A 288358-nucleotide genomic window follows, 5' to 3' on the forward strand; every position below is an offset into this window, starting at 1 on the left:
AACCCTAGCAAACTAATACACCATCATAAAAACCAAATAAGAAAAATAGGTGGGGTTACCAATTTTGTTACTCTAAGAGGAAGGAGCCAAGAGAATCAATCAACTGATCTATCCATCCATCCATCGGAGAGATTTATTTTAAGGAATTGGTTCACACAACTGTGTGCCAGCAAGTTTGAAATTTGTAGGGCAGGCTGACAGGGTGGAAGTCCAGGCAGGATTTCTACGCTACAGTCTTGAGGCAGAAATCCTTCCTCTGTGGGAAACCTCAGTTTTTGCTCTTAAAACCTTCAACTGATTGGATGACGCCTATCCACATTATGGATGGTGATCTGCTTTAACCACATCTACAAAATACCTTCACAGCAACATCTAGACTAGTGTTTGAACAAACACATGGGCACCACAGCCTAGCCATGATGACGCAACCATCACAATACTGGTACTTGAGAAGGTGGGCTTTTGGGGGCATTTTTTTTTTCTTTTCTGTACACTCTGCATCCCTCACACTGCGTGTTATAAATGTTCTGGGCATTACACAGAACACAAAATCAGAGCTACATTATGCTAAGAGTTAATCACCAAGATAACCATGGCAATAGTAATAAAATTCTGTCTAATGAAGTATAGAAACACATCTTAGAAACTTAGTTTTCTATATATGTTCACCTTATTTTATTACAAAAACACTTTTTGTAATAAAACAGGGAACTGAAGGGAGGAATGTTACCCATCACGACAATTAATAAAATGCCTCCTATCATTGACTGTTTTTAAATATGCAATAACACACATTCACAGAATTGCCAAGTTATTCTCCATAAAACTCTCTTAATAAAACTGTAACTCAGAAAGTGTTTATCAGACAAAGCAGCTTTTTTCCCAAAGAAATAATATGCAAATAGTCAGAAATTTCATCATTTACAAGGTGATAGAAACACAGATGAGGAGAGAATGATCTCAGAGAAGATAACCTCACCCTCCCAGAACTTCCCAAATACGATTTAATGGGTCAAAGTTGCAAAATGCTGGAATGAGTGGCCAAAGGACTCACATGGTCCTTCTTGGGGTTTTATGAAGTAGTAGAGGTGTTTGGAAACTCTCATAGAAATGAAAAAGCCCAGCCAGTTATCATTTCCCAAGTCGTGTTTTATACATAAAAAGTATTTTCTGATGGAGAAGGTTGCATGCAGACCCTTACTTATCGGCCTTCTCTTCAACAAAAGGCTGGTTGTACTGGTTAGATGAGGGAATAACAAGAGCATATGCATGTGGCAACCGTCTCAGAAGCTTTTCCTATTTAGGGTGTGTTTATTGTACTTTAGCATGATCTAGTGCAATCTTTGTTGCAGAAAATGAGTGACCCCTATAGACATAGGGCTGGGAAGTGCAGCTGACCCTTGAACAAGACTCAGGGGTACGGACCCCTTGCACAATCAAAAATATGCATGTAACTTTTGATTCCCCTAAAACTTAACTACTAATAACCCACCGTTGACCGAATGTCTTACTGATAATATAAACAATTAACTCCTATTTTGTGTTACATGTACTAGATACCGTATTCTTACAATAAATAAGCTAGAAAAACGTTATTAAGAAAATCATAAGGAAATTACATTTAGAATACTGCTCTGTATTTGCTGAAAAAAATCTGTGAATAAGTGGACTCACACAGTTCAAACCCATGTTGTTCAAGGGACAACATATAGTTAATGGCAGAGTTGGGTTTTTGATTTAGATAAAGACTCCGAGGAAGGGTTAGAAATATAAATTTATATGTCTTTGGTTTACAATCTCAGTATCCAAACTGACTAAAGTCTTGAAACCAAACTGTTTGAAAAGTTTTATTTGGTAGCAGAAAATATCTACAATTGGATCTTTACAAAAGAAGTTGTGCAAGAGGGAAAAATAAACTTATACATAAGATTTTGCTGTTGAAATTTGGGATGATTATCAACAATTGATTCAGATTACAACAACTCACACAAGTCCATGTCTTTCTATGTTAAGAAAGTAGAAGCTACGTTAATCCATTGACTAAACAGTTTGTTGAGACTCATAACAGACATTATAATGAACCCAAAGAAAGTTACGTCTATGGAAGAGAAGACAAACTAAATTATTTCAAGTTGTAGTAATAAACATATTTAGTCAGAGTAAAAACCAATTATCTCCACAACCCAACAATCAACTTTTCATCTTATCAAGTCCATAATGTCTACATTATTTATATACACCATGGCTTTTCATCTAAGAGCTGTATTTTAAATTACATACAGATTTACATATAACGTATCAGATGTTACTGACAATAAGTCTTACCCTAGGATAGAAGTCTCTCTCCCTGTAATCACTTGATTTGGTCATATGTACAATCCCTGCTATGGAGCTGATTGCTTATCTGACAATAAAGGACAAGACCTACGGGAATGACCCAGGACAGGATTAGGAGGGACAGGCTCACCTCGTTGTCTCTATAACTTTACTGGCTTTGTATTCATTCAAAATACTACTAACCAGTACTTTCAATGGGCCAAAGAAAGAGGCACTAAGAGTGTTTGAAAGCATCCAAGAATTATGATCAGTGTCTATAGTACAGGCATAAAGTAGCTAACATTTTAAAAAACATCAAAAATACCGTTTTCACTAAAGGGGGTAAGCAGACAACTTCCTACTAGTAGAAAAAGAAAGACAAACACTGGTGTTCAATTTCCAGTTTAAATGCATTTACGAATACGAAGATTGTGACCCCCATTAATTAAATACAAAGAGTCCAGAAGAAATTGATGCATGACCTTAAGATGCAAGTATAGCAGTATTTCTGTATCAAATTTAGTCTAGGATTAAATACAATGCTACACACACACACACACACACATACACACACACACACACACATTCATAGTACCTTTATGGAATTCTCTAAAATGCTCACAGTAGCTTATATGGTATTGATGAAAATAAAGATGAAACTGTATAAACTAGAGTGTAGATAAAAATCATCTTTTATAGCTTACTAAGTGATACCTTTTGTGGCTTAAGTAGCTTAAATTATTCAAGTTTAAATTTCAATTCTTGAAAGGAGAACTGTGCTTTGGTATTCAAACCTTCATAAGATTTTACAGTTTTTCAAAATAAGGAATAGAAAGTAAGAACATCAAACATGTGGGAGAAAAAGACTTCTGACTTTTGTCACATGATTAACCAGTGGCTTTCAACTCTCACTGGGCCAAAACTCAGCTTCTTGGAGGTGATTAGGGTTTTCAAAAGGTTCGAATCAAATTAAGTTTTGAAAACTTAATAAAAATGCACATTCTAATGTGTTAAATATCCCCCCCCTTTTTTTTAAACCATACTGGAGAATGCTTATGTATTAACTTCTACTACCAGAATAATTTATTTTTTTTAAACCTTGGAATATAACTTCAGCTATCTCTAACTAAAGAACCTCCTGAGATGTGTGTTTAAAACCTGCTATTATTTACACTTACTTATGTTTGTGTGAACCCAAATTTTCTTGATAGTATGCAAATAAGATATAAAAATAAATGGGCTGCTGAGGTTTTCCACCAACTCTATAATGTCAATTACACATTTGTGTTATTCACAAATTCTATTCCTAGTAATGGACCAAAATAAACTTAAATGTGAACCCAAAATATTTATACTGACAAAACGAACTTTTCAGGCTTTATGTGTTGGGGTTACACAAAATTTTATTCAACAAATGTTTGGAAAATAATGCTCCATAAGAAACTATCTTTTAATCTGTTAATACGATGTATAATGTGATTTCATTTGCTAAAACTGTCTAACACATTTCAGTTATTAGATTACTCTGCACAATGGGAAAAACTTCGACCAATTAGAATGCTGCAGGTCTCCAAAGAGGATAACTTGTAAAAAATTGAAAAACTGCACTAAAAGTCTATTTGCCTTAGAACTCTTCTGATAAGATTCCATTTTTGAATTAATAATATACTTATTGTCTTATAATTCTGAAAATACATTCATCTTCCACATAACACAATTTAGCATCTTCACACATCAACTGTGTTGTGTGTTTTAATGGTTTAGGCACATTTCAGTAACTTTGGATTTTATTTTGTGGTTTCACTACAAAACAGCTTGTGCACACCAAATTCAAACAATCTTTTTTTATTTAAAAATCCATCTGAAAATTCACTTCTGAGTTTTAGTTTTTGTTTAAAAAGAAGCAAACATTTAAAAGCATCAAATGTTACTAGTCTACAATTCATCTTGTTATGAACAATTTTAGTTCGTGGATTGGGGAAATAAACCCATTACATTGATTAGGCACAGTACTATGGCCAAAAGACCAGAAATCAGGGCACATCTGTGTGTTCAGGCAACAGTTAGAGGTCTGAATGGAGGGAGTCATGCCTCAGCTGTGGGTACTCTTATCTCTGCCTCCTCCAAAAACTGTTAGTAAGTCCCAAATCAATACGTAAGAGATTGTTTGTAACTTAGTTAAAAAAACAAGCAAACAAACAAATTATACCTGCTTTCTAAATTACACTGCAAAGCCAAAACAGATAAATACAACTGTAGTCTCACTATATATAATTTGTGGTTTTGATATCCGTATCACAGGACCGTATTACAGGTGAGACAGAATTATATAATTCCTCTGGTGATTTCAGACATCTGGTTGGAAGAGGTTCATGACTCTAAGATTTCACATTATAACAACACTCCAAAATTTCTCAAATTAGGGCAGTGAATATAAATCACAGTACAAAATCCTTAATTCTTTTACTGGAAAAGCAACTGGTGCTACATACAAGAATCACTTATAGAACATCTATTTTTTAAAAAAAAATGTAGATATAAAATATTAATTGCATAGGGATTTAAATATAAGGCCAAGAAGAATATTAAGTAAAGTTAAAAAAATCATAGAAAGGGCACTATGGTGTCAAAAGACAGAATTTCATTCTTAGAGTAATAAATCTGAATTACTGTCTAATTAAAAAAAAATCACAGTATGTTGCTATAACTAACAGTGAATGTTTCCTTAAGTCCAAATTGGAAACCAATATTAGGACTAACAAGAACACAACTAAAGCTCATTGTCTAAACCTGATCAGTGTATTAGCACATCAGTGCCTGGTACGTACCTGGTTATATAATCTATCTTTGCAAATAATGTAAAGTTTAATACATGTTAACAAGTGTGAGAGCACATCATCACTGCATGCCGGTAAGTGATCTGTAGGCTTACTTGATAGTGTAATTATTCAGTCTTCCCAAGGTGCAAGATCCCACCTGGCAGAATCTTCACTCAATGAACCAAAAACACTGTAATTAACAAAATATAATAAAGTTCCACCATTGAAAACTAAATGTACATGAACCAGAGAATTAGTTCCTGACACCAGTACATATATTATCCTCAGCACTATGGAACGCAGTGAATGACGAGCCCGTCTATACTGTGTAGTTTAGGCTAATGGCTATCACCTGATGTTTCAGGTAGACAGGTAAATTGTAAATCTACTTCTCATTTTAATGTTGTTAGAGTGCAGTTTAAAGAGCAATTTCCAAATCTAAAAGTAGCTTAGTTAACTTAGTATTGTTATATAGAGTAGTGTGAGGAAAAACAAGAACTCCCAAAGGAATTATGTTAAGGAACATTTGGGAATACCCAAACCAACGTTTTAAATGAAAAAGTGCATAAATACAGTAATACTACAAGTGTGTTAACTATGGAACAAATGTTTCTCTGGGAGCTAAACAATAGTATTTTCCCACATTATTTACATGTTATGGATTGTTGAGATACCACAAAGCACCATTTACAGTCTAAATTGCTTGATTATGTGTGAAAAGTCCTCTGACTTCAATTCTACTCAGTTGAGGATCTACCTAGAATAGAAGTGTCAGGTCATCTCAGACAGGATTTATGTTTACAATTCAGTTCTCGTTATTCAGAAACAGCGAAGCAATATTTTCATTTCACATTCTTGGCTGGTGTTTCAGATTCTGTGGACTGTCTCCCATCTGTCCAGGCTTCCCGAGTGCTCTTTAGAGCCAGAGTCTTCTGTTGGTCAACCACAACATAATCTACTCTCTCATCAGCTACACTGCTGCCTGAGCCACTGCTCTTTTGCTAAAAAGCAAAGAAAGAAAACCATAAAACCCCACGTATAAGAGAGTTCTTCTTGGTGAAATTTAGCCTTAAAACATAGACACTCATGCACTGTGAATAACTCTTGAAGTTCTACTGGGTCACATACATACAAAAATAACATTACTTCAATTTAACAATGTTGTTTTTCTCCTCACTGTACACTGTTTTCCCCTTAAATTTAAAATCACTGTATGTGGGGCACCTGGGTGGCGCAGTCGGTTAAGCGTCCAACTTCAGCCAGGTCACGATCTCACGGTCCATGAGTTTGAGCCCCGCGTCAGGCTCTGGGCTGATGGCTCGGAGCCTGGAGCCTGTTTCCGATTCTGTGTCTCCCTCTCTCTCTGCCCCTCCCCCGTTCATGCTCTGTCTCTCTCTGTCCCAAAAATAAATAAATGTTGAAAAAAAAAATTAAAAAAAAAAAAATAAAATCACTGTATGTTAAGAATTTAGATGAATGCTCCCGACACAGATGAAATTCTTTTTTTTTTTTTTAATTTTTTTTTTCAACGTTTTTATTTATTTTTGGGACAGAGAGAGACAGAGCATGAACGGGGGAGGGGCAGAGAGAGAGGGAGACACAGAATCGGAAACAGGCTCCAGGCTCTGAGCCATCAGCCCAGAACACAGATGAAATTCTTATAAAATAAGGATCACAGACACTTGGTTCATCTTAAGATACACAGCTTGCTTCTCCCTTTAGCTTAACCTTGACCTTTTCAAATCCTCAGAACATGTACCAGTGTTGACTTGCAGAGCCGAGAAATGTTTTTTGAAAAACAGTATTTCAAGAATGGCAAACTACATAGGATGACACGACCACTTATTCTAAAATACAAGTAGATACTAACTAACTTAAAACAAATATAATTATTGGGGCACCTGGTTGGCTCAGTTGCTTAAAGCACCAGACTTCAGCTCAGGTCATGATCTCATGGTTTGTGGGTTCGAGTCCCATGTCGGGCTCTGTGCTGACAGCTCAGAGCCTGGAGCCTGCTTCGGATTCTGTGTCTCCCTCTCTCTCTACTCCTCCCCTGCTTGTGCTCTTGTCTCTCTCTCTCTCTCTCTCTCAAAAAATAAACAAACATTAAAAAAAATTTTTTTTGAACATTTATTTTTGAGAGACAGAGTGTGAGCGGGGGAGGGGCAGAGAGACAGAGACACAGAATCTGAAGCAGGCTCCAGGCTCTGAGCTGTCAGCACAGATCCCGACGCGGGGTTCGAACCCACAGACGGTGAGATCTTGCCCAGAGCCAAAGTCAGACGCTTGACTGACTGAGCCACCCAGGCGTCCCCAAACAGAATTATTAATGCATTGCTGGGCTCTCTAGAAAGTAAGAGAAATACCCAATGTGTGAGGGAAACAGGGCATGAAGAGCTGTTCAATGTAAACTTTACAGGAACTGTGGTCTTCAGATGAATGTCAATCTCAGCAATGCAATCAGGAGGCCCGCAGTGGGAGGGTGTGTCGAATCTGAGGCTATCCTGTTAAGCTAGGGACCAATGAAACAAACTGAGGTGGTCCTATAGTTGTAGCACATTGCTTCCCAGCAGAAGAAAATGTAAATCTATTCTGAAGGAAACTGAAGTCTGCAGGATTCTCAGATAGACTCAGCAAAATTAATTTGCAAAAAAATGTATAAAACATGGAAGGAAACAAGCCATCAACAGTGTGAGCACAAACAATAAACAGATTCAGACCTCCAAGGACTTCAGATATTGAAATGATTGCATAAACAGAATAAATTATGTGTGTATAAAATCTTCAAAGGAATTAAAAAATAAAACTAAATAAAAGGAATAAAATATCATGAAAGAAATAAGCTATTCAAAACAGCTATGCATATTTGAAACAAAAGAGCAAAACTCCATGTTAGAACTAAAAATAATTGAAATTAAAAATTAAACAATGGGTTAAACAGAATAATTGAGAATTAGTGTACCTGGTGATAGAACTAAAGAAATAATCCAAGTAAGAACAAAGAGATGAATAAAGAGAAAATATGAAAAAGTGAAAAGAGGCACAGAAAATAGAATATGTTCTGACTAATCTTTAATAAGAAACCTCAAATGAGAGGATAAAAGGAAGAGTGGAAAAGCTATATATTTAAAGAGATGATTGGGACTTTGCCAGAACTGATAAAAAATACAAATCCAGAAATAAGAACAGCACAACTTCCATCAAGCATGATAGATAAAAAGAAATCTACGTCTAGCTGTCTAGACACACTGTAGTAAACCTGCAGAATACCAAAGATACAGAAAAGATGTTAACATCAGCCAGACAGAAAAGACAAATTATCTATAGAGTAACTGTAACTAGATTGACAACATACTTTTCAGTAGGAACAATGGAAGCCAGATGATAGTGAATAGTATCTTCCATGTGTCGAAAGAAGTATATTGCCAATCAAGAACTGTGAATGCAAAAAAACTCTTTTTCAAAAATGAGGGCACAATATAGACATTTCCCTCAAACAAAAATTGCAAGAATTTACTACTAACAGACCTCCACAAGAGGAACTTCTAAAGAATGTATTTCAGGAGGAAGAAAAAATGATTATGACAGGAAAGACTGAGGAACAAGATGGAATGATAAGAAAGGGAAGGTGGTAAATATGTAGGACAATGTTAAGTAAGCACTACCTATATAATAAGAATACTACTGGGGCGCCCGGGTGGCTCAGCTGGTTAAGCGTCCTGTGACTCAGGTCATGATCTCGCCGTCAGTGAGTTTGAACCTCGTGTCGCACTCTGCTGACAGCTCGGAGCCTGGAGCCTACTTCAGATTCTGTGTCTCCCTCCCTCTCTGCCCTTCCCTGCTCACACTCTGTCTCTCTCTGTCTCAAAAATAAATAAACATTAAAAAAAAAAAACCCAGAATACTACTAATGTGTAATTTGTGGTTTAACAAAAGTAAAAAACCAAAACTTTGGACAAAAATAGCATGTAAATCAAAAGGGGAATAATGTGAGCTAACACTGGAAAGAGAATGAAGACAAGATTTTGTTAAGTAGGCATTTCAACAGTAACCACTAAAAGAGGAGAATGTGTATAATTTCTATTATACACCATTAGGGATTACTCTCCATGACTTTGTTAATTGTGACTTATGAAACAATATTAAGTAATAGACTTTACTAAATTTAAATTAAACATACTAATAAAATTTCCCCAAAGGAAACATGATTCTTTGGCTTTAAGAGGTGAGCTAATTTTGTCTATAGAATGAGATTTCACTTACCTTACGTGGTGGTGTGGATTTCCCAGAATCTAAATCCAGATCTAGGTATTCTACTTGTTTGTCTCCTTTGGGCTTGACCATAGGACTGCTTCTCCCATCAAGGCTGTTACTGCCAAAAAGATTCTGAAAATGGTGATACAATGAAATCTACTATTGAACATCCACGAGACCTGTTGCTTATTTTGTCTGCCATCTACCAAAGCCAAAATATTTATTTTAAGAGGCTATGGTTTAATAAAAAAAAAAATGTCTTCTGAGAAAATTAAATCTGCTTTTAGGATTGGAGGAACATATGTGATATAACAGAACTGATTACAACTAGGCTTTAGAGTAAGCTAAACATGGTTTCAAGAGTCAAACTGGGTTCAAACTAAGACCAAAACATCAAGCTAGAGTTGGCTGCAATAGCTCCAATTGAACATTATTTAAATGATATCTTTACTCGATTATATTTTTAAACTACTGGATCCTTTCACTCCTTGCTTTCTAATTAAAATTTTTAAAACGTTCTGTATTTTAAGACTTTCACGCTAAAATTTAGCTTAGAATATGTATGTTAACTAAAGCCTACAAACAATGACTGCACTGGCAAAGTCCGCTTTGTTTCAACCTGGAATTTTTAGCTCTTAATTTCTTCTGTCTTCTCTTTAGCCTTATCCCTTCTGTCCTACTAGGAATTGTACAATACAAGGGTTACTCTCCATAAACAGATAAAGGACAGATAGAGGACAGCAATACATGACAAAAACAAAAAAGCTTAAGGCAGAAAAATGCAAAATCAACAGGATGTTAGGAACTTCAAGATCAATGCTCATAAGAAGGAAAGCATGACACGAACTGACGCCCCTACATATGACCTCTATGTGAATTACGACAGTCCTTCCCAAGGTGTGCCAACAAATGCCTTATTTCTCTGCCTTGCTGCTTTGAACCTCACCCAGAAATGTTCTGGACTTCTCATAGGAGAGACTATATATTTACTAGCAGCTAGCATTCTTTTGTCTTCTATCACAGAGATAGGAATACTCACATACTTTTGAAGAAAACCTTAACGATGTGATATACTTAAAATTATACTTGTTATGATGAACAAAACAATTTGGAAACTGCATAAACCTGAATCTGCTAATCCTTTTATATATCACTACTCCTTTTGTCTTTGCTCAAGTCACACAGAGTAAGCTGTGATTTAGGAAAAAGATAATTGCTAGAATTTGCAATATTGACTCTATTCCCTCATTTGAAGCAGGGCTGCTGACAGCCCGCATGAAACATTTTTGTGAATTAGAAAATGGTGCGTGCTCCTTCCTGTGGGGCTACCCAGCTCTGTGCCAGGGCCCACAGCTTAGTGAGCAGGACATGGTCTGAACTGCATGTACTCATGAATGCAGTACTATGCAGTCTACTCGACACATTACATACTGTGTGTAATGTGAGCAAGCAACCTGCATGCTGGAATGTGAGGGCTCTATTTGTGGGAACGCAGTTTTATTTTTGAGAGACAGAGAGAGACAGAGCGTGAGCAGGGGAGGGGCAGAGAGAGAGGGAGATACAGAATCTGAAGCAGGCTCCAGGCTCCGAGCTCTAAGCTGTCAGCACAGAGTCCCACATGGGGTTCGAACCCACAAACCATGAGATCATGACCTGAGCTGAAGTCAGACGCTTAACCGACTGAGCCACCCAGGCACCCCTGTGGGAACAGAGTTTTAAACTGAATTTACCAACTACTGGTGATAAAACACTAAAAAAAAATTTTAACAATAACATGTAAGGCACAAAAAAGGTGATGTACAAATAGCCATTCCCCTCTCCCCCCCTTTTTTTTTTAATTTATAAAGAAACTAGTTTTTTGGTTTTTTTTCTGAATGACTCTACATTTCATTCTCATATAAAAATATCAAGCAGGGGAGTGGTGTGTGTGTACAATTTTGTATTCAAATGTGACTTGTGAAAGAACCCCTACCTGGAATACCCCTAATTGGAAATGCCTACGGTTGTTCATACTATTGCAAGGCTCGTGAAAGGAACACACGAGCTCATATGATGTACACATTTACTTTCAGTAAGTTGTTCCTACAGAGAAATGTCTCAGAATTGCTGGTTAAACTGTTTTCTGTCTAGCTATTATTAGAATTGGAAATTTTTCATCTTTAAATATTGTTAAAATTTGTGTCCCTGCAAGGCAGTCCATTTGCTTTAGATCTAATTTCAACTACGAACAGCCTGTCTCTGCGTTCTAGCCTTTAACCCAGTATTTTCCCAAAACAGTTTAGAAAAACCCTAAGATTCTAGGAGTTATCATAAATGTTCTGTGAATTAAGAAAAAAGATAACAGTTGTGCTTTGTTTTTCTAAAATTCTTTTTAAAATGTGAAAAGTTATTGAAGGTATTTTTGTTGTTACTGTTGTATAACAATATTCATGTCTTTAATAGTGACGTGTGGTCACTCACATTTTAGGTGTCATATTAAGGGTTCACCTCACGAATGCCTGACTTTGGATCTTTTTATAAATTAACAGGCAGCACCACCAATTCACTGTTTCATTAAACACCGCCTGCTCCATGATCACTAGTATGAGAAATAAGTCATGCTTCAAAACGTCAATGTATAGAATTTAATCTTCATTGTAGGTATAAGCCAGGTTTGATCTGATCCTGTCTCAACTTCTCCAAGACAAATTTTTTTTACTGATCAATCCAGGCACAATGACATCTTGTGAATTTCTATGGTATACCTTTAATGCACTAACTGCAAAGAGGTGTGGAAAATAATCCTGTAACTATCACATTCTTTTCTAAGGAAGAGTTGTCCGGATTATGATCAACCTTTGCAGCTGGCAGTGTGAAGAGATGGACATGGTGGCTGGTTTTTCTATTGTGAATGGTGGGCAGATATTTTCACCCAGAACATTTTTGCTTTTTCTAACACTTAGGACCTAAGTATTTCAGAAATTCACCAGCTGGCAGGCAAAAATACCTTTCTGGCTTAATGTTTTATACCTTACGAGGTATAAAAGAACAAACAATTTCATATTTTTATTTCCTTTGACTTTTTGATTGTAATATTTTTCTCTCTAGTCTTTTCCCTTCATGATAAATCACACTTCCAAACTTTCCTATTACATGCCCTTTGCAAAATTTTTATGGTAATTTACTATTTCAGGCAAAAGGACACGCTTTAGTATCTCAGAAAAAAGTTACTTTTGTAATAAAAAGTCCATTCAGCCACCTAAAGATTAAAATTGATGATAATATGTACTCTGATGTAGCACTGAGGATTTATGTAGACTTTTCCCAGTCTATTTGCTATAATGAGAAAAAAAATAAGGTAATAAAAATAATAAAACACCACTTCTCAAGTTGAAAAACAGTAAATCCCAAAGCAGAAGCCAATTAATAAAAATTGCTGTGCCTTAAAATTAGGGAAAGTGTTATTGATATAGCTGGTTTGTATTCTAATCCAGGCTGATGTAAATATTTTACATTATCTTATTCATTCTGAGCACTGCCAAAATTTGATATTTTAAAGTGAGTTTAAGCACCAAATCAAGCTTTTCAAATCACTTAATTTTGTTTCCTGACAACACAGGGTTGTGAGGAATCTGTTTTTTCCTAAAGTACATTAAAGACGTAAAACATGTCGAGAGAAATGGACTTTGTATTTTGAATCCCTAAAGAGTATTGTTTTAAAGAAAATAAAGCTGGGGCGCCTGGGTGGCTCAGTTGGTTAGGCGACCAATTTAGGCTCAGGTCATGATCTCGCAGTTTGTGAATTCGAGCCCCGCGTTGGGCTCTGTGCTGACAGCTCAGAGCCTGGAGCCTGCTTCAGATTCTGTGTGTCCCCCTCTCTCTGCCCCTCCCCTCTTCACGCTCTGTGTCTCTCTGTCTCTCAATAATAAATAAACGTTAAAAAAAAATTAAAGAAAATAAAGCCACTAAAATGTTAATCCTTCCAAATTTTGACATCAGATTTCTGCTTCTCCTGGCAGATACTACCTGGTTGTGCCCTGATAATATCTGCCCTCCCCTCTCTCACATGAATGGGATTTTTAGTCAGGTCCGCTGTCCCTCAGAAGAAAAGCTATGGTTCCCAGCCCCTTTGTGTCTCTGTGTGTATGGCAGTTTCTGGGAACCTTCTTTATAAGGCAGTTAGTCAGGCTGTACCCTTGCTTCTTCTTCCCTTCCTCTGTTTTGTAGCTTGGGATGTGAAGTGTTGGTGCAGCAGCATCTTGTTCTAGGAGCATGTGAGCCACACCCAGAAGATGGTGGACTGGAGAGCTGGAAGGGGCAGGCATCCCTAAGGGCTTCCTAGGACAGGGCTGCCACACAACCCTGGCTAGACTCTCTCTGGACTTATTTACACGAGAAAGAGATAAATGTCTGTTACTCAGAGGTGAACCTAATCATAACCAATACACTCATCTACTAAAATACAAATAGCAGAGCAAGAATTGAATTTGATTAGAGGGAAAACATAAGCAAAATATTTTTAAAAATTAAAATGGGTTTGTATTCTTAAGTATCTGAAGTATTTTCTGGCAACTATCTAATTTCTGGGGAACGCAGGCTTGCTATGATTATAAAATTCTTGTGCCTTGTGGTAATACAGCCGATATGAAACAAGTTAGGTTTGTAACAGGTCTTTAATCATTAAGCCTTATCTAAGAGTGTATTATTGAAGATTATCAAAAGACCTCCTATAGAAGATCACTTCACTATAAGAGTACCATGAAGAGGTTCTGCAGAACTGCATTATGAAATGCTTCTAGTATATTTTCTTGAACAGTTTCAAAAATCAATTATTTCTCAAAAATAAATATAACTAGAAAGCTTTTATGATTTTTAACTCATTTTTAATCTACTTTATAAATACTGGCATTACACTTTGACCCATTATCGGCTTTAAATTTTACAATGCTATTTTTAAAAAGCATTTTAAAAAGTTGTCTTCTATCCTGTTTCCTTAAGTATATAAAGAAGGATGTAAGGGCCAGATTTAGAGACTGGAAGAAAGGTGCACGACTTGGAAGGGCTGCTCAGGAAGACAGAAGTTAAGGTGCAAATTTTACATACTGAGTCTTCGCTGGATAGGTTTGGGTTCATGGGAACATAATTCTCTTCACTGTCGTGTGAGTCACTGCTTGAAGTTGTGCTATGCACTGAATCCGGTCGGGGAGACAAGGGAAATCTAGAGGAACTAATTAAAGAGATTACCGTTACAAACCTAAACCTTGACAACAATTTCTAAAATCACTTCCAAGATAAACATGAGTGATCGTTTACATTCTTTCACCAACAGTCACTAAAGTTTACAATCATTTATTGTACACATTTATTCATTACAACTTACTGCAAACCCTCAAATGCACACCTAATATTTATAGCTATATTGTAAAAAGTAGGCCTTTGGGCATCAAATTCCTGTGTAAAACAAAATAAGTATTGCTAATGATTTGGGGGACAAGTAGAAAGTCACAGACATGAAAAGGAAGATTTAAGTTTCTATTAAATACAGCTACCTATATGTAAACATAAAACATGAACACATATTTAACGCAAGTTTATAACTTCACATATCTTTTAATTACCTATATATATTTGTTTGTTTATATCTCTGTATAAATACATAATTTAAATATATAAATTTACATTTATAATCTCTGCACCCAATGTTGGCCTTGAACTCACGACCCAGAGATTAAGAATTGCATACTCTTCTGACTGAGCCAGACAGGCACCTCTTCTATGTACATTTTAGCAAATTTTGATTAAATAACCTCTGCCAAGAAACTACCGTATTTGCCAGATCAGTAGTTCTGAGAAATTTCTAGCCTCATGAATGCTTTATACCCTTGAACATTACCAGGAACCCTGAGGAACTTTTTGTTTATATAGGTTGTATCTATTTACTGTATTACAAATAATAGAACATTTTTTTCAAAACCCAGAGTACACAAATACACATTCTATTTATTAGCTGTCTCGGGGATGTGATCATACGTTACGCGGTCCCTAGAAAACTCCAGTGTGCACTCATGAGAGAAGCAGGAGTGGAAAGGCAAATGCCATCTTAGAATCTTAATGAAAATAGTTTTCACCTCACAGAACCCCAAAAAAGGGGGGGGGCCCAGACTACACTTTGGGAACCGCTGTTTCAGGTATTTTCCATCACAGTGAACAATCAAGCTACACATTTCAAACAAAGACTTACTCTCGAGCAAAACTCCTAGTGATGGGAGATCTAACTGGGGCTTGCAGTTCTTCCCATTCTGGCAAAGGTTTTATTTCTAAAGGTGCTGGCTTGGCTGAAATGAAAGAGAGAAAAAGAGGCTTCAGTATACAGACATTTGAAAAACAAAACAAGATCCTCTATGTCTCTACTTATGTGTTATAGCCAAACACACCTAAGACCAATGGTTTCATACATGAAACGAAGTTCATGGGTGTTAAGTGATTTGCCCAAGGTTACCGAGCTAAATAATTAGTGACAAAAGCTAAATCAGATAATGTTTCACGATTGTTGATTCAAAGTCTAAAGCTCTATTACATCATGTTGCTCCTTAATTTAATATTTTATGAATATAAACTAAAGAAAGGGTAATGTGACCCAATTCCTTAACAGTTAATTGATGTACAGTTTTCATTACTTCCTTCTTTCTTTTTTTTTTAAATAATTTCATTCTCAAGTATGGAGATTTAATCTATGTAAAAACATTTCTATTCAATATTGAAGCATCAGTTGTACAGCTATACGTATGACGTACAAAAAAAGTATTAAATACAAAACTCCAATAAAATCAAAAACTGAAAACAGAATTCACTAAATCTTTTAAATTAATTCAAGCCCAGTCTGAAAACAAATAAAAGAAAGCAATAATATTTTAAGACTCACACTCAGCTGAGAGAAGGCCTAATTAAACAATTACCTTGAATTTTCAGCTTAACTTAACCAACAATATCCTTTATATCAAATTAAATAATAAACACACTAATAATATTCTTATTAGCCTGATTTATAAGTGGTCTTTGTTTATTTACCTCATTATCACAATAGGCAATTACCACGCTAGTGCATACCACAGAGCTCTCATTTTTTTCATGAGAGTGAAACATTTTTCAGAAGAACTAAAACAGTATTACGTGTTAATGCTAATTATATTTTAGGAGATTATTTAAACATATTAGGTAAATATTCCAATTACATTTCATTCTGCCACTCCAAAGAAAAGTTTTCATTTTTCTAGGTTTCCTTCTTCTAGTCTTTGTCCGTATATAGACATACTTTTACTCAACTCGTATTTTTAATCAACTATGTTATAATTACAATCAAACTATAAAATAGGTGGTCATTTTAAAGGGCAATGTCGATTCACTGCGGCTTATAAGTATTTTTGTCTGTTCAACACGAAAAACTCAGTGTGATTTTCTGAAGACTAGATTAAATTTAAATCTTGCTCATCTATACCTTTAAAATGGACCAGCACAGAATACTGTGCTAAGTGAATGTATTTCTTTAACTCCTTATGTTTCACTTTTTTGCAACCCAAAGGCTAATGGCAGTTTAGCAGTCAAATTCTAAATAATGCCATAAAATAATGAATCTATGGAAGTGATTCTGTATTTTGTCTTAGAATAGAATACATACAACACTATATATAAATAAAGGACACATTTGGAACTCACAAGTAGCTAACAAGCTTAAAGAAAACAATGCACTGATGTCTAAAAGGTTAAGAGAATAATGTAAAAGAACAAGACTGAATACCATGTATTATCAAACTTAACATGCTGCTGTTAATGGCATAACAAGTAGACTTACTACGTCTATGGAAAGACAATGGGAAGACACACATTATGGGAAGCATTCACTTTAGAAATAACATGCTAGGAAACTTTATTTACAACAGCGGTAGTATTTAAGTCTCTTCTCCTTTACTTTTTAAGAAAAAACATCACAAAATAAAGAAATTCCCAATGCCCCATCCAGCATGCGGTGCTAAAGTACATACCCTTTCTTCTTGTAGCAAAGTCACCTATGGTTTGTGAATCAGTTCGCTCTAAACCAGGGGGTTTGGGTCTTAAAATTTTAGGACTTTGACCTAATTGGTAAAAAGAAGATGCTCTTAATATAATGTTATTTTTTAATTGGAAAAATGGATTCTGTAAAAAAGCCACAGAGCCCTGAGCAGAAATGTCACACCTCAAAAGCATAAACATAAGTTTCATTGTGGAGAATATTTTAACCTTGCCACACATCACTCATGCTCAGTCCAAGGGAAAGGATGAAGCTGCATGCAACAGGGTAACAAGCAAAGTGTTATAAAAGATGGCAGGGTGTTCGTGGGGTAACCAGCCTGGTTAGTGGTTATCTTTACTTGGGGGAAGGGAGGAAAGCCATGTGCCATGTTACTCTTCTAACGTGCCTTAGAAAACCGGACTAAATAAAAAATTATAAAATACCTCCATCAGACCTCAAGTACATCTTTTCTTTGAAGTCTGATGTCTGATATGAAAGTACTGGGGCATACTTCCCAATAGCATTATTTTCTTAATTTTATTCAGGTATTTAAATAACCTTAATCTGACTATTCCTTTACCTCTTGACCAAAGCCCTTTGAGAAAAGCAGGTTGATGCCATGGTGTTTGCTAGTCCAACATTAAAACCAAGACCGACATTTGTCTCCCCTGGGCATACTGGTAGCTGCCTGGTGACATAATTTTGCAAGGATCAGAAGCTAGGTTCTGGAACTGATGACTGTCTAGCTTTGATTTAAGTATTTGAAAGCATAAATTCAGTTGCCATTATTTTCTTTTCATTTACTCTCTGCCACATGTAAGTACTGCCGAAAAGCCTTATGAAAAGTACAGAGTTAACACCCAGCAGTGGCCTCACTTATTCCCACAGGAAGCTTGGACGCTAGAGCAGCAACATCGTTTAAATCAGTTATTTGATTATTAAATCAGTTATTTGATCTCTTCTCAGTGGCACCAAATTTACTTCTTTTTTGGCAATTACAAAATTTAGTCGACATCTAATAGATGGCAAAATCAGAATTTGCCGATTAAATGACAATATCTAGTACCTGATCTACCAAAGGCTAAAAGTTTCTGAAAATATGAGTCTCTAGGTTATAAAATAGGAAGAGTTCTCTAATGAGCCAATTTTCTGAGTTAGGTAATTAATACCTTGAGTTTATTCAGAAAGGGGGCAGGCTTAGTTTAAAATGTGAGTGATAAAATTTGAGGCCATGATCCTACCCCTAATGTTGACCTATCCAGGGCCCCCAATGGCAGGTCACTTTCCTAAAACAATGGAGGATGTCAGCTTTTTATAAACTCCCCAAAATAATGTACTTCCCTTCAAAAAAAAAAAAAAAGTAAGAGGCAGAGGGTAAGGTTTACTACAGAAAAATATACTTATTTTACAGCCGAAAGGCTTTTTACAGATCAAATCCAGCTTCTTCATTTTATGGATGAGATACCCTTAAAGGATGAAAGAGGTTAAGGAAAGAGGTTGCTTGGGTCACAACATTAACTGGAGGCCAAATGAAGGCTTCCCCTAACCTCCCACTGCTGGTGTATGCTCCTGTGCTGTCCACATTGTCTATCCCTTTGGGAAGAGAAAATCCGAAGAAACCAGTGTTTAGAGGTCAGTTTTGAACTGCTAAGTTCAGTTTGAGATCTTACATCTACTTAAAGCCACACATAATTGATTCGTGAGTAATGTGACATTTAATAATTACAAATTGCTTTTCAGAGCAACTTTTGGTTTGGTGGTGTTCACTCAGTGTCTTTTGCTCTGCTCCTTTTCAGCAAGACCCATTTTCATTAGCTCTCAGCCTCCTTCCGAGTTTTCAGTGTGGTTATCTCCCAGTGGTCACCCTCAGCATCTCTCAACTTTGCACCCTCAGTTATGTTCATCTATGTTTACAGTTAAATACTCGAGGTCATGTGACTGCTAAATCCACCTGCCTGTGAACTATCCATTCTTCCATTGTCTGACAAGTCCCCATAGTGATCTTTCTAATACCTGACCCTGAAATGATCATCTCTTCTCCAAACCAATTCTACTTGTTTTTTTTTAAGTATCTCAAGGGTACTCCTTGGTTTTCTTAATAAAAAATACTGTATTGGAGAGTCTGGGTGGCTCAGTTGATTAAGCGTCCGACTTCAGCTCAGGTCATGATCTCACAGTTCGTGGGTTCGAGCTCTTTATCAGGCTCTGTGCTGACAGCTCAGAGCCTGGAGCCTGCTTCAGATTCTGTGTCTCCCTCCTTCTCTGCCCCTCCCCTGCTCTGATCTGTCTCTGTCTCTCAGCAATAAATAAGTGTTAAAGAAATAAAAAGAAAATATTGTATCAAGTGCGGTTTTAAAAGTGTATTTATAAAATTTACCTGTATTTTCCACTTCATGCAAAGCTTGAGGATGATTTTGGGGATCAAGTTGCAATGTGGAAATGTGGCAGTGAAGTGTAGTGAGTCACTTAGGCATTTTGTTAGCTTTATTTCTTTACATCCCTCCAAACTCAATTTGACATTCATGTTCCGGAAAGAAATGAACGTCATACCCAAATGAGAGCCCAGTTATTGCTTATGAGGAGAGAAAGGTGAAAACGGATCCAAGGTGTTGGTATGCCTGTCGTGGCCCTGTCTTCTCTACTGTCTACTGGCAAATATTTGAATGTTTCCCTGATTGTTGGAGAAAAGTATGAAATAAGAAGAAATAAGAATAATAAAGTAAAGGCAAAAATAAACCAACTTTGGAGATACATTGATTCTCAAATGCTGAGAGTAAGCAGAGGAACTCATTTGAGCGTTAACTTTTAAATCCAAGGCAGTTTGCAACCTGATTTTAGCTACACTAAATTTGAACAGATAAAGCAACATTATTTCTTTTGCAGACAGCCCTTCACTACTGGCGAAATTCCTACTGGACTTTAACCCTTGAGGGGGTCAATCTCTGGATCATGTGACTTGTTCCCTCATTTGGAGTACAAATTAATAAATCTTCATCTCTGGTTTAGATCTTTCCCTGGAGATCCTAACCTACACCTCTGCACAACTACCCCATATGGATATTCCACCAGCATTCACACTACATGTTCAAAACGGAATTTATCCTTTGACTCAGCACCACAAACCTGCTTTGTTTTCTCTATTAGCAGCTGCCATGGCAGATCTCTTAGGAGTCATTCTAGCTTCTACTTTCTCTCTAATCTTTATTCTGTAAGTTTTAATTTATATTTATAATGACAATAGTCTGTTTTCATTTACCTAAGAAAATAAAAAAAACTGCAAGTCTGAAGTCCATTCTTTAAACCTCCCTGTTTTTAAAGTGCATTTCACTTACCTGGTTTGTTTCCCTGAAAGTGATGAGCTCACACTGTATGGCTAAATGCCTTCCACCTATATTCTAAACGCCCTTAAAACTTGTAAAAATCACTTAAGTCCCCAAGTTGAGGGACCATGAGAGCCAGGAAAGGGATTTTGTTATGCCTTTACCCATCTAATCAAACCAAGGCTTTGAGAACCTTGGATTTGGAAAACTGAGCGAAGCACTCTCTGAGGAAGATGCTCAAAAAATGTGATTTTTATAACATTTTAGAGAATACAGGTTTTTTTTCTTTTTTCTATCATATCCTTAAATCTTAAACTGAGCTTTCTAGGGGCTAACCTGATTATGTTACTTGCCTGCATAAAACCCTTTAATGGTGTACCCAGAATAAAGCCCAGACTCATTAGCATGGATTATAACACTCTCAGGATCAGGCACCTGCAAGGCATTTGGCATTCTCTCCTCCATTCATACTTTACTCGCGTCCTCCCTTCCCATCTCATTTCCTCCCTCCCACTCGCGACTCAGCCAGTCCCATCTGTCCTCTTTTAAAGGATCTGGGTATGCCATTTATTCGGACTAAAACAATCTCTGCCATCCTCCCCTCCTCTACCATCGTTTAATTGCCATTCACCCCCTCAGACTTTCCTCAGGGGAGCTTAGATAACAGTGCCAAAAGCTTACCTCAACCACAGTCCTTTCCACGCTAATTATGATAATGTGTTTACTTTTCAACCTCCTCCACTAGACAGTGAGCTTCTTCAGGGAAGCCATTTATACCTTCCTTGTATTAGAAGACCCAAGACCCAGCAAAGACTATATCCTATAATGGCAGGCACGTAAATCTATGTGGATGAACTGCAGTTCTCTTACAGCTGGTGGTGTTTAATCTGATCAACACCATAATTTTTTTGTTGTCCTTTAAATGGAAACTAAGAGCAAATGAATGTTGTTTCAAAAGTTGGTCACCCCAAATATGGTCAAGGAAGTCACATGAGGTCACGTTTCAAATAAGCAGATGCAATCTTTTTTGGAAAGTCCATACACTATCAAGTATTATTTTAATAGGCACTGCTTACATAAATTCAGCACAAAGTAGAACATTTATTTTGTGTATAATTACAGGTTTATCTTAGCCTAAAATATTTACTCTTTTGCAGTTTTATAGATCATTTTGTTTCCATTAGGCATCTTGAAAATTAAGAAAGAAGAAAGATAATTCACAACATTATTATCCTCTGCTAAATTCCAAAAAGTAATCCGGGTAGTATCGTGAAAAACTTTTACACCTGTTTTAATAGTCTCATTGTATGAAGAGGAATATAATAATGATCCTTATATATTGGAAGGTAAAGAATTTTCAGGAAAAAAAAACCCTGCATGTAAAAGTTATGCTATAAAAATGCACTCCATTGTTCTAAAAAGTGTGTATTTATTTAAGTCATCTCTATACCTAATGTGGGACTCAAATTCATGACCCCAAAATCAAGGCTCTCATGCTGTTCTGACTGAGCCAGCAAGGCTCTCCAAAAATGTACTCCATTCTCATTTCTTTTAAATTCTAACTCTAAACCAAAAATCTGACTTGAGATTCAAACTTAATACTTGTTTATTAAAAATCTAGTTTTATTTACTAGTATCATTCATCCAACTCCCAAACATTTATTATAGTATAAAAGTAGTTTTTAAAGAGCATGTTGGGGCACCTGGGTGGCTCAGTCAGTTAAGCATCCAGCTCTTGATTTCAGCTCAGGTCATGAGATCGAGCCCCGAGTCAGGCTCCATGTTCAGCATGGAGCCTGCTTGGGATCCTCTCTCTTCCTCTCTCTGCCCCTCCCTCAGCTCATGCTCAAGTTCACTCGGTCTCTAAACAGAGTGAATAAATAAATAAATAAACAGTATGTTAATTTTTAGTTACAGTCAAAAACTTTAAAAGATCTCTTGAAAAAACATTTAGAGCCCATATGTCAACTGTGCCAAAAAGACCCATCTAGGGAAGATCCTTGGGACTCATCTTCTGGATCTGGACTGGTCTTCACCTATACTGAGGTGAAGACCTGAAGATACTCTAATCAGACTAATGTACAAAAATACCAGAAATAAATCAAAATCAATACAATAACTAATGGTCAGAACTACTGCAGAAAGCCATGGATGGACAAAGCTGAAGAAAACAAACTATAAAGATAGCATCTGAGGCTCAAATGGCTGCCGCGTCATGTTAGAAGGAGACTGGATGGAAGTAGGGGGGACCTAGATCAGTGCAGTGATTAAATATGGTAGGTTCATGTAATGATTTACTTTAAGATAAGCCACAATAAATACAGAAATTTCTAAAACTTCATAAACTTGATTTTCAAGTAAAATATAAATTTTAGTTGAAGCAATCAAAACAATTTGCTCTGCATTTACAATGACTCATATGATCTTCTATATTTAATACAATCTATGTAAATTATGCTTTTTCTCCTCTATTAATATACCCAAAACTTGGTTCAAAACAAATACTATCATGACAGAAATAGTATGGCTGAAAATATAGCTACCACAAGTTGGGTGACGGGCAAAGGGTCCATGAAAATACATTAAACATAAATGTTAAGAACATCTATGTATTTCTGAAGCTTCAGTTACTCAGAAGTATTTGAAAACATTATCTGAACTGCTAACTACAGCAGCTGACATCTATATTTGGGGTTATAAACAAGGCCAGAATGTCACTCATTTGTTGCAGACTCTTCTAAAGAAGACAATCACAGAAATTGGTTATATTGGGTGTTGAAGCAGTTATATTGGGCTTTGAAACGAATCAAGCCATATTTGATAGAATTCGGTTTGCTAATTATGAAGTTTAGTTAATAAGAGATACTAGAACAATAGATTGAGACATGCATCTGATGTCACAAAATGTGAAAGTAAAACAGACTCATCTGCTGCTATGCATGAGAAGAATTTCATGAGAAGAAGAACAAAAAAGACATTTGTTTTACAGCTTAAGTTTTTAAAGACAAACTGCTCCAAGATCTTTACTTGGGTTTTAAAATATATTTTTCTTGAATCGCTTTAACTTTCTAAAGTGAGCTGACAAACTGCCAAGTTAAATAGTCTCTCATGCTTCCTTTCTTGTATATTTATTTAAAAAGTAGAATAGTACTAACGAAAAGCAAAACCTTATTTTTTTTTAAATTACTATGATTTTAGTAATCTCTTTACTGTTTTGCTAAACCAATTCTTCTTGATTTTGCCTAAACTATATATTTTATTCTGGGTGCTTTCTCAGTTCATTTTGTATCTAAGCATAGATACCAAATAAGCAACTGGCCAATGAACTCAGGATTGTCTCTCAATAGTTCACTTAACTTTTAAGACTGAAAACAACCTCCAGAAGTAACTAAGAACCTACTTTGTTCTGTTCTACTATAAAGTCACTTCAGGTTGGTTTAGAGTACTGGGGCAATTAATCTCTAATGTACTTAGAATATACTGTACTTTCACCATATAAGTAAGGAGGTATAATTATACATATATGTAATATAAATGATACATAGCATACATGCCATATTATGATATATACATAGGATAATACATATTATAAAATGGGGTACATGAGCTGTCAGACCTAGAGAATACTAAAAGATCTTAAAACTTTTCTAACATATAAATAACGGGATCTTTTGCATATTGTATGCAAAGAAGAAAATGACTAAAAATGTCTAAATAGATTTAAAGACAAATGAGGACAAAGAGAAGCAAAAGGAAAAGTTGTCAAATAAAAAGCCTGTGATGCTCACACCCTTTCTAAGGTAACTATTCCTGACTATGGCCCTGCTGCTGGGCTGTCTGGGTGGCTGTGGGTGTTGCGCATGGTTATCTTTCCAGCTGTGAGACCAAAGGTGGGCAGCTGACCAGTGGCAGCCAGTCTATGGGCTGGCCTGCAATTAATCACATGGTCTGGTGTGAAAAGACAAATAACAGGAATCGGATTATCTATGAGCACTCTAAAGTGAGTGAATAATGATCAAGGCAATTAGCAGCAGATGTGGAAGCTGCAAGGGCACTAAAAAGGGGCCCTGAGGCAGAACCAAGGCCACAGAGGGGCACTGTAGGCCAAAGCTCTAGGAAAGCAAAAAATTGTGCAGAGGATATAGAACAGGAAACAGAAAAGAAGGAAATAATGTGAGATAGAACAAAGCAGATGCAAAGACTTCCCAGAGGACAGAAATGCAGACAGCAGGACAAAGGGACAGTCCCCTGGGAGTGCCTCTGTTTCCAGTAACTTTCTCATTTCAGCACAGGACCATCCTTACTTACTTAAAGGCAAAATAAAACAAAACTCAGTTTCTTCGTATACCCTGAGTGAGTCTCACACTCTGTTCCCCACAATTGGAACTTAATTAGAATTATTATTAATGATCTAAACCCAGGTTAATGAGAAATTTACACAAATATTACATGCTCTTAAAAAGCTATATACAGCACATGAGACTTTTCAAATGTGCTGAATTCCCCAGAAATGGTGCCAACTTATCACAGAGCCAATATACTAACTTACTTCGTTGTCAAGATTAAATCACACTAACAGCATGCTGCAGCACTGCTAGTTGTCTGGGTTTTAACCACTCAAACCCAAAACCTGGGTATGTATTACCAGTTTGAGAATTTTCTTTTATATTGAGTTCTTAGCAAACCATGCTACCTTAGAATTTTATGTTACTTAGGAGGGCCAGTGTGAAAGAACAGACTAGAAGCATTTATAATAACCCAGCAAAGGCAGAATAATTTTTAAGAAGTTGTCATATGGACTGGAAAAAATTGTGCAAGCAACCTCACTATTCTTAAACAATTTTAGCAAATGCACTAATAATCTCAAATCTGATTTGATATTCTATATTCCGGAGAAGAGGTTACAAAACAGCAGTCAAAGACCAATCTAGCCTATAGAAGTGTTTGGTTTGGTCTGCAATGTTTTTACTTGGTTGTTTTTAAATTAAACTAGCTGACCGAACTCCAAAATCAAAAGATAATACTTATATGTAAGTGTTGAAATTTTTGGCTTCTTTTGATACATTAGATGATTTGCCCATATGGGCCCGTATTATTTTCACAAGTCAACAAAGGATTATAGCCAAGGAGTTAGTTATTCCATTTAGAATGGACAAGTGCATTTCAGTTTCTCCTAATTTTCTCCTGTTGCTTGCCAAACCTTGTGAGTATTTCAGTTTGTAACCTCTGCTCTAGAGACAGGAGGCAGAAATCTCACCTGGGCCATCAACATACAACAATTATTAATCTACAAATAGCAACACCGCACATGAACAGATTGATAACTAAGGTACTATGAAATACTTCAGAATTTCTAGTCCCAATTCCATTTTGGATTTAACAACAGTTAAGTGCAGATCTAAGCTGGCAGTGCCTGGCCCTTTCACTATGCCAAGGCCCTTCTTACCTTTTCTGTCGGGCTTGAGGTTCCTATCCACGGGGGGTGGTTCACAGTCTGCAACAGGAACTGGCCTTCGGGGAGGGGTCTTTGGGCTGGACCGGAAGCCCATATGAGCTGGAGGAGGAACTTGCATTCCAAACGAAGAAAAATCAAATGTTCCCGGAGTCATTGGCACATAATTTGCTTCCTGAATTGGTTCCGTAAAACTGCTGGAATGTTGTCGTGGAGGAGAATTGGGATTCATTGGGACATAATTTTCATCCAGTTCTTCACTTGATACACTTCCCACTGTCAATATATTTTTGATTTTCTAAAACACACATACATTAAACAAAAACTATTATCAAACAGGAAAACACAGTTGTAAGTCACACCTATTCATATGGATCTGAAAGGACTTTTATTTCATGATCTCATTTAGTTTCAGGGCACTAAGTGTGAAGATCCTGACAATGAAACACACTTGATACCAAGGTCAGTTATACTTACAAAGTGGTTATGGAAGCCTTCAAGTGAACTAGATCTGTCACTTGGAAATGTTCGTGGAATATCATAGCAGTCTTGAGAACTAGCATCTAAAATAGAAAACAAACTATAAGCATTTCTTCCCATCTTTGCCATCTCTTAGGATTCTCAGAATGATCTGTTCTCTTTCTTTACACGCATGCATGCAGGTAAGCATGCACATGCGCAGATTTTTAAAAAGATGCTCACAGAACAGTATCTTGAATGGGCACATTAAACCACCAGAAAACAGACACTCACTGATATGCTAACCAATACCAGCATTTGATTATGGCAATGAATGATTGTCTAAGCCTGGGATGAGATGGGTATTTAATGACGGAGAAAAGAAATACTTCTATTTTCCCATCTTTTGCACCACGTTGGGCCTAACTTATATCTCAGTAACCTATAATTAGATTACAGAGCTACTTCAAGTAGGGAATTAAAAACTGGTATTGAATGGCCAAATAAAAGTATCCATATTAGTACTATTCACGATGCATTAAATCTTCATTTTCTTTAGGACAGGTGGATAACTACCACAAAACACAGAAACGTTAGCACATAGTTTATAGGGTATGTGCCTCTTAAACTCTGGCCTTCTATTTTTTAGGACTTTAAGAACCTCAGATTGGAACCCAGACTGAATTTTTCCCCTCTCAAAGTCTGTAATTTTTGGCAGGCTCTAGGAGATGGTATAGGACTCAGTGAAGTGGCTAGGGTAAGGGGAGAGAAGATTCAGAGCTTTAAAAATAAATAAAACCAAACAAACAACTGATTAGGACTGAGTATACTCATTGGGTACAACGTATAAATTGCTTATCGAGGAAGGAAGGAAACGGAGCCCAACAGATGTGACGCGGAAGCAGCTATGATGGCACACAAATACAGGAAAGGGATGACTCGGAGAGGCTTTGTGGCTGGTCCTTTTCCTGCTCCTCTGTCCCATTAGAGTCTACACACCCAGGATACATGGAAAGCAGGAAAGAGGGGTGCACACTTCCTTTGGCAGGAAGGTATTACTAAGGCCATACTTCTTCAGGGATGGAAAACTCCACCTCTTTCTCCCTTCCAGCAGAGCATGCACACAGGCACTCGCTGCATGTACAAACACCCTTCAAAGGATCTACTGAGACTCTGCCATCTTCCTACATGAGTGGGTGACTGCAGAGCTGAGGAAAAAAAGGACTATCATTTACCATCATTCTATGCTGAAAAGAACAAATATTCAGATAAACAGATTTTCTATCGTTAACTTCTAACACAGTAGAAGCCAGTTAGAGCTGACCTTTTCGCAATTTGTTCAAATCCACAGTGGAAATGGTATTACTACGTGATGGTGGCATCCCTGCTGTAGGGATACAGTAACTACTGTCAGTATCTGAGGCCGTGCGTGTGATACTACACGTTTCCACAGGCGATCGGTCATGAGCCGGATGTGGTTTCGGTGGCCGAGGTGGAGGAATATCTGGAATAGTGTCTAGCTTTGACGTCTGTCCCAAAGTTCCTTCTGGAAATGTTCGTGGAATCTGATAAGTATTACCAGGTGTTGGAGGAATGTCATAACTAATAGATACATGCCTCATTTGAGTCTCTACACTTGATGTCCCAGATGGGGTATTAAAAACATAGAGTTCTCCATCTGCCTCGGTACTTGATGGAGACACCTTTGGTAAAACATCGTGGGAGTAACTTCTGGGCAGGTTATAAAGGCTGGAGTCTACAGAAACAGATGCAGCACGAGACGGTGGAGAGTCATACATCATTTGCTGCTGAAAAAAGCCATTCACTCCATGTTTGCTCTGGGAGGAAGCAGGATTTTTATGAGAAGGGACGTTATCATTGCAGTCTGTTTCAGAAGAGGTGGATTTTGCAGAATCAGCATGTGTTCTAAATAAAAATTGTTAATGACAGAAAATAAAACATGGTGAAGACATAAGACTACATTTTAATAAATATATTTATAGTTTAGCAATCAAACTACATGGCTTTTTTCATTAGATTTTTTTGTGTGATCCATAAGATTTAAAGCATGAATGTTCCTTAGTTTTTATGATTATACACCAGACAATAAAACCACCACCACAAAACCACCAAAAGCATTCTCCCTAATTCCTGCCCTGTACGTGCCCACACCCCCAAATCCACCTATTAAATCCATGATCCCTGAAGCACTGGAATTAGAAAGGTACAAAACTCTGAGAAAGGTAAATGATTAAGACATAGACACAAGGAAAATCATTTCCCCTGAAGAGCATGCAGAAACCTCGTGCCAATGCAGTTTATCAAGCTGGTCCATTGCTCTTTAGCCCACCTGTGGCAAATTCGTTGTTCTGCAAGACTATAAGTCTAATGATTTCCTGGTATTGAATAAATTCAATGTGACCTACAAGGAGGTGGCAACTTGAAAGGTTTGTATATCTTCCTTTCTACTAATTTTCTTTAACAAACACTCAGCCAATACTATAAAGACGATCAAAATATAACGCACAGAGTTCGCCAACTCCAAAAAATAATTAACCTTGAGAAATCTCATTAGAGTATATTTAATGTTTTGGGTACATTTCCAGTCTTTGCTTTCTGTGGTATCACAAAATTTGGGTAAAAGCCAAAATGAAGCTAATGATACCAGCACATTGCACTTCCTTAACGGTTAACAAGATACTTAACCTCTTGTGAGTGATGTCTAAAGTCTGGTAGGAACTTGAATTTAATCTTTTAAAATGTAACTTGTGAGAGTTCTTTAAGGTCTGATATTCCCTGATCTTTTAGTAACACCTAGCACTATGTATCACATGTATTTATTCAAACTCTCCACCGCTGGTGTCACGGAACCCATACTGTAACATCCTCACTGCCATTCTCCCTCGCTGATTACTCCCTTGTTTCACTGACTGGCTCCTTCTCCCCGTGTCTCCACCCGGGAACAGCCAACAGAATCCAGTCTTCTGGATTCTGATTCTTGACCACACACACCATTTAAAAACCCTCCTTTCTCATGACTTCACATTCCACTGAATGCTGATGACTCCCATCATCTCACCAAACTCTTGAGTCCCATATTTTCAAACTGTTCAAATATATTTCTATATGGTTACCCCAGTGTTAACCCTGCATAAGCATACCAAGCCAAATTCAACTTACTTCTCAAACTGATTGTCTTTTCTGACTTGCCATGAAAAGAAATGTCTTTATCCAGATTCTCTAGGCTCAAAATGCAATCAGCGTTGACTCACTCTCTTTGATCTCCACCATCCCCCTTCAGGCACTGACTCCTTCTTTCTAACCAAGTAACTATTCCCTGCTCTGTTCCCACTGTCCCCACCCCAAGTTCAGGTCTGGGTCTCTGCTAAGATCCATACCACCGAACCCTCCTAAGAAGTCTCAGTGGACCTCCTTCCTCCAGTTTCTCCCTCTTCCAGTGAACTCAAGGGACCATACTGCGAGGCTGCTATAAGGTCAGTATTTTCAGAACATGGTTTTCGTATCACTCATCTATTTGGAGAAAATACTGTTAAAGGTCCCAGCAGGCTGTGGGAACTACAAAAAAAGCCCACAAGCAACTCCACTTACCATCCCTGGCTATACCATCCCTGGCTGAGGCTATACCATCCCTGGCTCCACCTGACATGCCCTATCTTATGCCCTACTCTCCCCCAGTGGAACCCTCTACTCTGGGCAGGCTTTCCTCTCATTTGCTTCCTCTGGACCCTCACTCTCACCTCGCCTTTCTCTCAAATGCTTTTTATGCAGATTGCTAATGACAGGGTCCTTTTCTCTCACCAACAAGTATAGTTCAAATCCTACACCTCCTTGGAAACGTTTCACCTCCCATTTTAAGAACACGTGCACTGTCCCTTCTAGGAATTTCTAATGCATCTACACATATTCTAAATTTGCACTTCATTTAATTCAAACATGTGGGTTAAGAGAAGCTAGAAGCACAAGTAATAAGTTCCCTGCTCTTGACTAGCTTATGGTTTAGCGAACAATAAACTATATATATCAAACTATTTCCAATTCTGTGATAAAAGGGAGGCATGACCAGGATGCTATGAAAACCCACAGAGGCATTTAGTTCAGGCTGGGAGTTTGGAGGAATGTTTCCTAGAGGAGTAGATGTCTGAGCTGAATCCTGAGTCCTGCCAGATGAACAAGAGTTTGCAAAGCAATTCTCTTGCCTTCACCTGCAGACACTTAATGTTCGCATGTTTTGACTTCTTCATAAGCTTTGCTTGTAAACTCAGGGTGACTGTATGTGAGGCGGCTTATGTAGTTAGTCTGTTCCTTCACAGCACCTACCAAGACAGTGGGCACATAGTGGATACTTCATAAATATCTGTCAATTAAGTGTCACTTCTGCAAAATACATAGATACAAAATCTATCTGAGCAGGGATTCTCAGCATAATTTCTACTATAACAGGAAAGCTGTAACACCAATGAGATCAATGAAAGATACCATATAACAAGAAAATGCACTGAAAACTGTGACTTAGCTATTGGCTTTTAAAAAGTTGATACTGAAAAATAATTGTGAATCTCTATAAAATAAAATCTTAGTTAGTAGCAGAGGTAACAAAGTTGCGAATGTATAATTTTAAATACTCACAGCAAACAAGCAAAAAATCAAGTTAGAATTTGAGATTATTAACTAGTGTTGATTTATAAAAAGATTTTTGTTTGTTTGTTTTTGTTTTTGTTTTTTTGCTCTTACAGGTAAAATCCCATTACAACAAATATCTAGAAACCCATCTTTGGGATGTCTGTATTCCATTATCTCAGGGAATCATTCATAACAACCTAATCTATGGTTCTTGACAAATTCTATATAAAAATTGTTGAACAAGCACTTTGTACCATCTTAGTCCGGTAACAGTCACTTTCGCCATGAAAACAATCACAACAATTTTTTGTTATAAAATAATGCTTAATATCCAATCACTCCATTTAAAAAGCATCTTTCACATCTACTATGTAATTCCCACTTTTATATTCCTCAAGTGAGGACATAAATATCCCGAACATCACTAGTTGCCACCACACTGCTGATGGCAGACACGAGTTCCCTGGTCTTCATTTTCTGGCTCCAATTCTGTTACCTCTGGCCTTCCAATTAACAGAAAATGACAAGAGTGATCAAATGAAACTACTGCACAGCTTAGAAGAGAAGAAAGAAGCAGGAAGGGAGATGATGGGGAAACCAAGGGTTTGGGGAAGGCTTTATGATACCTTTGGGCAAGCACTGAAGTCCACAGATTTGTTTCTACTTAGAAATGTATAAACTCAGAGCTTGAGGTAAGCTCTGCTTCACGGCTAGGTACGATGACTGGAAAGTTTTACGGTTTTTAGCAATATACTTGATTGATTAGATTTCATCAAATTTCACTAAAACCCAATTTATATATTCCCATAGAATTTGCTATATTGGGATTTTACCTGTATAATTAATTTCTCACACAGATCCAAAGCAACCACAACACACTCACTGCAACGGAATCGTTTTGCTTTCAAAATCTTCTAGTAGTAGGTATTCCTCTCCTTCTTCAGAAACAAAAGATGACCCTTGGCTGGTTTACAATCACATAAGAAATGGAGCAAGATCACCATTTATAAATCAGTGCAATCTGTTAAGCAAGTAATACTGTGAGTCTGTAACAAAGACTATGAAACAGGAGACAGATTTCTAAAAGAGCCTTGTAGGTACAAGTGTTCTTTGCCAAAGATAGTAGAGAATGCATTTCTTCCATAAAACTCCTGAATATCAGAAACCATTAGAAGAATATAACCTGAAATATAGTAAGCCTAAACTATAACCCTAGATAGCTGGGTTTCTGTTAAGCCTTCAAATCAGAATTTAAAAAGTTTCAAGATTCTAAGTGCGCACGCACGCACGCACACACGCACAGGTATTTACCTGGTGGGTTCAGGCTTCTTGCTTTGACAGTTGATTAGCAAGAGGTAGTCTTGAGGATCCTCCTGGATGCCAACAGTTTCCAGGTGTGGTGGAAGATTAATTAGCTGATAGGGAGGAGGTGGAGCAGCGGAGGATGTATCTACCTGGGTGGACGGCGGTGCTGTGTTGACCGCCAAAGGTAAATCGGCTGGCGCCTGGGCAGAGTTGCCAGGGGGCTTCACAAGATCTGCAACACCAAAGTAGAACTGTCATCGTCTATCCCATTTTAAGGGCTGTTTCTTAAATAAAGCTCCTTGAAAGTTTGAAGACAAACTGTTTAAACACACAGGAGCGTGATAAACCATGACGATGTCAGTTAAAACAAATTCTACCTATACAGCAACATTTGTACAAGAAATTATTGGCTCTTGTCAAAGAGATATGAAGAGTAAAGGCTCTTTCTTCCAGAGGCTATAATAAAACCATGTTAACTTTGCCTTGAACAATCTTTAGTTTTGAGGTACTGGCAACGAAGATGTTATATAATCGTAGCACCAGAGGTAGATTTTTTTCCATAATAAAAAAACAGTGTTTCCCATGCCAAGCCAACTTTCCAAGGAGGCCCATTTTATTATGTGGCATTTACAGGCACGATGATCACCTCTTCGCCCCATCCTTATTTTGCTGTTCATTCTTTTCCTTCTACTCCTCAGCAGACTAAGGAGAAATAGTTCTAATTCTGGGATTCATGTTCAGGGAAAGAGATTTTCTTTAATGCTTCTCCTCTCCCCTCAGCTCATAGCCTCATTTACCATTTATTGGGTTTCTGTAATATTTTCAGGCAAAAGGGGTCAGCAAGTGAGGGAGTAATTTATTAAGCACTTAACAATGTTCTGAGAAGACATATGAAGCTAGCTAAATTGTTTACAGTTAAGTAATCTGAAAACAAACTGAAAACCTAGAGATAAAATCCCACGTTAATCACTGACACAACCAAATAAATTTTCAAGAACCCAGAAGAAAAATTCTCTGTTAGTGTGGTTAGGAATACAAGACTAAAAATCCAGAAAAAGGTAAATACTCATATATGAATAAACAAATTTATTTACTGTCTGTTTATGTTAGAACAGAAAAGGCTGGCTTCAAACGGAGATTTTTTTTAAATAACAAAACATTATCTAAAAGACACTAAAAAGTGGTAAAGGATTTAATATGTTCAACCAAATAAAATCAAATGGGAGGTCATATGACCTGTCAATTCACCAGGAAGGAGCTACATGTCAGCTCTAGCTTCCCTAGACACTACAGGATAAGTCCACATGGTTTTGATAATGTCTTTATGTATTCAACTTTAATATCTGTATATGCACCACAGCAAAATTTATGTAGTTTATATTTTATAACTGTTCTTCCTAAGCACAGAAGCTGATATCATGGGGCGCCTGGGTGGCTCAGTCGGTTAAGCATCCAACTCTTGGTTTCAGCTCAGGTCATGATCTCATGGCTTCGTGGGATCAAGCCCTAAACTGGGCTCTGTGCTGACAGTGTGGAACCTGCTTGGAATTCTCTCTCTCTCTCTCTCTCTCTCTCTCTCTCTCTCTCTCTCCCCCGTCTCTCTCTGCCCCTCATGCATGCTCTTTCTCAAAATTAATAAACTTTTTAAAAAAGCTCATAATTATAAAGCTTGAATAAACACATTAGTATGGCTAAATATAAGTTTACCTTTATATATGGGTCCCCAAAACAAACACAAAGGATCAGAACTCCTATGCATCAGTGTGCCCCACAGGTGGTAGATGCTTAAAGTGTTTCATTCACCTAGCAGAAACTCACTAAGCACTTTCTTTCTCTCTCTTTCTTTTTTTAAATGTTTATTTAAAAAATAATAAATAAATAAATAAATAAATAAATAGTTTATTTTTGAAGGAGAGAGAGACATAGTGTGAGCAGGGGAGGGGCAGAGAGAGAGGGAGATACAGAATCTGAAGCAGGCTCCAGGTTCTGAGCTGTCAGCACAGAGCCGGATGTGGGGCTTAAACTCATGAGCTGTGAGATCGTGGCCAGAGCCAAAGTCGGACTCAGCTTAACCAACTGAGCCACCCAGGTGCCCCACTAGGCACTTTCTCTACGTCATGCTGGAAGAGATTAAGGCAAGGGGCACTCCCAAATCTTCAAGATCCATTCAACTGCAAGTGCAGTTTGGAATTTGCTCAAGCATTATGTCAGCCCTACTAGGTGCTAATTTAAGTATGAAGACTTCTTTCACTTGGAGAGTTTGGCCTGAGTACACAGAAGTTGAGCTAATTTCTAACATTTTCTCTTTGTTATGCTGCATGCAATGTCAAGTCTTCATACAAGCTCATCTAATAAAATCTATACTTCATGCCAGGAGTTAATTCCTTCTTATTTATGAAAGGTGAGAAAAGAAAATGGTGAGAACAGAAAAATATTCTTTTGGACATTTATACAACATAATGCCATAATTTCAGTGGGAACTCATAAATACCTCATTATGTCTAATAGATGTTGATTGCCAATAGTGTACATAATGTACTCTGTGAAATGTTTTACTGTTTTGACTCAGTTACAAATATATAAAGATTTAGTTAAGAGGATTTTACATCAGTGATTCAGTAAATCCTTGTGCATTGTTAAATTTAAGAGAATTATGAAAAATATTTACCTGAAATATAAAAATTTTCAGAAAAAATATTTTCTGAAGAGCTTTCAGAAAAACCTATACAACTTCAAGGAAGAAAAGGGGGTGAGGCGAGAGGTCAGAAAGCAGTTACCATATCCTATAGGCTGTATTCACAAATACATTTTACATCTTTTTGTGCCATAGACATGTGGTAAAATCGTATGATCCCATTCAATTTTTAGTTCTGACCAAAACAAAATGAAACTCAACACTGGAAACACATCACTAAATAAAACAGTCTGAAACCTAATTCTCCACTGTAACTCCTAAAGTAAGTTTTTCAGGTGGATGTTTTTAGAGATACACTTTTCCTTTAATATTTTTTCTAAACTTGATAACTACACACTAAATGAACACAGTGATTCATCTTCAGTGTGGGAAAAGAATCACCCGGCCAGGCAATCCTTTTATCTGACCCTGTTTTATTAACACAATGGGACCATCTCATTTTTAACCTTCCATTTCTTCTACCTGTGAATGACTAAAGTTTTTTATCCTCTTTAGAGATGCAAGATCCTCTCAATTTCTGGAAGAAAAAAAAAAGACTGGGATTCAAAGGTTCCTTTTTAAAAAATATATAGTATCTTGTTCACAATATGGGAAAGCTTGCATCTACTTCTAAGAGGCAAGAACTGGAGAGAACTTCCACTATGTTCACTAGCAAGCTCATGAAAGAAAAGACCTTTAAACAGCCATGAAAAGCAAGCCCAACCATTCCAAACAAGATGGCATATGAAGACTTAAAAAGGAAAGGGAACCGGGGCACCTGGGTGGTTCAGTTGGTTAAGAGTCTGACTTCGGCTCAGGTCGTGATCTGGCGTTCGTGGGTTCGAGCCCCGGGGCAGGCTCTGTGCTGACAGCTCAGAGCCTGGAGCCTGCTTCGGATTCTGTGTCTCCCTCTCTCTCTGCCCCTCCCCTGCTCGTGCTCTGTCTCTCAAAAAAATTAAATAAAACATTAAAAATTTTTTTTTAAAAAAAGGAGAGGGAACACTGCTCTGCCACTTTGGCTCAGATAATGCACTATCTTCAAAGTTTTAGTCTTTGGGGCTGTTTTACTCATATTAATTTGACTATATACTCAGCTCTGCATATTTTAATGCAAGCATTGCAGTGTGTCTTAAGTACCCTCATTTCTGGTCAAAGTTAACCAATTGGTCTGAAAAACTTCTGTTCCACTTTATAAAGACACATGATTTACCCCATTCTGCCAGACAAGTAGTTGAGCAGATCCCGTTTGTTGTTTTCTGCCTCACCTGGGTCTCTAACTTACTGCTCTTTCTAAGTAATGCTGGTATCAAGTTTCTGAGAACCAAATATCAGCTTAGGGTTTGCTTATGTGTGTAAAATCATTTCCTGTGTCTTAATTCAAAAAACATAAAGAGTATAATTAGCATTCGTTAAAGGCCTAATAAGCTGCTGGAGCAAATTCTTAACTAAATTTTACTTAGAAAGGTAACAAGTACTGGTAAGGTAAGCTTCAACCAGCTTTTGGTGAAAAGAAGTATATCATTATGTGAAGAGAACTACAAATAATAAATTGGTCCACATGACCCTGGCTTAATGCACAGTTTTATCCTGGTTGGAACCATAATGCCCTGGTGTTACTGTCCCTCATAGAAGTCGGGTGCCTACGTAATGCCTCTAAACAGTCAAAATAACATATACAGATATATTTTTTCTTTTAAATTAATTTTTTTTTTAATTTGAGAGAGAGAGAGAGAGAGAGAGAGAGAGAGCGTGTGAGTCGGGGAGAGGGACAGAAGGAGAGGGACAATCTTAAGCAGGCTCCACACTCAGCAAGGAGCCTAATATGGGGCTGGATCCCATGACCCTGGGATCATGACCTGAGATAAAATCAAGAGTCGGATGCTCAACCAACTGAGCCACCCAGGTACCCCATATATACATGCGTACATACATACATACACATATATATAAAGGCACAAGAGCTCAAGCCCAGGGAAGCAATTCTACTCTTTCTCATTGATAAGGAGAATATTTCAAAGTTAATATGACAGGTCCTCTGATTTTGTAACTACTGCCATACTGTATTTAGCATGTGGTAATAAAACTGCAGTGTTGCTCATGTCCTTGTCAGGAGACTAGATGAGATCCTTTTCTCTCAAGCTGGGCTACATTTTCTGATAGGATACTTTCTGGTTTCTACAGCAAAAATTTTACCTTTATGTTTACAAACAGGTCAACAGGCAAATACGTCAAGGTTACTCTGTTTCTATTAATTACTAATTTACGTGGTCTGTTGTAGATTTTTTTTTTGTCAAGAGATGCATTTTGATTGATCTATGTCTAATTAACTTAACAAATTAAGAGTCTATCGACAAAGATTATGCATCAATTAACATCAATCCTAAAGTAACTGTTTTCTCATTTCAGAACACATCATTTTTTACAGAAGAACATTTTGTAAAGGTAAATCTAACAAATGTATACAAATGAGAAACATCAGTAGTTGCAATTTTTAGTGAAGCAACCTGCAATTTCAATTTATTTATTCAAAAATTGAAGACCTTTAATCATAGCCCCATCTATTTAATGTGTTTCAAATAGAAATTTTTTTTTAATTTTTTTTTCAACGTTATTTATTTATTTATTTATTTATTTATTTATTGGGACAGAGAGAGACAGAGCATGAATGGGGGAGGGGCAGAGAGAGAGGGAGACACAGAATCGGAAACAGGCTCCAGGCTCTGAGCCATCAGCCCAGAGCCTGACGCGGGGCTCAAACTCACGGACTGCGAGATCGTGACCTGAGCGGAAGTCAGACGCTTAACCGACTGCGCCACCCAGGCGCCCCAGAAATTTTTTTATTTTGATGATCTCCTTAATAGGTTGTGCAAACATTCTTGGAAACTTTTTAAATAAACCCCTAGGAAGTGCTGAAAATGTCTTAATTCTTAATCCAGAGGCATCCATCCTGTCATCAGAATCACTGCGGGGATTTTAAAGATCTAGGTGCTGGAGCCCCATCCCAGGAGACTCAATGAATCAAGATCTCAAGAGCAGTAACTTGAAAATGTGTAAGAAAACAAAACAAAAACAGAATAAACTCTAGTTAAACTGGTCCTCAGGGAAATGCAAATTAAAACCACAATGAGGGGCACCTGAGTGGCTCAGTGGGTTAAGCAGCCACCTCTTGATTTCCACTCAGGTCATGATCTCAGGGTCGTGAGATCCAGTCCTCTGTTGGGCTCTGTGCACAGCGTGGAGCCCACTTAAGATTCTGTCTCTCTCCCTCTCTCTCTCAAAAATAAAAATAAATAATAAAACTACAATGAGACACCAGTACACATTCATGAGGATGGCTAAAATTAATGACTGACAAGACCAAATGGTGACGAGAATGTAGATAACTGGAAGTCTCCTACATTGCTGGTAGGAAAGCAACCAGTACATATCCTACGATGTAGCAATTCCATCCATCGCTATTTACCCATAAGAACTAAGGGTTTATGTCCATCAAAAGATATATATATAACAACACTCACAACAGCTTTATTTGTATCAAAATAGAAATAACCCAAATGTCTATCAACATTCAAACAGATCCATAATTTGTGACATACTCATAAAATGGAATGCTACACAAGATGAAGAACTCCCACTACATGCTACATGGATGAATCTCATAGACTTCTATTGGAAAAAAGAAGCCAGATTCAATGGTTTTGCTCATATAAAGTTCAGATACAGGCAATACTAATCTATGGTTATAGAATCAAAATCAAAAAAATTTTTTCTGGGTTTGTACTGGAAAGAAGGATGAAAAAAACCTTCTGGGGGCTGGACATATTATCTTTTTTTAACTCTGAGTGGCAGTTACACAGATTTATGTTTCTATATATAGATATAGATGGATGTATACAACTATATTGTACTGTATACTTAAGATCTGTACCTTCGACAGTAATGCGTCATACCTGAATAAAAGGTAAATAAAAATAAATCTAGCAGTTCTCTAATTAAGAACTGCTTTTACAGGAAAAGGGAGCATATGTATATTCTTACATTAGTTTACCTACTTTTCTAAAGGGAAGAATATCAGTGACTATTTTTAAGCCACTATTATCTGGGCACTTCAAGAAAAGCAACTCAACTGATTGATAAGAGGCAACTTTCTAATCTTGCACCCTGAAATTAGACCAGGAGCCTTTGCGCCAAGTTAGTTAGCTGTTTAGAGCCCTTAGGCTGTGTTTCCTGGCACTTGTTAAGCAGATTTAACAGCTTCCACCTTGGTGTAGAAACAAAAATAAATCTGCACATTTCCAAGAAAAACAAAAGAAATTAGTCTCTACCCTCAAATCTGCTAAATAAAAGCATTCATAGGAACCGCACACAGTTCAATGAGCTACAATTTAAAAACAGATTCAGCTTGCCAGCATTCTGAGTATTCAATAATAGCAGTGGTCACCTGGGGCAGCGGAAATAACATGGTAACGATATTTTGAGAGGTTCCTGGAATCAAAACACAGGTCAGATTTTTCCCCTTTCCTTTTGTTTTCAGCAAAAAGTAGTTATTCTCATAGGGACTGGGGATAGTTATTTTCTCAGATTGTAATACCCAAGCATAGCATATTTCTTCCCACATCTTGCTTGACACAAGTATAGGGAAAAATGATTTCGTGTCATTAGTTTTAAGCCAAGAGTAAGAGCATACTCAACTTTGAAATGGGAAGAGCACAGGGCTCAGGGGACAGATTCTAGGTAAAAACAAAAACACCTATTATTTAGTGACTGGTGGGGAGATCTATTTAGAAGCAAGAGAATATAAAGCAGGTGGTAAAGCAAATGGAAGAACAAAGACATTCTGATATTTACTTTGTCATATTAAATTGTATGACTGTGATCACAAAAGATAATAGCAGTTCTTTGCTGTTTGATTCTTTAAATGTGTAGATTTTTGTTAAGGCATCTAGCAAAGTCAGCTACTACCAATGAATAAAATGCAGTGGTTAACTTTGAAGCGTTTTTGCAGTTTTGCTACTATGCATGAAAAAATCAAAATTATAGAAAAAAATTTTTTTGTGGCTCCTAGATACTACACAATGAAGGACTATTCATCTTTCACTGATATATGACCTACTAATTTATTTACAAGTTCATAATTTATGAGACACTCAAGTCTTCAACATCATAGTAAGACATTTCTAATTGTGGCTATTTGGGAGAAAGCCAGGATGAACTTGCAAAAAATTCTATATTGTAGAACTTAAAAAAACAAATGTAGTTGCATTTAGATATAGCTCATGAACTACACTTAGAAAGCACTGGCAAATTGAAGTCCTTAGCGGCCTGTTATGTGAACAAATAAAAGTGAGTTATGATTAGTACAGCTGTTTGTGGTAACCAACTCATTATATACATCAAATTTGATTAACAATACTGGAAATTTTCTCACAACCTCTCCTTTTATTGATATTGTGAAGATAAAACATTCACAAATTAAGAGTTTCATTCAAGACAAATGTATTTAAAAAAATTTTTTTTAATGTTTATTTATTTTTGAGAGAGAGAGAGACAGACAGACAGAGACACAGCATGAGCAGGGGATGGGTCAGAGAGAGAGGGAGACACAGAATCCGAAGCATGCTCCAGGCTCTGAGCTGTCACCACACAGCCCGACATGGGACTCGAACTCACAAACCACAAGATCATGACCTGAGCCAAAGTTGGACGCTTAACCGACTGAGCCACCCAGGCGCCCCTAGACAAATGCATTTCTAATCTATTTTAAAAGGATTTGGGAGTTTGCGCCCCTCCCTATATTGGTAAATTCATGAAGCAAAAAACAGACATTGTGACTGATTATGACTACAAATACAACAAAAATGTTTCACCAAGTATAAAATAAAGTTCTCGGTACATTATCAGCTATAGTACAGAGACATTTAAAACTACCTATGCTTTTCCTGACTTTCTTAAAACTAAATTAACTGCTATCTATGCTTATTTATTTTTTCTTTAACTGGACACTTATCTAACAATATTATAATTCCTAGATTATTTTCCTGTCTCTGTTAGACTGACTATAAGCTCTATGAGGGCAAGAGCTGTATTAACACAGTCTCATAGTTTCATACTTTGATATATGTATATAATCATACTTTAATAATCATATTAAATTATATATATTATATATAATTATTAAATATATTAAATTATATATATTATATATATTTTTTTCCACACACATTATGTATCTTGCACTCATCAACTGTAATGAATTATTATTCTGAGTATGAATCCTTCCCCACTAGACGCTCAGTTCCACATCTGTAATGTTTGCCATTTGTCCCCCTAACTAGTCACCTAATAATATATAGGTTGAATGAATATCCAAAGCCTAGTAGAGTGCTGGCAAATTCAGTAATTTGGTAAATTAATGAATCAATTTCCAAAACAGATAAAATCTTCCTTCTTCCCAGAGATGACTGGGTGTTCATCAAACTTCCAGATGATGAGATGAGAGTCATTCTAAGGTGGACAAATGGACCAGACTCCACGCCTTGAAACTCACAAAGTTAACCTCAGATACTTGTGCATTTGAAATTCTTATTTGGGGTTCTCAACTCTACCCACCCCTGAAAGGGCTTCCAAAAATTAGACATATTCCTTGACTGAAGAATGTATCTCCTCTTGGAGGATATCTCATTTCCTTTGGTAATATAGTTAGGAGAATTATACAGAAAACAAAAAGAGACGGAAGAATCCCTACTACTTAGTCTTTCAGATTAACTAAATCTATACAGGCAACCGATGAAGACAGAAGTCTACTTTTATGTCCCTAAAAACAAAATCTAAATTGAAAAGAAAGTCATCACCAAAAAGCGTATACAAGGACTTAAATTATTTTAACTGAAAATCCATCACATAATGAAATTAATGTGGTATCTTAATCCAAAAATTATCATTACTGCATGGTCATTAAACAGCCATTAGAGAGCTATCTTATTTGTGACTTTAACTTTAAAATCCTCTACTGCACTCAAATATAGACCTTATATGCAAGAATGGAAAGGAGTTTAACTGGAGTTAGGAGTCATACCTCCATATGCACTTAAATGTGAACATACTTATTAGTAATTTCACAAAAACCACTAAAGCTTAATTCCACAGGTGAAACAATTTCTTGGGCTTTTAATCACTAGAACTCTGCTGAAAAGCTCTAGCTCATCAGCCACCTCCTGTCTAAACTGGATGCCTCCTTGCCTGTTTCAGTGCTGCTCCCTCTCAGGATTCTGGATTCTCTCACCAAGGGGTTTCCCCACCCCACTGGGCCAATCCCAGCCCTGGAAGGCTCCTCCTTGTGGGCTGCTGACTGGCCAGAGAGGAAACAGCATGCTGACCTGAGCTAATTAGAGATGACTGCTGTTTCACTTCAATTCAAAACTTGATGTTAATTGTTGATGCAATTTTTCCAGCCCTCACTGAAACTCCAACACTCCTAAATATAGATATTTGGAAATGCACACTGTAAATGGCAGTATAACCATGAAGATGCTAAGTTCAAAGACCTGAGGGCGCCTTTCTTTCTGATTTTTGGGTTTACAGACCTAAATTTGTGTTGGGGTCCCCTAGATATGTGTTTGTTGTCAAAGTAAGAGAAGTAGAGAAGTGGACGGGGAATAAGTGGTCAAGACAGCTATATAAGCACCTGAAGAGGAATTCTGCTTGTAAAAATCTTTAAAAAATTTTTTTGTTAATGTTTATTTATTTTTGAGAGGGAGAGGGGAACAGGGTGAGCAGGGGAAGGGCAGAGAGAGAGGGAGACAGAGAATCTTAAGCAGGCTCCAGGCTGTGAGCTATCAGCACAGAGCCCTAGCAGGGCTCAAACTCACAAACCGTGAGATCATGACCTGAGCCGAAGTTTGACACTTAACTGACTGAGCCACCCTGGTGCCCCCACGTGTAAAATTCTTTATGAGACCTTTACTCAATCATTCAGTTCTTCCCAGGACAGATACTCCAGAACTCAGTGACTCAACCAACTCTCTTTTCTCTCCTCCCACCCCCACTTTTATCATTCACAGCCCCCTGCTCTAGTCACATATGATTCTGTTCCACCTCAGGGTCCTTGCTCTCCCTTGCCCCTAAGCCTAGAGGGTTCTACATCCCTTTTTTCATTTATGTAGAAATACTACTTCCTGGGGCGCCTGGGTGGCTCAGTCAGTTAAGTGTCTGACTTCGGCTCAGGTCATGATCTTGAGGTCCATGAGTTTGAGCCCCGCGTCGGGCTCTGTGCTGACAGCTCAGAGCCTGGAGCCTGTTTCAGATTCTGTGTCTCCCACTCTCTCTGACCCTCCCCCGTTCATGCTCTGTCTCTCTCTGTCTCAAAAATAAATAAACGTTAAAAAAAAATATACTACTTCCTTCAAAAACCTACAATTTACCTGAGAAGCTTTTCTTCACTACCTGTTATCCAAACCTTGAGCCTCTTCTTCCTCCATGCTGTTTTTAGGATCTTTGTGTTAAATAAACTCATTTGTTACTTTTTTTTATCATGTTTTGTGACTGATTGTCACTTGCTTTTCATAGGTATTGATAATCCTCTTGACTATTTCATAACTTCATAATCCAATATGGTCTTCTAAATTTTTTTTAATATTTATTTTTTGAGAGACAGAGAGAGAGAGAGAGAGAGAGACAGACAGACAGACAGACACAGGAAAAGCGGGGGGTGAGGGCAGAGAAAGAGGGAGACACAGAATCTGAAGCAGGCTCCAGACTCTAAGCTGCCAGCACAGAGCCCAACGTGAAGCTTGAAACAATGAACAGTGAGATCATGATCTGTGCTGAAGTCAGATGCTTAACTGACTGAGCCATCCAAGTGCCCCATAATCCAATATAGTTTTTAAAATAACATCAGAATAATTGAGTCACATAAAAATGCTGTTTTTAAAATAGGTGAAAAATAGTCAAGTATCAGCAGTGCTATAAAGTTCAACTTAGTATTTATATAGAAACTCAGGAAATGCTCTCAAATAAGTATGTCTTCTTGTCACCTTCTTCTTCAAGACATTTATTTAGATACTGCCCCACATGGTTAAGTCTCTCTTTCTAAAACCTATGAAAAGCTTCTCCCCAAAATGATTAGAGGGTTATTAGTGATTTTTCCAAATGGTGTTAGCTATTATAAAAAAGAAAATATTATACTGAGTAACTGAAATAACAAAGACTTTTATAATAGTTCTAAAAATGCAGCAATAAAGGAGAACTCAGGTTGAATAATAAAATCTTGAGCTTACCTTCCTCCGTAGGATTAAACCCACAGATGTCACAAATGCAACGAACCCACTTATTCATCTCTTCCTCACTGTCTGCTACCAAGTAGAAAATTCGGTCAATGGTGTTGATATCAAAAATGTAGCTGTTTTCAAACTCTTTTTTGTTAAATGTCAATCCAGCATCAACTTGCTGACATAAATTTAAATCAATAATACGGATAGGCTTCTTGGCATGATCATTTTTGTAATACTCCAGGACATCTGGATCTCCAGTTAAGCGACCACTGCGTAACACAAACCATCTCCTCTTCCATGCCTAGGGATGAAACAAAAATATCCATCTAGTATTAATTTGAGAGAGATTTTTCAAGAAGATGCACATTTATCAATGCACATTTCACAAATGAATTGTTGAAAGTCACATACATGTTTTCTTTGTTTCCAGGGAATAATCTACCACTCTTTACTGATGCCTCAACTTAAAAATGTGTCTATATATACGTATTTATTTTCTATTAGATCTAATAGAATATTAGAAGATATTGATCTATATTAGATGGTATTACATAATGTAACATCAGGTCAATAAATTAAGGAAGACTGAGTTTTTACTAAATATAAAAAAACAGTGGTTTCAACAAATGGTGCTGGGAAAACTGGATATCCACATGCAAAAGAAGTTGGACTCTACATCATACAAAAATTAACTCAAAATGGATCATCAAAGACCTACACATAGGAGCTAAAATTAGAAAACTCTTAGAAGAAAACACAGGGGAAATCTTCATAACATTAGATTAGGCAATTGACAGGACATTAAGAACGCAGAAGAAACACAAAAGAAAAAAAATAGGTAAACTGGATTACATCAAAATTTAAAATGTACACATTGAAGGACTCAATCAATAGAGTGAAAAGTCAGCTCACAGAATGAGAGAAAGTATCTGCAAATAATTTGTCTCATAAAAGATTAACGTCTAGAATATATAAAGAATTCCTACAACTCAGTAACAACAAAATAACCTAGTTTAAAAATGGGCAAAGGACTTAAACAGAGTCTCCAAAGAAGATATACAAATGGCCAATAAGCACATGAAAAAATGCTCAACATCCTATCATCAGAGAAATGCAAATCAAAACCACAATGTGATACAATTTCATACACATTAAAATGTCTTTTATAAAAACCACAGAAAATAACAAGTGCTGGCCAGGATGGCAGAAATTAGAACCAGTATGGAAAACGGTATGGCAGTTCCACAAAAGATTCCAGTTGTAAATATCCAAAAGAATTGAAAACAAGGTCTCAAACAGGTATTTGCACCCCATGTTTATAGTAGCATTACTCACAACAGTCAAAAGGTAGGCGCAACCCAAGTGTCCATTGATGAATGAAGAAATGAACAAAATGTGGAATATACAAAGAACACTGTTCAGTCTTAAAAGGGAAGAAAAATCTGACACACGCTATAACATGGATGAATCTTGAGATGTTATGCTAAGTGAAAAAAGCCAGTCACAAAAGGATAAAGTATATGACTCCACTTATACGAGGACTTAATCAAAATCTAGAGACCAAATGCAGAATGGTGGTTGCCAGTAGTTGGAAGATGGGGATAACAGTGTTTAGTGGGCAGCGTTTCAGTATGGGATAATAAAGAAATTCTGGAGATAGATACTGGTGACGGTTGCACAACAAAGTGAATGTACTTCATGCCACTGAAGCTGAACACTTAAAAATGGTTAAAATGGTAAACTTTATGTTAGGTACAGCTTACCACATTAAAAAAAAGGCAAGGTTTTTCATGCCTTACTATCAAGCCATCAGTACATAAAGGGCGGGGGGCACCTGGGTGGCTCAGTCAGTTAAGTGTCTGACTTCAGCTTAGGTCATAATCTCACAGTTCGTGGGTTCGAGCCTTGCGTCCAGCTCTGGGCTGACAGCCCTCTCTCTCCCCCTCTGCCCCTCCCCCACTCATGCTCTGTCTCTCAAAAATAAATAAATGTTAAAAAAAAAAGAATACATAAAGGTACTTCTTCAAAAGACTCCTTTGTATTTTAAGCTTCTCACTCACTCTTGTGTGAGGGGAATGGAGAAAAAAGAGTTTAAAAGCTTTCCTTGTTTCTCACCTGAAAAGCAAGCAAAGAAATGGGCTGTGTCTTTCTTCCGGTGAGTCTATTTTCAAAGACCACGTGGATAAGATCTGTATTCTTATGGGTTGCAATTTTCCTCCTCCTTTCTCTTTCTCTTTTCCCTTTTCTTCCCAACAAACATATACTAGCAATCTAGATCTATACTCACCATGTACTTCCTCCACAAATTTTGGTCAATTACGGGTTTCATACTATGCCTCAACAGGCCTAAAATTCTTTTACTATTACTCTCTAAAATCTCGTTGATTAAATAATAAAAACAGAACTGAATGACTGAAACAGTGCTTCAGCAGTCTTTAAATCCAACAACTCTGCCCAGAAACAATATTAAGTCTTAATCCTCCTTGAATTTTTTTTTTTCTCTTAAAAAGATTTTTTTAATGTTTATTTATTTTTGAGAGACAGAAAGAGACAGAGCATGAGCAGGGGAGGGGCTGAGAGAGAGAGAGAGACACGCAGAATCTGAAGCAGGCTCCAGGCTCTAAGCTGTCAACACAGAGCTCGAAGTGGGGCTCGAACCCATGAACTGTGAATTCATGACCTGAGCCAAAGTCAGCCACTTAACGGACTGAGCCACCCAGACACCCCGAACGCCTTCTTAAAACCTGGACAACTGTACTTATAACTGAATTAGCTTGGGCGATAACTTTAGGTTTAACATTTTAATAGACTCTAAACTGTATCCATTCAAGGAAATGTAGCTACATTAAAAGGTAAATCAGTGAGCTAACCAGTCAATAAGTTATCTATTCTATTGTAAATACCTGTGGGGAGAACTACAAGTAGGTAATTCATGATCGCTACTCTTAAGGAGTTGACTAATCATGAAGCAAATATTTACAATACACGAAAATATTTGATAATACAGCAAACCTGTCAATGTACCTGCAGAACTATTGTTAAATGGAGAGGCATTCCTTCATGGAAAAACTGGAAGCAATCCTTCAATAAGATTTAGTAGAAATATCACAAAAGCCTAAAAATATTACGTAGTTCTTTAATGTCAACAAGGTTTTAAATTAACTTCTCAGTCCAACTATAACTCCAAGCAAAGAGGAACTAGTCGTGTCCATAAAGAGACGGCAGTGGGAAGTTCTTCTAGATGCTTTAGAGAACACTGAAAAATCCTAACATGTTAAATTCACATGACTTTAGCACTGGTTTCTGGATTACAAAAATCCATTTAGTTAGTAAGTAAGACATTTATTTACTTCAAAATAAATAAATATCATCTCTTAGTAAAGTTATGCGATACCTCTCTATCAAGCGGTAAGCCTGAAAAAGTAATAGAGAAGAAAAGAGAGACGAAATATAGTATTATGTCACTTCTTTAGGGCCATCAAGGAATCATATCTTTTAGTAAGTGATTTCTCCAGATAGTAAAGATTCTGTCTTTAAATGCAGAAATGACTTTTTAAAACTTTAATGTCTCTTGTCGAAATCTTTCTACAATGCCTCACTACATAATTCATTGAACACAATCCACCCATTCCCCAATGACTCAGACGAAGTATTACAGGCATCAATCTCTATACTGCACTTTCAGGGAAGCTCTGAGAGGCTGCTCAACTATTTGCCGCTATACTAAATAGTGCCCTACTGCTGTGCCTGCGTAGTTGATCTATAATCTTTTTAATACAGTTAGCCCTGTCAGTTGTCACTTCTCTCTTCTAATAATACAGTTAATAGGATGCCAAACTGCTTCCTGCCTCAAGAGACTTTGCGCATGCCATTTCCTGAGTCTAGTATGTTCTCTTGCCAGGCGGACTCCGACCTTTGGGCCTTCCCTTCCCAGCGACCCCCAATTTAAGTAGAGCACAGTTTTAGGGACCTTATTACCCATGTAATAAGGTACCTTACTACCTAAAGGATTATTATCATTTTGCAATTTAAATTTTCTTTGTATTATTTATTTAGTATCTAACTCCCTAGGCAGACTGTAAAATCCACAAAGATAGTGACTTGTCATTACATATTCCATGCATAACACAGCACCTGGTACCTAGAAATACTTGTACGATAAGGAGAATTTCCCCTAAGACTCTGAAGTTGTAAAATTTTGCGAATATTAGATTAGATATAAGGGCCACGCTGAACAGAAGGCGTGCTTTCAAAAACTCTTCCACTTGAGAAAAAGACCTGGATACTGAACATACACATAATAACATAAACATAACTAAGACAGCTTTACCAAAACACATGCACAAAACACCTTGGAAAAAATGACAAAAAGAAAGGAAAAGAATGTGTCCTTCTGCTACAGCTTATGGGTCACTCTTTGTCTTCTGGTTAACTGTGGCTCCCCAGCCATTTCTTTGCTTCTCTGTTGAAATGATATTGTTAAAATGTAAAAGGCCCTTGGAAACTAAAATAAATAGCCAAGACATGAGTAGCACTGGGGAACAGGAGTAGAATCAGGGAGTACTAGCTAGGCTGTACTGGCGATTACAGAGGATAAGAAATGAACCCGTACAGCAGGAAATTACAGCATTAAAACACAGAATTTAGCCAACAGCACCTGCCACTTATTTATTTATTTTTAACATGGTCCAAATGTGAATGTTTGTCTCAGTCACAAAATGAGTCACTCTTATTGAATCTGGCACAGATTAAACTGGAAAACAAAAGCAATTACATAAACTACACACTTTAATAAGGCAGATACAAAGGTTCTCTGGATTATGGTACAAAGCACAATTTAGCCACAGAATAAAGCTTGATGCTCGACAAGAGAACTGACATCAGCGCCCTTGCTAATCACAGCACAAAAGCTTCTCTATGTTTTGTCAGAGCACAAAATGGGCCCACATAAATCAGTCTTTGTTATCTGAAAATATCTGGGATTCTTAAAGTTTGCCCTATTTTTATCCTCGCTGCCTTGGTAGCCCCAGAGAAAGCTGTACATTGCCTCACCAATCCTGCAGCAGTAGCAGACAAAAGAGGACAAGTTTTCTAGAAACCTTCAAAAAAAAAAAAATACTCAAAGCAATTTTCAACAAAATTCATGTGGAAAATCATTTTCACTACTGGCATTCCATTACAAGCAGGTCTACTTAAGAGGAACTATGCAAAAATCTACTTTGTTGTCTTTCCTTACGTTGCAATAATCATTTCAAGTTGAATAAATGATGCAGTAATAAGACTTCATCAGCAGGTCTGTGTTTTAAAGTAGCTTAAAAGCACCCTACTCTGGTCCCCGGGTCTTGTCTCAGGGTTTTAAGAATAACTTTGGCTACTACATTAACATCAAAAGAGAAGAGCCTGTACAGTCCATGGATGCCAATGGAAATCTATTTAGATGAGATGACAAACTAAATGTCCATAATGCATTGCCATTTACCCATTCCCTACATTCAGTGACTGCCTACAGGATAAAGCCCAAACTCTCTGGTAGGCAGGGCACATGGGGCCCTCCACGCCTCTCTCTGTCTCCCCAACCTTACTTCTTGCCTCTCTGCCTTCCAACCACATTGGAAATCATTGCAGTTCCTCTAATGCTCTGCTTCTGTCCTGCCTCTGGCCCTGATACATGCTGCCCTGTGGCACATAATCTACTTCTAGACTCAACTCAGACCCCTTCAGGGCACCATCCCTGAGTGGACCCCTCTAAGCTCTCCATTTTCACCTTGATCCTAATTACGATGTTTGACATTCCCAAAAGTGAGTTTCCTGCGGGCTGAAGCCGTATTTTTTCACCTTTCATCTTTGTTTTCCATTGCCCAACCCCAAGGAAGTACTCAGTCTACATCTGCTGAATATGCCAATCACAGGAGGCAAGGATAAAAATACAGAATTTCTCACATTACCTATGTGTCATGGGGATAATGATATAACTATACTCTGCCCAACCACTTGTAAATGGAGAACTGTCAGGCAAGGTAGAGGTATATAAGCTATAAATTAACTTGTGTTAAAAACTCTACAGATAATAGTTATTTTTAAACTTCATTTTAAAGGAGTTGTTCTTTTAAATTAAGCATATTTCTGCATTTAAGCAAATTACGTAAATTGAATATAAGCTTGTCACATTGAAGCAAGGTCTTAAAATAGGTTTATCATATACCCTACAGAGTATCAGTCTGCCTACATTGGCTAGAAAGTACAGATGGAGTCCCATTATCTAGTGGGAAGAAGAAAAAAAAATTTCAATCTAGATTAGCCTCAAACCATCACCTGCAATAATATTAACAAATTCACAAAATATGCCTAATTTGCATAATATGGCAAGTGGGCTCAGTTTTAAAGAAATACACTGTAACTGCTGCCCTGATGTTTTCTGACTTCTCTGTGGCATAACTGACAGAGAACATGCCTGGTGTAACCCTTGCCAAGACTGCCTAGTGCCTTCCTTTACAGGAAGAACTAATTATTAAAGAAATAAGTATATGCGTGGGCAAAAAAGAAGTCAGGGTGGTCCAGTGATTCTCAACTCTAACTGCTCATAAGAAATATCTGGAGAGGGGCACCTAGGCGGCTCAGTTAGTGAAGCATCCAACTTTGGCTCAGGTCAAGATGTCAGGATTCGTGAAGCCCTGCATTGGGTTCTGTGTGGACACCTCAGAGCCTGGAGCCTACTTTGGATTCTGTATCGCCCTCTCCCTCTTCCCTCCCCCACTCTCTCTCTCTCTCTCTCAAAAATAAATAAACGTGAAAAATAAATAAAGAAAAGAAATATCTGGAGAATTTTACTTAAAAAACAAAAACAAAAACGATGCCTGGGGCCTCATCTCAGATAGATAGTAGGTCTGGGACATTAGCCCTGGCACATAGTTTTAAATGCTAAAGAGATGATTCTAATGTACCACCCAGACTGAGAACCACTGCTCCAATCAATAGACAGAATTAGGTTGCTCAACGAAATGGAATTTCAAAAACAATCAGAGATCCTTTCAAGCTTACGTCTATCTAATTCCTCATGCCTTCTACTCTTGCCAGTGAGGTTAAATATACTTCCCTCCTTGTTTTTGTTGAGTATTTATCCCACTGGTGAACGTCTGAACTCCTTTCTGTTGTTGGAAACCTAATCCATTCCTTAAGATTCTATCCTAACCTTCCCCTTTCCTCTCCACACCTTCCCTCTGGACTCTTGGCAACTCATCAGTTACTGCTCTGAAATGTCTCTTGCATTGCTACAGTTCAGTTTGGAACCATCTGTTATTTTACTACATACATTTCCAAATGTTCCAAATGTTTATGAATTATTTTCCCAACTAGACATCAAGTTCCTTGAAAGTCAAGACCATTCCAAGGGGCGCATGGGTGGCTCAGTAGGTTGGGCGTCCGACTTCGGCTCAGGTCATGATCTCGCAGTTTGTGGGTTCGAGCCCCGAGTCGGGCTCAGTGCTAATGGCTTGGAGCCTGGAGCCTGCTTTGGATTCTGTGTGTGTGTGTGTCTCTCTCACTATTCCTCCCCGCTCGTGCTCTCTCTCTCAAAAATAAAGATTTAAAACATTAAAAAAAAAAGAAAAAAAGGCAAGCCAAGACCATTCCTTAAATTATTCTGTATCAGCAATAGCACTTTACAACTTGTGAAGTCCTCAGAGCCTTGATGGGATGTTTTTAGTTTTCTGTTCATCAGAATGATTGCAGAGTCAGCAAACTTAAATGAAAAGATCTCAGGGAAAGAAAAAAAGTCTAAAGTTGTTATTAGGGGAAACTCCAAACTCCTTTCATACAACAGTCATACAAGGTTCTTTAAAGTCACACTTACCTGCCGCCTCACCTCTCTAATCTCTCACCTTCACAGACAACTTGCACCAAACACCCATGTTATGTTGTCTGGAGTCTAACACACCCTCTCCTCTCTCATCCAATGAGCTCCCACACTCATTCTTCAAGACCAAGCTCAAGACCTATTCTTTGAACCTTTCCTCAGCTTCCCCCTCATTAAGGCATCTACCTGCTACACTCTTCTGAGCTCTCAGCATACAGGTCCCAAGCAGCCCATTAGCAAGCCCATTCCCTTCAGAAAGAACTCTGATGCCTGCATTTAGGTCTCTCATCATTGCCAAAGTTTGCCTGGACCCAATAAGCTGAAGAACAGCAGTTTCTACATTGTTGAGCCAACTACCTAAGAAACATCATCACTGTACTTTTATTAACCCTACATCATCCTAGGAAACTGGGAAAGCAAGGACAGTGGAACGTTCTTATTTGCAATCTCTTAAAAGATACTTATTTCACAACTGATAGTTAAGGAAAGAAAATCATTACCATGAATTCTTTGCTATAATTCAAAATTTATGTATAATCATAGAAATGTGTAAAATTTTAGAGTTGAAGACATGTGTTTCATAAGATGAAAATGCTGTTTTTAATAAGACAGGTTTTAATCTAAACTTCTTCATAAGGTTAATGGTTAAATTAAATGACGAGACTTCTATACGGTAATAAATAGATGCAAAACACTTAAAACATGAGATAGACTTATATATATGATAAACGCCCACAAGATAACTGTCAAATAAAAAAAAAGCAACTTTCTGAATTACACATATGGTATGACTTGACATTTGTCTGAAATGATTGTGTGCTTATACATACAAACTATGTTTAGATAACAAGACTGGAAGGAGACACATTGACAGTGTTAACTGTGGTTAATTCCAGGAATAGGGATGGGAAGGTCACCCAAGTTTCATATTTTCATTTTATATACTTTTGTACAGTCTGATTTTTTCAAGGAGTTCCCATTTATTACTTATAATGTAAAAAAGTTACACATTTAAAAAGCTTATGACTAAAAATGCCTAAAAAGAAAGTCTATTACTATTTAAAAATTTAGGAACGATGTACACAAAACAAAAAGGGTTTGCGTATGTATGGAAATGTATACTCTTCTTACTCTGAAATTAGTGAATGAATTTAGCCTTTCTTTTAAATATAGAATTCCAGGATACATCTGGAAGGGCTCTTAGTCAGGAAACAGCTTAGACAAAGTATAACTAACTTTGTTTCAATGACTGGAATTTAGGGGGTTAAAAAAAAGGCAAGTTGGGAGCACTTAAAAGATTTCCCATAAAGTTTTGATGGTTATAATATTCTTAATATTTTAATTTTCTTTAAAAACCATGTCAGTAAATGGTAACATACTTAGATATTTAAATATCTAAAAATAAGCACTTTAGGAATTACTTTACCTATTAAAAATATTAAATTTCCATAATAATACAACTAAGGTAAATAAAATAAAGAAAAACAAATTAGCCATGAAACAAGGACAAAAGAAAACCATTTGCTTTAAAAGACTTGAGTTGTTTTCCAGGAAACACCATCTTTTCTCATAGAGCAAAATAAGGAAAAAACAGGCTCGGTGGAAGTTTCCACTCCACTGGCTCTATCATTATGATCATCTGTTCCAAACACACACAAGCCTAAAATTTCCTGTTTTCAAACTATTGTCACCATTTTCTAGCCTGGTGCTATCTGTGCTAACTTTAGCTTAGTAATATAAACAAAAGAATACACCAAAAATAATGCAGAACAATACCTAGATGTAGGCTAACAACTGTTCCACAAACCTTTTAAATAGTTTACATATATTGCCTGGACAAAAACAAACTGCTGGACCTGAAACAACTTCATAATAGCAAAACTAACAACAACAACAATAAAAAAAAATCAAATTCAATTCAGAAAAAAATATTATAGTACCTGGAGGAAAATCAGGGAATTTGCAATTAATTAAAAGTACATATAATTTACTTGTTGAAATCATTGCTAAACTGATGCCCACCTCAAAGCCCTGGCCTAAGTCCCACATCAAACAAACAAACGAAAGAAGCAACAGCAGAAGCTGCTGAGTGTTCAGTGTATACAAAGCAGTTTTTACACCTTTTTTGGGTCATAGATCGCTTTGAGAATCTGATAAAAGCAATGGAAACGTTTCTTAGAAAAAGGCATATAAATAACATTGTACACAGTTTTAGGGGTTCACAGGACCTCTGAGGCACATGTTAAGAATGTCTGAAATAGAACAACACTTTAATATTTCTTGCTACAAAGAACAGTTTGGTATGAGACCTTGGACCCCAACCAGGGAAATGTAGTTACTGAAGTTCCACAGGAAAGTAGGTCACCTCATAGCATTAACTCTCAATACAGCATGGTGGGGCAAGTCAAATATATTTTTACTTGTGAATGCTAGTTCAAGTATCTCATCATATTCCCAACCATCAGGGTTGAGGGGACACACTCTAAGTCTGGGGGTTTTCATGGCTTCTTTACCCTGACCAGGAGCAGGCTGAAGAGGGGCAGGATCCTGGCTGGCAGTGGGTCCAAGATAAGTTTGCAACATCCTGAGTGACTAGGGGTAGAGGCCTGGGTGACATATAGCTGAACCTGTCCTGGGAAGAAAGATCGCCAGCTTTGGGTTTCATGTGATCTCATCCTTTTCCTACTATGATGTGCCCCGAGAAGGAGCAAGGGTCATAGGAGAATGGAGTCAGGAAGTCCACTCTATCTTTTGGGAATCAGACTTCAGCCTTGCCTCTGGCCTAGACAAAAAGTAGACTGCCTTACGGCAATTATTAGTCTTGTGTTCTAACAGTGATTTGGGACAGTATTTTATATTTATTTGATATTTTGCCACACTTTGTTCAGCATGAAACTAAACACAGACTAGGTAATAAATACTTGTTAAATGTAACTGGACTTCAAGAAATATTTATGTGAGGGGCGCCTGGGTGGATCAGTCGGTTAAGCGTCTGCTCAGGTCATGATCTCATGGTTCGTGAGTTCGAGCCCTGTGTTGGGCTCTGTGCTAACAGCTCAGAGCCTGGAGCCTGCTTCGGATTGTGTCTCCCTCTCTCTCTCTGCCCCTCCCCCACTCATACTGTCTGTCTCTCTCTCACAAATAAACATTAAAAAAATTAAAAAAAAAGAGAAATATTTATGTGAAATAAAATGAGAGTGTTAAATGATAAAAAAAAAAAAAAGGAAAAGGTCGTTGGAATGTCATACGTAGTCTGGCCAGTTAGCGATTTAGAAAGGGAGCCACAGCTAGTGATATAGCAAGTATATACATATCTCTGTCTTCTGCGTATCTCCCTAAGAATCTGTGGACACAGAGATAGCACAAAATGTCCAGGCAGACTCTTATCAACCTAGCTGAAAATAGAAAAAGTAAATACAATAAAGGGCTGTGAGCATTATCATGAGCTCCAAACACATCCAGGGTCACTGAGCCATTAATTCCTTTCTAGGAATCTCATCTAAGGAAATAATGCAAAATGCAGCTAAATATGTGGGCACTGAAATATTCAACACAGTGTTGTTAATGTGAGTATATAATTGAAACAATTTAAATATTCAACTGTAGGTGGGGTGTCCAACCATCCCAGTTTTCCCATGACCATTCCTGTTTTAGAACATTGAAAGTTCCACAAGTTGGGAAACCCCTCAGTCCTGAGCAGACCAGTAAGGTAGGTCACAGAAGGGAACCGAGTAAATAAGTTAGGATACATCTCCACAAAGCAGTCTTACACAGTCATTAAAATGATGCTTTTGAAAGGCATTTTTAAGACTTTCCCCTCATGGTTTATAAAGTTTCCAAAACACTGAGAGATCTTGGCAAGGAACTAATCTTTTCCTTTGGAGTAACTGGAAACTGGTGTGAAGAAATACTGGCAACTTTCCTTTGTATCATTCTACCTGTCACCTGTGCTAGGCAGAGCTGACTGTTCCAGGGTGTCCCCAGCACCTTGTGCAAACTTCTATCAGAGCATTCTCACCTTGCATGTCAGTCAGGCCTTTCTCTAGCTGCTTTCCTCCCCAAGACCTTGTCTTATTCCCCTTTAATCCAAGTGCTTAGCACAGGGTACAACATGCCAGGACTCGGAGGCTTAAAAGGTACATATGACAACTGTTACCTGAACAAATGGACTAATGTCTCCTGGTGACCCTGAGGATGCTGTCTCTGTTGTTCACTAACTTAGTCTCCACATAAATGCATGATACACCAAAGGCAATAGTGGGCCTTCTTATTCTGTAAGAGTACAGCCATAAATCCTATCAAATCTCATCCACAAGGTTCAGTCACCAAAAAGTGAAACTAGCTTAATCAAGAAATAACTCATTATGAAACCATGCCAATGTACTTAGGAAACTACCACTTCAGACAGTGCCTACAGTATTAGGAGAACATCTACTTTGCGGAAGTAGATTTAACTATATGTATTTATATTCTCTTTCTCCCTACACATACCGATATATATTCAGAACTGTCGCATATGCGTATACGTGTGTAAAATGGTATTCCAGTGCCTGAGGGTAGAATGTAATGTCATCAGAGAGAATATGGGCAAAATGCCATGGGCTACGAAGTAATGTCAATGTACATGTTTAACTGATGAACAAGATGTGAGAATTTTAGCCAAACATTATTAAGTGGTAGGAAGTTGATATCACATCTTAAAGTCACAAAAATTTCCAGCAAAGATACAAATTCAAATTGCAGTTTGGAGCAGTGCTGTCCAACAGAACTTTCTGCAACTTGGGAAATGACTGTGCTGACCATCCCAGCAGCTACTAGCCACATGTCACCATAGGAGACTTGAAAAGTGGCTGGTGCAACTGATTTTCTTTTCTTTTCTTTTTTATTATTATTTTTTTTAGTGTTTATTTTGAAAGAGAGAGAAAGAGTGTGAGCGGGCAGGGGCAGAGAGAGGGAGACACAGAATCTGAAGCAGTCTCCAGGTTCCAAGCTGTCAGCACAGAGCCTGACACAGGGCTCGAACTCATGAACTACGAGATCATGACCTGAGCCAAAGTCAGACGCTTAACTGACTGAGCTACCCAGGTGCCCTTGATTTTCTAATTTATTTAATTTAGTCACATGGGGCTAGTAACTATTATATGGACAGTGCAGTTTTAAGGTCCATTCTTTGACTTGAGAGGCAATACCAAATGCTGAAGAGGCTGTAGCTCTAAATAATAAGACCCACAACCAATGTTTAAACCGTGTAGCGCAACTGTAAGTTATTGTGCCGGAGATGGGAACAATTATGTGAACTTATTTCCTCATTTTACTGTGTTTCACAAGCTTACTATGCCCCACAAATACATGTAATCTATGTTGTTATTATTTCTTGGAAAAGAACATGCTTGCTTCAAGAGAGATTTTTTAAAAAAGTGAATACCAATAACAATCTGGATTAAGAAATTTATCTTCCATAAAACTGACACATTTCTAAACTCTATTTCTTGTTCAGCTATCCAATCCAAAATAATTAATGCTGGAATAGGGCTTGTATTTTGAGTTCCCAGCAGAACATACAAAAAATGTTCTCATTTTCTGTTTTATGTTTCTTACTGAACATTCACAATTCACAATAAAGCAAAACACAGATACGTTGAGACTTGGGGGGCGCCTGGGTGGCGCAGTCGGTTAAGCGTCCGACTTCAGCCAGGTCACGATCTCGCGGTCCGTGAGTTCGAGCCCCGCGTCGGGCTCTGGGCTGATGGCTCGGAGCCTGGAGCCTGTTTCCGATTCTGTGTCTCCCTCTCTCTCTGCCCCTCCCCCGTTCATGCTCTGTCTCTCTCTGTCCCAAAAATAAATAAACGTTGAAAAAAAATTAAAAAAAAAATCTCCAAAGAAAAAAAAAAAAAAAAAAAAAAATCTCCAAAGAGACTTGGATCACAGCTCAAAAACAACACTTTCATATTAAGAACTAGAGGAAAAGCATTGAAGTGTTATAGAAACAAATTTCAAATTTCCATAATTACATTTATACATAATAAACCAAAGTAATGCTTAGTACAATTTTCTGCTAAACATAAAACTCACACCAAAGCTTCCAGAACCGAAGAAATGTGGCAATGAGAGTTTCCCTTAGAAAGACACTTCCAAATAGATAAGTTACGCATTCTGAAGTCACTGACTATAAAACATATCAAGTTCAAAATGCAAGGAAGAATAACCTCATGCAAAGAAGGGAACTGACTACAAAGTTGAACATGATACAGAAGTTAGGCCACAGATAAATGAAATCAAGAAGACCTTTGATGCAAACGTGGAAGACTCGGCCTAAGCACTCCTGCTGCTGCTGCTGCTGGTGACTTCGCATTCCCCTCCATGGCACTGGGGGTGGGGGTCACCGTTTCACAAAACATGATTCTTTGAGTAAAATCACTTTTTCATCCATGTAACATACAGATAATGATCTCCTCATACAAGAAAAGCTATTGATCATTGACTTCTCTTTGTTTTCAACAATTCAATGCCATCTTACCTATTTCGTGATGTGCCAGCCCTAAAATGAGCCTAGCTTTCTTTTTTTCTGTCAACTTTCTATCTCCCCCTCTACACCACTCAAGCCTTATAACCTTTGACCCACAGGAAATAGATACAATGGGTTGAAAATAACAGTGACCGTAAGGACTTCAGTATGAGGATTTAATGCTTGAGGACTAGGAGAAAAGGGCTGGGGGAAGGAGAAAACGACCACCTATTTGTGCCAGAGGAGTAACAGTGCCATTTGGCAGTCCCCAAGTCATCTTTGAACTCCAAGCAAAACTGTTAGCCAAGTTACGCAGTTCATAAAAGCTTAAAAATTATGCAGAGTATGCAGAATCATACATATATAGATACACCACAGTCAACACAAGATAACTTATCTGCTTTAAATATGTTAGAAACCCTATGAGACAATCAGAGTCATTCACAAAGTGCTGCCATCTGAGGTAACAGACGACAACTGACTGTGTCTGACTTGCCAACTTGAAAGTTCAGTAAAGTCTGTAAGAGCTAAAAATAACCACACAAACATGTTTACAGCATTTTGAAACTACAGGATCCACAGTGTCTTCTAAATATAAACCTTGAGTTTGGAGGACAAGGATTGGCTTTGGGTTTTCAGGGACGTCATCAAGACATCCCACACTTCACCACAGAAACTCACATTTCAGTATTTTATTTTCAATATGCAATTGGTGGTATTTAACTAGAGTGAAGGAGGGGCAGATTTGGAATGGGGAAGATGAGCAGGAAAGGAAAAGATGGTACCTCTTCCCCCCAGTTAATTAGAGGGCTCCAGAATACCACAAACCCCCAACTCTTTATGGTGGGACATGACCTTCTGAAAAAGGATATCCTGTCTGTATTTTTCCATTCAACCTATTCATTCTCCGATCCAATCTCTTACCCCTTCCACATTCCTGTGACTTTAGATGCTGCTGCAACACATAAATGTAGACAGGAAGTCAGGTGGAACATATACATATATGAAAAAGTCCCCACATCCCAGCTGCTACATGAAAATAGGCATGTTGAAGGCATGTTGAGCATAGGCATGTTTAATTTTTATTCTATTCCTAAAAAGTGAGGTAATTCTAAATCACTAATTATTAGGGACATACAAATCAAAGCCACAATAAGATATCACCTCACACCAGTCAGAATGGCTACTATCAAAAAAGACAAGAAGTAACAAGTGTTGGCAAGGATGTGGAGAAAAATGGAACCCTTGTGCACCACTGGTGGGAATGCAAATTGATGCAGCCACTGCATCAATATGGGAAAACAGTATGGAGGTTCCTCAAAAAAAACCAAAAACAGAAGTACCATACAATCCCACCAACAGTAATTCCAATCCTTGGTATTTACCTGAAGTAAACGAAAACACTAATTTGGAAAGATATATGTACTTCTATGTTTATCGTAGCATTATTTACAATAGTCAAAATATGGAAGCAACCTGTCCATGGACAGATGAGTGGATAAAGAAGATGTGGCATATGTACATACAGTGGAATATTTCTCAGCTATAAAAAAGAATGAAATCTTGCCATTTGTGAATGCATGGATGGACATAGAGGTATTATGCTAAGAGATACAATCCAGACAGAGAAAGACAAACACCATTTATGATTTCACTTAAATGTGAAATCTGAAAACAAAACAAACAACAACAGCAGCAACAAAGAAGAGAGAAACAGACTCATAAATACAGAGAACAAGCTGGTGGTTGCCAAAGTGGAGGGAAGCAGGCAGACAGGCAAAACGGGTGAAGGGGATTAAGAGGCACAAACTTCTAGTTAAAAATAAATAAGTCATGGGGATAAAAAGTACAGCATAGGGAATACAATCAATAATATTGTAATATATTTATTGCACTGAGCATTTTGCAATGTATATAATTCTTGAATCACTATATTGCCCATCTGAAACTAATTTAATATTATAGGTCAACTATACTTCAATTAAAAACTTAAAAATTGGGGCGCCTGGGTGGCGCAGTCGGTTAAGCGTCCGACTTCAGCCAGGTCACGATCTCGCGGTCCGTGAGTTCGAGCCCCGCGTCAGGCTCTGGGCAGATGGCTCAGAGCCTGGAGCCTGTTTCCGATTCTGTGTCTCCCTCTCTCTCTGCCCCTCCCCCGTTCATGCTCTGTCTCTCTCTGTCCCCAAAATAAATAAAAAACGTTGAAAAAAAAATTAAAAAAAAAAAAACTTAAAAATTAAAAAAAAAAATAAGCCAAACACATGGAAAATTTTCCAACTAAAAACCAACTGGGATTGGTGGGGGTGGGGTGGGTTATACTAAGACTTTTGAACATTCAAAGAAGAATTTTATTGGTGCAGAAAAAAAGTCCATTTGTTCTCTGTGAGTTATGTAAAGTTATTTAAGTTTATTTATTTTTGAGAGAAAGAAAGAGAGAGTGGGGGAGGGGCAGAAAGCAAGGGAAAGAGAAAATCCCAAGCAGGCTCTGCACTGTCAGCACGGAGCCTGGTGTTGGGCTCGAACTCACAAACTGTGAGATCATGACCTGAGCCAAAACCAAAAGTTGGATGCTTAACTGACTGAGCCACCCAGGCACCGCTGTGAAATTATTTTTGATATTAATTTTTGGATAGGATTTGTTTAAATTTTATCCTCTGCCTTTAATTCTTAGACATCTTGAAAATGTAGCAGCTATTTAAAAAATAAAGAGAAAGAAAAACCTGCAACAGACTTCACCCTATACTTTCATGTCAGAAACTTCAAGTGTCTGCACCTCTATTTTATTTTTTTTTAACATTTATTTATTTTTGAGACAGAGAGAGACAGAGCATGAACAGGGGAGGGGCAGAGAGAGAGGGAGACGCAGAATCCGAAACAGGGTCCAGGCTTTGAGCGGGCAGCACAGAGCCCGACGTGGGGCTCGAACTCACGGACTGTGAGATCATGACCTGAGCCGAAGTCGGACACTTAACTGACCGAGCCACCCAGGTGCCCCTGCACCTCTTACTTTAAAGTACTGTGGTGGGGATCGCCTGGGTGGCTCAGTCGGTTAGGTGTCTGACTTTGGCTCAGGTCATGATCTCGCGGTCTGTGAGTTCAAGCTCCACATCGGGCTCTGTGCTGACAGCTCCAAGCCTGAAGCCTGCTTCAGATTCTGTGTCTCTTCCCTCTCTGCTCCTCCCCACTCATGCTTGATCTCTTTCTCTCTCTCAAAAATAAATAAACATTAAAAGAAATTTAAAGTACTGTGGTGGGATCTTTATTTCTGGAGGTTATCCAATTTCCAAGTGAAGTGTTCTCTAGAATAAAATGGTGTAAGTCACATAGGCATTTTCTTAAATTTATTATTACTAAACTACAAGGAACAATGAATTCAACTGAAAAATTAGGGAGAAATTCTATATAATCCTACCAATATCAAAAAAACATTTTTTCCATATATTCATCTAATTCTTATTCATGTACATATATACTTTTTAGGTAGCTAGCTTTTTAAATAAGATGAATGTATTTGTGTTTTTTTATTTTGTTTATTTTGTTTTTGTTTGTTTTTTGTTTTGTTTTTTTTTAAATTTTTTTTTTTCAACGTTTATTTATTTTTGGGACAGAGAGAGACAGAGCATGAATGGGTGAGGGGCAGAGAGAGAGGGAGACACAGAATCGGAAACAGGCTCCAGGCTCCGAGCCATCAGCCCAGAGTCTGATGCGGGGCTCAAACTCACAGACTGCGAGAACGTGACCTGGCTGAAGTCGGACGCTTAACCGACTGCGCCACCCAGGCGCCCCTTGTTTTTTTTTTTTGACAGAGTGCAGTAGGTGAGGGCAGGGAGAGGGGGATGGAGGACCTGAAGCGGGCTCCACACTGTCAGCACAGACCCTGACATGGGGCTTGAACCTACCAACTGTAAGATCATGACCTGAGCCAAAGTCAGATGCTCAACCGAATGAGCCACCCAGGAGCCCCGAATGTATCTCTGGTTTCACGAGCTTCATTCTTAACTTTCAGAGGTTGAAAATTCTCAAGTTTAAAATTTGAATCCATTAATATTTCACTTATTGTGACTTTTCCCAGGTCTGTCTTATCATGCTAGAATTATGGAAATTGAAGGTGAAGCCCTGGCTAAAACGTTTTCTGAAACCCGATAAAGAAAATATATTTAATGACTGTACAAACACAAGATACTTATTTACCGTGGACTTTCTTAGCACAGCATCCTAGATACATGTTAGTAATTAAGATTTAAAAAAAAATTTTTTTGTAATGTTTATTTATTTTTGAGAGAGACAGACAGCATGAGCAGGAGAGGAGCAGAGAGAGAGGGAGACACAGAATGAGACAGGCTCCAGGCCCTAAGTTGTCAGCACAGAGCCTGATGTGGGGCTCGAGCCCACCAACTGTGACATTAAGACCTGAAGCTCAAGTCAGACGCTTAACTGACTGAGCCACCAAGGTGTCCCAAGATATTTAATTATAAACTCAAAGAATGTCCTGTTAAGTCCTGTCCAATTTACGACAGCATGCAGTTTATGCTATACACAAATAATAACCAGAACAAATGTGTATAATCCTCGACAGAAAGGCTATCACTTGCTTTACCAATAATTACTTTCTCATACTGTACAGAACGATTTGTTAAATCTAATAGATGAAGAATTTATGCCACCAAAAAGATCTTTTGATATTTCACTTATGTTAGGCGTTGTAACCTAAAGACATTCCTGGAATACATACCTCTCCCTCTTGACCATTTACATGTTTATACCTTAAAAACTAAAAGATTTATAAGATTATCTATAATGAACAAAGGATAGTTTGTTCCAAAAACCGAAGGAAAGTTGGGGAGAAACAAAGTATCTCTAGTGAAAATTTGACTGACTTTAAAAAATGAAATAAACAAAAGCACTGCTCTTTATTTTGTTGAATGATTGGCCAAGAAAAGGCAAAGCAATGAGATTTTCACTTACAGATTAAATAACCCAAGGTTGGCTGAAGTAAACAACTTTTTGGTAACTAAGATGCAATTCTTGGTGGAGCAAAGACAATGGTTAAGAAGACCAAACACAACATCTCTGGCTGTCCTCCTAGACACAGATTAAGAGGAGGGGCTTGTTGTCTCACGTAACAACTGAAGTCCCCACTCCAATCCCACATGGCATTTTAATATTTATGAGCAGTTAAAAAAAATTAAGTCATTAATAAAAAGTGTCCAGCACTGTAGCCATTAAGAATTTCTTCTGGTTCCTCTCATCCTAGTTCTTTCATCAAATGGTTCAGAAGGAAACCGAAACTTACCATTTGTTTATGCCCAGTTTCCCAGGCTCTACCTCTTTTCTTCACTGCTCTATTTTCAAAACCCGACACACACAGTGCCTGACAAAAAGGAGGGACTTAAAGTTAGGTGAACAAATGAATGAGAGTCTTCATGTGTAAGGTGAACCTTATAGGGATCATCATTATGGTCATCCATAAATAATTATTAAGTGATTTGATGGTGGAAACATGCTATGAAAGCAAAACAAACATGATGACGACTAACTAAAAAATTATCATTAAACTTGTATAAAAATGTTTACATTTTAAATGTAGAAACAAGCATATTAAGAATCACTTTAGGGGCGCCTGGGTAGCTCAGTCCGTTGAGCGTCCAACTTCGGCTCAGGTCATGATCTCATGGTTCGTGGGCTTGAGCCCCACGTCGGGCTCTGTGCTGACAGCATAGAGCCTGGAGCCTGCTTCGAATTCTGTGTCTCCCTCTCTCTCTGCTCCTCCCCCACGCATGCTCTGTCTCTCTCTCTCTCATTCAAAAAATAAATAAAATATTAAAAAAAAAAAAGAATCACTTTAAATACGTACTACTATATGAAATACAGCTAAATAGAAAAACTCTCCCCCAAGCTATCCGGGAGCAGCAAACATAGGGCTCAAGGTTAGAGTCAATGCATATGGGTATGGGTTTCTTCTCCATTCTTCTGTCTGCCCCCTAGTGGAGTCCTTATGAGCAGAGAAAACAACAACCAAAAAGCAGCACAAAAATGAAAACCAAACAAAAACAACAGAACAGAACAGAACAAAGCAGGATGCACTTACTTTGGACTCCTACAAATCAGTCACTCAAGAACACAAAGTTAATTTATGAATTCCTACTAAACACCATGATCCAAAGACAAAACTCTTGTATCAACCTAGGTAGGTTCACTATTTCCTTGAGTACCTTTGGACTTCTGATCATTGCCTTTTAAGGAAGAGTTGGCATCTCTAAATTGAATCTAGGTAGTACACGGTTTTCTCAATGTTTAAGAAGACCAAACAACTTACTGCTAGTTTTCTAAGTTGACATGATCTGGCCACTATTTTTGGTTTTCAGATATCTCAGACATGAATAGCTAAAAACAAAGTCATTTCCATAACAAAGATTCTGGAAAACTATAGATTTCTGCCGTACTTCAAGTCAAGGAACAGGTAAAGTGAAACAGACACCAGGGTTCAGTGGCGGCGTGATTGAGTGACTCCTCTCAAAAAGCATGCTTATCTCCATGGGATCTGTCTGTCTAGAGAGGAGTGTGGGTTTTGGTTATGATCTCATCATCAGCAACAACCGACTCTCCTCTCAACTGTCTGCCCATATTATACTAGAGTTTCGCACTAACATGCACACTCTTTATATATGAAGATGACAGATGTAAATAACCAATCATGTGGCACCCTCCATCCCCCTGTGACTGGTGACACACATTTGCAAGACAACCAGCCAGCATATACAAATTACACTCACTGAAGAAAACATCAGAAAATGATCTCTGAAGGGGAGATGCAAGTATTAGACACAGCTTCTGGGCTACAGTGATCTCGTGGTTCCATTTCTTAACTTCTAGAGCAATAAGAATGCATAATTCATGATAATTACAAACAAAATGATTTCTAGAGAAGCAATTCTAGATTTTCTCCCATATTTAAGTACTTGAACATGTAAGACTCCTCCTGCATTAGTAGGAATTCTGTTTCCCAGAACTATATCAAAACCAAATGAGAGGATCCATTGAAAAACATTGAGATGAAGAAAGGCACGAAAACAGTTAACTTAATGACCATTTTTAACAACCTTTAAAGAAGTGCATTAGTACGTTAATTCTGGCAGGTTCTAAAAGCAGTGAGCTTCCAGTGATTTATGACTACGTTTTACATGTATGCCGTATCAGCTTAAAACACCCTCACCAGCTCTTTCATGGAGGAAACAGAGTAGCCTAAATCAGGAGAGAGAAAATGTTCAAAGGTTTATTTTAATAAGCAAATGCTCAAGATACAGGAGTACAGGACTTAACATTGTTTTTCTGTTCTCAGACTGCTGGGAAGGCTATGAAAGGCGCGAGGAAGGAGGAGGCAGCTGACATCCATCTTCCTCGTTCGCTTATCTTTCCGCTCTGGACAACACCCTGAGCGACAGGAAGTATCAAAGAAGACAGGATACAACTCTTATGCTTTTAATGCTTTCCCCAATTTCTCTGTTGTTGCTCAGATCTCTACTAGAAAAGCAGGAAAAGGCAAATCCCAACCAGGGACCCCCAAAAGACTTATTCAAATCATCAAGGTTCATATGTCAGGAAAAAGGAGGTGGGGGGGAATTTCCCTAGTCTCTGTACTTGGATATGGATCCATGGGTTAATGTTTATCTCTTTTCTGTTTTACTACCAGATTATTTATAGACGGTAAAGCAGCTAAAATAATTGACTTTAAAAATTTACTATATTTAGGCAATGATATCACTCCTAAGTTTTAAATACACTAACATTATGATACAACCCTTAAAGCATGCTTATACATCTAATTTAATGTTTTGGAGTCTGCTCCAATTATTCATTAAAATGAACAACAAAGGGACAAAACAATGAAGAGGCAGCTGTTCAATTTGTGTATCTCATTTGCAGTATGTTGTGTATTTATAGTTAAAAAGAGCAAAATAAGCTACTCAAGACAGAATTGTTCCCATTCTCAAATAATTGTATTTTTAAAATCAGTGCAGTATCCTTAGTAGACTTAAGTTTATACAAGCAACACTAACTTTTTTGTGTGCTACAAAATTAAACTTTAGCATTCATCCAATTTGTAATCATATTTATTATCTTTTCTGCTGGTTTGTTTAGCATTTTCTTTCTCCAAGTTGGACTACATACAAGTAACTTAAGAGCAGAGATTGAGTACACTCCTGCTACCAAGCTCACAGCACAACAGATAAAACAGTAATAATATAAATAAGAGTATTTATATGAAAATAGCCTATAAAATTCATACCTACAGGAGGGCAAACATCAAATTCTACACTATCAGTTAACACAGTAATCCCCACTTGTGTCATCCACATCCCCGGTTCTGTTCTAAAGACAAACATGTCTTCATTTTGGCTTCTCTTGGTAATTTCTCCAGCTGGTTATTCTTGTTTTAATCCCCCCACCCCCACCCCGATTTGCTCTATCCCTAACCATTCTCTGCCCTTCTCTGTGTTTGGGGAAGAGGTGAATGTATTTACTCTCTTTTCCCCTGGCTTTAGCTCCTAGTTTCCAGCGGTGGCTGCCTAATTCCTAAGCACAGTGCCCCTGGGCGGTGGCTCCTCCACTGTTTCAGAGCTTGCAGGTCTTATGTACGTGTTTTAAATTAGCTTTTATTATGTCTTCCCTTGTCCCTCCAGCCCTAAGGGTGTAAGGACCCTCATCTAAACCCAGCCCACAGCACCGTAAGTAGGCCTTTATTAAAATCTGCATTTGAATCTTCTGAGCTGAATTCAGCCTCTTACCAAGACACTAAAAGATACCTCATATTTCCAAATACCATGCTTATATATAACTTATTACTTTTCAACATTATCTACCCAGCCCTGCCGATCAGCTCACTTTCCCCCTACTGCTTCTTTCCTTCTTCCTCCCAACATAGAGACACCACCAGTTCCAGTCTCTCACAGAGGGGATTTCAAGCCACATACTTTAGCAGGTTTTAGTTATCAGTCCTAGAGTGTAACTTTCTTGGAACCATCAATTTTCATCCCCTCCTTTCATCTTCCCTCTGCCCCCTCCATTGCCTAGTTATCACCTGCTATACATATCCTTTTGCACTGTCAAGGCTGATAATATTTACATGCTGTTGTATAACCACCTCACTTCTCTGTTTTTTCACTCTATAGGTTGAGTCCAAGAGTTTAAAATCAGCAAAGGGTACTTACACTATCATGATGACAGGTGTGTTGTTTCCCTACAGTCTCAAGTTGGGGCTAGGACTGCATTTGCCTCTATACTTGTCCAGTGTCAGTGTCACTACCCCGTGTTCCACAACAGAGAACGCTCCTATGGCCAAAGTCTAAAAGATTCTGTTTTTTACCTCACCAACTGTCTTTCTCAACTTCCACTTCTTATCAATTTCCTTCCTTTCGTAGGTCCACTCTCCCCCCTCCTCACCCTTCTCCTTCACCAGGACTGGGTGCTAAGAGGCCTGGTTGTGGCTTTCACCTGTGGATTTCCTACACTGCTTCCCCAGGGTGGGTCCACCAACCCCTGCACGCCATGTCTTCTTGATTTAGTCCTCATTTTGTTACACTGAAATCCTCACAAAGGGCACATGGAAGGCATTCTTAAAGGAGACAGCACAGGACAGTGGTTACTAATGTTCATAATTCACTTCTATTTGAAACAACAGTTTTAAAAATTAGTATTTGTTGGGAGGGGCGGCTGGGTGGCTCAGTTGGTTAAGCATCCAACTTCAGCTCGGTCATGATCTAATAGTTCATGAGTTCGAGTCCTAAATTGGGTTCTCTGCTGTTAGCACAGAGCCCACTTCGGATCCTCTGTGCCCCCCTCTCTCTCTGCCCCTCCCAAGTTCATGCTCACTCTCTCTCAAAAATAAACAACATTTTAAAAAAATGAGTATTTGTTATGCTACTCTATTAGAATAAAGGAAACAACTATTTATAAAAGTTCTTTCAAACATTTTTTGGGGGTTGAGCTGCAACTAAAGGTCTAACTCATGTGTATCTGATAATCTTATTATTTACCATTTAAGTTACAATAATATTAACCCATGAAAACACGGACTTCATGTTCAATTTCCCTTTTATGTACAACTGTATACTTGTTAAACAGAATTCATTCAAAATCAAAAATACTCTTCTTAGCACAAAAACATCTAAAATAATATCAACTGGTGATCTACAGGAGTGTGAAGAGGGTATTTCAGTGGCAAATGAGTAACTGTATTTAATTTACTCATTCATTCACTCCTCCAAAAATATTTACTGACTACCTGCTCTGGCTACTGGAGGAATAGCAGTAATTCAAGAAACAAAAATTCACCTACCTCAGCAAACTTCCTAGTGGAGGAAGACAAAAACAAGCAAACATGGCTGATTTTAGAGTTCTACAATTGCTATAAAGGAAAACTAAAGTTGATCTGGAATACCTAACCTTATTTAAATAATCCAAAGGGTGTATGGAACTTTATAGTACTCTCATGGAAAGTATTTTAGTACTCTAAGCCACCACTACTCTTAACACAGTCCCACCGGGCAGTGACAATTATCAAGCTCTTAGGATCAGATCCTGGGAGTGAGGACAGGCTTGAAAGGTCTGCAATCTTGTCTTCTCAAAGGTTTCCATCAGCTAATGAGATGAAGTAATCAATGCGCGGCTTCACCCTGTAATCTCCACACGAGGCCATTACTTCAGTCCCTTGACATCATCGAATACCAATCCTGGAACACTCATTGCTCTGGTCCAATATCCATAAACACAGTCAACAATTCAAGTGAAAAAGAAGGAAAAAGAAAACGTGTAATAACCTTCATTACATTTTTTTGTTTCTTTTAACATTTTCTACATTTTGTAACCAACGAAGTTTGCTCTTTCCCTACCGGAGAGAGAGCAAGGGAGCGAATGAAGAGGTATTAGAGGGGCACCTGGGTGGCTCATGTGGGTAAGTGTCCAACTGTTGGTTTCAACTCGGCTCATGATCTCACAGTTTGTGAGTTCAAGCCCCGTGTCGGTCAGGCTCTGCACTAATGCGCAGTGCTTGCTTGGGATTCTCTCCCTCTCTCTCTGCCCCTTCCCTGCTCATGCTCTCTCTCTCAAAATAAATAAAAACATTAAAATTTTTTTTTAAAAAGAGGTATTAGAGACAATGAAGAAAGTTATTAAAAAAACAAATGTTGTATGATAATAAGGCAAGTGGCTAAAGATAATAACATTACTTGGCCTCAAAAATAAATAAAGTATTATAGTTTTGTATATATGGCAGGTTTCCTGAGGGAACACACCTTGCACACATGTGTTCAATAAACATTACTTGATGCTGAAATTCACTTCTGCCAAGGAAAAATAATCGGAAAGAAATACACTCTCCTTCAAATGGGAGTAATTAAATTGGGCAGAGAGAATAACTGAGGAGGGCTCCGTAGGGAAGTAGAAATGTTAACACTGGACACGCTGGAGACACCCCCAGCCTTCCTTTTCATCTAAATTTTTCTCCTCTTCTACTGACTACTTTTCCTATTCTTGTTTCTTTTTTTTCTTTCTCTTTTTATTTTTTATTTATTTTTTTTTTTAAACACAGAAACTGTCATGAGTAACAACAGCAGCAGCATTCTTTTTTTTTTTTTTTTTTTTTCAACGTTTATTTTTTTGGGGACAGAGAGAGACAGAGCATGAACGGGGGAAGGGCAGAGAGAGGGAGACACAGAATCGGAAACAGGCTCCAGGCTCCGAGCCATCAGCCCAGAGCCTGACGCGGGGCTCGAACTCACGGACCGCGAGATCGTGACCTGGCTGAAGTCGGACGCTTAACCGACTGCGCCACCCAGGCGCCCCTTCTTTCTCTTTTTAACCATGTCTCTCATCCAGTTCATTTCCTCTTACACTTTTCATATATACATCAAAGAATTTGCTTTTGTTAAGTGTCTGTCACATTTAATGTCTTTTTCTTAACTTAAAAACAGGTATCTTTATTATTTCTTTTCATGCTTTCAAGCATTTTTTTACATTTGAGTATGGGTCATCTTGACATCTTTTTTCAGTACAGCAGGCACTGTTAAAAATAAAATAGCCCTGCATTCTTTTTGTTTGTTTGTTTGTTTGTTTTAGAGACAGAACTAGAGAGCATGAGCTGGGGACAAAGTGGGGGTAGGGGCAGGAAGAGACAGGGAGAGAGATTGAGAGCAGTTGTGGAGAGGGACAGGGGTGGGGAAGGGGGAGAGAAGAGAGAGAAAGAGAGAGAACCCCAAGCAGATTCTATGCTCAACAGAGTCCAACATGGGGCTCGATCTGAGGACCCTGGGATCACGACCCGAGCCAAAATCAAGAGTCAGATGCTCAACCAACTCAGCCACCCAGGAACCCTGGCCCTTCATTCTTGATGCAGAAAATAGAAAATGATCTTTGATATTATGGACATTCATCAGTCAAAAGCAAGGACTAGTTTTGATCCTCTAAAGACTTTCCACCACCACTACAATAAAATAATCGTTAACATTTATTGAATACTAAATACCAGGCATTGTCTGAAGCACTTTACACATTAACATAGTCCTCACCACAATTCTATGAAGTCAGCACTGTAATTACTCCGGTTTACAGATGAGAAAACAAGTCACAGAGAGATTAAGCAACTTGCCCCAGGTCATACCAGATGTAGTAAAGTCGGGATTTGAACCAGTGCAGCCTGGCCCCAGAGCCCGTGCCCTTAACCACTGTTATACTGTCTATCTATGACAGGGGGCGGCAAACATTTTTGTAAAGGGCCAGACAGTAAATACTTCAGACCTTGCAGGCTACACATGGTCTTAATCTCATTGTCTTTTTCTTCTTTGTCTCTTTAAGCAATCTTTTAAAAAATGTAAAAAACCTTCTTAGACATAATCAGGGTTATAGACTGTAGTTTGCTGACTCCTGGGCTATGATTTTATTATTTCCTGCGAGCCAGTCTACTACTTTTTATTTAGACAAATTCGGACAGAAGCAACGGTAAAAGATTCCAGACAGGTAGTCTACAATCCATAGTCCATGAATGCCCAAGAGCTATCAATTGTGGGTTGCCAATGAAACAGTAAAGAAAATACAAACATCAAATTCAAAGCATTGTAGGTGGTTTGTGGACACACACAACAGCATATAGCTTACAGACATGAGCCAGGTATGATTATTACAAATGGGAATAAAAAACAAAAATCTAAGTGAGTTTCAACAACCTCATTTCATAAGTAGAAAACTCTGGATATGTCTCTTCCTTACTTCATCTGCTGGGCAGAACTACTATTGTAATCTCCTCATTGATGTCTAAGAACAACATCTGCGTATGAAAGAAATGTCTTTTTAAAAGTCCCTCCTAAATACTAATTCATCGTTGCATTATCAAAATATTCACGATCTTCCATGTCAGAAACTAAAGAAGAGTAGCTAATTGGCTATTAGCTCAAAACCCCTGAAGAATTTGGAAATCCATAAGAATATGAATTTCTTCAGTTGGTATTCCTTCAGGTCCTCTGGCAAGGTCCTACTCACATATATATATTTTTAATGTTTGTTTTTGAAAGAGAGAGAGCACATTCGCACATGAGGGGGGGCAGGGGGAGGGAGAGGGAGAGAGGGAGGGAGAGAGGGAGGGAGAGGGATAGAGGGAGAGGGAGAGAGGGAGAGAGGGAGAGAGGGGGAGAGAGGAAGAGAGGGAGAGATGGAGGGAGGGAGGGAGGGAGGGAGAGAGAGAGAGAGAGAAAGAGAGAGAGAGAGAGGGGATCTGAAGTGGATTCTGCACTGACAGCACAGAGCCCAATGTGGGGTTTGAATCCATGAACTGTGAAATGGTGACCTGAGCTGAAGTCAGACTCTTAACTGACTGAGCCAACCAGGAGCCTCTACTCACATTAACATGTTATCACCACTTAGCACTGTCTTATGATTTCAAAATTTTCTAAAATTTTTAGCCTCCATATATTTTACCACAGCTTAATTTTCTTTTAAAAAGCAAAAGCTCTATTTCAACAATGCAGTGTTCATTTTGATAAATGCAATCAGAAAGTAGGAATTTATGCACTTTATTTTGGCTTTTGACTCTACCAAACCAGATAAATCTACAAATCCCACCTCTTAGGAAACCTAACTCCTTAGAGGTAAACATCTAGATAAACCTTGGTTCAGGGACTACTGTTAATTATTTTTGCCATTTTGGTGGAGGGAAAATAAAAACTGAAAAACAGATTCACTTCTGTCTTTCCTATCAGCTTGGGACCATCTGTTTAAAATGACTGCAACTATTTTTAGCAATTAGGCAATGGGTTACTTACAAAAACAGATGCCTGCTCTTTAAGATGATGGGTTATCAAACATATGAGCATTACTTGCACACAAGAGTCCAGTGCAAGTTACCTGCCAAGCCTAAAAATGCAGATAAAATATATATATATATATATATATATATATATATATATATATACACACACACACACACACACACTATAGAGCAACTCAGGACATGATTTCATTCCTTCTAATCGTTTCTTAGCAATTGCTAAATACACACAAATAAAATGACTGGAGAAGTCATTTTTATAAGAATTTAAAAGTATTTGCTGTAACACTACATCTTTATTCCCAATTCGGCTGTCCTTAAAAATCTGTACATTTCTGGGGTGCCTGGGTGCCTCAGTCAGTTGAGTGTCTGACTTTGGCTCAGGTCATGATCTCACGGTTCATGGGTTCGAGCCCCACATTGGGCTCTGTGCTGACAGCTCAGAGCCTGGAGCCTGCTTTGGATTCTGTGTCTCCCTCTTTCTCTGCCCCTCCCTCATGCTCTCTCAAAAAATAAACATTAAAAAAAAATTTTAAAAGTCTGTACATTTCTTCTGCTGAGAAAAGTTGCTTACTTTATAGTTAATTTTTACCCGAAGCATTTTCTTCTAAATGCAAAAAACTTGTGCCTTTCACCTTTGCTTTTTCTTTGACAACTGTGACAACTGAGAGATAATTTCAATGAATTATTTATGTAATTGTTTCTTAACACAGTACAAAGGAGAACTTTTAAAGAGAAAAATCAAAGATGGAGGTTCTCCCTACGAACCTGCCTTCTTTCGTCTGCTTTGAAATAATCACCTTGCTCCTATAAAAAGTTTCTTTAGAAGCTGGTGTACTTTGTCCTTGCCAGGTCGGATAAAGGCTTAAGTTGAATTTACACATCAGGCCTTTCCAGTAGTGGCTGGCTGAAGGAAGGAGGAGCACAGTTAAATCAGCATTCACTCCTCTTTCCCACAATCCCACCCCTCAGGCTCAGTATCCACCCTTTCTACCCCTAGGCTTACCTGAATTCGAGGTTCAATACTTGAAAGACCCCTTCCCCCCAAAAAACTAGCATCTTATGGGGCAAAAAATTCAGCTGCAGCAGGTCTTTGATTCCCCTAGAACAAGGATATTTAAACGCTTACTTAAAATGTTCTTTTTAACTAACTAAACAATGTTAGCAAACTCCGAGCTGCTCACCCAAATCTGCTCTTCTATCCTTTCACAGTGAATGAGTTGTAACTGGGTACAGGGCTGTCCCAGCTAGCAGTGACACTTAGGCTCCCTAGTAGCCACATCTGGCCAGGTGACATAATTCTCCCCAGTGGAGTGACTGGCAGGGATGTGTACCACTTCAGGGTGTGGGTCTAAGGGCACTGAACACGATGTCTTCACAATCTCCCCCCCACCCCAACTTCAATCTAGGACATGCCCATGACCTTGCCTTAACCACATAGATGGATTCTGCAATGTTGAGGGGGGAGTAACAAGGCAGAAGGAACCTGGCTCCCTGAACTTCCACAAAGGGGCATGACTGTTTCGCAAAGCCTGGAAGGCTTACTTTGTTACGTGAGCAATAAATAAAGTCCTATCTCCTTTAATTCATTATAGTTTGGGGCTCTTTGTTCCAGCAGCACAGGCTTTCTCATAATTGATGCAAACACTGTATGTAGCTCTGTTCTAAGTGCTTTACGTGAATTATCTCATTAACACGCCTCTGAGGAAAGTACTGTTATTATTCCCATTTCCCAGCTGAAGAAACAGACTTGAGGGGTGAGTGCTTTTCCAAGGGAAAAGAACAGGAAGGATGGTGCAGTGGTCAACTGCAGATCTGTATGATGCAAAGTTCAGAGGCCCAACCACACCACAGTGTTCCTTAAAAGGAAACTACTAACGATCACTGTGCAAGTATCTCACTCTGAGATTTTTCTTCCGTGTTATCTCTCATATACCTAGAGCAGAAACATTATGAGCTCAAAAAGGAGGAATAAAAATTATTTTTGGCTTGTTCATAAATGCCTTTAATTTACTATGCTAAAGATCTAAATTTGTATAAAACCCCGAAACTTCAAAGGAATCAGCAGGCCAAGTTGAAACTTCTGGTTGAAACTTTTTACTCCATTTCCAAAACTCTATCATGTTACACGCAAAGCCTAAGTCTGTACACCTCAGTTCAATGCTGTTAAGACACAGGATTAATTCAAAACAAACTTTTTTTGGCTGTGTTTAATATTGTGTTTGTTATGAAAGGGCCCATGAAACACTTACACAACACTGGGGTTTTCCTTTCAGTAATATGAGGCCACACACCTTCAACCTTCACTTCTTCCAAACTTTTTGAACTCAAACCAGAAGATTTGCCAGAAATCTATGTATTAGAGAGGTCTGACAGGGTGAAGGGACAAGGGGGACTTTGTCTTTGTATTTCACGCCTTAAAAAAACCATTTTTTTTAACAATCCATTTAATCTTCCAGAAAGCTCTTATAATTAAGTGCCAGAGTCCATTTATTTATTCATTCAATAAATATGTACTGAACACTGTTTGTTGAGTCTGTATCAGACACGGACACAGAACAGTAAGTAAAAGCAGAGTGCTAGGAGACAGAGGTAAAGCCGTGACTTTCTTGTAATGGTAATGATTTTTTACCCTAACTCAAGCTTGTGTGAAAATTCCAGAATAAATTGCCTTACATTCTAATAATTGCAAAATGCAGAGACTCTAAGAAAAGAAAACCCTTCTTTGCGCCTTTTCCTGCCTCTGTCAGAGGGGCTGTGAGCACTGTGTATTTATGCCTCCAGGATCAGCTCCTGGGCTTATAGGGGAAGCCCTGCCACTTTGTCTAGGTCGTATCCTTCCTTCCAATCCTTCACAAGGTCCGAATACACACTGAAAATTCATCCTTATCCATCTGCTTCCCAACACTGGCGCCAGCCTCACTAGGTTTTAATTAACAGGAGATGAGCGAACAGTATGAGTTCTTGGCCGGCATAAGCAAGTGTTTCGTGATTTAGATGGGCCTCCTCATTTTAGGCTGGGTGAAAAAGACCGAGGAAGAAAAGAGAGTTGGCACTCCATAGTGCCAATCATTCCTATAAAAAATAAAAGCTCTTTTGATTACCAACTGTGGAAAGACGAAGCTGTGAAAATACTACTTTCTGTGAGTATTACAGGCGTGATTTTAGAGGGGTCTTCTCTGTGGTAAGGTATGTCCCTGGCAGCGCAGCTGAAAAAATGCCCCAATCCTGCACCAGGAGTGGCCTACTTGGCTTTGCTGCAGGTGGCCCATCTGCACTCAGGGATTCTGCCCACATGCTCCTCCCTTATGCCTCACAAAAGCACGGTCTCATTTTGGCTAAGCCTTGGCTTTCCAAGGAACTGTTTAAAACTTCCAAATATGACTGCATTCAAATACTCGTTCAGGTCTTAAGAAAACACTTCAAAAATACTGCGTTCTTTCACCAAAAACTAGTTAAAAATGGCTTTGGGTTTTTAAGATCTTAAGTGGCACTCATTTTGAACACAATTGTCAGAGCTCTGTGTTCATTTGCACCTAAATTTGCAGACGGCACTGTCTATAAACAGCATCACCGTGACACTGACCAACCTGTCCCGGATGAAAGCGAAGACTGCACAGCGCAGTGAGTTCTGAACCTGGCCACAGAGATGTTGCAGGCTCTGCAAAACTAGAAATACACACAGAGTAACTCTTAACACGACACAGAAAAGCAGTGAGCACCACAAGAGATAGAAACAAGGCATTCAAGGAGGAACCAAGGTTGGGAGAAGGGGGCCCAGCTAGAAAGGGAAATAGAAACGTGGGAGGTAACAGAAAGAAGTCAGTGCCCTCATCTGCTTCAGCTGTAAATGTGCCTACTGTGTGCGAGCCACAGTCTCTAGGTCTCCAAAGTCTTTCAACGGAGTGAGGCTAAGGAGACAACCAGAGGAAGTACACAAAGACAGCAGAGACAGCAAAGTGCAGAGTGGGTGTGAGGTGTTTCTCTGAGGCTATAGCCCATAGTGGAAAGCTGTGAAGAAAAGCAGGACAGGAAATTAAGATTAGGGCCAAAGTGTGGGAAGACCTGGAGTGACAACCCAAGGGGACTGGGCCTTTATTGAGTAGGTCACGGGATCTACTGGAAATCCTTTAAAGGGGAGCAGCCTAAGAGCCACACTTACAAGGTTACCTTGCAGGATATAGAAGAGGCTGAGGCGCCGGGAGACCAGTGACAAGACAGTGGGGAAAGAACACTGGACCTACAGCCCTGGCCATGGAAATACAGCAAAGCCACATGCAAGATGGAGAAGTGGTCTGCAGGAAGCGTGGGGGAAAGGGCTATCATGCTCTACTTTAAAGATGGAAGTTCACTTCTGTACCCTCCTCGTCTACTTCTACCAGATCACTTTATGCTTAGCTCCTGAAATCTTTCCTTAAATAGTGCTTCTTCAACAGTCAGTTGCATACCAACTCTCTGCTCTATGGATCACTAGACTTCGTAAGCAGAAAGTCCTGACTCTGAATTTCTAAGGCAGTGACTCATCCTGCTTACCAGGCCCCTTCCTGTGGGTAGAGACTACCAGTTGCTCCTCTTATATTCATTTCTCTTGTCAGAGAGCCCTCTTGTTCAACTACAGACACCAACTATTTCTTATGACACTTTCCTGAGGCATTGACAATTGGTGGAAGATTCCAACCACCAGTCCATAAAGGCCCTGATAGCAACGTAATGCCTAGAAGACAACAACCCACACATCCCTTTCTGTCCATGATCATGAGCTGAACACATACTGACCCCCACCCATGATCACAGTGCTCCCTGCCTGCTCTCTCACACATATCCCCTGAACCTTTCCCTACAAACCTCTAGGTATCTATCTTATGGGCAGAGAGGTTGACTGTTAAGGCTTGAATCTGCCGGCATCCAAAATAAATTTCTCTTTTTGCTTTTCCAAACCCTCATCTCATGAGTTATTGGCTTCTCTTGCAACGTTTATCCGATTTTCTTCGCCAGTGTTGACAAGCCCAGCCAGATTCTATGCTTTCTATTTACCCAACCCCCTTCGGGATTCCCCAGAGAATGAGCAGTTGGCTGGGGCAGTGTGCCAGGGCTTACCTGTTTTCTGAGTTAGCAACTGACATAGATCATTCAGTAACACTGTTTTTCGATAGTAAGCCAGCAAACTTCTTCTATAAAGGGCTAGATAATAACTTCCTTAGGCTGTGCAGGCAATATGGTCTCTGGCACAACTATTCAACTCTTTCATTGTAGTGTGAAAGCAGCAATAGACAATTCGTGAACAGATGGGAGTGGCTGTGTTCCAACACAATTTTATTTACAATGACAGGTAGCTGGCTGATTTGACACTCAGGTCATTGTTTGCTGACCCCTGTTCTACAATAACAGAAGCTTTCACGGGGAGGCTGACTTGCTAAAGATGATGTTTTCCAGCCTCCTTTACAGCTAGCTGTGGTCATGTGACTCTGCTCTGGCTAATAGGATATGAGTGAAAATGATCTGTACAACTTCTAGATCAGCCCCCTTCTCTGGGGCTGAAAGGAGATCATGGTGAGTCATCTTTGACTGTGAAGATGGGGCAATATCCTTGGGATGGCAGAGAAACAAGATGGCAGGAATCTATCTAGTGAAGAACCGTTAACTAGTCCTGGAGGAGTACGGACCATCTGGACTATTCTAAGACAGAATAAGAAGGAAAAAGCCCCCCAAACCTCTTAGCCTATTAAGCCACCATATTCTGGCTCATCTTTTTATAAAGCTTTGCATTTTCAGGTTTAGCTCAGCATATGAGATCGTATTCTGAAGGGGAAATGACTTTGTTGCACGGCTATGGAATGATCAATCACAAACCCACACACTGGTCAGATGACTACACAAATCTGCCACCATCACAGGAACTAATACCAAGTGAAAGCTTATTCTGTGGCATGCACTAACATAAGCTCTCATTTATCCTGAAAGCAAGTATTATGATGATCATGTTTATAGACAAAGTTCAGACAGCATTAAGAAATACACCCAAAGTCATACTGCTCCAAAGTAGCTGCACAGATATACAAACTTGGGGACGTGACTCTCAAACATACACTTTTCCACAAATCAGCTCCCTTGTGTCAAGGACAAGCTACGGGAGTCAATTCTAGGGTGATATTTAGAGATAGCTCTGTGACTGCAAGTTTCAATTTCCAAACCGAAAAGCACCACTAAGATCCGCTGACAGCTCCATTTGGTTTAATTACTATTCCCCTTAAAGAGCCAAGTAAACCAAAATGACACAAGTTTAATAACGTACCCAGATTCTTTTGAAAGACTCTGAGAATGCCAGAGTGCAGATTTGATGAGACGGCCATGGGGGCTGCCAACTTGGTCCCGGCTAAGGCACCACCTCCTCATCCACTGCCCATTAGAAGTTAACCGCCTGGACACCTGCTATACCAGGCTGAACGGAGCCTGCATAGTGGTTTCAAAGTATACCAGCAGAGGGGAAGATTTTCTTCTCTCCAGGAAAGGGTGAGAAATGCCACCGACATGTGCCGTTGACCCTACTCTGCCAGGTATAGCATCCGTCTCTGCTGGGGGCCTGGCACTCATTTGGGGACCATCTGGCTCCATTTCCCCGACCACATGGCCTTTCCTGTTCTGTACAGCCTAGAGGCTCAAGGAAAGTCAAATCCACCCCGAAATTAAAGCATAGCCAATGGCACCAACTGTTCATGGTAGATGAAACCAAAATTCAGTTCCAAGAAATGTTAACCTTATTTCAAATTTGAAGGCAAGAGCTACTTCAAAACAGTGTGATTTTTAATAGGATAAGTTTTGAAAACCTCACATGTTTAATTGGCTATAAAAGGCTAATTAAAAATTAATTATTACAATTAATTGTTACCGTACTAAGGATTATGTAGTTAAAAGAAAATGTTTTGTTACAGAAATGCAGTGAAGAATAAATAAGTCTATCTTGAGTAAAGGCAAAAAAATTAACATGTTCTCAGTTACTTTTTAAACCAATTATTTAAAAATAGGAAGTAAGAACCTTACCCCCAAAACAGACTTTTTTATTTGGCACATTTTTAAGTATTTCCAGAGCCAAATGGATGCCAAATTATACAGCCATTTAAAATCTGGGGCGCCTGGGTGGCGCAGTCGGTTAAGCGTCCGACTTCAGCCAGGTCACGATCTCGCGGTCCGTGAGTTCGAGCCCCGCGTCAGGCTCTGGGCTGATGGCTCAGAGCCTGGAGCCTGTTTCCAATTCTGTGTCTCCCTCTCTCTCTGCCCCTCCCCCGTTCATGCTCTGTCTCTCTCTGTCCCAAAAAAAAAAAAAAAAAAAAAAATCATATTTTCAGGGGCACCTGGGTGGCACAGTCGATTAAGCATCTGACTCTTAATATTGGCTCAGGTCATGACCTCAAGGTTCATGAGTTTGAGCCCTGCATCAGGCTCTGTGCATGGTGCAGAACCTGCTTGGGATTCTGTCTCTGCCTCTCTGTCTGCCCCTCCCCTGCTTATTCTCTCTCTCTCTCTCTCTCTCTCTCTGTCTCTCAAATCAATCAATATATTTTTTTTAATTTTTAAAAGATAAAAAAATAAAATCTTATTTTAAAAGAATATTTTGGGATTGGAAAATGTTCTCACATATAGTGCTATGCCAAAAAAAAAAAAAAAGCCGTTTTCAAAAACGTATGTAGACATTCTTATAAAAGAATGACTATGGATCTATATAAATATACATAGAAAATTAGTCTGGAAGTAAATACCTCTACATTTTAATAGCAGTTTTTCTCTGAGTGGTAAAATTACAAGTGGTTTTTATCTCCTTCTCAGCATTTTCAATATCTTCTAGAATGTAACATAAAACTACACATTTTTAAAAGAGCTGGACTATATAAAGAATATCACAACACTAAAGGCACAGGCTTCTCCTTTCATTGTGTTCTATAAGTGGATATAGAATGTGGTCTGGGGAATAGTGCAAGTTATTTTATGTCCAAATCTCTCTATATAAACATCTCGGAAACTCATACTAAACACACCAAATCTCAATGTTCCAACAGTGGACATTTCAGGAAGAACCATAACTTACAGAGAAAGAGCCACTGGGGAGAGGGTCCAGACTCATTACAACACACAGCTATTCTCCACACTTCAGCTCCACTAAATCGACATTAAAAATGGTGTGAGGAGTGTGTGTAGCACTGAAACATCTGTGACATGTCATTAGGGAAGAATAATATTTCCAGGAATTCTAATTCACAATTACTGTTTTCAAATTGAGAAAACAACTGTCAAATTAAAAAGAAATACGCACATGTCACAATGCAGCGGTAGCTAAAATCAACTAGAAATCAGTTTCTATTTCATAATGGGAGTTACTAAAACCATAGAAAATCCCCACAAGTTGGAAACAGAAGTTAGAATAAAGTCTAAAATTGGAGAAGGGATCTCCTACCCCAAGTCACAAGGCACAACAGGATCTGGGGCAACCTATTTGTTTGTAGATAATGAAAAAAAAAAAAATCTTAACGGCTCAAGCTAACAAATCACTGCCCCAAGTTTCACTCTAATGGTCATATGATCCTCCTAGTGCTGTTCTCAGAAAGTCTCTTCTTTTGTAAAGCCAAGGGTATCACCAAAAAGGCCTAAACTAACCAAACTCCTTTACTTTTTAAACGATGGAGGCTCGGAACAAAGGAAACCAGGACTTTGAAAGAAATATTTCAGGAAAAGGTGAAGGGAGGGAGTTTCAGGAAAATGTCTGATAAAATTCCATCACGTTTCTAAAACAAAAACATAAGTCTCCCCAGCCTCAAACACAAAAGCAGAGCTGAAAATAAAAATGTGTTCTCAAATTACACTATTCCTGAGGGAAACACACTTTCACTTACTATTTCAATAAATATTTCCCCACAGGATTATTTTATTTACAGAGAAAAAAAAAGAAGACAATATAGACTGTATAATTCCCAAATGTCATATATATCCTATATAGGATATATAAAATCTTACACAAATACACAGCTTTATGGAGAAATTTTACCTGCCTTAAATAAATATTTAGTTAACTGAAGAGAAGATTTTCAACAATGAAACAACAATGGAGAGAGACGCATAACAAAACAGCATTAGTCTGTCCAGGCAGAGAACAAGCAAAATGACAGCTCAGAGAGATAGACTGTAGGGTAAGACAAAAAAAAAAAAAAAAAAAAAAAAAATTACATACACTAAATAAGATTCTGATCTATCAGCATCAGTGTGACGAAGACAGCAAACACACCTTTTATGTGGGCTGCCTAAAACGACAGCTTCCCCGTACCTCTGACTTCCATCATCCTGCTCCTGCCAGAGTCTAGGAAAGTAATATATGCCCACAGAAACACTGGTCTGGCCTGCACCCAAGTCAGTGACTTCAACTGCTCCACATTAATAACAAAAGCTGTACAGAGTGGACATGCAGGGAGAGAGGAAGAGATGAAAGGCTGATGCAGACTTCTAAGAGCAAATGTATCTTGTGGCCTAGCACTGTTGGGAAAGAACAGCTTCCTCAATAGAAAATATCGGTTATCTTTATAAAGCATGTAGTCATTCCACACAATGTTTTTAAAGCTTGCATTAAACTCTAACAAAAAAAGATTTTCACTGCAACAGACTGAAGCAAACACAAAGACTTATCATATGCCAGGAACTGTTCTGAGCCTTGTACACAGATTAACACTCGTGATCTCCCAACATGATGAAACAGGTGCTATTATCCTCAGTTTACAGATCAAGAAACTGAGGCACTAACCAGATAAGTGACCTTTCCAAGATCACAGAGCTAGTCCAGTAGAACCCAGGCTCTGCTCTGAAGGCCAAGGGTTTAACCAACACACTCGGCTATCGATTTCACACTGAATCCTGCTAGTACCAGCAGCCCTGCTTGCCTAAACCTGAGGCTGGACTTAGAAGTATTACTCCCAGGGCTACTATTTTGTTCCTGCTTTCTGGCTGCTCCCTGGATGGGAGGGGAAAGGCAGAGTGTCTCCTTCGGAAAAGATAAACATTCTCATCTATGATGTCGTATCAACATTACTATTATTACTATAATTATTATTCCCATTTTACCAATGAAAAACTGAGATTCTGAGGGTTAAGTATCTTGCTTAATGCTAGTGAGCCTAAACCTGTGTGTACACGGTCCATGCTCCTGCCATTACAGAAAGCATCCAACCTCCCCAGGCAGAAGTTCATCTCCTAACTGGGCAATTCATCCGACAACCAGAGATGCTGTCCATATTGAGCTAATCGCTTCACAAACAAACACTGCCTGAACGACTGGGAGGAACACGAAGAGTGAGGGAAGAAAGGTGTGTAAAGTTCCAACGTAACAGCAAAAAAGCCTCTCAAACCATAGAAAATTCCCAGAAAGCACATTTGGCATGCACATGCTCAGCACTATGCAGACAACTATGCATCGTAAATATAAACAACCATGTATTTCTGATGCACATAAACTAAGCTTCTGCAAATCATGTTATATTTTACATGCACAAGGACTCACTACTGAAAAGAATTCTGTGGTCAAATCCCTTTGTAAAATAATATTATAAAATATTATTTTATAATAATTATTCTCTAGTTTACTTTCTAAGTCTGTGAATACTCAAAAGCAGGTATATTCTATTTTATAAAGCTAATGAGGCATATATAACAACCCAAATTATTTTGCATAGGTTTGGGATCTAGTTCTGCCTTAAAATTGAAGCTATGGACCATTATACATTCCCAGACTCCTTCCAGCCTGTGGTTCAATAAATTGTTAAGCTGCCTATCACATCAGCATATAATTTAATTAGTGTCTACATCCTGGCTAAAAATTTCTTGAAACAAATAATAGGGTTCAAGAGACTGATGACTAAAATAAAAAAGTATCATGAGACTGTGACTCACAAAAGGTATGAGATATAAGGACTTCAGAACTGAATCTCATTTTATGGCCCAAGAACGAAAACATTTCTAAGTCTTAATGAGAATCAATGGAAGAAATAAAACTAGAACCCAGAGCGCTAATATCTAATTCAATGAGTGCCACATGGTCCAGAATTAGCTCCCTCTAATGATGTAAGATAATACGGTATTGTAAGTTCTGATTTCTGGTAAGATTCTGGTTTCTCCAACCTCTACAAAATGCCTTGCTTAATAAATATTACTAATTCTCACTATGGTGGGGGAAGGGAAGGAGGTGGGTAGCCTGATACACCACCTCTGATTCCCTTCTGATCTTTGTAAACTGTTAGGCAAATCCTACGGTCCCAGTATACAGCTGTACAAAATCAGTGCCAACCTCATACAGAGAACAGAGGGGTAGTGGGGACCGACCAGATGTCAGTGTCTTAAAAATGTCCCATGAAAGCCTTTAGGATTGGAAGGCACGACAGACCTGGAAATCAGTTAACCTGTCCAGCTTAAGATTCCTCTACTCTAAAATGAATTTGTTGCATTTCCTGATCTCTAATACTTCTTCTAGTATTAAATATTATTTTGTTTCATCTTAAATTTAAAACTTTGACCCCCAAAATAATACTTTAATCAGCCCCCCTTTCAATTTGCCTCTTTGTCTGGTGTGTTAATATGACTCTTACAAGTATACAAGTAATCCCCATGCCCATCCTTCCTCAGGCAGGGAATGGGAAAGCTTTGCTGTGTGATGGCCAGAGTCCCCATTTCCTTTCCTGGTACCACTTCTACGGAGATTAGGCCCAAGCACTTCTAGCCTTATTCCTGGCATCAGGGTTCAAGACTGGACCTGTCACACCAGCAGTACTATAGCAAGGCCACGGTCCCCCAGCAAGGCCTCTGGTTGGTATCCAGTGAGACCCTAAGCAGAAGAGGGCCCCAGTCAGAGCTGGCCAACTACAGGGTCTTCGGGCAGTGTGGTGCTGGTTTGAGGCCAGAGGCACAGGTCAGAGAGAGGCCAGGCCACTGGAAGGCCAGCCTGGAGTGCGAGCCCTGGTGTGAAACTTGAGAAGGTGATTAAGAATGGGATACTCTGACAAGGAAAGAACAGAGAGATTTAGAGACTAAAAAAATGTCTGTGAGAGAGGGGGAGGGGAGGGGGGGAGGGGAGGGAGGGAGGGAGGAAGGGGGAGGGAGAGAGAGAGAGAGAGAGGTTATGGTGGGAGTTCATCAGTCTCAAAAAAGCAAATGTTACTGTCTTCCAAGTGGGCCAAAATAATATGTATTTATTTTGTCTGTGAGCTAAATGGGACCTTACTAATTATTGTTAGGCATAAAGAGTTCTACCACTACACCTATGTCAAGGAAAAGGAAGATCAGGTCATAGCATTTTCATTTTCTTTCAAGGAAAGAACCAGAACTTACACTGTATATTTGTAAAGAGCTGTACAGATTATAGATCGCCATCGTGTGCACTTTTTGTTCCGACCCTCACAATGACAACATTTGAAGAAACTGAGGCTCGAGAGGTTCATTTACTTGTCCAAGATGCCCAAACTAGCAAATGTTATATCTTTAGGCTGGTCTGGGGCTCATCTACCACATCACCAAGACTCTTTAAGTTACTTTCTGGCAGACCCATCTTTTCACAGAAATAACATTTATTTATTATTTATTTAAAAATTTTTCAATTTTAATTTCTAGCACTGAAATAGGTTGCAGTTTGAATACCATTCAACAGTGTTTTGATAAGCTATATATCACTGTCCCTTGTAGTGCAAAGCATGTTAGCATATGATGGGTTAAATAAGCTGTGAGGCCTCATCTGGAAAATTTACCAGCACACATACTATACTATTGTTTCTGTGGGAAGTTCTGTTCCAAGTTCCAATCAACTGATTTAAAAGAGATCTTTTAACACATGAACATAGTCTAAAAATAATCACCACTGCAAACTTCAGGAATTTCTTGGATTTCATTTTTCTTTTTCATTTCATTTAAATATATGCATACATACACAGAGCCTTTTCTCACTGAGCAGCATGTATGGTATGAAAAGCTAAGCATTTCAGTATAACGGAAGAAATTTCATAAAACTCCCACATATTATGATTGTGGATTACATAAAGAAGTGGGAAAGTCCCCTTCTGCCCCAAACTGTGCCAAGACATCTGACATGTTCACGTCTGCCAGGACTCTACAGTTATTCAAGTCGGAATCCACTCTTTACATAAATAGCATACTATTATAATGATTCAAAGTTCAGAAAGGACTTCTTGCCAAAATAATGAACTTTGTGAGGTCCTTCAAAAGATGTGTTTTGAGAAAAATGTCTCCCTGCCAAGGGATTTCAAGTACTAAAAGCAGAATAGAAGGTTTTGGTTATGAATTTTTAAGAAATCACCAATATGCATGATTCAAAGTGTTTTCATTGAGAATCAAGGTGCCCAGTTTAAGAATATTAAAAACAACAACAAAAATACCCCAGCTTATATAAAGAAATAAATCAGAGCATGGTTATAATCACTGTTCTTTTAATGGAAACAGGGGACAAGAACATTAGGATAAATTCAATTGGCAAGTTCAATCAGTTTATTAAAAATGGACTTATCTACAATTTTTCAGAAACATTAACTGTGCATAAGTTCATGACTGTATTGTGCTTAAACCCAACCAAAAACAAGAAAGAACCATCTGAATCTAAATAGGACACTCTCAGCAGAAAAGTTCTGACAAAAGTCTGCTAGCTGGATTTTACCCTACCTCAAACAGCAGGTATCATGTGGCCCCAGTGCCTCAGTACCCTGCTATTTTCTCTGGTGTCCTCACTCAGGACAGTCCTTCCAGCAGAATCTTAAGAAATACAGACTCAGAATGATAGGGATCAAAACAAAAGGTGGCTTACATGCATGAGAAACTCTGAATTGCCCAATTTCAGTCCCAAAGCGTCTCAGTCTGCCGATCCTCTATAATCTTTGATGAAGTACAACATAAACCTGTTTAAAGCTGTTTGTAATCAAAAGGTACAAAGTGTGAGAACCAAATTCTCTTGGTTATTGAGAGGAGTCTTAAAATAACCACAAGCAGCTAATATTTAATTTGGAGTTCCTACCTTTATGTGAGAATTCTTAGTAAGATACAAAATACCCTTATAAAACAGAACCTACAGTAGAAATATCTCATCAGGTAGGCCATTATCATGATTATCTAGATGTAAAAAGCAAGTCATTTTGAAAAAGCCAAATTATTATTACTTTAAATATTCTTCACTGTTTATTTTTAGATATGTGCACTTAAAATAGTCTAATATGAAGCCCATACAGCTTCAAAAGCCTGTGCCAGAAATCTAGCCATATCCTAGTGAGTTGCTCTATTCTTTTCAATCTGAGAAGTATTCAATGTATATCTTTAATTCTTTTTTAGTGGTGCTAATCTTTAGTTTTTCTGTGATATGAATCATAAGCTTATGTTTTCTTATTTTGAATTGCCTACAAGGAGACACTTCTTTTTCCAAGGGTCTGTGAACAAACTAAAGCCTACAGTCCAATTTCAGTATTACTTCAAATACTTCTATTGTTTCTTTTTTATATTCACTAATTCCCCTGGGTCATAGTTTGTTCAGGTAAAAAAACAGTGGTATGTGTTGGAATGGGGGTGGGGATGAGGAAAACCAGAGGAGTAATATGTGACATGATTTCTAAGTTCCCTTCCAACTCCAAACTTCCATTATTTGCTGGTTTGTCTCAGCATTTATTTGTCTCAGACAGGAGCTCCGGCACAGCAGTTCTCAAAAGGATGGGGTGGGTCTCTACTTTGCCCCCTAGTCGCTTGGCAATGTTTAGAGACATTTTTGGTCGTCAGCTGGGGGTGGGATGTGCTACTGGCATCTAGTGGGTAGAGAGCAAGGGTGCTGCTAACTCGACATCCTACCATGCACAGGCAGCCAGCCCTACAACAGAAGCATCCAGGCCAGCACTGTCAATAGTGCAGAGGTTGAGAAGCTCTGGGGCAGAGTAACAACCCTGGGAAACTAAGTGCTGTGCCCTATCTAGAAAATTGAAGAGGCCGTTTCCTAAAATATTTACTACCTTTCATATTCCTAGACAGGCAGCTCAGGTGCTTCAATTCCTAAAAGGGAAGGAGAAAGCAATAGGGCTTATTCACAGCCCCCTTTCTTCCCCTTTGTCTCAGCCGTATCTACTGAATGCTCAGTGCTTGGAGGCAAGAGGAATAAGGTATGGTCCCTGCCTTCCAGGTGCTATCATCCAGAGAAGGGGACAGATAAATGAAAAGGGTGGTCAGTATTTGGACAGAGCAAGGTGCAATGCGACCTGCAAAAGTTCATGGTTCTTTAAAAGATCCTCCATTTATGGGGCGCCTGGGTGGCGCAGTCGGTTAAGCGTCCGACTTCAGCCAGGTCACGATCTCGCGGTCCGGGAGTTCGAGCCCCGCGTCAGGCTCTGGGCTGATGGCTCAGAGCCTGGAGCCTGTTTCCCACTCTGTGTCTCCCTCTCTCTCTGCCCCTCCCCCGTTCATGCTCTGTCTCTCTCTGTCCCCAAAATAAATAAACGTTGAAAAAAAAAAAAAAAAAAAGAATTCTAAAAGATCCTCCATTTAAACAGCAGACATTACCAAGGAGTCATCATTGGCAAGTTCTCAAATAGATCCATTCAGCAAAAAAAGTTTGGTTACATTAAGAAAATGTGTTTGCAATCTCCCAAACGATGCAAGTTGCTCCTCTGCCATGAATATCATCTCTATCCTTCTAAGGAAGTATGGAATCAAATGCCCCTTCAAGAAGACAAACAGTATTCCATCGATCTTTGAGTTTTCTGGTCCTACAAGTCATTCTGGGCTCTTGTTGTAAGGAAAGGTGAGTAAGAAAGGGCCAGAGGTCAGGGCAATGATGGCATGGTGAGAAGCATGTGCTTTCTAGGATATTCTGGGATGCATCCAAAGGAACCATATAGTTTTTCTTCCAAACCAAGACACTTTGGAGAAGGAGTTATGCCAGAATAATGGTGTAAAACAGGGTTAAGTGTTGACTAAAGTATGACAGCCACGGCAGCACTCGTGAAGCAACCCCAAGGGGACAACGGTGCCACGCAAGCCTGGTTACAGCTGCAGGTACTAAACAGAAGTACAACTTCTCTTTTCAGTCAACTAAAATTCAGTGATGGTCAAAAGGAAAGAAATTTGATGCTTATATAAAACTGACACAGAACACACTCAGGGAAATGCCAAATCTAGAAAACCTGAACATGCTGTTTACAAATCTAATGTATAAGGTTCCCACAATAGCATGCACCAGATGGAGTTAGCCTTTTCTCTGCAGTACGTGAAAAGCAAGAAAAATTGTTAAATAGCTTCTGGTCTTGAAACTTAGCTAATACATGATCTTCCAATCAGCAGAGACACATACATCTCTAGTACTTGCAGTCAATGCACACCGGGAGTTAAAAGTCACTTGACTTTACAGGTCTGGCATGTTTAATTACAAGGTCCACGGCCACTTGTGTGCAAGGCAAGACACAGCTTCATTCAGTAACTCTTTCCTATAAAGTCACACTGCCAGCAAGGTGTATGTGCTCTTAGGCATTGGAGTAGAGTCAACATGTTATATATTTAAAATCTAGAAAATCCTAGAAAACAGGACATCAAACTCTTTGGAAAACGAAAACACTAGCATGAAGAATATGGCCAATACTGTCTTTTTTCCAACCCATAAATAAGGAAGCCTCTAAAAAAATACTGTAGTCTTACAGGAGCTCACAAATTAAAAACCAAACCAAAAACATGTCTTAATGCTCTAGACACATACCTAGGGCTGAATGTAAGAGTGTACTCCCTGCAAGCGCTTCAGGGAGGCTAGAGAGGGCCCAGAAGGACCTCAGGTATGGCCAGCAGCAGCAACCACAGCAACACATCCATTCTCCTTCCCACTTTCTTTTAAAATCCTGGGGAAAATGACACAACCCTCAGAAAAGTGAGAGGGTAGAATCATCTAGCTTTCGTATTGCCTCCATGTTATAGATTTGATCAAGGAAGAGACTTAAAACTGGAAATGGTAGCCCTCCCTAAAAAAGGGAACAAAGGCCACTTCTAAATTTTAGCCTCATCTCATCTTCAGGAACCAAACAATCAGCACTGGCAAGTTCCCTAGAGTTCCAGAAAAGAAGAAAAGGGTACATACAAAAAGGGGAAATTACAGACATGGATGCTTGGTATCAACTCGAACAAAACTCTACCTTGGGTTTTCGAGTAGACAGACTATAAAGACTTGGGTATGGGAAGGGCAGCGACAGCCCATTGTATTTCCAATGTCATGTCCAATTATCTTAATATGCTTTTGGATAAGCCCGGTATTAGAGAGAAACACTGTAAACAGAATATATCTTCATTTCTTGAAAATGTCTGGATAAAAGAGAGAAATATGACATGGATGACATAATTAAGGGTGTTCACAGTTCTCTGAAACACCATCCTAAGAGAATATTAATTACTGAGCTGCTATAATCTGAAGGAATGATCTGGTGTCACTGTTTTTCTTTAACTAAACAGTTATATTAATCACATAGATGAAGTGTGAGAAATATGCTTAATAATTTTGCAGAGGACCTAAAGTTCGATTAAAGACAATATTCAGGGGCGCCTGGGTGGTTCAGTTGGTTGAGCGTCCGACTTCAGCTCAGGTCATGATCTCGTGGCCTGTGAGTTCGAGCCCGTGTCAGGCTCTGTGCTGACAGCTCGGAGCCTGGAGCCTGCTTCAGATTCTGCGTCTCCCCCTCTCTCCCCCTCCCATGCTCATACTCTGTCTCTCTCTATCTCTCAATAATAAATAAACATTAAAAAAAAGACAGTATTCAAAAGAATCTCAATGTAGAATACTGTATGGACAGGGATGAGATATTTTAATAAAGATAGATATTACGTCCTATATTTGAGTATAAACATAAATTGTACAAACAGAAATGCTGGAAACCTGGCTTAACAGTACTTTAATGTTGGGAGTCAGAAGTAACACAGCTGTTTAAAAAAACAACAACAGGAAATTCAATCCTCAGCTGCATTACTAAAATTAAATAACTAGATCAAGGGAAGAAACAGTTTATTAGGCATTACCTAAGTTAAAACCACATATAGAGAACGGAGTTAAATTCTAGAAGCAGAATTTTAAGGGTAAATTAATTATCTGAGAAAGATTAGGAAGGCCAAAAGTAGACAGATGATATCACATGAGAAACTGTTAACAAAACTGGGAAAGTCTGGCCTAAAGAATACTCTGTGGCCTTCCTCAACTATTTAAAAGGCTATAATGAGGACATCTCCTGAACAAGTCCCAGTCTGTCAATGTCCCTCTAGAATGTAAATGCAATACTCCAAGTCCAGGTGGACAATAAGAAAGCAGAGGAAGGGCACCTGGGTAGCTCAGTAGGTTAAACATCTGACTCTGGATTTTGGCTTAGGTCATGAACTCACAGTTCCTGGGATAGAACCCTGAGTCAGGCTCTGTGCTGACAGCACGGAGCCTGGTTGGGATTCACTCTCTCCCTCGCTCTCTGCCCCTCCCCCACTTGCACATGCATGTACTCTCTCCCTTTCTCTCTCTCAAAACAATAAATTAACTTTAAGAAAAAAAAAGAAGAAGAAGAAAGTAGAGGAAACACTACCTCTCCAATGCTGGATATTCTATGTACATAGCCTAAAATGGAATTAGGCTTTTTTTTTTTTTTAATTTTTTTTTTTCCAACGTTTTTATTTATTTTTGGGACAGAGAGAGACAGAGCATGAACGGGGGAGGGGCAGAGAGAGAGGGAGACACAGAATCGGAAACAGGCTCCAGGCTCTGAGCCATCAGCCCAGAGCCTGACGCGGGGCTCGAACTCACGGACCGCGAGATCGTGACCTGGCTGAAGTCGGACGTTTAACCGACTGCGCCACCCAGGCGCCCCTGGAATTAGGCTTTTTGGCAACTGCATTATACAACGGACTCATAATGAATTTAGACCCCAACTCAACCAGAGTTTTCTCTTGTGAAAGATGGCTAACAGCTGACAGTTCCAGCACTTTTCACCACTGGACATCACATTATATATTTGCTCAATGTCTGTCTCTACCCACCAGAATAGAAGCTTCATGAATGCAGGAGTTTTTTGTCTTGTTCACCACTGAATATCCAGCACCTACAAGTCTTGGCCCACAGCAGACATTCAATAAATACAAGATTGATAAATGAATGACTGTTAAACAACAAAGTTAAATGGGGATAAAAGAAAAATGGGAAGAGGGTAGCCTTTTCCTGCATGGCTCCAAGAGAACTGGCAACCGCTACAAGTTACAGAAAGGTAGGTTTCAATGCAAGAAAAACCTTCCTAATAATTACAGCTGTTTAACAACAGAACAAGCTGCTTCTTGAAGATTTTGTTCTCCATAACTGAAAACATTAAGCTAGACGTTGGATGAATAGGAAGTGTACATTTTCTGCATGCTTGAACTAACGAGGCAACCTTATGTATTTTTGAGATTCAAGGATTTTTCATAGAAATGAGTTCCATTGTATCAATAGGGATGAGAGGGATACCCCAATCAATACAGAAATCTTTTATGGCATCTGTAGTAGTTGCCATCTACCGCTCCAGATCCACCCTCCATCATGTTCCATCATGCTCTGAACCTGGAGGGCTGAACTATGAACGACTGCTTCAACCCTTGTTCTCTGGCTTTCAGTCAGCTTTGGCCAATGCGGATAATAGAGAGAGGAGCCTGAGGACAGGGGACTGATTGGCTTGCATCCCTGTTTTCAATGGATGGACATGTCCCTTGACTGGAGATCTCAACTCCTACAAGGCAGCTATTTCTACATCGCCATCTTTCTGGGGGTTTGGTAACATTCCCTCGTCTGTCCTCTTCAGGAATAGGTACTAGCCCTTGCCCACCCCATTTATGTGCCCTTATATTCTCACTATACTCAGTATTTTAAGAAGCAGTCTTTTTATTGAATGTTCTCCAAATTATGGATGTTGCCACCTGCTTCTCATCTCACCAGGCCCCTAACCAATCACTACCTAAGCAGGTCCTCATCCAGGACCTGTATGAATGCTTACAGGAATGGACAGGGAGCACGCTAGATTTTGGAGAGCTCTGTTGCTCAGCTCTCATTGTTACAGATGTCTCCTTTATATTCAGTCAACTCTGTAATTCTTATTCATCAGTTTTAGTGCTATTATACTAACACTAGGCCTTTCACTTATTTGAAGCTTTTTTTTTTAATTTTTTATTTTTTAATATTTATGAGAGAGAGAGAGAGAGAGAGAGAGAGAGAGAGAGAGAGACAGACAGATCATGAGCAGGGGAGGGGCAAAGAGAGAGGGAGACACAGAATCTGAAGCAGGCTCCAGGCTCTGAGCTGTCAGCACAGACCCCAATGCAGGGCTCAAACTCACAAACCATGAGATCATGAGCCACTCAGGCGCCCCTTGAAGCTGGTTTTTAAAAACAGCCACAACAGTGGGAAGACATGCAGCCTATACAGTTTATAGTTAGCCTTGTGCCTCAGCACAACTGCTCAAGCAGTCTGATTTCCTGTGCATTTTGAAGTAGCAGTTTCCTGGTTTAGCAAGCAGTTTGGCTTCACATCCAATCATTCCTTCAGAAACAGGAAGCAATGTCAGATTATCATGCAACAATATCAAATTTTGGACACCAAAGGCAGTTATCAGGAAATCATGTATATATTATGTTTTCTCCAGATAGGAATTTGTAAAAGAACAAACACTACAAAACTTCTTTTTCATCTTTCATTATTGAGGCTGACCTTTTGCAGGAATTACTAGAGCAATAGGATATTTTCTCCTTGCCCTGATTCTTACCTTGTAAAGAATGTACCAAGTAGGAAAAAAACTGCTTTTTCTCAGTGCCAACAGAGTGGTTTAAAATGCAAGAAAATGTTAGGAAGGGTCGGTGTTTCTTTATATGTCCTCGAGTCACAGCAAATAATTAAGTAAATAACAGATCACGTGGGAAAATTACACATAAAAACAGATGAATTTAGACAAAGGAAAATAAAGATAACTTTGTAAGTTATTATTAAATGAAGAGGAACAAGGGCACCTGGTGGCTCAGTTGGTTAAGCATCCGACTCTTAATTTTGGCTCAGGTCATGATCTCACAGTTTGTGAGATCAAGCCCCACATCGGGCTCTGTCCTGACAGCATGGAGCCTGCCTGGGATTCTCCCTCTCCCTCTCTCTCTCTCTCAAAATAAATAATTAAACATTATAAATAAATAAAGAGGAACACAGTTTTGAGAGCTGCACAAAATATAACCAAAAAACCACTAAAGGAAATCTACTCCCAAGAACAGCTGCTTATGTGTTTCATAATGAAAATATTTTGATTGTATATAGTTATAGAAATTTGGCATATCTATAGTAACTTAGAAGGGTGGGAATAGAGAAGATAAAAATGAAACTTTTATATTACAATTCCTACAATAAGGAGTTTTCAAATTGTTTAAATAATCTAAGTTTTAGATATAATCACAAAATGATGGAGTACCATCACCTACTCCAAAAACAGCACAGTCCTATTCTGGGGACAACTGTCATGGGGAAAAAAGAAACTAAGTGAACCTCAAGAGTCTAGTGCTTACTTCTTCCCTTTCTCTGATCTTTGACCACATAAAGTAATAAACACTAGAAAATAAGAAATTGTTTGCCATGCTGACAGGAACCCCTGTTTACTCTTTTTCTTCAAAATCTAGACCCACCAATAACATCTTCCTTCCTTTAAAGCCCTATGGATGTGGCTGAAAGTACTAGTTCAGAATCAAGATCCCTGCCGCACCCTAGAAGAGCATTTTGTGGACTGCCCCCTTGTCGGAAAGTAAAGACCTTCATCCAAACTTACAATTGTACTCCTGACGTAAGACTGGTCCAAATAGGGCTTCAAAAAAGATGGAAGATGTACCTTCAGACCTTGCACTTACAGGACAACTTATTGCAGTCTGTTTTATTAAGTCTTATGTAGTAACTAGAATTTACTTCTCTGGAAGAAAAAAGAAAAAAGCAAATAATTACTGACATATGTAAATAGGACAGTGAAAAGCAACTCCTCCGTGGCACTCCTGCAAAGAGGTTCTCCAAGCCTTTTCCTCATTTGACCAACATATGCTCTCACTTTATCACTCTTTCTCTTTTATTTATTTTTAATTTTATTTATTTTCAGAGAGAGAGTGAGAGACAGCATGAGCAGGGGAGGAGCATAGAGAGAGAGGGGGAGACAGAATCCCAAGCAGGCTCCTCACTGTCAGCACAGAGCCTGACGTAGGATTTGATCTCATGAACTGTTGAGATCACGACCTGAGCCGAAATCAAGAGTCTGACGCTTAACCAACAGAGCCACCCAGGTGCCCCACACTCTCTCTTTTAAACTTGGGGTTTCTAAATGTCTTTATAAACAAATATAGAATTTCCTTTCTAGAGACATTGAAAATTTACCCAGTCCTGCTACCGGATACCAGGTCCAATTCAACAAACATTTACTGAGTTCCAATTATGTACCAGACACTAAGTCACTGCATTAATAATGAGAAGATAGGTTTTTCCAAAAACATAGTTATCTTCTTTAATTCCTAAGACAGTTTTTGGCATCCCAACTAGAAATAATAACTATGAATGACAGCCTTGGTTTATGACACCCAAGTGATCTTCAATGATCTCATTCATTACGTTAAAAACTATGTATTGATTTTTGGCTATCTGCAGGGTTATTTCTGATGGCAAGAGAAATGTCCCTGGTCTGATGCATTAAGATATGAAATGAGAGACACGTATATAAATAACCAAAACACAAGTTGAAACTATGGCAGAGACGAAGAGCCGTGAGAATTTGAAGGAAAGAGATTACTTATTACTCAAGCAATTGAGGAAAAAAATTTCAGAAAGGAAGTAGCATTTGAGACATTCCTCAAACAAGGAAATAGTACAGTGAAAACCCAGCCATGAAAGGTGCGGGATGTGGAGAGAGAGAAGAAAGAGAAAGAAGCCTGGGAAAGTTACAGAGGGCTTTGAGGATTGCCAAATTTTCAATTCAAAAATAATTTAATCTACTTTGGAGAAACAAACTGTGATATATCCATGCAATAGCAAGGAATGAGGTTCTAAAATATGCCACAACGTGGAACTTTAAAAACGTTATGCCAAGCGAAAGAAGCCAGACACAAAAGACCACATATTATATAATTCCATCATATGAAATATGTAGAATAGGCAAATCCACATGGATGGATTAGTGACTGCCTAAGGCTGGTGGGGGGTTAGCTGGGGGCGCAATATGGAGAATGACTGCTAACACGTATGGGGTTTCTTTTCTGAGGTGATAAAAATGTTCTGGAATTAGATAGTGGTGATAGATACATAACCCTGTGAATATACTAAAACCCACTTAATTGTACACTACGTAAGGGTACATGTACACTTTACAGTACATGATTTATATCTCAATAAAGCTGTTACAAAAAATAAAATTAATCCATTTGAATATTTATGTTTATATAGAATTGATACCTAGTTAATGCCCTAACAGATTTTTCACCAGATATATGTATTAACTATGTATAGAGGACATCACATATGCATAGAACATAATAGCAGGTTGACATTTTTAAGCTTAAGATTCAGTGCACTAGAATATTCCTGGAAGAAATGCATCTGCTTATCTTCTTAATCCCCCAACTCAAGATTCATTTCAGGTATTAAATAAATGGTAAACACAAGTTATATGAAGCTCAGTATTTGAACATAAGGTAAAATTATTAGTATAAAGAATCAGTTTCTTTTACACGGCATCAGGTGTAATTTTCAAATGGCATTGTTTTTTGAAACCTGGGAATGCTGCATTCCATTCCATTCTATACTGGGAGTGTTGTTTTCTAAGACTGCATAAAAAAAGACAAATCACATATTTTCAGATGCTGGTTTTTGTTTTGTGTTGGTAGCTGATTTATTTGTTCTTAATTACACAAAGTGGGCCTCATATTAGTATTTAATTTAATCTGTCTCCCTGAGAAAGACTCAGAGTTTAGAAAGCTCAAGATTTCCTCTTCAGGGTCATATTTGTCATAAATTTCTGATTGTGTGCTTTGCTATACACAGTGAACTTAGAAAAACTTAAGTATAAGCAAAGCTTGACTCATCACAAGCAAAAACCTAGCTTAAGCAAAAGTTCATTTTAAGAGTAAAAGCAAATTGGGGCACGGTTAAGCTTCGACTTTGGCTCAGGTCACGATCTCATGGTTCTTGAGTTCGAACCCTGTGTTGGGCTCTGTGCTGACTGCTCGGAGCCTGGAGCCTGCTTCGGATTCTGTGTCTCCCTCTCTCTGTCTCTGCTCCTCCCCCACTCGTGTTTCTCTCTCTCTCTCTCTCTCTCTCTCTCTCTCTCTCTCTCTCAGAAATGAATAAACATTAAAACAAAATTAAAAAAAAAGAGTAAAAGCAAATGAAAGAAAAAACACGAGTGCATGTAAAACGATTAAAAGCTTACCAATTTTGCACCGTGTACTCAAATTGAAGGAAAATGCCTCATGATGTGTAGATCTGTGACCTGTGAGGTGACCTTAACTTCTAAATCTGAATATTTACCTTCTCTGTCGTAAATGAGACTATTACTTATTGTGTACCTAGTATTTGCCAGTCATCAAGAAAAGCATTCCTCTCATTTTAAATGTGAATCATTACTTTGCAATGTGATTTTCTCCTAAAACAGAAACTTTAGTTAAAAACAATCTTCCAATAAACTTGTGGAAGTGCCTCTACTTTCAATTCCTATAATGGTGAAACACTAACAAGTACTGATTAAACCAAGTTAATATGCACCCAATTTGTTTTAGTAATGCAAGATTCTTGCCAACTCTAGATAATGATCTCTTTTTGTCAACAGAAGCACTGCGTTATATACCTGTATGAGTTACCATTCTGCATTAAATGAAATAACAAAGAATAAAGGACCACAGAAGCCAACTAATGAATAATTCATAAATTGTTCTTTCTCTAAAACCGAATTACTCCTCAAATGTGGGTTTTCAATCTCCTGTAATTATGGGGACCATATTCTAGCTAGTGATTGATTTTTACATTAAAAGAAACTGCTAAAATGATGAATAGGAAACCAATAAGGCAATAAAACATGTAGTTTATTAGTAGTTATTGTAGAGAAAAAAATAACACTCTAAAACGCATTTGCAAATTTAACTCTAGATACTAATTCAGGGATAACCCTGATCATAACACGGAATTCTAGAAGCTAGATATAGTACCTGTTTTCTCCAGGTGCTGGGAGGAAACAGTCATTAACTCACTTGCCAGAAACAAGTTATATTACTTGAATTACAAACTTTCAATAAAAATCAGAGATCTATCAATAAGGAAGTTTGTGGTTCCAATATTTGAAATTAACTACCAGGTAACTTTTTAAGTTTCAGGGCAGAATAAGACTGTTTTGACAGAACTCAAGTCACAAGTCAGAAAGCTCAAGAAAGTCTTATTTTTTGCTCCACAGAGTTCTTAGTATATTTTATAAATATCTATAGAATTTTTAATCTAAATATCCAAATTTTCCACATTCCAATTCCCAGAAACTAGATTTTGTTCATCAAGTTTTTTATTAAGACACATGGGTAAATGATTTGAGGAAAGACACATACCTCACTAATACGTTTACTTATCTGAAGAAATACTGCGTTGTATGCACATGAACGTGAGTATGTTCAACGATGGCGGTGGGAAAGTGACGCGTACTTGCTATAAACTGTTCAAAAATTGCAGAAGAGCATTCAGAAAAAAACAAACAAAAATATTTGTTAATCCCAACACTTATAAATGTTACCCTTGTGGAATATACATGCTTTCAAACTAAAGTCCCGGTCATTCAGTGTATTTTTATGTCAATTTCATGATGTATCTTGCTTCACTCTTTCTATGAAAGAAGCGAGAATGAAAATAAGTGTTTTTCCCCCCTAGATTTCTCATTGCTAATAATAAAAACAGATTTAGAATTACTTAAAAACTGTAAAGGTGGGTTTGCTGCCATTAATTGCTACTCGTGAATGCCAATGGTTTCTCTAGTATTATCTAAAAATACATTTTATAATAGAGCCACATATGACAAGGAAAATGGGTCAATGAATAGAGCAATTCAAAACTCAGGAATTACTGAATTTCAGACATGGAAGTGACCTTGTGGGCTCTATGAATCCAATTCCTATTTAAATGGAAACCTGGCTGTGACCTTACCAGGATACAGTCCCTATTTTATCCACATGTGAATCCTTTGTACAAAACCCAGTATGTGCTAGGCACTCTATAAATACATTTGAAATAAACTACCATGTTTGTTGGATGAATGAAATTCATTTTAATGTAATAGTTTATAATCTCAGAAAGAAAGACTTCTGGCTCTGGTCCCTCTACAAAGAAATGACTTATTGTTCATTTATATATTAGTAATGAATAAAAGTCTGAATGGGAGATCATGCAATGGTAGTCTCCAACTAATGGAAAGGTTGTAATCCAAAAGTCTGTATACAAGTAGATTCATTTGAACTCAGAATGCATTTGCCCATTGAAACAATGTTGTAAACATAATGGTTCACTTCTCTGACCAACCCACAAAAGCTTCCTTAAGTACAAAGTTCCAACAGACTAATCACTGTGCAGAAAAATGCACCATAGGAAAATGTGTCCAGCACCATACTGTGAGAGCCATCCTCTTGATGTTGTCCAGGAGGCAGGTTCCTTCAGGATTAGAGAATTGGGGGGCAGAGTAAGAAATCAGACCAGGATAGAGTTGTCAAGAATGATACTGACAGAAATAATGGTTTACTTCCATGGCTTCCTTTCTTCACTCGTTGACCAAGCAAGCACATTCCCAGTGCCTTCCAATCATCAGGCCCTATGCTAGGCAAGGGGGGGCATACCAGAGACCAAAACTGACATGGTGTGACATGGGTTTTTTTCTACCTCGGGAGCTTACATTCTAACAGGGAAGACAGATATTGAAGGGTAAGAAATAAGAATAGGGATGAGGGGGAGAGGGGAAAGGTTTGATGAACAGAAAAGGAAAAGAATTTTAAAATATTAGATATCATTTCCCTCTCTTTCTTCCTTTACCTACATTCATTTCATCACTGGGGTGAGAAGAGATGAGGGACAGAAATAACTAAAAAGGAGATGCAGGGAGAACTTTTATTTTCATCTCCCCTACTCCCTTTTAACAAATCCCAATACCTCCTAGTGTAGGGCAGAGATGACTGGCATTGACCAGAGCTAAGGAGTGAACTAGCAAACACTAGGGCTGTACAGTAACCAAAAAGGTCTGAGAGGAGGGAAATACCATCACTCTGAAACAAAGGAGAAATTGTGCTGTGATCAGGAACAGACAAGATAAGCTGTACCTCAATCAGGAAAAAAGCTATCCTGCTCAGGGCTCATCCAAAACAGACTCTGCTCTGGACATAAAACCTTATAGACATTAAAATCTACTCCAGGGGCGCCTAGGTGGCTCAGTCGGTTGAGCATCGACTTCGGCTCACGTCATGATCTCACGGGTTCGTGAGTTCGAGCCCCGCCCCGCGTCGGGCTCTGTGCTGTCAGCTTGGAGCCTGGAGCCTGCTTCAGATTCTGTGTGTGTGTGTCTCTCTCTGCCCTCCCCCCACTCACACTCTGTCTCTCTCTCAAAAATAAATAAAACATTAAAAAAAATGTTTTTTAAAATCTACTCCAACACCTCTCCAATTTTCCCCATAATTTTCTATGACCTATTCAGGAATACTTTTATTTTCACTCCTCCTATGCCTGTGTACTCTAAAGAGGTTCTCTAGAGAGGGAAGAATTAAATAAACTATAAAAAGTTAAATTTTAATCACTCATCCTTTCTGAAGTTTAATTCGAAGGATGTTTCAAGGTGACATGATGCTCCTCTGATTTGCAAAAGACAAACAAATAGCTTAAGAGGTTGGAAGATTTCACAAGTCCGCCTGAGTAGGAAGGAAAGTGGACGATTAGCTTCCATGTGGGCAGACATAAAATAACAAGACTGATAGGGAGTCAATCTAAGTCACTCTTGAGGCACGATGGCCTTTAAATAAATAAATGTGATGTAGGGAATGGGATGTAGGGAAAACTCTAGTCCACCTGGACTGTTCACTATACGGGTATGGCCCCAACGACTACCAAAGCATTATTTAAAAAGGAATTAAAAATTTAAACACAAAATTGTACATGTCTGTGGAGTATGTGAACCTAAAATACAGGATGATGTTTCCATCACTCCACTTTATGGTAGGTTAACAGAGCGGGGTAAGATTCGGAGAATATTATTCCAAATTATGAAAGGCCACCATACATTCCTGCTTGGCCAGTTCACCTCAGTGGCTATCTTCTACCTCATTCTATTTCGATTCCTGAAGCACCTGACTCTCAACCACACCCTCCTTCTTATAAACTCTTCTAACAAGTCCCTATTCTGATCTGCTCCTACCAAGTGACCGTCATTGTGTCTTTTGCTGCTTCCTCTCTTCTGATCCACCTGACAAACTAGTGTTCTGCAAGGTCTCACCAACTCCTCTCACTCAACAGATTCTTCCAGGAAGATGGCATAAATGTCCAAAGCACCCAGGGACACTTAGGCTCTTATCATTCCTGAATCTGCAGCTCTAGCCCCAGTCCCTCTCCTGAGCCGAGGAGGGTCTCCCAATTCATGATAAATGGTAAGTACTGGATTAAGGGAAACAATGCAGAAGCGCCCACAAAAACTTCTGGTTTAAATCAGGGAGGCTGTATGTGCTCTTTCACAAAATTTCTGGGAGGACAAAGCCAGAACAGTAGAAAGAAGAGGGGTTCTGGAACAGACACAAACGAGTTTGAATTTCAGCACTGACATATACCAGCTATGTAATTTGGGGAAGTTACCTTGGAACACCAGTTTCTTTACCTGTAAAAATAAGGGCAATAATGTCTACTTTTCAAGGTTGTTTTATGGATTAGAGATAAAATTAAAAAAAAAAAAAACCACCACTCAGCACACAACAGCTGTTTAATAAACAGAGTGCTTGCTTTTATGTCTGTGGAAGCTGCTGAGATGAGAATACTGAGAAATTATGGGTTTTGTTATGACATTTTTTCCTCATACCTATTATTAGCAGACATTGTAAGTTCTGTAGGAGGGTAGTTGTTGTCCGTATTTTTTTTTTAAGTTTATTTTATTCACCTTGAGAGAGACAGCGTGCGTGCGCAAGCACAGTGGGGGAGGGGCAAAGAGAGGGAGAGAGAGAGAATCCCAAGTAGACTCCAGACTCCACACTGTCAGCACAGAGCTAGATGTGGGGCTCAACTCACAAACCCTGAGATCATGACCTGAGCCAAAAATCAATAGTTGTATGCTTAACTAAGTGAGCCACCCAGGTGCCCCTGTTGTCCTTATTTTGAATCCTTCTACCTCTACCCCCAATATGCCTGGAACTGTAGGCTTATAGGATTCTTTTAGGATGTCCAGCATCTGCACTCCCCTCCCTATCTTTGGAAAATCATTAACCCTAATACTACAAAGGCAGAAAATTCCAGATAATTGGTTTCTTAGCTACCATGCAACAAAGGGCAGGTACACAATCAGGTACACTGGTTCTACCAAATTCATTCCAGATTTTAAATCTCAAGAAATCTCAAGAAATAAGAACTGCACAAAATCTGGGTCTGTGGTTGGGGCAGCAAATGCAGCTTCCAGAGGTAGCAATGGCAGTGTTCAGTATCTAGTTGTCAACGGTGGTGGTAGCAGGAGGCACAGGCCTATGGTCATGGCCTGTGAGGCAGGGATGATGTGTTCCCCCAGTGGAGGGAGTTCCTGACTGATGTGCTTCTAAGCTAGGTCCTCAGCTTTCCAGAGACACTGTGCACTACTTAATGTCTTTAATAAACTCCTTTTCTCATGAAATTAGCCAGGGCTTTTGTTGCTTACAACTGAGAATCCTGACTGATATAACAGGTCAGGTAACATTTTATTACTTTTGGTCAAAGGCCACTGTAAGATTTATAAAGTAAACAAATGTAGTGAGAGCCTCCCAGTAAGTCAAGGAGTCAGAGTGAGCTGCTGAACAAGATGTTCTTGACCATTTCTGAAATCATTTCTTAAAAGAATAACAGGAGGAAAAAATTCACATGCTGTTTTAATAGTAGTATCTAAAACATGATTTGTTTTTTCCTATCAGACTGAGAGATGCAGAACACTAGCTATCCCCTTAAAAGCATTCAGTTACTTTAGAGTATCTTCGAAGTATTTTAAAGTATCATACTGCTCAAGAAGTCCAATCACGCCCTCTTAAAAACTTGAATTTTTACCCTGCTTAATTATTCCCAAGGAAACCACGATGTCATCCCATTAAGCTGGTTCGGTTAGTGGCATCACCCTGCGTTAGCTTGATAGAAAAATCTTAAAAATATGCATCCTTGGAGGGAAAGACCAGGTAGAAACTGAAAAATGTAATTTCTGAAACTGAAAATGAGCACTCATAGTTCTTCTTCAATTAGAATTATTTCCCCTATAATAATTTAACTTCATTCACCTTGGATAATACATTTAATTCCCCCTAATCACTATAACTAAACTGTACAGAAGTCCGTATTAAATTTTCCTTTTGGCTTATTATCAAGAACTTTTGCCACTGCACTTAAAAAAATATTTTCAGTAAGAAATCACACTGCAGAAATCACATGAAAAACAAAACTCTGGCACATGAAAAAAAATATTACTAACAGTAAGCAGCAGGATTCTGAGAAAAATCAACTTGCAAGAAAACTTTTTTTAGCATGATGGCAAGGGATTGGGAAAAAGGAACTTACAGGAAAACGGGTTTGTGTTGCCAGTTATTCATTCCCTTTTTTTTTCCTATTTTTGCAATATCCAAGTAGAATTCCTTGTCCGAACCTAATTTATTTTCCATTTTATCCTCCAAAGGTCTCACCATCTTGTGATTATAAATTACGATAATTAACCACTGACACAATGGTAATTCCATGGATGTAAGTTTTAAATCTTCAGTTCCAGGGGCGCCTGGGTGGCGCAGTCGGTTAAGCGTCCGACTTCAGCCAGGTCACGATCTTGCGGTCTGTGAGTTCGAGCCCCGCGTCAGGCTCTGGGCTGATGGCTCAGAGCCTGGAGCCTGCTTCCGATTCTGTGTCTCCCTCTCTCTCTGCCCCTCCCCCGTTCATGCTCTGTCTCTCTCTGTCCCAAAAATAAATAAACGTTGAAAAAAAAAAAATTAAAAAAAAAAATAAATCTTCAGTTCCAAAATAAAAAGTTAGAATAAAAAATGTATTTCTGATTTCAAACAATAAAAGCAAATTTAAAATAGCAAAAATAACATTAAAAAAATCAGAATCAGAAGAATGTGAACTGTTTGAAAATTTTCCCAGCTCTGAGTTCTGTTTTTCTTAAGAAAATGTATGTGCTAGCCAAATTATGGAAAGAGCCCAAATGTCCACTGACTGCTGAATAGATAAAGAAGATGTGGTGTATGTACGTACACACACACACACACACACACACACACACACACAATGGACTACTACTCAGCGATCAAAAAGAATGAAATCTTGCTATTTGCAACAACATGGATGGAACTAGAGTGTATTACGCCAAGTGAAATAAGTCAGAGAAAGACAAATATCGTATGATTTCATTCATATGTGGAATTCAAGAAACACAACAGATGAACACAGGGGAAGGGAAGGAAAAATAAGACAAAAACAGAGAGGGACGCAAACCATAAAAGACTCTTAAATACAGAGAACAAACTGAGGGTTGCTGGAGGGATGTTGGGTGGAGGGGATGGGCTAAATGGGTGGTGGGCACTAAGGAGGGCACCTGTTGGGATGAGCACCGGGTGTTATATGTGAGTGATGAATCACTGAATTCTATTCCTGAAACCATTATTACACTATATGTTAACCAACTTGGATTTAAATTTATAAATAATAAAATAAAATAAAAATAAATAAATAAAATAAGTGTATGTGCTAAAGGTGGGATGATTCCAACCCTCATTATTTCAGACTAGCACACAGGGTGGTGAATCGACTCACACAAATGCAGATTCTGTCTATAAGGCAGGATTCACGTGAAGTTAGATCATTTGCACAAGGCCACAGAGTTTTATGCAACATTCATAAAAGAGCCATTTCCTCTTCTATGCTCAAACATTATTAACCAGAGATACTAAAAACTCAAGCAGGCTGCAACCTGCCTGACCTACAGAAATGAGAACCTCTTTTAGCATACTTCAAACTAAGCATGGACTCACAAGGAAAAAGCAGGCTGCTGTTAAACTGAGGATCTTCTATGTTAGGGTCCCCAGTCTCTTGGCTCAAAGAGAACCCCTGAGATTGAAACAGGTGAGAGAGTAGAGTGACTGGAGCGTGCAGCATGGCAGGGCAGGGTTGTCACCACCACCACCCACTGTAAGTTTAACAAACACCCTGAGGCACTAGGTACCGTGCAAACCTCAAAGCAGCCCTGTATGGAGAGGAGGGGCATTCCAGGAAAGACTTCCACACCCACCAGGAGATCCCAGTTTCCAGCTGGGGACCTGATGAGTGAACATGAGAAGGACGTACTCATTGCTCAAGGGGACACAGCCCTACAGAGGGTTTAGAGCACTCGCATGAGATGAATACCTTTCACAAAGTTAAACAAGTAAGGTCAGAGGATGCTTTAAAAAAACCAATAGCCCCATAAACTGGGGATAAGTTAAGCTCCATATGTTGGCTTAACCCAGTAGTGTGCAGCCATAAGAAATGCTCACCACAAAGCATGTGGAAGTGTTCTCTCATTATACACGGAGGGAGGAGGGGAACAAAACCCATCTAGTTACCTTCCTCCTTCACTGTTTTCATACTGGGCAAAGCCAGATGAAAATGGTTCTACCAGTTCGATTTGGTGGTTTCTGCCTATGTATACAAGTAATTAATGGACACAGTTACTACCTACTTTCAGAATCAGACATTTTCAGTATCAGAAATGCATGTGGGATGTCATCTGTAAAATGGAGTGGTCCTCTGGCCAGGCATTACTACAGTTTCATGTTTATTTACTGTTACCCACAAGAAAATGGAAATGGCCTGAAAGAAGGCAGACCCCAGAGCACCTGACAGCTGGGGCCCTCTGCTACATCACTCCTCAAGTACTGTTTAACTTCTAATGCCATTTAAAATGTTATCACCCATTTACTTAGCCCTGCAGTTTATAACAAACCTACCAAACAGGACAAACCAGTCTGGATTATATAATATGTAAATATGCCAGGGAGCTAGGGAGCACCTAACAGGAGGGTAAGACAGAGCAATGGTTAAATGAGCTAAACCTCACTATACCTGAAGGTAGCCTCTTCATTCACATTTCATTCCCAGCACTTTGTAACTAAAATGTGGAGAATGCAAAAACCAATGAAGAAATTATTATATGTATCCCCACAAATACCACCTAATGAGTCACTAAAATTAATTAAAAGGGACACAAAAGTCAGTATCTACATTTCATTCAGTTTTTAAAATGTTATATACCTACTGAATGACTCATATTTGGACCTAAAAATATTAACACATTCTAAAGAAACCATCAATGATTAGTATCTTTTTCACACACGCACGCACACACGCACACAAGCACATGCACACACACACGCACCCTATCAGCTTAAATGTGGGCCTAGTGCCAGAACTCAAGTTTCACTAGCGTTGTTACAGGACTTCAATAAATTGTTTCATGCATGTACTTGTTTGAGAAACAGATTTTATATCTACCACCCTCAGAGATGTTAAACATGTACAAAACATGGAACTGGTAATATTCCATAACTATTCCCATAACACAATAAACTAACATAAGAGAGAAACTCCACAAACAATATTTAACATTTTATGATAAAAAAGATACTGAAGTGATGATCAAAGGTACTCATTAATATCACATTGCTTCATGATTACATTCACCTATAAATTTTTTCTTTTAAAAGGGCTGTTATGAATCAACCAGAAAAAAAAAACAAAACAAAACTACGAAGACTCAGTTATATTTATATACTAGGTTAAGAGTAGATAGTGATTTTGTAAATATATAAATCACAGACACTATTCACAAAATTACAAGTAAATCAATGAAGTTCAACAAAAACTAGCTGAAATGTGGTAACTTCAGCCTAGAAATTTAAAAGTATATATATTTATATACACATACATGATTGGCATATAAAATATAAATACATACACTCATTATAATACTTCTTAAAAATTTAGGACTTGACAATGTACCAGAGTTCTTCCCCAGGTTCTCATTTTTTAAAGTTTGTTTTTTTTTTAATAGCTATAATCAAATTTTTCTTTCCTGTTTTCAATATACTGTATTTGTGTGATTTTAAAAAGTCAGTCTTAAGAACCATCTTTGACGAGACAAAGAAAAAAAAAAAGCTTCAAGTAGGAAAAAAACCCTCTTTTGGCAAGCCTATTAAAGGTAGATTTAACATATTATTTTAAAATCTTTCATAGGAGCAGTGAGAGTTAGTGTTACCAGGCTACATCTTTCCATTCAAAAGAATAAGAGATACAGGGTTGCAAACTGGCCTAAACTATGGAAATTACCACACAGTGGTAAGCACCCATGGTTTCAACAGATTGTAGATTCAAATGCCCCCTCATTACATTGTCATTCCACCCTTTACTGCAATAAGTGAATAGGAACAAACAATCAAGGTGAATCGTTTTTGAAAAAGCTCCCTGGTACTCTGATACTCCCCTGAGCTGCCCCCAAAATAAGAACTATAGAACTAAGCACATGTGCTGCCTCATTTTCTTACCTTTATAATCTGCTACATCACAATATCTGAGAACCCCTGGTTTTAGCTGACTACTCCCTTAACTAGTTTTAGAGCCCCAAGTTGTGGTTTCAGCCAGAAGGTGTCAACACAAAGTCAAAAAAATATTTCTGGACACAGTTGCAGGCCACAAAGCCAGAACCTTGTAAAGACCATTTCTGTACTCTATAGAGCCAAGCCAGGCTGGCACCTTAATTATCCAAGCATCCACTGGGTAGGAGTTGACTCTACATGTGCCCTAGCTTATCCTGTCTGTCCTGTTCCAACCATCTGTGTTCACATGATAAGCCTGCAGAAGAGGTTCTCCAGCTCAGCTCACAGAAAGAGCTTTAGGACTAATTTTGCAAAGAACAAAAACAGGCTGAGTAGGAACTCAATCTAATCCAAGAGAGATTACCAAAGGTATTTCTGAGACAAATCCTAAAGTACATATTCTAAAAACAATACACAAAGGTGGTGGGAAGAGAAGATCTCAAATTTCTGCGGTATTAAAAAAAAAAAAAAAAAGGGGGCGCCTGAGTGGTTCAGTAGGTTAAGTGTCTGACTTCAGCTCAGGTCATGATCTCTCAGTTTGTGAATTCGAGCCCCGCATCAGGCTCTCTGCTGTCAGCACAGAGCCTACTTCAGATCCTCTGTCTCCCTCCCTCTGCCCCTCCTCCATGCAAGCGCTCTATCATAAATAAACAAACATTTGGGGGTGGGGGGGAGCTGTTCTGTGGGAAGGGGAAGGGAAATATCCTTAATAGTAACTTCTAAAATGTTTCCCTTCCAAGAAGAAAAAGTAAACATTTTACAGGCTCATATCTCTATAGGCCTCTCAGAAATTCCCATTGCTCATTTGGCAGGCATCCAAATAGCCCAGCTTGGCTGGCAAATGTTCAAATACAGTTATTCAAAATATGTTAATGAGCTAACGTGGTGCTTCCACCATGTAACCCCACCTCTCCTTTCTTTGTGTGAAGTGAACCTGTACAGGTTAAAACAGGCGTGCCAAACACTTGCTATGTGAAATTACTGACTGCTGGCTAACCCACTGCCAATTTAAAATAAGCATTTAGGGATAGTGGCTTGTTCAAATGTATGCTGTCTTTAAAAATGGATATCGTGAGGTTCAAGTCACTTCCACTCCCATATACCTCTGTGGGTATAAAAATATAAACGTTAACGATTTATATTCTTTAAGTACCACATTCCAAGTACCTTGAAGATTACAAAGTACTTCACAAGTATTCTTTTAAAATAATTTCCCACTGAAATATTTTTCATTCTATAAAGAAATGCAAGTAGTGGTTACACATTGTATGGATAACAGTAACTGAAATGAAAAGCAGAACTCAGTTATTTTATCAGTTAATACACCTATCCAACAGTATCCCTTTAGCCCGAAATCAAGTATTTCTTTTGTGTACATAAAGAAGTAACAGAGCAACTAGTCAGTCATCTTTGGTTTGTATAAATCCTAAAAATCCCCAAATACCCCCCCACAAAATCTGACTACCTTAAAATTTTCACTCTTCTTTCCTCCTGCCTCCCAAAAAAGCATTTAACTTGTTTCTTCATCCACACAGACATTCCACACATACTCTGAATTTTAAAACTTAGGCCATAGAGACTCATTTTCAGTAGAACAGAAAGTGCTGGTTCCAAACAAACAATCTCAATCTCAATATTGCCCAGTCCCTAATTAGTCCTCCAGTCACGAGACCTTACGCAGGAAATCAGGATCTAGTATCTTAAGTTTAAAAATTAAAGGGAGGTTGGAAGGAAGGTATAAATGGGATTACATACTTCCCCAGGGTGACTCATTCTCATACGCTCAGGATTAAATTCAACACTGACTCTGGATCAGGAAAGAATTTTTCCTCAGGGGCAGAAAGGGGCATGGGATTTCCAAATGTACACTCAAGTAGGATCTTCTGTGTGGCTCAGGTGAGCAAATCCCACATAATTAACTTCCTACTACAGTGAAGGAGTAAACATAGGTGAGGTGCACAACCTCCCCAGATGGTGCTGGTATGAAGCCCCTTCTGATGTTTCTGATGCTACACAGATTAGACAGAGGCAAGAGACACTGGGGTGGCACAACAGTGGGAATATACTCACCGTTACTGAACTGTGCACTTAAAAATGGGTACGACAGTACCTTTTATGGTATGTATTTTTTACAATTAAAAATAAAAATTAAAAAGAGAGATTGCGGTGAACTTACCATATTGCCATTGCTCTCAGGGACAACTAAAATGCTCTCACAATGTCTAAGTGTTTGAATGTGAGAAATTACACCAACCTACTACAGACAGAGGGGGATATGGCAGGCTGGGAATGGCACCGGGTCAGAAGCCTGTGCTCACGCCTCTGTCTGCCGAAACCAGCTGGCCTTGGACTCAGGGTATTTCCTAGGTTCAACTGCCTAGGGCCTCATTTTTTCCCATTAGGAATAGGAAGAGTAATAAAAGTGTTTTTCCTTTCATCACATTAAGAAAACCTGGCCATTATCTTTCTTGAGTCATTTTCTTCTCCCTAAGGTTTTCAATAAAAATCTCAAAGCTATGAAAATGTATTCTGCTTTGGAAATATATCGTTTAGAAACACAACAGATTCTATTTGAAAACATACATGAATGAATAGAACCTTATTTGAAAGAGTAAAAATATTTCAATATCCATGCTCCAATTTACCTTAGTAAAAACACGGGTTTCTCAACAAGTACTATTTCTCTAAGGAATAAAAACTAATTTCCTCAAAAATTTAGTATGTACAAAACTTACCATAAAAGAGTATCATGAATTGCTTAAGAATCACTGAAATTAGTAGGGAGATATTAAACATTTAAATATGTGTGAGCATTAAAAACTATACCTTAAAACATAAATAACCAAAGTATCAACATACTATAAATTTTAAGTCCATCTATGTAGATTTCCTTTAATAATAAATCATATGTTAATTATTAAAGAAACACTTCCTTCTAGTAACTTATGCAAAGGGCAACAAATCTGCTTACCTAAGATTTTCTAATATATTTTCCAAGTTAAACCCAAACCCAAAAATTTTAATTTAAAATACCCCACTGAAACTTTATAAGCTATATATTTTTTTTATGCTGCACTTGTATGACTACTTAATGTTACAGTTCTCCCTAAGAGCATTCATCCTTGTTTTCAGCAAATACAAAATCTGAAGCATCTATCACTATGGTAAAGAACATATGGATTGGAATAAATTATAGGAAAAAATCTGAAAAAATAACTAGAAATATTAAGAGACTCATAACAAAAGAGGTTTACCAAGTATAAGGCTTAAAAAGTACAAGAAAGCAAGGAAATAAGGTCACCTGGAATGAAGAGAGCAAGTCGTGAGTCCTGCTTTCAATTCTTTGCACAGAGTAGAGGTCCCAGGAGTCTAGCCTTTCTTGGTTGCCAAGCGTTACGTGGCAGAAGCTGACTCTAGGTCTCCACCATATCCAGCAACAGCCCTTCTACTCACACTTCAGGAGCCAAGTGATCTACTAACCAAACTTACTTGGACTCACAGTGCAACGAGAGGGTGTGGTGGACACTTCATATAATAACAGTAATGATACTCGACACTTACAAAGCAGATGTGGAGGAGATTCTAGAAGATCTTGTAAGCAGATGCACAGAGTACATAAGAGGCTGAAGTATTCCTGAGCAAGTAAGTGGAGAAGGAAGACAGCATGAAGGATGGTAAAAGGGAGGGAGGAAAGATCAGCAAGCCAGTCAATATGATACCATAGTGGTGAAAAGCTTTACAACAGCCTGGGTTCCTAGCATGGAAAAATGCATACTGACACAGAGATGGTTGGAGCAGGGTAAAGAATAACTTAACAAAGGAGCACCTGGGTGGCTCAGTCGGTTGAGTGTCCAACCTCGGCTCAGGTCATGATCTCACTGTCCGTGAGTTTGAGCCCCACGTCGGGTTCTGTGCTGACAGCTCAGAGCAGAGCCTGGAGCCTGTTTCAGATTCTGTGTCTCCCTCTCTCTCTCTCTCTCTGCCCCTCCCCCATTCATGCTCTGTCTCTGTCTCTCTCTCTGTCAAAAATTAATAAACATAAAAAAAAAAAAGAATGATATAACAAAATCTGATAGCCATCATTTTGTAGGTAACTCTCCAAAATCCTTTTACTGTGGGTAGGGGGTAGAGCGGGTGTCACAAGCTTTCTGTAAGGTAACTGAATGGAATCAGAAAGTTGCCCTAAGGAACTCATATGCCAAAAAAAACAGAGACAGCTTTCTCAAAATGGATTAAGTTCAATAGGCAGCTGGAAATAAAGTAAGGGTTTTACTTTATTCCTCTAAGATTAAATAACCACTCCCACTTAGTCCACTTCTTGACCAGTTTTCTAAATAGAGTCTGTCTTGTCTGTTTGTCTTGTCTTCTCTTTCTCTAAAATGGACTTTAAAATCAAAGTTTAGATTTAAAGAGCTAGATTAGAATGTCTAGATTAAACACTCATACACACAGAGACACACACACACACACTGAAAAACAAGAGAACCTCTTTAGTCGCGTATAACTGCTTTGGCGCTCTTTTATAAATCGACCACATCTCAACTAACCAAAATTAGGGTGAACAAGACATGAATAATAAAGACAATGGGAAAGAGTGTTTGAAATTAGAACTATTCTAGGAAATCTGGACCATACTTTAATAATATGCTTTCAGATCCAAAAACCAGAATAACCAGAACTTCTGGTGAAGAGCTAATCCTTCTTCACCTTCCCTCCTTTGTCTTCAAGTCATTCATAAACGCTTGATTCGGGAATGCACATTCTTTTTTAAATCAATAGTTACATAATACCTTCCTTGATTTAATAATGTCTTTTGAGAGTCTCAGGTACTTTCTCACATGCTGACCTTTTTAAAATTTCCCTTTCACTTTTGTCTTCCACTAAATATGTCCTCTTTAGGGGACAGTTTGATCTAAGTCACTGCTAGAAAACAGTACGCACACAGAATCGCAGCATATTTCCTTTATCTTACAGTAGAGAGGCTAAAGTTACTTTCTGAGCTTTGGTTCTTACCTTCCTATCCCACTCTTTATACGTATTTACTTTTATTGGATTTTCTTTCTTCTCCCTTTTTCCCTCCATGCCCAACTCAGGATTTCTCGAAGGATAATTTAAGGGACCACCTCCATCAGAATCAGCAGGGCCTTGAGTTAAAAAGTGTTCTGGACTTCTACCTAAATTTACTAAATATCAGAAGGTGGGTAGGGCTCAAGATTCCTCACATTAAAAGTTAGCCAGGTGATTGTTAAACACACTACAAAAGTTTGAAGATCAGGGTCCCAAACCCTTGATTCTTCCCAAGACACAGGGACTCGACTAAACTATAAACTAGTACCATCAGAGCATCTGAGAAGAGAGAGCATGGTGGCAATTTTCCCTTCACCTTCCTTTTAAAAAGCAGATGGAAGAGGCAAGAAAGCACAGAGAGTAGAATATAAGCTGAATGTGAGACATCAGCACAAATGCAGACTCGTCAGCCCAGCTCTGTGGCTACTGCCAATTACAGTAGCCAGACCTGCAAGAGGACTGATTACATGTAATTTATAAAAAGTAAACAAGCTGGGCGGCTTATGAACAATGAATGAGGATATTCAAGCCAAGAGGTAATAAAAATCATGAATAAATGACTCAACATCCCCCTCCCCACCCAGACAACAATTGGTTGTATTCTGGCTAGGATTAGCAAGGACAAAAAAGAGTATTTGGGTAATGATTTAAATGACAACAGACCATTTGACAGAAATTCTATCAAATAAACCCTGGTGAAAGGTTACTGGGTAGCAGCTTCTGGTGTGTTCACAAGCTCAGCCATCTCAGTGACTGTTCTCCTCAGCCTTACTGAGGTAAAAAAAAAAAAAAAAAAGTTTGGCTCCAGTGCTACAACACAATCCTACACCTAAAATACAGTTGACTCTTGAACAACCCGGGGGTTGTTAGTGAAAATCTTGCATATAACTTCTGACTCCTCCAAAACTTTACTGAGAGCCTCCTGTTGACCAAAAGCCTTACCGATAAAACCATCGATTGACATATACTTGGTATGTTACATGTATTATATACTGCATCCTTACAATAGTACCTTTTTCTTCTTTTTTTTTGGTGTTCTAGGCCACGTGGTTTGTGTGTTTTTCAAATTGTTGCACATCTCCAAAAATCTTCCAATACAGTCACTGAAAAAATTCCATGTCTAAGTGGACCCACTTGGTTCAAAGGCATGCTGTTCAGGGGTCAACTGTATAGCTTTTAATGGACATAGGAAAATAAACTAAATAAAACACATGTAGAAACTAGGTTTTATGAAGAATTCGTCTACATAGGGTTTCTCAACTTCAGCACTACTGATATTTTGGGCTAGATAATTCTTTATTATTGGGGTTGTCCTGTGCAATGCAGAATGTTTAATAGCATCCCTGCCTCTACTCACTAGTGGCCAGTAGTACCCCCAGTTGTGACAACTAAAAATGTCTCCAGACATTCTTAAATGTCCCCTCTTGAGGCAAAATCGCCTCCCCACTCCCACTAAAAACCACTGTTCCATGCAGAAACAGCATGAAGAAAAGTTCATATTAGTAAAATAGCTCATATAACATATTTTTGACATCATAAGAAACCTTACAATTTCTGTTTTTAAATATAAATATAAAATATATGCCTTTTGAGTATATCACCCTATTTTTCCATAAATTTTTCTATTACCAGGGGCTAAAACACAAAATCTTAATATTGCTTTAATAAGCTATCCAAGCCATTATGAAAAGGGACACACAATAAAATAACTGAGTAGGCCCAAGGTATTTATGCCCATGTAACAGAGCCAACATATCCATCAGGCACAGGAGGCACAGAGCTAGGGCCCATGAAACTTTTTAGAAGCCCAGAAAAAGTGTTTTTATATTAATTTCTTTTAAAATCAGAATAAAAAATGAATATAATAACAATACCAGCTTGGAACATATCCATCTTTATATTGACACAGATACAAAGTACAATTTTTATTCCTTTTTTTTTTTTTTTTTTTTGTAGAGGAACTGGGGCCCATGAAGGCAAAATTACCTGGGGTTCATAAAAGTCACCATATGGTCCCACCATCTGAAGGGCAGTAAACAATTAAAACAAGCATGTATGATCAGGTGTCACAAGCACCATGCCATGGAAACAGCAGAGCATCAAAGGAGGATAAAGCAGATACTCACAGCCCACCCACCAGCTCTATGTGTGAGAGGAACAGCGGTGGTGGAAGTTCAGAGGAGGCTTCGGGGGCAGAGAACAAGCAGAACTTAGCCTGGTGTGAAAGCAGACAGGCGAGGACCAAGAATTTCCGGAGAAGAGCATGAGCAAAGGCCACACAGACAGGTCCCACGGCCTGGGACGCGGAAGTTCGGTACAGCTGAAGCAAAGGGCAAGAGTGAGAAGGCAGCAACAAATACTACGGGGGGCACACGCAGGCCCCTCATCACAACGGGCCTTGCAAGCTGAGAGAAAAGGTTTGGGCACTTCTAAGGGCAAAGGGACACAGCAGAGCAGCTTCAAACTGGGGAACAGCATTCTCAGATTGGTGTTTCAGAAGGCCATTCTGGCTGCCTCAATGGAGCCAGTTTGGAGGAGAAGTGAAAGAATGGAAAAGTAGAGGCCACTGGTTTCTGCAGCAATTGAGAAGGCAAAAGGCACCTTAGGTAGCAGAGGTCAATTAACTCAAGAGATATTTGAGAGGTGGAGGCACCTAAGCGGCTCAGTAGGTTGGGCATCTAACTCTTGATCTTGGCTCAGGTCATGATCTTATGGATCGTGGGATCGAGTCCCATGTTGGTCTCTGTGCTGACAGCACAGAACCTGCTTGGCATTCTCTCTCTCTCCCTCCTTCTCTGCCCCTTCCCCACTCACACGCCTGTCTCTCTCTCTCTGTCTCTCTCTCTCAAAATAAACAAACATTAAAAAAAGAGAGATCTGGGAGGTAAAACTGATAGGATTTGTCACTGGGTATGGAAAATGAGGGAAGGACAACACAGAACACCTCTGGCTTAAGCCAATAGACAAGGGTTGGTGGAGTGACTGACTGAGCGAACAACAAGAGGACCAGTTTTAATGACAGGATGATAAGACCTGGCATGGACATGCTGAGTCTCAGTTGCTGTGGGAGATCTAAGCAGTCCTCCACCTAAGCAGTTAGATCCACAGATGCGGAGTGAGAAACGGATTGAGATAATGCCTACAAAGCATCCACACGTATAATTCAGGGCAATTTAAGATCCAGAGATGGGCTTTAAAGGTTAGAAAATGTTCAAGGCTATGATAATGTTTGTGTGTAAGTTTGTAAGAATTCTGCAGAAACTGAGAGCTGAGAGCTTTTATCAAATTTTCATAGGGGTTCACAAACACACATTGGATGACAAACCACTAACAGCATATGAGGGGAGAATGGGCCATCCAGGGCTAGCACTAGAATACTGAAGAACACGCACATATAAGGAAACCCAAGCCTGGTATCAGGATGGCATGGGAAAGAACAGATTTTGGAAAGAGGGACTGGTCATCTCTTCAACAATGTAGTCAGAAGGTCCATGAAAAGAGCTAAAAAGTTCAAATCTAGGGGCGCCTGGGTGGCGCAGTCGGTTAAGCGTCCGACTTCAGCCAGGTCACGATCTCGCGGTCCGTGAGTTCGAGCCCCGCGTCGGGCTCTGGGCTGATGGCTCAGAGCCTGGAGCCTGTTTCCGATTCTGTGTCTCCCTCTCTCTCTGCCCCTCCCCCGTTCATGCTCTGTCTCTCTCTGTCCCAAAAATAAATAAACGTTGAAAAAAAAAAAAAAGAAAAAAAAAAAAAGTTCAAATCTAGTTCTGCTAGATTTGGCAACCAGGAGTCACTGGGGATCTCAGCGGGAACTGTTTAGGTAAGAGTAGTGGAAAAGGACCCAGGCTCTATTCCATTACGAAATGAGTGGCAGGTGAGGAAGAAGGGGCAGTCAACCGTACAAAACCTACTCAAGAGTCTGGCTAGAAAAGGAGCAATAAAAAGAGTCTCACTCCAGCTCCATCTTCGAAAATGGAATCCGCCATTTAAGGTCGTGGTAAGAAATCTCTTACCACCTTCATTAAGCCTTCAAGTGCCCCTGAGTTTACCTCCTTCTGCTAGATTCTTCTGGAGTCTTGCCTCAAACATCACTGATCATAATATAATTAGCAATACTGAGTGCATCCTATGTAGCATATAAACTCCCAAAAAATGAAGACAGTGCCTTCTTGGTCCACCTCTGAATTCTTCACAGTACCTTGTTCATAGTGGGTATTCCCTCGGTGACTGAAGGATGTGACCCAAGAGGTGAGAGATCTTGCTCTGCCTTAACAGTTGGTAAACATGTATGACCTGGGACAAATCAATTAGTCTCCCAAAGGCTAATTTTTCACTCCCTGTAAAATGAAGAGGTTGGGTTCTTGACTAGGGAAGAAGGAGATTTATGAAATATAGCTATTGCTCTGGTAATCATAGAAATCCAAATCTTTTGTATTAAAAGCCAAAGGACATCCAAACAATACATGAAAGAGAAATGGGTTAGAAAGGTTGAGAAACAACAAACTAGATGATTTATAAATTTAGGTTTAAAATTCTGTAATTATTTGGTCATGCTGCTCAAGAGATTATGCAAAGGATCACATTGTACATTTAGACACAGAACAAATGCCATCTTTGTCCTCTTGAAATTAATATCCTATCACAAACACTAAAAAATGATAAATGAAGGCATAATTTTCTTTGTAAGCAGATCATGTGTACACACCTTCGACTGTGTATACTGTGGGTCATTATGAAAAGCATCTAGAAAAATATATTAAATATATTAGGCTTTCTTTTCCTGTTTCGACTATTTACTTAAGTGAAGAAAAAGAAAAAAAGGAATACCGTTCAACAGCACCAGTTTAATTTTGCAGCCTGTTTTTTGGAGATAAATGACCTATATACCAAATGAAGATTACTCAGAAGGCTCTGGTTTTATGTAACAGCATCACTAGGATCAAATTACCTTCCCAAATAGTTTGCATTCTTACCAGTTCAGTATTTCCTTTTACCTTTTCTCAACACTTCAAATATTTAAACCTGAAACTGTCAGGGAGAACTTGTAAAATTTAATACTCCTACACAACTTCAGGGTCAATTATAACTTTGCCAGAGGGAAGGGGGTTCAAATAATACCTCCTTAACTGAATGAGGTTATCGTTCCTCTTCACGTTCTACCTAACACCATTGGAATTCAAAACACTGGAGGGAGCATTTTACCGAGTGTTTCTCTTTCAAGAGTGCAAGATTAAAACTCCTCTCCCGCTAATCAAATGGTCATCCCTCCACCAGAAGCACTTTCATCCTGGCTGCTCTGACTCTGGCCAAGGCACTAAAGGGAATGTGTGATGGACTGGAGTTGAGAAAGCACACCAGGTACTTAATTCTTTCATCAGGTAGTCATCTCAGGGAGGAGATCTGCTACTCGGAAAGTGGCCTGACCACATTTCCCAATACAGTAGTAACTAAAAACTGCATTTCAGGAGAGAAAAACAATCTGCATGCTGGGTTGAACATTATTATTCCCAGTCTTGATTACCAGGGTACAGGGACAGAAATAACTTCCCACTTTTAGAGAAAAGATAAAAGAAAGTGTGTGTAAAGATTCTAACACAAATACTCTCTGATACTGGTGGCCGGGCTTATATTAGAGAGAAAGAAGTGAAAACAAAGAGGAAAACAGCAAGAGGTTAGATAGAGAACCGCAGGACAAAGAGTGCCTTTACCTTTCTCCCACTTAAAAAAAAGTTAGCAAATAAAATATTATGGCAACTGGCTAATTGATGTATTAAAAACAAAAATAAAGGGGCAGGCCTAGCTGGCTCAGTTGGTGGAGCATGCGACTCCTGATCTCGGGGTTATGAGTTTGAGCCTCACAACGGGTTTGGAGATTACTAAAAAAATAAATAAAAATAAACTAAAAACAAAACAAAAATAAAAACAACAACAACAGAATTCTCAACCTTCTACTGTCCTATGTCTTCATTTCACAAAAGCAAACCCTCTTGATCACTATTATATTTACTTGCTTATTTCATGTATAATAGCTAAATATCTCTGGACAATACCAACAAATATTGAACTCAACCAAGCAACAGGAAAGTAATGTACAAAGCCTTGGCGCTAAAGGACAATTTTTCCCCTCTTCAGACCACAGGATGGATGCCTTCCTCTCACTTTTCTCTTGAAATGTAAAGTGGAATTTTGAGGTTTTCTTTTTCCATGAGTGCCATTCTTAAAGAACATATAAAACTATGTTCAAAAAAATTTCAACTACATGAGTCAAAGAAAAATTAAAAAGGGAAAAGAAAAACAATGAACAGGATAGTTAAAGCACAGTTTAGTGTTTTTCTTCCTTAAAAAAAAAAAAATGACCTAAGATTTTTACATTGAAAAGAAATGTTTGGACTCATGTTTGGACTCTCTCGTATATTGTTTTTAATTCATGGAACAATGTACCCATTTGTTTTTTTCCTTTTAGTATATTTTTTTTTTCTTTTTGAATACACAGGAATTTTTTAGGCCAAGTATGAATTCAAAGTAAAAAGCTGAGAAAGAAAAAGAAACACCACCATAAGAAAAACTCGTGGTGAACTTGGCATTCTTTCCAGGATAAAAAAAAAAAAAAAAAAAAAAAAAACCAAAAACCCTCAGTTTAGAAAGATAATAAAAATTTCTGAAATACACACAAAGGAAAGAATATTAAATGAAAAAATTTAAGATAACTCACATTTCCTCTTCTGGAAGCTCTATTTCTTTGCAACTTACATCTTCATGTGCAGTTTGCATATAGCAGCTCTGCTAAAAACAACCACATGGAAAATTTTTGTTCCAGATAAATACTGCAGGACAGGGCTTGGCAGCTACAAGTTGTAATCAGAATGCTTCAAGAGCTAATGTAACAGAGATAACAACCAAACATGTATTTCGGTGCACCGTGTTAACTATTTTTTACAAAGCAGGCTATCACACAGTCAAAAGCTGTGCATTTAACAGTGAGAATTCTTCCCTTTAGTTAAGGAGAATTTTGCACATATGAATAAAAGAACTGCTTAAATATAAAAGACTCTCTTTTCCAGTCCAGTTATTCTTGTATTAAGGTGCTCACGCGTACAAGCCTGGAATGGTCAAAAACGCCCAGTTCCTAAAGTGACTTTTCCCAGTAATTCCACAGGCCTGAACTGCCACCTACTATTCAGTAAGACTCCAGCCATCTAGTTGGCAACTGAAGAGGCTACTTATTTAATGGATGTGGAAATCCACGGTACAAAGAACCACTTTTCCCCAGGAGTAATCTAAAGAAGAAAAGAATGCTAATTTCATTTGTGCTTGTAGCCAAAGAGGGGAGGAAAAAAAAGACCTGTGACTTGATAAGTTTCCTGTACTCAAATCCACATACAGAGATAAAAGGAGTCACACAGAAACGTTGTGACTTTCAAGCCAAAGTTCAAATGGCAAATTCTGATGAAGCTCTAAGTTGGTGGAAATTAGCCACCATGTTAATTTGAGGAATGTGAAATGAGAGAACCTCTTCCATCAACAGTCAGAGGGGGTTTAATGAGACCCAGTGGTGTTCTTCTCTTTCCTCCAACACTAGCTGGCACTCACACAGCTGGGCTAAGATGGCTTCCAAAGTCCAAAATAAGACACTAGCCCAAGGCAGCGCTGGCCCTCCTGCTGGAACTCAGGAGCAAAGGAATCAAAGGCTCTTTTATTCTCCCTCCCACCAGAACATGCTCCCTCTCTGTTGTAAACTAAACGCTTGCCAGAATGAATTATTTAGCTCAAAACAGACATAAAGAAATCTTAAATAACACACAGCTCTTGAATTTGAATAAGCTCAGGTGACCAAAGGAGTTGTTTTGTCTGTTTCTTGTCTGACACATAAAATTCACTTGCGGTCAGGATCCCATCAGAAGCATTAGGTCATGGCAGAAACAGAAACTTCTCAAACTAGATGTTACAGCTGACATCCAAACTCCATGCTTGAAACTGAGGTGTTCGGAAAGCCGTCCCTTAACTAGGAGGTCTAAAATCAACACAAAGTCTTCGTTCCTCCTTTAAAGCCAGCCTTCCCTTAGGTTTTGCTATTTTTGCCAACAGTAAGTACCTCTGTTCTTCCAAGAACAGAGCCTAAAAATTCATCTGTGAAATCTTCCCTGGCAGCCCCCTTCCATTCCCTCCCAGTCTGAACTCTTAAGCAATTATTATCTGAATCATTCATCTGGCAAGTAATCATATATGGCCTTATAACATATGTCTTGGAAAATGATTTAAATGTAGGTGCATTTACAGCTTGTCTTCACAAATAGATTAGAAACTCCTTGAGGGCAGGGAGTGGGCCTTTCCGTCCATTGTATTCCACATAAGACACATTACAAAAGCTCCAGAAATACCTGTTTATTCACTCAACAGGTACTTGTTGCTCTTCTATTCTGAGCCAGGCACTGCTCTGGGTGCTAGAGTCACAACTGAGGCACCCACAGCAGGATGCAGCAGGCCTGTGTTCAGTGAGCCTGTGTTCTGTTAAAGCAAATGCTGGAGGGTCCCTAAAGAACTCTGCTTAAGCAGTTCCTAATAAATCCACTAAACTATTTAAGATGAACAAGAAATTAAAATTTATTTCCCAAAAACAGGGGCCTACTGAGAAGCTCCCCACTCTGCCTCTCATTTCCAAGCAAATATCTAAGGAATGTTAAGCCGCAAGAGTTTAGAATCTAGATTTTTACAACATTTCTCCATTTTACAGATGAGGAAACTGAAGGTCAGAATGGTCAAAGTATCAGGTGGATAATGGCAAAGTCAAGTCGAATCCTGGGTCCTGACACTCAGTCCAGAGTTCCTTCCACAGCAGCACAATTTACCCCAAACTCATAAAAAAATAAAGCAGTAGTCCACCTGCTGTATTGTCCCTTCTCCTGTGTTAGCTTCTGTAAGAAAATTAGGAGTAATGACACTTATTGTTCTGATTCTATCACCTCTTAAACTTCCTCAATCTGCAAATTATCAAGACCTATCTACATATTTTTTATGTTGACTACAAAATATGGAATTTTACTTAGTCATAAAAAGTGCTTTGTCATTTTATATCTTTCTTATTTTTAAAGCAGACTCAATGACAAAACACACAGAAATAACCAAGTCAGCTGGCAACCAGATTATCCAAGTGTAACTCTTGTCGTATTACTGTATTTTGTCCAAAGATGATCTTTTTAAAAAATTTAAAAACCAATTTTTAACACAGAACTCTAAAACCACCCTCCAAACTGATAGAACTTCCTAATGGTTATTTTGAATCCCAAAAGACAACAATCAGACTTAGGAATCCAGCAAGTTTTACATGGAGAATTTTGTACTCATCATTAAGTCCAGGCACAATCAAAGAATGAACTATTATTACCTATCATAAAGGCTTAATGTAATTGGTAGTTGATGATCTTTGTTAATAGAAACAGTGTTCCTGCCACATTAGAAAAAGTAAAAAGAAAACATTAAGAATTTGAGTGTAATGTTTACTAAAGTGAAGTTTTCCAGAAAAAAATTCCTTCAACAGAATAATTATGTTCCTGCAGTCACTACAAGCAAAAGCTTCAGAATCCCCTGATTGTTACTGGTAATTGCAAAAAAAAAAAAAAAAAAAAAAAGTGCAAGAAGAGCTTCCAGACATCACAGTCCCATTTGCTGTAGCAACAATATTGAGCAGAGACAATGCTTAGCACAGATCCTGGGCTGTCCTTAAATAGGACAGCCTGCCTGTCTGTGCCCCTCTCCTCCATGTAACATGTCAGATGCCCACCAGGAGGAAAAGGCTATTTCTGTTTCTAGGCCCATTTCCAAAACCAGGGGCATGTTCTAGACAAGAACCATCCTATTAAGTGACAGTGGAAGAGTGCAGCCCAAGCTGGGTACAGATTAACACACCCAAGAACTGGCCAAGGTCTTACTCCCAGGCTGGCTGGCAGCTAATGGGCCACCTTGGTCTAGCCTCAGAAGTAGGTTCTCCTGCTGAGATTGCATACCTGCCCAATGCTGACAGCTGGGCCATGGAGGAGTGCAAACTCAGTGTCCAGACTTGAGGCAGGCCATAGGGAAGCTCCCCCTACAGAGATATGGTGATAGCCAGCTGGCTTGAATCAATCCTTTGTTTTCAGACTTACATTTTCTCTCAGCTGAAATTTCAAGTCCTGATGAAAATCCTACCATTATTTCAACCATCCGATTTGTCTTTAAAGAACTCTTTTAAAAAATCTGAGCATCACTGTTTAGTGCATACTACCAAGAGTTTACTTGTTCTCTGTAACCCTAGTAACGGTGATCTGTAAATGATTCCATTCAGGTCCTTAAAGTAAAAAAGCAGCTGTTTAATATACAACACAGGACAAAAACCAAAACACGGTAGTAGCAAAATTGCAAGAAAGCATGAACACTTTCACCTCCGCTTTAAGTAGACTTCAAAAAATTCAGAGGATGAAATGAAACACATACAAAGGTTCTTACTCTTTTGCAAATAAATACAGAAAAAAGTAAAACGAGATGAAAAGGCTAGAGGAACTACTCACTACTCCAGTATTCCTCTTTTATGTCCCTTTTACTCTCTTTAGGAAATTCAAGAAAAGCCTTCATATCAGATGAACACACTAGTGTGCAAAGACAACAATGCTGTGTAGTTGACTATGAAACAGTAAACATAAAATGGAGTTGTATAGGGAATGCAACGGGACCATAACATGAGATGACTTTAATGATAAAACTAAAACAATTTTGCCACATAAAAGCCCTTAAGGATCATCTTAATCAATGTTTGAATACCCTATAAAAACTGTAAACAGCAAGACAACTGTCAAAATTCCGTGGGCCAAAAGTTCCCCAACAGAATCAATGCTCAAACTCCCTGATGTCTTGTTTAACAATTACAGTACCACTCATCCAAGATATCTTTTCACAGCAAATTCATTCATTAAAAACCATTATCAAGCAACATTTTGCGTACTGGATGGTCAACAATGTTTCCTTTTACCCTTTATTTTCATAAAGATTTTACATGAAAAGAAAACAAGCATAGGAAATGCATATATATATGAATGTCTTTGAGGGTCAAAGCTAGTTTAGCAAAAACAATCCGAACTGAATACCAAAGCCAAAAGATCAAAAATCTGGAAATGTCAACATCTTCTGGGCAACCAAACTGACAGCTAAAATATTAAGACCGACCTCACTTTAACTTATAATATTCTGGTCATCCTCAGGGACCTCTTAAATTCTGGTAGCACCCTGCACGCTGTCTTCCTGGGCCATAGCCATGTATAAAGAAAACACTAATGCTCAGCCAAGCAAGAAAAACCCCACCTCCCCCCAGCTGTAAAGCATATTCCTCCCCCTGTTGAAAACACAACTTAGGGATCCTGCTATGTCTCTAAAGTATTCCCACGGTTTCAGACTACACTGAGCTTGTTCCTCAAAACATCTATTTAAAAAAATAAATAACAATCAGCTTGGGCACACAATCTGAAACCACTTTATGTTGTGGGCTCACTTTTTCACATATTCTTGTCTCATTTCCCGAAGACTCAGAAAACTGCCTGAAGGGTCTTATGTTTCTTTAGCATTGAACATCTGATCCCCAGCTCGCCTCTTCCTTGCATTCTCAACTAATATTCATAGACTCCTAGAAAGCTATAATCAGAAAGGAGCTTTAGAGATGATTTAGTCTGCACTCCCCTTGAAATGAACTAGATGAGTCATTAACCTTTTATATAGCCCAGTCAGGCAGATCTGGGTTCAAATCCTATCCATGGCATATTCTGGATACAGAAACTTTTCTCATCTATAAAACTGACATAACCTACCTCATAAAACCGGTGTAATGATCAAATAAAATAATATACATTTTTTAAATTTGGACTTTTCATTTTCTTTGTCCTTGTTAAGACAATCTTTTAGGCTGATTTTCGTCCTAGGTCATTTTACATTAAATTGCAAGCCCAAAAGGCAGGGCAAAAGGCAGGGCTTCTTCCCTACTGTATTTTCTAACCTTTTGGTGCCTAGTCCAGTGCTAGGCATCTTTTGAGAGAGCCATAAACCAACCGTGTGAAAGAATGCCTTAAGTCTCTATAATCACTACTTTTTAGGCAAAGGTACTGTCCTTAAGCTTCCTCCTAGAACCTACTTAGGTCTATATGTTGCCTAACCTATGCCTCTCAAACACACCTCTCTCCCTACTCCCTCTTCTCACACATACACAACCTTCTCTTTAGAACCAAGAACTGAAAAAAACCACTTAACCCCCCCCCCCAAATTTTGCAATACAGTTAGCATCTTCACCAGAATATTCAGGCAAACTGTGGTAAGTACAAGGAGACAAGATTTGGAAGGGTTCAAGATTTCTAGAGAACTTTCTTCGGATGTGTGGCATCAAGTCCTTAAATGAGAATTACTTGTCTATAACAAAGGCTGGCAGAAAGTGAACCAGAAACTCCAGCGAGTCCCTGAAGTTAATTATTGCACTTCACTCCACCATCCAAGCAGTGACTAATAGGATTAATTTGGGCTCTAATATCAGGTGTAAAAATCCTTCAACAAGATTCAAGTTCCATTCGAAGTGCTGGTCACTGACAATGAATTTATATGTAAGGGGGCATAAGTTTTGCTTTTGAAAACACACTGTACTAGAAAAACATTGGCTCCATACGCCAGGACGAACGTGTCATTTCTTTCCTTTGCAAAGGGCAGCAACAAAAGAACCAATGGGTGAGAAGGGGATAAGATTCCAGACCCCTGAAGAGGACACAGATTTCCACCAAAGTAAGGTTGGTTCTTTCAAGGAATATTTTTAACAGCTAAAATAGCTTAACACACAATCAGTATCTTGTATCAATTACACAAATGCCATTTATGTAACCCTGGTGGCCTGGAAAAGGACCGCAACACACAGAAATCCTACTGGCCGCAGCTGTCCCCCCTCCTGCGAGGCTTGACAGCGCGTCCAACGCGCCCAAACACCAGCCGCCAGGCTCCCCCCAGTGCCCTCCTCTCGCAGCAAACTGCCAAGATTCTCCGGCCAAACTCCACGGTCCCCAGGATTCAAAACCGCGAAAATGCGAACCCTTGCTAAGCAAACGGCAGGGCGCGTAGTAACTTTTCTTTCTCTTTTGCACGGATCGGAGATGCTGGTTTCTAACACCAACTTTTCAGGTCCACAAGCCTCCCGCACGCAATGCACCTCGAGGGGTATGACTGAGAGCGCACCAGAGGGCTGCTGAGCTCTAAAACCTCAGCGGTTTTCCGATTGTGGGAAATTCAGGATACAGCAGCCCCATTGTGATTAAATGCAGATATAAAGAAAGGAGAATGCTCTTCCCCTTAACCTCTGCTACAAGGAATAATAAAAACACGCAGCAGGCATTAGGTGGAAATCTCGGGGCCTCCCACCGGCCGATGAGGCCCGCAAAGCAGGCCATCTGGAATCTGGAGGAAGAAAGTTAGCCGGCAAAGTGGAGGGAGCCAGGGCGTGAGTGTACAGCCTCGGTCACGAGCCTGCGGAGGAAGGGGCCGAGGGGAAAGAGATGGGGGACTAAGCTGAAGAACCAGTCCCGCGTGCGACCAGGGCAGGGGTGCGGGCGCGGAGGCCCACGGAGCGGCGGCCGAAGCTCTACTTACATAACGTTTCAACTTCTTCTCCGGGGGGGACTTGCGAAGCCATCCCGAGCAGACCACTTCGCCGCCGCTCATGGTGCGCGCCTCTCCGGCTCCCGGCCGGGCAGCTGAGGGGCGGGCGGGCGCGCTCCCGACAAAGCCGACGCCTGCTGCCGGCGCGGTGGCGAGGATCTCGCTCTTCCGAGGCGCAGCCGGGGCAGACGGGACGCTCCGCCGCGCGCTGGCTCTGAGTGTCCGAGTGTCTCCCGCGCGGGTCCGCAGATGTGAACAGAAGCGGGTAGAGCCGCCAAGGCCGGCACCTCCGGGCAGGGGTCGCCGCCGAGCCGAGGGCGCCCCGGCCTCCTTTCAGTGCGCCCGCCCAGCCGCCACGCGCGCCGTCCCGCCGGCCGCCTCAGCAGCGCTCAGGCTCAGCGGCACTGTGCCCCGACACAGAGCTGAGCCTCGGTCCCCTGCGCTCCGCCCCCTAGGAACAGGACCTCCCCAGAGCTCTTTCCGAAAGAGACACTACGTTGCACGCGCGCACATACACACACACACACACACACACACACACACACACACACACACACAATGCCCCCGCGTGGCGCCCACTCTGGCTCGCCCCTCTCGGCTTGGATGCGCCCGGCGAGATTCTCTCTTTCCCGCTCCTCTGGAGAGGGTGGGTCACTTCCCCGCGGCGCGGGGGGCGCACAGAGGAAAACAGGGAAGCCGCGAGGGTTTCGTGCGGGCGCAGGGCAGGTCCTGGGCCACGCAAGGAGCCGCCCGGGTGGCGGCGAAGCGCGGGGCGTCGCTGGGCGGCGGGCGCAGGGCAGGGCGCAGGTCCCGCCGGAGGGTGGGTCCGTTCTCGCCACCGCCGGAGAGGGCGAGGAGCGGCGGAGGAACGAGGTACTCGGCTGCTCGGCTCCGGGGACGGACCCCACTGTCCCGTCCCCTCACGCTCCTCCCGCGCCGCCTCCCCCACCGCGGGGCGCGCGGCAGGTTCAGAACGGCCCGTCCCCCGGTCCCGATCCCTCCCTCTCCCGGCCTCCCCGTTCCCTCTTCCTTTCCTCCTCCCCTTCCCACGTTCGGGCCGGCTCCGGTTACAGCCCAGACTTTCTCTGAAACTCCGCCGAGCGCTTCCAGCCAAAACAACAAGGGCCGGGGGCGGAGGGAGCGGACGGAGGGAGGGAGCGAGAGAGGAAGGGAGCGGGAGTCCGAGAGGCACCCTGGGATCTGTAGTTCAGGAAGCTGGAGCGGGGTCCTCGGCCACCCGGCCGCGGCTGCGGCCAGAGCCCCCAGCAGGCACCTAGTCTGGGAGGGCGGCCGAGGCCTTGGCGAGGCCGGCGCCGCCGGGGCTCGGGCCCTGGGAGGAGCGAGGAACGTTCGAGCGTCAGTTTGTGGTTTGCCATGTTGGCTCTGTCGAATGTCAGTTCAGAGTTTGTACGGAACAGAAGATCGGGAGTTGGGGGGGGGGTGGTTTCTCCACTTGACAGCCTGCAAATCAAAGCAGCCTGGAGGGAGACCGCGACCCCGCGGATCCCGGCCCGGGAGACTTAAGGGCGAGAACAGGAGGGAGAGGGCCAGGGGGAGCGTTCCATGGCGACTAGCCTGGCCGGGTGGACAAAGGGGTACCCACCCGGGCTGGCGTGGGCTGGTCCCGGGAGCAGGCCTGCCAGAGTGGTGGGAGTGCCTTGTGTGGCCAGAGTATTTGACTGATTCTGTCTATGGGACATTTTAAAGTCTCACATTCCCTCCGTTTGTTGCCAGTTTCTTCCACTTGACTTTGTTTAAAATCTACTCTTGGAATGTTGGACTAGAACGGGGACACTTACTGGATGTCCTACTTCTATTTGCCTACTTGTGTGTGTTTTACAATTATGACACCTGGTCCTGAGCTTAACATTGTCCTGTAGTAGAAATATCTTTTCCAGTTTATTTATGAAACAAATTTCAGAATATAAATAATCAAATAAAAAGCGCTAAAAATACTAGGAGATAAGTTAACACAGGGATTTGTTTATTAACATGACATTCATAGTCTGGAGTTCCTCTATTTTTGAAGATGTACAATTGCAGTGGAGAATTAGGTGCTGTGGTGGTGATAAAGATTCCTGCATTCAGGGAGGTGGCATTCCTGTGGTGGCATAGGATCCTAAACAAAGGGTCGGCATACAGATGGTGATAAATGTTGTGCCCTGAGGGAAACAAATCAGTAATGTGAAACAAATCAGTAATGTGAAAGAATACTGGGGTGGACTCAGATGGGATGAGAGGGAAGTCTTCCTTGAAGGGGCATTTAGACAGATTTGTAAAATAGTGTGAAGAAGGGAGAATCAGACTTCTTTTATGAAAAAAATAAAAGGGATAACCATGAGGAGGGCAGAGGGAAAGAACAAGCAAGGGGGCTTGCTTTTCTTAAATTGTAGGGCTTTTTAGAACACCAGTGATTATAATTTTTACAGCAGCTAATAAACCAAAGCAATTCTTTTAAAGTGTGTGAATACAGATTTTGTCACAAGTCCAAAGGAAAATAAATCATGGAATTGGTTTTTCACTTTGCCCATTGGAACTGTGTCTGTACACAGAGTCAAGAGTATTTATAATTAACATGCATTAGTTCACTGTTCTGTAGTTAATTGTTGGCTTTAGAAAATTTATCACTATCCATTCCTGTTACAAAGTCCTTTAAATGGAAAATTGTAGTATATCTTGTACTATTTAGCTTTTCAAAATTCAAATAATCTTTTCTTTATTTCAAATAAGGGATTCAATGATCTCATTTCTGTGAGAGAAGAATGTTTGAAGAAATCTTTAAGTATATTCTCTATGTTCAACTGTGTTGTTTTAGATTTGTATTTCTAGAGGTCAAATAAGGGTTGAGGAAAGGTTGAATATAGATACATCTTCATGCATGTAGTTTAGAAAGAAAATTTGCATTATTTTTACATTGTATGCCATTTTTAGATTATCTGTTAAATCACATTTTATATCTTTATACATTAAAATGTATGCTAGAAAAAATGATCATACATGAGTATCTTAAATTTCATTCATACAACAAATATTTATGGTATATCCTAGTATGTACAAGTTCTTGAGGACTGGACACAATAGGGAGGAAAGCCAGACCTACTCTTGCACTTCAATACCCTGGAAAAAATCATTTTACAGATAATAAACCCCATAACTTCTAGAATACAGTCATGTGTGGTGTGAAATGGGGTAAAAGAAAAATAGAGACTGATTCGGGCATATAAAAGGAGAATCTACCCCAGGCAGGAGAATGGCTAGGTAGGGATAGACTTCCCTGAGGAAGCGACTTTAAACTGAGGTCTTCAGGTTGAGTAGAGTTAGCTTGGCAAAGTAACAGAGTATTCCACACAAAAGAGAAACTGCTAGGTGCACAAGTCGTCAGGCTAGAGGGAGCTCCTGAGGACCTGAATGAAGGCAGCAGTGAAGCAAGTGTGAGGGACATTGGACTGGGTGAGGTTCCAGATGCTTGCAGATTAAACTTTTTCTTAGAGCAAATGATCATAGAATTTCCTGTGATTCAAATCACCTCAAACAATCGCCACTATGGACTTTGTCATTCGCCTCCAGCATCCTACTTTAACCACATACCTTCCAACTTGACCTTTCACGATCTATGTAATCTTAACAGCTTTTTAGTCTATTTCTAGCCTATTGACACTTTTTTCTTTCTCACGATCCATCCATCAGACCTCTCCTTTCTCCACTTTCCTCCCTTACCCAGTTTAAATTTCATGGTGCACATTTTTAATGACATGGTCCCAACTCCCAAAACCCAACTTTGGATGAGCCCAACTCTACTTTCTTCTGCATCCAAGCAACCAAGTGCTGTTGGAGAGAATCACCCAACAGGATAAGTGGCATCTCTATAAATTCATGTCCAAAGACCTCAAGTAGATCCTCAACTATCTGCAGGGGCAGATCTTAGTTTTCTGGGCCCTGTAGCTTTTATGGTTTGGGGAGTTCTTTTAAAGGATATAGAATATACAATAACAAATATACAGTTTGTTAGAACAGACAATAGAATATACAATAACAAATATAAAATTAGGATGAATATGTATTTGGAATGAAAAAATAAATCTCAAACATATTACTGGAGCCATGGAGATACAGAAGCCTTTCTTTTGAGAGCTCTATAATGATTTGCCAGAATCCTTACACAGATTTGATTCCTGAATGCATCCTGGCTTTGCCTCCCGACTAGGACACTCCACCTCTCCCAGCAGCTCCCTGCTGTCACGGGAGCCTGTAAAATGAGTGGCCCAGTGCTGAAGTTACATGCTACCTAGCAGTCCTACTTTCTTTAACTGGACAGTGCACTAGCCTACCCTCTGCAATAACTTGTCTTAAAAAAAAAAAAACAGCTTTATTCAGATATAATTCACATACCATAAAATTCACATTTTTGAAGGACACAATTCAGTGATTTTTAATATACTTACAAAACTCTTCAACCTTATCACTTATTTCAGAATATTTCAGTGCCCCCAAAATAAACCCCATTAGCAAAGAAATTCCCACTAGTAGTTACTCCCCATACCCCCCTCCCCCCTGGCCCCTGACAACCACTTAATCTTTCTGTTGGCTTCTTTTGGACATTTATATAAATGGAATAATACAGTAAGTGGCCTTTTGTGACTGGTTTCTTTCAAGTAGCATAATGTGTTCAAGGTTTATCCATGTTGTAGCATATATCAGTACCTCATTCCTTTCTATTATCAAATAATATTTCATTGTATAGATATACCATATTTTGCTTATCCATTTATCAGTTGATGGGCATTTGGATTGTTTCTACTCTTTGGCTATTATAAATAATGCTTGCAATAACTCTTAAACCTTCAGACTTCTCAAGTTTCCAAACCCCCCTACCTCCCCCCATCAACTGAAGAAGATCTTTCTTACAGCATCCTCAGAAGGCCAGAGTGCTTAGATGGAAACTTCTTCAACCTGTAGCCATTAAATATGCAAACCTGCATACTATCTTCACTCCTCCTACTCTCCCTTCTTCCTATGGAAAACAGAGAACATCACTTTCTTCCTACGAGAGGCCAATCCCTCCACTTATGCTTTGGATTTCATCCCACTGCACCTTCTCAAGAGCCTCACCCTATAAATGATCTCTTCTTTCTTTATCTAAATACACTCAATGCAGTCCTTTCCATCACCTTTTGTGTATGTATGTATTCCAATAAAACTTTATTTACAAAAGCAAGTGGTCAGCTGGATTTGGCAAACAGGCCATAGTTTGCCAAAGTTTGCTTTATGTGATCATGATCTGATCAAGTGTACATTAAGATGCACTACTGTTTTTAAAATGGAAATGAACCATTACTATAATGCCTTTTAAAATAGGTATTGTGAGGGGAATCTTACATGAAATTGCTGATAACATGCAATTGCAGATTATTTAGTTCTTTCCTAATGTTAACATTATTCTTCTGAATAAACTACCATCTAATTAAAATAAGAATTGGCTGCATTGTAGGTGACAAAAGGATTACAGGCAATAGACTGCAGTTCTCTTCAGTTTTAACTGATCACCAAGTTAAATTATCCATTGCATTTTAAACCTATATCTCTTCTGTTAAAACAAAACAGGGTGAGGGGCACCTTGGTGGCTCAGTCAGTTAAGCTTCCGACTCTTGATTTCAGCTCAGGTCACGATCTCATGGTTCGTGCGTTTGAGCCCCTCATTGGGCTCTGTGCTGTAAGCTTACAGCACAGAGCCTCCTTGGGATTCTCTCTTTCCCTCTTTGCCCCTTCCCCACTCACACTCTATCTCTCTCTCAAGATAGATGATAGATAGATAGATAGATAGATAGATAGATAGATAGATAGATATTAAAAACAAAACAATGTGAAAAACCTTCTACATTTTATGTTTCTTTTCAGGTACCAGCTCTTCTCTCTTCTCTCACAGCCAGACTATTATTAAGTGCTATCATGGTTTCTCTCTCTAGTTCATCTTTCATCATTCCTCAACCTCCTTGAATCTGGCTACCATCCCAATTTCTCTCTTTTAGTTGCCAACGTCACTAGTGACCCCCCACATCACTAACTCAGACCAAATTTTCAGTCTTCATATTTCTTGATCACCCCTTCCTAAAACTCTCAGTACCCCTGTTCCCTGAGACACTGCAGCTTTGAACCTTCCTGTCTCCTTGCTGCATCTTAGATCTCTCTGCAGGCTCTTCTTCTACTCCCTCTTGGCATTCTAAAGTCCAGCTCACCTCTCTTTTCATTCTATGCTTCCTCTTGTGTGGTGGTATCTGTGTCTTTATCTCCACACAGACACTTCGCAAATTTCTATTCCAGCCGAATTTTCCCTTCTGAAAGACCATTCTGTAAATCTAACTGCCATCTTTATATGCCACTTGGCTCCACAGAATCAACAAAATAAAAATCCTGATCTGCTCCCAGCTCTCACCAAATCTAGTCCTTCTCCGATTCCTTCCTTTTCTCCTGGAGTCATTCCTTACATCTCTCACCTTCCATCACCAGCCCACTACCAAATGTAGATGAGCTTCCTGTGGAATAATTTCCCATTTCATCCATTTCTGTACTACCACTCTTTTTAAAACTACTTCATCTCTCACTTGGACTTTTAGTCATGTTCTTAATGTATCCACATTTTATTTACCCTGATCAGCAGTTTCTCCACTTTTCAGCCAGAGTAATTGTTATAAAACACAAATACAATCACTTCATTGATAGCCCATTGATCACAGGATGAACCAAAACTCTTTAACATGGCCTACAGATGTGTATGGCCTCTCCCCTCCACAGGTATCCAGCCTCATCTTGTACCACTGTCCTATCTCCTTCTGTGCCAAATCACTCAGCCTTCCTCCAGTTCTGCAAATACACCCTTCTCCCTTCCTCCAACAAGGCCTATTTTCTTGCTATTCCAATGCCTGGCATGCCACCATCCCCCTTGTGTGACTTTCATTTAGTTTTATTGGGGCTGGTTAATTCTTGCCCACCCTTCAGATCTCAGGTCACCCACTTCTCCCACAGGGAAACTTTTCCTGGTAACTTGGTTCAGTTACATTCCCTATTCTACCCTCTTACCTCGCTATTTATTGTCTTCTCCTTCTGAATAAATATGGCAGTTGTCATTTTGCACCTGTTTCTGAGGTTATTTTATTGATAATTACTTTCTCACTAGACAATGGACTCTATAGAGGGAAAGGACCATGTCTATTTTGTTTACTCAGTTTCTTTGTACCCCTATCACATAGCATACAACAGATATATTATATGCTGGCATATAATAGACACCAAACACATGCTTGTCCAATGAGTTACTGAACAGATGAAGTGAAGGGCTTTCATCAGGTGGCTGAGTGAACCAGAAGTTTGCTCACTACTGACATGGTAACAAGAGATTGTGCTGGCATCAAGGTGCAGTGCTATGGTCTGAATGTTTATGTGCCCTCAAAGTTCACATGTTAAAATCTTAGTCCTCAAGGTGATGATATCAGCAGGTAGGGCTTTGGGGAAGTACTTAGGGCATAAGAACAGAGCCCTCATGAATAGGATTAGTGACTTTAATAAAAAGTCAGTAAAAGCTCCCTTACCACCTTCTACCATAGGCGGACCCAGCAGGAAGGCGTCAACTATGATCCAGAAATAGGACCCTTTCTAGATACCAGATCAGCTGGTGCCTAGATATTTGACTCTCCAGCCTCCAGGACTGTGAGAAATAAATTTCTGTTATTTATAAGCCACCCACTTTAAGGTATTTTTGTTATAGCAGTGCAAATGGACTAAGACAGGTAGACGTTGTCTCCTGAATAACCAGGCTTCAAAAAATGACAAACCATGCTTTGTATCATTATCCAAAGGTGGATTTTTTTCTTTTAAAATTCTTCCATTTATCTTATGTATATTTGATGATTTCTCTATAACAAAAATTTGTAATTGGAAGTTTTTATTTCAAGTTAAAAAAAGACATGTAATATTTTTAGATTAACAAACACTTAAACCTCAACTTTAAAAGTTGAAACTTGGGGAGCCTGGGTGGCGCAGTCGGTTAAGCGTCCGACTTCAGCCAGGTCACGATCTCGCGGTCCGGGAGTTCGAGCCCCGTGTCAGGCTCTGGGCTGATGGCTCAGAGCCTGGAGCCTGTTTCCGATTCTGTGTCTCCCTCTCTCTCTGCCCCTCCCCCGTTCATGTTCTGTCTCTCTCTCTGTCCCAAAAATAAATAAACGTTGAAAAAAAAATTAAAAAAAAAAAAAAGTTGAAACTTTCATACACCTCAGCATTTCTAAGGAAGTTCTATTTAAATACTCTTGGAATGAAAATATCCTTGGAATAAGATTTACACAGATATAATGAGAAAACAGTCTTTTGACAAAGGAATAAAATATTGTTTGTTTTTAGAATATTTCAATTATAATTATTATGGGCCATGAAAAATATAAACAGATTATGATAATACTGCCTGAATTGTGTAATTTTATCTCTAGCCTAATACTTCAAAATGTAAGTTATTAACTGGGATAAAAGAAAGTATTTATTTTGTAAAATGTAAACCAAATTACTTTCGTCATTGTAACATAAGAAACCATTACATATAATGGTACTAGAGTAATTTAATATAATAATTATATTTCACACATCTTGAGTTAAAATTGTATTTTGGATGAGCAACAATATTCTACTAAGTCAAAGTTATATATACTTAAGAAAACTCAATTTTCTTTTATTTTTCTTCTTTTCTTAATTATTATTATTATTATTATTATTATTATTATTATTATTTATTATTATCTTAATTAAGCTCAATGCCCAACATGGGGCTCAAACTCACAACCCTGAGATCAAGAGTAGCATGCCCTACTGACTGAGCCAGCTAGGCACTCCTAACTCAGTTTTCTTTTAAACTGAAAATTATCAAATGACTGCTTCATAACAGTGCTACTTATCAGACTGAGATAAAAACTGTGTGTACAGACAGTCAAGAAACAGACCCATGCATGTAGTCATTAAATTGATGACAAAAGTTGATAGTATAGTACAGTGGGGAAATGATAGACTTTTCAATAAGTGATCCTGGGTCAGCTGGACATTCATATGGAAAAAAAAAATCTTGACCCTTATCTCACAACATATGCACAAATCAATGCCAGATGATCTGTGGATTTAAAAATTAAAGTGAAAAAAACCCAGCATGTTTCAAAACAAAAACAAAAATCTATCTTTTTGATTTTGGAATAGGTCAACAGAAACAGAAAGCACTAATCCTAAAATTAAAAAAGTTATATATTGGGCAACATCAAAACTGAGAACATCTCTTCATCAAAACCCTGTTTAAGGGAATATAAAAACAAGTGACAGGATGGAAGAAGACATTTGATTGCTTCTATTTGCCATAGAGCCTGTATTCAGAATATATGAAGCACCCTCAGAACCAGTAAGAAGATGATAGGCAACTCAAAACTCCAGCTTCTAAACAAGATTGCGTAAAGGAGACTAGATTTACCTACCGTACTGAAACAACTTTTTAACAAGAGAACAAAATATGTGAAACAACAATTTTCATGACATTGGACCTCGAACATTGAAGGACAGTAATACATGGAGGCAGGAAACAAACAAGGTGATTATTACAATGGTCCTGGCTTACTGTCTGCAGATACTTTCTAGTTCACTGCACTGGGAGCTTGCATTCTGTCTGAGTTGAGAAGATGGATCTAGGCATTTGAGGAGACTATTGTGGTTAGAACTTACAGGACAGAGCACTAGACAGGAGATAGCTACAGGGAGAGAGAGCCCTGGAGATCCCCTACTCAAGTGGTCCCATCAAGTCTTCAGCTGCACACTGATCAGCAGGTACAGGTGAAGAAAGTACCTGACACTAGGGAAAGAACCATTGGAAAAGATTACAGGGAAAAATCACCAGGGAGTCACATACAGTAGAAAGAGTTCCTATTCACCCAGCCAGAGAGAAAAACATCGTAATTCACAGGGCTATAGGGTACTCTGAAGGATTTTGTCTCAATAGTGGGGCAAAATTAGACTACACCAAATGCTCTGGTCTTGTCTAAGAAAATTTAATAGCAAGACTCCATGAAATCAAACTGTTTATAAGTAACTTAACTATGTCCCAAATAAGAGTTCAATATATTTATATGTAAGCAAAAATATCCAATACTCAACAAGATATAATTTGCAGTGTTTGACATCCAATCAGAAATTACAAAGTAACAGGTAAATATCACCCAAAATGAAGAGACAAATCAACTGAAGCCAAGCAAGAGATGACGCAGATGATAAAATTAGTTGATAAAAATAGAAGTTATTAAAACTATATCCTATATGTTCAAGAAGATAGAGAGATGACATCATTTAAGTAGAGACATAAAAGATATTACAAAGATGTAAATAAATCTTCTAGAGATGAAAAATGCAATGACATGAAAAGTATACTGCATAAAATTAACAGCAGATTAGACATCATAGAAGAGTAGTGAATTTAAACACATAGCAATATGAAACACAGACAGAAAAATATTGAAATAAACAGAACATCAATAAAAATGTGACCACTTCTGGCCTAATGTACATGTAATTGGAGTCTCCGAAGGAGGGGTGAGGCACAGAAAAATATCTGAACAGATAATGGCCAAAAATTATCCAAATTTATTGCAACTGTAAACCCATAGATTAAAGATGCAAATTGGTGGGAGAAATTAAAGACCTAAGTAAGATATGCTGAGTTCATGAATCACAAGATGATATTATTATCAACTTTTCTCCAGATTGATCTATAAATTCAACACAATACCTCAGCAAAGCTTTTGTTTGTTTGCAAAACTGATAAGCTAATTCTGAAATGCAAAGGACCTAAAGTAGCTAAAACAACTTTGAAAAAGAACAAAGTTAGAGAATTTATAACACCTGACCCCAAGATCTATATAAAGCCACATTGGTAATAACAGCGTAGGGGCTCTGGGTGGCTCAGTCGTCAAGCGTCTGACCCTGGTTCGGCTCAGGTCATGATCTCATGGTTCGTGGGTTTCAGCCCAGCATTGGCTCTGTGCTGATAGCTAAGACTGAGCCTGGAGCCTGAAGCCTGCTTCAGATTCTTTCTCTCTCTCTCTCTCTCTCTCTCTCTCTCTCTGTGTCTCTCTCTCTCTCCCTACCTCTTCCCCGCTTGTGCACCCACACACGTGCTCTCCTTCTCTCTCTCTCTCTCTCTCTCAAAAATAAACATTAAAAAAAAGTAATGACAGTGTAGTATTGGCATCAAGATAAACAGATAGTTTAATGGAACAGAATACAGTCCAGAAATAGACATACGTATTTGGTCAATTGATTTTTGACAAAGGTACACAGGCAATTCAAAAAAAGAAAGGATAGTCTTTTCAGTAATTGATACTGAAGCAATTGGATATCAAAATGCAAAACAACCCCCCCCCCCAAAAAAAACCCCCAAAAATCAAAACCCAACTTTGGCAAAACATGCTCAAATGCTCACGATAGATTATAGACCTAAATGTAAAACCTCTGAACAGTAAAAGTTCTGAAAGAAAATATAGAAGAAAATCTGTGTGACTTTGTGTTAGGGAAAGGTTTCTGAGATATGACACCCAGAGTATGACCAAGAAAGACAAAAATTACTAAATTGAACTTAATCAAAATAAAAAATCTCTTCTCTTCATCAGGCACTGTTAAGAGAATGAAAAGACAAGCCACAAACTAAGAGAAATTATTTGCAAATCACATATTTGATAGAGAACATGTATCCAGATAATATAAATAACTGTCAGAACTCAATAAGAGGACAGACAACCTAATAAAAACATGAGCATATTTGTACAACACTTCACCAAAATAGGTATATGGATAACAAATAAACACATCAAAAGATGTGCTCAAGATCATTAATCATTAAGGAAATGGAAATTAAAATCACAATGATATAGTACTATACACCTATTAGAATGTCTAATATTAAAAAGATTGATCATATCAAGTGTTAGTGGGAGGCGGAGCCACTGAAACCCTCATGGACCGTTTGTGAGAGTATAAAATGGAAGACATTTTGGTAATTTCTTATGTTAAACATACACATAACATAGGACCCAGACACTCCACTCTTACACATCTACCCAAGATAAATGAAAACATATGTTAATTCAATAACTTATGCACAAATGCTCTTACTAGCTCTATTTTAAATAGCCTCAAACTAAAAATAACCCAAATGCCCATTAGCAGGTTATATCAGCCAAGTGTGGTATATCCATACAATGTGATATTACCCAGAAATAAAAAGAAATGAACTAGGAATGATCCATGTAATGATGTGGATCAGTCTTAAAATAATTATGCTGAGTGAAAGAATCCAGGCAAAAATAAGGATATACTGTATGATACCATTTATAAAAAACTTCTAGAAAATACAAATGAATCTATAATGACAGAAAGTGAATCAGTGGTTAACTGGGATTGGGAGGAATGGATATGTTCACTATCTTGATTGTGGTGTACAAATTCATCAAATTGTGCACTTTTTAAAAATATTTATTTACTTTTGGGAGAGCACAAGTGGGAGGAGGGGCAGAGAGAAGGTGAACAGAGGATCTGAAGCAGGTCTGTGCTGACAGGCTGATAGCAGAGAGCCTGATGCGGGGCTCAAACTCAAGAATTATGAGATCATGACCTGAGCTGAAGTCAGACGCTCAACGGACTAAAGCACCCAGGCACCCCCCAAAATTTGTACACTTTAAATACATGCAATTACTGCATATCAGTTATACCTCCATAAAGCTGCTTTGAAAACTAAAACAACAACAAAAACAAGATAGGCAACTTAATAGGAAAAAAGGGTCAAACACTTAAATTTAGGAAAAGCTAATCTATGGAAGTCAGGAGAATGGTTATCGTTGCTAGGTATTGGGACAGGGGAGAAATTGCATCTAGGAGGGTGGTAATGTTGATTTCTTGATGTGGTTGCTGGTTACATGAGTGTTTCCTTTTGGGAATTCATCAAGCTGAACGTGATTGGTGCACACTTCTGTATTTATGTCAGACTTCAATTTTAAAAAGCTCATTTATTATAAAAAAACAATTGTGTGTGTGTGTGTGTGTCTGTGATCATGGTACAGAATTTTGTGACAGGTTGCAGGTCTGTTTCAGGGTAAAGTCTTTGCCACTATTATTCTGGAAGATGAATCCTCTCATTGTGCTTTTCCAGGTGGTAAAAAAATTTCCTCAGAAGTTTCTCAGAAAGCTGTTTATTATTTTTATAAGTGAGGGATGTGCCTATTTTAGCTTCAAAGAAATCAGCAACCTCTTCCAGACAGGAAATTGCTGGGGAAGTGAAATTAGATTGTTCAGAATGTTAATGCAGTTAGATTCCAGTGGGGTGGTGCCTTGGCATGCTAGCCAGTTTGCTTGTTCAGCTCATGTGTTTCTTCTGTGAGAACTGCCTCCCTTCCCAAGCCCACCAGGGTGGCTTCTTTTGTCATAGTTGTGCCCTCTAATGCTGTTGTCTTTGGTGACAGCTGATGGTACCATTTGACATATGGGAAAACAACTGATAAGCTGTGCCAAGCCAATCAGATTCACTCTTGAAAAATTTGGATTTGAGACAAAGACTGTAATAGGTAGTGATGGGCCTGGGAGCTGAGAGGTCTTGCAATTCTCCAATAAGGAGAAAGGAGATGCCCCTGAGGGAAAGAGAGATGAATCTCATGAAGAACCAGAAAGACAAAGAGACAATCCTGGTTTTAGCCTCTCAAGGGGCCACCCTGGAGTTCTTGTTCTTGGACTCCATAAGAATCCATGCATGAAATTAAAACTTCCCTTTTTATTTAATATAACTTGGGAGGTTTCTCTTCCTTGTAACCAAATGCCTCCTGTCTGAGAATTTGGCAAGTAATAAATCTAAGTAAGTAAAAATCTGGGTTGTGGTGCAAAAAGAGAAGAGCTCTATCCTGTAGAATTTTAGACTTGTAAGGAAACTTTCAAGTGGTCCAAGCCACACTTTCCTCCCATTTCAGGAACTCTTTCTGTGAGATCCGCTATGTCTTTGCTTGATCACTTCAAGTCTTTTTTCCCCTCCTTCCCTCCTTGCCTCCTTCCCTTCTTTTAACAAATGTCTACTGAGTGTCTACTATTAGCTGGGCACTGTTCTGTGCGTCTGGGATTGAACAAACCAAAAATGGATAGTTATCCATTATCCATTAGTAAATATCCATTACTATCCCCAAAGAGAACCACATTTTCATTTTTATGTAGCATTCTAAACTTCTTACTATGCATACATTTACATATTTAACCCCCTCCCCCAACAATTCTTCAGCTGTTGAAGGCAGATATTCATATTTTCTCCCCTCATTATCTGGGCTAGGGTTTCTTATTTGGGGATCCCTAGATATATTCTCTTGGCCAGGGTGTCTTATTTGGGGATCCCTGGAAATATTCCAAGGTTCTAGGAACTTCTTGCAAAGGTAAAGAAAATTGTGTGTGTTTATGTAGAGGAAAACACAAGCTTCTTCAGCTTTTCAAAGAGGCATGTGACATCAAGGAAAGTTAAGAAGCTGATACAAAACATTTTGGGTATTTGCCTGCCACAGAATACTTCATTAATCATCTCCATCTCAATTCATAGTGGTGGATTTCTAGCATCCATGTTTGTCTAATGGACTCCACCCACTTGGCCACATTGATAAGGATAGGGGTAGGCACTTGACCCATGCTACATCAAACAGAATCCCTTCTATTGGGAACATGGAGCTAGGATAAAGAGAAAGCCAGTTTTTGGCAAGTAGACTAGGAACTGGAGAAAGCTGTGTCACAGAGACAAAGCATAATGAAGCAGAGGGGAGGAGGAGAGAGCCAATACTGCCTTCCCAGTGACATTCCATTTCCTGGCTCTAACCCTTCTTAAAGCTCAGCTATATTCCTACCCTTGGATTCTATGAGGCACTCCTGTTTCTAGGGGTGATATTCAAAATATTTAAAGCTTGTACTCTATGGGAACCAATGAATCAGAGCAGATGCTAGAGATAAACAACTAGCTCAGCCATACCTATGTATCTCATCTGAACGGCAGCCCTGTCTCTATCGTTAGGATTCATGACCTCCTCTTTGCCTAAACCAGCTGAGTTTTTGCTGTGGCAAAAGAGTTTTAATTGATATAGAACTCCTGCTCTGGCTAAGCAGTTGTCCCAACTGTTCCCTACGCAGTGGAGAGCTCATACTTCTCCATCCTGGTCTGCTTCCCCTGAGTTGGCTGTGGTTGCTGACAGCAACTCTTAGAGAATGGAGGTCACAACTGGGTAGTCAGCTGTTGCCTGACCAGTTGAAGGTGAATCTACTGAGATTATAGCCTTGAAGGTGAATCTACTGAGATTATTGCCTTGCGTGATTTGGACACAATCCTATTAATGCAGCCCACAGAGGATTAGCTTTTAGAGCAGCTAAGTCATATCACACTGAACTTATGATCAACAAAAAGCCGCAGTCCTTTCACATAAAATAGTCAAACCATTTTTTCCATCATCTGTATTTATGAAATGGTATTTGGAACCCAAACTCAAAATTTTGAAATCTCATTCTGTTGCTTTTGAAACAGCCTTCCAGCCTCTCAAGAGCTTCAAATATCTTCATCATATGAGCCATCTCTCCTAGCTTTGTGTCATCCACAGATTTGAAAACTTGGCTTTATTGCATCCCAGCGTGATTAGGCTTGTCTGATCCAGTCTGGGGGCATACTCAGTCAGCAACTGGAGTCTTGATTGAGTATCAGATGTTGCCCAATATCTAGAAGGCTGGACCGCGGTTAGACAGCTGAGCTGGCAACAGGTATTCTTATGAGAGGCACTGAGCTGGATTTTAGGAGGTGTCAGAAGTCTGCAGCCAGGAGCAAAGCTGAATTGCAAACCAAATGGAATAACCACTATTGGGAACTGCAGATATAAATTCTAGTAACCCAGACGGGAAGGATGAGGAAAGCAGTTATACTGATAGAGGACTCGGCCCAGAACTGCTCTTGTATATGTGAATGAGTGATCTTTTCTGCCTCATTGACCTCACTGACCTGGTCACCACGAACAACCCTCTCCCTCACCTCAGCCTTCCTCCAAGTTGTTTGATAAAAACACAGATCAGGGAAACATCCAAGCAAAACCACTAAAGACCTGGATATTGCTAGGCCTATAAATCTACAAAATGTTGAGGTCAGAAAGCATGAGAGAAAAGGAGATGCTGAATCCAAATGGAATGAGAATCCAAGGTCCTGGTCTGAAAAGTACCCATGGGAGCTCCTGAGAGTGTTTTGCTGCATTGGGGATGCTTGTGGGTGCCAGCTCTTCCTCCTCAGACTTCTAAGCCCTCTTCCCTCCCCGGTGGTTTAAAAAGTATGCTTTCCTGAACCCAATATCTAACCGTTTTCATTGTAAAAGTTATCTTGCACAAATTAGAATGGTTTAGAAACATGTTTCACTGTGGGATTCTCTTTACTTTTCTATCTTTTCAAGAAATGTTAAGTCCAGAGATTTCCTCATTGAAAAGCACTAATGTATTTATCTGGAAATAGTTACATTTTTAAATTCCTGGATAAGTGATTAATGATTTTCAGATTGCTAGTTGCACGACAAAAAGTTGAAGCTCGCGATGAGCAAAGAGTAAAACAAAACCATAGTTATTATCTTATTACAATTGTGAGCTATTTGGGGTCACTAAAAAGGAAATTAACATGTTTAAAATGTGTACACTACCAGTGATTTCCAAAAATGGCATTGCTTTCTAGTCAAGTTTTTATCATCCTCTTCTTTCATACCTTAAGATTTTTCATGCAATTACTACACAAATGTATGCTCTTGTAGTAGAGTATGAAACCATTACAACCTGTCCATACTTTCTCAGGATTTAGTTTTAACATTTTTTCTCAGGTTATTTAAACTTAGTCACGAATGAATTCCAACAACAATCCTTCTCTTTCCCCCTTTTCTTTTATCTCTGCACTTAGATACCTAAACAAACACCTTTAGTAAGTTGATGGAAACTCATACACTGCCAACAGTATAGAAAGAGAACATTCAGTAAAGGCACTTGGTCCACTTCCTCTGTTATCTGTGAGAAAAGTAGGAGCTCTGAGGCCTACTTGAAATGGCCATCATCACAAAATTCTCCATGGCCTACTGTCCATAATGAAGGCACAATCTGGATTAGGTGAGACATGGCCCCCAAATACACATTCACCAGTCCCTGTTTTCTAGAGCAACCAATGGGCCTTCTCAGGACTCACATATCTTTTTCATTCCACTCTGGGATGAAGTAGTCTTTTTCCTGAGTCCCCATATTCAACGTGCAGTTACCTAGACTTCGGGACTTAGGGGAGTATATTCCTCTTGGAGACTCTCATTAGACAACTGGACATATCCTTCCAGGGAGTATGATTTGTTCAGTTATTCATTTACCTTTCTGGTAAAAGACACCAGTGTGAGGAGATACTAAAAGGAAATGTTATGAAATCTTTGCCATCAAGAAGCTTATAGTCTAGTAGGGTTAATCTCCAGCTTGTCTAACTTTTAGACGGTGTAAATAGTGCCAGGATATTGGGATAGGATCCATCTGTCCTTGAATCATTTGTCCCTGAGGGATCCATGGTTCTAGTTGTTTTTGTGTACAGATTACCACTGAGATGTCCTTCATTCCAAAAGGGTCTGGATGGTGTTTTTAGGTCCTACAAATCTCTCAGCTACTCCCATGCTATGCCTGGAAGACCCAGGAATTATTCTGCTTCCTTCTTGCCAAACTGAGATGAAGTGTATTTGCGACGTTCATGTCCTTATTTGCTCAGGCACATCTTACAGACAGATTTCTGGAGTCCTATTGTATCCCTGGAGCTCTGTGCAGTAAGCATCCTGCAGATGACTGCTGCTTTCAGTCCCCATACCTCTCAGAGGTCTTGTTCTTCCCTGAAACAGGTGGAGAAACCCTCCCTCTTGGGGATCCACTGAGGTCTCCTGGCTTAAGGCCTCTCCATCCTTACTCTTCTATCTGGTCTGTGGGATTCTTTTGGTCATCTCTTCTTCTCTTTGACCTAATTTTTAAAACATTCTGGAAATTTACTTGTATGGGTAACAAAACCCAGAGATTTATTTTCCGATGCATCCTTCTCTGTGGTCAGAGCTCGGGTCTGATGATGTGCTTGAGTGGGTCAGGGAGAGGAAAGAATAGGGAAAATCCAGGGAGAAAATAATGGTTAATATATGAAAATCCAGGGAGAAAATCATGGTTAATATATGAAAAAATGGTTAATATATGGTAAAACATGAAGACCATGAACACAAAATGCAAAATTACTCCTGCAGACTTTTCATGCTCTTAGAAGTATTCAGAGAAGGGAGATATTAATGTTAGTTAGCTGTAGAGGCAGAGCGGGCTCCAAGGAGGAGGTTGAATCTGAGCTGGGCTTTGATGGGTGGTTCTATTTTGAGCAGATAAGGGGCCAGAATCTTGCATTCCAGTAGAAAGAATAATATCCTTAGGACCCAGATGCAGGAAGGTTAGAACAGAGAACATTGATAAGGAAGGTGGAAGGATTCTGAAGAGCCTTGAATCCCAGGAGGTCAGTTTAAACAAGTGGAACAATATTTCCTAGAATTAATGAAATTAATAAACAAATAAGTACTTCTATGGTCAAATTCATTTAAATAAATCATTAATTCTGACAAATATTTAAGTACCTAGGATATGCTGGGCTTTTTATTGGAAGTGATGACTACAGCAGTGAGCAGGAGTTAGTTCCTCTTCTAGTGAGGGAAGCAGACATTGAATAAGACATTCCAGGGACGAGTGCTATGGTAGGAGAAGGGCAGGGAATGTAGAGCCAGAAACATAACCTGGTCTCCAGTTCAGGGAATCCCCTGGTTGAGAGAAGGGAACTTACAGTTGGGACTTGGTGAATGAGTTGGGTGGAGTTCACTAGATGAGGAGGTAGAAGTGTGCCAAGCAAGGAGAACAGTACGTGCAAAGTTGGGGGAGGAAAGATGGGGTAAAATTTGTGAAGAACTGAAGAGATTTCCACATGAATGAAGTATTATCAAGGGTTTTAGGCCAGAGAAAGGATTGGATCAACTTAGGGATTTCAGACCCTGTCTTGAGGGTTTGCATAGTGAGATGACTTATGTATTTTAAGTTTGCTACAGTTTGCAGGATGGATTAGAGGGGCAAGACTGGGAAACAGGTAAATCCCATTAGGTGGCTGCTACAGAAAGTCAATAGTGACTTAAGTTAGGGGGGAGGCAAGTGAAGATGTAGAGATGACCAGAAAATTTGGGGAGAAGGGTGGTTTGGCCGGGAACGGTGTGTCTGACAGCTTCTCTTATGGGTAATTGGATGGGACGTCACTGCTCTGGGGAACTCTAACTGGCAAACTCAGGAGAGGCCTGGCATGAGCAGATTTGGTGTTCTGTGGGCTATGGGCAGAGCCTTGAGCCCAGGCCTGTTGGGCATGTGTGTTAGTTTTCTACGGCTGCTGTAACAATGTACCACAAAGTAAATGGTTTAGATCAACAGAAATGTATTGTCCCACCATTATGGAGCCCAGAAGTCCAAAACTCAGGTGTCAGCAGCGCTATTCTCCCTCTGAAGACACTAGGGAAGGATTCATCCTAGCTTCTGGTATTTTTAAGAATTTCTTATCTTATAGATGGTTTTCTTCTCCTATGTCTCTTGACTTCATCATCCCTTCCTGCAAGTCTATCCCTGTGTCCAAATTTTCCCTTTTTATAAAGACATCAGTCATATTGGATTAAAGCCCACCTTTATGACTTCATCTTAACTTGACTACATCCGCAAAGACCCTATGTCCAAATAAGGTCACATTCTGAGGTTCTGGGGGGACATATCTTTCTTGGGGGATGTAATTCAACTCATTCAAGATGAGACCCAGATTATACAAACAGATGTAGGAGCAAAGATAGAGAGGGAACCAGGAGGTTAAAAGGCCAGGAGTTCTTGGGAAAAAATTAGGAGGCCCTGGATTCACACAAGCTGGGAGTTCAAACCAAGTCTGCCTAAATCTCCAGGGGATATGGAGGCTTTCCTATGAGATCTGGACTGCAGAAGAACAGGAAGAGGCAAGGACACTGCCTCCCGGAAGGGAACACCCTCTTTGATGGAGCTGTAATGATCCTTGCACCGTGGGGTGGATTCACTGTCTACAGGAAGCCCATCTTACAATGCCATTTCCAAGTATTTTTAATATCGGTATTAAGGTGCCTTTCCAGCTGCCACCAGGAAACATTAACCTAAAATATAATCTTGCAACAACACATTACAACAACATCATTAGAGTACAGAGTGGGGAAGTGGGATGTAGCTGATGTTGTACTTAAATTGAAGGGAATCTTGAAAAAAGAGAATTGGGAAATAATTGTTTTTTCTTTAGTGCTATCTAAGGCAGAGGGTGGTGATTCTAGATCAACAATTTCAGGTAATTACTCCCAATGAAAACAATTAGATTTATTCAGCCACCCAGTGTCCCTGTCTATAGTGCCCCCAGTGACCCTCCGATGAGCTACTGGTCTCTTGCCATCTGGCTGTGTTCTGGTCAGTTCCCAGAACAATTCTGGCTTGAGGCAGGAATTATTTCAAGGGCCTCAGGTTCCCCTCAAACCAGTAAAGGATTACTTTTTAGTTCTCTTACAGGTTTATCCCAAACATAATATCCAAGTGCTGACTCTATGCTGCAAATCTTTACTAACCACCAAATTTCCTGATTTGTAGCTTGCTCGTCTGTGGGACTCTCACCCTAATTATGGGGTTGTTGTTTTCAAATTTTTGAATTTACACACACACACACACACACACACACACACACACACACACACACACCCTTCCCCACTCCCTGGTGCAAAAGCCCATTTGGAAGAACCATGCATCTACTTTGGCTTTCATTTTAAATTCCCACCCAAGTCATCTGTTTAATCCTCCAGTCCTGCAATGAGCTCTGGGATCTAGCTATTCCTTCTTCCAAGTTCCCACATGCTTATGGCCTTGTGCCCAGATTTTAGGACATTTAACCTAGATTCCCTGTTGCCACGCAGGCCATCTATTGTAATCCCTGTTAATTCCTCCGGGACCCTTCCTTGATCTGAGAATGGAGAATGTCATCTTATGCTTGTTCTTTTATTTCCTTGCTTTGGCGAGTTGGTCTAACTCAGGGATCAGCACACTTTTCCTGTAAAAGACTACATTACAAATGTTTAGGCTTTGCAGGCCATATGATCTCTATTACAATTATTCAACTCGACTGTTGTGGCATACAGTCAACCATAGACAATGTGTAAACCAATGGGCATGATTGTGTACCTATATATCTTTATTTATAAAACAGGTAACAGGCTAGATTTGGCTCAGCAGCCATAGTTCGCTGACCCCCTGATTTGTCTATAACTTGTACCTTTATTGCTTCATTTTCTACTCATTTACTTTGATCTCCTCCATTGTCATCCCCTCCTATTATATTGCTGAGAGTCAAACACCATTCCTTAGCATCAAATCCAAGATAGGGCATTAATTACCACTGGTTATACCAATCTATGTACCTGAGTAACACGTGTCTACAGGGGCTTCTTAGAGGAAGCACAGAGATTAGGATCCTAGACAGTTAATGCTTTAATCAGGTGCCAGTTAGGCCATTTCTGCCATTCCTCCCCTGGGAACCAGGACCCTGCCTTGACTTTCTGATATAATCTGGGTGGTTGTCACCATTAGTTGCCTTAGCCAACACTATTCCTTCCTTAGTGCTTGAATAAGGATCTTTTGTTTAGCTATGGCAGCAGCATGCTCAGGAAGTATATATCCGTCCCAATTATAAGGAATATGTTGTCTGGAATTCATATTTGAATACATCTCAGACCCAGTTTTGTGCAAAGGTATTTGAGGAAAGTCTCCTTGGGGCTTCTAGGAAGGAACTTTTCTCCATGATAAGAAAGACACATGAGGAGAAACCCATGTCCCTCTCTCCCTGCTCTTAAATATCATTGTGTGAGAACAATATTCTTGTAGTTGTTGTACCCATCATGCGACCATGAGGGGAGACATGACCAACACTCTAATGTTCAAAGAAGGGGAAAATGGAGTCTGTTTGATTATGGGGTGCTGCCCCATCCTCTCTGGAGAGTAGTGTATATGCCCCATATTAACCTTTTAAAAATCTGAAAGATTCCAAATTCTGAAACACATCTGGCCTTCAGGGTTTTGAATCATGGATCCTGGACCTGTACTATAATTTGTATCCTGCATAGGGTAACAAAATCTCGTTTCTAGGGTGAATAGTACCCCCACGTTCCAGGAAAACTTATTTTTCATATGCTAACAAAGCAGCAGCCTTTCGGTAACCAGCATCTCCCCAGAGTCTTCATGGCATTGAATTCAAAGCAACAAATGAAAAGAAATTACTGGCTACTACCCGTGAGAATTCAGGGGTAGCTTCTCCCTTGGCACACATTTATTTTATGTAGAAAATTCCACATAAGGGTATAACTAGCTGGAAGTCTCCTTCCTTCCTCAAGGTACAGTGGTGGAATGCAGCAAACCAATGTGGAGTCAGAGATCAATTCTCTCTCCTGACGTTGTGTGCAAATCAAGCTGAAATATGCAATGATAATATGTGACTTATCATTCTCACTGAAGCTTCTCATTTCAACAAATTTCTCCCATTTTATCATCAAAATCACTATATCTGCTTGGCTGATAAAATTCTGTTTTAATAAGGCCTATCTACTTTGGGTGGCCTACAACAAATCTGTCAGGGCAGTAAATTGCATCTTGGAAATGCAGGCTTTTTGGAAATGCGTCTGCATCAGGACTCTGGGGGATTTAAATGCTGAGGGATTTGCAAGGTTTGCATTTTTCATTCATTAAGACTGTGTTGCTGCCAAACTTCTCTTCCTGTTAGTCATACAGGGAGGAGGGCTCGACACAGCGGGCTGGTCATAAATTACTCTGCGGCTTAAGGCAGCCCAAATGTAATACCGAGGGGGCCATAGATCTTGGCACAGGTTTTGTGAATAATTTCTGAGAAATCCAAATGTATTGAAAAATCACATGTTTACAGAAGAATGAAAGACTCAGACTGTCTTTAAATTGAGCAGGCCAAGAATTAAGCTGGTCCTTTATCCAAACCAGTGTGAGAAACCCAGAATTAGATGACTGTAAATAGTCTATTTTTATAGCATTCCATAGAAAAATTACTACAATTAAATGATTCTTTAGTCCTGATCTGTGGTTCTTAACCTTTTTTTTTTATTTCTTTGAGACTATGAAGAAAGCCCTAGACCTTCTGACAGAAATTGCCCACAAATACACATGCAATTGTGTATACAATTTCAGAAGGTTCATGGATCTTCTGAGGCTCATCCGTAACCCTCAGGTTAAGAATCCCTGCTCTTTATACTGGAAGCTCCTTGATGGCAATAATTATGTCTAATCATTGTATCTAATTATGTCTAATCTGCATAATATTCCTCCTGTTCTTGCCTAATACCCCATTACATCTTAAAAATCTTAGTGTTTCCTGACGTGAGCTTACAGTAAAACAAAGTTCTATTTTTACAGTCCTCTTTTGAAAAGTCCAAGGTGTTTATTTGATTAAATGTGCAAGCTTTTCCTTTAAGTGAGTTCTACAAGGTATCATTATATTCCCCTGATATGGGAAAATTAGTAAAAGGGGGTTACCTCCTCCCTAGCTCCAGAATTGCCCTGAACCAAATTTACACTTAGGCAAAAATGAAAGTGCTATTGTTGCTGCTGAGAATTGCCCACAAGCTATTCAATTTCTGCTTCACATGGGCTTTGAAAGGTCTCCCCTTTTACTTACATCTCCCCAGAGTTACAGAATAAAATTTCCCCGCAGGCATGGCGCTGATCAATTCGAGGGAGCATCTCTCACCCATGTTACCATGTGGACGTGAGTCCTCACTCAGTACTGTTAATGACGACCATTGCTGAATCCTTACTGTGCTAAAGATGTGTATTATCTTTACAGCACCTGGCAGGTTAGATGTTACCTCCATTATTCACTTGAAAAAAGAAAAGCCAAGAAAACAAAAATAATCTGCTCAAAGCCATAAAGCTCATGAGTTGCAGAGTCACAATTTGAACCCAGATTTTTTTTTATGGTAAGACCCTTGCACTTAACTACTACACTTTGTACTTCGCATTCCTATGCACTTGTAAATGTGCCAAAGGAAGTCAAATTAGAGAAACAGGCGAGGAAGAGATCAATTATCCATCTTCCCATCCCAGGCAAAAGTTCCCAGGAGGTGTGTCTGAGGAGCTTCAAGGTAATTGACACTTCTTTTTTTTTAAATTTTTTTTTAACGTTTTATTTATTTTTGAGACAGGGAGAGACAGAGCATGAACAGGGGAGGGTCAGAGAGAGGGAGACACAGAATCTGAAACAGGCTCCAGGCTCCGAGCTGTCAGCACAGAGCCTGACATGGGGCTCGAACTCACGGACCGTGAGATCATGACCTGAGCCGAAGTCGGCCGCTTAACCGACTGAGCCACCCAGGCACCCCAGTAATTGACACTTCTGTACATACTAGCCAGCATGCCCACTGAAAGTGTGCTGTGATGTGCATGGGATGGCACCTTTATGAACAGCTTGTACTGCTGGAGAGAGCTGAAGAGAAATGGTTGAAGATTCTCAAGAGTGACCCCAGGAAAAACTGTAAAGCAGACAGACATTGTCTTGGGCCCCCTCAGCTTTTCTCTCATCCTTCTATCACTTGGTACCACCACTCTTTGCACGGGTGGAAAGTGTGCTGATGTGGGGGCTTTGGGTGTTTTCTCACTGACCTATAGGAAAGCGACAGCAGTTTGCTATACAGGCTTTCGTTGCCAGGCAACAAAGTAGGGGGTCCACGTGAGAAGAGAGACAGAGGAGACGACTGAGGCTGGGAAGTTCAAAACCTGATACGGGTGTTATGGGCAGGGGGTGGGGGATTCGGGGTATGCAGGAGAGGCACACGTGCAAGCTAGCTAAAATGAATTGATTTCTCTTTTCTCAGGTCTGACTTGTCTAGGAAGTGCCCCTGGGGACATCCCATTGGAGAAAGATTCATTCTCTAGTCTGAGAACACTAACCATATCATCTGGCTCTCCCAGCTCTGTTCCCTGAGCCACTGATTAGGCTGTTTCCGAGGAAAACCAAGAGGTCATGGGCAATAACAACATCTGGACTAGTTAGTGAGAAAGCTGAAGAATAACCAGATACTGTTCAGTTGTGTACTTCCAAGCTGGACTTAAGATAATGGAAATAGATTATCCTGGAGTTTATGCCTTAACAAAGGGGGACCAGATGGCAGTTACCTGGTTGAAGCCTAGGTTGACAGCATGTTGGGGACAGAGAGGAAGGAAGAGGAAGGAGGCTGCATTGGAAAATACTGTGAGGCAATGTCCAGGATAGAAGCATGAGAGCCAAGGGCAAGCCTCTCCTTAGCCTCACATCACCCTTGGACAGGGGCCAAAGTCTCCTGGAAACTGTGCACACTGCCGCAAATGGACTTCTCCTCCTTCAGTTGAGGCCATCTGGGAGTGCTAGCACCCTGTGCGCAGAAGGCTGGCCCCGACCCCTGATGGGTAGTGGTGGTGTGGGAGGAAAAGCCTCTGCAGCAGAACTTGGGTGAGGCTGGCTGGTGGGGAAGTCCACTCTTGCTGTAAGGTGAACCGGTAAATTACTTAGTAAAATTAAAATGCCTCAAGCGTAATCGGGCAAAATTTAAAAACTTCACGTGGAGAATCTTTCCTGATTGCCCTTTAATCGGACATTTTGATTGGGGTCAAAAGAAATCAAGCTGGTCTATACTATTGCCTGGCAAGGATTACTAAAGCACAGGATGATAGACTCTGCTGTTGAAGGTCCTCAGAAGTGAGAAAGTCACCAAGTATAATTTTTTTGGACCAGATATAAAGCCTTGTAGGATTAACCTACAAAACCACTAAGCAAGTCAGTGTGGGAGACGAATAAACAATCCTGGTTCTCTAAATTCTAGTCTCCTGTTACTTCTTTTTCTGCATGGTGAACGCTAGCCTGTGCCCACTCTTATCCCTCCGGATGAGTATTGTCATCCCTGGGCAGCATTACAACTAACTGAGGGGAAAGCACAAAAACAATAACTTGAATTTCATATTCAGGACTTTAGCCCTTTCACTTCCCTGAAATATGGGAACAGCTTAAAAACCATCCTTCTTTCCCTTTTCCAAGGGAGAAAGAAGGGAATATTCTAGGATTATTTCTCTTCCTTAGCCTGCTACTATTTTCTTCTCACTTCCATTAAAAAACACACTTATTGACTATCTTTTGTGTTCAAGACAGTGTGACAAGCATTGATGAAGGTACAAGGGTGGGGTGCCTGGGTGGCTCAGTCAGTTAAGCATCGGATTCTTGATTTCGGCTCAGGTCATGATCCCACGGTTCGTGGGTTCGAGCCCTGTGTCTGGCTCTGTGCTGACAGACTGCCTGGGATTCTCTCTCCCCCTCTCTTTCTCTGCCCCTCCCTCACCTGCACATGCATCCACTCTCTCTCTCTCCCAAAAATAAATAAACTTAAAACAATAAAATAAAAGTACAAGGATGGACAAGCCTTGGTTCCCCTTTTGGTGGGAGTTCTGGTAGGGGGAATATGGCAATATGAAACAAAAAGAACAATATATCAGAGTCCTGTTCAATAAATATGAAGATAGTGCTTGAAAGGCTCAACAGGAAGAGATATGCTCCTGTTGGGAATGACCAGGAAAGACATTCTGAAGAATGGACCTTGATAAATGACTGATATTTAATGAGTGAGAGGAAGATTGAGGGCTGAGTGTGTACCTGGAGGAGGAAAGGGCTTGAGTGTAGGCCAAGGACAGATGGGCCTGAGGTACACCAGAGAAATAGCGAGGATGCTGGTAGGACTGAAATACATGTTATGGACAGAAGAGGGCCTCCAGGGCAATCATCTGCAGTAGCCCACTCTTCCGATGTCACTAAAAGCCTGCCTTATGGCAGGTGCCGTAAGAGCCAGTGATTGGGCGGATTACAGAGTAGTGATAGAAAACAGGTGGTAGGGTTTTCTGTGACCTCACCTGCTTTTCCTCTCCCCACTATTTGTATTTACCCCTCCTTCTATTTCCAACTGTAGTAGGAAGCAAGCTTAGCTTTTACTACCGGTAAGGGACTCCACATCCATTCTGCTTTGGAAAACATACCATTGGATTTTTAAACATACAGGCAACTTTTCTTTCATAGTAAGTAAAAGACAACTTTATGTAACTTCTGCTTTGAATGTAAATATCAAGTTTAACGTTTCAGTTTCTTAAACTTGCATTGACTACAGTTGTATGTGCTCTGATGCTAAGCAAGACATACTGGCTATTCAACAATCCTAAGTAAGTAGTATGTCTGAACGGAGAATATTTTGAGTAGTTTACATAAAAAGTTTTGTGACATATATTGTTCAATGGAATACTTTGGGGGGGGGGAACTATACCATTTAGTTCTGGAACTTGGGGAAGTCTTATGACTGCCTTGACTCCAAAGGGTTTTCTTGGCATTATTCCATTTCTAGGCAGAAGATTGTTCATAGAAAGATAAAATCTCTTTATTTGGAAGAAATCACAGCAGCAGAAAGGGTCACCCAGTCAAAACCTGGTAATGTTAGATAAGACCTTAAGAAACTTTCATAAGGGGACTCCAAGTCTTGGACTGCCCATGACTAGGGAAGAGTGAAAATTGATAGAGACAAGAAGAAATACATTTTGAAAACCCTCCCAAGCTCATAAAATTCCCCATGCAGCATTAGCAACTTATTAAAAGCTGTAAAATACATACATCTCTTTGAAGAGGTGAACCTGCTTGTCATTCAGATAGCACAAACTACTTTACTCAGCCACGGTTTACTCTCATTTCGCAAGCCGAGGTAAGGAATGTGGAAGCATTGGAAGGGTTGCTAAGAGGTTGGTAGTGGGAGGGGAAGGTTCATTTTTAAGCAAGGGGCACTTGCCTCCCTACTATTGGTAGGTGGGTTTCTTCCTGTACAGTGGAGTGGATGCTAGTGTAACTACATTGTCTTGATGACATTGAATGGAACCATATCAGGGCTCTGGAAGATTCCAGGAGCTGGATGGGAACTCTCCTAGAAGGGACAATGTAGTCCCTGGGTGGCAGGAGAGGGAGGATGGGAGATGGGAAGTTTGTAAACCCAACATCACCTACTTCACAATGTCGCTCAAGGACCTGGTGGTGGGAATCATTCCTGATGCGGGGAAAGACCTGAAAACTTATTTCCCACTCAATGTCTGAGTGGCTTAATTGTAGAGCTGTTTTGAATTGTTCCCTTTCCTGTAGTTAATTAGAGGGAACTGGTGGAGAAGATGGTTACTTTTGAGTGAAACAGGCTCTGGTCCTTTTCCTGGTTCTGTCATTAATGTGCTGTGTGATGCTGGGCATATTACTTAACCTCTCTGAATGCAGAGGCAATAATCCTGACTTGCAGCATTAATGTTAGAACAAAATAATGTATGTTAAAAAAGCTCAGCAGGATACTTTGAGTAAATACTACACTTCTTTCCCATAATGCTTCATTTCATTTTGGAATTGTGGAAGGACAGTCTCACAGTGAAAAGAGCAGGGCATTAGGGTTATTCTTTATAGGTCCTCCAGATCTCCTCAGCCACAGCCCACACCTCTAGGGCCCTGAAGCTGACTCATTCTCTCAGGGGAACTGGGAGCAGAAGAAGAAATGGACTTTGGTTAACCGCCAACTGGAGCAGATCCTTTCCAGAGCTGTCCCAAGCCCAAGGCGTTTCCCTGGAATTGGACCAGCCATGAATGGAAGAGTCCTGGCTTCACTGTGTTTAGCTTGTGTTGTAGTTTCCAAAGAACTCAGCCAGGGTCCTGCCAGAGATGCTGTTCCCTTTTTCTTCAGAGCTATTTATGTTAATTAATCAAGGCATTTTGAAGCAGAAATTCGTCATGTAGAGGATATTTCCCACAAACATTCCTGTAAGACATCTTCCAAGCTAAAATTATTTTGTATATTCTAACCCCTAAAACTTTATTGATTTATTTTTATGTATTTTTACTTAAAATTTTTTTTAATGTTTATTCATTTTTGAGACAGAACGCGCGCGTGGGGGAGAGAGAGAGAGAGAGAGAGAGGGAGAGAGGTGGGGGGAGGGGCAGAGAGAGGGAGAGGAAGACACAGAATCCAAAGCAGGCTCCATGATGCTGTCAGCACAGAGCCCATCGTGGTTGCTCAAACCCACGGACTGTGAGATCATGGCCTGAGTTGATGTCGGACGCTTAACCGACTGAGCCACCCAGGCACCCCCTAAAACTTTATAAATTACCATTCAAACTGGAAGCAGTGATGATTTATTTGTACATGTTCCTTAATTGAATGTCTTTTGAGGTGAAAAAAAAATCAATAGTTATCCCAGCAACCATCTAATGCATTATAGAATTAACTTGAGCCTCTCTAATTTGCATGATTAAAAGCACTTGCAGAGACCATAGGCCTAAGAGAAAAAATAATTAGAGTTGCCATGTGTTGATGTGTAGATTCATTTTTGTGCATGTTTCTTGGAATGGTCGGATAAAATTTCTGAAAAGATATTTTTAGTAGACGTGCCAATTCCTTTACTTTATGGTAAATGTCTCTGCAAAACATAGTTCTCCTGACACAGACCGAGGCTGTAAACCTTGTTAATGGCACGACTAAGCTTAACCCTGTTCCCGCATGAGAAAGGAAGATCAATAATTAGGTCGTTGTGATAAGAAGTGGCGTTCCTGGGGGAAAAGCAAGGAGGTTAACCATTTTTTCCTACTCTTTGGAGTACTCTCTGGAAGGGGAGGAGGACTTACTTTGATCTTCAGATTGTCCTTTCAATTTTTTCTATTTCTTTTTTTTTTTTTTCCATGTGGCTGGTTCAAAGAGAGGTAAACTGAGGTAGCCTGTCAATTGGCAGGGAAGTCCTGGGCCTTTGGAAGTTCTGGAGGGAAGTGAATGGGGCTCTGAGAAAGGGAGGCATTTACCAGCTGTTCTTGCCCTGGTGTGGAAGTGCCCTTTCCTTGAATTTGTCTTGTCTCTTCCTGCTTCTGGAGATGTAGGACCCTGGAGTCAAGGCCTGAGTGTAGGTCTACAAGACTGATTCTCAAAATGTGGTCCCCAGACCAGCTACATCAATCAATATCACCAAAGGACCAGTAAAAATGCAAATTCTCAGGCCCCAGATCTGCTGAATCAAAAACTGGGTGGAGCCCAGTGAGTTATGTTTTAACAAGTCTACAAGATGATGCTAAAGCAGGTTAAAGTTGGAGAACCACTAGCCTAGGAAAGTTTAGCCTACTTCTAGGCTAAGCTTTAATTAAGTTAGAGGGGCTGTACTTACCCAGCTCAAAAGTGGAAGAGGGATTGGGGTCAGAACCTCAGTGAGTGATGAAGTACTTGGACATGGGATGACTCTGTAGATACCCTTACGGAACCTGCAGTAAGTAACTGGTGGACGAATCTGGATTTTGACTCAATTTGTTTCTTTTTTACAATTTTTTAAAACTTTTTAAAATGTTTATTTAATTTTGAAGGAAAAAGAGACAGACTATGAGCAAGGAGGGGCAGAGAGGGAGGGAGACACAGAAATCAAAGCAGGCTTCAGGCTCTGAGCCGTCAGCATAGAGCCTGATGTAGGACTGGAACTCACAAACTGTGAGATCATGACCTGAGCTGAAGTCAGATGCTTAAATGACTGAGCCACCCAGGCACCCCTGACTCAATTTGCTTCCTGAAGACACAATTTAAACACTAGCTCTGTCTTCCAAGTATATTTTCTCTACTAGCAGCTGGGCATCCTGGGCCCCATTGCTGGTTTAACCACTGCTTTGCCGACAGATCTTATATAGGCCATTCTCCACATGTCACGGGGGAGGGCTGCTAGCCAAAGCAAGCCTGGGTCCAACGGTTGGGATGAACCTTGTAGCTGAGGACGTTTTCTACTTCACCCGGGTATCCAATGCCCTTCTGTCACCACTTGTATACTGAGACCTCTTTTGACTGAGTATCTCTCAGGCCTCTCCCCGCAAAGCTGATCTGCTATCATGCCAGTTATCCCAGCTTGCTCCTGATACCAACTAGTTCTTCTAGTCAGATGACTGAAAGTGTGAAAATTTCAAGCCCTAAGTCAGCCCAGCAGTGAAGGGTTCTGGGCACTGGACCCATTCAGATTTCTTAGTCTTGTGACTTTCCATCATCCAATATTTTTGAGAGACTGAGAAGTCATCACATGAAGGGTTGTAAATACAAACAGCTCTTTGGCATAGATATTAGTGCAGTAGGAAGGAAGTGAGTATATAAAGACCTAGGTTTGAATTGAGGTTCTAGTACCTACTAGATCAGAGATCTTGAGCAAGTTGCTTAGTTTTAGTTTTGTCAACTTGATATAGGAATAATAATTTCTAATTTCTAGATAGAGCTAACATGATCCATACTTAATGGTAACTTTTATTGTTGGAATTAATAAAGTGATAGATCCAAGCTTTTTTCAAGTTGCGTCTTTTCTGTTGACTTGGAATGAATCAGATATCTTGATGTTGTTTTCCCATTTTGGTTTTATTTTTGCAATGCTATGTTTTGGGGCTAATATTAATATGATTCTTGTCAATGAGCACATACATTGACAGGGCCCTGAAGCTTACTAGATATAAGGAAAAGGCCAGAATAAAATGTAACATTTACTGTAAGTAGCTGACAAGGTGTAAGGCTGGATAATTGAGCCAAAGTTTTAACTGTTTTTAATCATGCTTTTAAAGAAAAGGAATGTTTCCCCTTCATTTCACTCTGATGTTCATTTCATTGGGAAGGGAATGCCTTACCAAAGGTAAATGTGGTTCAAGAGCCTCACTTCTGGCAACTGCTAGCTGTATGGCCTGGGGCAAGTTGCTTAACCTTTGAGACTTATTTTCATCATCTATAAAAATAGACTAATACCTAGTTCAGTGCTGGTGTAAGGTTAGAGATTCCAGGTAACCTCAATTATCTGCCTTAATGGAGGAGAGCAATAGATAATCTAAAGAGAATGAGTTTCCCTTTCGCTTTGGAGGCATCATATGCTTCCTTTTGCCTACAGATTTATATTCCTAATTCTTTGCTCATGCCAAAAGGAAAATTCTCTTACATCAAGGGACTCATCTCCTTGTATTGTGGGAATACACCTAAGTGGCAGGAGTTTGCCAAGGAGATGCATAAGCCTTTTGCAGATAACTGAGAGTTGGCTGTCAAACATTGTTGGGTTCAAAGGTCACAGGCTACTGGAAACATCTTCAGTGCTCATTTAGGTGCCAGCTAGTGTGTCTGGGTGCCAGATGGAGGGTGAGCAGAGCGGGGCAGAGCAGGTGAGTGGAGGTAAGTCTGTGCTCAGGGAACAAGACAGTCCTGGTGGGTGAGAGAGGACAGCCTTTCATGTTGGAGGGGACAGGTTCTCACTCAACACAAATGACTGCTCCAGAGACACCTTGGGGAAAACACAAGGGTCATTGAACCTCAATTTTCTCATCTGCAAAACAGTGATCTAGCATGTACTTTACATTAATGTCCTAAGGATGGAATGAGATAGCTATATACAGCCAGCTTATAACAGACTATTTTATAAAGGAGTCTCTTTAAATTCTTGTTGGCCTTGAGTAGTTTTCATGATTCTATGTTTCCCTGTTCTGTCCCAGAAAAGCAACATTTTTAATCTGTGAAGCGTAAACATACATTATTTCCCTCTGATATGTCATACTGTGGCTAAAAAGAAAACACCTTCATTTCTTGAGGAGAGCTAGCTAATTCTTTCATTTCTTCATACTGCAGAATACAGCTTTAGCCTAGTCTAGGTAAGAGAGGTGCTGCTGGGGTCTGAGTTCAAACACAAACTCACAAAAACTCCCAAGGTTCTCAGGGCCTCCTTCTGCTCCAGTGTTGGAAGAAAGAAAGACTAGGAAAAGGACCTCTGTGAGCATCCTCATACCTGCTTTTTTTGGTCTCAAGGTCAAAGTTACTTCGTCTCATTTTCTGAGACTCCTCTTGAGAGTAACTTGGATTTGTTCTTTTTTTTTTTTTTTCTTGAAATATGGTAAATCAATGTTTTCCTTGATGGTTGTTTTATCAATCTCCATATTTTAATGAGTGCCATAGTAACCTGTTTATTAATACATTTTGTTCTCTAATGCAAAATGGAGACACAGCAAAATGGCAGCATGATGCTGTGGGAATTATGCATGCTTTTAAGTTCAATAGGCTGAAGTTCAATAGATTCAGTAGAGTCTGTTGAATGCAGCTGTAGGACTTGAGAGAAATCACTTAAACTCTCTGGCCTTCAATTTCCTTGTCTATGAAAGGGAAATAATGATGCCTATTTCATAGGATTGTTGTATAAGTTAAAGACAGTATCTTAAGGGACTTTGCATAGGTAAGCAAAAACAGAGTATAGCTATGACTGATTCCTAACACTAGAAATTTTAGCACTTATCTGAAAATTTAACGTTCTCTTCACAATTACCCTTTGAGGCCCTACTGTTCTCTTTTTGTAGATGAGGGAATGAGGCTCGAAGTTAAATAATGTGCTTAGAGGTATGCAACTAGGAAATGGAAGAAGCAGGATTCAGCCCAGACTTTTCACCCTAAATTCACGGTGTCTTTTACTCTACACCGCTGTCATGATGAAAACTTAATTCTTTGTGGTATCATAGGACCAAAAATTGCGGAATGCCAAAGACACAGACTTTGTCTGTTCCCGATCACCTTTGGCCTCACAGTCTGATTACTTACTCATTTGTAAAGTAGCCTATGCAAAAAATATATATCTCAAAGCAGAGGCTGATTCTGGGCAGTTTTGTCTTCTCCAGTACAGGGCCTTGGGCCCAGTGTGTACTCAACATATGTTCATTGAATAAATATAGAGCTGAGTGGTATAAGTTTATATCCAGCTTTGCAAAATGGTTACACCAGCATGCCACCCCACTCCTCTTTTGTGCCCCTCAGAGCTCATGTTTTAAAAATACTTTTCTACACCTGTCTCGATTTCCAAAATGCTGGAGGTGGCTCATTGCTTGAATTAATCTGTACCTGATTTCCCTGACTCGGAGAGATCAACAAGTTTGCACACCGATGTGAATAAAGAAGAGGGAGGGAACAGGCATTTTCTAATTTATCAAGAGACAAGCACTGACATATCAAAAATGTTGTATGCAAATGAAACCATCTTTTACATAAATCAATTAACAGAAGTATATGTTGCAATCATTTCCAAGCAATGCCCTGAAAAAAAAATTAATGTAGTGGAAGGACTTACCAGATAACCAAATCGAAAAGCATCCGTCTGCTTGGCTAAGTCATCCTGTGGGCTCCTCCTGCACCCATCCTGCCCTAAACACTCTATAGTATCAGTGATTCTGCACATACAGTTATAGGCTTGCTGCTCGTCCATTTCATACTACATGGACGTGCCCCCTTTGAGAGAAGAGTTGGTCTCAGAAGTTCCTTAGTGAGTCCCAGGAAAATAACACCAATCAGACATACTGAACACAGCCAAGCATCCAGTACATCATGAGGGAAAATTTATATTGACCACTGAGTCCTAGTGGTTAGTGGTCAGAACTAACCAACCTGAGGAATAAATTAGGGACTCAGGGGAATAACTTAGGGACCTGCACAACTTTCCATGGAGGTAGGCAGCAGTGGTGGTAAGCGTCACCTGCTTGGGACTCAAGAATCATCATTTTCTTCTTCCAGTTTGGCCACTGTTTTCTGGCTGGTGCTGTTGTGCAAGTTTATTGACTGCTTTGTCCTTGGTTTATTCATTTAGAACAGTGTTTCTCAACTGGGGAAGATTTTGCCCTCCAAAGGACACATGGCAATGTCTGAAGACATTTTTGGTAGTCATGACCAAAAGGGAAGGGGGTAGAGGGGGTAGAGGTAGACCTCTAGGGGGTAGAGGTCAAGGATGCTGCATTGCAGGGGATCCCACCCCCCCCCCCACAACAAAGAATTAATCAAGCTCCAAATGTCAATAATGCTGAGGTTGAGAAACTCTAATTTAGAAGGACCATGGTAATTTCCTAAATCTACCCCCACCATGGAATGTTAGACGATTTTACTTTTGTAGAATACTTTGCGATCCTTGAATAAAAGTTGCTGTGTAATTTTTTTTTCTTTTTTCTTCTTCTCTTCTTTTTTTAATCATGTTGCTACAAGTCCCCAGGCCTCAGTGAAGCTTGCTGACAGGGTCTGACTCAGCCTCTTCCCACATTTTAAAGGGTTATCTTTGTTCTCCTTGGAATGTCACTTTTTAAAAAATCTTGTTTTTCTCCCCAAAGTACTTTATATTTTAAAAGTTTGGTCTCGAACCGCCTAATTATATAAGTCATTTCTGGCTTAATTACCAGGATCCTTAAAAGGAACTTTTCAAACTGGTCTTCATTTAAGAACTAACGGATACTTACTTTCCTGAGGTCAAGGAGCTAGGTGAGCTTTCAACGATAATCCCATTGCTGGCTGACTGATAGCTCACCCACAAGTAAGAAAAAGTTACGTTAGTAAAAGCAAACTGAGTCTTTCACTGACTCTTCTCTTCCTTTTGCTCCCAGAAAATTTTCTTCAGCAGCCCCTTGGAATTCACACAGAGAATGACAAAGAAGGGAAAAAAAATAAATAAATTTCCAAAGTAGACACTCACAAAGAATTGGATTTATTTTTTCTGGAACCATCTAGGAAAAAAGAAAACAATCAGACAGACAAGACAATTTTAAACCAAGCCTGCTTCTGATTTAAGTCATTTCCTTTCTGCTAGCCTGTCAAAATTCAACTGCATCATATCAAGTAGGTCTGAAAAACAGATTGGTGCGTGAGGTATTTTTGGAACTCCTCTGACTTTAGCAGACTCTAGAAAATATCGAATGTGTCAGAAATCTGGGAGGTCAGGGGAATGGAGAAATGGAGTTTATTTTCATGGAAAGTTGGTTGTATACTTAGGTTGCTGGGAATATTTTTCCCTAGGAAAAGATGATTTAACTAAAGGCTGAAGATTGGGGGGGAAATTAAACCACTAAGGACCAGGCAAAGAAGAAGAATTTCTACGTAAGAAAATTTCTTTTGGCATAGAAACTTCAATCTCATCAGCCAAGGAAGAGCTTCCTACCAGCCCATTAATAATAGTTCATTGCTGTTCAATGAATTCCTTTAGTGGACAGCAAGAGCCATAAATATTATGAACTGGAGGGTACCACTGGAAAGCATTGGGGACGTGTCCAGGGAGGCAGCTTTGAGAACTGAGAGGCAAGGGCTGCAGAAACAGGCTACCCATTTGTTGTGAAGGCAGCACTGCTCTCAGTCTTACCTTTTAAGTCCCTGGGATAGACATTTCTCTCATTTTCTTCCTTCCACTGTTTCAAGGAGACTATGAGACTGCAGTTGGATCATGGTGATGACATTCGCATTATGAATAATGCTTGGGGGGTAGAAGAAGGGTGCTGAGAACTGACTCTTGGATTCCCAGAACATTTGCACAATGATGTCTGGGATGCCAGGTCAGCAGAGTTAGTGTCAGAGGAAATGCAGGCAGCAAAAGTCTATTGGAAGAAGATGTTAAAGACTAGATATTTATACAGAATTTTGCAATAGCTTCTTTGTTTTGTTTGCATTGTGGCATGGTGATGTTTACCTTGCCATCATTTTGTTATTCTTTATTCATAGGATTATGTAGCTTGAAACAAATATTCTCTTGATGCTACTTAAGTGGGGTCTCTCTGTTGGCTTGGTGTAGGATTCCTATAATCAGTCATGGCGTTGGCAGAAATGTGTGTTTTATCAAGAAACTAGCAGTCATGTCTATGTGCTTGTTTACGGTTTTCTTTTCCACATAGACTAGAATTGAATTAGACAAGAGTTTGACTTGATCTGATTGGTAGAACATTAAGTAGGAATGAGATTTCTTTTGCAGGCTGGAGGTTGCAAGCAGGGAAATTGAGAAAAAGAGATGTGGATCAGGAATATTGGTTATGTCTACAGTGAGGAAAGAAGGCCTGTCAATGTTGGGATTATTATTTTTCAAAATGAAATTTTAAGGAAATTGCTACTACCAAATTAGGGTGCAAAGTGATATAGAGCAGGGGTCAGCAAGTGTTATTATAAGGAGTCCGACAGTAAATATTTTAGGCTGTGGGCTGTGAGGTCTCTGTAGTGGCTGCTCAACTCTGCCACTGTGGTGGGCATGCCACATAGATAGGTAAGGAAACGAATGGGCATGGCCGTGTTCCAACAAAGCTTCGTTTATGGACATTGAAATTTGAATGTCACATGCCACAAAATAATTATTTTCACACGTCACGAAATGGTATTCTTCTTTGGATTTTTCTCAGCCATTTAAAGGTGTAAAAACCAGTAGTCTGCAGACTGTGAGGTGGCCCAGTGAACTTGGCGTGTGGTCTGTAGCCTGCAGAGTCCTGGTTTAGAAGAGAGAACGGTGACTTGGGACTAAGATAGACTCAGGTTAAAAATACAGCCCCATGACTAAAGCTGCTTCATTAGCCTGAGGACAGATCAGTTTTCTAAGCTTCAGTTTCTTTATAGTAAAATCTTCTATTCATGGTTAAAATGAAGATTAATAAAAGTAACACAAATAAAATGCTTAGTACTTTGTTCTCCCTTAACAATTGGTAACAATTTCATAAAACTATTATTGTTAGCTACACATACCAAATTTTCACCCATATTTGTAGTTGGAACATACCATTGTACATTTCTTTGAATGGTAGCATAAGATCAGATTTTTGAGGTTGGTCAATTTAGTTTTATTCCACAAGGATTTTCTTCATCCAAATGCATTTCTGTGGTCTCCTGCTAGAGTCTACAGATTAAGACTTAATACGTATGAAGCCTGGTTGACATATCCTTTCCCACAACATTCAAAACATGTTTTTCCTGAACCTTCTGACATTGCTCTAGGGAGAAGCTTGTCAGGTTCATAGTGCATTTTTTTATATTACTTTTTAAATTTTATTTTAAAGAGAGTGATAGAGCAGGGGAGAGGGCAGGAGAGAGAATCTAAAGCGAGCTCCACACTCAGCACGGAGCCCAGTCCGGGGTTTGATCCCACGACCCTGAGATCATGACCTGAGCCTAAATCAAGAGTTGGATGTGCAACTGACTGAGCCACCCAGGTGCCCCTCAAATTGCAATTTAAACCTGGGAGTTGCTGTGTTTCTGTTTTGCCCTTCTCATCAGATATGGCAGGACAAGAGTCTTTGGTTTCATATTTGGGCCTTACATCTGTGACAGAGCAAGAGAGAACCAGGAGAAAATCACTTGCCTGGCTTTGGCTAGATGACATCAATGAGCACTTGGTGGAAACTTTACTCAAAGTCTTCACATCTGATTCTTCAGGTACAAGTGTTTCTCTAACCATATAATCTGAGAAAATAGCCTCTCAAGAGACCTTCCAGTCCTAAAAATCTGTGTTCAGCTCAACTGAGACACTGAATTAGACTTTCCATTCGAAAGAAGTATTTTTTCTCCATCTCATTTTCTGACAAGACCAAATCAAATTTTGAAGAAAAGCCTGGTCTATGAGGCCAGGACTAGGGTGAGGCATGAGAGGCAACCCCCTCAAGGTACAAAATTTAGGGGACACCAAAAAACACAGTAATCAGGATAAATAATATTTAAAAAATAAAAAAATCCAGGATGAACAGAATTTTAAAATATTAAAGAAAGGCAGGATCAGTAATAGTGCTTGCCAGCCCATACTGGAACTTAAGACACAAGGAAAAGTCAGTATTACTAATCTTATTTAGGATCCTTTGTAACCCCCCTTTTTTCTTCCTTGAAAGCTGTGTCTAAAATTATCACCGTGATTAAAAACATAGGATTAGAAATTGAGTTGATCTTGTTGCACTGTTTTTCCCTCTTCACTGCTTGCTCTTTCTTTCCACATTCTCTTCTTTGACTATTCTTTTCTTTCCTCTTTATTCTGTTATCATTCACTCACATTTCTTTTTGCTACTTTCTTTCTGCCCATCAGCCATGGCCTATTTACTCTCCCTCCGATTTTGCAAGGGAACGGTCAAAGAGCTCTTTCATTTATAGTAACTGAGTGGTTTCCTATAAGTCAATATGAACTCTAAGGCTAAAAAGCCTTTCATTGGTGGTGGTTTATGTCCTTTTGGCTTGAAGCCAAAATGGTGACCTCTTTAACAATTCTCATGATTCCCTGGGGGTATGGAAGTCTCCAATCTGGGAAACATTGTGCTCCGTGAAAGCTGATAAACCACAATATGGTCCAGGGATTTCCCTTTATTCTGTCAGTGGCAATCTTAGAGTAAGTGTTCATGAAAGTAGTGTAGGACTCACTCCTCTGTGATTCTTGACAGTTCCCAGCACATCCTTTAGAGAGGAGGGCTTGAAAACCAAATGTTTGAAGTAAGCACCATTGGGATGTGCAGGACAATTAATGTGGCAGGATCTGGCATTTATAATCTGAACAAAAGCTCCCTCCCTCTTTCTTAATATTTATCCCAGATGAGAGCATGGCTCAGTACCAAGAAAGCATCCAGTTTTTCTTCCCAGGGAAAGCTAAGCCAGAAGCACAGAAAGCCACAGGGAAGTGGCCATGGGAACAGGGGCCAGGCTGTCATATATTCCATGCAGTAGTTAGAGCACCATGGGGACATAACCTCTGAGGAACAATTTTAAATGCAAGCAATTACATGAACACTGATTCAATCCAGCCCTGGGATTCTACAGCAGATAATCGGGCAGAATCATGATTTGGGAGTATTTTCACAATTATACAGTGTTTAAAAATGTATTTGGCTCCTCTGTTGCCCAAGAGTAAATATATGTTATTGTTCCTTGAGTCCAGAAGTTTAAGTTCTAAAGCAGTAAAATAAACATGTCACATGTTTACTCACATATCATCTAAACACACACCAAATGCTTTCTGTGGTTGGTTTGAAGTTTTGATTCTGGTTTTCTGTATTTATTTATTTTTGTTTAAAGAAACAATGTGAATATCCTCTGCTGGGTCAGGGCGGGAGTCAGAGAGGTGACTCTTTCCAGATGATGGGAGAAACCAAATTTAGTTCTTCCAGGCTTGGAAAGCTTCCTGCATTAAGTAGCATTAGAGATGAGCCTGAAAAAGACAAAAAAATGGGGGGGAGGGTGGGGAAGAGGGGAGGGGGGAATGTGTTCTCAGAAGAGAAGAGAGGAAGACTTTCTTGTTCAGATGAGAACTAGTGGCTTTCTGAGGTAAATCCAAGGGCGGTATAGAGATGTGTCTTCAAACTCTGCACACATCCAAATCACCCAGGAGAACTGGTAAAAGTGAGAGTCACTGGGCCCCACCCTCAGAGTTTCCGATTCAGCAGGTCTAGATGAGGCTTGAGAGCTGGTATCTCTTTTTTTTTTTTCTTTCAGAGAGGGAGAGAGAGCATGCATGAGTGGGGAGAAAAGCAGAGAGAGAGAGAGAGAGAGAGAGAGCGAGAGAATACTAAGCAGGCTCCACGCTTTGCATGGAGAGAGTAAAAATGTTATGTCTATAATTCAGTTTATTTCTTTATATTTTTGTCACCAATGTTTGCATGTTTAAATAATATATTTTTTAGTTTTGCCTTGCTTTGTATTTTCTATAAATACAACCATAGTTTATGTATACTTTTATACTTGCTTATTTTATTCTACATTATGTTTGTGATATTCAACAGTGTAGATGTAGTCCCTTCCTTTTCATTGCTGGTCAGTATCTATATTTTATTTACCCAAATGTTGGTCATAGGCTTTGTGTTGTTTTAAGTTTGGAGCTATTGTGAACAATCCTGCTTTGATTATTCTTACACTTGTCCCCAGGTGCTCATGGGCATGAATCGATGATCTAGGGTACATATGTTGGAGTGAAATTACTAAAACTGCAGTGTATGTACAAATTTACATTTACTAGTGATGAAAAATTGGTTTTCAAAAACAGTTATACCCCATTTCTACCCCCTAAAATGCATGAAAATCTCCACTGACTCACTTCTTTGCATTTGGTTGTGCCAGATTTTTAAAATTATACAAACCTTAAGGATATGTAATGATATTTTATGATTTTTATTTGCATTTATCTAATTATTCATAAAGTTGAATACTTTTAACATGTTTGTCATTTGAGTTTCTTCTTTAATGACACACATGTACATATCTTTTGCTAAATTTTATCTTTTTTTCCTTTATGTATTAATTCAATAGCATTCTTATATATTCTTACCCTCCCTCCAGTGGCAGCAGACCTTTAATTTATACCAGTACAGGAATATGAGCCCAGGAGGTACACCTGTCTTTTCCCTAGGAGCAGGGCTTTTATTTCTTCTTCTTCTTTTTTAATTTATTTATTTGGGGGGGGGGGAGAGGGAGAGAGAATGAATGAGCAGGGGAGGGGTAGAGAGAGAGGGAGAGAGAGAATCCCAAGTAGGTTCCTCATTATCAGAGCAGAGCCCAATGCAAGGCTTGAATCATGAACCATGAGATCATGACTGGAACCAAAATCAAGAGTGGGATGCTTAACCAAATGAGCCACCCAGGTGCCCTGCAGGATTTTTATTTCTACTCTCCCTTCAGGAAGTAGGTCTCAGCACGACGGTTTGCTTCCCCTATCCAAATGGTATAGAGCTTTTGCTTCATATGAAAGAAGGGTTTAGGGAAGCAGGCAGTGTTTCTTACCTTTTCCTCCAGCATCATCCCAGACCAAGAGGTCCTGACCTGACCTGAAATCAAGTCAGACGTTCAGCAGGCCGAGCCACCCAGGTGCTCCCCCACTACATATTAGTTATTAATTTCAAAGAGAAACATTGCTTTTACCACAGAGAAATCTGGCAGAAACTACCTTAGCCAAATGATCAAATTCAGCATTACCACAAACTGACCCTATTTGCCCATGATATGGTTCACTGAGAAGGCTCCACTTTGTCTAAATGTTATCCTTTCCAAAATGTTTTACCTGCATCCAATCATGAGGAAGCAATAAAATGAATCTAAACTGAGGGACAATCTGCAACAATAACTGTCTGTCCTGAACTAAAAAAAAAAAAAAAAGTCAATGTGATGAAAGGAAAAAAGTCATGTTGGGGAAGGAGAAGAACATATTTTGTTAGGTTCATACATTAGCTTGTCCCTGGGTTTTATTTCAAGTCCCCATTGTGGGTTTAACAGAAAGAAAAGTCTTGAAAGAAGCAGTTTTGAAAGCATAATCGAATTTAAATATTAAAATTAAAATTAAAATTATTTTAAGTGAAAATATTTCTTTTTTAATTTTAATTTTTGTAATTATTTAAAATTTTAGTTTATTTATTTATTTTGAGAGAGAGAGTAAGCATGAGAAGGAGAGAGGTAGAGAGAGAGAGAGAGAGGGAGAGAATCCCAAGCAAGCTCTGCACTGTCAGCATGGAGCCTGATGCAGAGCTCAAACTCACAAACCCTGAGATCATGACCTAGAAACCAAGAGTCAAGACACTTAACTGGAAGACGGCAAGATGGCGGCTTAGGAGGACGCTGGGCTCACCGCACGTCCTGCTGATCACTTAGATTCCAACTACACCTGCCTAAATAACCCAGAAAACCGCCAGAGGATTAGCAGAACGGAGTCGCCGGAGCCAAACGCAGACGAGAGGCCCACGGAAGAGGGTAGGAAGGGCGGCGAGGCGGTGCGCGCTCCACGGACTGGCGGGAGGGAGCCGGGGCGGAGGGGCGGCTCGCCGGCCAAGCAGAGCCCCTGAGTCTGGCTTGCAAAAGCTGAGGGGCCTGACGGACTGTGTTCCCACAACAAGCGCGACTTAGCGTCTGGGAGGTCATAAGTTAACAGCTCTGCTCGGAAAGTGAAAAGGCTGGAGGACAAAGGGAGGGAGAGCTGCTGAGCCCCTGGATGACAGAGCTCAGTTTGGTGGGGAACAAAGGCGCTCGCCAGCGCCATCTCCCCCGCCCATCCCCCAGCCAAAATCCCAAAGAGAACCAGTTCCTGCCAGGGAATGTGCTCGCTCCGCGCAAACACCCAACTCTGCGCTTCTGCGGAGCCAAACCTCCGGCAGCGGATCTGACTCTCTCCCGCTGCCACAGGGCCCCTCCTGAAGTGGATCACCTAAGGAGAAGCGATCTAAGCCTGCCCCTCCTGCCCCCGTGCACCTTGCCTACCCACCCCAGCTAATACACCAGATCCCCAGCATCACAAGCCTGGCAGGGTGCAAGTAGCCCAGACAGCCACACCACCCCACAGTGAATCCCGCCCCTAGGAGAGGGGAAGAGAAGGCACATACCAGTCTGACTGTGGCCCCAGCGGTGGGCTGGGGGCAGACATCAGGTCGGACTGCGGCCCCGCCCACCAACTCCAGTTATACACCACAGCACAGGGGAAGTGCCCTGCAGGTCCTCACCACGCCAGGGACTATCCAAAATGACCAAGCGGAAGAATTCCCCTCAGAAGAATCTCCAGGAAATAACAACAGCTAATGAGCTGATCAAAAAGGATTTAAATAATATAACAGAAAGTGAATTTAGAATAATAGTCATAAAATTAATCGCTGGGCTTGAAAACAGTATAGAGGACAGCAGAGAATCTCTTGCTACAGAGATCAAGGGACTAAGGAACAGTCACGAGGAGCTGAAAAACGCTTTAAACGAAATGCATAACAAAATGGAAACCACCACAGCTTGGCTTGAAGAGGCAGAGGAGAGAATAGGTGAACTAGAAGATAAAGTTATGGAAAAAGAGGAAGCTGAGAAAAAGAGAGATAAAAAAATCCAGGAGTATGAGGGGAAAATTAGAGAATTAAGTGATACACTAAAAAGAAATAATATACGCATAATTGGTATCCCAGAGGAGGAAGAGAGAGGGAAAGGTGCTGAAGGGGTACTTGAAGAAATAATAGCTGAGAACTTCCCTGAACTGGGGAAGGAAAAAGGTATTGAAATCCAAGAGGGACAGAGAACTCCCTTCAGACGTAACTTGAATCGATCTTCTGCACGACATATCATAGTGACACTGGCAAAATACAAGGATAAAGAGAAAATTCTGAAAGCAGCAAGGGGTAAACGTGCCCTCACATATAAAGGGAGACCTATAAGACTCGTGACTGATCTCTCTTTTGAAACTTGGCAGGCCAGAAAGAATTGGCATGAGATTTTCAGGGTGCTAGACAGAAAAAATATGCAGCCGAGAATCCTTTATCCAGCAAGTCTGTCATTTAGAATAGAAGGAGAGATAAAGGTCTTCCCAAACAAACAAAAACTGAAGGAATTTGTCACCACTAAACCAGCCCTACAAGAGATCCTAAGGGGGACCCTGTGAGACAAAGTCCCAGAGACATCACTACAAGCATAAAACATACAGACATCACAATGACTCTAAACCCATATCTTTCTATAATAACACTGAATGTAAATGGATTAAATGCGCCAACCAAAAGACATAGGGTATCAGAATGGATAAAAAAACAAGACCCATCTATTTGCTGTCTACAAGAGACTCATTTTAGACCTGAGGACACCTTTAGATTGAGAGTGAGGGGATGGAGAACTATTTATCATGCGACTGGAAGCCAAAAGAAAGCTGGAGTAGCCATACTTATATCAGACAAACTAGACTTTAAATTAAAGGCTGTAACAAGAGATGAAGAAGGACATTATATAATAGTTACAGGGTCTATCCATCAGGAAGAGCTAACAATTATAAATGTCTATGCGCCGAATACCGGAGCCCCCAAATATATAAAACAATTACTCATAAACATAAGCAACCTTATAGATAAGAATGTGGTAATTGCAAGGGACTTTAACACCCCACTTACAGAAATGGATAGACCATCTAGACACACGGTCAATAAAGAAACAAGGGCCCTGAATGAGACATTGGATCAGATGGACTTGACAGATATATTTAGAACTCTGCATCCCAAAGCAACAGAATATACTTTCTTCTCGAGTGCACATGGAACATTCTCCAAGATAGATCATATACTGGGTCACAAAACAGCCCTTCATAAGTTTACAAGAATTGAAATTATACCATGCTTACTTTCAGACCACAATGCTATGAAGCTTGAAATCAACCACAGAAAAAAGTCTGGAAAACCACCAAAAGCATGGAGGTTAAAGAACACCCTACTAACGAATGAGTGGGTCAACCAGGCAATTAGAGAAGAAATTAAAAAATATATGGAAACAAACGAAAATGAAAATACAACAATCCAAACGCTTTGGGACGCAGAGAAGGCAGTCCTGAGAGGAAAATACATTGCAATCCAGGCCTATCTCAAGAAACAAGAAAAATCCCAAATACGAAATCTAACAGCACACCTAAAGGAAATAGAAGCAGAACAGCAAAGGCAGCCTAAACCCAGCAGAAGAAGAGAAATAATAAAGATCAGAGCAGAAATAAACAATATAGAATCTAAAAAAACTGTAGAGCAGATCAACAAAACCAAGAGTTGGTTTTTTGAAAAAATAAACAAAATTGACAAACCTCTAGCCAGGCTTCTCAAAAAGAAAAGGGAGATGACCCAAATAGATAAAATCATGAATGAAAATGGAATTATTACAACCAATCCCTCAGAGATACAAACAATTATCAGGGAATACTATGAAAAATTATATGCCAACAAATTGGACAACCTGGAAGAAATGGACAAATTCCTGAACACCCACACTCTTCCAAAACTCAATAAGCAGGAAATAGAAAGCTTGAACAGACCCATAACCAGCGAAGAAATTGAATCGGTTATCAAAAATCTCCCCACAAATAAGAGTCCAGGACCAGATGGCTTCCCAGGGGAGTTCTACCAGACGTTTAAAGCAGAGATAATACCTATCCTTCTCAAGCTATTCCAAGAAATAGAAAGGGAAGGAAAACTTCCAGACTCATTCTATGAAGCCAGTATTACTTTGATTCCTAAACCAGACAGAGACCCAGCAAAAAAAGAGAACTACAGGCCAATATCCCTGATGAATATGGATGCAAAAATTCTCAATAAGATACTAGCAAATCGAATTCAACGGCATATAAAAAGAATTATTCACCATGATCAAGTGGGATTCATTCCTGGGATGCAGGGCTGGTTCAACATTCGCAAATCAATCAACGTGATACATCACATTAACAAAAAAAAAGAGAAGAACCATATGATCCTGTCAATCGATGCAGAAAAGGCCTTCGACAAAATCCAGCACCCTTTCTTAATAAAAACCCTTGAGAAAGTCGGGATAGAAGGAACATACTTAAAGATCATAAAAGCCATTTATGAAAAGCCCACAGCTAACATCATCCTCAACAGGGAAAAACTGAGAGCTTTTTCCCTGAGATCAGGAACACGACAAGGATGCCCACTCTCACCGCTGCTGTTTAACATAGTGCTGGAAGTTCTAGCATCAGCAATCAGACAACAAAAGGAAATCAAAGGCATCCAAATTGGCAAAGATGAAGTCAAGCTTTCGCTTTTTGCAGATGACATGATATTATACATGGAAAATCCGATAGACTCCACCAAAAGTCTGCTAGAACTGATACAGGAATTCAGCAAAGTTGCAGGATACAAAATCAATGTACAGAAATCAGTTGCATTCTTATACACTAACAATGAAGCAACAGAAAGACAAATAAAGAAACTGATCCCATTCACAATTGCACCAAGAAGCATAAAATACCTAGGAATAAATCTAACCAAAGATGTAAAGGATCTGTATGCTGAAAACTATAGAAAGCTTATGAAGGAAATTGAAGAAGATTTAAAGAAATGGAAAGACATTCCCTGCTCATGGATTGGAAAACTAAATATTGTCAAAATGTCAATACTACCCAAAGCTATCTACACATTCAATGCAGTCCCAATCAAAATTGCACCAGCATTCTTCTCGAAACTAGAACAAGCAATCCTAAAATTCATATGGAACCACAAAAGGCTCCGAATAGCCAAAGGAATTTTGAAGAAGAAGACCAAAGCAGGAGGCATGACAATCCCAGACTTTAGCCTCTACTACAAATCTGTCATCATCAAGACAGCATGGTATTGGCACCAAAACAGACACATAGACCAATGGAATAGAATAGAAACCCCAGAACTAGACCCACAAACGTATGGCCAACTCATCTTTGACAAAGCAGGAAAGAACATCCAATGGAAAAAAGACAGCCTCTTTAACAAATGGTGCTGGGAGAACTGGACAGCAACATGCAGAAGGTTGAAACTAGACCACTTTCTCACACCATTCACAAAAATAAACTCAAAATGGATAAAGGACCTAAATGTGAGACAGGAAACCATCAAAACCTTAGAGGAGAAAGCAGGAAAAGACCTCTCTGACCTCAGCCGTAGCAATCTCTTACTCGACACATCCCCAAAGGCAAGGGAATTAAAAGCAAAAGTGAATTACTAGGACCTTATGAAGATAAAAAGCTTCTGCACAGCAAAGGAAACAACCAACAAAACTAAAAGGCAACCAACGGAATGGGAAAAGATATTCGCAAATGACATATCGGACAAAGGGCTAGTATCCAAAATCTATAAAGAGCTCACCAAACTCCACACCCGAAAAACAAATAACCCAGTGAAGAAATGGGCAGAAAACATGAATAGACACTTCTCTAAAGAAGACATCCGGATGGCCAATAGGCACATGAAAAGATGTTCAGCGTCGCTCCTTATCAGGGAAATACAAATCAAAACCACACTCAGGTATCACCTCACGCCAGTCAGAGTGGCCAAAATGAACAAATCAGGAGACTATAGATGCTGGAGAGGATGTGGAGAAACGGGAACCCTCTTGCACTGTTGGTGGGAATGCAAATTGGTGCAGCCGCTCTGGAAAGCAGTGTGGAGGTTCCTCAGAAAATTAAAAATAGACCTACCCTATGACCCAGCAATAGCACTGCTAGGAATTTATCCAAGGGATACAGGAGTGCTGATGCATAGGGCCACTTGTACCCCAATGTTCATAGCAGCACTCTCAACAATAGCCAAATTATGGAAAGAGCCTAAATGTCCATCAACTGATGAATGGATAAAGAAATTGTGGTTTATATACACAATGGAATATTACGTGGCAATGCGAAAAAATGAAATATGGCCTTTTGTAGCAACGTGGATGGAACTGGAGAGTGTGATGCTAAGTGAAATAAGCCATACAGAGAAAGACAGATACCATATGGTTTCACTCTTATGTGGATCCTGAGAAACTTAACAGGAACCCATGGGGGAGGGGAAGGAAAAAAAAAAAAAAGAGGTTAGAATGGGAGAGAGCCAAAGCATAAGAGACTGTTAAAAACTGAGAACAAACTGAGGGTTGATGGGGGGTGGGAGGGAGGAGAGGGTGGGTGATGGGTATTGAGGAGGGCACCTTTTGGGATGAGCACTGGGTGTTGTATGGAAACCAATTTGTCAATAAATTTCATAAAAATAAAATAAAATAAAATAAAATATTAAAAAAAATAAATAAAAACAAATAAAATGATTTTAAAAGGTTAAAAAAAAAAAGACACTTAACTGACTGAGCCACCCAGGCACCCTAAGTGAAAATATTTCTAAAATATTTCCCTGTCATATTTAATAGAGATTATCAAGCATAATTTAACTTTTTTTGTTTACTCAGAATAATCGTTGTGAGTATTCTTGGACTTCTAATCATAACAATAACCCTACCAGGAAGATATTATTAAAATTGTTCTTTAAAAAAACCCATAAGCCACTAAACTGAAGTTCTGAGAATACCAGAGAGGGAATAAGAAATAATAAAAATATTCCCAGATGATAATTTTTATTATTGGTGAGATCCACAATTATTACATTTTAAAGGATGTATTCTCTCATTGACATCTTTTGAGGACATTCAGTCTTGCCTTAAGAGACCACTGGGGTGAAATACTAATAGCTTATGTTTATTGACTTCTTTATTTGCCAGCATCACTTTGTATACTTTCACCCTCACAAAAACTTTATGTGGTTGGTGCTAGTTTTATTCCCATTTTATAGGAAACTAAGGAACAAGGAAGTTAAGTGATTTGTTCAAAGCCACAGAGTTACTATGCAAAAAATTGCAATAGGAACCCAGGAAGTTTGGCTCCAGAGCCTATTCCTTTACCACAATAGGTTCAGCTAGCATCCACCCTCTCATATAGATACAATAAAAAGAAAAAGAAAAAAGAAAAGAGAAAAAAATTATTTTTGTGATGAGAACTCTTAGGATTTACTCTCTTAATAACTTTCCTACATATCATACATCAGTGTTAGTTATGTCATCATGTTGTACATTACATCCCTAGGATGCATTTTTTGTATGACTGGAAGTTTATGCCTTTTGAGAACCTTCCTCCTTCAAGCTGATCTCTTTTTGTGTGAGTTTGTTTTTTTTTCTTCTTTTTTGATTCCACATATAAGTAAGATCAATATTTGTCTTTCTCTGTCTGACTTATTTCACTTAGCATAATGCTTCAAAATCCCTCCATATTGTTGCAAATGGTGGAATTTCCTCTTTACCACCACACCATGCTGCCTTTCACCATGCTATTCTGCACAGTGACTGAATGGAGAAAGCTGTTCTCTACTCTTAGAGAATAAATATTAAATAAATAAAATAAATCTCCACCTCTGGAGACAGAGCACTTGCATTGTTTTCTTTTCATTGTTGATGATGAGATTTCAAATCTCCAGAACATTTGCAAGATGAGAGCAATGAGCAACTATATATTTATCTATTTATCTAGGCTAGCTCATTTTTAATCCTTTGCTTCTCCATTTCTCTCTTTCTGAGCCATCTGAAAATACCATAATCCACCAACCCTTAGGAGGTACAAGTAGCTTTGTATGAAACTATTGTCTTATATATGGCCCATTATCAAATTTCTGTAATTATCTGAATGATATCCTCTGTAGCTTTATTTTTTAAATCCAGGATCCCAAAAAGAATAACTCATTGCATTTAGTTGTTGCACTTCTTTAGTCCACAATCCAGAACAGTTTCCTATCCCTTTTTTTTTAAAGGCTGAATAATATTCCATTGTATATATATCTTAATCCATTCGTCCATTGATAGACACTTAGATTGTTCCTGTATCTTGGCTATTTTAAATAATACTGCTATGAACATGGGGTGCAGATATCTTTTTGAGTTGATATTTTTGTTTATGTTGGATATATTCTCAGAATTGGAATTGCTGGATCATATGGTAGTTCTATTTTTAATTTTTTTGAGGAACCTCCATACTGTTTTCCATAGTGGTTATACCTATTTACATTCCCACCAACAGTGCACAAGGGATCCCTTTCCCCCATATCCATGCCAGCATTTGTTTTCTCTTGTCTTTATGATGATGGCCAGTTTCAAAGGCATAAGGTGATATATCATTATGTTTTAATTTGCATTTCCCTGAGGACTAGTGATGTCGAGCATCTTCTCATGTACCTGTTGGCCTTTCATATATCTTTGGAGAAATGTCTACACAGGTCCTTTGCCCATTTTTAAATTGGGTTATTTATTTATTTTTGCTATTGAGTTGTATAAATTCTTTATATATGTTGGATAGAAACCCCTCATCAGGTATATGGTTTGGAAATATTTTTTCCCCATCTTATAGGTTGTCTTTTCACTTCATTGATGGGAGAAAAAGAAGGGGAAGGAGGAGAGGGAGAAAAAGAAGAAGGAGGAGAAGGAGAAGGAACAATCCCTAAACTCTAAAGTAACCACAGATTTTATAGTTGTAAGATAACATACATGCAATAGGTCATCAATAATTATTAGTTGAATGAATAATTCATAATTTCTGTTTCCATTTTAATTTTCTTAGTGTTATCTGAATGCTGTTTTTTTCTCAAGTTTTGATAATCACTTACTCATAGTTCAAATGAATGTGTGTTGAAACTACGTTGTATGCTCTGTGTGTTTCCACAGTTTCCTGTACTTTCCTTCGTGCAAGGGATATCTACCAGCGCAGTTCATTGAACTCCTCATGAACGATGAAGCTCGTACACGTGTTAGCACAAGCAAACACTGGACTTCAGAAATATGTAGAAAGACATTCATTAAAAGGAACAATCAACAAAGCTGGGGCATTGGGGGTTAGAGTTGCCTCCTCCCCATCCTAAAGCCTCAGGGTGCCTGTTGGGACCTTTTCATTTTAGTGCATACACAGTCTGAGTGTGAGGCTCACGTGATTCTTATCAGACTCAAAGACAAGGAATTGACATCTGAACTCACCCAGCTTTCCATGAATTTATATTCAATCTCATATGGAATGCTACTGAACAAACTACACTTCAGGTATTCATACCCATGAGGTATTCATAATGCAGGCATGCCACGGAAATGAGCCCTCCTTGAACACCTCAACTCCTATCCCAGGATGCATGGCATTTTGTTATTGCTTATTCAATTGTATCTCTTATACATTCTAGATTTTAAGCAGGAGGCAAAGAGTACTGTACTAATTTTGTTGTCCATTTTCTGTCTGGTAGCTTACACAATGCCTGACGCATAGTACAAGTTATTATTAACTATTCCAGACACTGTGGGGGCAAGGAGGAGTCAAAAATGTGAAAGAACTGGTTGTTTCCTCCCAAGAACTTGTAACTTTGGTGAGGAAGATTGATGGGGAAATAACTAACAGTAGTGTAAGTTAATAACATAAATGCTAGGAAGAGATTAAAATTATCAGCCCTGGTAGTCTCCAACACAGGGAAGTTAATTGCTAATTTATGGGATCAAAAAAGGTTTTATAAAGGAGTGGTTTTCAGTTGCATCTGCAAATAATGTAGTCTAATATATAGTGAATTCCCCTTTTCCGGACTTCCAGTCTTTTTCCTGAAAGGAGAAATTTTTAGAAAGTCTTCCTGTTACTAAGGGTCTGCTTCCTGAGGAAAGTCCTGAATAGCAGTTAATGATTTAAAAAACAAGAACCTCTGTGTGACAATAATGGATCCAGATCTGGGTGCTTCAGTCTGGAAGGAATATATTAACCAAATTTTCAACCCAAATGCTATTCCAGAGCCTTTGGGTGTCTGTCTCTCTGCTTTAGTTTAAGCAATTGGTTTTTGACTCACGAATAGTTTCAGATAATAGCATTTCTAATTGTATTTTAGTCCTCCTTACTATCATTCATTCAAGGGTGTGAACATTTATTTTTCTTAACTGGATTCATAGTGTTTCTTGAATGCTCTGATGACCAAGATAAAATATATAGACTTTAGTAATTGGGTTTTCCAGCTGAAGAGCTATTACCTCTCTCAAAAAAGAGAGAATATACAAGTCCATTTGAACTCTGGTATTTTCTTAAAAGAACTACACATTTTCATAAAATATTTTGCTAAAATACTACAAGTTTTGGTGGCCTATTTCCCTGATTTACATCAGAAACTCAGTTGAAAAGGTGAAAAAGAAACAAATCCTATTATTTTTTCCTTTAAATGATTTCTTCAGCACAGAAAATTTAAGAGACTTGCTCTTTATCACACAGAAAACCAAAAGCAGAATCATTAACTGAGTCCTATATTATGTGTTTGCTTCGTGGCTATAAAAGAGATTAGAAAAATTTTGTCCCTAATAATATAGTTTTCACTAACCACTCAGAAAATGACAGTGAGAGGTGGAAGGAGTTAAAATGAATGTCCTGAAAAAGGCAAGAAGAGGTGGAAAAGATGAAGGCTGCCTGAAAGAAGCAGGATTTCTTGAAGCAATCTCTAAGGCCACACCATTGGCCCATGCCATCAAAATGGTGGGCTATATAACATAAGAAGAGGCTGAGACCCTGGGTGACCAGTGACCAAGAAAGAGCTGTGGCACAGCTGACTACATGAGGGTTGTTGAATGAATTAAACATTTCCAGGCCTTTTCTCCTTTCACCTGAAATCGTTTATGTGCCATTCTCTTTAACAAAGTTGTTAGGGTACAAAACATTTATGGTCTGTATCTTAAAATTAGCTCTCATCTATTCCCTGTAGTGCTATCTATACTCCTGAAATGGATTGTAGTCACTTTAGGGACAAGGACAAGGGGATATACATTGCATCCCCACAGGATCTGGTACAATTTCTTCTACAAGTTAGGGAATCAATAAATATCTTTTGATGGTATTTGGTTTAATTTAGATGTAAGGGATATACATTGTGCTTATTGCTGTTTAAGACAATTCCTTTTTTTTTTTTTTTTTTTTTTAAGGCTGAGGCTCTCCCCTTTCCCACCTGTGAATCATCAGATGAGGCATCAGAAGCCATACTTTCGTTCTGAGGTGCTGTCTGAAAGGCAAATGGAACCAATAAGACTCTTAGACATTTGTAGTTTGATCTAAGAGAAAAAACAGACATTTGAGTTTCTTGTCAATGAAAACCCACTTATAGAAAAAAAGAAGGTTCACAAACTCCCTGGTTCCCATATGTGTCACACAATCTGGTTGTCTACCTAGAGGCATAGCTTCTATTCTTATCCATTATCAAACACCACAATTTCCCTCCAGTGTTAGCTGAAGAGTCCTTGATCTCATAGAAAGTGGTCCTAACTTCCAGGCTAGGGATGGTCATAAACAAGTTCAGTCTAATAAGTCTAATAGTAATCATAAACTCAGTTTTATCTACTGTGACACAATAGGAAGTGTGCTAAGTGTCTTCTGAGAAATGCTTATTACTCCTTGAGAAAAAGAGAAAGAATAAGTTCCTTTCTACCCTAGCCACCATCCTCACCTACTGCTTCCTGTCTTTGAATGGAGTACCTGGTGTCAAGGCAACCATCTTGTGACCATGAGACAACTAAGCCCCCAAATGGCTGGCATACTGAGGCTGGTGAAATAAAAGGATGGAAAGAGTCTGGCTCCTTGATAACATTGTCAAGTGGCAGAACCAGCCCTGGAATATGTAGAATATTATTTTGCTAGATAATTAAATCTCTTTATTTATAAAGCCACTCTTAAATTTTCAGTTACTTGCAATAAAATATATCCTAAATGATAGACCATATGACCCAGAATCTTCCTTATATTTTATTAGATTCATTAGTATACTGCCTACAAATTCTTTTTCTCACTTGGGTAACTAATGTAAATTTATATTTTGTGCAGCCAAAGAAACATTAACTTATTATACAGGCTTATTAACTCATATATAAGCTTTTCACTAAATATTTGAGGGTTTTTGGTTTGTTTGTTTTTTTTTTTACATCACAGGAGAAAGTCAGGAAAGGGTTTATCAAAACACAAAGGATAAATGATACTTCCTCTGTCTCCTTTGAGTGTTTTCCTCTGCAATTTGATTTAAATTTGGATGAAAGGAACACAAGCTCATAAACTGCTATTGCTCTTATACTTTCTACTGTAAGAGTCGCGAATGAGGGGCCCCTGGGTGGCTCAGCTGGTTGAGCCTCCAACTTCAGCTCAGGTCATGATCTCGTGGCCCCACATCAGCTCTGTGCTGACATCTCAGAGCCTGGAGCCTGCTTCGGATTCTGTGTCTCCTTCTCTCTCTGCCCCTTTCCTTTGCATACGCTGCCCCTCTCTCTCTCAAAAATAAATAATAAAAACATTTAACAAAAGAATTGCAAATGAGTAGGGAGGTAATTTGAGCATAGCTTAATCAAAGGTAGGTGCTCTTGCTAATAACCAAAGAAATGCAATTGAGAGTTATTATTTTATGTCATCTGGGTTGAAAGTAAAGTAGAGATATAAATATGTAGCGATGAGCATTTCAAATGGACATATCTCCTTTTAAAAGGTATAAGGTAACCCTAAGTAAAACCTACAAAAACATTCATCTCATTTGACCAAGTAATCCTATGCTAGAGAATTTTTCCTAAGGAAATATTTTGACAGATGTAGGACAGATGTTTTTATCTGTAAGAGAAAAAAAGAAAAAGAAAAACATTAAATATTCAACAATAAGAAAAGAATGTAGCTAATTACAGATTATAAATGAGAGGGACTCTAGTACCACCATTAAATATAGTAATGGTTATGTAAGCAAATAAGAATACAGAAAATGTGATGTACTTTTTAAAAGCACAATAAGTAATGACATGTAAACCGATTGCAATTATAGATAGGATCTATACAGGAAAAAATAAAAAATAGTTTTTGGAGTGAGGTGGAATTGAGGGTGATCTCTTTCATTTGTTTGGTCTTATTCCAAAATGCTTTACTGTTCATGGCAAGCATTATGTCATGCCAAGATCACCACCTATGCATCGAAATAAATGTTTTACCTCTCTCCAAACATCATGTGGACTTAAGGATTTGCTTTTTCTATGTTCTCATGCTGAATAATCTGACTAATGGAAAATTCTTGATGAGGACAGACCTGAGAACTGATAAGACCACCATCACAAGAGATAGAAATGTTCAACACAAAGCTCTTCAAGGCCTTAGCATGATTGATGAGATAGTATCTAGGTGGTATCAGAGTGGCCTACTTTCTTCCTAATCCATAACTTCTCCCTGTTTCCTACCAGGCAGCTGTTTGTCTCTTATCTTTGGGAAGGTTCCTGAGCCTAAAAAGCCCTTTCCTAGGCCTGCTGAAATTCTTTCATGTGGCTGAGGTTGCACCAAATATGCTGCTGGGAAAAGATCTCAGTGAATAAAAGTAGTTCCTCTTACTAGAACTGAGAATCCTTTTCTTGAAAAGAATGTAATTGGTGCAACAGCAATATCTAGGGAACACTTTCTTTTTTTAAAAAAATCTTTCTTAATGTTTATTTTTGAGACAGAGAAAGACAGAATGTGAACAGGGGAGGGTCAGAGAGAGGGAGGCACAGAATCTGAAGCAGGCTCCAGGCTCCGAGCTGTCAGCACACAGCCAGACACGGGGCTTGAACTCACGGAGTGTGAGATCATGACCTGAGCCAAAGTCGGATACTTAACTGACTGAGCCACCCAGGCGCCCGTAGGGAACACTTTCATTTGTCCTTTCGGATGAGGAAGTGGTATAAAGTGATCAATGTGTACAGAGCTGCGCTGAGAGAACTTGAGAGGGAACTCCTAGGTGAAGAAAATACATTTACTTCTACTTCCACATTGGTCTGTGTCTTTATATAAGATAGGAAAACACTAAACAACACTGATCATGTGTAATGGTCAAAATGGGCCCACGTTCTATAGGAACCATGTCTTCAGCAGAGAGGAATACATCGATGGAGAGAAATCACCACATTCTGAGAAGAAATCTTGTGTCCCAGCCACAAGAAGTATAAATTGCCTTTTGGGATTGGGAGAGATAGTAGTTGTCCGTACAGAAGCATGTATTAGAGGCATTAGTGCTTCTCAACCAGAGGAGTACCACCTCCTGGTAGGCATTTGGAAATGTGGGGGAGAATGTGTGATGTCAGAATGACTAGGAGGTGTTACTCAATGTAGTGAGTGAGGGCTGGGAATACTAATGTTGTCCTATACTGTCGAAGACTGTCCTGAATAGTGAGGAATCATCCCCCATAGAATTCCAGTAATGACCCTATAAGAAAACGCTAGAAGAGCAAAGCTGGGAATGATCATGAAATTATCATCAAAAATGGAAGGAGGAGGGGGACTACAGAAGAAAAACACACTTCTCTGAATATCAAGTTTTGTTTTGATGGTAATGATTCCACAGTGCAGGAATGTACCTAGTATATTAGGAAGGGCTTTATTAGATACCCTTATGCAACATCATCCAGGGAGAAACCAGCTGCTTTGGAATTCTCCAGTTAGAGTCTGAAAGTGGTAACACTGTGAAATTTATTTTAGAGAGAAGCTTACAAAAAATCAGGTTTCAAAAATATACCTGCTGGAATTTTTATCAGCCTTTATACTTTTTCTGGGCTTTATAATTTTATCTAGACTTCTGGGATGGCAAATTTGAATACAGAGAATGCCAATCAAACAGATAATACTTTTCATTTACATTTTTCATTTTGAGGCTAATCCTTACTCGAAACAATCCAATAGATAAAGAATATCCAATGCACGAAGATGTGGTATATATACAATGGAAGATTACACAGCCATAAAAAGGAGCAAAATCTTGCCCTTTGTGGTAACATGGGTGGACCTAGAAGGTATTATGCTAAGTGAAATAAGTCAGACAGAGAAAGACAAATATCCTATGATTTCACTTACATGTGGAATGTAAAAAAAACAAGACAAAACAAATGAACCGACAAAACAACACAAAACAGAAACAGACTAATAGATACAGAGACCAATCTGGTTTGCTGGAGGGGCGGGCCATCTTGGGATGGGTGAAATAAGGGAAGAGAATTAAAAGGTACAAACTTGAAGTTATAGAATAAATCAGTCATAGGGATGTAATGACACAGGGAATATAGTTAATATTGTTACAACTTTGGTAACAGATGGAAGCTAAATTTATCTTGGTGATCATTTCCTAATGTATACAAATGTTTAATCACTATGTTGTACACCTGAAATTAGCATAATATTATATGTTAATTATACCTAAAAAAGTCCAATAGTCTATTGGCCTAATATTTATTGATTGATGACTGATTGATTGTCATTGTCGTTGTTCCAATTTGGGGAAAGTTGGGTTTGTACTAATGTGTTTAGCCATGCAGCATGATAGACTTTGAACTAAAACTGTCACATAGGGGCGCCTGGGTGGCTCAGTCAGTTAAGTGTCTAACTTCGGCTCAGGTCATGATCTCACAGCTTGTGGGTTCAAGCTCCACATCAGGCTCTGTGCTGACAGCTCAGAGCCTGGACCTGCTTTGGATTCTGTGTCTCCCTCTCTCTCTCTCTCTCTGCCCCTCCAGTGCTCATTCTTTGTCTCTCAAAAATGAATAAACGTTAAGAAAAAAAACTATTGCTTAATGAACTGATTGAGCATAAGGACGTTTCTGTAACACATATTCTTCATCTATTGGCTTCACGCAAAGGTATTCAGGCAATCACACAACTGCAGCTATGTGCTCAACCTGTAGTTTTAGGATTTGACTAAGCCTTTTATTTTAATCTTCTTTTCCCTGTGACTGATTATTCATTATTACAGAAGATTATTATAAGGGAAGGTTTAGTCTACTGATGACCCTTCCTTAATTGCATTTTATACTATATAATGAGGAAAAGCACAAATCGAAGCATACCACCCACTAAGCTGAGAGCAAGTAAACACATTGAAAAGTGATGTATTATCAACTTATTTTCAGTCTTTTCTGTATGCCACTGATATATTTGAAAGTGTTTGCAACCCTAAATCTAGGCTTCCTCATATAAGAGACTTTAGTTTCCCCTAAAGAAAAATTAAAATCTTCTCTCTCTCCTTCATCCACTCATCACTCTCTCTCCCTCCCTTCCTTTTTCCTCCTTCTTTTATGAAGAGGATTCTAGTGCTTTGGCTACTTCTCAATGTGTTTTTGTTCTCCAAGTGCTTCATTTTTATCCATCTTGAGTAATGGAACCCAGTGAAGAAGAAATAACTTTAAAATCTTAACACACCTTCTCACCCCTCTGCTCCTCTCCTGGCACGGCTCCTGCCATGTTGCTTTTGGCTAAGTCCTCCGGTATATTACTGCTGGGTCTTGAGGGGTGTGGGTCTTAAGTTGGCCATGGGTTAGCTTCCTAGGTGGCTTTTTGGAGCCTGAACTTCCACTGCACTTACAGGAGAAAAACTCTCTAGGGTCTGGTGGGAAAAAAGATAAAAGAATGTTTTTCTTAGTTTACAGATCAGAATAAGAAACTGATACTTGAGCTTTGTTTTGGGGGCTCCCTAACCCAAGGAAACTGGTCAGAAGAGGGAGGGCAGGGAGTTTCTCTCCACTTAGGAGGCCATAATCCAGTTCCCAGAGGCATTCCCTCCAGAGCAGAATACTGCTCACAGCCTGGGTGGCCCGTAAGTTCCTCCTGGAGAGATGAACTGAGAGTAAGGGAGTGGTCAGAGCAATGGGTAGGTGAGTGGTTTGTGCTCATTCTTCCCCACACTGCCCAGGGGGGTTTTGTTTGGAGCTTATGTTGGGAGGGCTGCTGGAAATAATTTCTTTTCTGTGTTGTTTTAAATGAGAGAAATATGATTGTATTATTCCATTCTTTATCCTTTCTTCAGCCCTACCTCTAGAGTATGCCCTTTTTTTTTTTTTTTCTTTTTCCTCAACAGATATCACTAACTTAAAGAGTTTGTAATGTAGGTTTCTTAAGCGGATATGAGAAAACATGCAAGGTGGTCAGGGGAGACATGTTTTCCCCCTTCTGTTAAATTCTAGGACAGGCTTATCACACCCTGTTTCTGTTGCTTTCACTGTCCACTGCTTTCTTGTCTGTTCAGCAACTGCTACTCTGCAAAACCTTCCCTGAGAGCATTTCCTTTCCATCTTGTTATGACCTCCCAGTGACTTACCCTGGTGGAAATAAAACTTTATTGAAACAGCATTCTCTGAGCAACCTATAGGCAAGCTGCTTAACAGGTTTTTGTCCCTTCTGGGACAAGTGGGAACAAGTTGGGCCCACCCAGTCCAATTGCTTTCTGTGATGGTACCTAGAGGGGTTCTTAAATGAGATTTTTAGAAAGACAACAAACACAACAGAACTACAAAAGGAAGATGACTGAATCTACATGATGAATGAAAACAATTTATATTTAGCTATATTCTTTTTTTGGGGGGGTTGGTTTTGGTTTTTTGCTTTTGGGTGTTTTGTTTATGGTTTTGTTTTGTTTTCTGTTTTTTGTTTGTTTGTTGGCTATAGTCTTAACTTAAATCTTTGTGTCGGATTTTCTGTTGGGATCTAAGCAACATTGCAACTCCTCTCCATTCCTCCCTGCATTGTACGTTTGGAAGCCTGGAAACTACTTTTTAAAAACTGCTTTGTCATCAGGCTTCCAGTATAGGTTCCAGAAATGAGAAGGCACTCCTTGAGATTTACAACACAACAGAAGGAAAAAAGAGAAGTAGAAGCCATCATTGACTCAGTTGCTGTGGATAAGCATGTGAGCTCTAGTAACGGGCAGACATGAGGCTTTGCCAGAAGTTTCTAAGTATTCTTCTAGAAATCACCCACTTTGGTGCTGCAGAAAGCTGAGATCAGTGGCAGAGATTTCTTCTGATCCCTGTACTTTTTGAATGCTGTGAGGAGCTTCCCTGACCTTTATTCTCTTCACCCTTAAAGTGGTTTTGTGTAAGAGCTCTGACTGTCTGTATTAAATACCTTACTGCTTGAAATACCTAGAGTGGTTTCTGTTTTGTTGACCAAATTCTGACTGGTACAATCTATATAACCAAGCAGAGAGACATTAAGGGTAAAAGGGTAGACTTTTGTTATGCGATTTTAGTTACTACTCATCAGGGCTCAGATGATTAAAACAAGAGTCATTCTTTTTCTTATGCTATCCACTGTGCTCATTCTCTTGTGTGTTCTACTCCTGTTTTGTCTTATACCTGTATTGTGATTTGCTTTTCACATAGAGCTCTTACTTTTATTTATTACGATGGTCTGCACAGAGTAGGTCCACAATGACTTATTTGTTGAAATAAAAAGATAAACTATGCTTATGCTTTTGCTTTGAATTCATTTCAGATATAATATTTGGTAGCTGAATAGCAAGTGAAAGAGGCAACTATACTTCTAAAACATTTTGCAAAATGTCTGATAGTTACACCAAGGAATAGTTTATCCATCAGTGCAAATACTGTTGAATCATTGCTTACTCACTTTTTGCATATATCATTCACTCAGTAAATATTTATTGGTCATCTGCTAGGTGTCAGGAATTGTTATAAGTACTTGGAACATATCAGGGAACAAAACAGGGAGAAATCCCTGACCTATCCAACGCACTGCTCTGATGTGAGTTTTGAAACTTGAGATAGGATGTTGTTTCCTTTGCTTCTTTGTGTTAAGTGCTTCATTGTGACTAAGGCAGTTACTCTTGGTGGGATAACAAGTGTCCTGATTGTGGATCCAAATGGAAAACAGAGTCTCCATATTAAGAAGCATAGAGTCCAAAACCCTGTTGGTGAAACTCATCTTCCTGGGATGCTTAATAAAGGGATGGCACTTTCTGTCTTCCTTGCTACTCAATGTCACATGCATATCTAGACAAATTTTTTTCCCGTGTGATGATCCAAACTTCTTCCCCTTTATTAGTAGCGAGTAAAGCATAGTTTCTCCCCAAGTCTTGGCAAGTTGTTCTCCTGAGATGGATAATATGCAGAAGCACTCACTCAAGTTCTTACTTGTCTATGGTTTATAATATTGCTCTTATTGTTTATATTTAGACATAAAATAGTTTGGAGTGGTTTCTTATTCTATATCTTATTTTTGGCATGTCTCCATGAAAAAGTCCTCATTATCTTTGCTCGTATGCCACTTCTGAGTGATTTCTTGGATGAGACTGACTTATTACTTATGACTATCTTCAGTAGATTTTCTTTGGAAAGGATTATAGTTAATCCTAATACATCTGAAATATTAAGTAATTTAATTGTGGGTAAATGATGGAAATGTATTGGCTTCATGTATATATGTGTTATCCTTCTTAGTAAATTGAATACATGAGGAAGAGAATTCACCCAAATATCATTTAGGTTAATTTTACTTCTTTTCATGAATAAAGGAGGCTGACATGGTCACTATACTCCCAGTGGTCTCAAAGAGTGGCCAGAAGGAAACCAGGGACTGTTAGCATTTCAGGATGTTAAAGAGTCCTGAGTCCTTGACATAATGTCTCTACCTTTATTTCCTTATTGAGTCTTTAGTTCCTACCTTGCACCAAAGGCGCGATCCTCTAACGAGGGCTGAGAAGGGCAGGGCTGGGAGTGGTCAAGGTATGATCTGTGGATCTGAGCCAGAAAAGCCACGGGGATCCAGGCAATAGCATGGATCCAGCCTAAAAGATGGTTGATTTGGGCAGCTAGAATTTGGCTCTATTCAAAATAACCTGTGAAAGTCATAACATAGGCCAACTGAACTTGAATTTAAAAAATTTAAACCAATTGGTACAGCATGGCTTTTCAGAAGGTGGGAAACCTATGCTTCCCAAATTTTATTCTGTGTCCAAACATAAAGATAGAAAACAGCAAGTCAGGACAACTGTCTTTTATAGTGTGCATATCATGCTGCCTGCATATAGAAACTGACTGAACTAGATAGCAGAAAGACCAAAAAATTGAGAAGGGAGTAGGCAGAGAAAAAAAAAAAAAGAGCAAGGTATTGGGAAGACTTATAAATCATTTATAAAAAAAAAATACAAGGAAAGGAAATACTAAAGGCCTACTATCATCAATCCCTTGAATGGTCTTAAGTCAATAAAAGAACCCAAGCAAAAAAAAAAAAAAACAAAAAAAAAAACAAACTAAAATAAAAACAACAACAACAAAAGAAACCTGAAACAAACTTTGTAGGATGGTATACCAAAAGAGAAATTAATTTTACTGTGTGTCGTATAAATAAAATCATAATCAACAATTTTTTAAAACTCAGGAAAAAGAAGTGTTCCAAGCCTGAGGCAGAGCTGGAAGAAGCAGAAAGATGAGGCTTAATGATTGCTCTCTCTTTTGTAGTGTGTTTCCACTTTAATCCGATCTATTAACATTCTGTGTGTTATTTATTCAAATAGGGGAAGGTATGTAAATACACTAAACATAGGAAGGCATAGGTGGAGATGTGCCAGCTTTGAAAATGTGGTAGGTAAAATGGCAGTAGATCTCTCCTGGCAGGCACATTCCAGTGTCCTTGGCTAACCAAAGGGCGGTACTGCAAAGAAATCCTAAGCAAATATTTTTTCAGTTAATGGGAACAATTACTGAAATTTCACACAACACTTCCATCTTGCTCTGCAGTTCAATTTCCCTTCCATACTTAATATCCAACCTTTAAAAATAAACATTTACAGAGCTAAGTTTACTTTAGCAAGTAAAAGTGAAAAGTCCCACAAAATGGGTGGAAACATGCTTTGGCTTGTTTCAGGATGTGAATTTCTTCTCTTTCCCATCTCTTCTTTCTCCAAAATTTCCTGTCCTAGTTTAGGGAATGTGTTGAGGCAGGGAAGCAGGTGGAATCTAGAGGCAAGACTAGGTAAGGGAGGTTCCTGGGGTACTTGGGTGGCTCAGTTGGTTGAGCCTCGACTTTGGTTCAGGTCATGATCTTGAGGCTTCTGAGTTCGAGCCCTGTGTTTGGCTCTGTGCTGACTGCTCAGAGCCTGGAGCCTGCTTCGGATTCTGTGTCTCCCTCTCTCTCTGCCCCTCCCCTGCTCATGCTCTGTCTCTCTCTCCTTCAAAAATAAATAAATGTTAAAAAAAATTTTAAAAAGATTAGGAAAGGGAGGTTCTGGGGTATCTTTTCTTATGATGAAATCTTCTCAGGCAGCATCTTTTAGATATCAATCAATATATCTTTAATATCTTCTTTATTTCTACCAAGATTATTTCTACTAAGAAAGATATGAGAGAATTAAAATTACAACCATATACAATTTATGGAATAATAAGATTAGAAAGTAAACTTAATGGCCATCTGCTTTAGGAAATGAAAATATAATGGACTATTGCTTATATTTAGATCTTTAGAGTAACCAAAACAAGACAAGAAATATATGCATGTATTTATGGAGTGAGATTTTGCAATTTCCCCAACTCTGTATTTGAACACAGAAAAGCACTCATAATAATGCACAAAATGTCCAATTATATTATCTTTGGTATCTTCACCCCCAAAATTTGGTGATAATTAGTTTTATTTTGGCTATAGTTACTGTGATAATCAAAATATACATTAAGCAATAGTCATGCTGAGAGAGTGAGAGACTATTTGTAAACATGTCTAGGGACATGAAAAGGTGATGTTAGCATATGTAATTGAGGAGTCTGGCTCCAGACCAGAATTCTATGTATGATCTTTCAAGCCCAATCATAGGCAATTAGAAAGGTTTTATCTGGTAGGCTCCTTGGGGGAAAGCTGTCCTTGCCTACTTGATAACAGTCTGGAGGGAGTTTCAGACACTTGGCACCTGCCCCCACAGGCCAGCCGCGCTGTTACATGTTTCAACATTCCTAGTCCAAAGGCCTCTATTCAGAGGCCTCCTTCTCAAGGCGACTTCAGGATGCTTTCCTACACCCTGACTCAGTGTTTAGTGCTTTTCCACTCCTTGTCCTCCTTCCCATCCAGAGCTTCCCCAGCAGTGAGACAATCCCCTAAGCTGTGCTGTTACATTTGAACCTCACCTGGAGCTGACCTATGAAAGGAAAATAGAACACTGTGGGAGCCAGTGCTTTTTATTATTTTGCCTCTTTGTTATGCTATTGCAACAAGTAAATGCAGGCTTAATTGTTACTCTCGGTTTGGCTTGTTGTCTTAGTTGACCACTTCAGCATCTGTCAGCTCAGTTTTTTCCAGTTTAGCTCTTGACAGTAATTAGACCTCAAACTTTAGAACAGAGATACAATTTGTAGTTCTAACTCTGGGCTAAATGTATGTTTATCCATAACAATTGAGCAGCTTCCCTGAATTCCAGAGTCCTTCTGCTCATTGAGAGGAATTGAAAAACATAATGGTTCCATGGACAAGAAACAGAACAAAATGTCGAGGTCTTGAGTTCTAATATACCTTGCTCTGTAATTTGGGCATAAAACATCATCCAAATTTCTGGGTTTCAGTTTTCTCAATTATAAAATGGAGACTTGGGACAAGTGGATATCTAAGGTGCCTTTCACTCCTGATTTTATGAAGAGAGTGATTGCTGGGGTCATCACCACTTCATTCATGGATGTAGGTCATAGTATCTATCGCTAAACTTTATTAGGGTGTGGGACAGATGGAGAAAGGAGGTTGGGGCAGAGGGAATAGTCCTCAGTGTCTGGTCCTTGATCATTCAATGGGGAGCTTTAGAATTTAGATAAGAATTTGGGTTTCTCTGAGGACAAGAGTAATTTGGCCTGGGAATTATACAACTTTATACATATTTTCCAGAGCAGACAAGCCCATGATTTAGTTTTAGGGCATCCTCAGGTTAGTTTCTAGACATTTGGTAAATGATACTTTATTTATGGACATAGGGGATTCCTATTCTAGTATTTACAAAATATGTAGATTTTGAACAGACATGGAGGTTATGGACTGGATTGCATCCTTCCAAAATTCATACATTGAAACTCTAATGCTCAGTGTAACCATGTTTAGAAATGGGGCCTTTAGGGATGTAACCTTCATGTAATGAAGGTTAAATGCAGTCATAAGGGTAGGGCTCTAATTCTATAGCGCTAGTGTCCTTATAAGAAGAGAAAGATCTCCAGTGATAAGGTCATGTGAGTATACAGTGAGAAAGTGGCCATCTACAAGCCAGGAAGAGAGATCTCACCAGAAACCAACTCTGTTAACACCTTAATCTTGGACTTCCAACCTGCAGAACTGTGAGAAAATATGTATCTGTTGTTTAAGCCACCCAGTCTTTGGTGTTTTATTATGGGAGCCTGAGCTGACTAATACAATAGGAGAAAACAATCATCTGTATAAAACTCATTGTCCAAATATGAAGCAAACAAAAAATGTGGCATAATAGTGAGTGATTAATGGAATATAAGAAAAGAAAATTTGTTTGATCTTGACATTGATAGAGGTTTCTTCATGTAGCACAGGTTTACTGACATAAGCTTACATTTCACTTTTTCATTCGTTCTGCTGAAAATAGCATTTCCTTAATCACATTTTAAATATTTACAGTTGTTTTTTAGTTTTCATAATTTGGCTTTCAGACAAAGTTTAGAACAGTGAATTATAATAATTGTATGCATGGGCATGTATGTAAATCTATATAAAATAAAAATACTCTAAACTTCAATACTATAAAATTAAACATAGAGCTGATAAGCTGGAGGATAGTGTAGAAGGAGAGTTGGAGCAAAAATGTAGGGAATTAATTCCTCATATATTGGGCAGTTGAGAAATACTATCTGAAGCAGGTGGGTTGAGAAATAGAAGATACTGTGTTTTTTTTTTTTTCTTTAACATTACAAAGATTACAAGTAGTATTATGATAAGTACGTGGCTTTGGAGTTTCTGAAGAGAACTAATCAATGGAGCTCCTCTTTCTCATCCGGTTTCTGAACAAATTGCGGAATAAGGCAAGGAGTAGGGTTGATGGGAGATTCCAGGGTTACTTTATTATTCATAAAGGCTGAACTGGAGTACCTGGTGGCTAGGAGAACTAACAGGCTTGTTTAATGCATGTCAGGAGGAGGAACTTGACCCATGCAGTGATAAAAGGGCTGGACCGGGGCAGAGCCCACAACTGGGCAGCAGCAGAGCATGCCTTCACCCTGAAGCTCTGGTCTCTAGTTTCTCTTTCTCAAATTCACCACTCGGATTAAGCCATTTTAAAATAAATTCCAGGGTGGAATGGAGAGAGGCCAGGACTGACATCCCCACATAGAAGGAAAAATCAGGAACGGGGAGTTTTTCCTTTAGCAGTTGTCTCTGGGGAGTTGAACATGTGTAGGGTGTGGGGTGGGGGCAGGAGAAAAAGTTTACTTTTCACTATATACCCCTTTGTTCTCTCTCTCTCTCACTCTCTCTCCATCTATCTATCTAGATATAGATATAAAGAAGCAATTGATATCTTTATACATATATATAAAGATATATATATATACACACACAAAGATATATATATAGCTACTATATATCTATAAATATATAGCTACTATATATATATATATATATATATATAAATATAAAGAGTGACTCATAACAATATAAAAATAACTTGGAAGACTAGCAATAAAAGGTAAGAGGTGAGTGAGGGCTTGGTGTGTGTCTTACCTTCACTGTGGCCGATTTTTGTTCTTATTTTGCCCTGTCTTAATCCCCCTGGATTTAGGCTGGGCCAGGTGAGAGGAGGAGATGATGAAAGACTAAAGAAGAGAGGAACAAATGCCAGCTCAGTACTGTAAGTCATTCTCCTGAATATTTATCTCCACCCACATCACCTCTAATGTAGAAGCCACACCTCAGTCTCTTTCAGTAGATTTACCTTTATTTTGTTCACTAAGACATGGGCATGAGGTGACATCTCAGCCACCGTGCCCTGTTTTTTGGATTCTCAACAGCCTTGCTTTCTTTTCTTGCATTTGAATAAATTCTAATAAGGGTGAGAATTAAGGCAGGACGCTCAGACCCTTTGAACAGACTGAGGTGGGCTACTCCCAACAACATACATCTTCCCTGACTTAAGATGGGGGTTATGTCTTGATAAAACTATCATAAGTTAAAAATATCATTAAGTCGAAAATGCATTCAATACACCCAACCTACCAAAGATTATAGCCTAGCCTAGCCTATGTTAAATGTGCTCAGAACACTTACATTAGCCTACAGTTGGGCAAAATCCTATAACACACAGCCAATTTTTATAATAGTGTTGACTATCTCATGTAACCTACTGAATCTGTGCTGGAGTGAAAAGCAGAATGGCTGCATGCATGCAGAATGGTTGTGAATATATCGGTTATTCACTCCCTTGATCACGCGGCTGATTGGGAGCTGTGGCCCGCTGTCCCTGCCCAGCATCACAAGTGAGGATTGCGCTGCACATGGTGTTGGGCAGCTGTGGCTAGAAATGTTTGACACGAGAATACTTAATAATTTATGTTCTCAGAAACCAGGAAGTGCTGGACTTGAGGATTTCATTTTTGAGGAGGTTTTCTTTCTGGTGACGCTGCCTGCAACCCACTTACTTTATCAAAATAACAAGGTTTCTGAAGGAAAAGAAAGACCTCCTTCAACCTTCCACCAAGAGACAAAGGAGAAGAAAACATGAAATCCTTGAGAATGTTGCAGAGTACAGTTGCCCACCCCCCTCCATTAAGTGGAGTGAACATGATGCAGGAGGATAGGAAAGGGTAGGAGGAAAGAGAGGGAGTGAAAACCTCCCCAAAACAGAGGAAGGAGAAAGCTCAGAAATGGAGGACATCTAGGGAGGAATGACAGAACTCAAAGGAACTGCAGGCTGGTCTTCGTGATAAGGCAACAGGGCCCTGAACCCTCTGCAGTCCGTCCGTATAAGCACAAGGAGTTCACACTTCAAAAAGAGGGTAACAGGCAAACAACCCAATGTTCACCAATGAGGACTAGTCCAATGAACCATTGTCTATCCACACAATAGGATGATTCTGGGTCCAAAAGGGAGGGAACACTGTCTCTCTGTACTATTGTGGAGTGATCTCTAGGATATGCTTTTTTAAAAAGTAAGGTGGATAAAATCATGGATAGTGTGCTATTATCTATCTAAGTATCTATCTATCATCAGTCAATCATCTATCATCTCTCTATGTACCTATCTTTAATATATATATCTTTAATATAATAATATGTGAATAATAATATCCATATATTTAATATATTAATATTTTAATATATGTATCTTTAATAATATAGTAATTGCTTTAAAAAACCAGGAAGATAAACTATAAAATGAAACAAAATGGGTCACTATTAGGGAAGACCCTAGAATGGGGAAAAGGGTAGAAGTTGATCTTCTTTGAATACACCTTGTTTTATACTTTTGCTTTTGGAATCATGTATATGTTTTACATAAGTATAAAATAAAATAAATGTTTTTAATTCACAAAAATAGAAATTAAGAAAAAGACAAATGAATCTAACTGTGAATCAAGTTAGAGGCACAATCATACAGTAAGTAACTATTCTAAATGACTTTTTGTAATAGTAATTTGATTGTAATCCCAGAGGGATACTCTCTATAAGAAACTATAAAACAGGGAAACTAGTTTATTTAATGACAACAAAAAATTTGCAAGGAAATTAAAAGGCAGAGGAATGGAGAGTGAAACCCATAGACTTAAGTCTGAGAGGGCGTATCTATGTCCATTGCAATGTATAGATTATATTTAGATTCTGATTCAAACAAAAACAAACATTCTAAGAAAAAACATTTCTAAGTAATATATAAAACAAAACATTCTAAGACACTAGGGGAAATGATACTGACTGGAAATTTCATGATGTTAACAAGCAATTATTAATTTTTTAGATATGAAAATTTTATTGGTTAAATTTTATTTTAAAAAGAGTTCTTAGGCCTTAGTGATACAAATGGAAATATTTAAAGACAAAATTATGCCTAGCATTGCTTCAAAATAATCCTAGGAGAGGGAAAGTGGTGATAAGTATATAGAGGCTCATTTATACAACTTTTTATGTCTTTGAAATTTTCCAGTCTGAAAAATAAGTTGTATACAGGGCAGCAGGAGACATAAAATTCTCCCTGAATGGTACATTTACAAGTTTTGTGAGTGAAGTTTTCTTCACACAATTGAGGTCGTTAGCCAGATTTGGATATTTGTGTCCTCTTCTGTGAATTTCAAACCCCTCCAGATAATGTACTCTTTCAGACCACAAGAGAATGATGAAGGCTTTGAGGAGATCAGTATTCAGAGGTTCTTGGGGTTGATTTTAAAACTGGCCTCCACATTTGCTTCCTTCATTCATCTTTTTTTTTCCCCTTCTGCCACCAGCCTAATTCTGTCTTTGCCAATTATGCCTAGGCTATTATAGTCACTACCTTATTAGTTTTTCCTACAGCATAAGGCTAACAGAAGAGAATCATCTCTATAGCAGATTTAGAAGATCTTCCTAAATATAAATGTTTAAAGAAGTCTAACCAAAAAAGTCATAGAATGGAGATTCACTATTGATGAAAAACATTTACACCAATGATCAGAATTTATTTAGGCTTTTTGTCTAGTTAGGTAAATGATGATTTTTTTTTATTTTTATTTTTATTTTTTTTAATGTTTATTTATTTTTGAGAGAGAGAGAGAGAGAGAGAGAGAGAGAGAGAGTTCAAGCAGGGGAGGGGAAGAGAGAGAGGGAGACACAGAATCTGAAGCAGGCTCCAGGCTCTGAGCTGTCAGCACAAAGCCCAATGCGGGGCTCAAACTCACAAACCGTGAGTTCATGACCTGAGCCCTTTTATCTCTAGTCCCCCAGTTCTCTCTCTGGAAGCATTAATACTAACAGTTAAGGGGTGCCTGGGTGGCTCAGTCATCCTACTGAGTAGTTAATCATCCTACTCTTGATTTCAGTTCAGATTATAATCTCATGGTTTGTGGGTTTGAGCCTTGTGTTGGGCTCTGCACTGACAGTGTGGAGCCTGCTTGAGATCCTCTCTCTCTCCCTCTCTCTCAAAATAAATAAATAAATAAATGAATAAATAAATAAATAAATAAATATTTAAAAAAGAATATTTATAAAAAATACTAATAGTCTATTGTGTATTTCTTGAGATATAAATATATTTGCAGAAAATATAATTACATATCACAAATGGTAGATAATTAAATATAATTATTGAATAGTCTTTAACTTTTCCCACTCTGTGATTTTTCAGGGCTTCTTTTTATTTCTGGACTATCATTTGCATAGCCAGCTCAGAAAAACAATTCTGAAAAAATGTTTGCCTCACATTTGTATTTTTCTTTGGTTTTGAAAAACCCACAAAATGTCAGATACAATCATAGACATTGGGATGCAAAGATGAAGAAGGCATTCCTTCAGAGGGAATTCAATCTAGTTCAGACAGTCATGTTTTCAAATAAACAGAGCTAACGGGGGCGCCTGGGTGGCGCAGTCGGTTGAGCGTCCGACTTCAGCCAGGTCACGATCTCGCGGTCCGTGAGTTCGAGCCCCGCGTCAGGCTCTGGGCTGATGGCTCGGAGCCTGGAGCCTGTTTCCGATTCTGTGTCTCCCTCTCTCTCTGCCCCTCCCCGGTTCATGCTCTGTCTCTCTCTGTCCCCCAAAAAAAAAAAATGTTGAAAAAAACAGAGCTAACGACTGACTGTCTTCATGTACTCAACACTTTAATGGGGATGGTGTTAAATATATATTTTTAAAACCTATAATGGCAAAAAAAAAATCACATTACTCAATTTACTTGAAATATGAAAATTAAAAACAAATTCCCCCCTAAAAATGGTGTACTAGAGAATGTTTACAAATAGCTCAATACATTAATGATTGATGTTTAACGTTATTTGACAACCATAAAAATACCCTCATTTGTTAACAAATTTTCCTAGTGATGAAGAAAACCAACTCACTCTTCTAAGTGCTTGATTATTGTTGTTAACAAATTTTCCTAGTGATGAAGAAAACCAACTCACTCTTCTAAGTGCTTGATTATTGGATCTATAGATGATTCAGACCCTTAATTTTTCCATTTTTCTGTGGCCTATTTTTGGGATACTTTATTTCTTAAAATCTCTCTTTAAGATGGCTAGGAGGAGACAGGAAATGAAGGTTAGAGCAAAGCTCAAGTGCATTTAGGTTAGTCATGCAACTCCTTGCTAGCAGCTCCGTTCAATTCCTATGGAGAGAGTCAGGAAAGTCACCAATGACTGTGAGCCTTTGGGACTATCACTGAAGTCTTGTCAATTGTGCTCATGTGTCTTTTTATCGAGATCCTCTTTATAAAAAACACTGTTAACTCTTTCATTGTTCTTTCTCAAAACCAAGCCTCCAATATACTAGGTGTTGTTAATCGACACTGGGTTGCCTAGAAAATGGAGATACGGATTGTTTAAGGCACTTATCTTGAGTCAGTGATAGATCTGGGAAGATAATTTGCCAAATGGCAGCCAATCTCTTATTTTGTCTCTAGTATCTAATACAAACTTAGCCCATACATACTTTATATACTTACAAGTGTTTAACTATGATGTTCCAACAAGGGATAGTGACTATTCTGTAACTGTTTCAGACAATTGCTGACCTGTTTATATTGGTAGCCAGTGTCCTTGCTGAAGACAAAATAGACAAAATGGCAATCATTTCCCAAAGCAAGATTCTTAGTTTAGCTAGGAATGTTTTCTTTATTACTATTTTGGCAGGATTTAGGGGAGGCCAGTGGTGACTGAAAGGCAAGTTTTGTATTATTATCATTATTATTATTTCACTTTTAGTTTTGTACTCATTTTAGCTATGGGTGAGGAAAATAATAAACCTGCCTCTGGCCGTTGGCTAGTTTGATTATGCTGTTGCTTTTTGTTATTACTGAACATCAAGAGAGTGGACATTATCCAAGGCAAGAAATAATTCAACAGAGATATACAGAAGTGTACCAAAAATTACCATAGTAAATTACTTTTCCATGTTTTGAAACTCAATTTCAATATTTTCCTCATTAACTCTGGACAGTGTTTGAAAACAAACTGCTCCTGACAGAACCAAATGAAGGTCAAGCCTGTCTTTCACACCTGAAAATGAAGTTCTCTGGAAATATAAGCTGTCAAAATATAGCATGAGTAGTATTTATAATCAATCATGTGCTTTGGACTTGGTCAACTATAGACCATTCTAGAGAAATTGAATGGTGGCAGTGCTCTCTACTGTCATGCTGTGATTTTGATATCACAAAGCAGACATCCTGAAAAATATTCACTTCTGTTTTTGTCTGCTTAAAGAAACTAGGATCAGCGCTAGGAAGTGGAGGAGAGAGTATAACTCCAAACCCAAAGAAATAAAAATAAACTTAAAAAGAGGACAAGATGTTCTAATAGGGAAAGCAAGCATTATGAGCTATTTCCTTTCTTGTAGCCATGTGCAGAATGGTTAATAAGTGGTCAACAGAAGCAGCACTATAATAAGTCTATTGCTTAGTAGCATTAATACTTGGGAAGTCATTATATTGTTATAAGTTCCTCTTTTAGAAGTCATATATGGTCCATTCTCTAAGTAGGATTGAGCCTGAAATTTCCAGGAAGATGGGTACCCAGAGTTATTTTCTTAAGTATTTTGATTTATTTCATAATTAGAGAATAGATATGTATTTAATTTTTTAAAAGGGTACCCAGATAATGGATATTCAGGTTGGGAATGAGGCATAAAATTACAAACTGTAGTTTACCACCATTAAGTCATGTCCATTATGGTAGCCATGACCACATGGGGCCACCATCACTTAAAATATGGCTAATGCACCTGAAAAACTGACATTTTAATTTAATTTAAATTTAAAAATACTCAATTTAAATATATGTAAACAATTCATTTTCATCCTCTCCAATTTTCTGCAACTCTCCTCTTAGTTCGAACCCATCATTTATCATTGGGGTTCTTGCAATAGTTTCTTAACTGCTTTCTGGCCTCTAGTCTTTTTTTTTTTTTTAATGTTTAGTTTTTTTTGAGAGAGAGATAGAGTGTATGAGAGTGAGGGGGACAGGGAGAGAGGCAGAGAAAGAGGAAGACAGAGGATCCAAAGAGGGCTCTGTGCTGACAGCAGAGAGCCCCATATGTGGGGCTCAAACTCATGAACCTGAGATCATGACCTGAGCCAAAGTCGGCATTTAACCAACTGAGCCACCCAGGGTCCCTTGGCCTCTGGTCTTATACTCTACCCTGCTAGGCCAGTCTCAAAAGAACTTCCAAATATAATTAAATTTTCAAGCTTTTCTTGAGGTATAAAAGGCATACAGAAAAGTACAAAATTATAAGTATACAGTTTGATATGTTATATCATAAAATGAACACAACTGGTAAATGAACAACCAGATGAAATCACACTGCAGAAGTTCCTTCCCTTCCATGATCCTTTTTGATCACTTTCCTCTTCCTTTTCTCCAAAAGTAATATCCTTACTTCTCACACCCACAAATGACCTGTTTTATATAAATGGAATTGTAAGATTATGCATTCCATTATGTCTGGTTTATTTTCTTCAATATTATGCTTGTGGAATTCATCCATATTATGATGTATATCTGGACTTCATTCATTTTCACTGCTGTGCAGGAATTTAACATATGAATATACCATGATTTACCTATTCTACTCTTCATACAGCCTTTGGATATTTCAAGTTTTAGGCTATTATGAATAATACTACTTAGAACATTTAAAATTTTGTTTTGTGCAGACATTTCTATTTAAAAAAAATTTAGTGTTTATTTATTTATTTATTTTTTTAAAACATTTATTTATTTTTGAGACAGAGAGAGACAAAGCATGAATGGGGGAGGGGCAGAGAGAGAGGGAGACACAGAATCGGAAGCAGCCTCCGGGCTCCGGGCCGTCAGCCCAGAGCCCGACGCGGGGCTCGAACTCACGGACCGCGAGATCGTGACCTGAGCTGAAGTCGGACGCTTAACCGACTGAGCCACCCAGGCGCCCCAGTGTTTATTTTTTGAGAGAGAGAGACAGATAGAGACAGAGCGTGAGCAGGGGACAGGCAGAGAGAGAGAGGAAGACACAGAATCTGAAGCAGGCTCCACACTTCAAGCTCAGCGCAGAGCCCGATGTAGGGCTCTAACTGTTGACCCATGAGATCATGACCTGAGCTGAAGTTGGACACTCAACCAGCCACCCAGGCGCCCCTTGTACACACATTTCTGTACAATCTATTCGTAGAAGTGAGTTACTGGCTAGTAGAGTATGCATATGCCCAGTTTTGGAAGATAATGCCAAACAGTTTTACAAAGTAGTTTTTATCAGTTTACATTCCTGTAAATAGCATATGAAAGCTTACATTCTACATCCTCATCAATGTTTGATTTGTCAATCTTTTTTTTCAATGATTATTTTTGAGACAGCAAGAGCGGAGGAGGGGCAGAGAGAGAGGGGGACAGAGGATCTGAAGCGGGCTCTGTGCCAACAGCAGAGAGCCTGGCGCAGGGCTCTAATCCATGAATAGTGAGATCATGACCTGAGCTGAAGTCGGATGCTTAACTGACTGACACACTGAGGCATCCCTGATTTGACAATCTTTATTTATTTATTTTTTTACATGATATCCCCCAAATTTCCTTTTATTAGTTTTTTTGTGGGGCTTTTTTCATGTTTAAAATTTTTTTTTAATTTAATTTTTTAATTTAAATTTTACTTAGTTAATATGCAATGCAATATTGGTTTCAGGAGTAGAATTCAGTGATTCATCACTTATGTATAACACCTAGTGCTCATCACAAGTGCCCTCCTTAGCACCCATCACCGTCTCTCACACATCTCCCTCCATACCATAGTTTGTTCTCTATCATTAAGAGTCTCTTGTGGTTTGTTTCCTTCTCTTCTCTTCCTCCACCACCCCCACTTCCCATATGTTATCTGTTTTGTTTCTTAAATTTCACATATGATAGTGAAATCATATGGTATTTGTTTTTTTCTGATTTATTTCACTTAGCATAAAATATTCTAGCTCCATCCACGTCATGGCAAATGGCAAGATTTCATTATTTTTGCTGGCTAATATTCCATTGTGTGTGTGTGTCGTAGGGTAGCTCCATCTTTGGTTACCTGAGGAACCTCCATACTGTTTTCCAGAGTGGCTGCACCAGTTTGCATTCCCACCAACAGCACAAGAGGGTTCTCCTTTCTCTGCATCTTTGCCAACACCAGTTGATTCTTGTGTTGTTAATTATAGCCATTCTGGATTTATCAACCTTTTTAAGTTTATTCTGTGAACATTTAAAGGATTACTGTTGTGCTTTTATTTACATTTCTTGATTAATAAGTTCAGCACCTTTTTGTATTAGAAATTCGTTCTTTTGAACTGCCTGCTGAAGTCTTTTTCTCATTTTTCTATTAATTGCCTGTTTTTTTAAATTGATTTGCAGCAGTTATTTATATATTCACTTATGAGCTGCAAATATCTTCCATTCCATGGCATTCTTTTCTATTTTTTTTTAAAGTTTATTTATTTTGAGAGAGAAAGCGAGAGAGAGAGAGAGAGAGAGAGAGAGAGAGAATGCACGCCAGCAGGGGGAGGGAGAGAATCCCAAGCAGGCTCCACACTGTCAGGGTAGAGCCTGACTCAGGGCTCAATCTCATGAACTGTGAGATCATGACTTGAGCCAAAATCAAGAGTTGGATGCTTAACTGAGACAACCAGGCTCATTTTTTTTCATTCTTAATGGTGTCTTTGATGAACATAAGTTTTTATTTTGTTATCCATTTATTACTGTTTTCCTTCATGACAAAGACTTTTTGGGTCCTATTTAAATCTTTCTATATTCCTAGGTTTTGAAGATATTCTAAGTAATCTTTTAGAAGTGTTATCTTTTCTGCCTTCTAGATTTACAATATACCTGAAGTATATTTTTGTATATAGTATGAGGTAAAGGCTAAATTTCTTTCATTTTACCTGATTATCCAATAGCCCCACTATAATTTATTGTAAAGTTTTCCCTACCACTCTAAAGCACCACTGTTGTCTAGGGTGACCAACTCATTCCAAATTTTCCTAATTTTAGCTCTGAAACTCTGAGACAGCCTCAGTCTCAGGCAAACCGGGATGTATGTCATCTTACTTTTGTTATAAATCTTATGTGCATGTAAGTATGGGTCTATTTCTCAATTCTTTCTCCTGAACAGAGTAATAAGCCCACTTTGTCTTTATTTTAGCTTTATAATGACTTATTATCCTGTAAAGAAGGTCATCCTAACTTGTTCTTGATTTTCAAGAATCTTGGTTAATTTTTATAAATTTTCCATTTCTATTTTAGGACCAGCTTCTCAATTAATACAAAAGAAAAAAGAAAAAAAAAAAAGAATCCCAAGATTGGGAATGCATTGATTCTATAGATCAGTTTGAGAAAAATTAGATTTTTATAATATTGAGCTTTCTAAGCCATAATTTATTTGGGTCTGCTTTAATTTCCTAAATGTTTCATAGTATTTTGTGTGGAGGTCTTATACATGTATTGTTAGGTTTAAAAAAATTTTTTTTATATTATTGTATATAATACCGTTGTTAAATTGTACTTTCTAATACTTATTCCTGTTGTATAGATATACACTTGAATTTTATATATTGGCTTTATATTCAGGGAACTTAAACTTATTAATTCTAAAAGTTTCTATGTAAGCTATATGTAACATTCTTATATTATTTTGGATTTTCAAATAAGTGGCTGGCTCTCACAGCGTATAGTTTGCTGAATTCTGTTTTAGTCCATGTTTAGACTTCTTTTCCTGGCAGGGAGTCTCTTGTCTCTATGGTGTGTGCTAGATGCATGGTAGATGCAGCAGAAGATCCAAATTGCTGCTCATGGGCACAGAGTGAGCCTTGAGCTATTCCAAAGCTGTTCCTCCTTTCCTCGATAGTCTGTAAATTGAGTCAATGGTGCCAAATCTATTCCCAGTACTCGTCATTCATTTATGTAGATCCAAGGTTCCATCTGGTATTCTTAAGCCTGAAGATTTTCTTTTTTTCACATTATCATGGGGTGTAAATATTCAAGGAAAAATTCTTGCTGTTGTCTACAAATATCTATTTCACCTTCATTTTGAATGACATTTTCACTGATACAGTGAATATTTACCGGTTCACAATTTTTTTCCTTCTGCACTTTTTAGATCTGAGTCATTCCATTACCTTCTAGCTTGCATATTTTCTTATGACTTTTTTTTTAAAATCAGGAGTCACTATTTTTTAAAAATATTATGTTCTAGTAAATATTTTTGGCATTCTGACCATAATAGTCTCTGTCAAAACTACTCAACTCTGCCCTTTTAGTGTGAAAACAGCCACAGACAATAGGTAAACAAGTAGGTGTAGCAGTGTTCCAATAAAACTTTATGAGAAAACTGGAGGCAGGACAGATTTGGCTTGAGGGTTGTATACAGTTTGCTGACCTGTTTTATATGTAATGTGGGTTTGTTTTTTTTTTTTTGGCTGCTTTTAAGAATTTATCATTGCTTTTAAGTAATTTGCTTATGATGTCATTGTATGATTTATGTTATTCTGCTAGGGTTGAGCTTCTTGAATTTTCCACTGTCTTCATTGTGTTCACGTTTTTCTTTACATTCTTTTTTTTTAAGTTCATTTACTTATTTTGAGAGAGAGAGAGAGAGTGCGTATGGAGTATCAGTATGGAGACTGATGTGGGGCTCAATCCCACGTACTGATCTGAGCTGAAACCAAGAGCTGATTACTTAACCCAGGTGCCCCTACATTCTTTCAAGCTCCTAGTTTGTCAATTCCCTTTCATAATTTCTGAAACTGTTTTTTTTTTCCCCCTTTAGGTGGTATATTTTCCTCCTTTGAATGCTTGATAATTTTTTATCAGATGCTGGAATTTTACTTTTTTTTTTTTTTTTAATTAGTTTTAGAGAGACAGCAAGCATGCTCAAGCAGGGGAAAGGGGCAGAGAGAGAGAGAGAGAGAGAGAAATCCTAAGTAGGCTCCATGCTGATGATACAGGGCTCCATCCCATTACCCTGGGATCATGACCTGAGCTGAAATCAAGAGTCAGAGGCTCAACTGACTGAGCCACCCAGGTGCCCCTGGAATCTTACTTTCTTAAATGCGAAGTTTATTGTAAAGTGCTGCAGTTAGTATTTGTACTGCCATTAAATTACTCACAGATGAGTTTGATCCTTTCAAGTCCCGCTTTTAATCTTCGTTGGATGTAAATGATCAGCTTTTTCCCTAGGACTAATTTCATTCCACAACTAAGCCATGGTCTTTTCAAGCAGAAGCATAAGACACAACCCAAGATAAAATGGGAGAATAATCAGTTTGGCAGCTTAGAATGAGAAGACTTGAGCATAGTGAAAGGTGAGTAGCAATGAGTCAACAGAAAGCAGGGAGGGGAGAGTAGAGCAAGGGGAATGGTATGCTAACTGACATTTGCATATACAAATGCTTAGAGATGGCAAGTACATGATTTTGAATAAGAACTATGCAAGATCCAATAGGATTGAGGGAGGACATAAAGGGAAAAATGGAAGAGATTAAGCTAGTAAAGGAAGTGGAATTTAACTTCCTTTACTTTAGGAAATGAGTTTGCTCAACTGTTTAGATCATTACCTGTAAGTTTTAACAAAGTAGATCTCACTTTTTTTTTTTTTTTGAATCATATTTGAAGGGTATAAGGAGAAGTGAAACAAATTTTATTTCATAAAATTTATTGGAAGCCTTTATTAATATGTAATTTGCATAAGTCTTTTGCTCACATTTTTCTCCCACTTGTTACTATCTCTCCATTAGAATACCAACTTTGGAGTCCTTAAGCCTTGAGTTAATATCTCAATTCTGATGTTTAAAAATCTCAATTTTTAATTTTTTAGCTGCGTGATTTTGATCAAATTCCTTCATAAGACTTTATTTATTCAAGTGTAAAGGGCTTAGGGAGAGCAAAGTTATGAGAAAAAACACACAGAAATGTCAACCAGTCTCCAGCACATGGTAGAAACTCAACACATTAGTCCTTTTGGATAAAAGCACTAGGAAAAAACTCCTTTTCTAGCCCAGAAGTTCTCAACCAAGGAGGCACATCAAAATCACATGAAGAACTTCAAAAAAATATTGATGTTCAATCCTCACATAATTTAATTGGTGTGGGGTGAAGAATGGATATGCTATTATTTTTTATAAACTCTCCAAGTGATTTTAACATGAATGCAAGGTTGAAAACTGATCTAGCTAGGGACAACTTTTTCATCTCTCTGAAATTCAAAGGCTGTGTGTTTGTGTGTGTGTGTGTGTATGTGTGTCTAGCACACAAAGCAAAATGTGAAAACATGAGATCTATTACGAGAAAAACAACTGCAGGCCATAACTGACACTGAGGAGTGCTGGCAACACACTTGGCTGACTTCTTAGATTCTGTTTTCAATGTCAAATCCACACTGGTTATATAACATTGGGGCTAAAGGTTTTACATAACAAATCCCTTTGAATTTGTAAAACCCAGATTGTTGATTTTATAAAAATCTTTATTTCATTTCTTTAAAAATTATTTCTATAGCAATTTCTTTACAAGATAGCTTTTTTATAAATCCCTGTTTACTTTATATCTTTGTTTTTTAAATCCCCCATTCATTTTGAGATTCTAAAAAGAACTCTATAAAAAAATTAATGTAAAATGAAATAAGACTAACACTATGATGGAAAGTGACGGTTTGGTATATGGAGCAACTTCTATTTTAAATTTATTTTTTAAGTTTCATTGAGATAATGTTTAATTTAAATTTGCTAGCTGTTGTACTTTAGCTTCTTAGATTACATTACCCAAGTTATTAACCTTACTTCTCCAGATGACGTTACTGAGTTGTTAACAGAAGTCAGCTAATACTTCCTAGTAAGTTTTTATAAAATGTGAATAACTTATCCTTCTTTACTTTAGTAATAATTTTAGAAATCTAAACTCATTAGCAGAGGATGAAAGGATATAGAAAGTATAGCATTCATATAAAAAAATATACCATACATAAGTGTGCAGTATTATTTCTTCTGAAACAATCACTTAAAAAGCTCTTTGTATAGAGTATATTATGTGAAGTGCACAATCTCAGGAAAAAGATATACTGAGAATTAAGAACTGTAACAATGTATATGACATCAAAATGGTTATTTCCATTAAGATTTGAATACTAGACAGACTGTGCCAATTTTGTTTTTCTTCAACTGTCCTGCACACTCAAGAAGCATTCAGAAAGCTTTTAAAGAGGAAGTATACAAAAAGACAACTACTTTTGTAAATAAACATTATCATAAAAAGAACAAAACTAATTGAAGAAGATTTAGATGAGCTTACAACTTCGTTTTTAAATATTTTTTGTTCTTTCTAGATATGAGTTAATAATAGGCTTTTGGAACCTGTTACAAGGACTCCCAATACCTCTAGACATCATGAGGGATCTTTATTTCTACATCCAAAAGATTCTTCTGGAATCTTAAGGTATGGAGACAAAAGTCAGATCTCTAGCCCAATGTTGCTTTGTTTCTGATTATTTAGCGAGAAGAGAGGTGGAGATAGAATTTGCAAGAGGAAGAAGAAAGCACAAGGGTTAGGAAAATGGGAAATGGAGCTTCTGGTTATTCTGGTTTCAATTTCAGCAAATGATTAATGTTATTACATTTTTAATCTTAAAAGTCTTTAATTTCAAGTCTTTGGTACTGGTATGAAATTATCATCTGCATAGTCCCAGTATTCTTATATAACTAAAATTTATATCTTAAAAATTTTTTTTAATGTTTTATCTATTTGAGAGAGAGAGGGATAGAGAGGGAGGGAGAAGGAGGGAGAGGGAGGGAGAGAGGGAAAGAGGGAGAGGGGAGAGGGGAGAGGGGAGAGAGAGAGAGAGGGGGGAGAGAGAGAGAGAGAGAGAGAGAGAGAGAATGAGCAGGGGAAGCACAGAAAGAGAGGGAGACACACAATCTGAAGCAGACTCCAGGCTCTGAGTTGTCAGCATGGAGTCCGACGCGGGGCTTGAACTCACAAACAAATCATGACCTGAGCCAAAGCCGGACGCTTAACCAACTGAACCACCCAGCCGCCCCTAAAATTTTATCATTTTCTCATTTTGAAAATTCTATATTACCTTGACACATAAAATCCTTGAATTGTTTGGTATTCATAAATAAAATCATGTGTAGGTCTGTCTTTAAGAAAGTTCCTAGAAGTAGCTGAGCCCAGTATTAATACAGCAAGTATTAAATGACCTCACCAATTTCAATAAATACTAACACTGATTAATCATTAATAAATCATTAATTACCCAGTGGATAACTGAACACATAGGGTAGCTTAGGAATTCACTATTAAGATAAGAGGAAGCTCACAGGAAAGACAGTGTGATAAAAATTTGTCTGTTTCATTCATTTATAGAAAAGATAAATCTCAACAAATGCTGCAAAGAAGGTCCAATTTTAATCCAATCAGGTTTCCTAATTTTCCTGGTGACTGGAAACAAGTTAGAAGTGGGACATAGTGGAGGAGTTCTGCTTTTAACTACCCCATTAAAAGCTTGGGAAAAAGATAAACTCCAAATCACCAAAGAACAGTCTTTCCTTAAAATGTTTTCAAAATAAATATGAGACCAATTTCAGAACAATGATTGTACAATCATGGATAAGTTAAAAACCTTTAGGAAAGGGGACAACTGGGATAACTCTTGAATATGTACAATCAAGACCCAGGAGAACTGACTTGTTTCCCATTCCCTGGTAAAAGAAAATGTGGGATAGTAGGGTCTGACATTTTACCATTTTATCTGAAACTATGAGACAGAAACAACTGTGCAAAACACAAGATTCAAATGGAAAAAAAAAAAACCCAAATGTACAACTCTAGAAATATGCAATTGATGTTTAATAATCTGAAGATTAACAAAATCAAAGATTTTTTACTTGACTAGGTTCATTTCCTCTGAATTCTTCTAAGATTTAAAAATAAGCTATCACACTTATTGATTTAGAACCATCATATTTTACTTCAGGAAAATCTAATACCTTTCAAAAAGTTATAATTTTAATGTTAACACAAAAAATTACTTCCTAACATTTCATTTTTAAAAAACTTTTCCGCAGCCAAAGATTCCTATTTTTGAATTACAGTACTGCAAGGCACATACAGAACTCACCTCCTTCAAAACACAGAGAAGATATACTCCCTGAAATAGAATTTTAAAATCCTTAAACAATTAGAAATACTACAAAGTTAGCAATTTTTAGGTAAAAATGTTGTTTCTACAGGATCATGCACCTTTCTTAAAATCAATTCAGCATATATGTATAAATAATCCTTTTTTTAAAACATTTGTACTTGAAATGCAGATACAGTGATGCTGAGGACAGCACTAAACAAAAACCTGAAAAGTACTATAGTTGATAAATTTTATGTTATTGCCTTCATTAGAGACTGTATTATCTTTAGCATTTTAAGAGATCTGAATTTAATAATGGGGTAATATACAGGAAACAAAATTTTTTCCATCATTTCTAGCATCAATTCTTTTATAAAAGAGGCTAAATGAGTTATACTTTTTGTTTAGTAAAACTGAGAATGAGATCATTTAAATGCCTCTACTAAATTTAATGCAGCTTAATTAGGGACCAGGTACATACTTTCCTCTGAAAATTTTTGGTCAAGCATGTCTAACCATAAAAGTAAATGGAATTTTAAGAGGTAGTTTTTTTTTTTCCCATGATGCATCTGTTAATAAATGTATTGTCAAGAAAATAAAAACAAGCACTGAGTGTGTTTTCTTAAAGTAAAAGGGTCTAATGAAAAGAAAAATAAAAGATAGGTATGATATTTGTTACAATCTGACATTTTAACAGTCATAGTAATAGATGTTTTGTGAGCAGTGCATTTTGGATTCTCTCAGGATTAAAATACGAGTCTGCCAACAGTATTAAATCCTCCTCCACCCCCTCCACCAGTTGGTCCACAGCTTCCTGGTGGGTCATTGTCATCAAATCCATTGGGCCGAAATGAACATGAGGCAGATGCAGCTTGTAGGGCCCGGGCACGAGCGTTCAACTCTTGTTCCTAAATTTAAAAAGAATTTTTATAAAATTAAAACCCTAAACACAGTGGATGAGTATATCATCTACATACATTTTAAAACTGACTTAATCCTTAATAAGCATCCCTTATATTTCAGTATTTTAAAAAATATTGACTATATTAATCCCTGTCAAATCTTACTAAAGTACATAATCACAGATGGAACAAATAAGAATGCAAAATCCTGGGGTAACTCTACAGAATGACAGATCCTAAAGGCCATTCTGTTCAATACCTCAGTTTGCAGAAGAGAAAACTGAAGCCCCACATCCTAAAATTCCTCTTTGGAAATATTAGTGTTCTTGCAAATACTCATCAACACATATGGGAATAGATTTCCTTTCTAATATACTGAATGTAGAATTTAAAGGTTATGATGATGGATTATCTACTCTTTATCAAGTGGGGCTATTTTGTAAGTGGGTGATAAAAGGCATAAATAATGAAAAATGGCTGAATGTTTCCTACCCTTAGAATACTTCTCAGTAAATAAAAGTAATATTTCAATAACATTCTTAAAGGAAATGGAGCCTATCTTCTTACAGTATTACTTAAAACTTTTCCCTACCAGTATCAGAACTTTTATCAAGAACCAGTCATACTCATTTATGTGCCAGACACATATTAGGTGCTCAGTAAATATTAATGATCATAGATTAGAACACTATTAGCTACTTAGCCTCCAAAGAAGCAAATGTAAATAAATAACGGCAAATTCATTTGGCAAGGTGTCAAACCGCATTCTATAACTGGTACAAACTCCTTGGAAAAAAAACACAAAATATTCTGGCATATGCCCATTTTTCTGGGAAACAGTCTATAACTTTCAAATGAAGTCAATGTCAATAAGGTCTAGAAGACACTCTTAATGTGTTAGGCATAATTATCCTGAAGAACTTAAAAATACATTTAACAGTAATCATGAAAACTATACTATTTCCAATTTTCAAATAAGCCCAGTTACTTTGCTCCAACTGGCAAGGTAGTGTTATAGTTTTTAGCTACTTTTTTTAGTTAACTGTTCTCTCTTCACAAGATGCCCAATTTTTTATTATGGGGTAAACGACCAGGCTTACTTGGACATCTATTTTTCACATTATGAACCCCTAATTTCTCAGTAGCATATAGCAACAGCTGTGTGATTCCCAATAGAAAAAATGATAAAGAATCACATACTTTTATAGCTGAATTTGACCTTACATAAAAAATCCTTGTAACAGAATGGTCTAATTAACCAGTCTCTGGCAGGGCTTAGACAGGCTTTTAAAACTTAATTTGTAAGATACTTCTCAAAAACCTTTTTTTTTTTTTTCCTTTCCATTTACTGTGCTGGTTCCTCTGTATAATGTTTTTCAAGAGACAGTTTATTTTTTAATCTGTAAAAATAAAATAAGAATTTTAAATAGAATAAAATTTTTAGTTTTACAGATAGAAAATAAAAGCTATGGATATGTAAGAAATAGATACAAAATAAGAAACAAAATCCTCATTGCTCTAGCTCTATAACCTACTGAAGTATCCAAACAAGCAATGAAAATCTGACTCTGTGTCTAAGATCTGGTTTCAGATATAGATCATGCTCCCTAATGAAATAAATAAAACTGAATATGCAAGGTAGAGTTCAAGAAGTTCTGCTCCCAAAAGATAAGGCAAATTTCATTAAAAAGTAATCCCACCCCCCCAGAAGTAGTGTTAAAGGACATACATAATACAAAATTAACTTCATTGCTTCTGAGACACATGAAAACTCTATTATATTTCAAGACAGAGATTTCCAAGGAAGGGATATTCCTTTTTTGCTTTCTTATCTACTTATATAAATACACAGCTGACAGACAAAAATGTAGGATATTCTGTTTTCAGAAAATAAGCTTAATGGATAGAAGCAGGGAAAACTGCCTTTCATTTTCTTTTAATATAGATGTGAGCATTGTGTGACATTGTGACATTGTATGTAAAAAAATATGATTCTCATAGCATCTAGAATTTATATTCCAATTTTACATCAGGTATTAAAATCAGTTATTTCAGTAGTGGACTATCAGCTTGGAGTTAGTTACTGTTGCTTTGGGACAAATAACTTTCAGAATATTTAGATTCTCTCACTCAAGTAACTATGTTAACATTACAATAATCCATCTTTTATCTTTCTTTAAACTACACATATATATTACATATACTCTTCTGTATGTACAATAAAGAAACATACTAAGACATTAAGCTACCATGTCCTCTAAAGAAACAGGAAAGAAACCAAACAGGAAAGGACAGAAGCTCTGTCTGTAGTTGATGCGGGACATGTGGGGATAGCTGGTGATCTTCACAGTGCCATGCTGGTGCTACTTTCACAATCTTTGTCTCACTGGATCCTAAACAAAAGCATAATTTTTATAGTCCAGACACTAAAATAATAGAGATACTCCTTATGGAAGTTGGACTGAAGGGAAAGAAAGAAAGAACGAAAGAAAAAAGCCCTTCCCCAAATTTACTTCGAGATCCACAATCTGTACTGCTATCCTATGTGCACACACAGGCTATGACACACACAGAAAATGGTTTGGTCATACAGGATTTTTTGCCCAGGCTTTTCAAAACTACTCATCTCACCAAGTTTCTTTCTAACACATGTCAATCTAGATGTGATTTTAGTAAAATTTAAAAATGGAATCCCAAAAAGAGCTTGTTAAAATGATACAAGATGAGGGGCGCCTGGGTGGCGCAGTCGGTTAAGCGTCCGACTTCAGCCAGGTCACGATCTCGCAGTCCGTGAGTTCGAGCCCCGCGTCAGGCTCTGGGCTGATGGCTCGGAGCCTGGAGCCTGTTTCCGATTCTGTGTCTCCCTCTCTCTCTGCCCCTCCCCCCGTTCATGCTCTGTCTCTGTCCCAAAAATAAATGTTGAAAAAAAAAAAAAATGATACAAGATGAATTTCTAATGTAATGTGAAAAACTAGAAAAGTAGCTACCCTGATATGTACTAAATTGGTAAATTCATTTGCAGTACTACTTAGTAGCAAAGGAACTCAAAATGTCCACTCCACATCCTTACTTTACTTAGACTGGATTAAATTTTTATAATTGTTTTACAAATAGGTATAAAGCTGTATCTTAAAACTAACATATTCTTGACACAGCCATCTATTTTAAAGCATTATTACTATGAAATGAGCACAGACTTTGAACTATATCTCAAAAATGTAAAAAAAAAAAAAGAACAAAACCATATATATACACGTTCCACGTGTTCAAAACAACATAGTCTCTTAACACAAACTTAAAATACTAGGATGATTCAGTTAAATAGTATGAGTAGTGAGAACCATCACAATTCAAATCAGCACATGGGGCGCCTGGGTGGCGCAGTCGGTTAAGCGTCCGACTTCAGCCAGGTCACGATCTCGCGGTCCGCGAGTTCGAGCCCCGCGTCGGGCTCTGGGCTGATGGCTCAGAGCCCGGAGCCTGTTTCCGATTCTGTGTCTCCCTCTCTCTCTGCCCCTCCCCGGTTCATGCTCTGTCTCTCTCTGTCCCAAAAATAAATAAACGTTGAAAAAAAAAAAAAAAATTCAAATCAGCACAAATCAATTACATGATTGTATTTAAAAGCAAATAAGACAAATATAAATGTTTAAGTTTCTAAATAAGAGTTGAGTATTTATAATTTGCTTTAAAAAGGTACTTTGGTAATAAGCTTTGACTTAATAGCCTGTCTTAATACTGGAACATAAAAATCTTAATGTAAGATTTGGCAGTATCATTTTTACATTAAACAACTTGCCAATTTGAGACTTACGGTGAAATTTAGAACAATTGCAAACACTGAAAAACTGAATTAACAAAGTACATAATAGTTTCCTGTATAGTGACATAAAGGCCTTAAAACAATAATGAAAAGAATGGCTCCTCACACTCAGATATTGTAAATATTGTAATGGGGTAAATAGTAAGAATAAGAAAATCATTTAGAGGTAGGCTGTAATGAAGTAGTTGTTATGGTTATAAGAGTTTTTGGCAATCCAATCACAGAAACAGAGCAGTTCCTCATCTTTTTAAAACCCATGTCCCCCCTTTGATAAATATGCTATTTTACTCAATCATTGATAAATAATCTGCATATTGCTATAAATCAAGATTGCACTGAGTCTTATTTTCTACATTTTAAATTACAGAAAATTCCTATTCCAACCTAACCCTCTTGCCCTTACTCCTATTCTCTAATCTTCAAGAATCATGACTATTAATATCTAGTGCTTATTTGAAATCTAGCAAGAAGGATAGGGTTGAATACATTCTATTACCTTGATCATAAGCCTTCTGACTGGATGTAATAATCTTTGGTGGTAAATCAGGTTTAATAAATATTCTGAGTTTCTAATTTTTTTCTGTGAAATTTATTATTTTTGTGTTACTCTAGAACATTGCCATACTCGTTTAACAATGTATCATGTATCATTATTTGAATATTTTATAATGCAGTCAATTTGAAGACCTTTGAGAAAACTTTCCTCTCAAAATAAATACTATAGCGACCCAATTCTTCTCTTACTCCATCTGTATTTTTCAGCTTTCTGAGTTTCAAACACAAGATTTTTAGAGCTTACTTATGTAAACTCATAAAACCACTTGGACTACCCAATGAATATATCTACAATTTCACTAATAATTTAGTTTTGGTCCTTATGCTGGTAACAAGTTGGCAGGCTTCAAAGAAAAACACTTGCAGCAAGGTCTTTATTAACTTTTAAGTAGTAAAATCACTAACTTCCTGCAAAAAGTATATTTGTAAGTAAGTTCAGCTCACATGAAACCTTTGTTCCATGGCTTTTATACACTAATTATTCTATTATCTTCTTGGTTTTATTGCTTAAGTCTTTAAAGAATACAAATACCTTTTTTTACATATTCTACCTTGCAGTGTCTTTTATCCTACTCACCCGAATGTTAATAATTACCCTTAAAATATTTATACAATAGTCTAGAAGGAGTAAATACCAAACAGTTGTTTCCCCCTGGTACGTAGGATTGAAGGGAAGAGGGAACTTCCTATATTTCAGTATGGAATGATTTTACAATGATCACATCTTTTGTAAATTAAAGACAAGTGAGGTCCTTCACACTGCATCTAATTGCAACTATTCATAATTAATTCATAACATTAGAAAGCAAGATAATTTATATAGGCTGAACCCATTTCACATAAACCCAGACTCAAATTTCAGAATTACTACTCTGTAAATTCCTTGAAAATGTCTAAGTTGGGTTTTAAAATTAGGGCACTCATTTCACCACTGTCAATTGCTTCACCACAAATGATGAAGCGTATGTTTCCAACTTACCTGTAAATATAGTTTATTGTCTTTTGTTATAGCATCCATAAGTTCTTTCTGTAGAGGTGGGTCGCCATTTACCCAGAGTCCACTGGTTGAATTGTTACCACTTAAACTATTAGTGCTACTCTGTTTTTTATACAAAAGCACATAAGCTGTGTCCTTTGGAAACCTACTCGTAATTTTCTGCACTGACTGAAATGAAGTAAATGTCACTCTGCTGTCATTAAATAAAAACCATTCTTTTGACATTTCCTTATTTTCTAAATCTTGTTCAATAACTGCACTGGGACTATTTCTCCCGAGTAAATGACTCTGGGAGGACGCTAATGCCAGAGTTTCAGACTGGTGGCACATCTGGTATGAGGACTCTGTACCCGTGATGTTTCTGGCATAAGAATAGTAATGCCCACTTTCAGAGGAGATACCAGAGTGAACGACAACAGAACTTAACAGATACGGCACCAATCTGGAGCAGCAAGCTTCTTCAGTTCCAGAAGACTTTAATTTTTTAGCTAGGTTCTCACTAATATCAGTGAAGTCAACATCTATCGACCAACTTTCTGACAATGAAGAGAAAGTAGTTCTTTTAACTGGCAACTCCAAAACCAGTGGCAGGGACACATTGTCTAAGATTTTTCTTCTCACATGATACTTCTGATCATATGAAAATCTCAGGAGAGTAAGAATAAGGTATTCAGGCTCCTCTGTGATTTGCATAGTTTTCTCGGCATTCTGCAGAGAGGCACAGTTTTCACAATAATACTGGTTGTCGCCAGTAAGAATCTCTGGAGCCAAAAAATAATTTAGTAAGTCGGTGACTGAAGGTGTGCTTCCACCTCCTGGTCTCTGAGGTACATCTTTATTAACAAGAATCTTGCTAGATTCATGAGGGACAGAAGTGTTATCAGTACAGCAAAACTCATCAGGAGGACTGCGTGACATTCTTTCATTCACAGCTGAATCACAAACAAAGGCAGCTGTTGCTGGACTATAAACTCCTGGTTCTTCTGAAGGTATACTGGCTTGCATTAGATCGCCATCTTGTGTATTGGGTGATGATGCTGCATCTTGAAAAGATAAATTTTCGATAGAAGAGGAAGGACAAAAGGCCAGTGAAAGATCAGTAAAGGCTTCCACTTTTTGTGAGGTACTCCTGCAGTTCAAACAACATATGTGAGTTCGTAGTTTTCCTCCAAACATTTTTTCTATTAAAGTCTTCTCACCCTCACTTGTGCAAGGGCTCTCTGTTAGTACAGCTGCCTTGCTCGCCACTTCCTGGAAAGAAGTTTCATTGCATCCCAGACTTGAAGGAGGCTTGTGTGAGGACTGAACTTGCAAGATCTTTTCTTCTTCATGTAGCCTGTAGGAGAGTATATCATTATATAGCTACTTCACTTAAGTTTAAATGTCACTTATTTAAAAATATTGGGGCCTTACATATACAGCCAAATTATTTTCATCAAATGTAATGCTTCATGTAAAAAATCAAGTTTCTCCTCTTTCAATCAATAGGACCACTGAATAGTTTGAGAATGTAGATTACAAGTTAGGGGTTATCACTACCATATATTCTCATACTTTCTTTAGTAAATTATATATGCCTATTATTTATCTTCTGTATCTTTGTCTGCCTGACATCTCATAGAAAGCCTGGAATAAAGAAACCACTCAACATGTCCTTACCTGAATCAACAGAAGATTGCATATGTTGAGTTCAACTAACTTTACTAGTCATTTACGTAACAGAAGGGAGGCAATCACAAAGAGAAGGAAAAAGATATAGGTTTTATTAACTAAGTGGTAAGAAGACCATTAAATATACCAAACCCATCTAAATATGAACTGGTCTAAAGGAGCAAATATTAAATTTTTTGGTCTCAGGACCCCTTTATACTCCTAAAAGTAATTGAGGAACCCAAGAGCTTTCATTCGTGTGGTTATATCCACCAGTATTTACTGTATTCAAAAGCTGAGAATAAAAGTAATATTTAAAAACAATAATAAAGCCATTACATGTTAATGTTAATAATATTATGAAAAAATTATATTTTCTAAAACCAAAAAATTTAGTGATAAGAATGGCATTGTTTTATATTCTGCAAATATTTCAAGTATCTGGCTTAATAGAAGGCAGCTGGATCCTTGTATCATTCAATCTATTGTGATATGTTGTTCTGGATGAAGCATATGAAGAAAATCTGGCCTCAATTACAGATCTACAGATACAGAGTTAGAAGGGAAGACCCCTGAAAATGTTTGACGAACCCACAGGAGGTCTTTGTACTACACTATGAGAACAGCTGTTCCAAAGTAAGAAAATCAACAAAAGAAACCAAATTAAAAACAAAAGAACACTTAAATACATACAATGAATGCAAGGTATTTTAAAGATTAGCACTTGAAATATATTTTTAAAGTCAAAACCAATATGCTATAGAAATAATCTGTTATGAAAGAAAATTTAAATCATAACTTTAAAAATGCTTTTTACCTGTCTAGCAGAAACCTGAGGTATTCAGAACAGTCTTGCTGGGATCTGGGGGTAAACCATGGAGGTCTGGAAGCCTCAAAGAACACCCGAGGTGCATATGCTTCTCTCTTTTGATATCAGTAGAGAAAATACAAGGAAGTGATTCTCACACCATGAATCAAATAACTGAAATCTTAATATAGGTTTAATAAAATTACACTGTACTTAACCTTACTACAAAGTGCTACAACTAAATTTAGGTAATCTTCAGCCACAACTTCTCATTCTGCAGGTAAGAATTATCATCTAAAGAAACATGTGACTTGCCCAAGGTCATACAGCTAAATTAGTGCCAGAGGGAGCCAATTAGAACCCAGATCTCTCGAACACTTAATATAATGTTACTGGCATTATCCCTCCTATGACAGTCACGTGCTTGAGTCCATAATTTTTTGAAAAACCAAATTTGAAAAAGACATGTTAATATCTATATATAATTATATATCTATATATAAATATATCCAATATATATTTTGGATAAAGTAATAAGGGGACAACTCTACAGGGCCATGCATATCTACTTTGGGTGAAAATTTCTTTGACCAGGTACACTTTTCATAAATGTACAGAATGTAAGCACTATGTTTAGGGTCCTTGTTGATTTTACTTTTTTAGCATGGAGTTTAGTGAAATGGTTGCTCATGGACTTTGTAGCAATCTTGGTTCAAATCCTAGATTCTGCGACAACAAAAAGGAATTAAAAGGGCATCTGAAAAGATGTGATTATAACTTGAAACTTTAGAATTCTGACATTTTGAATGTATGTGGTATATAGCAGAGTCCTCAGTTAAGAAAAAACTTATCAAAGTATGTGTATTGATAGTATTTTAAAGGAACGAACTTTAGCATACTGACTGAACATGAGTTCTAGAGTCATTTAGTTCACATCCCCACTTGTCACTTGTTAGCATGTCCTTGAAAAGCATGTGACATAAACTCCCTTCATCTATAAAACAAGGATACTATCTATTACCTCATAGATGGTTTTTGAGGATTAAGAGATAATACATGTAAACTACTTTGCACAGAAGCTAGGCAAATTTAAATGCTCATTATATGTTGCTTTATCAACTAAAAAAAAAAAGCCTTTTCAATTATATAGGGCAATCTACCTACCTAAAATAATCCTTGTTGGCTTGCTATCAGACAGGGTCTCAACTGTGACAGAACTTTAGGTTCTCTTGTGTGTTCTTTCTTCTTTTCTAGGGAACATGGAACCCTCCTATGGTGTTTTCTAACAACTCTGGTTTAATAATGTAATACAGTACACAATATAGTATATGTAATGTATTTACATCTACATATACACAGATATATATCATATACGATATGCAGTAAATGTAGACTAATGATAAAGCAAATATATAAGTCAATTTACTTGGAAAAATACTATTTGCCAGTTGGAGGGTAGAGATTTCATCTCCCTTGGTCCCGAGATGTTAAATTTAATTTGTGAACATACTTCCCTCAGAAAGTGAATAAAATTATTTCTGAGTATATTGCTACTTATAGGCCATCGCTCATATGTTAATTTTTTTCCATTTATTTTTTTTATTTTTTTTTCAACGTTTTTATTTATTTTTGGGACAGAGAGAGACAGAGCATGAACGGGGGAGGGGCAGAGAGAGAGGGAGACACAGAATCGGAAACAGGCTCCAGGCTCCGAGCCATCAGCCCAGAGCCTGACGCGGGGCTCGAACTCACGGACCGCGAGATCGTGACCTGGCTGAAGTCGGACGCTTAACCGACTGCGCCACCCAGGCGCCCCAATTTTTTTCCATTTAAAAAGTTATACTTGAGCTATTTCATAGCTTGTAGATAGGAAACAAGGCATTCTTATCAACTCATCCCACCAATCTTGAAGCTATCTTTCTGCCTCTATCTACCCACTCCTTTAGACCTCTGTGAAACTAACATAATCAGAGCAACACCAGGAAATAATATACATCATTTATAAATGATATATATGTATCATTCATATGTATTGCTCAAAACTTAAAGTTCCTTGAGCATAAGGATTCCTCTTTGAATACTTATCAGACTCCATATTGTGTCTCTCAAAAATGTCTATTGAATGAATGTTTACTGTATGTGACTTTCTTGCCAGTAGCATAAATTCACTTCCTTGGATTAATGTGTGGATATAAAAGATCATCTTAAAATTTTAGGCCCTAGAACATAACAGATGTAGTTGTTTATCCATTAAATTCAAGAGCTTAACATTTTGGACATAGTGAGAAGGTACATATTATTAGAAACAGGAGAAAATGAAGCCAATGTACCATAAAATTATTTTAATTGTTCATTATTATGAAAAATATATCCATTTAGTATCTATAACCTATTAAATATGCATTTAAAAAGACTTATGTAGAAGCTTATTTATTGGATAAAAAAATCAGATTTTATCTATAATTAGAACAAAGGGTCAGTATAATATTCATCTACAAGAATGGAAAACAGGAGGAAGAAATAAAAACTTCGATCATATCGTGATTTTAGGCAGGATCTCTTTAGTATATCTAAGTGGATTTAATATATGTTAAATGGTCACATATGTATTAAAAAGATTCACCAAGTTTGGAACAATGTGCAAGGAAGTTAACATATATATAACTACACACACAACTCACCTGTGTATGGGCCAAAAAGGCAAAAAGATGCTGTAATTTTTTCATTAATGAATTGCACCCATTTAGATTTAAAGATAATACTTGCCTCCTGAAACTGAAAGAGAATAAAACATAGTGATTTTTGTACACATGTGTACACACACACGCATTTATTAAAAGCTAAAAGGAAGTTAGTTCAAGAACTTATTATCCTCAAAGTAAAATTTGATTCATTTGATGGCCCTTCACTTAGCAAAGTTACTACTTACAGTGAAGTGAAGAAGGAAGGGAAGAATGACAATAAATTAACAGTTACTATGGGACTGGGCAATGGCCCATGTACTGTTGTAAATTATTCCTATTTTCTGGATTAGCAAATAGAAATGAATTACGGTATCAGTTAATAACTTAAATTCTTTCATACCAGCATGAAATAAAAAAAATGTGTTGTCAACAAAACATACTGTAAAGTTAGAGTTATTTAATGGGTGTGGTACAAGTACAGGGTGGGAAAAGGATAAATTATTCAAAAAAGAACAGAAACAATTGGGTATCCATTTTGAAAAAAGTGGAATTAGATAAAAGTTTACATTATTACAAATGACACAGAGGAATAATGAGCTAAATGTGAAATACAAAACTACAGAAGTACTTAAAAGGAAAAAAAGGGGGGGGGGATGGAGAGGGGGAAGACTTCTTATAATTCAGACCCCACAAATGACAAATAACTGATCTCGCTGTATAAAACAAAAGCTATAAATGAAGCACTCTACAAATTTGAATCACACTGATACGAAGAGAGAATGTAATGAAAGACTATCATCCAGAGTACATATAAATCAATATGAAAAAGAAAAAGACCCAAAAGAAACGTGCACAAAATTAAAGAATAGGTTATTCAGAAAACAAACACAAATGAACAAAGAAAAATAGGGAGGGAAAACTCTGTAATGGTCAGCGATGTTGCAAATTAAAGCAAAAAGACATTTTTCCCCCAATTAGAAAATATTTCAAAGACTAATTATATCAAGTACTGCTAAAGGTATGGGGTCACAGGTACAATTATATATTAGTATGCAAGTTCAAATGCCATAGTCTTTCTGGAGAGCAATTTGGCAAACCCTATTCAAAGCAAATCCTATACATCTGCACAAGAGCAGAGAGATGTTAATTATGAGTAAAATAACTTAATATTCACCAATAGGAGTATGGTCAAATAAAATATACAGTAAATCTATTTACTCAGAATGACAGTTCTGTCACTACCCTATCACGGGAATACTTCCAACCGGAATCATTAAAAGATAAAAGCAAGTGCTGGGAAAAAGCATATAAATAGGATTATGAATATTTTTTAAAAAACATTTTAAAAATAAGATTATAAGTATTTAAAAAAACTTTTTTTAAATAGCATTTGTTCTTCTTCTAGATGAACTCTTATAACTAAAAAAATGGTCTCAAATGATGCACACAAAACTGCTAACAAATGACCTTTGGGGATGGGAATTTTTTTTTCATGTCTAATTTTTATTTTATACACTTCCAAATTTAATTTTTTAAACCACAAAGAATTTACATTATTACCAAAGGAATAAAATATACTATCTGCCTTTTCTTAGACAGTATCATAGTATCATACAAAAAGATGATACTCTTTGAAGCTCTTTGAAGCTCTTTGAAGCTGTTCCTGGTTATAATTGCTTTGGGTCTCTCCTTTCACTATCCTCTGTAAAATGAGACAGCAGGCCTAGATGACCTCTGGTGGTGAGATACAGATTTGAATTTAGTTTCATGCATAGTATTACTTGTGAGGAAGAGTATACATTTTTTTTTTAATTAAAAATTTCAAATACAAACAAATTAAAAAAATAAAAGAAAACACTAAGCCAAACAAAAAAACACCTTAGTGTTGGTAGTAGATTCTGGGGCCAGAAAATAAACCTAACTCTTCATCTTTTAGTTTGTGATTCCTCTAGGTAGGCATAAAAACTTACAAAGGCTTGGAACTCAATTGGTAAAGATCTGTGGTCAAGTTCCATAAATACTCTATTGGTACTGAAGAGAAAAATTCAACCAAGTTTTTGCCTTTTGGAAAATTTTATCATTATTTTGTACCTTTACAGATAGCACTCACATAGCTAACAACCTCTGATTTCCTATTTGCTTGGCTGCAAAAGAAAGTGAATTTGAAAGTAAATCTGTACGAGGACAAAGATACACATTTATACATTTGTTTATTATTTATCAATTTGAAGTGGGAAATAGAGCTTAAACTTTAGCAGCAATGAAGAAGTTATTAATCTGATAAACAGCAAAATACCTGCAAGCAGGAAAAACTAAACATAACTCCCTTAAAAGACATATAGGTTAAAAATACACTGTCTTACAGGATAATAATAAATTAGTACTTGAGGACACTTAAACTCTTTGGAATATGCTCACTTAATCCCTGTTATACTAAAAAATATCATCATTCAGAATATTCTAAATGCAATACATAATATAAATGTAAAGTAGAATTTATATAAGTTAACATTTAATAGTTCCTGAGCACTAAGAGCAATTTCATTTCTGAGTAAGGCAATTATATAAAAATATTAAAATTTCTGCCATTTATAAGAAATAATGTGAAGACAAACCCATTATCTTACATTTCATCACTATGTATCAATTTCTAGAGTTAAAAAACAAAATGTTCAAATTTAAACTTACTCTGTGGCCATAAACAATGCTTGTATAACACTGTTCATATAACATGTATTTCCTAGATTAATGAGGCCAGTTTTCCCAGTTTCAGATTTTCCAGAAAGTCTAGACAAGCAAGATGCCAAAGAATTGGATTGAGAAGTCCAGGCACTTTGATTGAGAATTAATTTAATCTTCTCTTCACTGGGCTTAGGAAAATCCTGTAGATCATAAAGAGGAGAAATAGTTTAAAAATATAAACCATTTTTGTTATTAACACCATAAAGAAGATTCTTCTGCTGACATTTAACCTTTCTTTCCTTCCACTTATTTTTTTTTATTTTTTAAAATTTACATCCAAATTAGTTAGCATAGAGTGAAACAATGATTTCAGGAGTAGATTCCTTAATGCCCCTTACCTATTTAGCCCATCCCCCCTTCCACAACCCCTCCAGTAACCCTCAGTTTGTTCTCCATGTTTATGAGTCTTGTCTGTTTTGTCCTCTCTCCCTGTTTTTATATTTTTGTTTCCCTTCCCTTATGTTCATCTGTTATGTCTCTTAAAGTCCTCATACGAGTGAAGTCATAGGATTTTTGTCTTTCTCTAATTTCACTTAGCATAATACCCTCCAGTGCCATCCATGTAGTTGCAAATGGCAAGATTTCATTCTTTTTGATTGCCAAGTAATGCTCCATTGTATAGATATACCACCTCTTCTTTATCCATTCATCCACTGATGGACATCTGGGCTCTTTCCAATAGTTTGGCTATTGTTGATAGTGCTGCTATAAACATGGGGGTGCACGTGTCCCTTCGAAACAGCACACCTGTATCCCATGGATAAATGCCTAGTAGTGTAATTGCTGGGTCGTAGGGTAGTTCTATTTTTAGTTTTTTGAGGAACCTCCATACTGTTTTCCAGAGTGGCTGCACCAGCTTGCATTCCCACCAACAATGCAAAAGAGATCCTCTTTCTCTGCATCCTCGCCAACATCTGTTGTTGCCTGAGTTGTTAATGTTAGCCATTCTGACAGGTGTAAGGTGGTATCTCATTGTGGTTTTGATTTGTATTTCCCAGATGATGAGTGATGTTGAGCACTTTTTCATGTGTTGGTTGGCCATCTGGATGTCTTCCTTGGAGACGTGTCTATTCATGTCTTTTACCCATTTCTTCACTGGATTATTTGTTTTTTGGCAGAAGCTTTTTATTTTGAATTTTTTTAAATTTTATTTTATTTTTGAGAGACAGAGACAGAGTGTGAGCAGGGGAGGGGCAGAGAGAGAGAGAGAGAGAGAGACAGAGACACACACAGAATCTGAAGCAGGCTCCAGGCTCTGAGCTGTTAGCACAGAGCCCGAAACGGGGCTTGAACCCACAAACTGCGAGATCATGACCTGAGCCGAAGTTGGATGCTTAACTGACTGAGCCACCCAGGCGCCCCATCTTTCACTTACTTACTTTTGAAATCACCTATAGAACTTGACCAGTCATCAAAAAATTACATTATTTTACATGGAAAAAATAACTGTGTCCTAAAATAAATATATACATCCTAAGGGTAGAATTTATTAAGTTGAGGAATATTCAAGAACAAGGAATTCAAATCACATTTGAACTATTTGTGTTTCCAATTTGTCAGAAGAATGTTTCAAAACTTTGAGATCAAGGTATACTGTAGTGCTATTCAAAGGCAACAGAACACGGACATAATTGAATAAATAATTTGCTTTCAAATTTTCTAGTAAAAATAAAAAATATCTTTTTCATTCACTAATATTTATTCAATATTAACCCTTAGAAATAAAAGCTCAAAGTAATCTGCGCATAAAAAATGAAAATCATCTAAGCACAATGACCGCTGACTTTGAAAAATAAAACTCAATGTCGTGTTTAACAATATAGAAAATTATTACAAGATACAGATTCTTTTATGTGCTCTATGACATATGAGATACAATTTTAAATCAAAGTGAATTCAAGCACGAATAGAACAATGGAGAATAATGAAAGTTGGTAACATCATTCAACCTTTTTTGGACTGCTATTACCATCTGGTACTTAGACCTTAGAAAACAAATATTTTCTGAAAGAATTTTAATCTCTTGATTTTCTTGCTATTGTTGCCAGCTAATAGAAAAGTGCTTCCCTTGGGTTTAGAGTGAGAACCTTGCTTCTTCTGAGCCTAGTTCAGTTATCAGAATTCTCAATATGTAAACCACTGAAAAATAACAAACAGCAAGAGGTTTCATCTATGGACACAGAAAGACATCGTAGAAAGACATTAACATTACTAATGAATCTATGATAAAAAGCTCCTTTACACAAAGACATATATAAATATCAAAGTGCCATACCAGCGGTATACATTAATTGTGCAAGAATCTTGTGTTCTGGGTTCAACCAAAATCAATTTGACTTCACCCATATAGTAAAAAGAATAAGCTTTGCATTCATTTCAGATACAGACGAAGTAATAAAGATATTGAGATTTATCTTGTATTTAAGATCTCAAAATTTAACATTTCAAAAAAAAACATTACTAACACAACTGATTTCTAATAACTTCTGATTAGTTCTGGCTGAGGCAAGTTCTCCAATTCTTTTGCTATACCCTGATCATGCAGTAAGTTTACTGAGTAAAGTGTACACATTGTGACCCATTCTTTAAGACAAACAGAATCAGTGCTTTTTAGGTCTAATAACTATACAAAGTTAAAAAAGGAGGGTAAGTTCACTAATAACTCAAGTAAAGATTCTATAAAATATGGATATTCGTGAATAGTCCACAGCAAAAATCGAATAAAAACAGGTAAGGAAACAAAGTCAAATATTTTATTAAACTGCCTTTCTGGATTCTAAGATATTCTTAATGTATTTTAACACTTCTGATATTGGAATACAATGGTGATGTATGTATTTACATAATGTAGCATTTCTTTTTACACTTGATCTTTGCCAAAAGTCTGAGAAGCGATTGTGTGCCATTTCTTTTTAAACAAATTTCCCCAAGAGTTGTTATAAAATTTTTTTACGTTTATTTATTTATTTTGAGGAGACACAGAGAGAGAGAGAGAGAGAGAGAGACGGGAGTAGAAAGAGAGGGAGAGACAGAATCCCAAACAGGCTCTGCAGTGTTAGCACAGAGCCCAACACAGGACTTGAACTCACGAACCCGTGAGATCATGCATGACCTGAGCCAAAATCAAGAGCTGGACGCTTAACTGACTGAGCCACTTAGGTGCCCCACAGGCTGTTACAAATTTAAAGATATGCCTCATAATTGATGGCATTGTAGAGCTAAAGAAACATGGTTATTAACTCAGATTAGTAACAGCAAGTAAGAGATTACTTCCTAAATATTAATGAATCCTGATTCCAATTACATTTTTCAAACAAAATGCATATTATATAGAATAGTAAATTGAATAGCTGGTCATAGAAATCTTTCACTACATTCATCTATCACATCATGGTCTGCAGCTGCATAAATACTGGTGCAACTACCATCATACCTTTATTGCTTCCAGAATAGGTTCGTAGAGATCTGGAAATCCAGAATAATGATACATCATACACTGTATCAATTCTGTTAACTGCACTAAGAAGGCTGTACTGGAAGGCAGACCATCGCTTTTGAAGGAGTGAACCAAATTAACTACATGAGGAACAATCTGAAGAGAAAAAAGACAAACATTCTTCAATTTATACAAATTGGCAACAAATTCTCTAGCCTACAAATGGAATGCAAATGTTACATGATCAGCAAATACTTTTCTGTATGTTCAGTCACAGCCTTTTTCTAAAAAAGCCAAGAAGTTAAAAATTTCGAGTATCAAAGTAAATCTAGTTTTGAAGTCACATATAATTTTAATTCCACGAGACCCCTCTCCTCATCCTTATGCTCCATCTAAAACAAACTAAGGTACAAAATAGAAGGCTTAGTCACTCCTGCCATTCTGAAAAATGCCTTAAGTTGAAAAATGTTAGGATTATTATATTTACCAGATTGTTTACAATAGAAACAAATTTTTAAAAGATAAACTGAGAATTAGCTTAAGGGCTCCATCTAGTGTGAACTTTAGATTTTTCACTTGAAAGAATTAAATGCTGTATATACTTTGCACATTAAAGTTTACTTCAAGAAAGTAAAGTAACTAAAATTACAGCTCAGGCTATAGGATTACCTTTCTTTTAGATAAGCAAATAAATGATGTCTTATGTTAGCATGGTTATCCTTATTAACAACTGCCATTCTCCACCTCCTAAAAATAGGAGATGGTTCTAAAAGGGAATCAGAAATTTCTAAGAAACTGGGGTTAAAAATAAAAGGGAAATCTAAAATGCTCATTGCTCAAAAACACACAGAAAACAGCACTGATAATAAGCACAAGAGTGTCCATTCATTATAAAATCAGGCTAAAGTCAATACACTGCCATTACGTATTCAAGATGATATTAACAAATAAACCCTGTTTTGCTTAAATGGTTCATTCCATTAGTACAGTGGTATCCTTGTTCCAACTAATTATTAATTATAATCTATTATTATACATTTATACTTCATATGTAAAAGGTATCTAAGAATATTATGTTCTATTTCTAAGACAATTTTTTGGTTGCCTAGTTGTAATAAAAGTGAAGTTAAAGTTTTATGGTCTCCAAATGGCAAATTATAGTAGTATCACAATCAACTTTCTTTCCTTCCTCCTAAAAAGAACAATCATATTCTTAAATTAACGCTGCTATTCTCTTTTTGCTCTGATTCTATGCTGGAGATCTTAAAATTACATTTTAGCTTTTGCACTACCTTCTTTAATCTTACCTCCATCAAAGGTTTTAATTTGATCATGAAACCATCAGTTCCTAATGAGTTCACTCTGCTGCTATTATCTCTACATTTCTACGCAAAGCTGAGTTATAATTTTGCTCCATAAGGCTATTTCTATCAGATACTCTCTTGCTAAAATAGTCAGAAATCCAAAATTATTTTGTTTCCTCACAGGTGAAAAGAAAGAGAGAGAGAGAAGTGGAAGAGAAGAAGAGAAAATAACTAAAAAAATGATTATTTAATTTATTTCCAAATCTTCCAAAACCCTTCCTAGTGTAGACCTGGTCTTTGCAATCAGGTAATACAGTTGTCTGCTATACATCCTATATGGTTAGAATTATCACTGACATAGAAATGAGACTAAGTTTTTCATAGGCATAGATATATATGTGCAAGTGGGCTATTACCTTCTAAATGCTTGGAAGTTGATATTTTTTGAATGAGAAAACTTAAATATTTGTCAACATTACTGTAATACTCATTAAACCTAAGTTACTATTTGAGACAATGTATATAACTTATTAGAAGCTTTGATATTTTTCTTTTGTATAAATTTCTTTCCACTTATAAAAAGCATAAGAAAAGTAATTTGATCTATAAATACACACATTATAACATCAATCTTGGTTTGCTCTAAAATAGTATAAACAGGTAATGTAATGAAGAGTGATGGTGATTCCAGATTATTGCTTATACTCAACAACTTCTAAACCTGAATCCTTCACTGAATTAGTTATAGCTGATTTAACTACCACATGATTTAACTACCACTAGATGCTCAAGTTCATTTTAGTTGAGTAGCTGGTCTGGCTATACAAATATACATATATATGTATGTATATATACATACACCATGCTTATAGTATGGAAGCAATAATTAGATATCAGTTTTTAGAATTTACTAAGCCAGATGACAACTTTTAATTTCAGATCTAATGATTTCTTAAATAAATGATTTCATATTTCAATAAGCTAAATATTTCAGTCAACCATTTTTTTAAACTATATATTTTTTTCAGAATATAAAAGCAATACAACAATATGGAGTATCTTCCATCTTTTAAAAAACTGTGAACAAAGAAATGGGTTTAGAGTATGGCATAAATGACTAATCAGACAGATTAAGAAATGTCCTCAGTTTGAGGAGCAATGAACATTAGAATGGATGACTAAGTTATGTTAGAGAATCTCCTTTCCAGAAATTCTGAAAAGAAAGCTTTTCTCAATTGGCCTACACGATTGTGCCTGAAGAGACACAAATAACTGATGTTCTTTACCTTGTTAAACTTTGCTAGTTCACCTGATGTATTAGCTCAAGTTTTGAGCTTTGCTTGTATAACCAGCAGATATAAGGTTATTGGTTGATGGTGAAGATCACCAATTAAACAATTAACTGTAGAAATTCTCACTAGACTCTGCTAGCATACCTGCTATATTAGCTTAAGTTTTGAGTTTTGTTTGTGTAACAAATATAAGGTTACTGGTTGATGGTCAACATCACCAATTAGGCAATTAACTGTAGAAATTCTTGGAATAACACAACCTAAGTGACAATGCATAATGTAATTACTTGTTGGTAAGGTTTACTTTCTACAAAGCCTGCAGATTTTCCTTCAGTGGCAGTGAGGCACTGAGCAGCCTATGCATGTATATGGTTCTCGGAGGCTAGTTAGTTATATTTCTAGCTAACAATGAACAACTGGGATTCAGCACTTATTCATCAGTCTCCTTTGAATCTGCTTGTAGTGGGTCCGCATTCCTAAGATTTTTACATTGTGGCTGGATTGATAATGAGGTTCTAGTCCTATTAAACTGAGGATCAGACCCTGGAGGAAGCAAGTAACCAGATAAAGCACTGCCTTTCTGTGATGTGCTAGATAGGTAAGTGGACAGGTTCTTTGAATAACATTTTATCATTTCCACCTGTTAATAACTGATAATGAAATAACTGAAATCAGATCAAATCAAAACCAGTGATGTAGCTCATTAAAAGTGGTAGGATTCCAGATATATTTTAAAGGTGGAGTCAACAGGATTTGTAGGTTATACGCTGGGAGAGAATGAAGTCTTAGTTCTGGGGCTATAAAGCAATTGATGTTTTCACGTTTCTGAAATTCTAGAGCAGTCAGTGGTTTTAAACCATTTTTCTTCTTCTACACTGTTCATACATGAAAAAGACAACCATTAGTGATGTGGACATGTGACATCTCTCGTGTAGAACAATAACTTTCAGTTGCTGGTAGTGGTTGCAAGTGGAGCAGTTTTGGTGAGATTCAGACATTCCGGAAATATATTCTTTGGAGGGAAATCCCATCACCTCAATTTTCTAAGAAATCATAAAGCTACAAGAAAATAGATTCAGGACTAACTTACGATCTTTTGACTACATGTAAATGTGACTCAATATTAAACTAAAATTTTAAAACAAAGCTTTTCAATGTAGAAAGCTTGTGTCCCAACTTACCAAATGGAACGCTTCTGGAGAATGCTGAAAACTAAGCAGCATATGTGAAAGAACTGCAAGAGCACCAGGTCTCACAAGAGGAAACCAAAGTCGATTAAAAACCTTCAAAAAAGATAAGACATCCGTCTTAAAGAGTTTGTAGGGAAATCATTAACCCAGTCAGCGGTTATTTTCCTTGGACCAAAAACACGTACCTGAGTACCCCCTTTCTGGAAAGTTCTATCATAACATGTTATTAAACTCTGGGAGAGAGAAAGGTGGGAGATAACAACATGACTGACATCAAGGGAATGCAGTGGCCTAAATAACTCTTAAAACCCCTTGATCAAATAAAAATCTGTCAAACCTTATTTACAAAGTGATAGTTCCTTGACCCACGCTTCATTCAATTCATTCAACAAATATTTACTGAGTACTTACTACTGCTCGGCATTGTTCTAGGCACTGAAGATACAACGGTGGATTAAAAGAAAAACTCTGATCCGATCAGGCTTACTGTCTACAGGGTGGGTAGACAATGAAAAGTAACATGGAGACAAGTGCTATGAAGAACAGGGACTGAGTAGCAAAGGGGTCTGCTATTTTATTATGATACTCAAAAAATTACTCATGTAAAAGATGACATCTGACTATGAAACGCTGAAGGAAATGAGAATAAGCCTGGCAGATACCTGGGAGAAAAGCATAATAAGCAAGGCAAATGCCAAGCACTACAAAGGCCCTGAGGCCTGCAGCTTGCTGTACTAGAGATACAGCAAAGAGAGCAGTGTAAGCAAAGCACAAAGAATGAGGCAGTAATAGATTTGATGAGAGAAGCAGCAGTGGGCGAGATCACGTAGGAGTTATAAGACACCTGTGGGGGACCAAGGGCAGGAGCAGGGAGACTACCGCAATCAGTACATCAAGGCATGATAATGGCTTTGGACCAAAGTGATAGTGATGTAGCTGGTTAAAAGTGATAGGCTTCTGGATATATTTTAAATGCGGCATCAACAGGATTTGTAGGATAACAGCTGAGAGAGAATGAAACGAGAGAAGGACAGCTTCACGGTTTTGGCCTGGGCGAGTGGAAGGATGAATTAACTATATAAGATGGGGAAGACCAGTCTGGGAGGGAAAAATCAGAGATTATCATGAAAAAGTTGAATTTGAGACCGAAGTATAGACAGGTGGATACGTAAATATGGAGTTCATGGGAAAATAATGAATGAGAAATAGAAACCTGGCAGTCGTTAACTTAGAAACATTATTTAAAGCCATGGAACATATTTGCTCTGAGTATGGATTGAGAAGAAAATGGATCAAAGGTGAAAGAAACTCTAAAGCACTCTAAAGTTAGAAAGATCCACTATAAGAGACTGAGATGCTAGTGAACCAGGGCAAAAAGAGAAGTGAACTGGGACAAACACTAAGTGAGGAAAGTATTTCAAGAGGGAGTGATCAACTGTCAAATGCTGTTGATAGGTTAAATGAGAGGAGGCCTGAGAAATAACTCTGAGTTTAGCAATACTGGAAAGCACTGGTGTCAAAGATAGTTTTGGTTGAATGATGGTGGCACAAGCTTGATTAGTTGGATGCAAAAGATAATAGGAGGGGCGCCTGGGTGGTTCAGTTACGCATCCTATTCTTGACTTTGGCTCAGGTCATGATCTCAGTTTGTGAGTTCGATCCCCACATAGGGTTTTAGTGCTGACAGTGTGGAGCCTGCTTAGGATTCTCTCTCCCTTCTCTCTGACCGCCCCCATGTGCGCACATGTGTGTGCACTTGCACAGGCACTCTCTCACTCAAAATAATAAACATTTTTAAAAAAGGAAGATAATGGGAGGAAATGTTTTCATATTCAATACTTGAAAACAGCAAAACTATTTTAATTACCTATACTTAAATACCATTTTCAGTTTCTAAAGGCTGTTTCAAAATTATTATTCAAAACAAAACCCAAAATAAGAACATACTCAACATTAGATACTTTACAGGGGACAACTCAAAGATAAAACCATTGATTAGGAGACCATTCATTTTAAGAGATTTAAATACTCCCACTTACCAGTTCTATTTTCAGTAAAGTAACATCTATCAAAATAGTAAACTTCTGGACAGCTGCTAGTCCTTTCAGGAGTGCAATTACCCATGTGTCCACATGCTGAGCCAATGGCCAGGACAGCCAGTCAATCATTCTGAAAATTGAAAAACAAAACTATTAATCTTGAAAATATTTTCAACATCTTTTAGTTGGAAATAACAAGGGTTAGAGTAGATAACCACTCCCTTTGTGACTCAGTATTTACTGAGTTTGCTTATGAAAAGCATTGTTTTAGATGTAGAAATGAGGGGTGCCAAAGTGGCTCAGCTGGTTACTCGGCTCAGGTGATGATCTCATGGTTGGTGAGATGGAGCCCCACGCCAGGCTCTGTGCTGACAGTATGGAGCTTGCTTGGGATTCTCTCTCTTCCTCTCTCTACCCCTCCCCTGCTTGTATACTCTCCCTCTCTCAAAATAAATAAACATTAAAAAAATAAATAAAATTATAAGATGTAGAAATGAGTATAATGGGTGCTTGTACTCAAAGAGTTTCCAATCTTGTAAGCTGATAGTTTCTCACATATTTCAATAAAAAGAATTTCTGATAAAGGGTCATTTCACATAAATGCAAAGTTTTAAGTTGAAGTTACATAGTGGAATCTAGAATTTATTAGGCAAACTTACTCTAAGAACAGTTCAAATGTAGTTCTCTAAGATACAAAGGAACAAAATTTCTCTTTTCTAGTAACTGCAGTCTAAATATGAAATGCACTTTTAAAAAAGACTGTATTTTGAATTGTGAAACAGGTCTCTTCACCCTTTCAGTATCCTACCGTACCAAGAAAAAAGGAAACGTCAAATAGATAAAAGGGTACTGAAGTGTAAATATACCATATATTGAATTACTGTTTATATTGAATTAGTGTTTTTCTTCTTGAGTAGCAACCCAGTTTAATGGATGTAACAGCAAAGTAAGATGGAGTTTGACAGAGACTGTCCCCAACGTTAGACATCAATCACAATGAAGAGTGGTACAACTCTTTTGGAAAGCATTTGGGCCAACTGTTCATATTATTTGATCCAATGATCCAATTCTGGGGATTACATAAGAAGAAAATAGTAGTGGATAAACAAGTTTTTAAAGTCAGAGTGATCTAGTTTCAAAATCTCAACTTACCATTTATTAATTGGCGGGGGGCTCTAATACCTGATTAAGTTACTTAACCTTTGTGTCTCAGTTTTCTCATCTGGAGACTACAGATAAACATGCTTATTTTACAGAGCTGATGTGAAGACTACATGAGTTAATGTATGACACTGGAAATACTCAATGTGCATGCTTCTCTTCTACCAAATATTAACATATGTGGCAATAAATAATTGAACAAAATGTCCAATATAAATACTAAGTATACAAACATATGACCAAAAGAGCAAGGAACATGTTTAAAAAATGGCCTTCTAAATTGACTTGGTCATTTTCACAACAGTTACGTTGTAACTACCTACATTAACACTGGAGTGTTATCTTTTTTAAGGTTTTTGCTCTTAAGATTAAAATGTTCCATCCGACATCAAGAGTGGTCCAAAGTCCAAATGCACATTAACTACTAGTTATCTGTATGTTCCCTATGCTCTCTACACATATTAATTTCTCCTCTTGTTTTTCTAGCCATCTTCTTCTAACAATGATGGTTATAAATCATTTAAGTAGTCCCTGACAGCTGTTCCACATCTTCCAACCATTGTTAAGCTGATTTTCATAAAAGTTTATAGTCACTCTACACACATAGAGAGACACTTGCATTTGTGTACAACGAGTAAATTCACTGTAGCACTGTATTTAGGATATGAAAAACATGCAAACAATATAAATGTCTATAAATAAGGAAACAGCTAAATATACTATGGAACATTATGTAGAGTTTTAAAGAATAAGATGGATGTATATGAATCTATCCATGGGGGTCCAACATGGAAAGATCTGAAATACTGTTCAATTAAAAAAGAAAAAAAGTGCCAGTTAAGTCTTTTAAAAACTGTTTTTGTTTAAAAGAAAATCACGTGAGTACATATTGTACATTTTTTGAGTGCAAATATGCACACAAAAAAAGATGTGGTTCAGAGAAGGGGTATATGGGAGCACATCTCCTGGGCTCTATGGACTCTGCCCTGTAGGGAATGGCACTGCTGGAATAGAAACTAGGCTCCCTGGAACACAGGGCCCTGGGCCAGAACTCCCCTTAGGTCAGGTCTAAGGGGGCACAGTAGAAAATTCCACTTAGCTAAGGTTCTTCATTATACCTAATCACCCTATCAGCTTTTTCCTCGCCTCTCCATTTCTAGCTTCCCATCTCATAAGCCTCTACTCTTTACCTTATCCCATATGTCCCCAAACTCCTGACCATCCTAAAGAAACTTCAAGTCAGAAGTAACATGAATTAGAAGCCATTCACTCAACAAATATTTGAGTGCCTATTATAAAACAGGTATTCTATTAAATGCTGAAAATATAATAGTAGTTACAATTTCTGCTTTCAAATTGCTAAGAAAAGTTAGGAAATTTGTCAACAGTTACACAATTAACAAACAGTAAGTAGTACTGCTATTTGAACTAAGGTCTGCTGGTAAGTAGCGGAACACTTTTAGCTACACTTTAATTATATTCCAATTGTGCTTCAATCTGACAAGACTAGCATATGCCCAAATCCTTTCAGGCACAGGCATTGTGAGATGAGTTATTTTTATGGTTAACGACAGTAATCTTGTCCACCATGCATTGGTTACTGCATGAATTTTAAGGACACTTAACCTTGATATATCAAGTTAATTTCTTACCATTTAAGAACATTTAACTGTAGTTGTAATTTATGTACTTTGAAGTCTTTCTTCCTCCATTAGGCCAGGAGCTTAAGAGCAGTGATCTTACTATTGGGTTTTTGTTTGTTTGTTTGTTTGTTTGTTTTTCGATCTTTAATCTTTGGACCCCCAATATTTAGCACAGTGCTTGGCACTGAGAAGGAGCTCAAATTTGTGGAATAAATAAAACCATTTCTTTCTAGAGCTAAAAAATATGCAACTTGAAAACCCTTAACATTAAAATTAACAATATTATATAGGACATAAAATAGATTTATTCTTAATTTGTGGAGAATAAAACCAATTTTCACTTTTAGAAGGCAGCTTCATGGCTAGATCCAGCCTCAGTTGCGTATTTGTTACACCGTTTTAAAAACCGGGAAATTTCACATAAAAAACTTTCAGGTTTCTTTTGAAAAATCAGATCAGCCACACTGAACTCAAATTTCCTTGTGGCTCAAGAAAAATGGAGTTGAGGATCAGCTTCCCCTTTTGGAAGGTGATTGTGCACCCCATCCCTTATTATTTCAGTTACATACAGCCTATTTCATACTTTAATGTTACTTATCTGGTCCTGGTATGGTATTTGGATTTCTTCAACGTTTATTTATTTTTGGGACAGAGAGAGACAGAGCATGAACGGGGGAGGGGCAGAGAGAGGGAGACACAGAATCTGAAACAGGCTCCAGGCTCTGAGCCATCAGCCCAGAGCCCGACGCGGGGCTCGAACTCACGGACCGCGAGATCGCGACCTGGCTGAAGTCGGACGCTTAACCGACTGCGCCACCCAGGCGCCCCTGGATTTCTTTGTATTATAGAAAATAACTGTTAAAGCATGGTAAGTTGTCTGTGTGGGGTAGTACGGAGTATGGGGAATTATAAGGTGGGAGTATGATAAACTAATCATAGCTATTCTTTTCAGTTACATTTGCAACATAAGACTAATTACTACAGATACACTGTAGGTTAAATAGGATCATGTACGATAAATCAGAAATCCAATACAAAAACTGGATCACAACTTCCCATCCAAATAGGCAAAAATTAATTATTGATTATATTTTATTTTAAAAAATTTATTTATTTATTTTAAGCAATCTCTATGCCCAATGTGGGGCTCAAACTCATGACTCCGAGATGAAGAGTTGCGTGCTCTTCCTACTGAGCCAGACAGGTGCCCCACAAATATATTTTAAAAACAAAACAAATTCATGGGGCACCTGGGTGGCTCAGTCGGTTGAGCAGCTGGCTTCGGCTCAGGTCATGACCTTACAGTTTGTGAGTTCAAGCCCTGCATTGGGCTCTGTGCTGACAGCTTGGAGCCTGGAGCCTGCTTTGGATTCTGAGTCTCCCTCTCTGCCCCTCCCCTGCTCTCTCTCTCTCTCAAAAATAAATAAATAAACATTAAAAAAAATTTTTTTTTAAACAAAACAAATTCATAAGTTGGATACTATGACTGTTTGAAAACATTGAAAAATTAGGATTAAGAGTGCTGACTGCCAAGAATTGGAATTTGCACTTGATGTAGCAAGTGGTGAAGTCATTATAATTTGTTGATCAGAAGGGAAAAATGAATAGGTCAGGATGATTTAGAGAAGAGAGCTAAGTCAACTGATGGCAAAAAGACCAACTAGAAGGTTCTGTTGTAATGACTTAGGGCATATAATGAAAAATCTTGAATATTATTCCCTATGCAATGAAGGTGACAGACCAATTGATATCTAATTTCACTTTCAGCTCTGAAATCTATAATTCTCTGAATCTTCCCATCTTATTTAGAAGACCACATAATTTATGATATATTCATCTCAAAGAGAAACAAATTTTAGTGCAGTGTAGTCACACTGACAAAGGAATATTACTGCTAGGCAGGACACAGAAGGAATTTCATTATGGAGAGATGGATGAGATATGAGTGTTTCTTAAAAATAAATGAACAATGAGAACTTTACATAAAGACTTGGAATTCAACCACGTATAGAAGAGAATTGATAAAATGATAAGAATAAATGGAGAAGTAAAAATAGAAAGGACAATATGAAGAAAATCCTAATAGAGTGGTGTCACCACATTTCTAGAACTTTAAGAACTATGAATATAAAGATACCAAGAAGATGAAAACAACAATACAGACCACCAAATATGGCAAAGAGATCACCATAAATTGAAAGTAGTGGGGATAGGGGTACCGGGGTGGCTCAGTCAATTAAGCACCTGACTCTTGATTTTGGCTCAGGTCATGACCTCATGGTTCATGGGATTGAGCCCTGTGTTGGGCTCTGCTTGGGATTCTCTCTCTCCCTCTCTCTCTCTGCCCCCTCCTGCTCTCTCTCTCAAAATAAATAAATAAACTTAAAAAAAAAAGTAGTGGGGATAGAGGCCATACAGCAAGAACGATTTATATAGATTTTTCTTCAATATACAAAGCAAGTTCACGTATCTATGGAAATTAAGGAGAGAATGAGCAATGAGAATCTGAAAGTAATAGTTACAGATAAATTGATTCAGCTAAATTTAAGAGCACAACGAAGAAAGAAGGAAAGCAAGAACAGAAAGTCCTTTTTAAACACTAGACATAAAAGGGAAAAAGGTAGAAAATATCAAAGTCCTCAAAGTTTGTGTTACAGACAGTGAGATATGTATACATGTAACTTTCTGAGAAACCAACATAAATACTTAAGTTTATGTCATGTCTGTAATTTTATAGCAGGTACACAGAAACCATTTTGTTCCAAATCCCTGTATTTTATTTAGATGTGCTATAACACATAGATACACACAGATACACACACACACACACACACACACACACACACACACACAAATTACAAGAAACCCCAGGCAGATATGAAACAAAAATAGGTAGAGAGGAAAAGCTCAATTAAAAAGAGTCGTTGAAATAAAGAAACATAATAGTTGGAATAAGCTCTATAAATGGGTACCTTTGAAGAAAAAATTATAGCAAATTGTAAGACAGTTCTGATGTTTTTCCCCTTAGCTCTTTACAGGGTTTGCTCCCTTATTTCATTTACATCTTTACTTCATCAGCACTGTCTCATTGAGGCTTTCCTAATCCATCCTATTTAAAATTCCAAGCCATTTCCTCATATTTTATGTCTTTCCTATCTACTTTTTTCCCAAAGCACTCATCACTATTCAACATACTAAATTATAATCTTACTTATCATATTTAATAAAATCTAAAACAAAATCAACTTTAGGATGTATAATTAGTTTACGTATCACTAAGGCAGGAAAAATCATGTCTACAGCAAATGACTGCGTATTTCCACATTTCAACATCTCTGAAATCAGGATGCATCTTGGAATCAATAAAATGTTATTAGTTTACTGTATGCCTTTCCATCTAGAAAGTAAGCCCATGAAGACAGATAATTTTATCCATTTGTTCAAGGAGATTCTGAAACACTGCCTGGCACTTATGATAAGTGTCCAATAAATGTGATTTGAATAAATAAATGAATGAGTTAATAAAAGCATGAAAATGTTGGGAAGGATAAATAATATTAAGTTTACACCTACAGATATATGAATAAACTGCAAAACATCAAGAAGGAGAAAAACAAACATTAGCAGAAAAGCCTAACTACTGACAAAGGAATGACAATTTGACTGACAGCAGACTCCGTATCAGCAACAATAGTTGCCAGAAGACAATGCAGTATTATTTTGAAAACACGAGGAGAAAATGACTATCAATTAGAATTCTATATCTTGCCAAGTTCTCTACTGAAGATTAAGGAAGAAAAAATGTATTTCAAGCAAAGGTCGAGTGCATTACCCAGAAATTCCAGTTGAAAGAGAAAGTAAAAGTATATACTTAGCTTAAAAACAAAACAAAACAACCCAGAGAGAAGAAATAGGTTCCAGAAACAATAATGAGTAAATAAATTAGTAAAATATATTGATAATCTAATATACAGTAAGCATATATGTCTATATTTTTGGAATTAAAGTTTAATTGAAAATGTTCTTTGAATTACTGGAATGCCTGTCAAATCTATAGTATGGTAAATAATTCATTCCAATTACTTTGGAGAATCTTTATGCATTTGATTCTATGATTTCAATTTTAAAAATCTAAGTTTTTCATTACCCACACAATACAACAAAATATCTCCTCCTCCCAAATCTACAACACCATCTATAGTGTCATGAAGAAGTACCTGCAAAGAGCTTGGGTCATACTTGCATCTTTTACATTTGGATCCGTAGTTAGGCTCCTGATGAGAACTGTAATCATCTGAAGAGGAATATGCTGCACAAGGCTTGCCAATGCTACAGAAGGTTCAAATGATGCATCTATTTTTTTAATTAAAAAAGAAAAAGGAATATGGCAAGAAAATTCAAGTAAAGTATTTAGAGAGAAACAATTTACCAAAAAAAAAAAAAAATGTTATTGCAGCAAAGGTGTTAATCAGGAAGCAGTTGTTAATGTTCTACCTCATGCGTAGATGTTAAATTACAGAAATGAGAGATGAGGGTGAATAGCAATGACTGTTCATTACACAGAAAATTACTACAATATAAAAACTATGGTTCGCTATTGCCAGATTCAGTCTGTAAGTTACTTTGTTTTCCTGTATTATTTAATATTAAGTTACTGTTGTGCTAAAATTTTCATTTGTAAGTCAGCAATGAAAGGTATCATTTAAATTCCCACTTTAGACCCTTCAATGTAACTTATAACCATGAATTACAGTAGTCATTATGTTGTTCTAAGGAAGATTTAAAAAATATCTTAATGAAGTGAAAATTAAGGTGAATTTTGAGGGAATTTGCTTAAACTACATAATAATTGAACAATTCAAGGTGAGCACCTTTACTGCTACAGCTGACAAAGTTCTGGGGAAATCTTACAGTTCTAGCTACACTGGTAATACAAGAAAAATTACAATCAAAAGAATAAAACAACTAAGATGCTGCAAATATACACTTGGTAATTCTTTCCTAAACATATTTAATTCATCACAATGCATGAAGCTTGTTAAAACTCTACTCTTATTTCTCTCTGGTTCTCAAGATAAAAGGAAGACACCTCCTTAAGAAGTTGATTCAAACAACAGCCAGGGAGAATGACTGTACCAAGAAGAGAGGAAGTAAACACAGTTTTGGATCTAGTTTCACAAATTACAGAGCTGAAAGCTCCAAGTCCAAAAAGGAATGTAGATACAAGGTAAAATCCCTGGTGAGAAAGCATATTCTTGCCAATTATTACTTGGCTCCTTCCCACTTTCTAAGGATGTAGTTCATGGGCTATACCCTGAGCACAAAAACACCTATTTAAGGCCTCATACTCTTTCCTTTCCCTCATTCTACCTGCACCCTTTCTTTCCTACACTACAGCAGACAGAAAATGTCAATATTTAAAAAGTACATAATTAGCTGGAATAATCCAGTAATAAAACAAACCGCACAGCCCATGAATAAAAAAGTGGGAAAATTAAAAAAAAAACAGGGGAAAAACTTGTAACGACAAGATGACAGAGTCAAAGTACAATAATAACATGATAAACATTATCATGCTGTCATTAGTCACTAATGAATAGAAGCTTTATATAGTAGTTGTCAACCCTCAAAGCATTCCATAACTTCAGCAGAGGCTGGGCAATTAAGCAACTTATTTAGTGCCAAAGATCTTAGACCTCAATGTTCTCAACATTTAAAATAGGAACGCTGTCTTTTTTTTAAGGCACAAAGGGACAGCTTAAAAAGGGTAGTGAATAGGAATACAATTTTGGATGAGGGTATGGAGATTTGTTTTCCATTGAAAATGTTTTCAGGGCAGAGAACCAAACATGGTTGTGTGTGTGTGTGTGTGTACGTGTGCGTGTGTAAAAGACACAATGAATTTCCAAGAGAGATTTTTTTTGGAATATAATAACACTTACCTGTGGAAGAAATGCTTGCAAAAACTTCTTGCAGGGAAGGGAGGAGTGTGGAGGGCTCGGCCTTCCAGATGTTCTGCAGCAAGTTACTCACTTTTGTCACCTGAGACACATATTCCCGCAGCTCCTTCTCCTGGGTGGACACGCACTGGAAATGGCCTATCGTTCGAACAAGCTGTTGACAGAAGGTGATTGACAATTTTCCCTTGGGGATGCACTGCACGAAGTCGCTCAGCAGGTCGCTCAATCGGGCACACAGCTGCGGCTCCGGCCTCTCACACACCATACGTAACACCTCCACTTGAAGCAGGCTGAAGAGGTCTAGCACCGACGGGCAGCTCATGATCAGCTTCAGGCCGTTGTGAATGTAGTCCAGAATGGCTACGTCCTTCCTGTCCAGCGAGTGGTAACCCTGCTGAAGGAGGCCCAACACGAACGTCTTGTTGAAGAAGGACTCGAACTCCGGCCGGTGGTACCGTGCATAGGCCTCCAGCACTTGGTGCCCCACCTGCCGTTGAAAGGGGTCTTGGCCCTCCAGGATGAGCCGGGTAGTCAGGTCAAACATGGCTTCGCACTGCGCCTCGTCCAGCCAATGCTCTGCTGATTCCACCACCTTCCGCACAATCACCCGTTTCAGGGGCAGTGGGTGCGAAGAACTCACCAGGCCCTCCAGGATCTTGTCCATTGTCGCCAAGCTGCAAGGCCAGGGCCACGGGGTTAGGAGCGGGGGCCGACAGTCCCGACGTGGGGCACGAGAGTCCCGTGGCAAAGGGGAACTTGGGGCGCAGCAGTAGCGGTACCGACCACCGCCACAACAGTCTCAGCAGCCACATTTATCGGGTAGAGGAGCCCATCCAAGTCCGGGTGGGGGGTGGCAAGCCTGGGTAGCGTAAGAGCCAGCACCGCCCGTCGCGGGCCTAACGAGCCAGAGGCCCGCACTCCGCAGATGCCCCGGGCCTGCGTTCCCTCTCAGCATCAGCGCGGAGGGGATGGCGGGGACCCTCGGCAGCGGCGGTCACACAGGGCCCGGGGCTGCCAGCCAGTAGGTGGAGGAAGCTCGCCTTCACTTCCTGGGGCAGGTGTGGGCGTCCGGCCTTTAGCAGGTCATAAGATGAAACCCGCCCTGGGTTGAGTCAGAAGCCGCTGTCACTGAAGGTGCCGGGTCAGCTCCGGAGAAGAGAAGAAGCTAACACACTTGACCCGGATTCAGAAGGTCCCACAAACAGGAAGTGAAGGACTAAGACCCTCCGGAAAGGCCCGCCCCTCCGCCCCCCCGCCGCCCCTCCGCCGCCCCTCCGCCCCTCCGCCGCCCCTCCGCCCCTCCGCCCCTCCGCCGTCCCGCCCCTCTTTCCCTCTCCCCCTCCTCCGCCCCAACTCGCAGACTCCCCGCCCCCCACCCCGTCTACGCGCGGAATCCCTTCCCGTCTTGCCACTGCTGCGCAGGCGCGGCCGCTGCCTGTTGAGTCGCGCGGCGACGCTTGCGTCAGTGGCCATCGTGTGTCGAGTCACAGGCGGCTTTCTGGGAGGCGCGGCCGCGAGCGGAAGCTGAGGAGGTGGTTAGGGTTTTTAGGATTCCTACTTCCTGATCTCTGTAGGTTCTGTCCGGGTCAGGTTACTCGTGAAAGCCCGAGGAAGTGCTATTTATGTAACATTTTGTGAATAAGAAAGTTTTGGAAACGCGAGAAGAGCATTTAAGTAAAAAGGAAGGGAACGCAAAACTGGGATTGAGGAGAAAACGTTTAAGGTCTTGGCTCATTCATCGAGAAATGAATTAACGCTGCTTAACGCGAATGCCTTTCTCCTATGTTGTGGTTATTAAAGTAAGGACTGTACTGGCAGCTGCATACACATTTTAGAAAGGTCAGTATTGGTAGAGGTTTGCTTCGTCAAGCGTCTAAGTCTTTTTAGTGAGCTTTTGGAACATACGGAAAACCTAAAAGCCGTCCCCAAAATAGAAGAGTAAGGAAAATGGCAGGTGAGAAAGGATGAAAGGCATATATTTGCCTATGTCGTAGTTAAGAGTATTTAGTACCTCTTTTTGTTGCACTTCACTTAAAGAAAATAGTGCTTCGCAGATACTGGGATTTTTATAAATTGAAGGTTTGTTGCAACCCTGTGTCAAGCAAGTCTTTTGGCACTGGCTTTCCAGCTGTTATTGCTAACTTCATAGCTCTGTCGCATTTTGGTAATTGTAATATTTCAAACTTTTTGATCATTACTTGTTAGGGTAATCTGTGAGCTGTGATTATTCACTGGAAGCTCAGATGATGGTTGGCATCTTTTAGCAGTATAGTATTTTTAAATTAAGGTATGTATGTTTTTAGACATAAAGCTATTACACACCTAATAGACTACAGTGTAGTGTAAAATTAGCATTTATATACCCTAGGAAACCTCAGAATTCATTTGACTCCATTGTGGGAATTCATGACAGTGGTCTGGAACTGAACCAACAGTATCTTTGAGGTATGCCTGCATGTGTGTTTGCTGACATTGGAGATGGTTAATAGCAAACAGATGCAGTCATCATGCTTGTACTCTCAAATACCAAAGGTTCACAATAAGAATTTAGGTTTTAATCAGAGGCCTTTAAATTGGGAAAACATTGCTTCATTATAGCCCCATTCAGGTTTGCCTAATATAGTTGTGAAATTTGGCATAAATAGCCTATAATGGTGACCAAATTTTAAAGAAATGGTTTAAGATTGCTTACTTTGCCAAATATTGTTTTGCTTTTACCCATTTACAAAATGATTACACCAATATATTTAACATGTCAATTAGGGTAATCTTAAGAATAGTTTAGATGAGGGCCGCCTGGGTGGCTCAGTCGGTTAAGTGTCCGACTCTGTTTTGGCTCAGGTCATGATCTCACAGTTCGTGAGTTGGAACCCCACATCGGGCTCTGTGCTGACAGCACAAGCCTGCCTGTGGTTTTCTCTCTCCCTCTTTCTGCCCCTCCCCTTCTCTCTCTCTCTCTCTCTCTCTCTCAAAATAAATAAACACACTTTTAAACAAACAAAAATAGAATAGATGAGAAAAGAGTTAAGTAGAGGAAACTTGAGACTTAGTTGGTAGGAAGAAACTGAAGATAAAAGAGAAATAAAACAATTGATTTATCATGCTAGAGCACAGGAATAGCTTTGAAATTCTTCCTTTTCAAATAGAGGGTAAAACCACAGAGTAAAGTTTGACTTTACTGGGAATGGTGCCACATTGGAAGACAAAAATCATGTAGAAAGTAAAACATTAAGAGGAATGAATGGTAGGATGATGAATTTAAGGTGTAGCAGAGATTTGGAATTAGCTTAATGGAGAATTTGCTAGGGAGCCAATTGAGGATGACTGAAGATTGCTAAACAACAGTGAGGTAATTACCCCAAAATAGGCAGGAAAAAATATTGGTTGGTTAAAAACTTGACTAATAACTTTAAGTCATTAATGACCTTTCATTTTTTCTGTGATGTCTTGAGAAATCGAATGTTGTAAAATAAAATATGTGAGAGGACGTAGTGCAAGTTGTTCTCAGTCTGCATAATACAGATAGCATAGTTTTATACTTCTCAGGCTTCCAAAAGCACCATGACTCAGTATTTTAAAAGTACTTCCTGAGTGATAGGTTCATGACAAAAAATATTTACTAGGGGTTTTATGATAAAGTATTCAATGCATGTTTCCCTGTTTGGCCATTGGTTAAAAAAAATGTACATAATATGCTCTTCTTGTTAGAAGATTTAACTTGAAAGTGGTCAACTTTGTATAGTTTATTTTATACCACAACTAAAAGTTGTATAATAGTACCATGTTCTTATTCAACATCTTAAGATATTTTCAGAAGTCTATGGAAAGGTTTTGTTGGAAGTGGGTTATGCCACTGATCATTGAATTAATAGGTGCTATTGCTACAGCCTTTAAAATTTTGTATAAAGATTTACTCTAAGGCCCCAGTTGCAAATTAAATGGTTTAATGAATATCTTAGATCTGGGAGTGGGAGCTAAGTGATGGGGGTAAAAGAGAAAAAGCTCAAGGTAAGGAATTATCATTTACCAGGCACCACTATTTGCTTGGGACTCAATATAGTATACTTTATCCTTAGTTCTCAAACAGACTTTTGGAGGTAGACATTAGGGTCTACATTTTATAGATAAGGCAATGAAAGTGTGAGAGGTCAAATAAATAGCTGTTAGATGCAAAGTGTGTGTGTGTGTGTGTGTGTGTGTGTGTGTGTGTGTGTGTTTATATGTTTGTGATAGGCAAAGAGGAAAGGCATTTCCAAAGGCAGTGGTTAGAGTTGGCCAACTGCAACCATGCTACTATGAGGTTGTTTTTCCCCAGGATGTTGATATCATCCTATAGAATCAAAAGCAAATTCATTGTGTAGATTAGAAAGAGCTGTGATTAATAAATCATCTTGTGAATGATTACTAATCACTTTATGCAATTTATGTTCATGTACATTTTTTATTAAAAATTATTTTTTTCAATGTTTTTTATTTATTTTTGGGACAGAGAGAGACAGAGCATGAACAGGGGAGGGGCAGAGAGAGAGGGAGACACAGAATCGGAAACAGGCTCCAGGCTCCAAGCCATCAGCCCAGAGCCTGACGCGGGGCTCGAACTCACGGACCGCGAGATCATGACCTGGCTGAAGTCGGACGCCCAACCGACTGCGCCACCCAGGTGCCCCTCATGTACATTTTTTAAATTGTAAGAAAAAAGGTGGAAAGATACCAATCACTTTGATATGGTATAATATTTTTTATGATTACATAATGTACACCAAACTTCCCTAACTACTCAGTTTTAAAACCTTCGGTGCTTTCCATCTTATTTAGAATAAAATTCAAGTGCTTCCATTAACAATAAGACTCTTGAGTCTTTTCCTACCACTTTCCTTCTTACTATGTGAGCCACACTGGTCTTCTTATGTTCTTCATGTCAAACTCTTTCAGGTCTTTGGGCTTTTGTACTTACTGAAACGTTCTGCTCTGGCTGCTGTAATTTAAGTCTCTGCTCAGAAGTCATCTCCTCGTAGAGTCAGTTCTAGATTATCTACCACTCTATTATGTTACTCTGTTTATTTCTTTCTAGTACTTAACCACCGTGTGAAATTAACTTAATTGTTATTTAATTGCCTGCAGTTCTTTCCACATTTCCTGTAGAATCAAATCTAAGCTCCATGAGGTCAAGAAATCCCAATTTTCGGGGCGCCTGGGTGGCGCAGTCGGTTAAGCGTCCGACTTCAGCCAGGTCACGATCTCGCGGTCCGTGAGTTCGAGCCCCGCGTCGGGCTCTGGGCTGATGGCTCAGAGCCTGGAACCTGCTTCCAATTCTGTTCTCCCTCTCTCTCTGCCCCTCCCCCGTTCATGCTTTGTCTCTCTCTGTCCCAAAAAATAAGTAAATGTTGAAAAAAAAAAAATTTAAAAAAAAAAATCCCAATTTTCTTAGTAAACTCCATCTCTAGTAGTTAGAACAATAGCTGGCACAAAGTAAATAACCAAACAATTTATCGAACTTTTTGTTAATTTTTAAACACGATGAATCACATATTTAAAAAAATTCCAAGAATCTACAAAATAGCTTCTAGAATTAGTTCAGCAAGGTCTCAGGATACAAGATAAAAGACAAAAATCAATTGTACTTTTATGTACTAGCAATGAACATGTGGGAACCCAAATAAAAAAATATAACACCATTTATAATTACCCCAAAACATTTAGGTATAAATCTTTTTTTTAAATTTTTTTGTTTATTTATTTTTGACAGAGAGAAAGAGACAGAGCTTGAGCGGGGGAGGGGCAGAGAGAGAGGGAAACACAGAATCTGAAGCAGGCTCCAGGCTCCCAGCTGTCGGCACAGAGCCCGACATGGGGCTCGAACTCACGGAGTGCGAGATCATGACCTGAGCTGAAGTCAGACGCTCAACTGACTGAGCCACCCAGGCACCCCGGTATAAATCTTATAAAACATGGGAATTAAACTGAAATCAGTAAAACACTGATGAAAGATATCAAAGGAAATATATGAAGGTACGTATTGTGTTCATGGATTGGAAAACTTATGGTAAAGATGTTAATTATCCCCAAACTGATATACAGGTTTAACATAATTCCTGTTATAATTCCAGCAATTTTTTTGTAGATACAAAACTATTCTAAAATTTATATCGAGAGGCAAAGAAACTGGAATAGTAACAACAATTTTGAAAAAGAAGAATTAAGTGGGAGTAATCACTCTACCCAAATTGAAAACTTATTATATACTACAGTAACCATCACAGTGTGGTACTAGCAAAGGGATAGACACCTAGATCAATGGAACAGGTTAGACTATCCAGAAATAGATGCACATAAATATGCTCAACTGGGTTTTGGCAAAGATGCATAGCCATTCAATGGAGAAAGGATAACCTTTTCAACAAATGGTGCTGGAGCAATTGGATATCTATAGGCAAAGAAAAAAAAACTTGACTTAAACCTCACACTTTATACAGAAACTAACTCAAAATGGACCATAGATTTAAATGTGAAACATAAAATCATAACACTTTTAGAAGAAAATAGGAAAAAATATTTGGGACCTAGGGCTTGGTAAGAGTATTTTGGCATGATACTGAAAGCAAATCAATAAATTGGACTTCATCAAAATTAAAAACTTTTCATTAGTGAAAGACCCTGTTAAAAGAATGGGGGGAAAATAAGCTATAGAGTGGGAGAAAATATTTGTAAGCCAGGTATTTGACAAAAGACTTGTATCTAGGATAAAGACCTCTCAGAATTCAATAGTGAAAGACTTTTGTGTATCAAATGACAGTATCAAGAGAGTGAAAAGACTAAACAATGGGAGAAAATATTTGCAAAGTGTACATCTAATAAGGGATTGATATCCAGAATATATAAAAAACTATAATTCAACAACAAAGCAACCCAATTCAAAAATGGGCAAAGGAAGTGAATAGATACATTTGTAAAGAAGATGTACAGATATACAAATGACCAATAAGCACATGAGAAGATGCTTAACATCACGAGTCAGTAGGGAGATGCAATGAGATACCATTTTGTACCTATTAGGATGGCTATTATTTAAAAGGGGGGGGCGGATAGCAAGTATTGGTGAGGATGTGCAGAAATTGTGCATTGCTGTTGAGAATGTAAAATGATGTAGCTGCTGTGGGAAACAATTTGAGGATTTGCTCAAGTTAAACATGGAATTACCATGTGATCCAATCGAGGAATTCCACATTTAGGAATTCCCAAAAGAATTGAAAGCAGGGATTCAAATAGATACTTGAATGCCAGTGTTTGTAGCAGCATTATTCACAATATCCAAGTATTCATTAACAGATGAGTGGATACACAAAATATGGTATATATACACAAGAATATTATTCAACCTTAAAAAGGAGTTAAATACTACAATATCAATCAACCTTGAAAACCTGCTAAGTGAAATAAGCCAGACACCAAAGAACAAAAATTATAGGATTCCACTTATGTGAGGAAAAGTCAAATTCAGAGACAGTTGAGTAGAGGTTACCAGAGATCAGGGGAAGGAGGAGCTCGGGAATTAATATTTAGTGGGTACAGGGTTTCTGTTTGGGAGGATAAAAGTGTTTGGAATTTGAGAGTGGTGGTGATTTCACAACATTGTGAATGTACTTAATATCATTGAACTATACACTTAAAAATGATTAAAATGTTTTATGTGTATTTTACCACAGTAAAAAGTTTTAGAAAATGAGCAGTAAAAAAATTAAGCAATCCAATTAAAGAGCAAAAGACATGAAGACATTTTACTGAAGAGGATATACAGATGGCACATAAGCACAAGAAAAGATGTTAAACATCGGTAGTTAGTAGGGAAATATAAATTAAGACCACGAGATATCATTTACACATCTATTAGAACAGCTAAAATAAAAAATAGTGACAATACCAATGCTGGCAAAGATGCAGAGAAACTGGATCTCATACATGCTGGTAGGAATGCAAAATCATTCAGCTACTCTCGAAAATTATTTGGCAGTTTCTTAACAAATATGCAACTACCTTATGACTAAGGAGTCAAACTGGGTTTTTATTCCAGAGAAATGAGAACTATTTATACAAAACATATACACAGATGTCCATAGCAGCTTTATTTGTAATAGCCAGTAACTAGAAACAACCAAAATGTTTATCAGTAGGTGAATGGCTAAATAAACTGTGGTATGTCCATACCATGGAATATTACTCAAAATAAAAAGTAAACTTGATAGACACACAACTTGGTTGGAACTCAAGGACATTATGTTAAGTGAAAGAAGCCAATCTCAAAGATTATATAATGTATGATTCCATTTATATACCATTGTCAAAGTGAGAAAATTTTAGACATAAGGGACAGATTAGTGGTTGCCAGAGCTTAGGGATGGTGGGGTTGGGGAAGAGGAGGGTGGGTATGACTATAAAGAGATAGGACGAGGTTGATTTTTTTGGTGATGAAATAGTTTTGTGGTGTATTAGTGTGGGCTCTCTAGAGAAACAGAACGGATAGAAACAGAACAATATGACATTTATTACAAGGAGTTCTCTCACACAGTTACAGACACTGAGAAGTACTGGGATCTAAAGTTGGTAAGCTAGAGTCCAAAGAGAGTCAATGCTATAGTTCTAGTCTAAATCTGAAGGCAGGTAGAGAGAATGAATTCTCTCTTACTCTGCCTTTTTGTTCTCTTCGGGCTTTTATTGGATTGGGTGAGGCTCACTCACATTGGGTAGAGCAATCTGCTTTATATAGTCAGTCAGTGAATCAAATGTTAATCTCATTCAGAAATATCTTTGCAGACACACTAGAGAATAACAGCCAAATATCTGGGCACTCTGTGGCTCAGTTAGAGTAATACAAAATAAACTACACAAGTCCACCCTTTATCAACGTGGCACCCACAAACATCTCCTTAAACCATATTTAATCTCCAAATAAAGACAATAACAAGATCATAATTTCACCAAATATCCTGAAACTTTAACCATTGATGTAAAATTAATAGTACTTACACACTATATGTTCCATCTTATGTTACATAAGGGAATAAGAGGAAAGAAAAAATTCCTGCTGCATATATTAATATATATACCAAGCAAATACTTTTGTTATATATACCATGCAAATATAGTACACACACAAAGCTAACAAATTCAGGAAAATACTTATGATAACTACAGTCCTCAATTCTGTAACTGGTCATGCGGACATAGCTGATACTTATAAGAACTTTTTCTCACTGTCTTTATTCTCTGCTTTCAGCAAGCACTTCATCTGGTTGTGGCTCTTTGCCTGGTAGAGTGACTCAAACCTTTATTCCTGAGGAGTCTGGGCCATTAGTAGTCCTGCTTGGATTCTATTATAGATTTCCACTGACTTTAATCACTTAGGGTATATACTAAGAGATGCCTTAAGGTATCTTAAGGTATCTCTTGTATTCCAGACAGTATATTATTTATCTCTACCGTAGACTAGCAGTCTGATTTCCCTTTCATGGTCAGTATCAATCACCACAACCAGCACAGCAACTCTCTTCTTTGCCTGTTAATTCATAGGTGTGAGGAATCCAATGTGTCCTAGTGACATCCTTAATTCTTAGTTTAGTGGAATCATTGTGTTTCCTGATGGAAGCATTCCTCCATTTGAAGGAGCATTTGAAGGAGCCAGCAGAGCATAAGGCCACAGAGGTATAACAAATTTTGCTAGTAGGTCACCAAGGGTAATAGTGGTGCCACTCCTACTTCTATCCCTTGATTTCTGGACCTGTGAATCCTGGCTGTAAGAGAAATAGTACCATGTATCAGATGCAGAATCAGAGACTATATAGCCTTCTGGAGAACTTTGTTTCAGCCCTGCAAGTTATTGTCACCTAATTGGCACTGTAACAGTCTTTAAAAGGCTATTCCACTGATCTGTCAAGCCAGCTATTTCAGGATGTGGGGATTGGGGCAGGGGGGGACCAAGATAATTCCATAAGCATGGGTCCATTGCTACATTTTGTTTGCTGTGAAATGAGTTCCTTGATCAGAAGTAATGCTATATAGAATACCATGATGGTAGGTAAGGTATTCTGTGCATTCACGGATTGTTGTTTGGGCAGAAGCATTTTATACAGAGAAGGAAAACCCATATCCAGAGAAAATGTGTATTCCAGCAAGAACAAAACACTGCTCTTTCCATGATGGAAGCAGTCTAATGTAATCAATCTGCTGCCTGGTAGCTGGCTAGCACCTCAGGGAATGGTGCTGTATCGGGAATTAATGTTGTCTCTTGCCATATTGGACACTCAGCAGTGGCTATAGCCAGGTCAGTCTTGGTAAGTGGAAATCTATGTTGCCAAGCCTATGATAACCTCCATTCCTGTCACCATGACCACTTTGTTCATGAGCCAATTGGATGATGCCAGGGGTGGCTGGGGAAAAGTGATTGCCCACAGTCTATGAATCAATATGTAATCATATATCTGGCCATTTCTCCTTCCAAGCAAAGTGAACAACCAGGTTCACTGCTCAAAGTTCTGCCCACTGGGGGGAGGTTTCCCTTCACCATTGTCCTTCAGGGATGTCCCAGAAAGGAACTGTAGTGCTACAACTGTCCATTTTTGGGTGGTGTCTGCATATTTCCCCAAACCGTCTGTAAACCAGGCCAGAATCTTCCCCTGTCAGCTGATTGTAGGAGCTTCCCATGAGGCCATAGGTGCAGACTGGGGGAGAGAAGGCAGTGTGACAAGAGTGAGGACCATGGGCATTCGGGCCACTTTACAGGTAACTTGTGCTTTCAGGGCCTGCTTAAGTCTAATCACATATATACCATTTTCACCTGATAATGGAGTGCCACGGTGCATGCCACATTTGTGGCTTGGTGGGTCAGATAACGTCCAGTTCATGATGAGCAACTCAGGTCACATGCTATCTTGGTGACCCATGGTTACACATTCAGTCTCTACGAAGACCCAGTTGTAGGCCAGGAGTTGGTTTTCAGAAGGAGAGTCAATATCTGTAGAAGATAGCGGGATTGTACTCTAAAATCCTAGGGGCTTGTTTTGTGGTTCACCTCTAGAGATTTGTTGAAAGCTCCAAATACCGTCTCTATCTGCTACAGACATTTCAAGGTCATTGGATATGGCGGATCATATGGCACAAATAGTAGAGCTGCCTGCACAGCCACCTGGGCCTTTGGCAGAGCCTTCTGTTCTAGACCCCAGTCAAAACTAGCAGCTTTTCAGGTCACTCAGTAAATGGAATGGATTAAAAAACCCAAATGAAGAATATGTTTTCTCCCAAATGCAAAGAGGTCCACCAGCGGTTCTGCCTCTTTTTTGGTTGTACAAGGGGGCAGATGCAACAACTCTTACTTCACCTTAGAAGGGATATCTAAACATGCCCCATACCAGTGGATTCCTAGAACTCCCTGAGGTAGAAGTGAACATTTGGCATATTTATTTCTTACTTTATGACATACAGATGTCTTACCAATAAGTCCATGTTGCTCACCAGGTCCAATCAGCATTTTGACATCAATGTAGTAGACCAGTGTGATGTCTTGTGAAAGGAAAAGGTGATCAGGATATGTGTGAACTACCTTATGACCTCTATGTTGGGGCTGGAGAGATAATAGCCTAAGATCGGATAGTGAAGATGTATTGTTTGCTTGCTAGCTGGAAGCAGATTTCTTTTGGTGGTATTTACTAATAGATGTTGAGAAAGCATTTGCCAGATCAAAAGCTGAGTACAGATACCAGGGGATGTGTTAATTTGCTCAGGCAATGGAACCACATCTCGTAGAGCAACAGCAATTGGAATCTGCACCTGGTTAAGCTTGTGATAATCCATTGTCATTCTCCAAGATCATCTGTCTTCTGCACAGGTTAAATAAATGAGTTGAATGGGAATGTGGTGGGAATCACACTCTTGTAACTTTCACGTCCTTGGTTGTGGCACTAATCTTTGTAGTCTTTCTAGGAGTATGATACTGCTTTTGGTTTACTCTTGTCCTAGGTAGAGGTGGTTCTAATGGATTCTACTTGGCCTTTTCCACCTTAATAGCCCTCACTTCGCACAGATCAGGGAACCAACATGGGGATTCTGCTAGTTGTTGAGTACATCTGTGAATTCTGAACCTGGGGAAATAACTACAGAATGGGCTAGGGAACTCACTGGGCTCACTGTGAGACAGACCTGAACTAAAATTCTGTTATTCTATTCCTTCATAAGCTCCTACTCTGATTGGTAGATCACAGTGATGTTTTGGATCTCCTAGAATTAGTGTCAGTTCAGAGTCAGTGTCTAGCAGTCTCTGAAGACTCTGATTATTTGTTTTTCCTGCAATGTAGTTAACCCTGGCAAAAGCCTATATGTCACTTAGAGGAAGGCTGAGAGAAAGATTAACAATATAAATATTTGGCAATGTACTGGGGTTCTTCCTCAAGGGTATCCAGCTTTCCATTCATTCAAAGGGATCTGGATCTGTAAACTAGCTCACAGTCTGAGAACTAATTGAGGGGTCATGATTTTTATGATTCAGGTTGGACTTTTGTTTACCTGACCTAGAACCTTCCTGTTTATACACATCAAGTAAGAATTTAGTAGGCTTCCTATCTTTCTCTATTTCACTTCTAGGAATACCGTGATCAGTAGCCAATGTCATACATCTGTGCAAATCAGGCTATTCAGATTGCTACTTTGACTGTGCTGTCCATTATGGTAACCACATCTTGACTGTCAGTTTAGGGCTGCCGCTTCACTTCTGCTACTTTGGGATCCAATTACTCTCATTGCATTTAGATTTTCTAATTTGGTGACTGCGGTCTACATTGTAAGGTCAGGCCTATAGAGATCAGCAATCACTGAGCATTTCAAAGATGCTGAGGCTCTCCTGTCAAATTTTTTTTTTACATTAGTAGTGAAAAATATGTTTTATGGACCCTCCTGGTGTGGGTAAGTAGATATTAAATGACAAGTCCACTTTAACATTCCAATCTCCCTAAGCCTTTGAATCCCTTCTTCATTAAAGCAAGGTAGGTTTGGTATTTCTAATTTGCTCACTGTGGGGTGACCGAGATTGCTAAATAAATTAGTATAGTTAGAAGAAGAGAAATCCCTCTAATCTGGACAATCCTACTTAAGGTGTTCAGAATACTAGAAAGAAACAACAAAAGAGACTATGAAGAAGGTATAGTGTGGTGGGAAAAAACAAAACAAGAGAGAGTGGTACCCTGGAAATCATATGAAGAAAACAATTAGCTGCATCTCATATTACTAAGCAGTCTGATATGATGAGGATTGAGAACTGACTACTGGATTTAATAACATTAGGATGAGTGGTTGGATGGAGTGGTAAGTGTTAAAACTTGCTAGTAGACTCAAGAGAAAATGGGAAAGAAATTGGTGACATCAAGTATAATAAACTCTTTCAAGGAGATTTGCCAAAGCGAAGGGGAAAGGATGGGGTGGTAGCTATAAAGTGAAGCAGGACCAAGTAAAAGTTTCATTTTAAGAAAATAGAAAAAGCATGCTTGTTAGCAAATGGAAAAAAAATCTAGGAAAGAGGGAAAATTATTGATATTGAGGAAAGAAGGAAGAATTGCTGAGATCATGCTCTGGACTAGATGGGAAAAGACCTAGTATACAAGTTGAGGGGGTTCTCTTTGCTAGGAGCATGAACAAGTTCACTCAGTAGTAAGAGAAACTAGTTGCAGGTAGGTGGGTGAATGTGGTTGTGGGAGTTTGCAGAAATTCTTGTATGAATGCTTCTGTTTTATCAGTAAAATAGAAAGCAAGGTCATCAGTTGAAAGTAAGAGTAAAAGAAGAGTTGGAAATTTTAGGAGAGACATCGGTGAAGCTATGTAGGAAACACAGTATGACTCCTAGGCAGCATTAAGGGCCCATTTGAAATTGGAGATCATGAATGTAAAAAAAAAGACCGGTATATTTATTTATTTGTTTCCTCCAGCTATGTTTACATGCACAGGTGGAAGTATGGAATAGGCAGAGAAAAGGACAAAAACAGGGTTGTGGTCTATCCAAATACAAGGAAATAAGAGAAGGGCAGGGGAGTTCAGGGTGTGTGCAAGGAAGTGATTATGATTGACCATGCAATGCAAGGTGAATAAGGATAGAAGTTAAGATATGAGGGGGTGAGAGACAATGAATTGTAGAAAAGATGTTAGAACCAATGAATTATAGGTTTTGGTGGGGTCAGAGACTTGTGGGAATTCTTCAGATTCCAGCAAGAGGTAGTTAACTAGAAATATAGGAGATGGTGGCCAGAAAGTGGGATGCCTCAAATTGAGATGATTGAGAAACTGTAGTTATTAGGGATGACAAAGATGGAGGTATGGTCATGTAAGTAAATAGCTGAAGTAAGGTAGAGGATAAAATCATCAGAGGAGAGGAGGTCAAGGACTGAATGACAAGGTACTAGGTAGGTCATCTATGTGGACACTGAAGTCAACTGAAAATTATGACATGAATAGGGTGTGAGATGGTGTTGGAGAGTTAAGAACTAAAATATTGAAGGAGTAGGATGGAGGAGGATAAGATTGTTTGAGCACTGCAGCAAGGAAAAGGGAATTAATGCTGTAGTTTAAGGTCATGAAATTTAAATGGAATGTGTTTATGGAAGAGGGAAGAAGAATGGTATGGAGCAACAGGAAACAAGAATGTTTTCTTCTCTTACCTCTAGGCCTCCTAATGGTGGATTAGGACTTTGAGCTGCAGAGGAGAGGGCACAGGCTTGATCAAGCTTTAAAGCAAGAAGTGAAGAAAATGTTCAAAGAAGGCCATTTTGGTGATGACTGAGTCTCAAAAGGCACAGTTGAAAGATTTAAGGTGTTGGATAAGGATAAGAAATGGGGGTCAAAAAAGTGGATATTCAGAGCCTTACAGGAATTAGAGTCCTGAAGATGAGAGTTTACTTTGGCTTTTTGTGAAAACTAAAATCAATAGGCATAAAGGGCATTCTGAGATTAATCTTGATGAAAGTCTTTGATAGAAGCCTTAAGTTCAGAATTGAAACTATAATGAAACAAATGTGCACCCTTGGTGCCTATTCAAGGGCAAATTTGGGCTTAGTTTACTCATGAGTGAAATACCTGTTGGCAAAATGTCTGCCTCTAAAGGGAATAGGGTAGTATACGAGGTTATGAAGGAATCTGAAGACCTTGAAGGTAATCAAGGCATATTATTCATTGCCTTTAGTTTACATCGTATGGCAATTATTGCTGCTATCTCAAAGATTTTCATTATCATAAGGAGATTTTTCTCAAAAGCTAAGCAATAATTTTTTCCCTTTTACCTGAGAAGAGTCTGTATAACAGTAGCATCTTTTTGATTTATAGACATTTTACCTATTGTTACGTTCAAACAAAATTTAAAAATTTTTTAAATGTTTAGTTTTTGAGAGAGAGAGAGAGAGAGAGAGAGAGAGAGAGAGAGAGAGAGAGAATCCAAAGCAGGCTCCAGGCTCCAAACTGTCAGCACAAAGCCCGATGCAGGGCTCTAACCCACATTATGATCTGAGCCAAAGTGGGATGCCACCTAGTCACCCCTCAAACAAAATTTTCAACTTAAAATTTGATTAAAATAAATCCCAGAAGATTAAAGCAATTATAACTGGATGAACATAAATTCAAAATAAAGAAATGATAGGGGGACTCCAAAAATGGCCCTATAAATTGGACAGAAATGTTTATAGGTACATAAAAAAACTGTAACATTCCCCTATGTTTCCTAGAATCATTTACAAATAATACAAGAAAAAACAGTGGGGGGAGGTAGTATTAAGTTTTGTGTATGTCTTGTTTTGGTCAACCCACTTATCTTCCCTAAGACTAGACCTGTGTGTCTCCTCTTCCTCACTTATTTATAACAGGAACTCAGAAATAACCATTGCTACTGTTAAATGTTGAAAGGGAAGCAATATTCTGGTTGGAGACAACCAAGGTGTTGCCTTGCTTGGAGAGAGGTATGTAACCACAGGACAGTACAAGTGAAGTGTACAGTACAGTAGGAGCGAAGCAGAGAGTGAGAAAGTAGGGAGCTGTGGCATGGTTGTAGTTTTATTTTGTGATTGGGGTCTTTGCATGGTCTGAAAATTTGTGTTTGTTTAAACAGGGAGAGGGCTGGAATAGATAATTGTGCAGTGTTTGTGTATAGGTTTTGAAGATTTAGATGAACAGCAGGACTGAGAATTTTTTCACTTACTGTTCAGGTTTTTTTTTAAGTTTCTGCCCTGACAATTCATGTGCAAGACACACTTTGGCATGGCACATTTTAGAAAGAATAAAACTAGGGTCTGTCAATAGGTACCTCATAGTTTTATAAAAGTAAATTAAATAAAATGTGCAAAGTACATAGCCCGGTGCTTGGTTTAGGTCGAACTTTCCTTCTTAAAAATTTCCCGAGAAATTTCCTATTCATTTTTGAATGTATTATAGAAATAAAATAATGACTTCTGGTTGCAACAAACTTCTCTATTATTTAGATAAGATCTTTAATGTTGTACTATAAAATATTCTCAGAGCATGCTGTATCTCTGTCTAGCACTCAACACAATTATAATTATTTTTTTCTGTAATTCTTGAATATCTTTCTTCAACACTAGGAGTAAGTCCCATGAGGACAGGGGTCATATTTATCTTGGTTCCTGCTCCTTACCCAGCACGTGACACAGTATCTCCCAGGACTCAGCACTTAATTATTAAATAATTAATCTTGGTTTTAGTCAAGATCCATTTGGGGATATGCTCATTTGACAAAAATAAATATTTTTAAAGAGAGATTTGACAAGAAATAAGTTATTCAGTGGTATTATGAATCTTTAGGAATTATGCATCTTAACTTCCTTTGCTGTAACTGGAATATATGTATGTGCATATATATATATATATATATATATATGCACACACATACATACACATGTATACGTACACAATTGTATATATGTATATATAGCTATATATGTATACATAGGTACATATATGTATCTATGAGTTTTCTTAAGATAATGTGGACATAGTCTGTAGGTTATTAAATATTTAAAATAATGTTTCATTGTCTTATTTCTGAGGCTTTGTACATACTGTTTCTGAAAGATATATCACCAGCTAGTTTTATTTCTTAGCTAAAACAATATGTGATATTCCGTTACAGGCTCCAATGTAGAAAAAAAAATATTTGTATTTTAGGAAAATGGTACTTAAGTCAAGTTTAGCTATAAAGCACTTTCATGTGAAGAGCAATCCAGAGTATTTATTTGAAGTATCCCTTCAAGCTCTAAGTGGTGGCAAACAAAGCACCAGGGAATTAGGAACAAAGCAGAGCACATTGTCTTTCTGTTTTTTCTTTTTTTGTTTTGTTTTTTTTATTTTTTTTTCAACGTTTATTTATTTTTGGGACAGAGAGAGACAGAGCATGAACAGGGGAGGGGCAGAGAGAGAGGGAGACACAGAATCGGAAACAGGCTCCAGGCTCTGAGCCATCAGCCCAGAGCCCGACGCGGGGCTCGAACTCACGGACCGAGAGATTGTGACCTGGCTGAAGTCAGACGCTTAACCGACTGCGCCACCCAGGCGCCCCGTCTTTCTGTTTTTTAATATGTCGTATATTTTTTCACTTTCAGTTGCAGATTAGTGAAGAAAAACTATTACTGTTTTTCAAAACAGACCGAAGTGGATTCACTCTATCCTCTCTTTTATGGTGGGCCTTGGGTAAGTTACATAATTTTACCTCAGCTTCCTCATCTGCAAAATGAGGATAGTACCACCTTATTCCTAGGAATGTTCTATGGATTAAATAATCCAGTGTTCATAAAGTGTTTGACACATAATAACACACAACAAATATTTCTTTCCTGTCTTTTATTAGTTGGTTGTTTGGCTGAGAAAAAACAGAGATGTAGGATTTTACTGAGCAATATCCTTTGACACTTAGACCAGGTCTTCTCCATCCCTCCCCTCATCCCCATTCCCCTCCTCGCCCTCCCTTTCTTTCCTCCTTTTTTCCCCATTCTATCAGAAAAGTAAAGGTTGTGCTTTGAGTTGTAATTTGTTTTTATGAGGAAGGTCACTAGGGGATGAGAATAATGAGGGATACATTCTCAACTATCCACATCTGGATCTTGGATTGGTTTAGAAAGCTCAGAAAACTGACGGATTGTAGTAAGTTTACTGGGAAGAAAATGTTTAATAAAAGCATTGAGGAAAACAGTTAATAGATTATTAAATATATTTATTATTCATGACTGTACTATAGGTGCAAGAGCTTATTACAGAGTTTCTATATTACAAAGGGACCCATGAAAAGAGACGGGTAGGATTGGTAGGCAGACTAGAAATCATTTTTTGTTTGTTTGTTTTGATTGTTCATTGGTTTGTTTGAGATAAAAAGGATAGTGATGCACTTTGTTTCTAAGCTTGTAATCAGAACTTTGAATGTAATCTATAAGTATGTTCTTCCAAAGCCAAAGCCTGTCCCCTTTTAATGTCATTTGTAAGGTAAAGTCAGTGTGACTGTATTTATCTAACAAAAAAATTTTCTATCTAATGTTATCTCATAATTCCATATTTTGGTTCTGGTCAAATCATCTGGAGGTGATGGATCACAAGGATATATTAACCACTCTACTCAATTTAGCTTACAGTAGATGCAAATTCCAGTTATTCATATTTTTCATTTGTTCTACTCCAGAGTTTTTTTATTCTTACCAGTGATATGTACCACGGTAACTTTAACTCCCTGTAGGTTATTATACAGTTAATAAAAGATCTTCCTTAAGAAAGGGAACAATTTCAACTAATCAGCAGTCACAGGCCCCAGGTGTTACATAATTCAGTTAAATTTTTATTAATTTGATTCAAATGCTGGGTCAACTCTATAATTCAATTCTCTTACTCCCTGACTGCTGAAATATTAAGTCAAGAAACTGAACTAATTGATTACATTTCTAGTTCATGTTATCCACCCACGAAATAGGTGTGTTCATTGCTATTAAACAAGTTTTATGTTTTACTCTAAATATTTTGTATTTCTCCAGCACTCAATCACCCCACCCACGATTTTCTTTGATAATGTCCTTCTTTCTTCATTGGAAAGATTGAGGACTATCACATCAATTCTATTAATTTTCCTCTTCATTGGAAAAATGTTTTTGAATTTTTACATACTTTCCATTTTCCTTCTAATCTCAGAAAAGAAAATTTCCTCTTTTTGTTAATTCTGATGCTTGTGCTTTCCATCTCTTCTCACCTTTTGGTGATATTTTGCTTCATCAATTATATCCTTGTATCATCAGTCTCTTTCCATTCTCCTCACTTTCCCTCAACAGACATGTTTCTTTCGTTAATCTTGTTATCTTATTTATTTGCCCTTCAATAGCTCACGGTATTTTAACAACACTTTATAAAGTAATATATGCCTTACATTGTCTAAACTATATGAAAAAGATTGTACACTTGACTCTTGTAGCTTAGGAGCCTCACTGAGAATTAGTAGTAAAACTAACCTTAACCGTGCGATTCATTTTGGCATATGTACTTTTAAATGATTGAAAATAAGTTTATGTTAATTATTTATGTGATTAGATGCATATTCTAATTTTACTAATTTAACAACAAATTATTTTCCTCTATTCATATTTACCCAAGAGTGATCTATTAGACAAAAATTGATATAATTTACCAGAAAAAATGGGTGTCATTATTCTTGCAGGAAGAACCCCCTCTTGGGTACTTTTGTATCTCTCTGGGCTTGTGATTTTCTACCCTGAAAATCAGACTCATTATTTCAGTGACTGTTTTGTAGTTATACTACAAAATACACTACTGAGATACTTTGCTGTCTCAGAAATTAATCAAGGCCAACCCTATCCTACCAAACCTAGAAATAACAGCAATATAACCTTTTGAAAACCAGTTAAAAAACCCTCATGCTGCTTTATATCACTTAAATACCACTATGCCATAATGAAATAGCCAAACAACTATGTTTTCATCACATGGCAAAAATATGTCTCATGAGATTATGAGAAATGTTCTGATTAAAACACATCACTAACACAATCAAAGCATTATTACCTATGACCATCTGTTGGCATATGGGAATAGCATCTTATATAGAACAAGAGAACAGGGTTGCCTGGGTGGCTTAGTTGCTTGAGCATCCGACTTCAGCTTAGGTCATAATCTCATGGTTTTTAGGTTTGAGCCCTGCATCAGGCTCTGTGCTGAAAGCTCAGAGTCTGGAGCCTGCTTTGGATTCTGTGTCTTCCTCTCTCTCTCTCTCTGCCCTTCCCCCCTTGTGCTCTGTCTCTGTCTCTCAATAAATAAATAAATAAACATTAAAAAAAAAAGAACCAGAGAACAGATTTACATTCATACCTAAATATGTACTTTCAAGAATTAGAGAAATAAATACACAGAAGATACATAGTAATAAAGTTCAAATGAAATATACAAATGTTAGGTTTTTAATGTAATTTGGAGGCACTTTTTTGCAGGTAAAACCTATAAAATTATTGAATGTTAAAAACACATTCTGGAGGATTCTTGGAAGATGGCAGAGTAAGAAGCACCAAGAATCTGTCTCCCCATTGAGACAACAATACACTGGCAGAATTTGTCTGCTGCAACTGTTTCAGAACTCTGGAATCTGTTGAAGATTTGCAAATTCCAGAGGATATCTTGGATGGCAAATTGCAGTTATTTTGGTCAATTTCAGGTCTTAGCACAGTAGTAGCTACCAATTCCCCACTCCTAGCCACTATGGCAGGCAGCTGTGCACATGTTACCGGATCAGTCTGCACATAGCTTGCAGGAACCAAACTGGGCAAAATAGACCCTGTCCTCCACATCTCAAGGTCTGATCACAGAGATCCAGGTGTCCATTGTTGTACCTCCTCCCATTGTTGTATGACCCCATCCCCCCAGATGGAGTGACTTCTAGAGGATTTAAAGGGCCAACAACTTTTTCCTCTCCCAGTCATTTTTTTTTCTGCCCTTTTGAGAGCAAGACATTAAAGATTAGGACATTAAAAAACAACTTCACATATGAGGAAAATTAGAATGTGACTATGCATACTAAGAGAAAGGCTCAGAAAAGACCTGGAAGACCTTAATTTTTTTTTTTTTTTACATTTTTATTCATTTTTGCGAGACAGAAGGAGACAGAGTATGAGCGGGGAGGGGCAGAGAGAGAGGGAGACACAGAATCTGAAGCAGGCTCCAGGCTCTGAGCTGTCAGCACAGAGCCTAATGAAGAGCTCAAACTCACAAACTGTGAAATCATGACCTGAGCCGAGCTGGACACTTAATGTACTGAGCCACCCAGGTGCCCCAAGACCTGGAAGATCTTAATTTTACTTTTGCAGCTGATTCTTGGCACAGAGATAGCCTACAACAGCAACAACAACCACTACAACCACCAAAGACAATAAAAACAATAACAAAAAATAGTAAACCCTTGAGAAAGAAGAGAATCTGATTTCCAGAGTTATCACATTATTACATTCAAATGTCTACTTTAAAAATTTCTTTTAATGTTTATTTGGTTTTGAGAGAGCAGAGACAGAGTGTGAATGGGGGAGGGGCAGAAAGAGAGGGAGACACAGTGTCCGAAGCAGGTTCGAGGCTCTGAGCCATCAGCACAGAGCCTGATGTGGGGCTCAAACTCACGAACTATCAGATCATGTCCTGAGCCAAAGTCAGAGGCTTAACTGACAGAGCCACCTAGTTGCCTCTCAAATATCTACTTTTCAACAACAAAAAATCACAAGGTATACGAAGAAACAGGAAAGTTTGACTCATTAAAAGGAAAAAAATACATCAACAGAAACTGTCTGTAGAAACACCTAATGGCAGAGGGTCAGTTAAGTGTCCGACTTTGGCTCAGGTCATGATCTCATGGTTTGTGGGTTTGATCCTGCATTGGGCTTTGTGGGGATGGCTCAGAGTCTGGAGCCTGCTTCAGATTCTGTGTCTCTCTCTCTCCGTTTCTTGCCCTGCTTGTGCTCTTTCTATCAAACATAAATAAAAATAAACATTAAAAAAACTAAGAAGAAGAAAAAGAAAACACCTAATGGCAGGTGTACTACACAACAGTTTTTTTAAAATGTCTTAAAGATGTTAAAAGAACTAAAGGAAGATGTGGAGAAAGTCAAGAAAATGATGTGTGAATGAAAGGAAAATGTCTGTAAAGACAAAATAAAATTACGGAGGTGAAAAGTAAATAACTGAAGTGAAAAATTCCCTAGAGGGATTCAACGGCAGATTTGAACAGGCAGAAAAAAGAATCAGCGAACTTGAAGATAGGATAATGGAAATTATCAAGACTGAGAGACAGAAAGAAAAAAGATAGAAGAAAAGTGAGCAGAGCCTAAGGGACTTAATGGGACATGATCAACTGGATCAACATGTGCACTGTGGCAATTACACTTGAGAGAATATTTGAAGAAATAATGGCTGAAAACTTCTCAAATTTGATGAAAAAAATGGATACAACGACCAAGAAACTCAGTGAACTCCAAAATGAACTCCAAGAAACCCTCACTCAGACAATTTGTCATCATAATTTCCAAAGACAGTGAAAGAATCTTGAAAGTAGCATGAAAGAAACAATTTGTCATAGACAAGGGATTCAAAAACTAAGATTATTTCTAATCAGAAACTTTGGAGACTAGAAGACAGTGGGCTGATATATTCCAAATGCTAAAAGAAAAAAAGAAAAACTGTCAGCCAAGAATCCATATCTGGTAAAACTGCCTTTCAAGAGAGAAGAATTAATTAAGACATTCCCAGATAAACAAAAGCAAGGGAGTTAATTACCAGTAGACCTGCCCTGCAAGAAATGCTTAAGGGAGTTCTGCAGGGTGAAATGAAAGGATTCTAGATAGTAACTTGAAGCTATATGAAGAAATAATGATCTCAATAAGGGTGAATACATGGGCAATCATAATAACTAAGATTATTATAATAGTTTGTAACTTTTTGTTTTCTACATGATTTAAGAAACTAATGATTAAAAGCCTAATTATGCTAAAAACCAGTATTATTATAACATTTTTTACATAATTTCAGAGACTAATGCATTTAAAAGAATTATTAATTTATTTTGGGGGCACATGATGTATGAATATAATTCTGTGGCAATAACAAATTAATGAGCATGAACTTTAGACAAACAGAATTTTGTACGTTATTAAAGTTAAGTTGGTATAAATTCAAATTAGAATACTATAATTTTAGGATATTAAATGTAATTCCTATAGTAATCACAAAGAAAATAGCTACAGAATATACACAAAAGGAAATGAGAAAGGAATTTAAACACATCGCTACAAAAAATTAAATACAAAAGAAGAGAGTAGTGATGCAGGAATAAGGGATAAAAAAAGCTATAAGGTATACAGAAAACAGCAAAATGACAGAAGTACAACCTAACAAGTCTGGATCATGAAGAAAAAAAATTGAACAGATCAATAACAAGTAAGGAGATTGAATAAGTAATCAAAAACCTCCCAACAAAGAAAAGTCCAGGACCAGATGTCTTCATGGGTGAATTTTATCAAACATTTAAAGAATTAATGCCTGTACTTCTCAAATTCTTCCAAGAAATTGAAGAGGAGGGAACACTCTCAAACTCATTTTATGAGGCCAGTATTACCCTGATACTTCAAGAAAAGATAACTACCAGCCAGTATCCCTGATGAATATAGATGCAAAAATTCTAAAAAAAAAAAAAATTCTACCAAATTGAATTCAACCATGCATTAAATGGATCATACACCACGATCAAGTGGACTTTATTTCTGGGATGCAAGTGGCATAACATACACAGATTAATAAATGTGATATAGCACATTAATAACATGAAAGAGACAAAAATAATATGATGTCTTAACAGATGTAGAAAGAGCATTTGACAATATTCAACATCCTTTAATGATAAAAAACTCTCAACAAATTAAGTATAGAAGTAACATGCTAGAACATAGCATAGGCTGCATATAACCAGCACACACCTAACATAATTCTCAATGTATTCAAATCTTTCTCTCTAAGATTAGGAACAAGACAAGAGTGCACACTATTCCTATTCCTATTCAACATAGTACTGGAAGTCTGAGCCAGAGCAATTAGGCAAGAAACAGAAATAAAAGGCATCCAAATTGGAAAGAAAGAAATAAAACTGCCTCTGTTTGCTGGTGACAAAACACTGTTAGAACTAATAAACAAATTCAGTAAAATTTCAAGATACAAAATCAACATACAAAAATTAGTTGCATTTTCATACACTAACTATAAACTATCTGGAAAAGAAATAAAACAACCCCATTTACAATAGCATCAAAAACAATAAAATACTTAGGAATAAATTTAATCAAGGAAGTAAAATATTTGAACACTAAAAACTATAGTGTTGATGGAAGAAATTGAAGAAGACACAGATAAATGGAAAGAAAGCTTGTGTTCATGGATCAGAATAGTTAATATTATTAAAATGTCCATACTCAAGAGCATCTATAGATTCAATGCAATCTCTGCTCAAATTCCAATGACATTTTCTATAGAAATGGAAATAACTATCCTAGAACTTGATAGAAATCACAAAAGACCCCCAAATTCCAAAGCAGTGTTGAGAAAGCTGGAGACATTACACTTCTTGATTTCAAATTATGTTACAAAGATAATAATAATTGGGGAGCCTGGGTGGCTCAGTCAGTTGAACATCTGACTCTTGATATCAGCTCAGGTCATGATCCCAGGGTTGTGGGAATGAGCCCTGTATTGGGCTCTGTGCTGAGTGTGGAGCCTGCTGGGGATTCTCTCTCTCTTTCTCTCTCTCACTGCCTCTGCCCCTCACCTCCCTTGTGCTGTCTGTCTGTCTGTCTGTCTCTCTCAAACAAACAAAACAAAACAAACCACAGCATTAAAAAAAAAGCTAATCATAAAAGCAGTATGGTACTGGCATAAAACAGACACATAGATCAAATGGAACAGATTTGAGAGCCCAGAAATAAACCCATGCATATATGATCAGCTTATCTTTGTCAAGAGGATCAATAAGGAAAGGATAATTTTTTTCAATAAATGATGCTGGGAAAATTGGATATTCACACGCAAAAGTGAGTATTTTTCACTGTCTTACACCACTCACAAAAATGAACTCAAAATGGATTAAGGGATTCAATGTAAGACCAGAAATTGTAAAACTCCTGGAATAAAACATAGAGAAAGAGCCTGTTGGCATTGGTCTAGGCAATGATATTTTTTTGGATATGATACTAAAAACACAAGCAATAAAGCAAAAACAACAAGTGAGACCACATCAAACTGAAAAGCTTTAGCACAATAAAAGAAACAATCAACCAAATAAAAAGACAACCTATGGAATAGGAGAAAATATTTGCAAACTGTATATCTGATAAGGGATTAATATCTAAAATATATAAGGAACTCATACAACTCAATAGAAGAAAACAAAAAATCCAATTAAAATTAGGTAGAGTACTTTAATAGACATTTTTCCAAAGAAGACATACCAATGGCCAACAAGAACAAGAAAGGTGCTCAACATCACTGATCAACAGGGAAATGCAAATCAAAAGCACAGTGAGATATCACCTCACATCTGTTAGGATGACTAGTCTCAAAAACACAAAGGGTAACAGATGCTGGCAAGGATGTGGAGAAAAGGAAACAGTGCTCTGTTTGTGGGAATGTAAATTGTTACTGCCAGTATGCAAAAAGTATGGAGGTTCCTCAACAAATTAAGTATACAACTACCATATGATCCAACAATCCCACTTACAGGTGTATATCCAAAAGAAATGAAATCATTATCTCAAAGAGATAGCTGCATTTGCCTGTTCACTGTAGCATTATTCACAATAGCCAGGACAGGGGAACAACCTAAGAGTTCATCTTGGTCAAATGATGTATTAGGATGAATGGATAAAGAAAATGAGGTATACAACTGACCTTTGAACAACATGGAGATTAGGGTTGCTAACCTTCCCCCTTCCCCATGCAGTTGAAAATCCATGTGTAACTTTTGACTCCCCACCCAAAGGTAACTACTAATAGCCTACTGTTGACTGGAAGTCTAACATACAGTTGATTGACACATATTTTGTATGTTGTATGTACTGTATTCTTACAATAATACCTAATTAAAAATTTTCAGTATATCTAGGTTACCCATTTATGGATTTTTTTCAAGTTGTCACAAATCTCCAAAAAATTTTTCAACATACTTATTGAAAGAAATCCACATATATGTGGACTCATGCAGTTTAAACTCGTGTTGTTCAAGCATCAACTGTATATATATGGAATGGAAATACAATAATCCATAAAAAGGAGGGAAATCCTGCCACTCGTAACAATAGGGATGGATCTTGAGGGCATTTTGCTAAGTGAAATAAAGCAGACAAAGACAAGTACTTTATGATCTCACTCACATGTAGAATCTAAAAACATCAAACTCACAGAAACAAAGAGTAGAATCATGTTTGCTGGGGGCTGAGGGGGACAGAAATAGAGAGATGTTGGTCACATGGTACAAACTTTCAGTTAGAAGATAATTTCTAGAGATCTAAGGTATAGCATGGTGACTATAGTTAACAATAGTGTATTTTATACTAGGAAATTGCTATGAGAGTAGAACTTTTACCTTGATGTTTATAGCAACACTATCAACAATAACCAAATTATGGAAAGAGCCTAAGTGTCCACTGACTGATGAATGGATAAAGAAGATGTGGTTTATATATACAATGGAATATTGCCCAACCATAAAGAAGAATGAAATCTTGCCTTTGGCAATGATGTGGATGGAGCTAGAGAGTATTATGCTAAGAGAAGTAAGTCACTCAGAGAAAGACAAATACCATATGATTTCACTCATATGTGGAATTTAAGAAACAAAACAGATGAACACAGTGGGGGAAAAAAGAGGCTAACCAGGAAAAAGACTTAACTGTAGAGAAAAAACTGAGGGATACTGGAGGGGAGGTGGGCCAAGGTTTGGGTTAAATAGATGGTGATTATTAAGGAGGGCACTTATTGTGATCAGCACTGAGTGTTGTATGTAAGTGATGAATCGCTAAATTCTACACCTTAAACTAATATTACACTGTATGTTAACTAAATGGAATTTAATAAAAATTAAAAAGAAACATTATATTATGAAGATAAAAATAAAAAGAGTAGGGCTTTAATGTTGTCACCATAACAACAACAACAAAATGTTAATTATGTGAGGTGAAGGATGTGTTGACTAATCTTATTGTATTATCTATTTCACAATATATAGCTGTATCAGGCCATCACATTGTATACCTTAAACTTACACAATGTTAAATGTTAATTATATCTTTTAAAAAAAAATTTTTTTTCAACGTTTATTTATTTTTGGGACAGAGAGAGACAGAGCATGAACGGGGGAGGGGCAGAGAGAGAGGGAGACACAGAATCGGAAACAGGCTCCAGGCTCTGAGCCATCAGCCCAGAGCCTGACGCGGGGCTCGAACTCACGGACCACGAGATCGTGACCTGGCTGAAGTCAGACGCTTAACCGACTGCGCCACCCAGGCGCCCCTAATTATATCTTAATAAAACTGGGAAAAATGACAGAAGTCCTTCCTTACTTGTAATTATTTTGTATGTAAATGATAACCAGAAAATGGAGATTGACAGAATGGATAAAAACACATGATTCAACTATATGCTGTCTATGAAAGACTCACTTTAGATTCAGAGACACAAATAGATTAAAAGTGAAGGAATTGAAAAGTATACTCCACTCCATGAAAATAGTAACCAAAAGAGAGCAGAAGTAGTTTATACTAATATCAGACAGAATAGACATTAAACAAAAAAAGCTTACAAGAGACAAAAAAGGAGATTACATATTATAAAAGGTTCAGTACAGCAAGAAGATATAACTATTATAAACATTTACACACCCACTGACATTAGCAAAAACTGACAGAATTAAAGGGAGGAATACATTATACTAAGTGGAATGTCAAGTAGACAAAGACAAATACTATATGATTTAACTTGTATGCATTTTTTAAAGTCTAAAACCCCCACAATACTCAGGAATAGAGAACAAATTGGTAGCTGTCAAAGGCAAGGGAAAGGATAGGGGAAATGGGTGAAAGTGATCAAAAAGTACGCACTTCCAGTTAGAAGACAAAGAAATTTTGGGAATGTAATTTACATACAGCATGATAACTGCAGTTAACATTACTGTGTTGTATATTTTAAAGTTGCTAAGACTAAATCTTAGAAGTTCTTGTTACACCAAAAACTGGAAATGGAGGAAAAGCTTCCAAACTCATTCTATGAAGCCAGCTTACCTTGATTCCAAAACCAAAGACCCCAACAAAAAGGAGAATTACAGGCCAATATCCCTGATAAAACTGGATGCAAAAATTCTCAACAAGATACTAGCAAATCGAATTCAAAAGTACATTAAAAGAATTATTCACTATGATTAAGCGGGGTTTATTCCTGAGCTGCAGGGCTCGTTCAATATTTGCAAATCAATCAATGTGATAGACTACATTAATAAAAGAAAGGATAAGAACCATATGATCCTTTCAAAAGATACAGAAAGAGCATTTGACAAAATACAGCATCCTTTCTTGATAAAAGCTCTCAAGAAAAGCCTTATATGAAAGTCCCACAGCTAATATCATCCTCAATGGAGAAAAACTGCAAGTTTCCCCCTAAGGTCAGAAACACGACAGGGATGTCCACTCTCACCACTGTTGTTTAACATAGTATTGAAAGCCCTAGGCTCACAAACCAGACAGCAAAAAGAAATAAAAAGCATAAAATTGGCAAAGAAGTCAAACTTTCACTCTTCTCAGATGACAGGATACTCTACATCAAAAAACTGCTAGAATTGATACATGAATTCAGCAAAGTCACGGGATATAAAATCAATGTACAGAAATCAGTTGCATTTCTAAACACCACTAATGAAGCAGCAGAAAGAGAAATCAGGGAATTGATCACATTTACAATTGCACCAAAAACCATGAGATACCTAGGAATAAATGTAACCAAAGAGGTAAAACATCTGTACACTGTAAACTATAGAAAGCTTATCAAAGAAATTAAAGAAGACACAAAGAAATGGAAAAACATTCCATACTCATGGATCGGAAGAACAAATATTGTTACGATGTCTGTACTACCCAAAGCAATCTACACATTTAGTGCAATCCCTATCAAAATAGCACCAGCATTCTTCCACAGAACTAGAACAAACAAATCCTAAAATTTGTATGGAACCAGAAAAGACCCCAAATAGCCAAAGTAATGTTCAAAAAGAAAACCAAAGCTGGAGGCACCACAATTCCAGACTTTAAGCTGTATTAAAAACCTGTGATCATCAAGACAGTATGGTGCTGGCACAAAAGCAAAAAAACATAGATCAGTGGAACAGAATAGAAAACCCAGAAGTGGGCCCACAAATGTATGGCTAACTAATCTTCAAAAAATCAGGAAAAAGTATCTAATGGAAAAAAGACAGTCCCTTCAACAAATGGTGCTGGGAAAACTGTACAGCAACATGCAGAAGAATGAAACTGGACCACCTTCTTATACCATCCACAAAAATAAATTCAAAATGGATGAAAAACCTAAATGTGAGACAGGAAAACCATCATAGTCATAGAGGAGAAAACAGGCAGCAATCTCTTTGACCTCAGCCACAGCATCTTCTTACTAGACATGTCTCTGGAGGCAAGGAATATAAAAACAAAAATAAACTGTTGGGACCTCATCAAAATAAAAAGCTACTGCACAACAAAGGAAATAAACAAGGAAAACAACAAAACTAAAAGGCAACTGATGGAATGGGAGAAGATTTTTGCGAATGACATATTGGATAAAGGACTAGTATCTAAAATCTATAAAGAACACCCAAAAAACAGATAATCCAGTGAAGAAATGGGCAGAAGACACCAAAGAAGACATGCGGATAGCTAACAGACACCTGAAAAGATGCTCAACATCATAATCATCAGAGAAAAAGAAATCAAAACCACAATGAGATACCACCTCACACCTGTCAGAATAGTTAAAATTAACAACCCATGAAACAACAGATGTTGGCAAGGATGCAGAGAAAGAGGAACACTTTTGCATTGCTGGTGGGAAGGCAAACTGGTGCAGCCACTCTGTATGGAGTTTCCTCAAAAAATTAAAAGAAATACCCTACAACCCAGCAATTGCAATACTAGGCATTTATCCAAAAGATACAAAAATACCGATTTGAAGGGGCACATGGACCCCAATGTTTATAGCAGCGCTATCAACAATAGCCAAATTATAGAGACAAATGTCCATTAAGTGATGAATGGATAAAGAAGATGCAGTATATATATACAGTAGAATATTACTCAGCTATGAAAAAGAATGAAGTCTTGCCATTTGCAACAACATGAATGGAGCTTGAGTGTATTATGCTAGGTGAAATAAGTCAGAGAGACAAATATATGATTTCACCCATGTGGAATTTATGAAACAACAGATGAACATAGGAGAAGGGAAGGAAAAATAAGATAAAAACAAAGAGAGAGGCAAACCATAAGAGACTCTTAAATAGAGAGAACAGACTGGAAATTGCTAGAAGGGAGGTGGGTAGGGGATGGGCTACATGGGTGACGGGCATTAAGGAGAGCACTTGTTGGGATGAGCACTGGACGTCATATGTAAGAGATGAATCACTGGGTTCTACTTCTGAAATAAATACATTAACGAATGTGTTAACAAATGAATGTGTTAACGAACTTGAATAAAAAAAAAAGACCAAGTGATCATTTTGCAACTATACATATATTAAATCATTATGTTGTATACCTTACACTAACACAATATATCAGTTATGTCTCAATAAAACTGGAAAAACAAGGCAGAAATAAACATTTCTACAATAATATTTCAAGGACTTCATTATACTCAATATAGGGTAGAACAAACAGACAAAAGATAAGGAACTAGAAGACTTTAAGAATGCAATGCAATAAGTGGATCTAACAGATATATACAGAATACTCTACCCAACAACAGCATACATATTCTTAAGTATACATGGGGCATTTTCTAGGATAGGTCATATGTTAGGTGACATATTATGTCTCAGTAGTTTAGAAAAGACAGATATTATGCAAGTATCTTATCTGACCACAAGGGGATGAAATTAAAAAGAAATGAACTATTGAACCATAAAAGGGCACGGAAGAAACTTAAATGCATGTTGCTAAGTGAAAGAAGCCAGTCTGAAAAGGCCAGTGAAAAGCCAGTCTAAATATTTTATGATCTCAATTATATGACATTCTGGAAAAGATAAAACTAAGCAGAGAGTTAAAAGATCAATATTTGCCAGAGATTAAGGGGAAGAAAGAGATGAAAGGTAGAGTGTAGGGAATTTCTATGGTATTAAAACTATTCTAATCTATGTGATACTGTCAGGATGGGTACATAACATTATGCATCTTTTAAACCCATAGAATATGTACAACATAGAGTAAACTCCAATGTAAACTATGGGATTTAGTTAATAACAAAGTATTAATATTTGTCAATTGTAACAAATGTACCACACGAACACAAGTTGTTAATAATAAAATTGCGGGCTGAAGGTATATGAAAACTTTAAACTTTCTGGGGGAATTTTTCTTTAAATCTAAAACTGCTCTAAAAAATAAAATCCATTAAAAACACATTATGAAAGATGCTATTTATCTCATTTGTCTATTTTGGGCCCTGAAATTTTTATTACAGAGTGAAGCAGGGTTTGTTGGTTTTGTGACTTGATTTTAGTATGCTTGCAAGCTAATAAGTTAGCCTGGTACCTGTTTCATCAATGCATGAGCATCAGTATGTTTACATCAGTTCTCCTTGCCTTTCATTCACATGAAGGTGGCACAGAGGACTACACGCCTACTCATGCAGTTGATTGTGTTACGAGAGAAGAATACCACATTTGAGAATCCACGGCTTTTATAGCAGGCAGTGAGCAAGTCTGCTCTTTGGGATGAGTGCATTACCCTCTCTCTCAAGATTGCTCACTGTAAACACAACCTTTAGAAAAGGCCTAGGCAAAGAGTGGTCAGGGCTTTGCATTCTTGGCACACTCTGCAAGAATGTGCAGGATCCTAACTACTCATGGTGCATCACCTCTCTCAATAGGTCCTTTCAGTTATGGGATCTCTTTCTAACAATGCTTAGAGAAAGAAATGCTTCACATTAGGATTTTTAAAAACAACAAATATGCATTTTCATGTGCAGTTGAAAGGTATATCTATATATAGGTATATAAAATAAAGTATAAATTCTTCACAAATGGGATATGATGTCAATTTATATTTATTCTTAATAAGCATTTTTCTCTGTTCTGGTCCAATCTAGATTTATTTTCTTTTTGGTCTTCCTAATCTTCCTTTGGAAGTTTCCATGCACACTTTCCATGGAATGGTGACTTTTCTTTTTGTAGCAGAGCCTTTATTATTTGCAGAAATTTCTTCTTCTATGCATTTTGAAGTTTCTAGACCTTACTTTAAATGTGGTCTTTTCCTAATATGACTGCTCTACACCTTGTTTTCATTGTTATACCCTGGTTTCTGCAATGAAAAAGGCTATGGTCTACTTCCTTTGGCAGGAAAAATTCCTTCTTGTTTGATACCAAGACTGAAAACAGGACCACAATGGGCAGAAACATGGCTACCATAATCCTTCCTGGGTAACATTTTAAAATAATCTCCTCCCAGTTACTTGCATCAGTTCCAGGAAAATTGTTGTTTAATTATTTTATTTTCAATTTTATGTAGGTTGATAAAAATCTGTGGAAATAGGATTCAATATCCAATCTACAGACGTTTTTTAAAAAAATAAATGTCCTTAATGAGTAAAATGGAATAAGACTAAATTGAGTACCTGTAGTTTATAAGTATCATTTATGTAATAAAGGTTGTGGGATGCCTATGTCATTTCTAAATGTAATTTCAAATCAAATCAACACTCTTTTATCCTTCAAAATAATATTTAGTCATACATGTTGATCTAATTATTACTTTTAACAAAGTTGAGAGAGTTGCTTGTATCTCTTCTTTGCTTATCCCTACTGTGGTATATGAGAAAGCAATGGGGAGATGAAACAGCTTGCATAATCTATGAATACAGAGAGGAAAAAGAAACTCACTTAAACCTCTTGTTAATTTTCTTAAAACTCCAGTTTTATTTTATTGTTTCAGAATTGACTGGCCCATGTTTCTTTTTGGGGTACCATAAGGGAAGGGTGAGGGTTATGCTCAGTGGACTATCAAAGGCTCATTATGTTACAGGTTTAGTTAGACATGACTGAGGAGGGATAAAGCAGGTGCTGGCCACACCCTTGGTGTACCCCCATCAAGGATTAACAGCCACATCTTCAGAGTCACCTCTAAAGGCTAACAGATCAGGAAAGGCCTAGCTACAGAGCTGACTGATAAGCCACAAGGGGACTTCTAAGAGCTGAACAAGTGCACGGAGGGTGCAACTCATCCTCAAGTAATTTTAAGGTCACAATAGAGCTCATTAAAAGTCTGTAAATATGCAATACATAAATAAATACAATTATAACAGAATGCATCATGGGTAGTAGGTACATGCGCAGACACCAAAATGTAATATAATCACCAGCTGTGAATCATAAATGTTGATCAAAGCCAAGTTTACATGTACACAAAGCAGTCTTAAAAGGATGCATGCCGCAAGAGCTTCTCTGGGCCATTGTCACTCTTGCTCAGGCAGTGGCCTGCTTTCACTCTTGAAAATGTGCTATACTTACCTACTCAATAAACTCTATCTGCCCATTTTGGTCTTAGGTCTCTAATTCTTTGGTGCATCTGGGACAAGAACTACGTGTCCTGGTAGCAATTACATTTTGAGAAATGGAGTAAAAACACTAGTTTTCTCAATTATTATTATTTTTTTACTTCTCCTGATGTTAGTAGCTCCCTGGATTGAAGTCACATTTATTTAGAAACTGCACTAACATAAAAATTTTTTTTAATGTTTATTCATTTTTGAGAGAGAGAGAGCAAGAGAGAGCGAGCAGGGAACAGGCCGAGAGAGAGGGAGACAGATTCCGAAGCAGGCTCCAGGCTCTGAGCTGTCAGCACAGAGCCCGACGTGGGATTTGGGCCCACGAACTGTGAGGTCATGACTTGAGCTGAAGTCAGATGCCTAACCAATTCAGCCACTCAGGCGCCCTCACAGAAGGTAGATTTTTTAATAATGACACATTTCCATTTTATACTTAGGTAGTTTTTGGTACCTGAACCCCAAATCCCTAGATTCTAGATTCGTGTACTATAAGCAATCAAAACAGATGAGGTACGTTTTGCTGCAGGCTTTCCATAGATAAGGACTGTATTAGTTTGCTAGAACTTCCATAACAAAACACCACAAACTGGGTGGCTTAAAAAACAGAAATTATTTTCTCAGAGTTAGAGGCTAACAATACAATATCAAGGTACCATCAAAGTTTGTTTCTGATGAGGTCTCTTTTCCTAGTCCTAGGTAGTAGGCTTCTCACTCTATCCTCACATGGTCTTTCCTTTGTGCAATATGGAGAGGTACAGAGGTCTCTTGTGTCTCTTCCTGTTTTTTTGTTTGTTTGTTTGTTTGCTTATTTATTTAGAGAGTGCAATTCAGAGAGGGTCAGACAGAAGGGAGAGCGAGAGGGGATCCCAAGCAGGTTCCACACTGTCAGCACAGAGCCTGATGTGGGGCTTGAACCCACAAACTGTAAGATCATGATCTGAGCCAAAGTCAGACACTTAACCGATTGAGCCACCCAAGCGCCCCTCTCCTCCTGTTCTTATAATGACACCAGTTCTATTGGATTAAGGCCCACCCTTACGACCTGATTTAATCTTTATTACTTTTTATAGGTCTTGTCTCCAAATATAGTCATATTAGAAGTTAGGGCTTTAACCTAATTGAATTGGGGGGGGGGGAGGAGACACATCCAGTCCATAACAAGGACTCTCTCACTAGCATCATTTGGTAAAATGATGATTTGGCATAATTAATGTGTTTGCCAGTTTTGTCATTAGTATGTTCATAAGGAGATTTGACTTGATCAACTTCCCTCTTTTCTAGGGGCCTTCCTGTCAAGGGAGAGAATGGATTGCAGGAATATTGCTAGCTGGTTTCTTCCCAGGCAGGCACTGGTATTATTCCTATTTGGAGGTTGAAGAATTGGGGCACAATAAGTTTAAGTTAGGCATAAAGTTAACCAGCTAGTAGACAAAGGAGCCTGGATCATAATGATTGTGGTTTATTAAATACCTACATACAGGAGGCACTAAATTGCATATAAATCCTCAACCAAATTCACATTTAATTTCTCAATAGCTTAAAATTTGAAAGAAGATATTCTTATAGCTATATAAAATATACACATGTATAGCAATACATTGTGAGAGAATACTACACAAACTTAGTCTAGTTTTTTCTTTCTCAGCAATGGCAACACCAACCATCTGCTTTTGCAAATCAGAAATGTAGGAGTTGTCCATGGTACTTTTCACTTCTTCATCCCCATATCCAATATTCTGTTGTTTCTACATTTAACAAACTTCTGTAAGTGATGTGTTTTACTCCACTTTTCCTATACCTCTCGTCTAAGTACTATCTTTACCCTCCTGAACTACTGCAATAATAAATTTCCAGGTAAGAAAATAGCCTATGCCAGCACACTCTTAACAAATAGTCTCTACATCACTTGCAAAATGATCTTTCAAAATGAAAATCTTATCATGTCATTCTCTACTTAAAATATATTAAAGATCCTCATTCTTATCATACTTATGGAAGTCTTTATTATGGTCTGTGAGGCACAACCTGGTCTAGCTCCCAACTATTTTTCTAGCTTTGATTCACACTATGCTCCTCCTTGCTCTCTGTATTCCAGCCACTCTGGTCATTTTGCAAACTGTTGTGATTTTGGTGCTTTTTCCTTCCAAATAGTTTTTGTATATGCTATTCTCTTTGTTCCTTTCCCTGTTGTTTGGATGTTTTTAAAGTTATCCTTCTGACATCAGTTATTTTTTACTCAATGAAGCCTTCCTCCACCTGTCTGACAAGGTCAAATTCCCCAGTTTATAGCCTCTCAAGTTATGGACTCTCAATTTCATTGAGAAACAGTTAAGTGAGACTCAATTCCATGAATCAACAATTTACTTAGAACAAATTTGGCAAAAGCCAATTTGCAGATGACCATTTCATCATCCTGGTCTTGGATGGTTCTCTGCAGCTGTCTTTCTGGAAGAGGTAGAGACAGGCAGAAGCTTAACTGTGAAGACAGTAAACTGCATTTAAAGAGAAACCCACCATTTGCTTACAGTAGATCATTGGACATTAGAAAAGGGCTTGGCATCTGAAATGTGAAAACATGAAATTGATACTCAGCTCAGATAGTCTGTCGAATTTGGGGCTGAAGATCTGTCATAAAAGGACTGACTTGAAACTTCTGTGAAATGAAGACTTCAAAAAAATCCTCACTAATTCAGTGAATTGGTCATTTGGTGAAATGATGATTTGGCAGACTACTTTTCATCAAATTGATTTTCTAGAAATTGGCTTTTGGCGAACTCACTTTCAGTGAATAGTCTGTTAGGGAATTCAGTGAATCAGTCATTTGGAAAATTGACTTTTGGCAAATTGACTTTCTGCAAATTGATTTTTGGCAAATTGGCCACCTTACAGCATCATGTTCCTCACCTTGTACCAGTTTTCATAGTTAATGTTTTCTATTGGTTTATGATTATTGGAACTGTGGTTCTCTCCTCCACTGTACAAAAGCAACACAAGGGGAAACAATCTGTTTTTATTCACTGTTATATTCTCAGCTTCCAGCGCAGTGTGTGGCACATAGTTAGTACTCAATAAATATACGTAGAATGAATGAAAAAAATAACACAAATCAAAAAATGGAAAAAGAATGGATTTGTGGCACAGCTTAATGGGACTTAATTATTAAATATCTGAAGGACCTGCTTATGTGGCAGTTGCTTATAGGTTAAGTGCCTACATGAATGCTGCATATATATAAGAAGGTACCATTTTAACTTAGATAAAGGTTAATAATAGCTAACGTTTATATATTCAAACTTTAGGAAGGTGGGGGGTACCTGGGTGGCTAAGTTGGTTAAGCATTCGACTCTTGATTTTGGTTCAGGTAATGACCTCACAGGGTTTGTGAGAATGAGCCCTGTGTCAGGCTGTGCACTGACAGCTCAGAGCCTGCTTGGGATTCTCTTCCTCCCTCTTTCTCTGCCCCTCCCCTGCTTGAACTCTCTCTTTCAAAATAAATATACACTTTTAAAAGATTAGATGGTAGGAAATGAACAGTTTATGACTTTGAATATCTCTTAGGATAGGCATGGACACGGGAGAGGAGATAGGTTATAAGAAAAGAAGTGTTCCGGATATAGATACAAACGTGATCTAAGAATGCAATTTTGAAAAGTGTCATGGAAGCTAGTGGTTGATGATAGGCTAAATAATGGCATGGCACAGTAAGTAGAAGGGGATTTTTGGGTCTTGTGTATCTACACCAGCACCCTGAAAAACTACCCCTCAAACATATAACATGTGAAACAGGGTCCTTGCTTGTAAGTATAGCATCAATGAAGAAATCCCTCTATTTACACTGGAACTAAAATAATGTCCTTGCTGTACAAATTGAACTTTAAGACAATTTTCCCAAGGTCTCCTTCTTACCAGATCATTGTTCCAAGTCCCTTCTATATAGAAATTCTAGAGGTGGGTCCAGTTCTCATAGGATCACCTGGGTGGGAATGAAAGCAACAGAGGTGGAAAATGTATCAATGATAATATGGGGAGTGAGGAATGAGATTAAATAATTCACGGAAGCTTTCTTAGCATTACTAAATAGCAATAGTAATAAAAGCATATCTTTCTGTACAGAAAGATAGAGATCAAAAAAAGAGAATGAGAACTTGTTGCTTTAATGTAAGCCTTTGTATTTGGTGAGGAGAGGTACTTTCTATATGTACTACATCTAATTTTTATAATAAATTTGCAAATGAATTATTATTCTTCCTATTTTATGGATAATGAAACAGACTCAGGTTTCTCAAGGTCCTATATTGAGTGATCGATCTTGGGATTCTAACCAATGTCTGTCTTATTTCAAAGTCATCTGATTTCTACTGTACCACACTACCCTTGTAGGATATTGTTAGTTAGGGATGATAATGATGGTGTTGAAAATTGAATGTTTATTCTCAAGCACATATTGTACGAAACGTGAAGGAAACAAAGTTTAATCTAAGAAATGAATGTTGGTGACTGATACAAAGAGTTAGATACTGGGTGAATAGAGCCTGTTTAACTGGAACGATATGTTACCATAGCCATTTATCAAAACATAGCAACAATATATTGGCAACACAGCTATCTTTGGTTTGAAGATAGTATTGACTGAGAGGCTATTCTTGAGAACATGCCATTGAATTTATCTCTAGAGATTGAGTGTATATTTGAAATAGACTTGGTACATCAAATGAAAGATGAACTGTTCTTGCAGTTTCTTTTCTCAATAAGATGAAAATGTTGATTATTCCTAAAGATTTTAATAATGTAATAGTTACAGTCCAAAACTGAAATGTTCAGAATGATTTATGAAGCTTTCAGAAAGCTTCAACAGTAGGGAGTTGGTCTTGTAGGGAATTGTTAATTTCATCAAATTTTATAGAGGAAACTGGAATGGATTACGTATATTTCTTTCATCACATTATGTTCACTATTTTTCCTCTATTATCACCTATGGGAACTGCTGTTGTTAAGCCAGAAGTTAAATATATTATTAGTCATATTCAGTGTTTAGATTAATTTGAGTTAAATACCAGTTTTTTCATATGTACTAAAAACAAACAAAATACATTTTTAGATTTGTGCATTCATTTATTCTAGATGGAACTAAGGAAGGTATAAATTTGGGCTCCAAATATTTTAGAAAGAATCCAATGCATTATTTACCAATAATTTTTTTTGAAATAATATTTTTGTATGCTGGAGTAAGGCAGGATTTTGAAAAATTCTTTTCTCTTTAGAATTGCCTCTACTCTTTATCCATTAAACAAAAAATCTGAACAATTTCCCTTCCCAACTCTTCAAATGCATATACACACAATGACATAAATTTGTGACCAAGATTTGTTGTGTGATGATATGGAAACTCTGCCTTTTAACTTTTTTCCCCCCTAATGGCAGTAAAAATTGTACATTTCCTTTTTCTTTCTGTGAATAATGCTGCTTCATTGATTTTGTGGTGTCATCTGTGAAGGAACTAATCTTGATCTTCCAATCTCTACCTTTTATAACTTTTTAATGACATAGCTCAAGATGGGATCATATTACAGTGCAAATTATTTCCAAAGAAAGCAGTAATTAAGATATTAACTCTTCTGGAAGGTTTCAAAGCAGAGCTTACTCAATAATGAAAAATAAGGTGTTCTGAATATTTCTTTGTCTGACTCTTTTGAGTTGAGAATCAGGACTATAACATTGTCTTGTTTATTTAAAGAGTGAACAGTATTAATTTTGTGTATGTTTGACTAAATATGTGATTAGATAAATAATGGAAAAAATGGCATTTATGCAATTTTTTTCAGAACATGGTAAAAAGATCAATTAAATATTCCTAGTTATTTGCACACTTTCAGGTTAATTCTTTTGCTTTGTTAAGCCAAACCAAACCAAACCTTTCTTAGGAGAATAAGATATAGATGGGGCAAGTTTATTATATTCCAATCAAGACAAGACAAAATGTTACTGTTCATAGACAATAAGAGGTAGGCTAATATCTAATAGATCAGTATTTATGGATACAAATGATATTAGCCTGTTCCAGCCTATCAGGTAAAGAGTAATTCTCTCAACTTTTGCTGTAAGGTCTCTCCCACTTTAGAATTGGAACACAAAATTCAGTGGTATAATTTTTCTCTTAGTAAGATTTCCACAATATATCAAGTGATAACTATTTTACCATTGCCCAAACTTTTTATGGTTAAATTCTTATGTTAAACTAAAAAATTCCGAGTAAATCTTTGCACCCTGCATCTCTTTAAATACCCAAAGTTCTTCAGGTTGTTGACAATTAAGTTTTATTCATTTATTTATTTAAAACAATATTTTAAAGACAAGAGTTTTAAAACTGCTTTTCAAAACTTCAATACTACCCAGCTACTCTTACTGGTGGACTTCCCTGGGTATTGAAGATAGTTATAAACATTCACTTCCTTTATGTTTTGAACAATCAACAAAGAACCAAGAACTAGAGTCTTGTGATAAATGAGCTTAACCACGTGTTTTGGTTAGGCCAAGCTTACTGGATATAATAGTATTTGCTGTGAAGGAAAGTTTGCTAATATTTTGGAAACACAATTTCTGTCTGAGAGTCGATTATAAGTCTACCTGCTAATTTTCAGGTAGATCCAATATGTGGAGACTTTTTTCTCCATACATTATTAATTAAGAGACTATGAACTGTTCACTTTATAGTGTACTGTACTTCTATTTTATGCTAATTTGTTTTATTTTTTATTTTTTTTGTATGAAATTTATTGTCAAATTGGTTTCCATATAACACCCAATGCTCATCCCAACAGGTGCCCTCCTCAATGCCCATCACCCACTCTCCCATCCCCTCCAACCCCCCCATCAACCCTCAATTTCTTATCAGTATTTAAGGATCTCTTATGGTTGCCTCCTTCCCTCTCTGTAACTTTTTTTACCCCTTCCCTTCCCCCACGGTCTTCTGTTGTTTCTCAGGATCCACATATGAGTGAAAACATATGGTATCTGTCTTCTCTGCCTGACTTATTTCACTTGGCATAACACTCTTCAGTTCCATCCATGTTGCTACAAATGGCCAGATTTCATTCTTTGTCATTGCCAAGTAGTATTCCATTGTATATATAAACCACATCTTCTTTATCCATTCGTCAGTTGATGGACATTTAGGCTCTTCCCATAATTTGGCTATTGTTGAAAGTGCTGCTATAAACATTGGGGCACAAGTGCCCCTATGCATTAGCACTCCTGTATCCCTTGGGTAAATTCCTAGCAGTGCTATTGCTGGGTCATAAGGTAGATCTATTTTTAATTTTTTGAGGAACCTCCACACTGTTTTCCAGAACGGCTGCACCAGTTTGCATCCCCACCAACAGTGCAAGAGGGTTCCCATTTCTCCACATCCTCTCTAGCATCTATAGTCTCCTGATTCATTTATTTTAGCCACTCTGACCGGCATTAGGTGGTATCTCAGTGTGGTTTTGATTTGTATTTCTCTGATGAGGAGAGACATTGAGCATCTTTTCATGTGCCTGTTGGCCATGTGGATGTCTTCTTTAGAGAAGTGTCTATTCATGTCTTCTGCCCATTTCTTCACTGGATTATTTGTTTTTCAGGTGTGGAGTTTGGTGAGTTCTTTATAGATTTTGGATACTAGCCCTTTGTCTGATATGTTATTTGCAAATATCTTTTCCTATTCCCTTGGTTGCCTTTTAGTTTTGTTGATTGTTTCCTTTGCAGTGCAGAAGCTTTTTATCTTGATGAGGTCCCAATAGTTCATTTTTGCTTTTAATTCCCTTGCCTTTGGAGATGTGTCAAGTAAGAAATTGCTGCGGCTGAGGTCAGAGAGGTTTTTTTCCTGCTTTCTTCTCTAGGGTTTTTGATGGTTTCCTGTCTCACATTCAGGTCCTTTATCCGTTTTGAGTTTATCCTTGTGAATGGTGTAAGAAAGTGGTCTAGTTTCATTCTTCTGCATGTTGCTGTCCAGTTCTCCCAGCACCATTTGTTAAAGAGACTGTCTTTTTTCCATTGGATATTCTTTCCTGTTTGTCAAGGATTAGTTGGCCATACATTTGTGGGTCCAGTTCTGGAGTCTCTATTCCATTGGTCTATGTGTCTTGTTTTTGTGCCAATACCATGTAGTCTTGATGATTACAGCTTTGAAGTAGAGGCTAAAGTCTGGGATTGTGATGCCTCCCGCTTTGGTTTTCTTCTTCATTACATCTTGGTTAGGTTTATTCCTAGGTATTTTATGATTGTTGGTGCAATTGTGAATGGGATCAGTTTCTCTATTTGTCTTTCTGTTGCTTCATTATTAGTGTATAAGAATGCAACTGATTTTTGTACATTGATTTTGTATCCTGCAACTTTGCTGAATTCAGGTATCAGTTCTAGCAGACTTTTAGTGGAGTCTATTGGATTTTCCATGTATAATATCATGTCATCTGCAAAAAGTGAAAGCTTGACTTCATCTTTGCCAATTTTGATGCCTTTGATTTCCTTTTGTTATCTGATTGCTGATGCTAGAACTTCCAACACTATGGTAAACAACAGCGGTGAGAGTGGACATCCCTGCCATGTTCCTGATCTCAGGGGGGAAGCTCTCAGTTTTTCCCATTGAGGATGATATTAGCTGTGAGCTTTTCATAAATGGCTTTTATGATGTTTAAGTATGTTCCTTCTATCCCGACTTTCTCGAGGGTTTTTATTAAGAAAGGATGATGAATTTTGTCAAATGCTTTTTCTGCATCGATTGACAGGATCACATGGTTCTTTTCTTTTATTAATGTGATGTATCATATTGATTGATTTGCAAATGTTGAACCAGCCCTGCATCCCAGGAATGAATCCCACTTGATCATGGTGAATAATTCTTTTTATATGCTGTCGAATTCGATTTGCTAGTATCTTGTTGAGAATTTTTGCATCCATATTCATCAGGGATATTGGCCTGTAGTTCTCTTTTTTTGCTGGGTCTCTGTCTGGTTTGGGAATCAAAGTAATGCTGGCTTCATAGAACGAGTCTGGAAGTTTTTCTTCCCTTTCTATTTTTTGGAACAGCTTGAGAAGGATAGGTATTATCTCTGCTTTAAATGTCTGGTAGAATTCCCCAGGGAAGCCATCTGGTCCTGGACTCTTATTTTTTTGGAGATTTTTGATAACTGATTCAATTTATTCGCTGGTTATGGGTCTGTTTAAATTTTCCATTTCTTCCTGTTTGAGTTTTGGAAGTGTGTGAGTGCTTAGGAGTTTGTCCATTTCTTCCAGGTTGTCCAGTTTGTTGGCATATAATTTTTCATAGTATTCCCTGATAATTGTTTGTATTTCTGAGGGATTGGTTGTAATAATTCCATTTTCATTCATGATTTTATCTATTTGGGTCATCTCCCTTTTCTTTTTGAGAAGCCTGGCTAGAGGTTTGTCAATTTTGTTTATTTTTTCAAAAAAACCAACTCTTGGTTTCATTGATCTGCTCTGCTGTTTTTTAAGATTCTATATTGTTTATTTCTGCTCTGATCTTTATTTTTTCTCTTCTTCTGCTGGGTTTGGGGTGTCTTTGCTGTTCTGCTTCTATTTCCTTTAGGTGTGCTGTTAGAGTTTGTATTTGGGATTTTTCTTGTTTCTTTAGATAGGCCTGGATTGCAATGTATTTTCCTCTCAGGACTGCCTTCACTGCATCCCAAAGTGTTTGGATTGTTGTATTTTAATTTTCATTTGTTTCCATATATTTTTTAATTTCTTCTAGTTGCCTGGTTGACCCATTCATTCTTTACTAGGGTGTTCTTTAACCTCCATGCTTTTGGAGGTTTTCCAGACTTTTTCCTGTGGTTGATTTCAAGCTTCATAGCATTGTGGTCTGAAAGTGTGCATGGTATGATCTCAATTCTTGTATACTTATGAAAGGCTGTTTTGTGACCCAGTATGTGATCTATCTTGGAGAATATTCCATGTGCACTCGAGAAGAAAGTGTATTCTGTTGCTTTGGGATGCAGAGTTCTAAATATATCTGTCAAGTCCATCTGATCCAATGTATCATTCAGGGCCCTTGTTTCTTTATTGATCCTTTTTCTAGATGATCTATCCATTGTTGTAAGTGGGGTATTAAAGTCCCCTGCAATTACCACATTCTTATCAATAAGGTTGCTTATGTTTGTGATTAATTGTTTTATATATTTGGGGGCTCCCATATTCGGCACATGGACATTTATAATTGTTAGCTCTTCCTGATGGATAGACCCTGCAATTATTATATAATGGCCATCTTTATCTCTTGTTACAGCCTTTAATTTAAAGTCTAGTTTGTCTGACATAAGTATGGCTACTCCAGCTTTCTTTTCACTTCCAGTAGCATGATAAATAGTTCTCCATCCTCTTTCTTTCAATCTGAAGGTGTCCTCAGGCCTAAAATGAGTCTCTTGTAGACAGAAAATAGGTGGGTCTTGTTTTTTTTTCATCCATTCTGATACCCTATGTCTTTTAGTTGGAGCATTTAGTCCATTTACATTCAGTGTTATTATTGAAAGATGTGTGTTTAGAGTCATTGTGATGTCTGTAGGTTTCATGCTTGTAGTGATGTCTCTGGTACTTTGTGGTCCTTGCAACATTTCACTCATAGAGTCCCTCTTAGGATCTCTTGTAGGGCTGGTTTAGTGGTGATGAATTCCTTCAGTTTTTGTTTGTTTGGGAAAACCTTTATCTCTCCTTCTCTTCTGAATGACAGACTTGCTGAATAAAGGATTCTCAGCTGCATATTTTTTCTGTTCATCACATTGAAGATTTCCTGCCATTCCTTTCTGGCCTGCCAAGTTTCAGTAGATAGGTCTGCGACTACTCTTATGGGTCTACCTTTGTAAGTCAGAGCATGTTTATCCCTAGCTGCTTTTCAGAATTCACTCTTTATCCTTGTATTTTGCCAGTTTCACTATGATATGCCATGCAGAAGATTGATTCAAGTTACGTCTGAAGGGAGTTCTCTGTGCTTCCTGGATTTCAATGCCTTTTTCCTTCCCCTGATCAGGGAAGTTCTCAGCTATGACTTGTTCAAGTACACCATCAGCCCCTTTCTCTCTCTCTTCTTTTTCTGGAATTCCTATGATACAGATATTGTTCTGTTTGATTGCATCACTTAGTTCTCTGATTCTCCCCACATACTCCTGGATTTTTTTTATCTCTCTTTTTCTCAGCTTCCTCTTTTTCTATAATTTTATCTTCTAATTCACCTATTCTCTCCTCTGCCTCTTCAGTCCGTGCTATGGCTGCTTCCATTTTATTTTGCACCTCATTTATAGCATTTTTTTTAGCTCCTCATGACATTTCTTAGTCCCTTGATCTCTGTAGCAATAGATTCTTTGCTTTCCTCTATGCTTTTTTCAAGCCCAGCGATTAATTTTATGACTATTATTCTAAATTCTTGTTCCATTATATTGCTTAAATCGTTTTTGATCAATTCGTTAGCTGTTGCTACTTCCTGGAGTTTCTTTTGAGGAGAATTCTTCTGTTTTGTCATTTTGGTAGTCCCTGCAGTGGCTCCAAACAGCAGGGCACTTCCCCTGTGCTGTCAGAGTAACTTGTGTTAGTGGGAGGGGGCCGTAGTCAGACCTGATGTCTGCCTCCAGTCCATGGCTGGGGCCACAGTCAGACTGGTGTGTACCTTATCTTCCCCTCTCCCAGGGGCAGGACTCACTGTGGAGTGGTGTAGTCCCTGTCTGGGCTGCTTGCACACTGCCAGGCTTGTGGTGTGATTCAATGGGATCTGACGTATTAGCTGGGGTGGATTCGCAAGTTGCACAGGGGCAGGAGGGGCAGGCTTAGCTTGCTTTGCCATGGGTGGTTCCCTGTGGGAAGGGCCCTGCAGCACCGGGAGGGAGGCAGACCCGTCAGAGGGATGGATCCACAGAAGCACAGAAGGACAGTGTTGGGTGTTTGCACCGTGCAAGCAAGTTTGTTGACAGGAACTGGTTCCCTTTGGAATTTCTACTGGGGGATGGGAGAGGGTGATGGCACTTGCCAGTGCCTTTGTTCCCCGTGTAGCTGAGCTCTGTCTTCTAGGGCTCAACACCTCTCCCTCCCGGTGTCCTCTTGCCCTCCCGCTCTCTTAGCAGAGCTGTTGACTTCTAATATTCCAGATGTTAAGTCCCGCCGGCTGTCAGAACTCATGGAGTTTGGTCCCTCAGCTTTTGCAAGCCAGACTTCAGGGGTTCTGCCTTGCCAGGCAGGCTGCCCCTCCACCGCCCTGGCTCACTCCTGCCAGTCTGTGTAGCACGCACCACCTCTCTGCCCTTCCTACCCTCTTCCATGGGCCTCTTGTCTACGCTTGGCTCTGGAGAGTCCATTCTGCTAGTCTTCTGGTGGTTTCTGGGTTATTTAGGCAGATGTGGGTGGAATCTAAGTGATCAGCAGGATGCGGTGAGTCCAGTGTCCTCCTACGCTGCCATCTTCCGAGAGTCTCCTCCACATAACTGTTATTACAAAATATTATCATAATTGTTCTATTTTGTTGTTATTGTTGTTAATCTCTTACTGTGCCTAATTCATAAATTAAACTCTCTTATAAGTATGCATGTATAGGAAAAAACAGTATATGCAGGGTTTGGTACTATCCATGGTTTCATGCATCCACTGGGGGTCTTTGAACCCCCAGTGGATAAGGGGGGATTACTCTAGAGACAGATAAAAGAATTGCCTTGAAACACTGAGGTCCTACCAGGAAACCATTCTTTTCATTTGTAATTGCTTTTTGTTTGTTTCCATCACTCCAACCTATAATAGAAAATGGAATGTAGAGAGTAAGGAGATAATTCACCCAGAATAATTATATTAACTTTTTAGAGTCACTTTTGTTTAGTAGGTAACCTAATAGGAATAGTTTTTGAGGCAAATTTCTTTTTATTTATAAAAAAATAAGCACCTTTAAAGAATTTTTACATTACAGATGGTCAAAGGGCAAAAATAATGTTTGATTTTCTTGGGGTTATTTAAATGCTGAATGAAGTCTTAATCCTCAGCCAAATTCTTCATCATAGATTATTCACACTATTTAGGACACTTTCCAGTTAAATTTGTGGGTCCTAATGTACTATAGGCATTCTCCATAATTTCACACTTAAATGACTAGCTTATCAAAAATAGAATCTGACTCCAGGACATATGGTATT

The 288358-nt window shown here is 38.3% G+C and overlaps 2 protein-coding genes and 1 pseudogene across 7 annotated transcripts; all 3 read right to left on the reverse strand.

Moving 5' to 3' along the window:
- Positions 1–1834: 1834 nt before the first annotated feature.
- GAB1 (GRB2 associated binding protein 1) lies at positions 1835–127784 on the reverse strand. Of its 5 annotated transcripts, none has more exons than XM_047855913.1 (12): positions 126784–127784; positions 44542–44836; positions 32599–32824; positions 32171–32251; positions 27971–28572; positions 26665–26750; positions 26182–26485; positions 17408–17497; positions 15610–15703; positions 14472–14595; positions 9399–9521; positions 1835–6136 (listed from the first exon to the last, which is right to left on the reverse strand). In XM_047855913.1, exons 1-12 carry the CDS (start codon positions 126853–126855, stop codon positions 5978–5980), a joined length of 2256 nt encoding a protein of 751 aa, XP_047711869.1. In that variant the 5' UTR covers positions 126856–127784; the 3' UTR covers positions 1835–5977. The 5 variants fall into 5 exon arrangements, with proteins under 5 accessions (XP_047711869.1, XP_047711874.1, XP_047711870.1 ...); XM_047855918.1 differs by lacking the exon at positions 126784–127784 and adding an exon at positions 119858–119914; XM_047855914.1 differs by lacking the exon at positions 32171–32251.
- Positions 127785–208438: 80654 nt separating this feature from the next.
- Positions 208439–242544, reverse strand: USP38 (ubiquitin specific peptidase 38). 2 transcript variants are annotated; one of them, XR_007151606.1, is made up of 11 exons: positions 241293–242544; positions 239568–239703; positions 232547–232676; positions 230499–230600; positions 226719–226877; positions 223232–223425; positions 220541–220634; positions 217869–217975; positions 215384–216737; positions 211254–211429; positions 209959–210035 (listed from the first exon to the last, which is right to left on the reverse strand). XR_007151606.1 is itself a non-coding variant. In XM_047856375.1 (10 exons), exons 1-10 carry the CDS (start codon positions 241972–241974, stop codon positions 209874–209876), a joined length of 3120 nt encoding a protein of 1039 aa, XP_047712331.1. In that variant the 5' UTR covers positions 241975–242544; the 3' UTR covers positions 208439–209873. The 2 variants fall into 2 exon arrangements, 1 of the variants encoding a protein (XP_047712331.1); XM_047856375.1 differs by lacking the exon at positions 211254–211429 and having other exon boundaries at positions 208439–210035.
- An 8370-nt stretch (positions 242545–250914) lies between these two features.
- On the reverse strand, positions 250915–262168 carry LOC125164799 (uncharacterized; annotated as a pseudogene).
- Between the last annotated feature and the right edge of the window lie 26190 nt (positions 262169–288358).

This window comes from Prionailurus viverrinus, chromosome B1, assembly GCF_022837055.1.
Source record: "Prionailurus viverrinus isolate Anna chromosome B1, UM_Priviv_1.0, whole genome shotgun sequence".
Lineage (NCBI taxonomy): Eukaryota > Metazoa > Chordata > Mammalia > Carnivora > Felidae > Prionailurus > Prionailurus viverrinus.

Coding starts and splice junctions, on each gene's coding strand:
- GAB1 (XM_047855913.1), bottom strand. CDS start 126,855: ATGAGCGGCGGCGAAGTGGTCTGCTCGGGATGGCTTCGCAAGTCCCCC. Junction 32,252..32,598: donor AAGAAGCCTGAACCCACCAG/GTAAATACCTGT, acceptor ATTGTAAACCAG/CCAAGGGTCATCTTTTGTTT. Junction 6,137..9,398: donor AATCCACACCACCACGTAAG/GTAAGTGAAATC, acceptor TTTGCTTTTTAG/CAAAAGAGCAGTGGCTCAGG.
- USP38 (XM_047856375.1), bottom strand. CDS start 241,974: ATGGACAAGATCCTGGAGGGCCTGGTGAGTTCTTCGCACCCACTGCCC. Junction 232,677..239,567: donor ATGACCCAAGCTCTTTGCAG/GTACTTCTTCAT, acceptor TTCAATTTTCAG/AATGATTGACTGGCTGTCCT. Junction 220,635..223,231: donor GCATTGTTTATGGCCACAGA/GTAAGTTTAAAT, acceptor ATTCTCTTTCAG/TTTCAGGAGGCAAGTATTAT.